Raw genomic sequence first — 288358 nt, 5'->3', positions numbered from 1 at the left:
AGGTGAGATTTTTCTTGAACTGTTCACTCTGAAGCACGTTTAACACACCCTTGTATTGAGTTTCTTTATAAACAGTGTAATTGTATTTCAAGGGTGCTCTCTCCAGGAACAAGAAGTTTCCACAGACCTCTAGAAATAGACCTGCAGTTGCCTAGAGGAAAAGGAAACACCACGTACCAGGAAGACAGGACAATATGAGATCTACGTACAAGTAAGAGCCAACAGTTCAAATCAGTTTTAATGCAGGTAATACGTGCATAATGTTTTGAGCTTTCTTTGTCACTTAATTGGAAATTTTTGCATGCAAAGAAGGCAGGATAAATACCCATATCATATCAGGATTCAGAAATGACACCTCTATCTATGGTTGTGTTGGACATAATGCAAGACATATGTTTATGTGAGGAAAGGTAGCCTCAGGGTCATGCCAGGTTTGCATGCAAGGAACAAGACAAATATAAAACCCAACTTCATTTGAATTTGATCCTATTTATATTTGCGAACTTTAAGTACCTCTAAGGTCACATGTGCAGAGTTGCAAATGCACCAGTTAGTGAACCCAAACCTAGATACTAGTAAGAACAGTAAAAAATTTTGATGACAAAATGGCATGTTGAAACAGATTCTGGGAATACTGTGATTCCAATAACAGTTCACCTACTGTGGGTGTCCACAGCATGCGTAGGTATGAATTTGCTGGTAGAGATAAATATTCCAATATGTGTGGAGTCAAAAAAGTATCTTACTATGAGAACACTTATATGCCACATCTTCTCTTCTGACTGTAAAACTTAAGGCAGTAAAGGAGAGATTTTCTCATTCCTTTGTTTCTCATTCCTTCTGTTTCTGACGTGCCAATATTCAAAACTGAGGAAAAATCGGTCCCATTATAGGTTCAGAAATCAATTTCTTCAATCAATATTCCATGTTTTGGGAATTTTTACTATTTGGAATTTACAGTTCTGAAAGCCTGACTCTTTTTTTTTTGTATTTTTTACCTCTGTGTTCTATTTTTACTCATAAGCCATGTTTTCTGTTCAAAAAGGGTCCTGGGTTATCAATGTAGTCTGTTCCTTTCAAAACAAAATCAAGTAGGAATAAAAAAGTGAAGAATAGGATGGAAGTGCAGCCAGAGTATCTGCCCATTTTAGAATTCAAGCCCTTGTCTTCATAAACAAAACCTAAATACATGTGGTTTCTAGCATTACCCTTTGGAAATTAGCCAGAAAAACTCAGTTTGAGGGAATATAGGTCACATGCAGAGATTATTTTGGAGATTAGGACAGAGAGAATTTGGAATGCCTTCAGTTTCTACGAGATAGTCAGCTTCTGTGTGTTGAATTTTTATATCATTCCTGATAATAACCTGTGCCCACAAAACTCTGTTTAAACATATGCAATATCAATAAAAACAAAGAAACAAATCCACTTTTATACCAGGCCAAACATTCAAGAGGGAAACCAAATTGTCCAGCAATTCTTTATATTTTTTCACTGTCTGTTACCTGTTGGGTTTTGTTGTTGTTGTTGTTTGTTTGTTTTTGTTTGGTTGTTGCTTCTTTTTGTTTTGTTTTTGGTTTTGGTTGTGTTTTGTTGTTTTGTTTTTTTTTTTCATATGGTGTATGTTGAATTGCAGTGTAACAAGATAATGACTTTTCATCTTTACAGCCAATGTATAGCCAGTCAGTACCAGGAAACTATCAATGTAAGAACATCCTTCTTAGAGGTCTATTCATCCATTTGTCTTCCCTCACATTAAAGACTCAAGTCTTGCACAGCCCTATTTGAGGATTCATGATGAGCAGATCACAAGTGCCTTACTTGTCGACATTCTTTTGTGGTCAAAAATATACATTCAAAGCAAAATATATTTCTATGACAGTAGGACTGCAAAGTCAACAATTAACCTGTCTCACCACTCAGGAATCTTTAAATATATTTGTGTGTTTGTTTCACTTCACAAGACTGATATTGGCAGGTGAACCAAAAGGACTTTAGGGGCCACAACTTGAGCTGAGAGTTTTGTGTTTCTCCTGAAAAACTTGACCACATCAACACTAATACTAAAAGCAGAGCTAGGAGAGGCTTTGCTCATCGAGTTGCAGGTGCTCACAGCGTTATTGATGGTTGCAAGAGAAACACAACACTTGAACTTTTACCAGGCACGGTAACAAAGGAAATGACATTCACAGTTAAGGTGGAAAAGGTGTTTGTTGGTGCTGCGTGTTCCATACACACCGTGTAGAGATGGCTCAGTGCTCTTGGTGAGCGGTGGACAGTGCACCCAGGAAAACAGCCCTCAGGACAGGCAGCTGCTGCAGACAGAATGCAAACACAAATTCAGCCACAGTTTGGTCTGCCTGGCCTGCTTCAGGTACGGCAGTGGTAAGGGAAGGACGGGTGGAGAAGCAACCTTGCATTTGCCCTGGCTCAGCTGGATGATTTTCTCCCCCTGGGAGAACGAGACAAACAGGCTGTGCTGCTGCAAATTGCAACCACATTCTTGTCTTCTGCAAGGGTGGGCTTTCTGTATATTTCCTCCCTATATGCCCCACCCCAGCTTGGCAGTTTATGCAAGATTCTTGTATTTCTTTGGATACTGAATCTTTAAAAGTATCTTAATGATGGCAAAAAAATGAATATGACACAGAGCCAGCAAAAATATATTAATCAATTTAATAGTAATAAAAAGTGACTAAATTCATGGAGAGTACTGGGTTGGAAAACTGAAGGTATGTACATTTTCCAGCTCAATTTCCCTTCTGGATGCAGGTAGTGAGTCACAAGAATATCTGACTGTTCCCAGAGAAGTTACTGGGCTGGGTTTTAAAAATAATTGGTGGGTGCAGTCCCCTTGATCACACACACACACACAAAAAGTTGAGGTTCATTTGTGGTATAACAGGTTTAGCTGGACAGATTTTTGTGTTTTGTTTTGGGTTTTTTTGGATTGTTGGTCAAAATTAAACAATAAGGGAAAATGTATTAGTTCTTGTAGAACCTAAACAGAAATTATTCAGGAAAATGAGAGAATTTTTTATGAAATGGATGTCAGAATTTTAATTTGGTTTAGCCTAAAAGTTTTCCATTAACTCAAAAGAAATTTGCTTTTTCATCTGTTTTTCCTATTAAGGTCAGCTTTTAAATGAGAAATGACACTTCAAAATGCTTTTAATACTGCCCTTCTCCCCAAAAATGTAAAAGGAAATATTTTGGTGTTTTCAAATGTTTCCCCACCCATTTCTTTCAACTGATACTATTTGCTGAATCCACCCTCAGTTTCCCTACTATTTTAGCTTTGGCACAGTTCAGTTTTCCACTGACTTCTCCAATCTATTCAAAAATCTACCCAACTTTGATCATGTGACCCCTTGTAAGGAATAGGTGTGTCCACCGGGCAAGAGCTAATACAGAAAATGAGAGATGTGTTACTGCAAATAGTTAAAAGAAATTCTTAAGGAATTAGGATGCTCAGGAGGGAAGGAAGATGGTGAGCTCAGGCTTAGTCTCAAATGCTATGTCCCTGTGATTTCTGAAATTACCTGGAGATGTGATTTTGACAGAGTATATCACATTTAGTAACACCTTCTGTGATACATATGGTAGAGAGGCTTGTACTGTTAAGAATATTGAACTGTTCTTTTTTCTCTATGTATGTTTGCTACAGATAGTACATAGAGTCTTGGAGTCCTTTTCCCCATAGTAGAGCCCTGTAGGCTTTCAAGGTCTTTAAAGTAAGATTTTCCAGAGCGACTTGCAGAGCCAGGTACAATCTGTGACAGCTCCAGAGGTTTAGTATCCACCTTCAGAAAATCCACATTTCCTCACTTTTTAATTCTTGAATTTCTCTCTCAGCAGTGTTAATCATTAAAATCTTGCAATAGGAAAAAATGTGAATGAACATATAAAGTAATAAATATTCTCAGCATAACAGAAAGCTATGGAGAAGTGAGAGGAAAACTATATAACTGCTATCAGACTGACCATTGTTAACATTGTGTGGTTTCACAGCACCATGTTTTATTTCAAACATTGACTTAACATAAAAATAGTATTACTAGGTTTCAATTCATTTCTTCTAAAGATTCTTTCTTGTAGAGCAACAATAAGATTGGCCATATTAATGCATAAATGTTATTTGATTTAGGCCCACAGAGTGTTTTTTGTAAACAGGCCCAGCACTGAGGATTGTAGTTTTAACATTAAAGTGCCATGATAGCTTAATTGTATCTGAGAACCCTTCTGTGAGATAGCGTTTTGATGAATGAATTTGTTATGTGGGCAGGTGGGGGCAATTGCCTCTCTGTGCATTTGAAGGGGTATTGATCTTTCAGTTTTGTTAAGGATGTAGTGTTCTTAATTAGGCAATTTGTTTTTTTTTTTTCTTGTTTTGGCTGTTTTATATTTTAGCAAGAAAGGTTCCCATTTATTGAAGCTTCTATAGCAGTAATGAGATTGTCATTTAACCTAATTCTGTTTGTTTCACTGATAGAAATGTTGTAATACTGCCATATTGATTTTGCTTATAATAAAATTCTGCTTATAACATCTGTGGCAGCTGCAAGAATGGAGGCTCATTTTCAGCCCAAGAAAAAGTACTTACAAACTTATCATTTTTCAGATCCAAAGTGGTAGAACAAAAACATAGGAAGGAAGAGCTTCTTTATTTTAAGGATGAATGACTCAGGATAAAAAGGAGTAGGGTTGAAATTGGGGGAATAGGGGAGTGTGTTTGATATCTGAGTGTTTCATGACATTTCTTTCTAAAAGTTTCCTTACTGTAGATGAAGCCCAGTGGGAGGATAGCAAACTCCAGGTCTCTAGACTCTAAAAACCCAGCAAAGGTGATAGCTGACTGACTGTTCTTTGATGACAGCTGCCTCTACAGCCTCCTTGGCAGTCCCTCCTTGGAAGCCTTCCACTGGAGACTGCGAGCTCCCTCCGATGAGCAGCCAGAGAGCCTTCATGTTTTGTGAACTGCGAAAGTTGAACTTTCTTCAAGTGTATCTAAGAACAGAGCCTGTGTCCCAGCAAATTATTTCAAATGCTCTGTCCCTGGTAGCCATTAGATACCTTTTGATTAAATCAAGCCAAGTTTATTTGCCCTGTGGAATAACTTGGTCTCTGGCATATAAGATAATGTTAATGAATATGGAACTGCTGTTAAAATAATATCCAGGATCAGTATCCTCTGTACAATCTAGTTAGGCTTAATATTACTTGACAATAGAGAAGAATGTATTACAGATAAGGGAAATCACCTGAGGTGCCTATAAGAGGGAAGGAAATGGGACTCTTTCAAGAAAATGAGTTACACTGACACAAGAACAGCCTGATAGAAGGTTTGCTGCAATATGGTCTGCTCAGAGAGAGTTGTCTTTGGCATATTATCTAAGAAGAGTGTGTGCTTTCTACTGTGAGAGCCCCTCTTCTCCTGCAGGGTCTTACTGTTTTCACAAGCATTGACACATGTTCTTCTCTAGCAGCCAGGGTGAAAATGGTGATATAGTCCAGGCAGTACTTGAATTTCCATACAAAGGTCTTTCAGCTTGAATTACTCATACAGGACATACAAGCCGGAACCCTGTTGGCTTTCTCTGCTAAATTTGCAGCTGTTTGTCCAAGGGAACGAACTACATCAGCCAAGGCTGATCTTTCTTCCTAAGTGCAAGAGGAGAAATACTTCTCTTCTCAGGTCTGGGCAGATGTCTTCTGGGGAGATAAATAGGGAAAGGTCATTACAGATGCATGTTGTGCCTGAAGTAAAGCTTGGGGCAGAATTTTGTCCTTGGTTAATAAAAGGGAAGTAAATGAGTTAATAAACAGAAACAAATTCTATTATGAACTAAATTGTATTTTGCCAACTTCATAAGAGCTGATTCTTGAAAATATGACAGTGGCAAAGTCCTCTATCTCTTTATAATTCTGAAGCAGCTACTGCTGCCCTGCTGTCATGTATGGTTTGCATCTCTTATACCTTCCAAATCATAGTGGCTCCTGCTGGAGCTGAGTCCTTCTTGGTTCCAGCCAGGGCCCCAAAAGCATAAGGAGGTTCTCCCACCCCTCCTTCTGCTCCCCCAGGAACTGAGTTACCTATGCTTGAGGCCAACTCTGACAGAGTTGGTATACATTACATATAGGCAGCTGTATATCTTGCTGAGGTGGACCTAATCTTGCTGACTTTATATCCTGGTTTGACCCAAACATGGTGATCACTGCTGTCCAACTCTGGGTGCTGTCACCAAGGCCACCATGCTCACCTCGCTGGGGTGTGGTGAGATGGGGCCCTGGTCAGCTCCCTTCCCTGGCTGAGCAGACAGCCCTCACTGTGCCCTCATATTTTAACTGTAGGTTAGGGAGCTTGCTGTAAGCTCTTGGAGCCACTGGGGTATGTTTTTGTTTTGGGAAGTTGAAGCCTCTTTTAACCTAGATCTTTTAATAATACTGTCAAGGCAAGGGCTTTAGAAATAGTATTTCTCTGTAGACAATGTCATTTTTTATATGCATATGTGCAAGCACACATACTCTATCACCCAGAAAACAAATAATATACAGTGTTGTATAAGTACATGAAGTACTCAAGTTTTTGTGAGAAGAGTGAACTGGATGAGATAGTTAAGGTGGCCAGCATAGTGACAAGGAGATAGGAACTGAAGCCATCAGAGGAAATGAATGGTTAGAAAGTACTCAGGAAATCTGGATGCTTTCAAATTGCTTAGGCCTGACTAAAATAATCCTTGGACTGATGCAATCACAGAAACTTTAGTAGTAATCTTCACGAAAGGCAAAGAAAGCTCTGAAATGCTAAAAAGGACAAGCACTGGTTGATGTATGAAAAAGGGAAGGAGTCTAGTAATCATAAGATGACCAACTTTTTTTCAAACCCCAGAAAAATGAAGAAAATTATAACTTTAGGTACCTGGAAGGCAACAAAGAAAAAGACACGTAATATTTACAATAGATTTTCTTTAAGCAGTATCAACAAATCCATTTCCTTCTAGAACATGAATGAAAGAGGTGGCACTTAATGAAATTTCGAAATTGTATCACAGCTTATGGGAAAGATAGGGAAATACAGAGTAGCTGGTACTCCACGAGAAGTAAATGTGACAAAGTCTGCAGCTCTTCCATTTTGTCCCTGGACTGGTGGACCTAGACGAGGTGAACAACCACAAGCTCCAGCACTCCTTTACTTTCACCAGGGACGGAAAAAGTCATCTTTCTTTATCTGTCAGCAATTAGGATTACTGGGCATCATTCTCCCCTTCAGTGTTCAAGGATCAATTCCTGCACACTCTAAGCCGGTCTTAACTGAAATTGTGCTTAAATTGTTAAAAGACACAGTCCCATTTTTTCTTTTGCCTTCTTACTTTCCTTTCTTCTCTCTTTATCCATCCTCTCAGGTAATCGAAAAGGTTCAATTTAACCTGGATTATCAGTTCAGTGATTAGGTTGACTCTATGGTTGCAAAAAAGCTTGTGCCAGCGTGAGGGTAGAGTGGTAAAACCGTAGAGATACAGCATTGTCTTATGTTACAACTTATGTGAAACTGTTGCCACAGTGCAATAGGTTTCCTGCCTGGTCTGTCAGCTAAGCTCAACTAAATGATCCAGTGCTACAAGCAACTTCTTTATTGTCATCTATCTCCCTTCTCCACCCCCCATATGATTAGTTTAAGCTCTCCATGCCTCATACATTTTTCTTGTTCTACGTTTAACCACAATATCCTGTTTCTGCAGGTGCATAATCCTTCTTTGCAGCCATGGTTGTGTTGATCCTGGGCAATATTTTCCAGAAGCTGGAGGATGCACTCACTGTAACTTTTCTCCCATGTGTACAATAACTGCTTACAGCTCAGTACTGTTGCATGCATTTCTTTTCCATTTCTATATAGGTTCTTTCCAGGCCATTAGAACTTAAATTTTCTTCCTGACATAATGACTGGTGCCTACTCTGTCAGAATACTTCTTCCTGAGCAATTCCTCAGTTCGATACTTCGATCAGAATAACATACCCTGTATATGCTAAACAGAATCACAAACCGGTGAAATCAAGAGCAGTGAAGTATGAAGTAATAGAGAAAGCTGACACTTTGCAAATAATTCCTTTCATATATTAAAATTCTGATGTTTGAGAATTTCTTTCAGAACTTACATATTTTTTTGTCTCCAGAAGGTGATATTTAAAGTTGAAAAGCTGAGTCATAAAGGAAGTCAAGTCCTTCTGTTTCAGCGTTCTAAAAATCAATGGGTTGATGATGAAACTTCCAGGAATGCGTTCAGCCTATTGATATGCAGAAAGTTGTAATTTTTTCTATACTGAATCTTTTGTTTGAATGTGATTGATTTGAGCTGTTGGTTTGGAGGTCTTTTTTAAACTTGTTGGAGAAACATTTACTGTTCTGCTTGGGTTTTGCCCCAGTCTTGCCAAAATAACACTGTCAGAACCAATTGTGCTTTCCAACTAGTTATAGAAATAGTTCCCTTTTGGAAGGGATAAACAGGTTTTGAATCAGACTTCATGTACCTTGCTTCCAGCTAAAACAGGCATGGCAGACAGAAGGTCAGGAGAAATGTAGAAAAACTTAACAGAACAGAGAGCTTTTATGTAAGGGAACAATATAGGTCAAGAAGACCCATAAAGTAAAAGGGAAAGAATAAGTGATTAAAGATGCCTGATGACCAGTAGCCAAGGCAAAACCCTTCAGAGAGAAATGGTTTCTGCTACAGGCTTTTGACAGTGCTTATGCCAATGTGGACTTAATACTACTTTGGGCACCTATTGGAATGAAGAAGAAGTACTGTAGAAATGCGATTTTTAGTACCAGAATGCATGTCTGGTACCAATACTCAGCCATGGGATTTTTCTTTACTGTATGTTTTGAAGTTGTAAAGGTAAAACAAGTAATATTTAGCTTTTATATGAGAAAAATAGTGCAGTTTGAATTTGTATTTTAAAAAAATACTGAAAACACTAACAGAAGAAGTAACTTAATGTCTGTGTCTGTCTAAGGTAGTAGTTTACTATCTTCCCTGTCTAGAGTGTGATTAAGTCACACTTTCATAATTTAATCTACTGTATTCAAATGAAATAGTTTTTTTCCAGACTGAGAGAAGTTTATGTCTCAAAGTTATATGTACATTTGTAAAGCAAAGAAATTGTGTATAGAAGACAACTGTCTTTGAAGCAATGAGCTTAAACACAAATGAGCAAGAAAGCCACACCAGAGAAATGTTTATAGCCTAATGGAAAGAGCATGGGCAACTTCAATTACTAGTGCAGGATATAGCTTACTAGGGATAACAGAAGTGCAACAATCTCAGCAATGACTGATGGACAACCGTTCTTAGGGTATGTATTGCTATAATTATACCAAGAAAAGTAGAATTGACATCACAAGAGCTGGGCAGGGAGCAACATTCTACCCTACTAATAGGAAAACCCTAAAGGAAAGGAAAAGAGTCAGATAGAAAACTTTGGGTTGAAGTTACTTTCTTGAGGATAACATAATGTTCCCTTGTAGTAAAACTCAGGTCTTTTGAGAAAGCATGTTTGATTTTGTCTAGAATCATAAGCAGCATCACTGTAATCTCAATATCGAGCAGGGATTGTCACCACAGGAGGTGTAGGTTTGAGTTTCAGAAATGTAGTACAAATATTCCTAAATTGATAAGATCTGGCTATTCCTAGACATGAGAGTTGACCAACTTCAACATATTATCCCTGAATCAGTTTGAGGTAACACTACTTTATAGTTGGCCTCATAAACAATAAGTATAGGACAGGATGGCTACTCATTACAGGTAACATTTGATCAAGTAATTGAATTTAATAAAAGCATAAACAAAGGAAAGTCTTTGATATAGGCTTCTGTTTTAAATGAAAAAAAAGGTCTAGCCAATGTCAGATTTTGCAGAAAGACTAGAAGTCTCTTCTAATCATCATAAGAGAGTGGTCTTCTTTATACTTCTATAGTATAACTAATACTGTCTCCACTTTTACAGTAACATTATGTTTATCAATTCAGTAGGCCTCAGAAAGAGTTAAAGTACAACGTGTGTTTCACAGGGACAGATCTAACATAGATAACTGAGTTCAAATAATACTTAAACTGTGTAGATATATTGTATTTTTCTTCTTTTTTATTCCCAGATCTGCAAGTTTGTGGAGGTCATTGGTACTCATCCTCACCACCTTTATGGAAATGATTAACTCAAGTGTGTACTGGATGTTTCACAGCATTCAGATTCATCACCTTATAAAAGGCAGCTTGAATTATTGTATTATTGTTTTGTGGGGCAGATTATGCAGTATCTTCTTGTCCTGTGAATTATAAATTCTTTATAGGTTATATATTTTGATTTGGCCAGTATAAGTGATTTCTTAATCGCTGATGATACTGGATTGCAATTCTCAGTGATTTATTTTGGTAATGTTATCACAGAGGTTTAATTTACATCAATCTCTGACCCTTTTTGAGAAAGAGAAATAGGATTTTTTTTCTTGAAAACCATTTTCCAGGCAATGGAATTATATTTTATTTCCCATCACAGTAGCTGTGCTGTTTCTCTAAATGGTGTGATTAGTTTGTAAACAAAAGTTGGAGGGAAGAGCAGATGTGCAGTAAGAAAGAAGAAAACACCAGGATGCATGTTTAGCATGCGTTATTATATTGCAGCCCACTTCAGTATCTAGTTAATTCAGCTTATAGTGATAGTTTATGTTTAGAAACAAGTGCCTCGCTAGGCAGGATTAGCAGGTTGGTAAGACAGAGACCAGTTAAACAGAAGTAAGACTGCATCACGTAAGCAGGCAAATTGGAAAAGAGGGGGCATGACAGGCTATTGGTCAAACCTGAAAACTCAGCATTTTTTTGAGCATGCTTATCCACTTCAGAAACCAAAGAATCTTGTGACAGCTCTGGTGCCATTAGCTGTTTCTCTCAAAATGACAGACCAGACCCTCCAGAAATGCATTCCTACATCAGCATTATTCAATCTGATACGAAGTTGTAAAGTATTTCCCTGATGCTCAGAATAGGTATCTGGACCGTATCCTTTTAAAGGCATGTTTCGCTTTAAAAACATAAAAGCAGGCCATAATTTATAACCTTATCTAAAAGCAGTTTGATACACTTAAGAAAAAAAAAAGTCAACACTGATATATTTGGCCATATCTGATGATGTGGAAAGCATGTATTCCAAAATGGTTCTCATATGGCATGTGACTCAAATGCCATGCTGTGCCCTGTTAAATCTTGGGTGCCTATAATGGTGTGACTGTGGCAGGAGTTTCTAGCAGTAAGGTCTGAGATGAGGTGATGAAGGTTTTTTCATGCATTTTTCTGTCCTGTCCTGAGGCAAGCCAAAAGTCTTGCTGGCTTTTAACAGGGCTGCTGAGTACTCCAGTGAAGTCTGAGTTTTGTTTTCTCTATAAAGATATTATACCAGCTAGGGGTATCCTGTCAACACAGCTGATGGTTTAAATTTGCCTCCTGCCAGCTGAGTTATTTCCCTTCTTAAATTGCTATACTACGCAAAACCATCAGTGCTCCAAGGGCACAAATGGGCTCTGACACCCTCCCTAGGGGGACTACCTGCAAGCCCATGGCCGGGTCCTGTCTAGTTGTCCAGTCCCCAGGGAGGTGCCTGATGCCCAGAGCTGGGGCTGTGGCTGGTGCCCCCCGCCTGCCCTGCTCCCTGGTAGAGGGGTGTCATGCAGGGCCTCACAGACAGGTCTGGGCTGTGTAAATACACCTTAAGCTGCAAAGGAGCAGTGGGATTTTCTTCATTCTGTCACAGACATGTTTCCTTGTGGCCACGCAGCTGGGGCTCTGCTTTCCTGGTTGCTTTCCCCACCAGCAGCACAGTGCAGATGTGCTCTCCAAGGACACTGTCTCCTGGCCTGTTTTCAGCTCAGGGAGGATTTTCTTTTCCTCAGGAAGGCTGAACCCAATAAAATCTCAGAATTTTGGTTGGGCTTTTTTTTTTTTTTTTGTTCTGTGGTGTGTTTTGGCTTATTGCTAGTCTTTTGTCACCACACTCACAAAGGCATAGTCGTGCTGAGAAAATTAGAAATAAGAGTCAGCAGTCAAGTACTCAGATCACCACCATTTGCAGCCTGTGGTTTGGATGCAGATGAGAGGCAGAAAGTTTAGCTTTCTGGCAAACACGGGCCGATTTTTTTTTTCTGACAATGCCTGTGATGGTTTGCAAGCCGTGACTGAAAATTGTTCCCCAAGAAGGGGTCCCCTGGGGATATCTGAACCCCAGATCAGGCTCTGAATTTTATGGCCTTAGGGAACAAAACCCACTTCTGACACCAAAGGCTTGGTGTTATCCTAGAAGTAGTTTTAGATTTCTCTATTTCTCTGTTGCTGATTTTAAACTTTTACAACTTGGGTGTAATTTGTTTGGGCCTGGGAGTGTTTCTGGCCTGAAGGTGATGTTGTGGATAAAGGATAGGAACTTGCTAATCTTCACTACAGTCATTTGTTTAAAAAGGAAAGCACTGAAAACAAATGATGTCATGGCTGCCATTTGCTCCCAGCTGCTATTTGCTCATTTGTTTTCAGTGTGGAAAAAGCATCTAACCATCTTCTTAATAAATGTAACTCGCTCTTTCTGTTCTGCGGGTGCTCTTCATTAGAGAGTATCTGCTGCAGTTGGAGGGAGAAATCTGTCAGGCTTTCTATGTACCTGGGCATCACCTTCTAAGTTCTTTTTTTAGGTTCGGGGGAGGTATATTTCAACAACTCTTTAACTGCTTGAATGGTGTCTCCCTACTGCCCACTCAGTATCTCACAAATAGATCAACACGTAATTACCTTGGTGTTGGAACAATCCAACCGCTTGTTAACATGACTGGATATTAAAAGTTCATATACCAGATTAATGTAATTAAGTTTTAAAAACACTTACAGTCCAGACATACATGGAAACACTGCATCAATCAAAACTAAAGAAAGTCGCCATGAATATAAGTGGGCCGGTTCTTGAGATGACCTAATGTTACATATGCATGTGCATTCTGATATTGACTTCAAATAATTTCAGCTATTCTGAAAGATGATAATTTAAGTTTTAAGTTACTTTAGCAGATGAATAATTATCATATTCTTCTGATGTCAAATTAGCATAGGGAACATTTTTTTATTGAAAATGCAATATTTATCTGTAAAGAGAAGAAGAAAAAAGAAGCAGATCTTAACTCTCTGAATATCTTTTTACATAATTAATGTTATTCCACTCGATCAATTGAAAAGGAGAAGATTTTGAGGACAAATTGCAGAATATGTTCTCATATAAGGTCAGAGCTTTAAACTTAAGGCCAAATCTTCACTTGTGATGATGTACAAGGTTTTTTCCATCTTGCAAAATCAAATATTTGTGAAATGACAAATAAAACTAGGGATAATAGGTTGACGTTATATTAAATTTTAAGATTCCTGGTTTTAAGAAGTTATGCAATATTCTGTTTTCTGTTTCTATCTATAGCCATGCAGAAATATCAGTGTTTCCAGTAACAGTCTCTTCTTTATGGACATCTATTTTAAATTTGCACATTCATATAGTGTGGAATTAGTATTACAAGAACAAGATTTTTGAGAGGTGTTCCCACAGGAATGGACTTACTCATTTTCACTTATTGCTCCATGCAGAGGTCCTGGATAGGACTATGTGCACTCCATTTTTCTTTCAAATGCAGAAATACATTCTCATACACAGGTTTCAAAGTGCAGGGAAGAAATGATAATTGATGTATGTGAAGAATATGACTTGAAGAACCACCAGAAAAGCAAAACTGTAGGATTATCTAATACAGCATCATACCTAAACATCTCTGTGGTGATGTGATTGTTGGAAGAATTTATATGGTTACAGATGTTCAAAATAAATACAGTCTTCAGATTTGTGACAGAGGATGCTTAGGCATCCACAGAGTACACCTTAATTACAGATGATGCTCTGTAGCCTGGGTCACATATCAGATTCTCTTGGCAGGTTAAAGTCTGATCAGGGTCTCTGGTGAGATGCCTGGGACTATTGATCATTCAGCTAATGATACTGGGAGATGAGGAAATAGCTTTGCCTTGTGTAAGCAAAAATACAGGGTGTTTTTGACATGCAGTGTTTAAAATAGTGACTTGACTGTGAAGGCATAAGGGTTTGTGAAGAACATTGGCAAGGTGATTGTTTCGCTGAGGTAAAAGCTATTTCAGCATTATGCAGAATGTATGGACTGCTCTATAAGGAGACTTTTTACCAAAAACAAAACAAAACAAAACAAAAAAAAAGAAGGACAAAAAAAGGCTGAAGACTAGACAGAAGGTGTCTTCACAAACAGCTGATCCTGGAAATGTAAAGACACAGATTATATTGATTGCTAAAGTGCTTCCCCCTAAGTCTTCTCTCTTTTTCACTCCCCCATTGCAGTGTTCACTAGACTTAATACAGCAAAGTGCCTGATCTCTCAGTTTTCACATTGTGGCCATAGCAGTAATGCCAGCTGTTTGGCAGAAGTTTAAAACTCTTGAGAAGTCACAGAGTAATGAAGTGAAACACCTGAACAGTGTAAAAGAAATCTGAACATTTTAGTCTTTTCACAAGTGGTTGGGTCTAGAACAGGATGTTATGTGTAATTAAATGAGTATAATAATTGCCTCCACTAAAGTTAATGGAATGATGTGAGTATAAACACAATGCAGGAACACAATCCAGTCAAGCAGTCACTCTCATAGAGGGAATGATGTCATCTCCAACGAGGATATCAGATGCTTCTCTAATTTACAGTGGGAACGTTGTTCTTTTAGTGCTTGCTGCAGTTCTGAAAAATGCTTGTAGCCTACATTGGTTCAGTGCTGCTCCCAGTGGGCTGTCATTACTGTGTGGTCCCTATTATAAATGAGGCTTTTCTCTGGAGGATGAGCTCTGCCCCCACTGAGCAGTGGAGCAGAGGCTGGAGTGCAGTGTACTGAATGTATGAAGAAAACCTTTCAAAGCAGCTATGCTAATTTCTTACTATTTCCAAAAGTAAAACAAACAAAACGGATGCTCCAGTAAGTTATTTACATTAGTGTGCTTCAAAGCAGATGGAGAGCTTTATAGCCCATTATGAAAGGCATGCAAGTTACAGTGACATGGGTCCCAATTATGAACAACTTAAACTACACCATCTGCATTTAATAAAGCTCCTTATGTACGGGTATGATCTAACTTGGCTGCCTGTATTTGTTAGTAACACGTGTAAAATAGATACCAACATGTAGAATCTAAAGATATTTCGGCAGGCTTCGTGGGAGGAACTGGAAATGTTTATGGTGCCCCTTCCGCCTTCACTGACCAAACCCCAAACTAGAAGCAGCAAGCATCCCAGGACGAAACTAGTTTTCCTATTGAGAGGGGCATTGATACATACATTTGCCAAATTCAGCATATTGGTCATCCAGTCTTAGCCAATGCAAGTGGGGTTGGTATGTTTGTTTGTGGGTTTTGTTTGTTTGTTTGGGGCTGGGTTGCCAGAAAACTTCACATTTCCTTCCCCTAGACAATCTGGACAGAGAGTATGTAATTTTAGATGGCTATATTTGAAACCAAATCCTTTTGCCATTGGCACAGCACACTGCTATGCAAATTTCAGCATAAGGGATCTGTGGACTTCAGTTTCATGAAGAATGACAAAACTAATCTTTTTTTTTGGAAAAGGAAGGTTCATTGAGCCAAACAGACCTAGATACCCAGGACACAACACAACATCCAAATTTTGTACTCATAAGGGGGTTCTTCAGTGCTTTGCAACAAGAGGAATTGTTTCGCTGTTTCTTCAAAGAGCATTAAACACAGTCTGTAACTGAGAAGGGGTTTAGCAGGGGAATGCTTACTTTTCATCTGGTAGTAGTGGTTAGTTTTGCTGGAGAAAACTCTAGGGCATGACATTCCTCAGGACCTGAGCTACACTTAGCTGGTGCTTTCCCTGAATTGTAAGTACTTGAAATACTTTGGATTTCCAGACAGTGTGTGGAACTCCTTTGATAAAAAAGGCAAAATTCCAGGTGAACCAAAAGAAAATTTTCTATATGCTTGCACGTGGAAAAAGGATGGAGATTGACAACTAAAGGCACAGATACATGTAGCTGACTAAGGTGACCTGCACTGTGACTCTTCTGACTCTGCCTGTCTTTGTCGTTCTGGAAGAGAAACACAGGAGTAGCAGTCTCCTAGATCCAGCCCTCTCATGGTCATACCTTCACCCACCCTTTCCCTACCCCACCCAGCATATCTTTCATCTGAAGCAGAGTGGATTGCTGGTGAACTCTGGGGATGACAGACGTCTTGCTTTAGGAGGGTTTTGTGATTCATCTTTTAATGGGGGTGGCAGCAGCTGAGGTAGCTGTTCTACTGGATTCAGTTCAACTTCAGGCTGGACTGTGTATCATGTGATTAAAAAAAAAAATCACTGAATTAGGAAAAACAACAAAAAATCCAAGTGAAGTCTTTAAAAAAAAAGTAAATAGAGAACACAGCATGATTGAGAGGGGATCATGAATGTCTGTTTTCACAGAAATCTGGATGTGAGGGATTGGGCTGACTGTAATAGATTCCCCCCACCCCCTTTCCCCCCACTTTCCATTCTGCTGCCTCTGATATGGAGATTTACACTGACCTCTGGGCTTTTACATCTTGCAATTTGCCAGCTCTTTGATAGAAAGCACATTCTTACTGGCCACTTAATTCCTTTCTGATCAGTATTACATGACACCAGCAATCAGGGTGCCTTTGATTCACCAGGACAAAAGAAAGAATGGAAAAGTACTCTTTTCACCCTAAAACAGATTTGCCATAGTCCTATGAGCTGGCTGTAATCCTGGTTTCATTTTTTTCTTTCTTCTTCTTTAGTGATGTTAGAAGCCCAGCTTTAAAGCTAAACAAGAACAAGATATGTTCATTTACCATTTGAATACCAAGGGAATAAATCTTTTTATCTCTCCCTAACTTCATGTTCAGGAAGTAACCCTTTTCTGTATTAACACTGAGTAGGACTGGTCCATTCTACTTCACCTGAAGCATTAGTTTCATTTTTAAAAGGACACATATTTAACCACATAAAAAAGTAAGAATTTTAAGGAGAAAATGTGACTATTTTCAAGAAGATGACACTTAAGAGATAGGAAGCACATTGACCATCAGATGCTGACACCTCTAACAACCTCCTTTATCAAACCCAGTCCTGGGGAACTGCAAGGGTGAGGGGTCAAAGTCTCAGCATTCAACCCTTTGCAGAGGGCTGCTTAATAAAAGATCCAGAGATATAGCAGATGCAGGCACTGAAACCGCCCTGGATTAAAATTGTGACTGGAGGATTCTGAAGAAGCTCCATTAAAAATTAGTTCATGATTCTGGGGCCAAATGTGTCTTTTCCAGCAAAACTACTTTAATACTGAATATGTAAATAATAAGGATTAAAATTCAAAAGTAATTGGAATTTAGAAGTAAGTAGAAATGTTGTCTTTCGGTTTCATGTATTATACTTAGTTTCTGCCAGCTGCTCCTGGAGAATCAAAGACCTGCTGTGCTGTGTGTATGTATGTAATATAGACATTCCTTTCCTGAGGACATCCCATAATTTGAAGTTAATGTTTAATCAGTTTTTGGAGTATTGCTTGCATCTTGTTTACCCAAACAGCAGTGTAACTGCATATTAGAACTGCATATTTCCCTTATAAAAATAACATTGTAGATTGATTCATTTAGACTTATATAGTGATAGGTTAAAGTGGTTTTAAATTTGAAATAAGGCAACCTGCATATCTTGAGGTGGATGGCTGAAATAACTGGGAAAGTATGCAGCCGTTAACATGAGAAGATTTCTCAAGCAGAAGAATCTTCAGTCATTTTGAAGCTACTGTTGTTGGGAAATTCTAGGCAGATTTGGAACACTATCAAATAGATAAACTGTACTCCTGTTGTACTATTTAATCATATTCAAAATCTTTCCCAGGTCAAAGCTGTTGTCAGCTTGGTATTTTTTGAAGGGAAGGATCCTACTTGATTTCTACAGGAGAGACTTAAGCACAAGAAATAGGCAGAAAGGAACTGATAAAAAGCACAATATTTTTAACCTGATAAAAGTGATGTTAACATATCAAGAAAATTCCAAAGCAAGAAAATTTTCAGAACATTTTGGATTTGTATAGACCCGAACCAAATTTCTAACCTCAAAAAAATGAATTTAATCTAAGTGTGTCTACCAGGAATGCATATTGTTTATTGAAATTTCTTTTTTCATGAATTAACTTATGCAACTAACTGGAATGGTCTCTGTATACTACTTGGATAAATCATAAGAAATAGAAGAAGTCTTGTCTAGATGCAGCCGCAGTGCCAGCGCTCCAGGTGTTAAGGTGCTGAACTGCTTAGCAAAGGTCTGTCTTCTAAAAGGAGCTACCAGGCCTGCTACAACCCAGGCCAAACAGAACCTTCTAGAATTACTTCTACCAGGATATAAAAACTACACTTGCAACTCCAGTTACAATTAGAGGTACTGGAGGGTCTGCCTGGATATGCAGAGTGGTCTTGTCCAGCATGAGAGAAAGAAGAGATCCCTGGAGATTTGAGGGAGCTGAAGAGAATAATACAGGAATAGTTGCTGGAACTCTTTAGTTATGAAGTAAGGAAAAATTGTCAAGATCATAGCAGTGGAAGTTACATATAAAAAAAGGATGTAACTAGTTGGAATCTTAAAATGGTGTGAATTATTGGCTTAGCTCTTCTGTTTTATGTAAGCACACACCCTCTGCATGTGCCCTGTGCTCTCTGCTCTCCCCCGATGGAATGCAGTGCTTCTGTGCATGACTGCCTGAAGGTTGTGTGGTCTCATGCCATACATACTGCCTTGCACTTCATTCTCAAGTTCACATGTTGGATTGCCTGGTACCAGAAAGGAAAGTGCCCCAAAATTATGTGGAAGGTTGTCTTGGAGCTTCTCACTCAAGTAACCAGACACATTATTCTTCAGAGTGATACCTAGGAGCTGGATTTAAAATTCTTGGTATCTATCTTTAATTGCAAGGAATGAGAATGTGATGTGTCCAAAACTACTAAAATGTTATGAGATTTATCTCTCTTATTCTCTGACTTTTAAGACAGTAATCCAGCCAGGATTTTGTTTTGCTTTTTCAGTCTTCTAAGTGGAAAGAATATGATCCCTGACCAGTTTTGTTTTTCACATTCTCCAGTAGAGAAGAATGAAAATAAACTGGCAGATGGTGTTTGATTGTTGCTATACTTCTCAAAGTGGCTGCTCACTTTTAATAACTCTTTTTTTTTTTTTTTTTTTTTTTTCTGCCTAGGTTGAAAAGCTCTACTTTAGGTGTCCATCATGTGACAGCTAGAAGCTCTTTTTGCAAATTTTGCATTGCAAGTATACTTTTCAAAATTTACCATCACCTCACTTAGATGTTGTTCAGAAAGCTGACTGAAGACTCCCTAGCAGGAACATTTCCACACATCCTGAGAAAATGGGAAGAAGATTATCCAAACCATACATTACCCAAGCATGGACTGTGATATTGCTGTGCTTGTGAAACTGCTTGGCAGCTCCTTGTTGCAGGAGGAGATAGAGATCAGCCGCCAGCTGGAATAAGGCTTCCAGCCCTGCAGTGGCTTCAGGGTGAAGGATTACAGGGTCTGTAAGTGTAATCCACCTGCCTGTGTTCCCACTGTGGAGCAAAATCAAATCTACAGTTAATCCACGTGGAGTAATCTTTGTTGTAAAGCTACTGCCAGGTAGAAGGACTACAGGCGGACTGAAAAAAAGTTAAACTCATTTTGTAGGTTACAATTGACTATTGTCCATAAATGAGCATTCGACTTGGAAACCTGCCAGCAATGTGGATCTGTATTTTTTCATTCCCTTTCCATGATAACAAACAGAGAGAAAACCTATTTTAGCATAGTTAATGGAATTCGTTAATAAGTATTGATTTTGGAAGGAGTTTAGAAATACTTTAAATAGCTTAACATAACAGCATGAATATGTACAACTGAGAAAAGAACATATGTTTTAAGTTGCTAACAGAGGATCAAGGAGACAAAAAGTCAAAGTATTAGGGAAAGAACAAGCAGCTTAAATCATCAGTTTTGATTTTATTCATAGCAGACTGTCCTAAATTAAAATTCTATATAGTGTAAGAGCAAAACCCCTTATTCTTTTTAAGATTGTGATAGTTTGTGGAAGAGGTTCAATAATACAGCATTTCATAATCAGGACCTAGTTGCAGTGACGCAGGAGTCCACTGCCAGGTCAGTGCCCCTATGGCTAATATTTAAAAGGCAGAGCTGTGGTGGATGAATGGATTGTTTCAGCTACCCGGACAAAAATGGGTCTGCTTTGTGAACTGAATGCCCTTGCTAACTCTGCTGAGATATGTGTAGAAGGTATCTACTGACTGAGGAAAATCTTTAACCTGGCAGTGAATCATCCATCAGTGAATGCTGGATCTAATTAGAGAAGTCAAGATGGCTTTCTCAGTGTTCTCTAGACTCGAACATCTTGGATTTGACATGTAATCCTCAACCACTCCTCTGACCTTGAATATGAATTTCTGGTCAAACAGGAGGAGTTCTTTGTTTTCCATGCATGAAAAGTAGGGAAGAAAGATTGTTCTGCCATCTCTGAAACTGTTCATTTCTTATCATTGTGTTGCAAATAGAAGAACCTTGAAGAAAAATCGAGTGCTTGAAGCAGTCTGGAGATTCACACTGTGTGGCCAATGGGAGGAATGGCAATGAGTATAGTTAAAAGACTGAAAAGACATATATTACTCTGGATTTTGTGATGTACTTATATTGAGTACAAAGATGAGGCAAACAGTCTAATATACAAATAATTCATTGTTCTACAAGTGAGGACCAGGCACTTAGGGCACGTTTAGAGTGTGTGTTCTTTTAACACAGAAGATTTAATATTTTTTTTTAATATGGCCTAATCACTTTTTCATTTTGCTATTAGAGCCCACCATCTGGTTATTGAAGAAAATAAAAACTAGAATTTTTCACTTCACAGGAAATGCACAATTTCAGCATGAGAATTTATTCTGAACTTAAACTAAAACTCCTATTTTTCATAAAATAAAATGTTTGAAAAAAATATTTTTTGATAACTTGAATAACTGTACTCAAACAAAGCAAACATTTTGTCTTTTCCTTTTTAATTATGAGGTGTAATATATGTCAAATATTTCAGTAGAGTTGAAAAACAAACCACTTATCTATAAACAAATTATTTGAAATTAACAGCTACCACAGGAAGTTGTGATTTTAACCAGATTAGCGTTTTCTCTGAAATATATCCTGCTAGACAATATTTGACTGTTTCAGTTGTTATTAAGTAAAATAAAATTGTTTTGATGAATGGTTGGACATGGACAGAGAAAGGTTTTGATTTCACGCTGGTGACTCAAGTACCACGTAGAAAAGCAGTAATTATGAAGCCTGGGCTTCTGTGATGATGAAATTGCAGTCTATTTAAAAAGAAAACAGCTGGTTCTCTTTTCCACCTTTTGTTTTTCTTCTTTTCTTTCCTTATTGTATGTGAAATCATGTGATGAAAATATGAAACTTTTTAGAACAGTTACTAGTCAGATACAGAGACTGTGAAATAGGTAAACAAATCAAATATTAATTAGAAAAGATTCATTTATATTGTGTTAACTATCCTGTGATTCATGAGGAGTAGTTAATTTAATAGTGGGCATAGTTTATAAAAGGAATTGAGCCTGAAGCAGTTCATTTAAAAACCAATTTTATGTACTGTTCTTTCTGTGATCAATTGCTGTATGACTTGAGAAGCGCATATGGCAGAAACAACAATTGTCTCTTCTGGAAGCAGGTCCTTGCTGCCTTCCAGCTCAGCACGCATCTCCTCTACCCGTCAGCACCCTGGAGCATTCTCACTCAGAGAAGCTCCTGAAGACATCATTACATGCTCAGGGGATGTAGGGGCTGGACCATACCCTATTTTGGAGCCTGATTTTGGAAATCATTCAGCATGTAGAAGCAAACAGCCACAGACCCTGTCCTCTGTGAGCCTTGTGGTGCAACCCAGCTGCAGTGCTTTGCTTGGATGGGAGCCTGGCTGCAAACCCCCTTCCCTCCAGCTCAACTCTTCAGGCAATCCTCCCCTGTGGGTGCCATGGTGCTGAACCTCCCTCATGGAAAGTAAGTGGCTCCCAGTATTGTTGCTGGGGGAGAGGAAGGAGGCTGGGAGAAGGGGAAGACCCCTGCTTTCTTTTGAGAGCAGTGGTGGATTTCCCTATGCAGTTTCGGGGTACAGCCTCAGATTAGGAAAGTCGGTGCAAGGAATCATTTGCCTGTTTCTGGAAAGATAAGACTGCTACTAATAGAACAGCACATGAGGGACCAGAGATCTTCAGCTGGTGGAGATCATCACTGCCAGGCTCATGTCAAAGGAGAAGCACTGATGGACACCAGCTGAGGCCAGGGGATAGGCCAAGGTGGGGACAGGGTGAGAGAAAGTACAAATGAGCTTTTGGAAGACAAACCTTTGCTTTCACTGATATAGGACTACATTTAATTTGCCAGTATGGATTGAGAGTAGTTATCAAGTTTATTTATAATGGTAAGGATAACGATTCATCAAAGAGACCATTTCTCACATACTGTGTTCTACATCTGTGGAAGAAGTGAAAAAATAACCAGTGGAAGTGAAATAAGTTGCTTTATGTGGCATTGAAAGTCTGATGTTACTATATTATAAAATAACAAACACATAGGCATTACTTGTCTCAGTTAATAGTATCACATGTCATCTATAAATTTATAATTGATAATAAAGAACAGCAAGCTCTTTAGCATCTGTTAATTAGCCTACAGGAAGCAAACAGCCTGATCTGCTAATACACTATTCATCTCTGTTGAAATTAGATAATTGTGGTCTAACCTTTACTGAGACTCACCTAGCCTTTTCATATTAACCATTATAGCTGGAAATGCTATATTCACTGCTGCAGTGTGACTTACAGTGACTTCTGGATGGATTTCTCATGGTGGACTCCTTCAAGCTGAACAGTGTGCATGCACTGCCCCAGGACTACATTCCCAGATCTCAAGTGCCCCCATCCTGCAGTCCCCAGCTGCCTGTCATGAATCCTTCAGAGCTTTGACTACCTTGTGCCTTTTATAGCATATTGCAGCAGGGTTGCTTCATTTGAGAGGAATCTCTAGGCAAATAACTAGATGGCTGAAGGCGTTTCAGCAGAACATTTGAGGGTTTTTTGCTGGGAGGAGTAAGATGAGTTTTAAAAATGGGAAGTGTCCACAGAAATATGAGATCCTTTCTTGAGAATATTTTTTCCAGAGGTATTTCTGATCAAAATGAGAGAAGACTGCGTGCTCTTCTGTGATGACACACAAGGTGACTATGAATACCCACCCAAGTGTAGGACAGCTGGGACTGAGCTGCACCTGCCCTGCCACAGCTGCAGGAGGGAAACTGTACTCAAGTTTTCTGCATCTCATCCAAGTGCCTTAACCTGTGCCACTTGGCACAGGTTTCTCTTCCCAAACTAACTCCAGCAGGAGTTACCCAGGCTCCTGGGGTAACTGGTTTCAGAGGCACCAATACAAACACTCTGAGAGAAATTTTTTTTAATATAGGCAAATTCACTGAAAGCTGCTGAGCTCGATGTTGTGCAAGGAGCAGCTTCTCCAGGATCCTGGCTTTTCCTGTGTTGATGGGGTTATCGTACCTGTAAAGGCTGTAAGTGATTTCTGTGTTTCTGCGCTCCAAAGCATGTGGAGGAAAGATGGTTTGAAGCTAGGAAATGCATTTATCTTTCCTCTTCTGGAATTTTTTGGTAACAGCAAAGTAACTGGAGGTCTCAAGTTCATCATCTGCAAAAGGTACTTAACTTGTTTCAGTGCAATAGTGTAAAATAAGTAGATTCTGAAATGTCAAAAATCTTAGGAGAAAAATAATCTCTATAAAATAGCTTCATCTTTTCAGGCTCTTTTGCATTTTTTTCTTCCATTTAATTGTACAAACATATATATGTAAACACAAGCTTTTATAAAGGAAGAATGATGGATTGAGACTAACATATAAAATATATTTTATCTTTTTCTCTTGGAATAGCCAGCAACTGAGATAATACAAATATTATAGGAAAAATGGAACAAGTTTCTAAGGTGATTACAATGGTATTAAAAGTAACACCAGGTAGATCTGTCCTGAGAACGTTTTTGTTTCTTGGTTATAGTTGGGCATGTCTTTCTTATTTCTTGGTGTGGGGGTTTTTGTGTGTGTTTCTTTGGTTGTTGGTTGGGTTTTGTTGGTTGTGTTTTGTTTGGTTATTGTGTTTCCATAAATGGATGACAGAGAACCCTGTGATGTATTTCAGGAATAAAATGTATTTTATTAACCTGTTAAGACTTGATATTCTCTTTTAAACAATCCTCTCTTCAACTTATTTCTTCTGGTAAGCTGGATTTTCTGTTTTCAGTAAGAGGAAAAAAAAAAAGCATTGTGTATTTACAAAATATGACACCACACAACTCTTCAAAATTCTTTTGCAGTGTGTCCTTTTTGTTCTTGCGTGCAAAACTTCGAACTCACACAAAAAAAGGTAAAACTTAACACTATGCTCTGTTGTATGTAATGTGCCTATACAGAATGAGGGTGTTCTGTCGTATGTTTTCATATTAATGCCTTCCTTGCTGTGGATAGTGCTCAGTCAAAAGTTTTTTAGTATTTGAGTATCTGTGATGTTTGAGCAGTTTCTCTCTCTTTTGTTTCTCTCATGTTCATGCTATTAATTTCAGAATATGAATCTTCTGTATCTATTGTATGTTCAGTGGGGTTTGTTAATCTAGGATCCTAGTGCTTCCCAAACATTAATTAATTTATTTTCATATCATCCAGTTTCCCCCTATAGACAGAGAAAAAATGAGTGCTATAAGAGGTAGGTTAAAAATACTGTTTTGATATCTGTGGCTGAAGAGAAAGGATGTTACCAGATAAGCAACACTCTGGGCTTATTTACAAATACAAAATACTTTATTAGTTTTTTTTGCTGTTATGACTATGTTGGATTGGAAAAAGATAAATCAAAAGTACAGTGTTCTCTTTCAGTAGATATGTGTTATCAAGATCCACGTACTGTACAGTCTGCTCCCATGCTTGTAAAAGAACAATCATGCTAAATGTCTCTATATCCATTTTAGGACTGTTACTCTCCATTTGATGCAAATTTTATATTAACACATGTGCCTGTGAAGTGAATTCTAGTGTTAAATCTTCACCTCTAACCACTGACATCTTCCCAATGGAATAGATTTTCTTTATCCTATCTAAGCTTACATGTTTTTAGCTGGATAGTTTCTGTACACAGAATCACAGAATGTTAGGGATTGGAAGGGACCTCAAAAGATCATCTAGTCCAATCCCCCTGCTGGAGCAGGAACACCTAGATGAGGTTACACAGGAAGGTGTCCAGGCAGGTTTTGAACCTCTCCAGAGTACGAGACTTCACAACCTCCCTGGGCAGCCTGTTCCACCCTTACTGAGAAGAAGTTTCTTCTCAAATTTAGGTGGAACCTCTTGTGTTCCAGTATGAACCCATTACCCCTTGTCCTACCATTGATTGTCACCGAGAAGAGCCTGGCTCCATCCTTATGACACTCACCCTTTACATACTTATAAAGATTAATGAGGTCACTCCTCAGTCTCCTCCTCTCTTAAGAGCCCCAGCTCCCTCAGCCTTTCCTCGTATGGGAGATGCTCCACTCTCTTCACCATCTTTGTTGCCCTGCGCTGGACTCTCTCCAGCAGTTCCCTGTCCTCCTTGAACTAAGGGGCATAGAACTGGACACAATATTCCAGATATGGTCTCACCAGGGCAGAGTTGAGGGGAAGGAGAACTTCTCTCAACCTATGAACCCCCCCCCTCCTAATACACCCCAGGATGCCATTTGCCTTCTTGGTCACAAGGGCACAATGCTGGCTCATGGCCATCCTGCTTTCCACCAGGACCTCCAACTCCCTTTCCCCTACGCTGCTCTCTAATAGGTCATTCCCCAACTTATACTGGAACCTGGGGTTGTTCCTACCCAGATGCAAGACTCTACATTTGCCCTTGTTATGTTTCATTAAATTTTTCCCTGCCCAACTCTCCAGCCTGTCCAGATCCCGCTGGATGGCAGCACAGCCTTCTGGCGTGTCAGCCACTCCTCCCAGCTTGGTGTCATCAGCAAACTTGCTGATAGTGCACTCAATTCCCTCATCCAAATCGTTGATGAATATATTGAATAATATAGGCCCCAGTACTGACCCCTAAAGCACTCCACTAGACACAGGCCTCCAACTGGACTCTGCCCCATTGACCACGACTCTCCGGCTTCTTCCCTTCAGACAGTTCACAGTCCACCTCACTACCCAATCATCCAGTCCACACTCCTGCAGTTTAGCTGTAAGGATGCTGTGGGAGACTGTGTCAGATGCCTTAGTCAAGTCAAGGTAGACCACATCCACCGCTCTGCCATCATCTATCCATATTGTTATGTCCTCATAAAAGTCAATGAGGTTGGTCAAGCATGACTTCCCTTGGTGAAGCCATGTTGACTGCCTCTAATAAGCCTCTTATCCCTGATATGCTTTGAGATGGCACCAAGGATAAGTTGTTACATCAGTTTCCCAGGGATGGAGGTGAGGCTGACCGGTCTATAGTTACCCAGGTCCTCCTTCTTGCCCTTTTTGAAGACTGGAGTGACATTTGCTTTCCTCCAGTCCTCAGGCACCTCTCCTGTTTCCCAGGACTTAGCAAAGATGATGGAAAGTGGTCCAGCAATGACCTCAGCCAGCTCCCTCAGCTCCCACGGGTGCATCCCATCCCGACCCATGGATTTATGGATGTCCAGATTGCCTAATTGCTCCCCAATCCAGTCCTCCTGTTACTTGATCACTTTCTGATCCACGTACTTTTTTTTCTGTCTAATCCTTGTGTTTTGCCTTATGTCCCTCATTATGTTTACATGTTCTACCTAAATAGATGAGTATTATGATACTGTGGCAACCAATGATGTTTGCCATCTTTTGTATAAGTTCTAGTAACAACTGGCGTTGGTGTATTATTGATCTTAACGAAAATCATGTTTTGTTGATGGGAAGTAATTTGTCTCCCCAAACTAGGTCTGTGCTCCCACTGATTGCTGTAAATGTAGCATGTTTAGGACAGCAGTATTCCAGAAATACAAGTTTTTGATTTAACTGAAAAGTGAGGGATTTTTTTCTTTTTTGTCAAGCAGTCTCTATACCATAAAGTAGATGCTTTGTAAACCTATGCTTGCTGCCAACCCTGAGGCACATAATAATTTGGAAGTGAAGATGTTTAAAGCCAGTACTTGAGCTAAGCCTAAGCAGTGCTTGGCTTACATCAGTGGTGCTTTGGTTGGCTTTTGGTGTCTGGTTTGGTACAGGTGGGTGTGACAGATGCTCACCCAACAGCACCTTCCTCAAAGAGGACCAGAAGCTTGTACTATCCCAGCTTCTCCTTTTTGTCAGTATTTCCCAGGATCCAAAGTCTGCAGTAGTGGGATTTTTTGTTTTGTTTTTTTAATCTTATTGCTCGAGAGGTAGGGTAAAGGGCCCAGTAAGGTACATCTCGCCTAACACCAATTATCAAGTGAATCCTGATTCCTTACCCTTCTAAACTGCTAGTGCTACCTGCTGTCAGGGCTTGCCCTTTTAAAGCTCTTATTCCCTACTGCTTGTCATTTCCACAGGAAGGTCATAGCTTTCAAGTTAGAGTAGTGTAAAAGTATTTGTAATGAGAAATTTTATATTTCCCAGAACAAGTTCACACTTTCAGAGCAGAAACCTATCTCTCCATTTGGGGCTATTTTGAGTGAAGATATTTGATATTGAATCCGCATCACATTATTTCCTGCTTTTGCCCTTCTTCATGTTGATTTGGCATTTTTCTAGGCCAAGGAAGCAAAATATTTTTAGTTACTTTGAGCATATTTTGCTCCTCAAGGTTTTGACTTTTCCGATGGGCTTTCAGGTTCTTGTCTGAATCTTTTATTCCCAACTATATGGATATTTGGGGATATTTACTGGATTAATTTTATTCTAGTGTAGCTATATGGAATAAATGCACAAATCTAGGCTTCTGTGCTTAACAGCATATGTCATTGTCAGAAGTGCTTTTTACCAGTATTTGTTTTCAGTTTCACACTGAAGTAAGCATCTTTGGTGGAAAACACTTTACATAGATGGATAGTGAGCTGTAAGAAAATTAGGACTTGATATCTGCTAGCTTCTTGAGATTAAAATATTTTAATGTAAAAATATTCTGAAGTTGTTCTTTCTGAAAGAACTCATGACTAGCACCTTTTTTTTTTTTTAGTTCTTATTAGCTTGTGTTATAACACAGTAAGCTTTACTATGTCACTGCTCTGTTTCTTCTCCTTTGCAAACATCCCTTTTATTGTTAGCAGTCTGTTCAGATGCTGCGTAATCCCCTTTGGATTGTGTTTAGCAGTATTAAATATCACAGCAGCATACTCACTTGACTTTTCTGATGTTAAAAAAGAAAATGTTTATGCTACTTCTTTTTTTCTATTTATTTCTTTGAATAGTCTGCTTTAAGCATACCTTGCACAATTTCTGCCCGGAGCCTGTCAAGAACCAAAGCAGGTATTTCAGAGGTCAGCTGTTAACTGGTTGGTTACAAAGGCGGTGAGGTCTGAAGTAAGCTCCAGTAAACAGGTGAGGAAGGAAGCAGCCTCTTGACAATGTGTATAACAATGCTGAGGAATGTATTTTCCCAAAAGCAAATTCTGCGGGGGCACTGTGGTCAGGTGTCGAAAATGTTTACTGAATTATACAGTTTTACTCTCTTGGGGAGAGTGAGGAAGGAGCCCCTCCACATCTTCACTTTCTCTCTTGCTTGTTCTTCTGATACAATTTCCCTGATGTGACATACTCATTTATTGCAATAGTACTGATGAAAACCAGTCACGAGTCAAGTCACAGAGGCACTAGGATTGTACAGATACAGCACAAAATCTGTCCCAAAGGGTTTACTCATTAAGCAAGTATTTTTATCTTTCTCATCTTCCCTCTCAGCATTTGTGGCCATTGTCTAACATTTTGTTAAACATGCAGTTCTCTGAAGAAGTTTCCAGTCAGTCCTCAATTTTAGAGTTATAATGGAAAACACTCTATGTAGAGGAATTGAGCTTTTATATATATATATATATATATAAACAGGATAACATCTCAGTATAGTTTTAATAAGACAGGTCTTCACTCAGAACACGGATTGAAATGGAGTCATGAATTGACACAGCACTAATCCATTTGTAAAACAAAAATGAGAAATGGTCTGTTTGTGACACTCTCATAACACAAGTGAAGATTGTTATCCTGCTCAGCTCCCATTGTTGTGAGGCAGGGGTTGGGGGGGAATGTGTAATCTAGCAGCTGAATAAGGATGACCTTGGTCTGCTAAAAGGCGCTTTCATTAACAAATTTGTAAGTGCTTGCAGTTTCCATTTTCATGCTTTCTCATTCCTGTTCCATCCCTCTAAATTGATCAACACTTTGTGTCAGGCAGCCTGTGAATCTGTCAGCAGTACGTGTCTCCATCCCCTCAGGTAAATCCTGCAGGGGACTTTTTTCCCTCAACACCCCTCCAAGGCCACATGAAATTAGGCACATAATCTGTCTCTTTCTCAGGACAGTATTATCAGCTGTCCTGATGTTCTTCTAACTTAGTGTTTGGTTGGGGTTTTTTGTTAGGTAGTGTTTTCTTTCATTATTATACACTACTTGTTTTTATTCTCCTGGCACATGAAGGTTGATGCTCAGTTGATTGCAGGGGAAGCTGCTTAAAAATTAGATGACTGTTTTATCACTGTTGAAATCAATAGTACTATGTCAGCTTGCAACACGTGAAAGTCTGCCTCATGATTTAAAAATAATTATTTCAAAATACTTCAGCATCTGTTTCCAGTTAACAAAGTTAGTTGTCTTTTTTAAAAAGGTTGTGTTGCTCTGAACTGACTACTGTGGTACAGAATGCAAACATTCATTTTAATATTGTTTAAATAATGGTTGCTAAAACCATTTCTATCTGTATGTCATTCTTACTGTTAAAATGCCTTCATTTTTCAATGAAATGCTGTCTATGCACACTAATTTACAACGAAATATTCTTGATTTTTAGAAATTATTAAGACAAAGGAATACATTTGTGACATTATTAAAGCATCATCAACCTACAAATTAGTTACCTTATCTGTTCTCTATCTGCATAATCCTCACACCCCATCACCATGTTTACAAATCCAAATGAATATTATGCAGCCCAGATCTAATTAATTTTGGATTAGCCTTCCAGACACATGTAGTTCTGATCAAAACAATCTGTATTCTCTCTTTTCTGATTAGGATGAAGCCTGAACCCTGGAGTATTCTGTTTGTCTAGGGATGTGCTGGAACATGAATATCAACAAGCAGGTTAATCCTTAGGCTGCCACTTTCTCCCATATACGCAGTATCCTGTGTTTTGTTGCTAGAAACCTTGGGGATCTAGGTAATATCAGAAAGCAAATCAGTATCATGCAGGGCTCAGGTGAGACTGATATCTGACTAGACATTTAAGCAATCCAGCATGATGTATAATGAAAATAATCCACTGAAATGACTTTTCAAAAAGATCTGGCATTCTATTGTGCTCTTCTTGAAGTGAAAGAGCCAACTTGAAGATAAATTTGAAGGAAAGCTGAGCTGCTATAAATTTTAAAATAGGTAATGATAAATTTAGATGATGGTGATTTGGTGATTTATTTTTAAGCATCCTCATACAGGGCAGCTATCTGGGACTTCTGTACAATGTCCATGACACAATCAAAACACTAACATGGAAAAAATAGCTCCCCCCTCCTTAAGTCAACATGGGGCTTGGAACAGGATGCTTTAAGTCTCATAGTTAAAGCCTTCAATCAGTTACAGTGTTTTGAAGTTCTGTAATTTGTCTTTTGTTGTAAGATAATTTTGTCACCACCAAAAAAAAACAAAAACAAACAAAACCAAAACACGATGAAAAAAACAGCATGGTAGACTTTCTCATTAGCAATATTCTCTCACAATTTAAAAGGAACCTTAAGCACAGAATCATGTAGTCTTCAGGGTCTACTCTAAAGCAATTCAGGGGTCTGGCTGCTTGTGATATTCTGCATGTAGACAGAGAGATATCGCAACATTTGGTGGCCTGGAGCCTTTAGATGAAGCTTTTGCCTCAGTGAAGTACATTTGCAAGGCATTTTACACCGCTGAAACTTTGGCTTATATTGTGCTTCCTCTGTAGAAATGTGTAGATCTCCATGCCTTTAAGTACTTCAGGAAGTAGTGCAGCTCAGTAAGGTCAGCACTGGAGAGTATAACAAACACTCAGGGCTGGTGATGTGATGTCAATCTTTACCTGCTTCACAGGGCTACTTCAGGCTAGCTGCAGTTACGTCCTGTATTAGATGTGGAACTGAAATGGACCTTTTGGTTACCTTGATCCAAAATGGATCCTGTTTGTGTGCTCTGAGTTAGCTGCAAAATTAGAATCAAAATTCAGTAAGTGCAGAAGACTGACAGATTTGGTTTAAATGTGTACTTCTCAGTCAACAAAACCACCTTAAGGCACATAGATGTAGCCTATGAAGCTAGCTCTTTTCAAGACTAAATTTAGTTAATCAGCTCTGTTTTGAGCAAAAAAAATGAGAATATTTCCTATTATCTTTTCTATAACACCTGGACTCTCCATAAACACTTGGAATTCTATTTTAAGCGCTTAGGTGGTATCTGTCCTTCAGGTCTCACCTTAATGAACTACAGCCCATGACATTTTTCATACCATGTTAACAATCCAAATGTAAACCCTTGCTTCGGTGTCATGTTTGACTAAGGAGATTTTTTACTGGGGGATAGGTGGAAGGAAGTATCCTCCTTGTCAGCTGAGGAAGCTACTGGTATTTTTAAAGCCTTCAGTTTTTCCTGTGGACAGGAATATTCTGCAGGACAATAAACTTCTAAGGCAATAACAAATGTCCAGAGCTAAAAGTTCCTGTTGCTGGATTGAGTACCTTGACTTCATTAATTTCTCCCATGATTTCCAGTCTGATCTTCACTCAAACAGGAGTACAGTGGCTCTCCTGTAATTAGTGTTTTCCTTGTTCACAGCAATGAGGAAAAGATTTTGCTTCTTGTCTACATGACATCTATTCAAGTGCATTTAGGACTTGGAATTTGAGGACAACTGAGATACTTGATGGTTTAAGGCCTGGGACTGAGATAGGGTAGCTGCCCACTGGTGCAGCTTGTGCTCGGAAGTTGCAGCAGGTAGCTCGTCTTTGCTTATCCCATCATCTAGCCTTTCCTAGGAAGATGAACTGAATTATACCTGTTTTCCTTTCTAAGCGAAGGTGAAAGTTTAACAAATCTTCTGATAAAAGGAAGGCAGTTTACTTGTCTTCCCTGCAAAAGTAACTTCTTTTCATATTGAGATTAAATTTGTCTATTTTCAATTTTTGTCATTATACTTGCTATATATCTCTCTGAAATCTGACCACTGTGCCTTGCTGTTGTTCCTCTTCTGTGTATTGGTAACAACATACTCTGATTGAGTCACCTTTTTAACCTTGTCTTCAATAAACTGCATGGACTGAGTTCCTTACATTATAAAGTTTATTTTGTAGGATCTCATTTTGATGTTCTTGCAAACCCATATTTTTCTTGACCTGCAGCTGTCAATGCTGTATGCAGTGCTTTTGTAAAGACCTGATACTGGGTGCAGAGGCAAGATGGTTTCCTTGCTTCTCTGTGCTTTTCTAGATACATAGAGGTTGCATTAGCCCTTCTTATCCAGTTTCTGATTGACCAGTATTTTAGAGCAGGCTTACAACTGTTCTGGCTGAATGACATGATTTTTGGTAAACAAGGGTACTTTGGAGGTTTGTTTGGGATTTGGTTAATTGGTTTTTGGGTTGGTTGGTTGGTTTGTTTGTTTGTTTGTTTGTTTGTTTTAGGGGGAGAGGTGGTGACTTTGTTTCTTTGTTTGTTTTTTGGGGGGAGGTATAAAAAAGGGGGGGGGGGGGGGGGCAAAAAACCAATACACCAAAATTCTCTCAATACAGTTGGTTTAGGATTAATGGCTCGTTCCATTAAATAGAGGATTATTTTGTTTATTCTTCATCTTTGAACAAGAAGTCACCCTGCTTCTAGTTACCTCATCACTTCCTAGTTATTATCCTTTCTGTGGCTACTCACCAGAATTGAATAACGTTATTGCTTTGTACTTTACAAACCACTTGAGGTGAAGGAAACAAAATACTAACCAACAAATATGGTAAGGGGCAGAAAAACATAAATATAACATTAAATAAATGGAAAAAAATGAAACCAAACCAAAACAAAACCAACAACTGCGCATTATTAATCTGGACTGATTTTAAAATTTTCAGTTATCTACTATTTTCAACAGTAAGTCTTTAGCAACTAGTTAGGGAGTTTCTAGGATAGAAGAGAAATCACTCAGGATGGTGATATTTCAAAGCCTGTCTTTTGTCCAGGTTTTGAAGATGTCTGGGAAATCAATACTATTTGAAAATTCAAGGTATTGTGCATGCAAATGTTCAGGAAATGTGATAATGAATTTACTGTTAGCTTAAAGTCATCTTCCAACATAGGTCATCTGCAAAGAACCTTCCTTGTAAGGCTGTTATTCCAAACAGGAACTTAATTACTTTTTTCTTTTCTTTCTTTTAAGAAATGTTTGTAACCACAGGGTAGGATAGATTAGGTAGAGAATGAATTTCTTTGCATTTGAATGCGGATTAAATCTCCTTAGGTCTTATTTCCCGTTTCTCATCAAACCAGATTGATTATCACTCAGCCATGCTCATTGGAGTACAGAGCTCATTCAGTTTGACTTAGGGTCACCCAATGGGTCACAGCTACTGCCATGAGCTTCTTACCAGATCATGGAGACAGTCAGTGTCAGTGATTAAACGGCTTTTCCCCTTTCTGCGCCCAGAGATACCAAGCTTCTAGATCAATGTCAGGTTTTATTCCGTTTTCCCAGTTACACAGAATTTACAGTGACAAGGCAGCTTTATTTATGTATCATTGAAAATGCTATTGAGCTGCCTTCTCTTTTGTGCTTCTCTTTAATGAGTTATTCTCCAAGGTTGGGGACTGATTAAACTGGTGTTACAGATAGCTTTGATTGGAGATACATCAGTACATATGTCAAGTGAGACACCGCAGATCTTTCTATACTTCAGTTAAGCTTAGCGTTTGTTAAATACACAAAGGCACCTGGTAGCTGAGATGTTTTGCAATCCTGAAAGAAATAGTATACCTTTTCTACACATAATGTTACAGTAGCTGAAGGGTGCAGTATGCTTTTGGTAAATATATGCAAATCTGTATCTATTTGTATGCTGCCAAAAATGATTAAGGAACAGAGATGCCTAAATATCTTGGGGGGAAAAAATTTGGCTCTAAGACCCAGCTGCTGCAAATACTTACGCAAGGGCTTAATTCTGTATGTGTGATCCGCATTACCGCGAGTTTAATAGATGTGTTAGCATCCATGGAAGTGAAAGAATTAGTAAATCTTTCTGACGGGTTTGTGTCTGAACCTCAATGTAAATCAGGTAAGCCTGGTCATATACAAAAGAACGTGACCCTCAAAATTGTTGGATGGAGCTTGGTTTAGATTGTTTTCTCCTTTCGAGTGAAATCTGGAATCAGTCTTTGAATAGGAGAAACTGGGAGAGGTGGAAATGAGGTTGCAAAAGCTGTCTAAAGATCAAAAGGTGACAAAAGTAAATCCAAACCGATCTTCATTGTGTTCATTTCTTATTTTACCTGTGGTGTTGCCTGGTGAGTTATAATTGGATGGAATGGTTGAAAGAATTGTTTGGGACTATAGCAGTCATTTATTTCCCCCCAAGTCCCCTTCCTCCTTATCCCCACCCCCGCTCCAAGTAAAATAACTTTTTATTACTAGCAATTTCTTATGATCTTTGAGGAAAAGCAAGGTCTGCAGATATTTGAATTAACATGGTTATATTTGGATTCAGTGTGCAGACTATCCTTGTGGTCTTTAAGAACAATTTGCCAAGAGTCAGATCCATCGTGTTAAACACCATGTGGTTATTTTACTGTGTAATTGTCAATTCCTCACTATAAAATGCAACTTTCACCCTACTAAACTCGCTGTCTCAATACAGCTATCTATTTGAAGCTTATCTTTAGGAAGCAAACTAACAAAAGCATGGAAGAAATTAATGAGAGGAATTAACGTTAAGTATAAATTACCAAATATGGACAAAGGACAGACCTGTGTGAAAAAAATTAGCAGAAATTGATGCTTCGACAACTTCTCTTTTAGTTTGAAAAAACAGCCCATAGGAATGATCAATTACATTGTTAAGGAGTGCAACTTCTAGTAGCTAAAAAACCCAGAGGGCTCAATTCATCTTTGTATTTTGTCTTTAGAAGTGAGTGTCAAATAATGATGCAAGATATGAAACACCGATGGATGGGATTGAGTCCTATGTCTGAATTATTATAACGCTGTAAATCTGTTCTGTTCTGCTGACCTTGGTGTAGTATCAGTTTATGGCAGCTGAGAATGCAAACCCTTGTTGAAGTTATATAATCTTTCTCAAGAGAACAAACAACATTACTCTGTGTACGAGACAGAAGAAAAATCCAAAATCTAGATAGCAAGGTGGACTAAATCCCTTGTGTATAAAACATAAAGGTAAGCTAATGTGTCATGATGGGAAGGAACATGTGCTGCTTCTTGTACAAAAGAAGAGTCATGTTACCACTGTTTATTTTACACATGACAGAATACATACTTAACAAATATTTTGACTAAGGCCAATAGCAGAATTTACCCCAGTGGTTAAAATTTATTACTGGAATGCACATAACTCCAGGTCAAATACCACTTGAGTCAGGACAACCCTAAGTGGTGGTGATGGACACTGTCTAGCTTAATTGCTGAATGGGGCTGAGGCCTTTGACTTCAGAAAGAAGAACTTTGTGAACATATAAAATTTGTGCAGCCTCAGACATGTTATGGAGCCTGATTAGTTATAGTCATCGCTACTATAATTAAAGACTGTGTACAACAACAAGAAATCATTTTCAATAGGATCATAAATGTTATTTTTTTCTTTTTTTCTGAAGAACAAAAGACCTTATTTTTCTGGACTCTTGATGTCTGAAGTCATAGAGAGAGTAAACTGTAGCATTAAGAACTTGTGCAGTACAGTAAGAGACAACTCTTTTCTTAATATGGTTGCTTTAGATTGTAGTTGTGGCACCTGCTTCCTCCTACATGTTTTGTAGGAGCTTGAAAGTCGGATACCAACTTCTTTTACCGGTAATTATCTGAAGTCAGTGGAAATTAGATTCCTTAGATTGAATTCAGGCCTTAAACAGAAGTTTTGGTCTTTGAAACAAGGGTCATGTGATGAGTACCACTCTTGCTTTGGTGTCGTCTCTAGGGCTTGTGTACTTCTATCCTCAGAACAACCCACCACACTGAAGCAAAAAAAGAGTGTCACGAACTACAGCACTGTCTTCTGTCCATAAGAAAGATGAAGCATTTGCCCCAGGTGTACCACTGTGATCAAGGAGCAGGAAAGAAGGGCAGGTAAAAATGTTGAAGCCCTCTGTTCTCCTTTCCCTTCTGTACAAGATACCACAGAGGACAGAAGGAACAGCATTTTGTTGTAGTGATTTAGTCTTTTATACAATGGTTATTAAGTCTATGCAGGCAATTAGAACAGGAGTGAAGACTGTGCCTGCCTTTCTGCATTTGCCCGCCAGAGCAGTCCTATTTGGGCAGGATGCATAGGAAGGCTCCAAAAGGAGTCACAATGGTGAAGAATGTCTGAAGCAGAACTAGAGGGCTGTTTGGGAGAGGATTTCTTTCATATTCTTCCATAAAATGTTAACTTAAAAAACACTGCTTAATATTATAGAGAGTTCAACTAGCTATTCCCCATGAGAAAAGACAAGTCTTTTTGAACAATCCCATGAGAATATAACTTGTTCTTGCTGTCTAACAAGAGAAGGATGAAAAGACAGTAACATCAAAATATCCCAATCCCTGATGAATCTCTGTCATTCTGGATATACTAGACAGATGCTGACTTTTTTATCTAACAATCATAGTAAAATGTGCTAGGATTGCAGAAGGCTTACAGCTGCTGCTGTCTCATGAACAACTTTGTTGAGTGTTTGTTTAAAGCAGTTCATCACAACACCAGAGGAGGTTTCTCCTCCCCTGTGATGCTGCTTTGCTGTCACAATGTTCTACAAAGACTGTTTCTCTTCCCTTCTTCTGAACTGCATAAGGACATTAGCATGAAAACGAGGACTTTGTTTCTTAAGTGTTCATCCATTCCTCTAGTTTATACTCCCACCTGAAGTCCTCATCTGTGGCATCAATGAGTTGCAGTGGAAATTGGTTTGATGAGGCTCTTTAAGTGCAATCCACTTACATATTATATGCAATAATCTCTCTATAATTATAGACCTCACATTATTATTATAACATCTTTTAACACTTTTGAAGTTCCCTCTGTCTCATAATTCAGCTTCATTGACCAGAAGACAAAGAAATCCACCAGCTGCAGAGTTAAAATCACGATGCTGTTGGCTTTAATCTCTCTTTAATCATTAAAATATAAATTAGCTCTTGTACTCATTACTTCCCAAGCAGCTTTCTCGTCTGGGTTTCTATCACCCTCTGCTCACAACTGCCACCTGCTTCTTCTGGTGGCCTGCCTTGCGCCAGGGAGGAGACTCCTTCCTGATGTTTGTCAAGAACAAGGGTATGTGGCCTTAATGGAAAGAAACCGTAAGAGAGGAGTGAGTGTGAGCAAGTACAAACGAGTATAACAAAGAGTGAGGACATCTCTGTCCAAGGACAATCTTTTTGCACATCAGTTTTTAGCAGGGGTATCCCTATAGGTAAGAAGTAAACAAAGCCCCTTCAGAGCACTGCTAAAGTTCCTAGCCAAAACTGGATGCATGGCATGAACCACCCAAGTGGTATATTTCCTTGCAGAAAGAAAAGCAATATGCCTCTGACAGTCCATGAAAAGGATTTGGCCTTTGAATCAAAATCTCTTGTACATTACTGCAGCTATTTTTTTTATCTTGTGTCAGTGGCTTAGATGATGTATATATGTCCAGACTGATAAACAAATATTTCTTTGGTGACGATTAAGAATCTTGTTTTTTATATCTGTTACTTCTGAGTGAAAATTTGGTCTATTTCTGACATACTAAAATGCATAAATACACATTGTTTGACCACAGTTAGTTGTTGCCTGAGATCCTACATCAGGAACAGATTCTCTGTTTCCAGCTGCATCTCCATCCTAGCAAAGAAAAACTTTGGAGGAAAGTATACATATCTTTTAATAGGATGGAATATTTCAAACATCAGAATTTGTTACGTGGCTCTGAAGGCTCACAGCTCTATAAACTAAAGCCTACTGAAGTCCATGGGACTAATGCTGTTTATTAACTGAGCACCTCTGAATGCACAGGTACAGCAGATAGAATATCCCAAGCAAAAAGGCCTATGGTCATACAAAGCTGTGACTGGTATGTGACTGGTCCCACTAATTCACTGTGACTCCTTAAAATTAAGCATTTGCTTATGTATACCGGCTTGTTCAGGGTTTAAAACTTTACTCCTGACAGTTTTGGCAACAGGAGAAAATAAATGTGTTCATAGTTCATCTGTGTGAACCAGAGAGGAAAAGTCAGGGACTGAGGGTGGTTGACACTTCTAGAAATAAAGAACAATGTGTGGAAGAACTTTAGTGCTACATATACAGGTCTAGCAAAAAAAGAATGCTTTACTGAGCCATGAGAAAGGCTGAACTCATGGGGAAAATCATGCAGCATATTCAACTTAATTGTATCCCTTATGATGTGCAAAGGAATGATCCTAATTAAGAAAGTCTCAAACTGTTGGCTAAAAGCTTATAAAATTGCTGTTCATTCTTATGCTTATGAGCTCCTTTCCACATTTCCTAAATGTACAAAATGAAATTTACAGCTTAAATCAATGAAAGATACTGTGTGTCTGGACTGTGTATATTCATGATTTTTTCCACAAACTTTGATACAGTTTGGTTCATGGCCAGGTCTTAAAGCTTTTTTATTATTATTATCATTATTAAAAAAAAAAAAAAAGCCACAAAGGGTAAAAAATGTCTGTCTTCCATGATATTGCTCAGGCTACATGAATTAGACATCTGAAGCTGTGAGTCCATTGGAAACAGATTTTTGCTCAAATAAATGCTGAGGAAGAAAATTTGCACTCTCCGAGAATCAGTTATAAATAACATCTCTAAAAACATTTTTCCTAATTTTGGCAATTCTAATAAAATCTTGGTTTGTTTTACCATGAGGAAAAACTGACTGTGTTGTCTTAAAAGGATATCCAGAACTCTATTTATTTATCTTTTATTTCAATAACTACAGAATTGGAAAGGAACAACAGAAAGAAGCAACCAGACGTGTGCTTGGGTATTTGAGCATAACCCCAGTAAGAAGAATCACTATGATTTACAGGATTTTGAGTATTGTAAAGCCAAGTGCATATGACTTCAAATGGAACTCAGTGTCACCTGTGCTGCAACAGGAAGATCATGTAAACTGGAATAGCCGTGTGTGTCTGGCAGCAAAATAATTAAACCTTTTGCCAAATGCAAGAGAAAAATTCAAGGAGCGGGTGGAGGCAGAACACCCATAGGCAAAGACATGGTATGGTTGCAACATTGCAGTTTATTTAAGAGCTGGGTCCTGACCGCCAGTCTGTTGCCCTGGCTCTACTGCTGCACTGAGCAGGCAGGCAGTGCCTGGACACTCTGTCAGTCCAGCCTTGCTGCTATCAGCTGGTTGCTAGTGTTCATAAGCAGCGCTTTGCTGCAAAGACATATCCTGTCTTGCCCAAATCACCTGTGCAAGAGGCACCTTTTACTCATTAAGAGGTTCAGCTCAGTTCTTATTGAATGGGAAGCCTTTGTTTATGAGGCTTCTGTAAATGAAGTTTTGAGACCCTGTAAGATATTTTTGAAAAGGGAGGGTGTCACACTGGGAGGGGAGGAGGATTCACAAGAAATCCTAGGAAAACTCAGTCTAGCCTTTGCATCCCCTTAACCAGAAGTTCTCTCTTTGCAGAAGCCACATAAAGATATGGGAGTTTTTCGGGGCCTCCAGAGGATGTGGTATGGCATAGTCAGCTACACTCATTAAGTGTCTACCAGAGCAAGGCCTCTTTCCCTTCTTGCATAACGATGAGCTGCCTCAAACCAAAGGATATTTTGTCATCAGTGTATCAGTTCTATTATGGACATTTTTCTCCTTCACTGAGTGTTGGAACGTGAGGCCAGGCTGCTGGGAAGTGTTAAGGTTCCCTTTGTGTAGGTGGGAAGTTCAGCAACCAGCAATAATGGTCCTTTCAGGAAAAGGTTATCTAAGGAGACCAGATGTGAAAGAGGAAGCCAGAGGTCTGGGACAACCACAGAGAAAGCATGTGTTTGGGAAGGTGGGCAGACCACTATAAAAAAAGCAGAAACCTAACCTAGAAATCTTATGGCTGCTGAGCTGTGTTAAGGTACAATTTGAGTTCATATTCTGCCTTGGAGAAATAGTATGAGGTAAGAGCTGCAAGTGCCTTTGTGGTTATTAAGCTTTACTTCAGAATTCCTTGTCTGACCCTAAGTTTTTACAGGATGGGTTTTAAGATTAAATAGAAAAAAACTTGTCAGCTTTGTAGCTACAAGGTTTTTTTATTATTATTATTTTGATAACTTTGCTTTTCTCCAGCTTCTGTTTGTCAGCTAAAATGCAGCTTTCTCAGAGTTTCTGTAAGAGTAAGCAGAATTGTGGTTCCTGATGAAGAAATCTGACAGGCTCTAGTTTGGCATGGATGTGCCTGGAGTGGGCAGAATTGCACAATTCAATGCGTTTGCTTCCATAATGGAAGCAATGGTTTTTGAAAGCTAATAAAATTTCAGTTTTAAAATTGTTTAGATTGTCAAAAAAAACTTTTCCCTGATTTTTATGTGGTTCGCTCCTTTACCTGTTTTTTTCTCCCCAAAGAAAAGGAGAAGAAAAAGCATGGAGATATGCAAAGCCAGTACTTTTCAAAACATAAGTGAAATCATTTATGGAAGTATTGTTCCTCATTTTTCAGTAAGGTTGTATTTGTTTAGTGGTTTTTTATTTTTCATTACACCATGTAAGAAGTCAGGACATCTAACTTGGTTTTGTCATTAATGTACAGTGGCATCTGACACGGGTTTAAACAGATGGGATAACTGCAATTCAGTGGAACCGATTTAAAAAGAGAGCAAAGCCTTCTGCAGTAGAAGCCAGTGTGAGAGAGTTGTCCTATTGAAGCATGTCAAAAAAAATACATACCTGTAAGGAATGTGCCTTCATTTCTACCAATTAAAAAAGGTTATTTTGAGATTTTTAGACAGACCTTTTCTACAACGGTCACTCCTTTGCACATTTTCCCTTTTTGCTAGGTTTCTTACCACTTCATGCTATTACTTACGATAAGAGGAAGCTTCTCAGCTTTATTCTCCCATGTATCCTTCTTAATTACTGGGATGACATAAATATAGCTCCGCAAATGGGTGTTTGTTAGGGTTGCTTTCAGATGCAGCACCAAGAAAAGATGCCAGCTTGGTTGATTCAGTGCATGATACATTTGTTTATGTGGAACAAGTACAGCAGGATTAGTAATGAGAGAAAAATTCAAATACCTTGGTGTTGGAGGGTAGTTCACAGAATTGCAAAATTATGGAGTCATGAAAGGACCTCTAGAGATGCTCAAGCTCAACACTCAAAGCAGTGTCAGCTGGAGCACATTGCTCAGGGTTTTTTTTGTATTTAAATGATTTCTTGTGTTTCAACTTATGTCTATTGCCCCTTGTATTGTCACTAGGCACCACTGAAAAGGGCCTGCCTCCATTTTATTTGACTCTCCCATCACACATCTATATATAGTGATAAGATTCCCTGGAGTCTTTTCAGAGTTTAATGGTCCCAGCTGTCTCAGCCTCTCCTTGTATATCAGATGCTCTAGTCCCTTAAATATCTTCACAGGTCTTTGCTGGACTCACTCCAGTAAATCCATTTAATTTCCACTTTCTGCTATGCTTAGTGATCCTCCCCTGCAGCTGAAATTTTGGGTCAGAAACTGAACGTAATGCTGCCATTATCAGCCCTGGTGTTGTTCCTATTAAGCATCACCCCATCCCCCCAAGGGAGTTAGAATTGACCAAGATCTTGGCGTTATGACAACAAATACTCTGCAAGTGCCACTCACCTGCTCAGCCCTACTTGGAGGATGGTTTTCCTCTCTTTCTTTAGGTATTGCAGGTATTGTTTCACGCAGTAGAAATTTGGAATACCTCCCAGTAACATATAAAAATATTGAATAGCAAAGACTGTAGTTGTACCTTTGTTAGAAACAAGTGGAAATGGATTTGGCCGTTGCCAAGGATTTAATTGGCATTTGATCAGGTGTTAGGTGGTTGTAGAGTTCTATGATCCAGCATCTTTTGTGTTGGTGTTTCAAATAAGTACTCTTCAACAACAACAAAAGTTGAAGACGAAATGCAGTGAACTTGCTCATATTTTAGTTAAAATTATTTTTACTTCACAGTGTCTATTCTTTTGTTTTAAATGTTACTTTTTCTTTGTCCTTTAAATAGTTCACTTGTCTGGATATGTCAAATAAGAGGGATGGTTGATGCTGCCAGGTGGGATAGTTTGACAGCTGCTTGAGTCAAATATAGTATTCTTATACTGCATATATTGAGAATAAATTAGGTGTCACTGAGTTTTATATTCTTCATGTTTAACAAGAGCTACATAATGCAAATGGTGAAGTCTTCATAAAATGGTAAATAAATAGGGTATTATTATTTGAAAATACCAGAGTATGTTTTACTTTTGAAGCTTAAGTTTAATAATTTTTAATACGGTATTAAATAGCTGGTTACATGGGATATTTAATAAATTCACAAATAGTGAGCTTAATCCAATGACTAGTGAGCAACTGATGAATAACTTCTGCATTCAGTTAGTTCTCCATATAAAAACGAGGATGCAACATTGCAAATGAAGCATTGACTCCAGGTGGGTGGATATACCTCTCTGAATACGACATTGACTCCTATGTGTAAAGGGGGATTCCCACGTTACTCGAAGTGTTAAAATGCTCCCACTTGGCTCTAATCAGTTTTGACAAGTGTTTGTGAACCTGTCCTCCTACTTCCACAGAAGTACAGATGGGGGAATTTTAAAGAACAGCTAATTTTTTGAATTATGAAAGTATCAGGTGGGTGTGTTTGTGTGTGAATGTGTGACTTATACCTGAAATATGAACCCATGCATGTAGGAATTGGTAAGATGGAAGGAATTTTTGGAGCTTGCTTTTTTCTTTTTTTTTTTTCCCCAAGAAATTAGTTTACCACTCTGTACTTCTCCCAGCTGTCTGTAGTAGGATGATTTATGAGAAAGGATTGTAGGATTGATTTAGAGTGAAGCTAGGCTCTGAAGTACATTCACTTTATGACAGATATTTCCTGTTATCTTTGTGAACCCCCCCGCAATAACACATTTTCTTACCCTCCTAGATCTGTTAGAGCCTATTTAATGACTCTTGAGCAAAGTCCCAGGCTCTGATTCCCTTTTGTGTTCTGCCTTCCGGGCCATGCAGGAGGGAAAATTAAGTACAAGAGGGAGCAGGTGGTGCAGGACTGAGCAGCAAATGAGCTATAAACTTGGGGAGAACAATGTAGGTAGAAGCAATTAATTTTATATGGAAATACACTATTCCTTTCACTAATCACAGCTGCTCAGGTCTCATTGTGAAGAGGAAAGGAAGGATGATAGGCAGATAGTTGTAATGGAATGAAAAAGAATCCACCTAGTCTGCAGTTTAAAAGATTCTGCGTTAAAAAGCTAAAGCCACTTAAATTCTGAGTTTAGGGGAACATTAACTTTTCTTCCTTAGAAACTGTATGTTTATAGAGGACTTGGGCACTGGCTCTGGATGTGAGTGTCAGCCTAATGCTACATCAAACCCATGACCTTTTTATTCCTTTTTCCACTCTCAGAGCTTTGTGACTAAATTATGATAAAATACGAATTCCTACTGTTTATTTCAGTAAGTTTTATGTATGTTATACCTATATGGTTATAATAGTCATTAAATCAGAGATGGGAAAATGTAGGTTATAGATCATAATTTTCTCTCAGTTACTTCAATTAAATAAGGACGAGTTCTGCTATACTTGCTTCATTATGGTAGCAGAGAGTTGCAATTTTTCTTCACATACAAGACTGGTAGAATCCCTATCTGCTTATATGACTGTAACACCTAGAAAGCCGCTTCTGGATTACAGTCATACAGTGAATGCTGTGTCCTCAACGGTGCTTACCTCAGCTCTCTGAAACAGGGCTGGAAACAAAGGGCACATGCTTAAAGGGGTCCCCTTACAGCACTAAAAAATCACCCTTGCGATGAACAAGCAGTGGTGAAATGTATACTGTTTGTAGTATCTAGACCAAGTCTGGGTGTTCTGTGAGGAAGCAGGGGAAGGAGAACAACTTCTAATTCAATCATAATTTTATGGACTGGAAGCAGAAACTGCTGTATGAAATGGTATGCCTTGTATTCAGAAGGGGTGGGATTACAGAGGGATCATTTTCAGACCTTTAGGCTCTTAAAAATCAATGGAAGTTGGACACCCTCTGTGATGAGGGAGAATTTCGCCCAAGAGCTCGTGAGAGAATGATGAGGTCATTCAGAGTCATGGGGCTTACAAATAGGCCATGAGATGAAATTCCAAGTTGTTATGGAAAATAAGTGCATGTTTACAATGACCATGTTTATGTGGAAATCCTTTGCCTTAGCTTAAATGTTTCTCTTGGAACCACTTGACCCCCAGAGGCAGTCTTCAAGAAATAAGTTTGGAAGAAATATACACATTTGGCCCACTAAAGCTAGTTGAGTCAGATGTTTGGATTTGTCACTCCCCTCTCTTATATAAAGTCTGGGCCCAGCTGCTCAGGAGGGTTTGCTAGCCAGACTAGGGAGACTGGTTATTCTGAGCTACGTTTCCTGCCTTGTCTGTTCTATGGGAGATCTGATGCTTTGGCCTGTGTTGTAGCTGTTGTGTTCAGTGTTGTAAACTGCTTGGGGTAAGTGCAGGAGGCTTGAGCTGTCTAGTGGCTGTTCAGTGGATGAGTTTGAACCCAAGTGGCAACTGAAAGACAAATGGATAAATCCCTCCAGACGCCCACAAGAGAGAAGATACTGAAGTTTCCTGACTAAATACTGAATAATGGGCACAGGCTAAAGCATAGAAGGTTCCATCTGAATATGAGGAGAAACTTTACTTTGAGGGTGCCAGAGCCCTGGAACAGGCTGCCCGGAGAGGTTGTGGAGTCTTTTTCTCTGGAGACATTCAAGACCTGCCTGGACACATTCCTGTGTGATCTGCCATGGGTGAACCTGCTTTAGCAGGTGGTTTGGACTATACGATCTCCAGAAGTCCCTTCCAACCCCAGCCATTCTGTGATACTGTGAATAACTTTGTGGACCAAGACCAATAAGGAGAAACATGAAAATTAATAATTTTAAACCTTGGTGGGAAGCAGACTGTCCCAAAAAAGTTTGGTGTGGGGTACGAGTTTTAGCCTAACAACTACCCAGTTGTTACCAAACAAGAAGTAACAATCTAATAATCTGGGAAAACGTGATGTCATTACCTATGAATCAAAATTAAATCTTTATCTGCCTTGTATACTATAGAGTATTTTCTTTTTTCCTCTCACGTCTGATTTTCTTGTGTTCTTCTCCAATGTCTTCATGGATCTTGCTCTCCCTAACCTGCCCCAAGGAAGGTTAATTAAAAAGGCTTACGTGGGGCATAGAATTTGGCTACAGATTTCAGGTTGTCTTGTAAGAGAATTATATTCATCTAGCCCAGAATAACTGGAAAATAACTGATGTAATTTCCATGAGTGATCCAAGTTACTCCAGCATTGTCCAGTGAAGTATTTCAAAAACATAAATGAGATTTAAACACTAGATTATTTGATGTTCTGGAAAACATTGGTACTTATTTTCTTGCCTTCTATTATCTGAGACTTTTAGACTACATTTGTCCCTGCACATGAAAGCTTTCAAATAACTGACATTGGACATAGCAGCACTGTTACCCAAGGTGATGGGTGACTTAGAATTTACCATGACTTGTCTAACTGGCATGTATTTTACCTCCCTGTGTATTTTGTGTCCAGTCTGCCCTGCTTACATCTTCAGGATTTAACATGACCAAGTAGTGTGCTTTGAAAATCTGTCCCTACATGTGTGCAAAATGGGGAGGTACACAGGACCTCCCAGAGCTGAACGCAGCAAAAGCATACATGAGGAGTATGCCACAGTTAGTGCTAAATCCCTATTATTTATTTATCACCATTAAATCCGAGCTGAAGTTTACATATGCAATACAATTTACCTCAAGTTTCCTCTTCTGAGTATATACAGTTATGGGTATTGACATGCTCGTTTTTCAAGCTGCAGCATCTACAGTGGTGACTTCTAGCATAAGCTAAGGCAGCAAACACTTAACTCCCCACAGAAAGTGACATTTGGGTATGCCACTTCTCCGCACAAGAAACAGGTGCTCCAGGGGCTGTCACGCGAGTGGTTACCCAGTTGTGGCTGTGTGCTCTTGGAGACACAGGCTCACTTACTGAGCGGAGGGATGTGCCAGTAGCCGAGGCCATGGCAGTGACTTGTATGGCCTGCCACACCCTTCACCCTCCTTTCCCCTCTCATAGACAGTAATAACAGATTATTCCTACCTATGTTGGGCATTAGCCTTAATTATCAAATTAATGCAATTCACCTAGAGATAGATTGTGAATTGGGACTTAGTCTTCACTCCTGTTCTAATGCTATAAGATTTCAAGCTAACTGCAAGTTGCCTGCCAAATTGGGCCCATAGATGTGTCTTTCTCTGATGCTTATTTTGCACATATGCCAGAGGGTGCTTCTGGAAGCCTTGTGCTCTGTGCAAGCTGCACAGCTCTCATGAACTCTGATGAGAACCACCCAGTTAGTCTGAGACAGCTGAGCCTCAGTATTCTAATAGATCTGTGTGCTGTTAGACCTCATCACATTGTTATACTTGGGAGAAGGCAACTTTAATTTTCATATTGAATAGTAACGCTCTAAACTAAACATATTGCTTTGAATCAAAGTAGCCCAAACTTGAAAGCGTTCATAAAGTGGAAACAGGTGTAGTCAGCTGTTTAAATACTTCGCAAGTTGTTTGACACTTTACCACAGTAGTTTGATTCACATTTGAAAGTCAGACATTTGCATAAGTGGAGTGAGATCATAAATCATTTTGGACAGCGTATTATTATTGTGTTAGTTCCTGTGGATTGATGGAAACAAGTAGCTGCAACAAAGCAATGCAAGCCTGTTCTGAGCATATATATATGTTTATGATCATTAAAGCAAAGACAGTAATAGAGAGTAATTTTTCATTAATAGTAATAATAAAAATCACATGAGGCTTTTCTCCATTATTTTTGTGCTTCCCTTTGGTAAGCTTTGAGTTGCTGAATTGAAGTGGGTCAAATGTTTGTTTAAATAAAAAAGTCAATAGGCCACATAAAATCCATGTAAAAGGGTGTTCAGGCATTATGTCTGCAGAAGTGAATTCCAGCTGTACAGAGCACTCTCAGTCGTGCACTATCTGGATTTTGTTGTCTTTTGAACAATTGTTGCATGCTGTGACCCCTGATCTTTGTTCCTCTAGAAGTACACACTACTCCATATTTTATGACATGCTGCAAAATGGATGAAAATATTAATCTTTAGAAAAAAAAAGTTAATTTAATAGAGGAAGAAGGGAGAGAGCCAAGCATTATGTTATAGGCTTTTGATGAATGTTCTGTATTTCATCTTCATGCACTTGAGCCAAGAGAGTAACTTATCTCTTTGCATAAACATATGGCGGCTTTGTTTTTAGGCAGATTTGTGACAGTAGTGAGCGAGTGACTTTCCAGGCTCTGACAGTTGTCATATTCATGGGCAGCAGTACTGCCAAAGAGCATTGTTTGTTAACATGGTTATTCAAATTCCCTGCAACACCAGAGTACTGGATTCAGAAACTGCTTTTCCTAAAAAGTTGAATATTATTAGATTTGTTTTCTTGGGGGTTGTCTCTTCATTTGTTTGCGCCTTTTTGCTTGTTACTTTTATTGGTTTTGAAAGTCTTTATTTTGGAGCCAACATATACAATAGAAACTGATTGCCTTTGATCTAAAGTAGTCAAAGATATTGGATTTCAGCAACTGCAGTCTTTTCCTGGGGAATAGATCTGTTTGTGCTGTTTAACAAAGGGAGCTGACTAGTGTATTTTCTCAATAAACAATAAATATGAGAGACTGTGAAATGGAAAGCAAAAGGAATATCATTCCTGTCTTTTGCTAGACAAAGACCATCTGACAGATTCACTCTTGCCTCCTGATTGGTGAAGTAGGCAAGAAAGGGAAAATAATGAAGAAAGCAGTCTTGAATAACATGTTGAAATGTGAAGGATTTTGTGAAGAAAGAAGAACCTGGATACAGGACCAAAAAACCCATGGTGTGTGTGAAACTTTTATTCAAACAGATAAAAGGAAAGGAGAATATTTTTTTATTAGACTATTAGTATTTTACAGCCAATAAAACAGGATCAGGATACTGAGATCAGATATAAAGAAAGCCAACCCCTACGTTTCTTGAAAACACTATAAAATTTTCAAAGGAAAATACTGTCAGGCTCAAAACAACAGCTTCATTATACTGAAAAGGAAGAGGAAAGGGTATCCACATAGGCATGGTCCTTCTGTCTTCTGCTCAGTTCCCCACTTGCGCATTGGCAGCGCTGATAGCCACCAGCCATACAGTGGTAGCATGCTCAAAGTTGCTAGTTACATTTTTCAGGGTGATGATGAGTAAAACAATGATAGCGGTTAATTGTTTATAAGCTAACTGTTATGTAAGCATTCACTGTTCCTAAGCATGATTTGCTGAAATTTTTATGCTGTCTATCCCATATCCTACTTTTTTGAAAATTGGGTGGTGGCTGGATGGGTATTCTCTGCTTCTAGTCTTCATCCATCAAAGCTTATTTAAATGTAAATAGTAACCTTACATGCTTTCTGCTAATTTTCTTTTGCAATCCAAGAACCCCAAAAGGTCTAACTGAACAGATATGCAGCTTCAAAACAGATTTTTCTATCCATTTGTGACATTTCTAAAATCAGACCCAAATCAAATCTGTGTAATAAATAACAAACTGGACATTTTTATATTATATAAATATCATTGAACACATAATTTACCAAGTTAGCAGAAAAGGGAAAGGCAATAGATAGCGGAAGATCTCAACCAATTCTGTTGCCACCTTCTGGATCATTTTACTCCCAAAGCAATGAGGTGGTTATAATCCAAAGCTGCCAATGAAGCTGCCCAAAGAACGTGAGCAAAAAAAGATCAGATTTTGCATTATATGAATATGTAGATAAGTCAAAATAAGAAGGAGCAGCCAGTGGCAAATTTTTTATTTCTGGTTATTCAGAAATACTTCCAACAACTGTTCAAGTCCTTGATGTATTTACAAAGCAGGCAAGTGCTAGTAAGTAATCATATGGAGAGAAGGTGCACTATGGAAAACAAAACAATTTTTTTTTTATACAACAAACCACATAGACATGTGCTACATTTTATAATCTGAGTAGGAAAGCACTGAGGTATCTCCTTGAGTGTTCCCAATAGTACTCTTTGAAAATTAATTCAACAAGCTTTTGAGCAATCTTGCTTGATCCAGTAAAACACCCAAGAATGTGCAAAGTAATATGCTACACTCCCCGTGTCACCTGAACTCTGTTGCTAAATCTGTTATGGATTTTTACTGAATAAACTTAGTCTCATTTGTCCCAGTCCACTCATGCATAAATTTACTCTTTCCTTGGCATCAGGGGATGGATTTGCTTTTGTGTTGATTGCAACCTTTGCTCTAACCTGTGAAGTTAAACAATCACAAGGAATCACAACTGAATGGGGAACAGTGGCAGAAGTCGTGAAATTTCCATCTCTGGTAAAATTTTAACTGATGTAATGAATAGCGCTGCAGGCAACGGATAAAATGGGCAAAGCTCCCCTGTTAAAGTTGACGTGGATCAGCTACGTAGTTTGTAGTTTTTGTCTTAATACTGCCATGTATATACCTGTGTGGAGGATGATGAAGCCATGGGGCAAAAAAGAAAGCAGAGTGCTGTTCTAGAGTTTTCTGAGTTCTTACGCTGACCTTTTTCAAGGGTAAATGTTGTGGTATATTGTTTATTTTTCTGATAAGGAGTTTGGGTTGAGTATAGAGGCATCCACTAAATTACTGTAATAGAGCACTTTTCATAACATTGGTTACCTTCAAGTTTTACTGTCACTAAACAAAAGTAAGTTTGCTGAATGCAAATTAACTTCATCACACGGGGATGTTTTAGAGACCAAAAGCATAAATGGGATCAAAAAAGGATTAGGTAAACTAACAAAGGAGTCATGAACTGTTAAACACAATGGTTCACTAGTTCATTGAGTGGAGTCCTAAATCTGCTGTTCAGTGATAAGGAACACTGTACATTTGCTTTGATTTTTCAGTATTTCCCTTAAGTATCCACTGTTGATCATCCTGAGACACAAGATATTGGGCTCTGTGTTGGATGTCTTGGCTTGACTCTATAGCTGATGCACTGTGATGTCTTCATAGTCAAATCTGGTAGACCTCACCAATGGAAAAGCAATTCATTGTCATCCCACATACAATTGTTAAGAAATAATTTACTGGGGGTAAGATGACTGGCACATCTTCTAGAAGAAGACAGAAGACATACTGCAAAGAGCTATGCTTTAGAACATAGTGCTTTCTTCCTCTTCTTATCCAGACCATTTTACAGAAACATTTGCCCCCTCTACTTTTGACTTTTTCAGCAGTGGCAGTTAGTTAGCACTGCTTTAATCCTGTTATAGCCTCCACAGAGGATACCTGAAAGGGTGATGTGTATGCCATCCCATTTTTCCTTCCAAAGGAAACTGCCCTGTACTTACTTATAAGCAAATATAATCCTTGTTTTAACTGATGATTTCTCAAACAATTGAACAAAATAAAGATCGAGGAATAAATATGTCTGGTTTAGATGTTTCTTCTCTGTAGCCAAAGGTAAAATCTATACGTGATCTTGGGGCAGACAAGTCCTGAGAACCTAAGAATTGATGATCCTGAATTTCATGTTGGAAAATAACTTCTACTAATTTTCCTTCTAACCAAAAGGAAAATGTAAGTGGTACTTCTTCCACAGACATAGCCAAACAATGCAATTGCTTATTCCACCTGGGATGATTTTGTCTCTACCATTAGCCAAATTATAGATATCCATATGATACATTAATTTCTTATTTTGGCCATTGAAAAATGACTTTTTTCCTCTCTAAATCTATTTCTCAGTAGCTAAATGGTATCTGAAAACTTACACTTCTCCATTTGCCATATGGATCATAGGAGTCTGTAAATTGATTCAAGTTGCGTGTCTTGACTGACCCTTACCCAAAAAATACTACAATCACTAGTCAGTAGTTTCTCTGACAAATATTTCCCAGTATGTATTAGCTGAGTTGTTATAGCTGAGATAGATAGAAGATCCACAAAATTTCAAGTGAAGGTTATGATTTTTTTACCTGGCCTACTTATACAGTTGTATCTGAATAATTATTTGCTAGCCTCAAATTTTTGACCCATTAGCTAATACAATAAAATATACTATATCTAACAAAAAATTTATCTCATTGACCATCTTGTCATTTTAATAAAGACTTAGTTTAAATCTTTTCTCTGTAATTAGGGAGAGGATTTCTTTATTGTTTGAAGTTAAAATTAATCCATAGGTGAAAGATCAGAATTTTTTAAATAATCAACTTCAGCCTCTAAGGTTCAATAATGAACAGAGTTATTTTTTTAAGCTTACTCTTTATGTCCTAGGAGTTATTAAATATGTTGTTCTAGGCATCTCTTCTCTTCTTGAAAAAGATCTTTCTTTTTGTCCAGAAGTGAAGGGGGAGGAAGTAGCTGAATGAGTGATATAATCAGTATTGCATGTCTCACTTCCAAACAATAAGCTAATTAAACAAGTAGTTTGACTAGAATTTTTCATGTCACTGCCTGCATCCTTTAACCCCCACCAAGTGCATCTCTGTACCTCAAATTCATTGATAAACCATACAGATTTAATTATTTTTCTGAGCTTGGATTGTGTCAGGACAGGAAACAACTGAGATCAGTAGCAAGATACTGGTGCTCCTGAGAAACAGAGAAGAGATCTATAAGAGTCAGTTTTCAATAAACCCATGGTTGGGTGTAAAATGATTGGCTGTACAATGAATTTAAATCTCAGATCAACATCTAACTGAAATTGTCCTGCAGTATTACAAGATGCCTTCTTGTAATTTCATGACTAAAAAGACAGCTGGTGTAAATATCATAGAAATTATTTAATCTTTGAGACATCCAAATTAGAAAATATCCTAAAAATATAAGGCAGGAATATTTGTAACAGTTGCCTTCATTGGGCCCATAAGCCATAACTCCAAAAAAACAGGCAGGTAGGCACACTAGTGACATGCTGGATCTTTGCTAATAAATCTCCCTGAGAAGCTCTGGATTAGCTGTCTCTCTTTCTCTGGAGTATGGATTTTGTAGCTCAGCTACTGAGTTTTTTCTGATATAAGTAGTGGCTGCTATATTTCAACAGATAATACCTTGCCTTGGAATGTGGCAAAGTAACCAGCTCTGTGCCTCAAGGAATGTTTTGTTCTTCATGCCTCTACAGCATTCTCAGCAAAAAACAGTCATAAGGCAGGTGATGAGCATGAAGAGTAACAGTGATTTGAGGGATTAGGCACTCTACATTAGGAGTTTAGATACGCATGAACCTGGTTGAAAAAATGGATCTTCAGACAAATTTTATTGGGCTACTGTTGACCCCATACTAAGGACTGTCTATCACAAAATTTATCTGCAGTGCTTTGAGGGACAGAGAGAGGTTGGCCTTTCTAAATCAATTCTTATAATCATCTCTAGTTTGTGGGGAGAGTTTTCACCATTCCTTTGAGAAGTTCAATTATACAAAGATTACAGAAGTAGCTGTAGAAGATATTCTCAAGTGCCTTTGGTATTAACTCAGAGAGGACTGAGTCAAAAAATAATTTGAGGCCTGACATTAATCTTTGAATTTGTAGAAGAGCAATTGTTAGAAAATTCCCTATTGGTTTATTTTCCCAGTTCTATTCGGAATAGTTTTGAACAGAAGGTTATTCAGCAGAGGGTTAGTATTTCTGTTCTTCATAGCTGGCATAAAATATTGCTGTCAAGAGTCAATTTGGATAGGTAAATATTTTTCTCCTGCAGTCTTCCAGTATGTTTTTAAAAGGGACAGAGCAGGCTGAAAACCTGGTCTTGGAAAAAGAACTGTTCTACTAAGTTTGATTAACATCAGTTGGTTGATGGATCAAAACCAGAATCTGAAATTGAAACTTATTTTTCATACAGTGAGGCTAAAAGTCGAGTCTGTTTTTAACATTTTTTGAATTTAAAAGCCTGATAATATTAAATCCTGTCTGTGTGTGCTCAAAGCCTTATGAAAGAAGCTGGGTTTACAACTAGTTTATTCAGTTCAAGATCCTCAAATTCTGTCTGTGTGGCCTGATCTCATTAGGATTATCGTATTTTAGGTTATTGTCTCTGTGACAATAGCAGTCAGATCTAGCACCTACAAATCTGACAGAAAACTAAACTGTATCCTTAGGCAATCTTGGATTGTGAACATTAAATCTTTTCTAACTGCAAATGATATTCCCTCCATTAATTCTAGAATCCCCGAAGTTATCAATTACACAAAGCCAAATGTTCAATATTGAAAATGCCCAGTAGATTTGCATTTTAATTTCTCTTACCTCTTTATCATTGTTCAGAGATAATATAAGTGATTCACAGATGTTTAAAATTCCTTGAAATTATGAAATTGTCAGCATTTTGGGAAGAGCCTTTCCACGATTTGCATGAAGGATAAGGTAGACAAATTACAAAGACAAGACTGAAGCAAATACATGCTTTACTCTGACCGAGGGGAGCAGCAACAGCTCAGGATAATATGACAAACGTATTTGTCTTTGGTTTTCAGCTTAGATGAAGTCTATATGTATGAGCTGGGACCAAAAGGTCCCTTTAGTTCAGCTCTTCTAAATGTTATGCAGTTGCCATACTGTGGTGTACACCAATGGGGAAAAACAGATTTCCATTTCCAATTATAAAATACCAGGTAAAAGAGCAAGCACATGCAAAGCCTGGCTAGGACACACAGCTTAATAACCCATGCCTTGTTCTTAAACTCTTACTCTCAACAAGGGTTCACATCAGAACCAAGATCTCTTTGAAGATTTGGAAAATTTCCTGTTAGGTTTGATGAAAAACAGAGCTTTGCATGAGTTATTTTCACAAAGAGAACATAGGGCACAAGTCAAATTATTAGGCTCCCTTGGGGATGCTCAGGCAATTGCATTGCTGGATTGACTGGGTGTCCCGAAGCGTACGTGGAGCGCTCAGACTGTGTTTGCTGATGGCACTATCTTGTCCCCATGGAGTCTTTGACTTTTCCATCTGAAGGGCAAGAGAAGGCAGAACGCGTTAATAAATCTCAGCATATTTGCTACTTGACATTTCAGCACAAACATTTCAACAGAAATGCAGAGGTATTACTACCTTTGTCTTAGTGAAATTTTTGAACTCCCCTTAGTTCATATAGAGGAAGCAACAGCAGTTAGTGTGTTGGCCTTCTACCTTCTCTGGGCTCAGGACTTTCTTAACGTTTGGATTGTGATCTTGGCATATTAAAGGAGGCACAGCATCACTGCTTCATACCCATGTGAGTAAATGAAAACAAAGGCTGCACACTGTCTTCAGGACGCTCTGCCTTAAAATTTTCCATTTACCTTTAGTAAGGAACTGGTTTCAGTTATTCCTCCTTTGGGATATGTAGTATGCTTACCGCAAGTGTTTTCCATTAGAAAGCATTTCAAGATGAGTACTCACACAGGTGCTTTTTGATATGTATAAGGGATCTTTGGACAGAACCCTGCAGACTTTCAGATTTGCTACAGCATCATGACAAAAAAAAAAAAAATACAAGGAATCTAAATAAAAGCTTTTGTCACATTTTGGAAAAGAAGAGATTTAATCTGGAGTCTTGAGGAAAATTTGAAAGTCCATTTCAATGGTTTCATTATGGGTAGAGAGGTCAGGTTTTCTTTTTACCTAGTGCTTGCAACCAGTTATATACAAGTAACGTGCAGTATTTGCACAGATCTCTTTATATTTTTTTGGTGGACTAGCTTCTGATGTACTTGTGCTAAGTAACGTTTTATTTGACAAATAGTCCTAATGAACTGGGAGGAAGTAGATTTCAATATCAGGTTTTAGAATCTGAGCATAAATAAATGTTGATTTTTGTATTGTTTCATATTTCTTATCTCTGAATTTTCTTGGGATAGATTCAAGATATCTAAAATTAAAATCATTGCTCCTTAGTGTAAATTAAAAGAAAAGTTAATTTTGTCTGAATTTATTTCCTACATGTTTAATGTTTTAAAGATGCTGCGCTCCATCTCACTCTGAACTTCACCAGTCAGTGGAATCAGGCCAGTGGTAAATATTGTCTAAAATTCCAAGAAGGAAACTTCCTTCACAGAAGATGAATATTGCACTTTTTAATTTAAGCCACAGTTTTTCAAGACAGAGATTTAGAAAGTCAAAAGCACATCTGGGAATATTTTATAAACTGGAGTATTTTCCCAATGAAAATGCAAAGCTTGTCTTATATTATGTCCAAAATTTCATCTTAATTAGGATTTGCATTCCCTACAAGCAGCTATATTTTATGTTTGTTTTGACATCAGAGACATGCTGTTAATTAAATGTCAGGAAAAGCAAAGGTGGTGGAGAAAAAGAATGACATAAAATATGTACATGTGAAAATATGTATATGTGTGTGTGAAGCTAAGTAGTTTCTTTTGCTCTTAGAATCACGATTGAGCTCATCATTGAGCTTTTTGCTTCCTAGACCTCACTGGGAAAAAATACTTTGAGAGTTTAATGGAAGGGTAAAAAAAAATGAAATTAATATAATCTTTTTGTACTCAGTCTTGAGTAACCAGCTCTTCGGTTTTCATTCTGGAGGTGAACTCCAATCAGTCATTCTTCTCTTTGTAATATAAGGTTTATTGGGATAATTAGAATTTTTTTTGTTTGAGGGTTTTTTTCCTACTTCTTTATATATTTATTATTATTAGCTTCGGTTACTCTTAACCAGAAACACTGATATATTATGAAGAAGAAGCAGTAGCTGTTACTCAAGTTCTTGTTCTGGTCTCGAGATACGCGGTGGTATGAAGTTCACAGGTGCAAACACTTGATTGTGTCAGCTATAACTAAATATGAATTAGAAGTCTGAAATGGGAATAATCATTAACTATTTTAACCATCCATTGAATATGGTTTATAACAATGATCAGATGTGACAGGCTAGCACACACTGTAGTCAGTTCGGCAATTGTTTATCATAAGCTTAGCAATCTATTTACTTCCTTGCATAAAATATTCTTTGTGAACTGAAGCATAGGTGGAAACTTTGTATGTTCATCCTGAAAGTGATTTTAGATCCCTCCTATTGTCCCATACAGGGACTACTGAATATAGCAAGGAACAGAGGGATGGAGCCAAACTCATTTACTAGGTACTGGGCCAGAAGACAATCTGTTCACTGGAGTTTCTCATGCTTTTTCATGTATGACTTCTTGTTTATCTTTACACTGCCAAGGACTATTGGCCAAAGTTATGCTCTAGCATGTGAATAGCATTATTTTCCATGTACTCTGGCATTATACAGTCCTCTGACCGCAAATCCGCCCTGCCTCCCCACACATACACATAGAGATATAATTGTTTTCTTATACCAGAGTATAGGAAGTAATATTGTCTACTGGAAAGGGAAAACAGTATTCCACTTGTCCCATGAAGTTATTGTCTGCAGAGCTAGTTAATTCTTCACAAATTTATTTTATTATGTTAATCACTGAATCTGAATGATACACAGATTTTTAAGGTTGGGACAAATAATGCCTCTAGAGAGTCAAACTGTAGCCTTCTTATAAAAGGTTGTTCTGCCTGTGCCTATATCCTGAAAAGGAAGACAGTCAAGTCACAGTAGTGTATCAAATAATATGAAATTTAGAATGCAAAAATCACAACAGGCATCTTATTCAGCACCAGATAAAATCTGAGTGAAAAAATAAAATTAAGAATGGGGTCCTCTTCCAAATTCTTCTGGAGACTGTTTCTAGATACCTGAGGAGCTGCCTCCCTCTACAGGACCATGCCTGACCATGACAGCTGTGGAATAATAGAAATACCAGCTATGAAATGGAAACTAACAGGCAGCAGGAACAGAACATTCTCGCACTCCTAGAGTGTATTAGGGATACCACCAGTTCCGCTGGAAAAGAAAATGGTTTCCTTTGACTGACTTAACTTTCCCTCAAGTAAATAAACTGCACTGAGGAGAGCAGAAACACATAAAGTAGGTACTGTGTGTCAACTGCTTTTACAAACATCTTTGAGCGATGCTATTGCCAACGCATAAAAAACTTAAACTACCTGGCAGCAGAATCTACAAATTTTCCAGTGAGAAAACACATGAAGTACACGTGTATTCTGCTTTCTGTAACACCGACTGCTTCTTGCCTGTTTCGTGGATGTGTGTAGAGCAAGGCACCAAAGTGGTGGGTCAAGCTGGGAATTCGGGTTTTACCACCCTGATGCTGCCCAGCTGCCTGGGGCCTTTCCAACCTGCCTGACCTCCAGCACTTTGTCTTTCACCTCATTTGAGGCGAGATCTCACTGAGGAGGAAATTATGTCTCACTGTATGTTTACATGAAGTTAATCACCACAAAATGCTTATTTAAATTACAGCCCCTGGGTTGTACATAAAAATTATATAAATAATCTTTTTTTCTCTATGTACTTTGAGGTAACAGTGTGTGTTGTATGCAATTTATACTGGTCTTTTACAGTTCTCTTGTATTCTTTACATGCTTGTCACAGGCTAAGTCTCTGCTATCACCTACGTGTAAAGATGTGTGATACTCCTTTGAGGAACCTACCTGTAACTTTCATAACTCTTCCTCTCAAAGAAAATTTACTCACCTATTCACACTTCATTCCTTTCCTGTAGGTGGAATTCAACTGCAAGAGCATTCTTCTTCTTGTATTAAGCACAGGGTATGAAGTAGTCTTATGAATGAATAGTATCTTTGAGTTTAAAAATGGGGATAATCTCTGTTTCACTGATGTGTAGAGAAAGCTCTTCTGCCTGTAAACTTCATAGTTATTTGCCATACAGTAATGAGGGCATTAAAAGAGTTGAATGCACAAAATAACTTAGGAATAAATGATCAATGGTTGACTTTTCCTTAATTTAAATTGAAAAATTCATAGTAGAGCACTGTTTTGAGAAAGGCAAATTTTAGTAGACTAAAGGATCTGAAATTTAAACTAATATTTGGTGTTCTAACATTGGGCGGACCCAGAACGTTTGTAATTACCCCAGTGTTGTGATCCACAGGAGGTTGTGGGGATCAGAGGAGACTCTAATCTCCAAAATTTTTGTTGATATTATTGCAAAATGTAAAAGTAAAGGAAGAGTTGCCGAAGTCTAATATAGTTAGAATTTGTGTATTGAAACAGGTAAGAAAAGGCTTTTCAGCTATATAAATATAGAAATAAATGGAGCTAATTTAATGATGCAGTGACAGCACAGGTATTGTTTTAGATGTGGTATTAAAAGAAGCTATTTTGCCTTGACTTCCACACTCCCCAAAACTAAAGGTAATCATCTTAGGTAAACTGAACCACCTCTGTCCCAGAGGTGTGAAACAATTCGAAAAGGAAGATGTCAACCCAGTAGCAAGGACTGCATTATGACAACCAGCCAGATACAATTGGAATATAGCAAATACAATACCTATATTTAAAATGGGGAGAAAAAGATCATCTGTGTATCTACATGCATCTGTAGTATCAAGGGATTAAAAAATACTGAAAGAACAATTAAATACATTGAAATATATAGAAAACATATTTCATTATAGCAGAGGCTTTAAGGTATAGATCAAACCAGGTTCATCACTTTGATAAATTTCTACAGGTACTACAGATCCTTTGTCTAGCATAATGCATCAGCCTGACATTCATGAAGTTTAGTCATGAAAGAACTATTAAAAAACTGGAAAAGGCATGCATAATAGGAGAATTGTAAAATTAATTATAATGTAAATGAATCATAAACAGATGAAATAATGACAGGCATTGTTGAAAGCTGGATTACAGTGCAGATTAGAGGTGAAGCTCTCTGGATTAATTTGGGGATTAATCTTGTTTATTGTTTTGACAGGAGCTATTCTTGCTGTCTTTATCTTTATTTGCTTTAAATCTAGGAAGGGAAAAATCTTCTTTAGGGTGAAAGATCAATTCACAAAAAGGAATGGACATAAACTGTCCATAATTATATTTTTACTAAAAACTAGAATAGCAATACCCTTTAGCAGAAGTAATAAGACCAAAACAGAGACATGTTACTGCTAAAATAAATAAATGCCTGCATCAATAGTGAACTAGCCTTGATGATCTTTTAATCTCTATCTGGTAATTTGTTTTAATGAAGTACATAATTGGTTTGGGGTTTTTTTTTAAATATAAATAGACTGAAAGGAGAATTTAAACCATATGCAATGAAAGCAACACAGGGCCTCATTCTGAACAGCAAGGCTACACGAAAATGTCAAATATTCAATCCTCAATGACACCTCTGTCCTGTGTAATGAATATGGCTGGTATCCTATTAGAGGAGAAAAGAGAGTATATAATTACAGAATGAATCATAATGCAAATATTATCAGTGGGGCTGCGTCAATATTGCAAAGGGCAACTGTAATTCAGATTTTTTCACTTTTAGTTTTAATGCTTTAGTAGCGGGTTTGGGTTGCTTTTTGTTACATCCATGTGTGTGTGTTTATAATTCCTAGTAACATTAAGACAGAACACCAAGCATATATTTTGATCAAACGCTAAATAATTACTACAAGTTGAAAGTATTCTAGGATTATCCAGCCAAAACAGTAAAAGTGCTATAAATTTCACCTTTTTTTTTTTCTTCTTCTTCTTCTTCTTCTTTTCCCAACCTGGCAAATAATAGCTTTCTGAATCAAAACTCACCAAGCAAGTTTCCAAGCTTTTCCTTATATGTCCACACTCAGAGACCTCCAGGAAGCAGAAAAGCTGATACAGATGCTACTAACATTTTGAAAATGTTGAAATCCTTTTAAGTAGCACAGAAGGATATTTGTCTATATAGTGTCTGCAGGAAATATGCCATCGGTGTAAAAGTTAAAACTCTCTTTAAAGGCCAAACTGTCAGTAAAAGTTTTAAAATCCTTAAGAAGGATGCAGAAAATATCCAATTGTAAATTAAGAAAAAACTAAATGTTTTTGTGTTACAGACTTTGAAGAACAACTAGGCAAGAAATGCTCAGCAAAGAAAGGATTAACATCAATTTCTGTAACTTAGCCTAATATAGATGTTGATGATTATGTAGCCAGTCACTGGTAGAAACTAAGCTGCAGCACAGTCATCTTCAGTAAATCTCAAATAGGATAAATAATCAGTAAGCACTTGTCTCCCATTAAGTCAACAAAAATAAATTAGAGGAAATATGAGCCTCAGAAATCATAAACACAATGCATCTATCATGTTTTCTCATACATATGGTAATACTTAGTGTGGGTTTAGGTGGCTTTTTCAGTTCTACTTTCATAAAAATTCCTACAAACACTGAAAGTATTTGGAGATTATATTGACCACTATCAGATTTCCAAGCTGTCACCTTACCACCCTACTTTTGCTTGGACTTTAAAAGTTGCTCATAGTCTCATTGGATAGAAACTCCCTGAAAGATGTCTTGTAATTAAAAACAAGAAAATTTCACCTTTCTGTCAAAAACTTTGAGTTTGTTTTTTTCTTGGAAAGCAAACAAAACAAATCTCTGAAGAGAGCTCTTCACACGTGTTGGAAATAACTGTAATCAGACTATGGGCGCAGATGAATCAGAGAAATGTTGTTTATTCAACTCATTGACAACTTCACGAAATCATCAGTTTCTCAGTAACTCTGAGGGACATAATTTTGTGTTAAAATCTGTATAAATGTTATGAACAAACTGGTGTCCCTTGATTGATCCCTCTGGTGTCCCTAGGTTTTTACATCATAAAAATTAATTTAGCAATGCCTTCTCTGTTTTGCCACAAATTACATTTTTTTATAGAGATGATATAGATATAGATATAGATATAGATATAGATATAGATATAGATATAGATATAGATATAGATATAGATATAGATATAGATATAGATATAGATATAGATATAGATATAGATATATTTTATTGCAATGTGAGCTTGGCAACTCTTCTAATTAAAATGCTTAAAAGGAAAAAAAAGTCTATCCCTTGACTTTTCAGTTTTAATCCCAGCATGGGTAAATTATCTCAGACCAAAAAAGCACAAATGCTTCCTATCAAAAGTGATACTCTTAAAGCAAGGTATTCTCTAATTGATATACATATATAATGAAATTCTGTAGGATGATCAATAGAAACCACATTTTCTGAGACAAGCCATTTAATTTTCATTTTCACATATACGCAATTATCTCAGTATCTTATTCACATATAAGCAATTATCTGAGTATCTTCCAGTTGGACATATGGGAGTCGTGCTGGTTGTGTAGGTGTATAGATCTGATTTATGTACACAATCAGGCATTCTTCTCTATATATGGGCACGTCCCAGTGTACGCCATGAAATGTACATAAATATGGCAATCCTTATTTTAGGGCTTCCTTACTTAAAAAAACAGATATAAATTTTGTCTAGGCTGAGGTATTTTGTTATTTGCCATGGCGCATTTGCCAGACACACAGAAATGTTGGGAACATGGTCTCTCTGAATATATAAGTTGACTTTGCCACAAGCAAGAGTCAAAGTGTGCAAACAGCTATCTAGGAGCCCAGTGTAAAGTACATGACAATAAGGTCCTTGAAAGAGTTGCAACTGAAGTAGATTTACTCTGACAATTTAGAAAAAGGTTTTTGGATGAGTGCATGACCCAGCTAAATATTTTTGTTTGCTTGTTTTGGGTGTTTGTTTGTTTGTTTGTTTGTTGGGGGTTGTTTGTTTTAAGGAAAAAGTTGTTTGTTCTAAGGAAAAACAAACAGGATGTCATTATGAGAAGCATTTTTTTCCCATAAATGCTCGGAGACTGTTAAAAATAACGCTATAACATCATGATATTTTACCTATTTCCCTAACATGACAGCAAAATCAGTTGTGCCATGAAGGTCCTAAGCCCAGGAATGTATAAGAAGAAAGAAGATATAGTAGTTTTAAAAGGAATTAAATGTGGAGTAATTCATACAAGCTGGGAATGTCTTAGGCAGATTGATTTGTCACAGGATGTGCTTCTATGGGAATTTTCTTTATTAAAGAAGTTGGCTCGTGGATGTCAAATCCCATGGTGCTGTTTGCTGCCTTTTAAACTATGTCAGGACTTGTGATGTGCTGCTCTGTGATGCTGCAAACTAGAATGCTGGAAATAACCCTCTTTAGAGAAACCCTCTAAAATTGTACATGCACACCAACACACAACACATCAGCTGCAGGGGAGTTTATTTTTCCACTTCTTGCTTTTCAGTACAGCCAGGAATAACATGGCAAGAAGAGTGACTTGTTTCTGATGTATTTCTCTGTTTTCAAGTTCCTTCCTTCTCCTCTCCATCTCTATTATCCTTATTTTCTGATACAAGTATTACTGATTTAAACAACAGCTTTTTATAGAAGCCCCCATCCTGTTCCCATTAGCCTGGTACTTCTGGGTGCAGACTGCCAGGTTTGTGGTGGACACAGGGGTTTCTGGTTCTCCACAACCCAAGACTGGAAAAGCAGCAGAAGCTCATTATTTGGGGTAAGCTGTGCCCTCAGGCAGACCCATAGGGTAAAGTGTAGTGAACTAATATGTAAAGGGTTACCAGGCTGTACAGTGCAGTGTATAGCAAATAGCAACTTGATATGGGTTTTGTAAATAGAGAGAAAAGAGGGGGTTTTTAATCCCATAGGAAGCCTAAGGAAGATGATACCTTGCAGAAGCTTCCAGTAGTGCAGGACACTGTGCTGAGTTTAAGGCAACCAGTTATGAGAAACGGCAAGGGTTGCCCACCATGTGACAACCTATAACACTGTTAGCTAGGCAAATTTGAGACAGTAGTCCTCAGTTTAGGTAATCGCAATATCATTCACTTTTTAAAAAACTGTACGGGATGTGAACGAATGAAATGAGTAATTCCTGAGTGAATTCTGTAATATTTTCCATGCATGGTTAGAAACGTAGACATGTTGGGAATGGCTTCAAGAGACCAAGATATGGAGGTGTGAGGGATATGTCCTGGCCTGTTTATAAATCTGAAATAGTAGAAAACAGAGCTGGATAAACTAGATCTAGGTTTATCTATTTAGTTTGGGGGGTTCACTTATTTTCTTTTTTTTTTTTTTTTTTTTAACAACTACAGAAATTGCTGGTACTTCTCTCTCCTTCTGGAAAGCAAGACAGAACAACAAACTCAGGCCACAAATCAGGCAGCAGATGGCAACTTTGGATAGCCTCCGATTAGGCTGGCTTGAATTAGAGATGAGTCCCATCCCCTTCCAAGTGAGTACAATACTAGACTGGACTGGGAATTGGATCATGTCTAAACATTGTGTCTGGATTCAAAATGCAACAGAGTTTTGCTGTACCTGATCCAAGGGCTCGGCTTAAGCCAAATACTAATTAGGGCTAGTAACTTAACAGAGAAATGCTCTATGTGTTGCCATCAGTAGCTCTGCGTTACCTGTCTCCTCTGATGATATTTTAGAAAAGATAAACTGTCTCTAGGGCACAGCTGGTTTCCGAGGGCTGCTTACAGCACTGCCTTTTAACACATGAAAAGGAAAAAATCCTATTTGATATAGCTGGAATCAGAACACACTATGATGAGTGAAACTTATCTCCTGATAAGTGAAAGCAAGGTAATCTTTGAAGTAGTCAGTAGCTATTAAGTAGTTGTTTGCAAATCAGGAACAACTTTTTCTTTCCCAATGTAATGCATAGTTACAAAGGGGCAAAAATTTGAAAATGGGCTTCATAACAGCAAAAGGACAAAACCTGGGAAATAATTTTGAGGACAATTGTTAACATAGATGACAAAAAACAGAGAAGCCTCTCTAATTGTTTTTCCGAGCCCCTTGTTCTCAGACTAGCTGATTGGAGTTGTGCTGCCTAATGTTACGATCCACTCTTTCTAATCCCTTGCGGCACAGTGAAGGGGAAAGTGTAGCAGCACTGCAGGAAAGGTAGCCCTGTTTTCAACTCCCTGACTTTCCATGTGCTTTTGTGATAATAGATTAGGTTTATTAAACAGGTCTAGCATCTGCATCTCACTATAGGCTATCCTAATTAATGCAGAGCTGGACTCATCTGCAAACGGTTCTCAGCCCCTCCTTCCTTTTAGAGTTTGCATTGCCAAACCCCCACACCCCCACACTTGCAACAGAGGTGATGCTCTCCCAGATACCAAAATGGAAACAGGCACAGAAGGACTGAGCCCATGCAGGAAACTTGTGCTCGCATTAATCTACTCTTGTGTAGGTCCTTTCTTTATTTTTTCATCTGGAAATTATTGTTTTATAGAAACAACTGTTTTATTCTGTGCAGATGCTCATAATTTATACCACAAAGAGAAACGGAGCTCAGGGAACACAGACCTCTATGGCTTATATACATATATATTGGTTTATGCTACATGCCTTCGAATTCACCCTGTGGAAAGGGCAGATCTCAGCCATGGTCTATCACAGATCCATGCTTGGGGAGGAGGATGCTCTCTGCAGCCTCTCCCTGCTGCCTCCTCCTCTGTGCTGGTGAAACCACTCTGGGTCAAGATAAAGGATAGAAACAAAACTTTCTCACTTCCATCATAACCAGTGGGAAGCCCCAAGAGGGCTCTGGGCCCTGATTGCTCTGCCCATGAAGGCAAAAGGACAATCTCATGTTCACTGTATGTTTCTGGGCTAATGTATTTCAAGTCTGAGCTTAGACATAGCAAAGGCCATGTGATGCTTTAGGCTGCTTTAGCATGCAGGGCATCCACATCTTGTTAACATGACAACCTAATTCCACTCTTTTGCTTCACAGACAAGTACCACTTTATTAGCCACAAATCTATTATCTTCCCATTTGAAGGGCTCTGAATAGGCTTACAGCAACATTCTGCTTTTGTAATACAACAAGTCTTTTCACATTGATAAAAATACTTTAAGAAATTAAAAATAAAATTCAACAGTGACAGAAATTCCAGTCATTCCTTTCATCTTCCCAGTGTGAGCCAGCAGGTGCAACTTGACATTCTTTAAACAAACCTTCCCCCTTCTTTGTGGCTGAAGAAAGGCTTTGGCAAATGCTTATCCTTTGATATGATATGTACTTGACAAAATTCACAGGGCGATCTGAACTGCTGCTTTGAAGCAAATGCTTATTAGAACACTGGAGAGCTAAAGTGCACTGTGATTTGGCTCAGTTGCTAGTAAGACATCAAGTAAAATGTGCCCATTATGTCAATTCAAAGTCAAGTCTAAACACGCTGACTTCTGAGAAATCTGAAAAGAATTTGTGGCTGCTCTGCTGCTTTATTGCTTATGTAATTTGCATTTCCTTCTCTTTCTGTCAGCTCCCCTTTGCATTTCTATCTATGTGGATGGTGAATCATCTGGAATTCATTAAATATTTTCCATTACTATATTTTACTTTTGAGTTTCAAACCACCTTCTTCCTTCCCCTTCCCCTCCAAAATGCACTGCACTACCAGATGAACAGGAAAGGAGGTGGGGACCCATCTCTGTTTCACATCTTCGGGGTTGTTCCAGGTTTGTGCTTGGTCCACGCAGTCATTCAGTGGGGAACACTTGATCTAGAATATTTTGAAAGGTCCTGTGAAGAGTGGACCAGCAGTGAGGATGGAAGTCTCACATTGTTGCCTCAAAAATGTTTATAGGTGAAATGCACATCTTTTGTGCCCTGAAAAAAAAAAAAAAAAAAAAAGAAAAAGAAAAAGTAAGGCTCCTAGAATGCCTTTCATCCCTTCTTTCTCCTTGTGTCTTGAAATGCCTTCCCCATGAAATATTACAGTTTTTTGCATTGTCTTCTTTTTGTCATGCTTGTGAGTAACCCCTCACCTGATGATTGCTTGCTTCTACACAGCTATCTTCTTCAGAAATGATTGCCTGAGTCAGGAGAAAGTTCACAAAAAGCCTGACCTGCCTCTTCCACAGCAGACAGCAGATAATGTGATCCTGGTAAAGGATATCTCTGATCCTAACAAGTTGTCCAGTTTAGCAGAGGTTCTTCTAGATGCAGTGTCTGGAAACTTAGGAAATGCAAGTTCAAACTTGAAATTTGGTGCGAATTTTTAATGCTGCATATAAGTAACTACCAAAAGAATCTTCCTGTATGCTTAGTTTATCCAGTTTAGCTTGACTTCATAATTCCCTAACAGATTTTCTATAGTCTAACTAGAATCATCATCTTGAAACAAGACTTTCTGGTGTGTCATCAGTGCCTGAGGTGATACTCACAGTTAGATTAGACAATCATGACAGTCTGTCCTGGCCTTGAAATGGCTAGGCATTTTTCCATCCAGTCATTCTCACTAGGTGAAAAGCTGCCTCTAGCTGGGGGTGGTAACAGCTCTTCATTGAAGTGAACGGAGAGGTCTGTCTGGTGGTGATCGGCAGGAGAGGGTATGTTCAGTGGTCAGCCCCAGCAGGCTTCAGACCTGCAGGACGTCCTAAAGTGCTCCAAAGCCATCCTACTGCTATAGGCTGAATAAATCAATGCAGATAATTAGCCATTGCATCAAACATCAGAAGCAAGCAAATAAGAAGAAACATGCTTCAGGTTTTTGTTTTCCCTGCTGTCACAGGAAAAGTGCTTGGAATTGTTGATTTCTTCAAATGCTCAAGGGAGAAATGACACTTGTTTCTTTTTCTGAAAAATAACATGTAAGCATAGCAAATGTTTTGTTTTGCTTTGAAAATACAAGTTGCATCTAAACTATTACACCTTGCAGCACATGTAAAGGCAGACATACAGAAAAAAGAAAATCTGTTGGCAAGGCTAGCTGCCCTGAAAAGTGGATATGAGGGACACTTGAAAGTAACCCTAGGCAAGGTATACAGAAGGCTCTGCATGTCTACACTCGATGGGGGTTGGGCCATTCAACTACAGTATTGGACTTGCATCAGGTATACAGAGGTCTGTCTGCTCAGTCTCAAGTGGCGTAAAATTGCAGTTTGAGAAACTATTTTAGGAGAGACTCACAGCTGTCAGGTAATCCCATGATGTAACCACCTGGCAGAGAGTGCTGTGCAGGTTGCAGTTCATACTCAGGGTTTGTTTTTCTATCTAGACCACCCTAAGAGCTAAATCCCTTAGAAGCAAGGAGGTTTACCTGCTTGAAAGCATATGCATTGTCAGTAAGTCTTGCCCTCAGATGCTAAAGAAGGTGTGTGCCAGTCATGTCCATGGGCTTGTCAGGTTTCAGGATGGAGCAGCTGAGCTGTTAAGGTTTGTTAACCTCTTGGCATCAAAACAGTAAACTACACGTGTTCAGCAAGAAACCGCAAGCACTTTGCCTTAACTCAGCAGGATGAGTGTGCTGAGCAAGGGACATTGGTGAGGTGCGTGCACGGACCTTATCTCAGCAAGCAGAAGCGCTGAGCCAATAACGACGCAATGACTTTGGCATCAGACTAACAAGCCAGACGTGCTGATGCTGGCATTCTCAGATTTCGGCTCCTGGACATCGGGCCAGTGCACTGGAGACACTGAGCCTGTAATATCACAGTACCTAATGACTTGGCATCGCCTCCTCAAGCAAGAGCTGTCATGCTAATAACCACAGGGGCTCAGCCTGCCACTTAGCCGAAGACCTATTAATTAGTGGTGCTAAGCCAGGAACAGCAGAGAGTCCTGCAAAATTCATATTGATGTCAGCTCTGAAAGAGTTTTGCCTCTATTAAGGAGATTAATAGTCACAGTATAGAAGGTGAAAACCTGCTGTTACATCTCCTGGTTTGCCTGTGTGTTGCACCCCTCAGTCTTCCATGTGACAGTATAAGAGCTGTCATCTGTTTTTCGGAGGCTAAAGGAGTCTGGTTTACTCTTTTTTATATAACCCTTTTTTCAGCCTCCTCTTCTTACATCTAAAATTAATGCAGCTTCTGAATTTGCATCAGACAGAAGCATAGAGAGCATCCAAGGGAAAAGCGTGGTGTGTGAGGCTGAATCTAGAAGACCTTAGAGAAATTCACTGTCAGATTGGAGCAAAGAAAAAAAAAAAAAAAGAACTATCTTTTCTGTGTTCAAGGAGTTTTTTACAAATGTCTATGAGACTCTTCTGTTTTCTAGATGGGAAACAATGAAAATGGGGCAGGGGGGCAGGGAAGAGGAAAAAAAAAAAAGAAACAGGAACAAAAAAACTGATTATGTTTCTCAAACTACTTATTTCTAAAGTAAAATGTATTTCGTCTTCTCCAGTAGAAACCAAGGGAGTAGAGAAGGTGACATCCTTTTCCCCCCGTTTTCCACAAGTTTCAGTCTCTTCCCATGTCTAGTAAATGTTTCTACAACTCTGTAAAAAGACATGTGGGAGGCTCCCAGGCTATCGGTATTCAATTAGCATTTAGTACTACAGTCTTCTCTTTGCAAATTAAAAACTATGCAGTTTCCATAGTGACCTAAACAAGACGAGAATCTGAGTGAAGAGTAGCTGACATAAGTTAAGACAGGCAGAGAGCAATGTAAATATTTCAAATTAGTTTAGTGTTTTTTTTGTTCATTTGTTGATTCTCCCAAGGAGTATTTTGAGCAGCAAACTGCAATCCTGACTCGAAAGATCTCTGGCAGTGATAGGCCAGATTGATCCTGGTGCGAAACTGGTTTGGGTGCTCTTCAGTGTTCTCTGTTAATGCTTCAGAGTAGTAAATGGCCAGGAAACTATGTTGTTTGTTATTGGCTATCTATGTAGCTTCACCAGCTTTTTTTCCTTATGGCATCACAGCTTAAACAGATGCATTTCTATGATCTGTGTCTTTCTCTGAAATTTGAGTGACAAATGAGGCTCCTTGCAATGAGTCCAGCACAGCAAGAGATGCTGGTTTTACTACAGAAAAAAAACATCCAGCACAAAATCATGTTCTTTCACAAAGATCCTTGAGCTCTGCTTTTAAACTGAATTTTGTTTAGGTAACAATAAGCAGATATAGCCATCTTCATGTTTTGTTTTTTTTTGTTTTTGTTTGTCTGTTTGTTTTAATTAGGGGATGGGAGAGTGTGCCTAGACATTTGGGGTGCGCAAGGAGTGCTGAGTTTTGGTAGGTAAGCAGATGGTTTTATGCAATGTGACATTTAATTTGCAGTCTATAACATGTTTGTGCAGGGCTCAGATCAATTGATTTCCCTTTAGAAATTGGAAAATCATTACTAACATTTGGTTGTTTGTGCAGATGGAGCATCAGCGAGACAAAACGTACATGTTCTCTATTGTTTTTGTGAAGGTCAACCATAGATATAAACCTGAGCTTAGAGAAATTTCCCCAAAAACACTGGCATCATGCTCCCCTTTCTTAGGCTGTTGCCCTTGAGGCTCAGTACAAGCTCATGATGGACAGGATGCTTCTCAGTCACAAGAAAACCCTGAACTGGCTGTAGAAATTTCCTAGCCTTTAAGACCGGTATTTCTCATCCTTTCTAAAGTGTTTTGTTTTAAAATGAGAGTTAGAGGAAAGAAGAAATTCCCAAATCATGGCCTTTCAATCCGCAAAATTTGCAGTTGCTGGTGTGGGTTGCCTGCAGCGGGTTCCTCCACACTACCTTGTGCTTAAAGCCAAAGGGTCTGAGCACAGAGGGTGATTCTTCTTCTCTGCTAACTGTCCTGTTCCCTACTGCTGTTTAGCTGAGTGTCAAACCATGTGTTTAGAGCCCCTCATCGGGATTTTTGCCCCCCATTAAGCCAAGTCAGTGCATGTGTTGGATTCCTGCATATCTAGCACAGCTAGCAGTACCTGAGTTACCCAGCAGAGTAACAAGTTCAGTAAGATAGGCTGTTTGTGTCACTACAGCAGAGGCATGTCTGTAATAGATGATTCTCTCCTCTGCATCTGGTGGAATGAGGCAATTCCACCACCCCACCCCCCACCAAAAAAAAAAAAAAAAAGGCAACATGTACTATAATATCTTATGTACATTTCTATTGCTCTGACACATCCATAACAGCATTCTGCATGAGATTCTATATGGTGTGGATAATAAGACAAATTAAGTATTCCAGCTGCAAAAACATAGTGTACAGAGAATGATGTGCAGTTCAGCTGCAAAAATAAAAATATGGTATTTGTGTGACATTCTCTTCAACCCTCTTCCCCTAAGAATTCTCCCATCTAGGGTCAGTGTGGAAAAGACAGCCATTGCCAACATGGTGCAGTCCATTTACTTGGGAATTGGGATACTTGCCTTTTTGCAGTTGCCAGTTGGGTGCTCTTAGCAAATATTAAAGTCAAATTAAAAAAAGGCACTGTCAAAATCCAAAATAAGTTAGTAGAGATAAACACAGCTTGGTTTGTTGGGGATTTTTGTGTGAGAGAGAGTAAAAATAAATATCCTTTTGAACTCATTCAGTTTCCATTAAAGGGGTGCTTCCACAGTTTAGAACAGTTAACAGAAGTCTTTCCATTTGGATCCATTTCAAATTCAAGCATACATTTCATTTGGTTTTGTTTATTTCTGTAATTATCATCACTGTCTTCATCTTTCATCCTGGTAGATTCACCAAATGGCGAGGCTCCCTATAGGAGAAATTCATTCATCCCGTGCTAACTTGGCAGGTGTGTATATACAACTGTGATTACATACTTGCACCACTCAGAGGTGAGCAGCGAATTAAAACTTCCTGTGAGTACCATTTTGGTCATTTCCTTTTTTTCTTATTGCTGTTGCTGCTGGTAGCTGGCTGTGTGTCTCTGCAGGCTCCTATGCTGGCACCATATGTGACTGGATGCTTTAAAAACTATTTAAAAAGGTGTTCTCATAAGTGACAGGAAAATCCCTGAATTGCCTAGTTCTGTATTCAATCAAGGTTTAGGAGGTTTTTTATTATTCCTATATAATAATAAAAACAGCTTTAAGGATGCAGACTCAAAGTCTCAGCTGGTAGGATTAGGCAAAAAGTCCTGTTGCAGCAAATTTACTGAAAGAAGCAACTGAGATTTTGTGTAGTTTAAATTTTCCCTAATCCAACACATCCTGTATTGTATTCAAAGCATAGCTTCATAGTGTGATTCTCAGCTAGTGTGCATAATTCATTTACTAATGCAAATGGAAAAGTCCAGGCAACAGCTCTTATTAAAAAAAATTTTAAAAAAACTCTGCAGAAAACCTCAGGTTCTTAGCTGAATCGTTAAATGGTTGAAAATTCACAGCCTTGTACTTGTTTTTTTTTTACATGCACATCAACCTATTGTCTGTTCTGAGACAAACCTCTTTGTTTCATTATGCTCAGAGGTGGCTACTTGCTTATGGTTCATTCTCTGACCATCCAGCCTCATCGATATCATTTGATCTATTTTTTTTTTTTAACTGTTGTGTACTCACAGCTCTAATCTACCTCAACTGTACAGTAGCCAGGAAATCACAAAACTCTCTTACTAGAACTCTGGAATTAATATTTTACTAACAGTAATAACAGAGGAGCCGTGGCCAGAATGGCTGCATAGGCCAAGCTACGGCCTGATTTTTTGCATCCTGTAAAGACGATGCTCACAAGTTGAGGGTGGGCTGCCTTTGAGGGAGGATATGAGAGAGGTACGCACTGTTGCACTGCCTTTGTCCATAGTGATCAGTGTTATTTTATGGCCTAAGGTCAAGGGAATTAGGGAAAATTCAAAACCAGATGAGAAGCAAATTAAATATGCTAACAGGTTCACCAAGAGTTGATTTTGATTATGGACGATGGGACGAGCAGAGAGTAGAAGGTTGTGGTCCATTCCAAAATTCAGATTTTCAAGAAAGCCAGACCACAGTGACTGATTTGATACTGAAACTTGCAGAGAAGAGGGAAAGTGGTGTCTTGCTGGATCTGCTATGACCGTTAGCTGTAAACGTTGGGATGAAAAACATGTTTTTTAGAAGTTTGCAAATGTTAGGAACAACTGGGCTCTCCTTAGTGATGGATGAGATAACTGATGCAGCATTGATGGTATCTGCTGTGTAAACAAATACATTTCAGATGGCTTTGGGCTTACATGGCAGTGTCTCCTAGTCCTTCAGAAGAAAGCTAGGAGTGCTGCTTCAAGGGATATTACAAAGTGGCTTCTAACTTCTCTACCAAATCAGCCATCCCTGCTGACATCTTGGCCAGGAAGGGTCTCCTGTGTGACAGGAGCGAGCATCAGGAGCTGAGCTCTGTGTGGCTCCAGGCAAGCCCTGCTCCACCTTGTCCCTGAAAGCTCTTCAGCAGGAGAAGCAGGGGAGCCACTGGTTAAACCACCCTGCAGAGCCTATAGTTCAGTCTGGGGGTCTGCTGGGGTTTGGCTTTTCCTGTTCCCTACTTAAAGTGATTCTGCTGCAGCTGTGATAGTTAATGAAGTGCTGAAAATGGAGCTGTTATTCAGCATGGGGGGGGAAGTTTTCCTTCTCTTTGCTTACCACAGGCTCCACAAGCCATTCAGATGGGTCGCAGGGGAGGATTTGGCTGTTAGCTCAAGAAGCACCATAGTCTGATGAGGAAAGCTTGGGAGTTTCATAAACAAACATCTAGGCAGCTGCATCCCACCCAGGCTGGTGATGGGAGGACAAGCTGTTAGTTGTGTGAGATGTGGCTGAAGGTCTCCTCAGTTACTACTCTCCTGGCTTTCCTCTGCAACAAGTGGAACTGCAAGCATTCTCCTACATGCAAAAAGGGACTTTCAATTTAGGATAAAGCCGTTTGCTTTGCTTTGCATTTGTCAACAAAAGTGTTGACCTCTGTCTTGTTTTGGTTTATTGCATGTAAATCACAGCTGTAGACATTCTCCAAACTAGTTGTTGTTTGCAAATAAACACAGACGTATAAGACATTTGCTAGCATGTTTACTTTTCCAGTATGAAACTAATGAGTGACATCATTCTTTAGCAGCTGTCTTGGTTGTGTAGCCCTTCCCTGCAAGAATTGTGTCCTGAGAATGAAAAAAAAAAAAAAAGATGAATCAAAAAACAGTAGAATGATAGCAAACATATAAGTATCGTTGGATCATTAATTGAAATAATAAATTACTTATTTCAGCAAGATCACGAGTGAATCTGAATCCTGGACTTCCAGTCCTATACAAAGAGCCCTGAGAGTGTTTACTTAAGTGGGAAACATTATCTGCAAGGAAATGGTTAAATAGGGACCTCAGGAATTCAAAGCTAAGATCCTGCAAAAGAAATACTAAAACTCAAGGGCCATGCCCTTAATTTATGTACACCATTGGTTACAACTTATATCCATCAAAGACCTACCTCTTGATGCTTGTTCAACATTATTTGATCTCCTTGAGCTTACAAAAATTGATCTTGTTTGATTTTAATCTGTAGGAGCTTCTGTCTTCAAGCTCTAATGACTTAAAACTTAACTTAAAACTGCTTGTCTGTTATCACTGATGGTTCTGGAGAACCAGTTCTCCGAAGACATTTTATAGCAGCAGCAATCGGTGGAGGCCAATTCTTTCATTTGCCAATACCTTCAGCAGTGTTTATGTGAGTTAAGTAACAATAATATTCTTCAATATGTATGTTTCCTGCATCTGTGAGATAAGTTTTGCCAAATAAATGAAAGAAGAAAGTATGTCCAGAATGTACAAGTGAGGTATGATGTGCCATTTACAACGTGCTCCAGAGGCAACTTGTCAATAGAATTGCTTCTCTCTCAGCAGCATCTGGTGGAGGTGCAGACAGAAAATCCCAAAGAAACACCAGTGATGCCTAAAAAAATGACAAAGTAATTTTCAAGTTATTTTCAAAGGAGGTATCTACTTCCCTCATTGTATGACAATAAAGCTGTCACAGATTTGAGCAGGCAGTTAGCCCCAGAACACAGTCCTTCTGACCTCAGTGTTAGTATAAGTCAGATACAAAAGTTGTAGATAAATATCTCAGAGAACCTTAGAGCTGAGATGGTCTGCTGTGTTTGTCAAAGACTGAGCAAAATTTTGCTTAAAGTTACATTTTTTTGAATTTAGAGATAGTACTAAACACAGTGAGTGGGATACTCGGTTCTCGCTACACACTGGGGTACCACTAGACCTGTTGTGAAAGCTGAGGTACATAACATGGTCTGTGCTTAAGGGACATCCACTGAAAAGGTTTGGCTTTAACCCTGCAACAATATTGTTAACTTCAAAGAACATTGCATTATTTGTTTATTTCAGTGGGAGCAGGATGAGCCCAAAAAGAGCCCTTGGGCACATGAGTGCAGATCAGTTTATTTCCTGTGAGTTCATCTTTGGTAGCTCTGTCTATCTGTCTTTCAAAATCATGTGCTTCCAAAATGGGACAGAGGGCAGTTTTTTTGTTTTCATTGATTTGGTGGCAGTTTTTTTGTTTTGTGTGGGTTTCTGTGGTTTGTTTGGGGTTTGTTTGTTTGTTGGCTTTGGGGGGGGGAGGTGTTGTTTTGTTGTGGGTTTTTTTTCCTCACTTTTGACAGGGGAAACACTTTTTTTCATCCACTATTTGCAGATGTGTCTGTAGGAATGAACCACCACAGAGACACTTTGAAAGGGCTTCAATTTAATGATAGTTCGGTACCAGATTCTAGCTGGTTATGACAACTCCCAGGGAGATTTTCAGATCTCATTTTCCCTGGTTTTAATCCAACCCCTGTTAACAATGTCCGTGAGATGATACTGTTACTTATGAGGAAGCTTGTGTAAAATGAACTGGTGTTACAGTACAGTTTCTAGTAGACCACATCACGCTGGGAATATGAACAGAATCTGTGTCCCAAAAGCCTTTTCACTGTGCGGAGAACTGACTCAATCTGGTTGACTGCTTCTGGTTTCCTTGCTGCAAGTGACCCCACCTGTAATTACTCAAAACTGCTGTGTATCTAGAGTGCCTAGTTGGGTATCATTTGACAGGACAAAACATGTATTAAAAAATAAAAATTTAAAAAAAAAAAAAAAGCCTGTGACAAATAATCTGATGCTTACATTGGTATGAAATTTCTTCACACATTTCAGCAGTGCTCTGTTTTGCAGCACTGGAACAATTTAAGTCCTCAACAAATTTAGACCCTTAAAAGGGACACAGCAAATGTTAACCAAACTTCTTTCCCCACGCCTCCAGGGCATTGATTTTAAACATCTAAGCTCCACTAGCCTTTGGATTTCCAGTTTTAGGCAGGAAGTTTATCAGAAAGGAAATACACATGCTGCAGGAAAATAGAGGCCTCTGGTACTTTCCAAGTCAGCATTTACGTGACTCGGGTTCATTTTGAGAAGAATAATTTATAGCGGTGTGAATAAATATTAGCAGTGAGTTCTAACTGTCCAAACACGATACATAATACCCTGGGAAAATTTCCTCTGCTGTGTGCTAATGACTGATTGCTGGCTTTTATGTTGTAAGTGACTGTAACGAGTAAATCATTTGAAAATAACTGACATACTCAGGTTTGTTTAAGCAGCACTTGTCAAACTGCATCTTCAAGCCAATCTGAGATATGAGTTCAGTTTACTGCTGCAATCAGTGTGGTCTCTTTGCCTGCATTTGTAAGCAACCATGCAGGATCAGCTGCTGAACATCATATAAAAAAAAAAAAAAAGGTTTAGTGTGATTTGCATTGCACAAAATTGGCATTATATCAGTGTCCCTTCTCATTGAAATAAATACATTTAGATATTGAGTAGGTGCCTAACTCATTTGGGAAGATCATCCTCAGGCTAATTTTAAGAGCCACAGTGAGAATGTATTCCTTCACGTGTTCAATTCGTGTGGTGAGAAATATTTTCAAGCTGCTGTTAATCACACCTTGTGACTGCTCCTCTAGCTGTACCCATGGTGTGTAAAGCTTCCTTTTTTCTTTCTCATATTGCAGCTTTACTGAAATGGCTTTTTCTATCACTTTTTTAGTCATCCAAGAGGAGATTGTTGTATGCGTCTCTCTTGTCTAATGTTGCTTCTTACTTATGTGAGAAAATATTGAAATTTTATCATGAAAGAAAACTATGTAAAATGTTGCTTTGCTTGTCAATTGCATCTCTTTGTTGGTGTTAGCAAGAGATGTTTTCAAAGGTTAGGACCAGTTTCTCACTCTCTTGCAAAAGAAACAAAGCGCTTGGGCAAGTTGATATCTAGACATTGCAAATTTTCCCCTGACTGCTGAGGCTTATATTTCTTGTGCTGGTTTTCTGCACAAACAGGGTTTTCTGAGGGTTGTTTGTTTTGTTTTGTTTTGTTTTTTCATAGAAAAACAAGCAGAAATAAAGAAAATATTGAAAAAATGTAGTCACACAATTTACAGGAGCAATAAAAATTTCTCTATTTTCTACCTAATTTCTAATCCCAGGTGACAGTTAACACATTCATCTGTCTTGAATTTCTCTTTGGCTGTCCTCATTGTAATATCCAGGTGCTGAGGTTTACTGTTAAACAGAACAATGTAGGAAGGAAGTCTTGGCCCTGTTGATTTCTGGCTTTGACTAGGACACAATTCATTTAAATGTCACAAATGAGATTAATTTTTTTCATTTCTTCCAACTGCCTGAGACTACAGGTTTGGGTTTTGAATTGCTTGATGTGAACATCTGCACTTAACTGTCTTAAGAAACCAAACCTGATTCATGGGGGCTACCAAAATCTCACCCAGGTATTATAATGGCTATGGGTCACTGCTGATTTGAGCCAGTCTTGAAGTGGTGACATGGATTTCAAAGGTTTCATCTCTTATTTCCAGTTTGTTGAGCCTGACAGTTCATTTTCTCAGCATTCATACTAGTCAGATCAGATCTTTTTCCCTTTAATTTGCCTTACTTTATTTTGCATATCTTCATGGAAAGGTGAACCTGTCCATTGAATCAAAGGGTGAAACTACTCCACTGATACAGGATAAGTGTCTGTATCATGGAAGATAGTTTTACTCTGTTTTAATTTCTCACTAAGTATTCACATAGTTTTTAATAATGTTTTGTGTTGCGGGATGGCTCTCTGTCTGCATTTGTGCTCAACTCTGATTACTTTGGATCCAATGCACTCATCCAAATTGAGTATTCAGTGAGCAATTCTCTATGGCAGTCATATGCATAGCTTCTTACCATCTGGCATCTCTATGGCTACTACTGGCCCAATGCAGTTTCCATGGTAGTCAATGGAAATTTTTGAGGCTGACTTCACAAAGCAATACATACAACACAGGAGAGAAAATATGTTAATCTTGAAAAGGTACTAACAGAGCACGTCACTGAAGAATACATTTCCTTTGTTTTACCCTATTTATTTTGCAGGGAAAATGCAATGCCCGCCTGACAGATGAGGACCACTGACCCCAGATTCATCTGATATTTTTAAAGGGATGGAGAATTGTAAAACTGAGCCTTCTAAGCACCAAGTAAGCAGCCTAATTCCACTGCTGTCCTTGAGAAAAGAGCTGTGGGGTAAAAGCAATTATAAATTGAGGTTGAAATCAGATAACAAAGCATATTTACAGATTTAGAAAAAAAGGTACCTCCCTTAACAGCTTTTTGCTGTTATGAAAAATAATTCCCTCTAAGTCCTACTATGGTTATGTTTGTTTTAACAAAGGTATATGTGTGCTTGATATCTGATTAATACAAGTCCTCCGTTGTTGCTATAGCTTTTTCAGGAATCAGAGAATTAAAAGATCACATTGAACAATGTTCTCAAATTAGTTCAATTACTGTAATCAGGGACAGAATCTTGATTGTATCTCTGTCATTTGCTTCACGTGCCTCTAATACAATGGTAATAGGAGAGCTAGCAGTTTCCATTCCTTTGACCCTCTTATAAGTGAGACCAGAACCTCACCAGGAGAAAGGAAGCTACACTATTTGAAAGTGATTTTCACTTAGACTTTCTAACTATTATATTTTTCTCTTCTCTTCAGTTTATTCTTTTTCTCTGTGTTAAAAATCACTCGGCCTCCTCTGGAGAGACTTTCCCTGTCCCATGCCCTCTTTACTCCCAGCTTCCCTGACCCTCTTTTTACCTTTCTTTTCACACGGTACACAATTTGGGTTGTTTTCAAACAAATCTGAACTTTTACTTTGTTCTGATTTTATTTGTGGCCTGAAAAACAAAGCACATTAACTTGAAACAGACACTGAATTGCCTATGGGGGTAACTTGCAAAGTACTGATGCTTGGAAGGTTCCCAAAAGAAAACAAAGCCCAGCAGTCTTGCCTTGTTTGTAGAGCTGATGGGAGATCATTGACTCCTAAACCTTTGCCATCTCCTTCCAACCAGCCCCCTAAAATAACAAATACATGGGCTATGTCAAACAGTTATGGTCTTCTGAATCATGAGCCAGACATAAGAGTGACATTTAGACTGTTCCTGCACATATAAACATTGGTAGCATAGTTTTGGGGCAGCTCTGTCACGCATAGCAAAGCTGTGCTGATTTACTCCCGCTGAGAATCTAGCCTGATGTCCCATATTGAACAATTGAAATGATGGATCTAGAAAACAAAGTTCACTCCATGTGGCATGAAGTACCTCTTTGGTGGTTTTGTTTATTGCTTTCTGATGATATGCCAGGCAGTCTACAAGCAGGGAACCCATTTTCACAAGCCTGAAGTCTAATTTAGAAAGTAAAGCTGACAGGCCATGTTACAGGCAATGGGACCAAAGACGAGGCTAAGGAGAAGAGTGGGACTTTGTAGTTGTGAGATACCCACACCTCAGTGGCTCAGAGAACGTGTGATTTGAATCAGCTGTGTAGCAAATGCCGGCCATTCATGACACTTCAGTGTTCATTTAGCTGACAGAAGTTAAATATTTTCTCTACACTTGTGTAAAAAAAAAAAAAGGGGCATTAACACAGGCAAATTCTGCAGTCACGAAAGTGAAAATTTGGTAGTGAAATTTCATTTTGTTGCTAAAGAGGCTGGACATTTTTACCCATATTGTGGAGAAATGCCACTCTTCATTGAAGCTATGTCATACACATAGTTTCAAAGTTTAAACAGCAAAAATTTTGCAACATTAAGGGTTCCCAGCTTGAATTAGCAGAGAGACAACAGAGAAGGAAGAAGGCACCTCTAAATACAACATTGGCAAAGGCAGAAAGGAGGTTTTTTTTTTCTTCTGATCAAATGGAAACATGAATAGGGTTACTATCAGAAATGCTACTTATTTGTATATTGGTTTCAGCAGTAGCATTTCCGATGTAACCACTGGTAGGATGTGGAGATGTACCTTATGCCTTCATAGAAAAAAAAAAGTGGTAGTGTGGATTCTTCCTGCTTTCAGTAGGATTATTTGCCACAGTCTACACCTGTGTGTTTGCTCACCAGGCTTGACTGCCTTACCTTGACCAATGATTATGATTCATGCTCATCACATAGCACTGCACAGTGTCGTGCAACCAGTGTCTACTGTGCCAGGAGTGTCAAGCCTTCAAACAGCAAAGGTTCTTCTTCAAGCACTGGCATGTGTTTGAAGGGCTGAATGCCAAAGGTACAGTGCGTATTAATTTGATTTGGCACCTGCCAGTCATACAAATTAGTCGGGACCTTGATCACAGAATACTTTATTTTTGTTGATTCACCCTTCAGGCTTACCCAAGATATGCTTGCACTTCTTTGTTCGGCTTGCCTTAGCCTGCCTTCCTCCCCTCTCCCTTTTACTTTCTTGTTCTTTGGACACAATAATTTCACCTGTATAGACATAAATACTCATCTAAAGAAAATAACGTGTAATAAATGGCCATACTAAAAGAAGAAATGGTTTGTTATCTCTCACCTCTTGTGCACAATGGATGACTTTGGCAAGAAATGTGACACAGAACACCTCATTTCTCTCATGCAGTACCGTGGCTCCCTGGGGTGACTCCAAAGCAGGCAATGGAGTTACACTCTTGTAAACACTGACGGGTGAAGCGAGACGCCAGCCCTGCAAATTTCCTCTCACAGCACCCTCTCTTCCACTGCATTATGCAAATGTATTACGCATGTTCACTGCTCTCAGCATTTCTTTTTCAGGCCCCATCTATATAGAATTACTGAAGTCATCTAGGTAATAACTTGAAAGAAAATAGACTCATTCAATGAAAGGTTTTGAAATTGCAATCAGCCCTTGAAAGAGGGAATGAAATCAGGGACAAGTAACAGATGGTGGTGGTGGCTAATCTTTGAGCCTATTATTTTACCATATGGGGGTCTATGCCACAGACTTTCATGCTGAAAATAAAAGAGAAATTAATCATTGTGTGACAATATATTAGTTAAATAGCTCTGTTGCAGTGATACTTGCCTCCATCCAGAAACCATATGCAAGAGTATAGGCTCCAAAACAAGATACAGCTGCATGTAGGCTGTTTTTGTGGTGACAGACATCATACGACTTTGGAGAAAAAAGAGGTATACCATTTAGTTTACACATAGATAATGAATTTTCTGGCTATGCTAAGGAGTTTGTGAAAGGAAACCTACATACAAACACCCGATGGACTCTAATAGGAAATTATACCTTCTCTGTGGAATTGAATAGAGAATTACATCACATGCATGGGACTCTATAGGATGGTTAAAAAGGGAAATTATTTCTTTCTATATTGTGCTGGCAGTCTCCTAACTGGCCTTTCTCCACTGGAGGTAGGAGTGTTTTAATATCTGCAGGCTTTTATAAGTCACTTCTATTCGACTATAGTAAACATCTATAAATTTATGTATTAATTTCCTATCAAACTTCACAAGAATTTTCTACAAGAGGAACACCCAAAGAGCAGTTGTATTTATTCTATTTCTCTTGTAAATGTTTCCTTAAAATGCTATCAAAGTAAGATCAGTTCTCCATCAGTAAACCAGAACTCAGGTACTAAACTTCTAGTTAACTTTCCTGCTGGCTATTTTCTCTGTGACTAAAAGTGGTAAGGAGAAGGACCAGCTCTAAAACATTCCTGGCTCCATCTGATTACCAGAGTGTGTTCCAGAACTCATTCGGGCTTAACATGGTTGTTTTAGTCATATTAAAATTGATTTTAAAACAAATATTGGGCAGTACAGGTTCATGTACTGTCATTAAAAGAGAGAAGATAGGATAGATGGTCCATCTTGAGCCTGCTTCAAGTCACACGGCCATACCCATGCAACAGCACACAGAGAAAAACTCTGAGATCAGCAATTGCTGTAGCCATCCACTAAATGATCTGATCAGTTAGTTGACTCAAGTAGAGCAAACCGTTCTTGGAACAGAAGATGACTGAGTAGCCAAGTTGTGTTACTAATTTATAATACTTTGAAATGAACTGCAGCCAGGAAGTCTTCATTTTATTCTTTGCTTCAGACGCACTTGCTCCCTTAACCAGCTGCTCACCCCTTACCTACCAAACTGTCAATAAATCACTGCAGTGCTTCATCGTTGGTGTCGCTGTCCCAACATGCTATGACCAGAATGACATGCATGAATAAGAGAAGGAAAAGGTATTCCTATCCTCTAGACCCTAGTGCTATGATTGCTGAGAAGCAAAATCTCCTTCATGTTTATTCTTATTATAGTGACATTGATTTGGCTGATAAAAGGAAGTAGATTTTGTACCATATTCTTAAAACAAAATTCAAGTCTGTAACAACAGCCAGAACCACATTAATGCACTACATAGGAGCTTGAGCTCTCATTTTGCACCATTTGGGCTCAGCCTAACCATGGTTAATGCTCTGAAATGCCAAGGGCTTTTTGGGAGATACTGCCAAGGCCAGGCTCACAACTGCACTATAAATATAAATAACTGTCATTAGTGGTTTGGAGATGCATGTCTGTGTAATGGGGTAGGGGCAATAAGAAAGCTAGAGGTCAAAAGTAAGTCATGAAATTTTGAGAGGCTAAAGAAAAGTAGAGGTGAAGGTTGCATCTCTGATTTTTTTTTCCTTTTGTATCTTTGATTCCATCTTTGCAGAAAGGGCATTTTCCTGTGTGTGCACAGTAGGAAAGAAATACACACAATTTGACAATATATTTCATGCATGAAGTGCTGACAAAATTAATCTGGGGTTCTATCACAATTTACAGTGCTGCAACTGGCCTCAGTGAACAGTTCCCCTAGAACTTCTGTGCCTCTTTCTACCCAGCCAGCCAGAGGATACGTTTTAACCTAAAATCCTCTGAGTAGAAGGAAATTTTAGAGAAAGCCCAAATAATAAAAACCCTCTCATACCTAAAAAAAAAAAAAAATAAAAAAAAATCCTTATAAAAACATTGTTCAAATTAGCCTTATGTTGTGGTTAGTGGTTAAAGCAATCATTGTTATACCTTCTTTTCATTTAACTTTCTTTTAACATTTGTCCCTGAGTGACACAGTCTGTTTTATCAGACTTCATGTTACTAATCAAGGTATAGACCAAGCCTCTGACACTGCCTTTCAAATTAAGGATTGAGTTGAACCATAAAATGGCTCCAATTAAAATGGTTTGGGACAGAAAGTCTAAGATGAATCTGAGGGGGTTTTTAGGGTTGCCTTTTTTCTGTTGTTCCATTCACCAGATTAGTGCACTCTTTGTTTGGTTTGTATTGAACTTCTTTGTTACCTCTATTCTCCTTTTCAAACATCAGTAATAATATTACTCTGTGAATTCAGGTAGAGAAATAAGTATTTATTTCATAATAATAATAAACACCAAACCTGATAAATAAACATAAAATACAAGGCTTCTTTCAGTTTAGGAAGGGAGAAAATTTTAGTTAGAAGAAACCATCTGTTTAGTACTCATCAACTTTTTATGGACAGTTATATTGAACTATTTAAAACCATGGTATCACACAGGAAGTCTGATCTGCTGATCAGATTAGTGATGTATTTCATTTCCCAATGGGACACTCAAACATTAATGTAAATATTTTCCTTGTCTTTTTTTAAGGTCTTGGTCATACAAACACAAATTTAGAAAGTGTCTGTAGTGTTGCATTGAACCTTCTTCCTGGTTCCTACAGAGCAGTGAGGAAAGAAGAATAGATATGTTCACTTAACAGAAGAGATGAATTTTGCTCACATTTCAGTATGTCTGCTTATTGTGTTCCTGAAACATACTGAAAAGGCAAAAGTTGACATTATAGTCTTACCACCAAAACAGACTGATTCATGGTTTATATGCAGCTAATTGCTTGCTACTTAACCCACTTTTAGCTACGTCCCCATAAGCAGGCTGTTCCAGTCTTTAAATGTATTCAAGTCAGTTGAGGAATATTAATTTGTTCCTCTACCCAGAAGGGTGCCCAATTGCTGGGTCAGCTGTTAAAAAAGGGAAAATAGTCATTTGCACCAGGTGGCTTGCTTTCTTTCATTTGATCAGATTACAAATGATTATTCAAAACTAAAGACTTCTTACAAGCAGGCAGTTCCCTCTATTTGAAGAAAGTCTACATTATTTAATTCACTGTGTGCTTTTTGTGAAGTACAGTTTGCCAGTATTATGTATTATTTATTCAGTAGCCGCTCCTGAATGAATTAACTCATATTCTGCTTTAACTTGTACCATCAGGGCTTGTAGTCCAAACAGGAACATACAGCTCCTATACTATTTAGGTAAGGAAAGTTTATTACTTTACATTCATAGAGCCCTGGTTCTCCTGAGCCCTATAATCACAAAGGTCTTTTACCAGCTTGACCAGGAAGTGAACTCACATCCATTTCTCAAGGAATCCACAGTCTTGAAGCTTGAACATGAAATTATAGCTTCTGCAGCTCTATAAGAATATACTGTGACTTTCTTTCTGTTGTATAACAATGTATTTTAAAGCCATTATGGACAGTTCAGCAGCTGCTAGAAATCAGCGTATAGCTCTCAAAGCCAAATGAGCTTCACTTGTTAGCAGAGTTTGCTGAGGACTTGGCCTCTTCTGATTCCTGCAGAATTTTCCTGAATCAAAAATGGTTAAAAAAACCTGATGCTTCAGGTTGTACTTATTTGGTCAGCACTGCTAACATGGAATAATCACATTGCCAATATCTGAAGTTCTTCCGGATGTACAGTAGGTGACATCCAGAGAACAAGCCCATCACAGGTGACTTGGCTGCTCTCTAAAGAATCTGTATGCTTGTAAAACCCAACAGGTTGTGCTTCTCCTTGTGTGGAATAGTGCTCCCATGTGTCAGGAAGTCTGTTTGCCATCACTGAGCTACTTCCACCTCAATACAGGTCCTTGATTAAATCTCTCTGTGAAACTTTCCTCAGTTAAAGGTTCAAATACCTCTTAAGAATTTGAACCGGGCAGCTGATATGTAACTTGTCTCTACCAAGATGCAAGCCACAGGGCAAAGGCTCAAGATATCTTTGCTTGCTTTCATCCTCCTACTCAAGGTTTGTGCATGGGCACAATCAGCATTTTTTCCTAATGAGGCTATAGCTGACCTGGAGCAAGGAAGCATGCTGGGTGGAAAGCCTGGCATCAGCACTCACACCGAGCACTGAGGCTGGCTTTGTGCACCGTGACGTTTCGCAGAGTAGGAACATCACATTTTGAAAGTCCACGATCCCTCAGGGATTCTGACTCGTGTGGTGTGAAAATAAAAGATGAATTTTTGAATGTAGCGTGAGGACTGTGAGCTTCACAGTCCTGCATGAAGCTACTTCAGTAAATCAGAATGGTTTCCAAGGGCCTCCAGCTGTGTTACAGCTCTTCTGTTGCTGCTCCTGGAATAGTACCAGAGAAGAAGGCAGCAACTTACACAAAGGCTGTGATCCTATAAATGTCGCTGGTCAGAATCCACCTACATGGAAGCACTTTTAGGGTAGAGAACTTTGGTTTCTATATCAGTAGCCAAATTCTCTAGCACTCTCTGGATTGGCTTGGTGTGTTGTAATAGATAAGAAGAATGAGGGAAAGGTCTTGTTTGCCAAAAGACAGGACTTTTGTTGTTTCCTGTCTGAAACTATAAATTAAAAGTTGCATGATAATTTAGGGGACTAATTCGGTATCATCTTTCTCTTCATTTACCTCACTGAACCCTGTTAATAACACCACAGACCTAAAACTTTCATGCTTTAATAGGCAAAAGTTGCAAAAATCAACATGAGAAAAAAAAGGCAATTTTTCAAGACAGTGATTTGCAGCAGTAATACCTTCCATCTATCTGTCTCTGTGTTAATGTATAATGTATTTTTCTGTGTTTAAATTCATTTTGAATCCTCCCTCTTTAATCTCTGTAAAATTTCTGGTGGTGACCTCTACTTCTTGCATAATTACTGCTAATGAATAGTTTAAAGTGCCTCGTTGAGTTGGAAAGCTATTTACATAGTTGTTATCCAGCCCAAAGTTTGAGTTCCTCATTGTCTTTCATGTACTTTTGCTTAGAAGGAAGAGTTATGACTGTTAACAACCTGGCTGCACTAAAGAATTGGTCCAGTTATCCACTACAGGGGAAGGCTGAGCGGAGGCTGAACTTCATGCTAAATGTAACCCATGCTTCCTTCATTTGCTAAAGTAATATGTTACCAAAAGCAGGATTTTATGGAAAATGGGGGAGTGGGCAGCGAATGGTATTGCTGCTCTACCCTCTCTCTCTTCCTCTCTTTTTCAAAAGAAGCGTTGTCTTTTTTTTGTTGTTGTTTTTTCCTGCTTTACGTGATTCAGTTTCACCTCTGTGAGAGCTACATCCAAGGACTGAGAAGTAAATAAGATCTGTGGGCAACTTTGGTAAAGCTGCCTTGGTTTGAGTGATTTTGTGCAGGGTTGAATGAGTGGAAGATGGTGACCCAGAAGGCTTTCTTTAGCTGTACTTGCCTGAAATTTGAGCAAACTGAGCTTCTGTGGATAACTAAGGCTTGAGTCTTGGATCTATATCTGAAAGCTTTACCTGGTTTCCTTTTTATTAAAAGGGTGTTCAAACATCATCTCCTGGCTCCAAACCTGACTGAAGATGAAGTGATTGAGTGTCTGAAGCACTAGAGTGTTGCTTTGGAGACCCTGATCAGCTACCCCACAGATGTCCTGTGTGACTTTTGGTGTGCTACTCAGTCTCTCTGCACCTCACTTTCCCATTTATTTTAAAGTTGCGCTTCCCTGCTTCTGGGAAAACTATGAGGACAGATATACAAAAAATCTCTGTAGTTTCTCAGCCTTTCTGAATGGGGATATTACAGAGAGAGGTGAAAGCTGGTCAGTTGGTAGGCAGCTGTAGTAGCACAGAAGAAAAGTCTTTGCCTCAACCTTTTCCCTGTTGGGAATATTTTGACATTCCAACAATACAGACAGTTTTTAAGCATGGTTCCTATTGCTAAAGCATACTTGTCTTCATTCTGATCTTCTCCCACACGAGAAGCTGTAGATAATGGTATATCAGTGAGCCTTATTAATCCCATGTTAGCTGAAAACATGGGTGAAGGACAAGACATTGGCTGAAGTTACGAGAACTGATTCCTGCAGCTTCTCCAAGAGGTGGACAGGTGGAGAGTGTATCAATCTTTCCCTACAGATAATAGAAATGAAAAATCAAGAGTGGCTGGAGAAGCAAAGCCTTCTGTTTTTGAAGGGAAAAGGTACCTCAGGAAGAAGGGGCTGAGGAACCTGATTTTGTTTAACTGTGTGTCCAGGCAAGATTAAATGAAATTGGCTGAGACACAGGAGAAACAGACAGGAATGATTCCATGATTCAGGGAAAAATTATAAACTGCAAGAGAAAGATTGAGGACATCTCTGAGGACTTTTCCCTAAGACCAAGGATGCTCCACTTGAATGAGGAAACACAAAAAGATGTGCCAATTTTATTGATCCACAGCCTTATATCTCATATGTATCTAAGAGTCTTTTGTTAAAAGACCCATTCACGGAGGCAGTTTGTGCCCGTCAACTTTCATTTTGGCCTAGAGGTTTGTTTGTAAGCCCTGGATTACACAGAGGCTTGAACTCTGTCAAAGGAGATGTTTAGGCTCTGTGCTTGGTGGGGTAGAGGAATAAGTCATCAGAAGGTCTTAGGGCCTCACATGGTGACTCTGTGCTCCCATTTACATGAAAAGAGACCCTACATCCTCCAGAGAGGTGGGCAGGTGCTGGGAAGACCATGGACATCACAGGAAAAGTGCATCAGTCCCCATAGCCTGATGAGCACCCAGATGAGAGCGAGTAGGTGTGTGGGAGTAGGTGGTGGCACACACTGAGAGGTCAATGGCAGCAGTGATCTTGCCTGCATGGATGGATGCAGGGACACCTGGTATGCATGTGATCTTGGGTCATGCTTCCATCCAATGAACCTCTTGGCTCCACTTTAGTTTTGTCTGGCTTTGAAGAAGGACCAGCCCCTGATAACTCCAGGTGGCCACCCACTGCGTGTTCTCATCCGTCTGGAGTTCTGTCACCTTGCCATACTGAGTCCCCCACCTTCAGGAATTTCACTGCCATCTGGTTTTCACCTGAGAATCTCAGTTTTTGTTGGAAAAGAAATACATTTTTGGTGCTTGTGGCTTTAGAGAAAAATCTGAAATACGTGAACTTTACATATTGTGAAAGAGTGTGGGCAAGTTAAAAGAGCTAAGCATTTATTATTTTTAAGTCTACTTTTTAGCATGTCTCAAGAATTTTGAGGCTGGATAATTAATTGGGAATTTTTTAAACACTTTGAGGTGATGGTAACACATTTCTGAATCTCTGGATACAGCACTATGGAAAAAGCAATACATGAAGAGGCCAGATCCTGCCCTTTGCATGTGTTATGTCTATCTGGAGCCGTATCACAGAAGTGAAAGGGATTACTTCTGGCAAACAGGAAGCCTACTTCTGGCCTCTGGATTTGCGGGAGAGTTTCTACTCTCCAATTTCCTTATGTCAGCTCATGTAACCATAATTATCAGGCCCTGTTCCCTCTTATCCCAGTCTCCTATTTGACATCTGTGCAGAACTCTGAAATCCCAAACATGTTGGTGTGAATCTGTGCAAGCACTCTGGTTCTGGGATTTCTTTTTTTTTTTTTTAATTTGAGGGATTTATTTCTTTTTTTCTGGTCAGGTGCACAGCACACGCCTGATTCCCACAACCGAGAGGAAGCAGTTTCTTGGTGTTCACTCTCCTGGGCAGTAATTACAATTTGTCAGGAATGCAGTTTATTTTGTAATTCAGCATTTCCCCATAGCACAATTGTGTAACACCTATACAAATATTTGTTCCTGTTAAATGCTTGGAAAAAATTAAAACATTATAGTGGTAGCCAGAACAGACCTAAGGTACTTGCAGAAACGAAATCTTATCTTTCCCTGTCCTTGAACCTGGTCCAATGTTCATTAAAATAGTCAGTAACACTCCCATTGACTTCTGTAGGAATAATTTCAGACCCTAAATATTTGTAGCTCCTGGTAGATGCTATATTGATGGCCCTAATCTATTTATATATTCAGGTGGCATAGTAGAGGTAAAACAAGACTGCCATCATTGCTTAAATATAAATCTTAAGGGGCAGAACCTGGGCATCAACACAGAACTCAGTTCCTGTGCTCCTACAGTAACTACTTCCTCTGATTACAAGTCTGATAAAGGAACCAAACTAATTTTTTCCGATTATTTTTTTAACTGAAGCTTCTTCTTATGGTGTCGGGCTAGCACAATTTACACCATCTTGTATATTTTGTCAAAGAGCCCCAAAGAAGAGGTTATCGTGACAGACACAGTAGCAGTGGTTACTACTTCCTGGGCCTTTTTAAGTCCTTAAGAGTAAGCATTTAGAGCAGAACAAAAGTTGTGAAATCTGGTAGTTACAACCTAGGATTTCTTGTGATTATTGAATAGTTGTAGTATCATGCAAGACAACAGCAACGAAGTTAGAAAATGGGAATGCAGAGCAAGCAGTTATGATTTTCCCTAATTTTCTTTTAAATTTCCTTTGGAATGAAAAAAGACCAGGATAAGAAATACTTAAGAAAACATTTTAAAATTGAATATTTGTAGCTTGCTGGTGAGAAATTACATGGTTATCAAAATATCTGCTGCTCTCCTATGGAAATAAAGCCGTCAGACGTCTGTCCCCATCCGGAAAACAATGCAATTGAAATGACTGACAAACTACTTGCACAGTGATGGCTCTTATTTAACCTGCCATCCCTACCAAATTCTTTGAAGTATTACCCCCCTCTGCTTGCCTCATGGTGCCCCAACAAAACAGGCAAAAGTGTAGACTCAGAAAAAAGTTTTGAAGACTGTGGGATTTTTGTCCATTTTGGATGTATGATTGTATGAGCTATGTGAAAAGCATTTTGGTGTGACATTTCAGCATCATTCATTTAAGCAGAAGAAAATATTATTTCTTTTTCTTTTTTTTGATCATCAACTCATTTGCGTGAAGCTGCTCTTTTTTAAGAGTAGTTACTTATTGCTTTCCTTGTGTAGAATGGGAAGTTGCATTAGTTCTCCAGATTAAGTGAGAAAAGTGTATTGTCTCATTGATATGAGTGTCCCACTCATTCTACAGTGTCTTCTAAGCCCCTGTAGCAATCTGACTGGTAGAGTCTTCACACTTCAAGTCAGAGCACAAATAAAACAGTCTTAGTATAGTCTGTGTTGTTGTTTTTTTTTTTCTTAAGGAACTAATGCTTTTTGCAGAAATAACACCTTTTCATATCAAGTGAAATCCCTGCAGATATGTGATTTTTACTTGACTTGGGGGTCAAAAACAAAACGGAAGATATACCAAGTGGTGGAGCAAACAACTTTCTTGATGTTAGGAATACCACAAGGAAATTTTGAAGGAACCGAGAGCCTGAAAGCCAAACCTGGGCGGAGAGCTTCAGGAAAGCTTTGCCATGTGGGAGGTACCAGCTCTGAAGTAGCCACATCCCTCTCCAAGCATGGGAATGAACTGATGAACTGAGTAAACACTTCCCATTAGGGCAGTCCATCATGTCTCTGAGTATGTGGCTTACCATAGGGCTGTCACCACAGTTGTCATCGCATTACTTTGCCTGCATGCTGGAGCCACATTTGACTTGTGAACCACAAGAGGTTCAAGAGCCATGACATCATGATCCTTCATCCAGCTGATTTCTCTACCGAAGACTGTGCATTGAGTTCCAAGCAAAATAAAATTGAGATTCACTTTAGCTTTGTAATTTTACAATGCAGCTGGAACTTCATATTTTTGTGTCAAAAAGAGTCCTAAAGGTAATGACATTTCAAATTGTTCCTCTGAAGCACTTTGGGTCCATAAGAGCCAGGTGAAGCTATCATGCTCTGTATGTGTGTGCACACACGGAGCTTACAGTGTTGAGAAGAAATTAGATATAGAACGCTAGGCTTTGGTTACCCTTGACTGGAAAAAAAAAACAAAAAAGAAGATTAAAATAACAGCATTCTCAAGTGCTCCCTACACAAAAGTTAGTCCGTAAAAGTTAGGAAATCCACCCCAAATCAGAAGTTTTAAACTAAATAAAGAGAGATGCTATCTATTTGGATTCCAGTGTTAAGCTGTTAAGATGTATATTTCCAAGTTTTTTTCAACAACCTTGAGAGTGATATGGTAAATATGTTTTTTACTGTGTTTTAATAAAAATTGGATCTCTGCAAAAGATATTTCTTCTAGGTTATCTGATGAACTCTAGCCAGGTCCCTGGTGACAGACCACTTGCCTTTTTTCTACATTGGACTTCTGCCTCATGGACCAGCTTGTTTCTATATAAAAAGGGTGACTGGAATTTGCAGGTATGTTAGTTATTGGTGATTTCTCACTTGCTGTGAAGCCAGACCTTTGACAATTATAAACAGATGCCTCTGTAACACATTTGGTTCTGCTCAAAAAAGTGGAAAAGAGGTTTTATCCTCTATTAGAACAATAATAGTAAAACCATAGTTTTACTGTAGATAGTAAAACCTATGCAGTCACTGCCAGAAAAAAAAAATCTTCATTATAAAACCATTCATAGTTTGATTCAAAACCAGTATTTTTCTACCTAACTCAGTTATTAAACTATGCTTTATCCAGTGCAAAAGCTGAGCAGAAGTGAAGCTGGGCTGAGGATGTTAAGTCAGTGATTATTCATCAAACATGACCTTCACCTGGAATTGCATGGCCAAATTCAGTCTTTCTGCCAACAAAGATTGTACTATCTGAGAAATATTGCCTGCCTGTCTGTCTTTAGGGGGGTGGGGGCAGTGGAAAAAGTCAGATATTCAACATAATAATCCCCGATTTACAAAATGCTAAGTTCTGAAAACCGTTGTTCTGTAGTACTCTAGAAGTCAGACACACATGAGCTTCTGAACTGAAACAGTGACCCAGACATAGTCTGTAGTGTCTCAGTTAACTGCAATCGCAATTAAAGCTTGACTGTGTGCAGAAAAACCCAACCAGAAAATTCTTAAAAACATAAAATAACTACTACCATCTAATGTTTAAATGTTGTTATAGTGATTAATAATGCTTTGCAATAATGTGAGTGCAACTCTACCTTTTTGATAATAAAGAGATTGTATAAACAATATACTTAGAAATTCCCATAACCTGATGAATCCATTATGGAATTATATCTTTAACTCATATGCAAAACTAATTATAGGAAGAATGTGTATGCTGCAGCTGGTTGAAAACAATGGTAATTTTAAAAGCTTTTTATCTTCTTTTTGTAATCCGCTTCTGCTTTATTTTATATGTACTCATCACTAGAAGACATAAAAAATCTTTAAAAATCAAGTTACACTGGTAACAAGACCTGGGTGTGCACAGAAATCTAAGTTTTGATTTTTTTTTTTTTTTAATTAGTGAGTACTTTGTGTAGTGCAGTGAAACAAACCATGTTTGCCAGTGTTTCCCCACTTAATGTACTTTATGAGAAAAGTCCAGGTTCTGAAGCATTTAAATCAATCTAGTTGTCTGACGTTTCTACTGCTTTTTGTATTTTTTCCTCCGGGATCTATTTCTCTTTTTGGAGACTGGTTCTTCCTCTATCTCTGTTTTCTCTCATCTTCATATTACCTTCCTTGTTGTTTTCACCTTCCTTTTCATCAATGAAGTTTCAATGAACAATAGTCTTTACATCAGAAATTTAACGCCACTTCACAGTGAAGGATCAGACATCGTAAGATTATGGGCACATCTACTCTATAGTCATAGGACAATAATGTAGATATCTATGCTAGCTTTAAACTGTCTCACTAGGTTAACAATGCTCAATATGAATCAGCCTGAGCTCATTTAACCTACTAAGAAAAGTCTGCAGAATAAGTGTGCACTAAATCCCGCAAGACCTTCTTTGATGGGAAGTTACACTGTGTGATAATTTTGACAATCCCTGTTTAGACTTGGGAGATCACTGCTGGTGAAAAAGTGAAATCTTTTACTATCTCTAGTGTGTAAGTATTTGCAAACCTTTAGGTGTGAGTTGTCTTTCCACTGTGTCTGGATCCCAAAGTGGCTTTTCTTCTCTTCCAGTCAGATGAGGCCGTCTGTGCTAGAAGAGCTTTTGGTTATGATCTGGATTCACACTTCACATAAGTGTGGAGATTAATTAAGTGAGGAATGGATACCCAAGACACTTATAATTAACGCCTTAAGTAAGTTATAAACCAGGGCTCCAACGATGAAAGCTCACTGCTTGACTGATTTTACTAAATCACACATTCCCTCTCGACCACTGTTTTAAGGGCACAATCTTTGGCAGTTCCAAGCATGTGATTTGAGAATTATTCACTTCAGAGTTTTTTGCTTTATCAACATCACAGTATTTTTTCCCCAGCACTCCAGTACACGCTTATGTTAAATTCTTTGAACTTGCGTCACTTTGTGAGATCTGATTAAACCTTTTAGACCTGCAAGTAGATGTTTTGCATATTGAAGAACTTATTCTCATACCTAAATCTTTCTGCCTCCTGGGGTTCCTCACATGAAAGGTATTCTCCATCAGCTTTTTCAGATGCTTCTATTTTCATCCTGGAAAACTATGATGATTTTAGGGGGGATCTAAGAAGGAGCAAGTTGCTTTGAACCTTAGTTTTCTGCTAGAAGGTGGGCATGCTTTTTGGTTTCAAATTTAATTTATTAAAAAAAATTAAAATAACAGCAAAAAAAACCCAACCTCTAGCAGCTTTTGAGAAGTTGAGTAATTTTTCTTCTGGCATTTTCAGAGGCAGTGTTTGGACTCTGGTCCAATACTCCCAAAGTCTAAGAAAACTGGGGACAAGAAGGGAAGCCAGTATGTCTAAAAGCAAGCTAGGAGTCAATTAAAGTAAAAAAAGACATCCTTCAATAAGTGGAAGTCCAAAAGAAGCACATAGAAAAGATAATAAACTTTCTGGCAAGGTAAACGTGAAACTATAATAAAGCTGGCCAAAAAAGGGTCTGAGGAGCAAGGGTGCAAAATCTAACAATAAAAGCTTTTTTTTTTTTCTTTTTTTCAAATACATCAAAAGCAGGAAGTTTGCCAGCAAGTTGATGGCGCCAATATATTACTGAAACATAAAGAGGCCACTACAGAAGAACAGGTCTCTAGCAGAAAAGCTTGAAAGTATTACATTTGTAAATGCTCGTTATGGAGGGGCTCGAGGAAGTTTTCCTGTTGGAGCTATTTGTTGAGAACCATCCTGAGGAACTGCTGATACTGAAATGGTTTGATAGTAAAGGGGATGAGAATAAATCAACACAACAGCAGGGCCAAGGGGCCACGCTGTACATGTGCAACTCGTGCAAAAGCTCTAAAGAAACTCGAAGAATTCTCTTCCTGCATCCTAGCACTTAGGTCAACCTTTTTTTTTTTAGAGACACATGACATTCTGTAGGTGATACTGCTTTTCAAGAAGGCTTCAAGGACAACTAGGAAACTGCAAACTTGTGTATGACTTCCATACGTCCAAACTGGTAAAATCTTCCCTTATTATAGTCAAAACAAAACCAAAACAAATAAAAAGAAACAAAACCCATACTTATTACAGAGCAAAGCAGATCAAATTTCCAGCCTGTTTTCATAACATAAATAAGGCAAATATCACTGAGTGAGACCTGTGAGATCATTTATTGTCTTCTTTTGCTATGATGCTAGATGTATTATATATTCATTTAAAGTATAAGAACTTAATCTGAAGTTTTATTAGACTATTCTAATCTGAGTGGTTACTTAGGTGTCCTTTGTAATACATAGTTGCGTGCTATGGCACAGTTACATTTCCTGTACACTTCAAAACAATCTGCTTATAACCTGCAGTAAACTCTCAATTTGAAATGCAAGGTCATGAGGGAGATGAAACTCTCACAGAAGATAAACTAATGAAACACAGTTCTCAGTTAAAGGTGAAACAAAAATGTCTGAACACTAACTTGGTCCTCTGCAGAATAAGCTCGTGTTGTGGCTAGACTTTTATGGCAATATGACTAATCCTGTGTAATTGTTCTAAATTCACTTTAAAGGTAATTCTGTCTTTTTAATCACTGTTTGGCTTTGGAGAGGAGGTTACCTTCTATTCTACCTTGAAGCCTTAGTCTAAATCAGATTCCAGCACTGCACAGTTGGTATAAAAAGTGGAAAGGAAGAAGTAATACTACCTAAAAATTGAATCAACTGTGAGACGTTTGGTGGTTCATATGTTTGGGAGAAAAGCTGGTGTTACCACTTCCCTGTAACATTAGTGTGGTTGATGTGAAAGACTGGCCTCAGCTCTGTTCCCTATCCGTACTACTCAGGGGAAAAATAAGGATTAAGGTTATTGTAAGTGATATTTTTGGTTAAGACATACCAGGGCCACCTGGTCCCTGCTTGATTGCCAGCGTAAGTCAGAACAGCCAGTTTATATCCCATTTCCCCTGATCCCTTAGGAGCTCTGGAAAGCAATGAAAAAGCCTAGAGCTGTGCACTTCATCTCCTCTTCAGCACTCCCTCTTCGGTTCTTTGGTGCAAAATCTGCCACCTGCATGAAGGACTGAAGGAAAAAACCCTTTCTGCCCATCTAGTGCCTCCTAAGAACCTTCTGCATAGAAAATGATTTCATGTGGCCATTTTTTTTGCCCTGTTTTTTTACAGTCAATGGCATAAACAGACTATATATAAACAATCCTGTGACCTGTAGATAGGTGAGACTTATGTTGGTCAATAATAGCACGGTCAAAGCTTCAACTACTGTGCAATAAAACTCTGTCTGTGTGATACAGGGCTATGGCTTCAGAGACATTTTGCTTGTGAAGATGCTGCCCAAAATACTCATTGACATAAAGTGGACGTGTTCATTTCATCCCAGCACATTTTGGCTACAGAGGAGGTTGTTGGTGACAATATGTGGGCTTGCTCCTTTCATTTTGATTTAGGATTTAGTTTTACTTTCCATGGCAGGGTCTTGGTGTAACTTTCAGAAATAGGGTAGTTGTTTCTATTATAGCTAGAAAGCTTTGACAGACCTATCTGAACATGTAGGAGACCTCTATGAGAAATGGTGTTTGGGAATCCAGCTGTACATAACATCTTAAACATTGACTTCTGATCCTTTAACACACTTTTCTTTTTTTTTTTTTTCTTTTGTCATGAATAGGGTGTGGAGCCACATAACTGCAAATACAACTTCACATCTTCTCTAGGCAGGTTCAGATAAGTGGTTGTTGCCCTTGTTATAACTTAAGCGAACGCTTTCATCCTCTTTTACAGGCACATACCAAACCTTTGTTTGTTTTTTTACTGGAGAGGATCACCTGCTTCTCTGAGATTACCATCAGAGTACACTGACGATACTTTTTATGAAACACTTAGGAACAGTTAAAAAGGACAAGTAAGTAGTTTCTGCCCAATACATTTCACATCTTTTTTTTTTTTTTTCATTTATGAAGATCATAGCTATCCAGACTAATGAATTCTTTGCTTTTAACCTTATTTGCAATTTATAGTTTTTTCTAATTTTGTATATAATTTGTTAAAACTCTGAGACAGAACCTTCTTAATTCCCTTAATTCAATACTGCTAGTGGAAGGGGGATGAATTTACTCAGATCACTTCAGATATACTACACTTACTCCCTGAAATCTTCAGGTACCATTTCAAACGTTCATCCAGACTAAATGTTTAACTTTTAGAGTGGCAGGGAGAAATCCTCTTTGCCCATCAAAAAGCTTGCGGGACTTCACAAGTCTCAAAAAGTCAGGACTTAAAAAAACAAACAAACAAAAAAACAAACAAAAAATACCACAAAACAATCACCATTTTGTCTTAGTTGTCGTCTTTCTTAAAACACTGCGGGGGTCGTAGTTGCCCAGGAGGAGGAGGAGGAGGAGGAGGATGCCGCCCCTCCAGCCCGGCCCCGGCGCCTGCCGGCTCTCCCGGTACCGCAGCGCCACCCCGCGGATCCCGGCGGCACCGGCGGCCGGCGTTCCCCGACAGGCTCTGGGTTCGCGCCCCGGGTGTATCCAAAGTCGAACTGCTGTATGTGTGCCTTACTGTTTCCAAACTACGGGAAGAAGGGAAATAAAAATCTTCAAAATGCGTAATGAGTCCTTGCAGGGTGTTTGAGCTGGGTTTAACAAGCCTTTAGCATATTATTCGTAAGATCTGCCGTGTCTTGCTTCTGTTTGCCCCACTGGCACGCTTGTCTCTGGTACCTGGATTTGACTGGGAATTTCCTGACTGAGGAGCTGAACACCGTGTCTTGTGATTTAATAGGAAACAAGCTGTTGCTAAGGCCTCTGAGCCCTCAGAGCTCCGCAGCCAGGCAGACACCCCGGGGAGCCATCATGTCCAGGGCAGAGGAGTTGAGGGGTGACTCCTGCCCTGCCCACCCAGGAAACCCAATGCCCTGCTCTCCACCTATGAGAGTCATCTTTAAATACAGCATAATATTTCCCCTAAAGCTAAATTTCATAAAGTTTCCACTTTTCTTTAATTCCATCACATTCATGGATTTCATTTGCAATACAAAAAAAAAATCATTTTGGAGGAAAATCAAAGAGGTTTTTCATAGATAGCGGTGCATGTGCATGCATTTTCTCTACAGTGGATCTTGTGTAACCGTCAGAAAGCGACTTTATTTCTGGAAACCTGATTTATGGAACAGCAGATGGATGGATAGCTGATCCTCACGGAAAAAATGTAAGTCATCACTGACAAGCATGTGAAAAGACCACCAAATTCCAAGTTGATGTTGTCGGACTGATAACTGTATTAGCAAACATTTTATATAAGCTTAGCTTGTGTGTTCCCTGGTAACTTTGTTGGTTTTAACAGCTTACATCAATATAATGGATACGAGCAATTCTTTAAGATCTGGTGTATCATATCATATCAAAGCATTGAGTGAGAAACTGGCAATAGGTCATCCGAAAGAATGCAGTTTGACATGAAAGGATTTTTGTCAGCTAAGGTAAAAATTCTCCAGAGGAGGAGGGGGAGATGTATTGTCCTTAAAATATCTGATTCTCCACACATCCGTGTTCCACTAACAGTAAAACAGTAGTTAAACATGGTGAGAAACATATATTTCTCATTAGTTTTTGTATCTTAATTAAACATATTTGACCAAGGAGACAAGGGCAGAGTGGCTGAGTGGACACCCCCTGCAGCTGATACATGCAGACAGAAGAGCTACATGGCAGATATATGTCGATATGGGCCATCCCCTCTTGTCACGTTGTAAGTAGAAGCTCCCCTGCCCCACAACGCAGACGGCTTTGTATGAGAAATCTTATTAGTGCTATATCAAAACGTCACGTATTTGTGTTCCTTTTCAGATGAACTTTAATTGTGACCCTGCTGAGGGTGTATTGCTTGCTTTGGAAATACTTGCAATATCCCTAGAATGTTTATTTTCCACCCCGATATGCTGCCACATTCTTGCAAGCTTTCTCCGGTTGTAATGCAATGTTTGGCCAGGAAACAGAGAACACAAATGAGAAACAGTTCCCCAGTCTTAGGGAAACGTAGTGAACCTATGTCAGAAAGTGTTTTATTGGAAACAAGACAAAGATTTCCAGAGAAATAATAAATAAACAGCTGGTCAGCATCCCTGTAAGACCATCAACTTCAGATGTGTATTTCCTGGAAGAATCAGAGTATTCTGTTTAATTCTCTGCCTTTGCCCTCAGCAGGTAGGAGAAACAGAGGGCAGGTCTAGTAATAATGTTCCAAAGCAAATAATTAGATATTTAATGTGTGCAGCAACAATACAATTTGCATAGCCAGCCAACCATCCACACACTGTTTCCAGTAATGGATCCAAACCAATGGATTTCTCCATGTATTTGTTGAAGATCAGCAGTTAAGCCAACAGTGCCTAAAGAACTGGTCTCCGAAGGGTCAGCAGAGGGTAAACTTCTCCCCTACAGTTCTATGCAGGAACCTAACACCAACATTGACGTTACTACCCTTTTGCCAGGGTAGTGGAGCATTGGTATGGTCAAGACCTGTGTTTTCTGAAACAAGGGCTCAGCCTCTCAGCGAAGACACAGAAGTTTCCCAAAACAGTGTCAGAGACCCTGGTGCCCATGAAATCATAGCACCATCAACTCCTTGCACAGGGGCTAGATGGAAGTGCAGCTGTTGAAGTCACCTGAATTCAACAACAGTTGATTATGTCACTTCAGAGGGTAGACAGGAGCCTGACTGCACTGTCATTACCCTGAGAGTGCTCAAAATTCAGGTTCTCCATGATAGCTAACACTTCTCCCTTCAAAACTGCATCACAGAGGGATACAATATCTCAGAGCAACCCTAGAAGCAGGGTATCCACTTCCAATAGACCACAGACTGGTTTAGAGGAACAGCAAGGGATCATGTTCTCCCACAAGTGCAAATACAGGTTGCAGAGCTTTGTAACCTAAGTATCAAAACTAAAATGTTGTTGGATGCTACCAGATGCTTTGAATCCCACTTTGTGATCAACAACAGAGGCAGGGAAATAAGTGTGATGCAAATCAGAAAAGAAGGCTCAGGCAGGCTTTTCCTCATCTAGAAGCATGAGGACACTTGAAGATCTTGGAGCTGAGAAAAATTGAATGAAAGGGCTAGAAATGAGGAGACTTTACAAATGCAGAGAAAGAGGCAGAGTCCTATATGACCAACCCAGTCATAAGAGAGTCCACCAGATTCCTTTCTGTTTTATGAAACAGCAAGGGAATTGATAATTAGATACCAGTGGTGGGCTCCACAGTGCGGGTGGTGCCTGAGCCTAGAAGAACCTGGCATGTTTGTTACACTGCAAGTGAAGCTGTTGCACTGGCAGCTACCAAAGTCATTATTTTATTGCTAAGCTAAGCAGGTCCGACGGGTATGTTCACTGGTTCCTCAAAATGCTTTGTTTGTACACAGATGGACTTCTGTGTGAACTTCCAGTGAGTAGCAGCACATCCATGGATCTGCTTTCACTGATGTGGATGATGGGTGGGAAACCTAACACACAGAAGGAGGAGACTAACAAACAATAGACAATTTGCCTTCAGGACAGTGGTTGGACATACCTTTTCTTGCTATAAAGGCAAAAAAGGGTCAGGACTTTTGCACTCTAAGGCAAGGGAATAAAACTGGCATTGTACTCTAGTAAGAAGTCAACATTGTGATCAGCAGCACAAAGCCAAAGCCTTTGAGCAGACCGCTCCTTGTAGGTAATATGAAGACACAGAATTGCTGTTAAGTGTATATGCAAATCATCCCTTAAACACTGCAGTGTGTGGAGACAACAGACAGGTAGCCAGAACATCTGTGGTGCTACCTGGGTCTTCTCTCTCCCTTATGAAGATGCACAAATGGGCTTGCTCCATGCACCATGCTGGTGTTGAATACAGCTTGTTTAAAGCAAGTTTGGTTATTGTACATGGCATTGCTTCTTGGAATGTAGGAGTACCATCTACAAGCTATATGTCCTCTGCTCTCCACACTATGCAGCAGTTGAGCTGCGTACCTTGGGACAGCAGGCCTTCACAACAGCAGTTGAGAATAAGCCCCAAACAACCAGACACATAACAGCTGTTCTTTCGCCTCTGCTTGTTTCACAGAGCCAGCCAGCCCTCCTCCAAGGCTCAGACATAGCCATGCCAAGCAACTGGATCTTTGAACTCTGATGGAGCAGACGTGGAGATGAATTTTGCTAGAACACTGGAGTCCCTAACACTCTGATTGTGGCAGTGGCTTAAAAACCTAGCTGTAATTTGCAAAAGGCATTAGTGTCACTGCAACCATCTTTGTCTCTAGGAAGGGAAAACCTGGATAGAAAGTTTCTAGCAGGAGTTGAAACTTGGCACTGCTGCCCTAAGCCAACATGGGTGATGTTCAACACTTAAAAATGTATTATACTATGCATTTATTGTACAATGTACAGCAGACACGGGAAGTCAGCAGATTTCTGGATTGTGAAGAAAATTACATTCTCACTCTCTGTATACATCATACTTGGCAGGGACAGGTTAAAATTGGATTCCCAATACAGTACTGTCACAAGCATGTTTTATTTTTATTCAAAGTCAGAGAATCTTTGGACCTATTGCATTTCTGCTCTGACTGCAAACATAAACTTCTGTATTTTTACCCATGTAGATTTTTGTTCAGATAAAGAATTGCACACAACTTAAGTTTGGGCTTTGTAATATCGTCTGTAGATCAGGTTCTTCCAGCTATGTAACAAGACAGTTTTTCAGAGGCATGAAGTGGAGTTGCGTTGCTGACTTTTCAACAGCAGGTGGATGTTTAATGTCCCTTTGCACCCTTGGAGATCATTCGTTCATGTATTGTTTTGCCATCTGCCTACACACACATTCTCTGCTAGTTTAGAGTTAAACCCAGCATTAGCAGAAGAAAAATCAGTGCACATGAAGAAGAAAAAAGAATTGGTTCTCGGCAAAGGCATGAAGTGCTTTGAGGATCTGTTTAATATTCATTGTGCAGATTCCTGAGGAACTAATGTTCACTTCTAAAGTTTCATGGGTTGGGGATTTTTTTTTGGGGGGGGGTGTGGGGGGTGGAGAGTGGTTTTTTATATCAAGACCTACAACAGGCTGTGAAGTAAGACTGATTAAATCCATTTCATCCTTGGTTAGCCACAGTTTCTTCAGGCTTCTGATAGTAGCCAAACTTTTAAAATATTGGCAAAGCTGCTTCTTGCTTTCTTATAGATGAGCTAAAGTACATTTTCAACCCTTCAGATCATAGGCTATAGTTCTGCTTCACCAGTTTCAGCTAATGACATCACTGACACCCAAAACAAAGCAAGGAACTGCTGAATTTACCAACTGCTAGTACCATTAGTGGTGGAGATCCTGGGACTCCTGGTATCTTCACCTTTTGATAAAAGTCCAAAACAGCTTCAGAAGAAAGGTTGCTACCAAGTGAAAACAGGTGAGAGAGTATCTGGGCAGGAACAACCCCAGGTTCCAGTATAAGTTGGGGAATGACCTATTAGAGAGCAGTGTAGGGGAAAGGGACCTGGGGGTCCTGGTGGACAGCAGGATGACCATGAGCCAGCACTGTGCCCTTGTGGCCAGGAAGGCCAATGGCATCCTGGGGTGTATTAGAAGGGGGGTGGTTAGTAGGTCTAGAGAGGTTCTCCTTTCCGTCTACTCTGCCCTGGTGAGACCACATCTGGAATATTGTGTCCAGTTCTGGGCCCCTCAGTTCAAGAAGGACAGGGAACTGCTGGAGAGAGTCCAGTACAGGGCAACAAAAATTATTAAGAGAGTGGAGCATCTCCTGTGTGAGGAAAGGCTGAGGGAGCTGGGTCTCTTTAGCCTGGAGAAGAGGAGATTGAGGCGTGACCTCATTAATGTTTACAAATATATGAAGGGTGAGTGTCACAAGAATGGAGCCAGGCTCTTCTCGGTGACAACCAATGATAGGACAAGGGGTAATGGGTTCAAACTGGAACACAAGAGGTTCCCCTTAAATTTGAGAAGAAACTTCTTCTCAGTGAGGATGCCAGAACACTGGAACAGGCTGCCCAGGGAGGTTGTGGAGTCTCCTACTCTAGAGACATTCAAAACCCACCTGGAAACATTCCTGTGTAACCTCATCTAGGTGTTCCTGCTCCGGCAGGGGGATTGGACTGGATGATCTTTCGAGGTCCCTTCCAATCCCTAACATTCTGTGATTCTGTAACCATTTCAGTTACCTGCTTTACAACAACAGTAAAAAAACGTTTATTTCTGCAAAAGCAAAATATGAAAAGAATATTCACATCATTTAAATCAGTGGTCTGGCTTTTCAGGATCGCATAAAGAACTTACCAACACACCTTGCCCAAAATTATTGTGATTGCATTCTGTCTCATTTGAAAAACATTCAGCCTGCATTTCTAATATTTTGTCATTTTTTTTCTTTGAAGTCTTCCGGGTGCAACTGAAGTTCAGAAAATAAAAATGCAAGGCTCATCTTGCTTTCAAAAGACCTACAGTAACTGTGCTAATCTTATTTGAAAGTAAGATTCATTCTTATCCATCATGTATTCAAGGGACAGCCTTTTGATATATGGAGGATGCTTGGAAATAATGTTCATTTGTCTTTGTCTAAGCTAAGTGACTACAAAAGCAGCCTTCACTTGCGAAGACAGGATGCCAGTCCTTCTCTTGACTGTTTGACCCAGGCCAATCTCATTTCCCATACGGGGTGGAGCACCCCAAGGACTGGGGTTTTTGGCCCACCCCAGCAGACGGAAGGACAGTTTGGGGCAGATCCTGATGTCATCCTGGTTCACATCTGGAAAATGGCAAACACAACATAATGACTTCACTATGAGGATTTTGTGAAGCTGCCAATGAACTGCTTACGAATCCTCTGAAATACTGTGAGAGCGTGTATAAACCTTCAGCAAGACACAAACTTCAGTTCATCTGTGCTGCTTGCTATATGCTTCTGTTGCCCAGTGTGGTAATATAAAGTCATGAATTACAAGGTGATAGGGTTTTTCTGTTCCAAGCAAACAGGTTTGTTAAATCTACATGACCTTCTGTTCCAGAACAAACCCTTTAAACAACAGGCTGGCTTCCACCCAGATTTAAAAGAGAAGATTGCTTTTCAATGGGCTGCGTTAGCAGGAGCCTGTGACCAACTGGTGGGAATGAACATACACCCTGTAATAGGCTATGAAAGAGTAAGGCTTGCTCTAATGACAGCTTTTTTTCTTCTTCTTTAAAAAGAAAAAAAAAACAAAATCTCAAAACAAACAAACAAAAACCCCCCAAAAACAGAGTTTTGGTGGATGGGAATATCACCAGGACTTGAAAAAGGGAAAAACCTTTCTTGGAAAGGTAAGCTACTGCTGAATGGTAGTCAGAAATATTGGCTGGTTTATACATAAACCGTTATTTCTTGGAGTTTGAGAAAAGCCATTTTTATTCTGTACCTTCTGTGCTACCCCAAGCTTGCAACAATTCACATATAACCTATATGTGTTTTACAGTGGTCTTCTCACATCATATTAAGACCTTTACTTTATAAACTACTATCCTATTTACGATATCATACATAAAACCACTAGTAAGTTCTAGAAGTATTGCTGTCTTCTGTTTACTGATGCTGGGTGTCAGCACTGCTGTCAGCATGTGCTTGTCCTTCACCCCCTTCAGCAGAGGGAGCTTGGCAGCTCAGAGAAGAAGGAGGCTGATTCTGGCCCCGTACGTAGAAAAGCAAATTGTCTGCCTTCCTGTAACTGCAGAGTAGCGTCTTGTGTTTGATTTTTGTCTACCTCTTAACTGGGAGATGGGAGGAAAGCATTAAGAAAAAAAAGTACTGCTTTGCATGGGACTGTTGAGGCTTAGAAAACCGAAGCAGTATTTTTCAGAGGTGCTTCGAGGACCTATTTTGCTTATGAGGAAAGGTGAGCAAGAGACTCGATCTATAGCAGGTCTGGCATCACAAACCAGAGTGTCATACTTCTGGTGTCTTCAGTTATTCCTCTAATGACAGATACTCAAGGGCAACCTGAAGTCTTTGTTTAAGCTCCAGTTTACATGCAAGTGTGCCTACTCAAACATGTGCATTTATAAAGCTGGGCTTGGGGGAGGGCAAGGGGAACACAGCCCTGACTTTTGAGCAAACTGCTGAAGGAAGAGTTTATGTGTTTGGAGGTGTGTATAGTGGAAAAGAGGAAAGGAGGTGAAAACATCTATTGGATCAAAATGGCTTGTTGATTTTGGTGTGAGTGTGTTGTGGGTTTTTTGTTTGGTTCGGTTTGGTTGGTTGTTTTGCTTCAATGTTTTCACCAAGGTGGACTGCGTTTCTGCCTTTTTGGTGCTTCCAAAATCAAGAGGCAGACACAAAGCACCACGCTACTTCGTAAATTTTCTGGCATAGGTTGCTGCATAGGATGATTTTATGTTAATTTTTGTATATGAAAATGTTAATTACGCCAATTGTACTTTTTAACGTATTTTTGCACGTGTCTGACTTTTCCAAAATGCACCCAACTGCTTATGGGGTGTGGTGAGGTGGGTGTTTTTTGCTTTATGTGTCGTTGCATCTCCCATGGTCCTCAGCCTGAATGACAAGGGGGTGGATTTTTTTTTTTTTAAGAAATATAATTAAATACTGAATTACATACAGTTGTTTCATTTGCAACCACTTGATTGATTCAATACAGGTGTCTGTAAGCAACATAGTAGCTCCCTTACTCGGAACCAGCTTATGATTTAGCTGCTTATTCACATATTCCTATTGAAATGTAACTACCCTTAGAGCAAGAGTATACGCTCAGCATAAAAACAGGGACACAGTTATTTTGTGGATAGGGAGCATTTTTTAAAAAAACAGGAATGTGAAACCTTGTTACTATGAATCTTTAGCAAGTAGTTTGGATGGGGGCTTCTGTTGACGCTTCATTAGATTTCCAACGACAGTGCAACAGTATTTCCATCGCCTTGGCACTTTTGCACCAACAGGTCGGGTAATTAGCTATGTAAAATGACAAGAACCAAGGTCATTTAGCTCTGAACTGCTGCTGCAGGACTGTGGTCAGGGAAAAGAACGTGGGACACAACCAGAGTCTGAGTATCAAAGTTCTTTTTTATTCACCAAGTAATGCCTGCCTAACCCCTTTGGTGTTAGCTAATATGGCTTCCTTTCTATCAGATTTTTTTGGTGCATAACTGTTCTTTTCGGCAGATGAAATTGCTCCCAAACCAGGGTGAGTATTTTGATATAACAAGATTGCTGAGGCAGCAAAATATTAAGCATGTACATATGACTAATGACATTCAAGAACCAATATCAGTGCATTGTTCAGTGATAAGCAGGACTAGAATGACTGAAAATGGGTTTGACCTCTCTTTGACAGCTCCAATCTTGAATTTGCATACAATATAGCTAGTTATCTCTACTAGGAGGACATGCCAGCATTAAAGCATGTAAAGTAAGCTTAGATCAGACATATACGCAGGAAGCTGCTTTAGTATAACCAATTCCAAAACTAGATTTCATTTTTAAGGAAATTAGGCCCTACTGATTTGTAACACTTGGTGCACAGGAGCTGAAACAAAAGCACAGAGGGGGTCCAGCTGTTCTGTATAAACACTGAATGGCACTCACTGAAATGATTATGCCTAAAAGTACAATGGAATACATCTGATGAATGAGAAAAGATAGGAATCTATAACATTCACTGATCTTTTTCTTCCACATGTAGCTTTAACCAAAGCTTAATTTCCTCAGGCAATATTAAGCAATTAATAAACTTGAAAATTTATCTAGAGAATATGGATGCCTATTTGCATAGCATATTATTTGAGCCAATTCTTTGATGCTGAAGATTGTGATAATCTCCTGAGTAAGCCATTGACCACTAGAACAAGTCTTCACAGTAACAATTAAAAAAAATAAGCAAATACAACTTAAAATGAAAAGAAACTTGCAAATGCTGCTTTATTTAATTCTTACAATAGGGAGGCACTTTTACATTAAAAAAAAGAAGTGCAGAGGTTTCATTATAACTACAATACTCTAAAATATTCTTCCATGAAAATAAAAAGAAATTATTCCTGCGTGGGAAAAATCAGTGATTTTCGTCTTCTTTAATTTCACCTCTATAGTCTTTATTATACTTAAATAAACAAAAGCTAGAAAACAAAAACACAAAACAAACTTTCGCCTGTTTGCACAGGTCAACATAAGCATTTAGACTATTGCTAACACTTGACTTTGTGTCCCTCATTTCATCTTTTCTATGTTTGTTGTAGAAGGCAAAGAGGCTGACCCAAGGGCTTTCCAGAATTCAGTGGGTGCTGCTAACATACTATAAATGGCATAATCACATGAATATGATATCAAAATTACATTTTTGATTTTGCTCTGCCTTGCATGAAAAACCTACTTATTTCAGTCAAGTTATTCTTCAGCTTAGGCCCAAATGAAGAATATGTGCGTTGGGATGGAAGAGCAGGGTAGGGGTGCTTTCCTGCAGTTATTTCCCCTCCAAGGAGGCTGGAGAAATCAAAGCTTTTTTTACATGCCATCCTAGAAAAGTGAAGTAGTAGTTCACCGGCAACTAAGGCCCTGGGTGTCAGCTGTATGGTACTCCTGTTGATAACCAGGATGTGTAAGTTCTGGACAGAATTGGACACCGTACTGAGGCTGACTGGTGTGAAAGTCAGAGCAAATCCTTGTTTGCATTACGCAAGTGAGAAGTGAAGTTAACAATAACCTCAGACAAAGCAATAAAGTTGATAAATGGGCTCAGATTCTGCAATACTGATGTACTAATGTTAGTATTCAACAGTGAAAGAAACCTCACTAATGTCACTGGGAATCTCGGGAATATCTCTGGAGAAAGGCAATCCTCAAAATGAATATTGTCACAATCCATTCTTCTGTACATACATTTCACTTCAGTGTCTCAAGTGAAGAAAGCAAACCTCAGGTCAATAATCCTGGCAGAATGATGTCTCTCTGCTTACGGATGACAGTATATATTCATCTCTTACAGCAATTATCTTGCTACTTATTTGGTTTGGGCTTCACAAAACCACTAGGTGAGCTGCGCAGGGAGGTTTCTGGTTGTGTGAAAATGAGGTTGGCAGCAGAAAAAACACTCAAAGGATGTTAAAGAAATATTAGAAATGCTTGAAATGAGCACACCTGGGGAAAACAATACTTTTCTAATTACCTGTTCCATTAAAGTTGGCTGAGCAGCATATGGTTTTACATTCTGATGTTATGAGCAAAATTTAGGCCTTCAAGTACATCGGAAGCACAGGGCTCACAAATACATCTCTTCTGGTGGTCTGTGAATGCAAGGGTGACCTAAATAAAGGGTATTTGGTGGACCATTAGAGGATGCTCATATTGAGGAATGCTAGATTTGTCATGAATGGAAAAAATGTTTGCCACAATTTCTCATCTTTACTTAGCAAACTCCATTTTGATGTCCCATGATGAAGACCAGAGCTCCCTCTTTCAAGCTGTCTCCTCTGTTTTCCCAAATTGCCTGGGGTCTACTTTAACCCACTTTAAAAGTAAATTACCTGATCTGATCCAGAACTCTGTGCAAAGTCTAAAGCTGGGTTCCTAAGGTAGAAGAATTAAAGCTGGTACAGTATAACAAGAGCTATTTTCAAAAAATGAGCTATTGATACTTATGAAAACATTTCAGTTTTGAAGCTGCTTTAACAATATTGATACAACTTGTAAACATATTCGCAGAGAACGTGGGCTCCAGATTATGGGGTATTTTTTCCTTTACCAAAAGCATATATTACAAAACCTGTAGAGATTTTTCTTTGTATGTTATGCTTGGAAAAGTTTAACGAGACCACTTTTGTTTAGATCCAAATACACTAACAAAATTTGAAACTTGTAACTTTGTGTTGATATATGAAAAATAATAAGAAAAAACATTATTCTGAACAGAACTTTCTGAACTTTCTCTCCAAACAAAGTGTATCAAGGGAATAGTATGAACATGGAAGATAAATCTAGCTTAAAGATTTATCACTGATATGAATAAAAGAACATTTTACAGAACTTTGATCTTGATTGTCTCTTTACAGCTCAAAAGAGTGGGGATTTTCTTCCCCATTCTATATAAAAGGGAGGAAAAACATGCTGTTGATTATTTTCCTGGCACATCTTGAATAAAATATCACATTATGGCATGAGACTAATTACACAAATTATATCTGAAAAAGTTAAATTAAGAATTGAATGGTTACTGCATAATCAGTGGGCATGAGTGAGATCTAATGTCATTGTGTTTAGAAATGGCTTCATCCAGATCCAGCTGTCTGTTGTTGACCTTCACCTCCATGCAGCCATTATAAAAAGCAGTTACTAACGTAGCACCCAGAGGAACATCTGCACAGAAACACATTCAATTTATTAGGCCAAAGCATGCAAATTCTTATGTATTTTTCAGATTAGCAAAAACATAGGGAATACTCCATTCCCCATCTATTAGGCAGCTATGAGGAAAAAAAGAGCAATTTGGCAGGAAACACTTCTTCTCAGTTTTCTTTAAGATTGAGATAAAGTCAGCAAAGCTGAGAAAGGTCAGTAAAATTTGAAATATGCGTTAGAAGTCTATTCCCATCCAGAAACCTAACCACATGAATGTTTTTCATAGTAGCATTTCCTGTATTAACAACAGTGACCCAATAGTTTGTTTCCTGGAGTCCACTGTTCTTGTCCTGATCTCCAAACAGATGTTTATGGGTTTAGAGGTCACAGAAAGAACCATCTTGCTTTTGCCAGAAAGCTACTCAGGATTAAAATCTGCAAGTTCTCAGATAGGGTACCCCTGGGAACTCCACACATTTTACTGCTTCCTTACTGCTTCTTCAAAGTGAATTCTCTGTAAAAGACTCACTTTATCTGTTGCTTATGTAAGTATTGTTTGGATTACGGCAACATCAGATGGCTTGTAGGAAACAATATGTTAAATACAAAATCAAGCAGGCATTGCTCTGAGGTCTTAGGGTACAACTGGATTCTTACAAGGTAGACACAGGCGATCCAAGTACCTTCAGTAAGTAGCATGAGGATGCCTAGGAGCTGATCTCAATAGCGTAATCTTTTTTTTTTGTTGTTGTTCAGAAGGTAATCATCCTATCCCTCCTAGAAGATAGACTTGATTGTCTGGGGAACAAGCAATGTTGCTTCCTTGTGATTTTGTTTTGCTGTAAGCTGAGGTACTGCACAGTCCTGTAGAATCATGCCCTTCTGCTCTTTTTACCCTAGTGATGATAACACTGCTGTCATAGAAGTGCAAGTGCAATGTGCAAGTCTCATTTAGTCTGCACTGGTTGTGCTGAGTTAATTATCAAAGCAGCATACTCCTAACATTGCTACTAGTTTGAAAAAATATGTATCAAAAATGGGGTCTTCTGGTCTTAATGAAATGCATATTTTTGCTAGGTATCTTTTAAACATACAGTTCTCCACACTCTGGCTCAGCATACCTACCAGTTTTTACTGCTCAGTAATCCCAGAGGCTTTTCAGGAGTGAGAGTGAGTAAATGAATCGGTGTAAGCCAAACTGGCTGTACATGGGGACCTAAAGTAGTTTTCCTACTTCCCTCTTTGGTAACAGAGGCTGTTGTGAAAGAGGCTCCTTTGGATAATGTGGGACTTTTTGTGGCTTTGAGACCTCTAAGTAGAACTGTTTACGCATACAGAGTTTTTTTGGTTAATTTACATGTTGAAGATGCCTTTTAAAACGGAGAGATTACACTTACTTTTAAGGAACAGCGAGTAACTAATATGTGCTTCTTATCTATTTTGGATGTGTGACAGAAGCCAAGGTCTTAGCTCGTAAGATGCCAACTACTCTGGGGCTGGCAATGTACTAGAAAGAATCATTTAAATATTAGAAAGATGAAGAAGTTTAAAAATGACTGGAATCTTAGTTAAGCTACTGTAGCTCGGTTAACCTACTGACTCTTTTCTACTACGTAAACACTGGCTTCATCTCTCTTTTAAAAGTCAGCAAGTATTACAAAAACACTGATGCTTATCTATTGCACCACTAGTGCATTCTTCTCATTCTGCACATACAGTTTGAATTGAACTCATGTGGTTATCTGGTTTCCAAGATATTGCATATCCATTAAAAAACAAAATTTGAGGAGATATTGTCATATTTGGTGCTAAAATCATGTTACATGCCTGATTACCAGTGTATGAAGACCTGTAGAGAACAAGTAAGTTCCCACATATGGCCCTGGATACTGAAGCATCCACCACTTCAGACAGAGGCTGTGGTACCTGAAGTGCTGCCCTAAACGCCTTGCTTCTATGCTGACAAGCAAGCCCAGAGGATGGAACCATAATTCCAGCATCCCCTGTGTAGACTACCTTGGAAGAAATGCCTGAAGAGATCATGTCCAATGGGTACACGGTTCCTCCCCTTTCTACTCCTGTGCACCCATGTCTCCTGCAAAAGAAACTCACCGCAGATAAAGACCAGCTCTATCTGGGGCAGTGCTATGACACTGCAGCCTACTTGTAAAATGGATGGCAAGTCAAGACTGTGTTGGTCTAACTTCTAGAATTTCCTTAGAAACTGTGACTTATTCTGCCTAAAATAACTCTGAGGATATGGAAAATCTCCACCAGCAGTAATGTAACTATGGTGTCTTTCCTCTAGCAGTTTTCAAGTTTGAGGATTTTAGACTTTGAAAATTCCTCATCTGTGGCAATGCTATTTTTCTTCATGATTCACCCTGAAGTGAAGCTCTTTTATAGATAAGCATGAGTACACTTCCTGTACAAAGTAATGCTTGTACATGTCTTAAGACTGGGGATAAACTTGCAGCCTGATTTACACAAAATATTTGCTGTTTCAACACATTTTCTGTCTCATAAAGATTGCCAATCATCTATTGCCTAGAGTTTAATCGCTGAAACTACAGTCCTGACTTCTCCTTCTGCACTTCTGACAATTGAAGCACCTGAAGAGAAAACAATCTCTTTTTTTCTGTGCAGTTGTGGGTTTTTTCTAGATTGGGTAAGGCTGAATATAATCAATCTTATCCAAATAATCCAATTAATGAAAAGAAATATGATCTACCTGGCAAGCCGCCCAAATAGGTAACAACATTTGCCATCATTGCTTGATGCAGGACAGACAGTTTCTCTGAATTGGTTCTGTCTGTGTGTGAATCAACAGACAGTTCAAGTTGCTCTTTGGTTACCAGAAGTCCAACCATCACTTTTCTGGGTGTACATAACTTCTTTGATTCCAGATGTGCAACAGTGGTGTTTCCAATGGTCACAATGATTTTCTAAGCGGAAGAACGGTAGGTCACAAAAAATGTCACATATAACTTTAACATACAATTATACTTAGTTCTGATGCATTTTATATTTGAAAGTAGAAGAGTAGAAGAAATGTTAGATACACATTTTAAAAACTGGTACCTTAAGTTGCAAAAGTTACAAAACTTGATGCATAATCATAATCTTTGGTGATGAATGCCATCTGTATTCTTCATTTGTATTCTTAAAAGTGAGAATGTTCACTGTAAAAAATCTTTGGCTATGGTTCTGAGGTGAAGTCGTGTTTCTCTTAAAGGCAAAAGGAGTACTGCTACAACTTTAAAGGTAACCAAGTGTTCGCTATAGGTTCTTATTTTAGGCAAAAGCATGGATTAGCTGTTGTATATAATCATGCACTACCTTGGGATGCCTGATGTCAACAGATGTAAATGGAAACTTAAGGACAAAAAGATCTGTTTATAAATTGGAACTAACATGATGCCATTACTATAATATCATCATTCTACTTCTGTCATATTCCCCTTTCTGCTTTGTGCATTTGGAAGGAAAGGTTAAAGACGACATGATGTAATGGATAGTACCTGACATAAGAGCACTTAGTCACTGCTGTAGCAATCATGAATAGTAATATATTTTTGGAACATCACTGTACGATCTAAGTGCTTTTCAAAATATTAATTCGGCCCCACAGCTCCACTGTAAGTAAGCGTAAGTACCTTTTTTAATTTTGATTTTTCAAAAATGGAAAGTTAAGTGAGACGAAAACAAAAGGTTTCACTTATATGCATATCAGCTGCTACGATAATTGTAAAATCACCTGTGAGTCAGAGGAGTTAGAGTCCACTATGGACAAAGCAAGAGGCACTGTTTCATTAGAAACCAAGGCAAACATAACACCACTGTCTGTGGATGGGCGAATAGTCATAGTCACATTTATTAACCAGTCTTCAGCACTGTCAAGATTATCTGTTTTAAAAAGAATAATTAGATTAATAAATCCATCTGCTAATTAAACATTTATACAGTGTCAACAATCAGTATTTAATTTGCTCCCACTGTGGAAAAATTAGTATTAATCTCCAGGAAAAAAAAAAAAAAGAGTGAACTTTGGAACTTTTAGAAAGAACTATGAGTTATTAAAAAAAAAAAGATATAAACTTTAATCCTGCATCTTCCCTAATCTGTGCTTATTGGACATTTTGTTTTGTTTTGCTACATTATCCATTTTAAAGTGGAACAGGTGTCATACTCATTACAGGTCAGTTCAAAATTAAACCCAAAAACCTAATCTACTCATAAATTGCTGCCACTGAGTAGAAGACTGGCAGTTTCCACACACATTTACATTCCAAAGCAGTTCCACTATTAAATGGGAATATGCAGGTGTGTAAATATGCAGATGGTGCAAATATAATTTCACATGATGCATTCACAGTGCAGCTAATATAAAAACTACTACTTAAAGAGATATTTGTCACCTTTTGTATGTTTTCTTCCAGTGTCTCTTGCCCACCCCCCAGTCAAATCTAGTAGTTTACTGATTTCTAGTAGGTTCTTGAGAAAGCGGAAATCCTAGAACATGAGGTGAGGTCATATTCCTACACAAAGCCAAATGGTCAGGGAATCAGTGGGCAATAATAGCTTGTAGAAAGGCAGCAGTAAGTGTGGGCAGCCTCTTGGATTTGGGGGGTGGCAGAGTGAGAACAGAAATGAAAGTGGCTAAAGTCATGGCAGCAGCCCCAAACGCAAGATTCAGGAGGAGTCATGGCAGCATGGTGTTAATGAAAGAATGGGAGGAAAGCTGAGGAGATTTGATGGGCGTAGGAAACTAATATAAGTACATTGGAAGCACAGAATAAAAAAAACTGGAGAAATCTTTTGAAGTGGACTAGGGAATTTCAAGAAAAGTCCTGGAAAAGCACAGCAAGCCCTGGGATGAAAAGGACTGGGGATCAGAGCAGGGTTGAAAGGTAGCATAATATTTAGGATAGGGAAGAGTATAATGTCAACAAGATTTGGGATGATGCTCAAGAGGTATCTCATTTGGGCTCTCAGGTGTGCACGACGAGATCCTGTTTTGCAAATTTTTATATTGGGGCATGAGGTCAGGCAAGAAAGTTCTGGGTTGAGGAAGGAGCAAGAGATGCACCTAAAACCTCCAGATATAATATCCACTTAGAAGCAGAATTGTATACACAAAACAATCCGTGATCCTTTTATCCACCCCTAACCTTATTTTTCTGCCAATAATATGACAGCTTTCCCCATTGATGAACAGGGGACAGAATTAGATCTTTGGCAAGCGAGTGTGTTCTACAGTGCCCATCTTTTGCAGATAAAGAATATGCTTCCTAACGTAAAGCACTTCAGAATTAAATTGATGACACCAATGAGACTAGAATTCTCATTCAAGCAAATTTCTAATAGAAGTTACAGAAATCATTGCTGGATGTGGTGTATAGCTTAATTTGTGTGTCTCTTTTTTTTTGTTTTATTTCTTTCGTTTTAACAATTCATCAGTTCCATCATGAGTCCTGCAAATAATATAGGAATAGACAGCAAAATACTTACTATAGTTTATCTGAAACTTTGCCATTCCAGTGCCAGGGTAGAAAGATCCTCTCTCCACTGCTACTAAACAATGTTTGCTCTGTTTTTCTTGAATAACTTCTTTTACACCTGAGTGTCCCTGATTCATCAGGTTCCAGGCACGAATGCACCCATCTAGCCGAGGGTTAATCTGTTGAAGAATTACAGCACTAGAAGTCTACATTCAAAGGTGTTTTAAAAATTGTAATAATAAAGCATTACTTTACATACTAACTTATTTCTGGATAGCCCATAATAGCATTATCAATGCTATAGGTTACAGCACTGATGCTGGGCAGAAACAAATGGCATGCATTTAGTAGCTCAGCCTTCAAAGGTATTTCTGATTTAATAATATTTCCCATTTTGATGCCAGTGATCTGTACAAAACAGATTACATCAATTTTTAAAGCTCATGCTGTCTTTTTGTTTAGGTCATGACAGCTTTTCTGTAGCTGAAAGACAATGATCACTGCCACCGTTCCTTGTTCAAGGTTTCATCTTCTCCTTGTACCAAAGTATAAAGAAATTTCTGGAATTACTTTCTGTTGGGTAAGGTGATGTTGTGTTGCTTCCTATTTTTTCTTTCTGCTTCACTTTTGAGCAAAAATGCACTTAAAAAAAGCGCAGCCTCTACTGTACAGTTACTTTTTTGCCTCTCTGTTTAGACTGCCATTTAGTTTGAGGGTTCCTAGACGAAAAGCAGATGATTGAAACAACTTGAGCATACCTATCCCCAGAATAAGACAGAGCTGTTGAGGATAGAAGACTGAAAGAATCATGGGCCTTGTCTAGTCTGGGCTATTACAAAATCTATTGCAAATGAAAACTCATTGCGCTGCCTGCATAGTGAATTCCGTACCTATTCAGAGCCTAGCAAAAGCCAGCACCAGAAACATGAATCCCTCTGAAACAGCTCTCGCAGCAGCCATGGTGGTGATTTAGAGAATCTTAAAGCAATATGAAAACAGGCTATGGAATCCTGAAAGATTAGACTGTTAAGTGCAGTGATTTTACAACTGAAACCTAACACAGACTACAAAGCTTCATACGTTTACTTTCAAAATAGTTGTTTAAAAACCTGATTTTTGTTTTCTAAATGGATTCCAGGCCACTCTTCCTCTGTGACTACTAAGTAAACAATACAAAACCAAAAAAGTAATAGAACAGTATGAATCAACATTACTCTTATTATTTTAGTTACCTGTTTAACAAGAGTGTTGCCCACTTTGCGAGGTAATCCAGCAATGTAAACCTTAGTTTCCAAGAAACCCTGTGATTGTTTAAAAAGAGTTCCTGGGCTGTTAATACTCATCACAGCTTCTTTAGCTATTTTTACACTGATGCTGTGTTCCAGTTCTTCAACTGATATCTAGAATTAAATACAAATAATTACATACACATAAAAACACGTAGAATATTTTAAATACTAATGACACATACCACAATGAAGCATTACTAATGTTCCTCTAAAGAACCAAATTGTAAAACAGTTTTAATACAGTCAATATTCAAAGCATATTTAAACCTGAATCATGACAACTGTCAACATCCATGGATATCCACAGGAGGATGATCTTCTATTCCACCCCTATCCTACCTCTGGGAAAACCCACGCAGCTGATTAGTTTGCTTTATGTGTGATGGAGTTTGCAAGAATTGATTTCTACAACTACTCTGTATCCAATCCATACAGTTCTCCATGTCACTGCAACCTGCTATAGGGCATTGAACCGTTAGATGGGATGTAGACAAAATAGGCTCAATGGTTGCTCCAACAATTACGAGGCACAAAACATTTTTAATCTCAAGGAAGTTGTACTGAACTGAAACAGGAGGTCTAGGGAGAATCCTAGCTTCTCTCACCCCCCTTTAAAAGCAACCAAAACCTACCTGGTGTTAATAATTTGGTGTGATTTATAGATGGTGTAAGTGAGCAAGGCCTTTCACCTCAGGTATGCAGATTTGAAGAATAAGATGGATTTCTGGTCTAGCAAATGTAAAACTTGCTTTCTAGACAAACTGTCTAATAACTATGCACTTGAGCATGCGATCACATGTTTTAATATTCTGCTGCTGCCTTTTTTTATGATTACAAAGAATAATTCCTATATTGTCAGCTGGTGGTAATTACCTCTTTCTTCATTGTAAACAGGTGCCACAATTTCCCAGATGTAAGGCATTCTTGTGTATTTCTGGATTGATTTTTAAATCTAGGATTTGAGGGCATAATTTTAAGCCTTTTTAATAGTTGCTTAGTTTCTCCCTGTTTTACTTATCAAGAAAATTTTTCCCATAGTGGGTTAAAAGAACAAAAGGGAAGAGGAAAACCCATCTTACTATATGCCACAGTCCATCATTAATGGCTTTGCCTCCACTGGTGACTTTTGTTCCAAATTCATTCTTGTATTGAATTTCAATCTTCCCATCACGAAGAGCAAGCAAGATCCACGCTGTATTGTCAAGGGATTCTGCATATAGTATAACTCCCTCTGCATCATACGTCCGGAAATCAAATTCTGCCATAAATCTGATTTGGGAAGAAGGAATCTTTATAAGATAGGAAACATGAAATACCGCATAGCCTACAATAAGTCATTAATAGGGTAAATAAAAAAAAAAAGGTTCCTAGATATTAACCTTTTGGTAACTCTGGATCTGAGCTGTTGTGATATTTGCATACAGTTAGTCAGAAGCAGAATCTAATATAAGCCTTGTTCATCTGAATCCAGTGAAAAGTTTTGAGATCAATGCCTTGAGCTGGGATTTGAAACAGCCTTGGTTCAGTTCCCAAATATATGATGACTTTTACATGTGAGGGATATCATACCCCCTTGAGTAAGAAGATAGATGTAATATTCCTATTGCATTTCATGGAGATGCAATGCAGAAAAAATACATGATCTATGATGTGCTTAAATACAAAAGGGTTGCCAAGTGTTGTCCTACAACAACTATAACCTAGCAATTTGCTTTCGTTACTGCTGCCTGTTATATGTCATTCTCTAATCTGAGGATTTGTTGTTTGGATCTTGGCAGTTGGTTGAATGTGTATATGTAGCAAGATTATGGTTTGCATTATAGTACCTGTATGGTGGAAGAGAGAGTGTAAGTATAGCGAAAAACAGTCCTTGTCTCCTAGAACATTATGAAAGGACAAAACAAAGCATTTGGAAATTAGAATTTGCTGAAGACAACAAAAGAAAAAGGGAGCTGTAATTAAGAACTTGGGTCACTTTCACTCTCAGCCTTGTTCTTTGTCCACTAGATGTCATTGTCTCTCATGCAGACCCACAGAAAACTCATTCTGTATTTACACAAAGACTATTAAGATAGCTTCAAACATTTATCATCTTAGAAAGGTCTTCCAGGAGAGCATTAATGTAATGCCTGGTCAACTTAGAATAGCAGTAGAGGAAAAAGTTCTCAATATTTATGTCTTTCTGTAAGGTTCAGAGGCTCCAGGGATCACCAGCTCAAGAGCTGCTGCTGCTTTTACCCTCAAACTGCTTGGTCAGTAAGTCAAGGAACACTGCAATTTCAGCTGCTGCAGTGAAAAGATCAAAGATTAATAAAGGGGTCGCTACCATTAACAATTGTTCTTACAGCTGTGAAGAAAATCATACAGACAGCACTCTAGACAAGGTAGTGTCCTTGAAACACCCTGTGAAATGAAGCACAGAGGTGGGGGGAAGCATTGGCCTGGTTTCATTTCTCAGTAGTATGTGTGTAGTATGTCACAGCTTCTACCAAGAAGTGAAACAGCAGCAATATCCAAATGAAAGCCACTCCCATATATAACTGAAAGCTGTACAGTAATTATTTTCCTATAACATCTGAATTTTATGTTGAGAATTCTAAATGCCCTCCTGCATCTGTAACACTGATGCCCACTGTCCCCAGCCCCTGCTCTTTCCTTCAGGGGAAGAGTAAGTTTCTATAATGAGAAAACACCAAGCTTTTTGCTCTCTCGTTCACAAACCAAGGGGACCTACTGCTTATTAAACTTACAGCCCTCAGCCCTTCTCCTTTTTTTGCCCACTCAAGTCCAGATCTCTTTGAACTCTTTCTCCCAGTCCATACTCCTCTCCCTACAACAGCACTGGTAACCGGGACTGTAATGGCTGGAAGACTCCAACTCTGTTATTCATAGATAAGATCGCATCTGAATACCAACTGAGCATGTCTTACCCTAGCTGTGCACTGTTTCCTGGCTGGTACATGGCTGCTACTGTCTCCTACCTGCTTCTGAGGTATCTGGAAGAAACTTGCTGACCTTTGAGTTTTGCTATGTGAGAGAGCTGTTGTCTATACTAATGAGGTGGCTCAAGGACACAGTACAACTAATAAGAGATGCTGCAAACTGACTCTAGACACATTGCTCTTGCCTGTCCACTTTCAAATAACTCCAGCTTCCTCTAAGTGCTGGTATATGCAGGAACCCAAGTTAATTCATTCTCCATATAAAGGCATCTTAACTAGTGGGGAGACGGTGATATAATTTATGCATGCAATGTACTCTTTCTAAACCCTCAGGAAACTAATGAAAACAAATGTCCATAATTTCAATGTATACTTTTATCAATAGCAAATTCTTACCTCGTGATATTTGGCAATTTAAACTTTAAGTACAGAACGGGAATTCCTATAAATTGCTCTGCCAGGTAAAGCAGTTCATAATTCTTTTCAAGGTTCAGTGGGATACATGCAGTAACAGACTGAAAATGGTAGAGAATAAAAAAAGCTGTTAATGCATCATGATAGTTCATGAAGTAACTCCTTTTGTTGGCTGCTAGCCTGTCTTTTCTTTTTTTAAAGCAATGTCTTACCTCTGTGTATTTTGTTTTGTTTTTTAAACTTGAATACCTATGTAAAAATGAGGGTCTGTGGTTTTTTGCTTGAAATGTCCTTTTATTTAAGCTGTTGGAAGATAATTCAGGTTGAAACACAGTTCTGGTAGATTGCAACTAATATTTAAATATTTAGTATTTGAATCAAGAATTAAAATCTTCCATCAGGTACCTTCCTTTCACCAGGGACCTGTGACACCCACCTGCTGCGGTCCTGACAGGCTCCATTATTAAAGTTATATGGAATCTAAATATGATTGGGTATTTGAAGGGAATGGGGCCAGAGCTGTGTCTTGAGAAGATTTAATAAAAAATAATAATTTTAAAATCACTTTTTATTGTCTTTAATAATATGGATGTACAACCACTCATAGCTGAATAATCTCTGGCACTACTAGAATCAATTATGTGGAATAAAAAAATAACAGTTCACAAGTGGATTATGTAACAGATTAATAGAAAAAGTTTCTGTCTGTTCCTTGAATGTAGTTGTTCTATTTGACCTCTGGAAAGGATTGTTGATGAAATCAACACCACAACTCCTGCTGGAATAGCACTGAATTAATATTTCTGAGAACCATTAGTGAGGATATGAAGCTCTCAGGACTACACTCTCTCAGGAAAACTGTGGAAGAAGTTCTAAGTGCTTGTGGCAACTGAAAGGCCTACAGCAGTATGTAAAACTGGGATTAATCCTAATGTTCTAGTCAAACCCAGTGTGAGTAATCACAGTCAGCCAACTGCAGCTGCAGTGAGAGGGGGGAAAATGGTACTTACTCTTTCAGGTATTAATCTACCTGAAGTTTTAAACAGGAATAATGTCTATTTTATGTGTAGTACAAGTTTAAACTAGTAAAACATTCAGTAAACAAATGTCAGGTATCCATTCTAAGGCACTGTTGAATGCTTTGTTTCCTGAAACTGTAATGTTATAATTTTAAGTAATATCTACTGTTTTGTTTTAAAAGGAAAGCACTCAGATTTCCTTTAGGTACAAGGAACGAGGCTCTGCATATAAGGAGAGGTGGGAAGACTCTTCCAGAATATGGTTTAGAGCACCCACCTCATTGACTAGTAGGAGCCTTAAAGTCTCTTTGATTCGAAGTTATCCCTCAAAATGTACCTTGAATAACTTCTATATGATGGAAGTATAGTAGTCGTACAGAAGAGAATGATCAAAAATAGGTGTGAAGGGCTTTTCTGTTATCGAGACATGGGGTACTTTGGTAAAAGTTAACAATACAGTTCTCGAATTTCGATTTCTGTATTCAAAATGTAGCAGTTTCACTTAATGTATAGGTATTCATCCTGAATTTTACGGCTACTTCATTTTATGTTTGATAGTGTCACTAGTCTTAGGACTGCATATATTTTCAGCTGATTAAAGTATTTTTTTTTCAATTAAAAGGCCTGAAACTAACTTCTAGATAGAGTTAATAACTTTTGAACAACAGTATTGAAAATAACATGTAAGGAGGCTACAAGATGCTCTTCTAAGCAAAATGAAATATAGTGACTGCAAGTGTCGTTCAGATAAAAAATTTCAGCAAGTATAAACAAGATATAATACATACATGCTAGAACTTGCATCAGACCTTGTTCCTACAGTCTAAGCCAAATTTTATTATATTGTGTTAGAGACGGGGGTTTTTTGTTGGCAGTTATCTGAGCTCACTTCATGTAACAAGTCTCAGCCTGCCTTTCAAAGTACACAGGAAAATCCTTGAACTGGGATTCTCCAGAATTCCAAACTTTCTGCTAGGAAGAAGTGTAAATTTGCAAACCGAGCAAGAACAGATGATTTGGCTGCGAGGTGTACTTCAACTGGCAAGTATAACTGAGTGCTTTTTCTTAAAATATGGCAGATGACAACTGTGGAAGAGAATCCAGATTTTTCTACACAAACAAGTAAAGCACAGAGTAATTCTGAAAGAGTGAGTGAAAACTTTTGTGCAGTCTAAGGAAAACCTGGGAACATATGGACAAATGAGTATTCTGGCTCTGAATAAGTTGAGCAGGAATCATTTGTTTGATAGGAGAAAACTGGGACTTATTTAGGAAGCAGCAGGCAATAAAGATGACTGGTTAAGGCAAGTTTCTCTTGACAGGGTACCCTGTAAATGAGTATGCACGAACTGAATAGCATCCAGATCCCTACCAGGTCTGCTTTGTGAGCCAAATCACAGCTCAGAGTCCCCAGAACTTTCCCGGCAATTTTAGAATCAGCTCTCAAATAGATTCCTGTTTTCCTCAATCTAACTTATGCTGTCATCAAGAAATATCCAACTTTGTGATTTTCTGCATGGGATTTTACGTAGTAAAGTTTTACCTCACAATTCTTCATGTCCTTAGAGAGCTTGAATCCTTTCCTGCCATCACAATAGCAGCTATAACTTCCTGGAGAGTTTACACAGAGTTGAGCACAAACATTTTCAGCACATTCATCAATATCTAGGAGAAATGGAAGAATACAGAAAGATTTATTCAGATTATTCATAGCACAGGCTGAAAACTAATGTGATAAATTAATGGAATAATGGACAAGATGGGTTCTCTGGCATAACATGAATACAGTAGGTGACTGCTTCTAAGCTAAACTAATGGATGTCTTCTATGCAAAATTTACAATCCAGAATTACCTGCTGGGTGTGTAAGACCTCATAATCTGATAGAGGCCTTGTATGCAGAGCTGGGAAAAACTTGGTCTGATTTGTGAAGCAGTAAGAAGCTGAGCTGTAAGGTGGCTCAATTAGTGAAAGAAACCTCAGTAAATCACTACCATTTATGGCAGAAATGCCATTCTGGGTCAGTTATCTTCCTTTCCCTATAGAAGTCATGAGAACTTAAGAGTATATATGGCAAGTATGTGGAGAAAGGACATGCTTTATTCACATAAAACCACAATAACCTCAGGGCAAAATACACTCAAAAATAAATAACTAAATTTCAGACAACATCTGTTTGTGAAGAACAATCTGATTTCATATGTAAATAAGCTAAACCAACTGAAGGAACTTCATCTTCTATTCAGTAGACTGCACACAAATAATTCAGAAATGAAAGGCTGTGTAGAAGACAAATGTAACTGTAAAGCATTTGACACAGTCTCCCACAGCATCCTTGCAGCTAAACTGAGGAAGTGTGGACGGGATGATCGGACTGTGAACTGGCTGACGGGAAGAAGCCAGAGAGTCGTGGTCAATGGGGCAGAGTCTAGTTGGAGGCCTATGTCTAGTGGAGTGCCTCAAGGGTCAGTATTGGGACCAGTACTATCCAATATATTCATCAATGACTTGGATGAGGGAACAGAGTGCACTGTCAGCAAGTTTGCTGATGACACCAAGCTGGGAGGAGTGGCTGACACACCAGAAAGCTGTGCTGCCATCCAGCGGGATCTGGACAGGCTGGAGAGTTAGCCGGGGAAAAAAATTAACGAAATATAACAAGGGCAAGTGTCGAGTCTTGCATGTGGGCAGGAACAACCCCAGGTTCCAGTATAAGTTGGGGAATGAGCTGTTAGAGAGCAGTGTAGGAGAAATGGACCTGGGGGTCCTGGTGGACAGTAGGATGACCATGAGCCAACACTATGCCCTTGTGGCCAGGAAGGCCAATGGCATCCTGGGGTGTATTAGAAGAGGGGTGGTTAGTAGGTCGAGAGAGGTTCTCGTTCTCCTCCCCCTCTACTCTGCCCTGGTGAGACCACATCTGGAATATTGTGTCCAGTTCTGGGCCCCTCGGTTCAAGAAGGACAGGGAACTGCTGGAGAGAGTCCAGCATGGGGCAACAAAGATGATTAAGGGAGCGGAGCATCTCCCTTATGAAGAAAGACTGAGGGAGCTGGGTCTCTTTAGCTTGGAGAAGAGGAGACTGAGGGGTGACCTATTTGAAGGTTTCCCACAGATCTGTCCAGATGTCAGTCCCACAAAATAAAACTGCCAGCAGAAGCTATTTGCACAAACCAATGAATCTGAGTGGCATCCTGGGTTTATAAAGCTGCTTTCAGTGGAAGGCTAAAACAGCATTCTTTAAAATACAGGTTCAGCTTGGCTTGTCTCCTCAATACTGACTGCAAGACAGACCCCTCTAGCACAGTAAGCATACTTACTCATTCCCACTACTCCTTTTTTTGGCAAGATGTTTGAAATTGTAAAGGTGCAAAGAAGACAATCGAATTCTGTATCTAAAATTTTGTGGCTTCTATGAAACAAGACTGGACTGTACAGATATCCTCCACTGATAGTGCCTCCCAAAGGCTGGGGATGAAGAACTGCAGCAACATTCTCCTAGGAATTAGAGAGGAAAGAAGTCCAAACAATCTTCTATTCCACTCCAATTGTATTTGTCATCATAGAGATAGTTGTGAATAGATGTATTAAACTTGTTTTTTTAAATAAGCACAGCAGAATTTGGCCACCTGCATGCCATATGATAATGAAAAGCTAATGTCATGTAGTATTTCTGTAAGGCTACATTCCTGTCACTCTGCACAATCCTGTCCTCAGACAAGATTTGGTGACTCATTTAATGTGGTTACAACAAGGCCTGAAAGCTTAGCAGCATAATCCTCCTTCTAGGGGCGTAAGACTTTGCCCATTTTAACATCCTCATCTTGCAACCTTCTGGAATCCATGTTTCAGGAGAAAAACAATACTTAAGTTCAATTTGATGCAACCTGTGTATCTGCAGAAAGTACGAAGAGGGGGGAGAATTAGATTAATTAGTGTGAATTTTTTCTCATTTCAGTGGACGCCAGGACACAAAATTGTCAGTAATGTTTTAATCCCATAGTAACAGTACAAAGAGCAGACATCTGAATATGTAATCATGACTGCTGTGCAAAGCTTTGTCACAAGAAAGCTGCATGAAAAGCCATGGAATAAAAGATTCATAGGCAGCAATAAGTTACTTTTGTGTCCTTTTGAGCAATAACATAAAGGCAGCATTTAAAATAAAAATTAGTCACTGCTGCATTTTTCTTACACTAACAATATAGAAAATTCCTCTTCAGAGTAAAAGTCGAAGAGCGTATATATCTCTTCTACAAATGAAATTTAATTTCTGACGTGTGTACTAAACAGAAACTTTAACAAGTAGAGAAAAAAAATGTTCTAGGACAATTATGCAAATACTTTCAATACTTGAAAAGGTTATTTTATGATGGTCTGTTTATGAATGCTAGCTATCAGTACTTTTCAACTTTACTCTAACTGTTATAGAACATTGGTTTGAAATTCTTTCTTCTAGATTTTAATTTCAGAATACTCCTGAGGAAGGATTCTTTTGGTGCAGCACCTTTTTTCATCGCTCCCTTTCTGGATATTTAAGAACATTTTTTTTTTAAATGTGTGGTCTTTATAAAAAACTCTTTTATACAACTGCCATGCTGGCATATCCAGCCTAGAATGGTGATCAGTTTTCTAGCATAACTAGATACCCCAAGGAAGGACTAGACAAATGTTATTTTAAACAGAATTCAATGACGCCAGTGAAAAGCTCTTTCCAATATCTGAGATCTAAGGACATATAAAGGACAGAGCCCCTGGACATGAGGGCTAAACAAGCACCTAAACAGCCTATCAGATGGAGAACGAGAAGCTTTTTAGGGTTTTGAGACAACTAGATTAAGCATGGTTTTCATTTCTGGCGATTCTCTGTAAATCTTACTAACTGTTTTGCCCAGTTTAGAATTGCCAAATAAGTACTTTCAATTGCTTTTGCTATAACTTGTCTCAAATAAGGGGTAAACTTTAAACCGATTGACATGAAATATTTCATCCTTATAACTGTAAGGATGTTTAAAAACAGGGTACAAGACACACTAGTAATGTCCAAAATCTCAACATATTGCTCCAAGTTATCCAAAAGAAACATTCTAGCTGATTTGAGAGCTTGGACAGAAAGTGCTCTCTGCAGTGGGACAGGAGAGCTCCCATGGACTGTGAAAGTTATCTGGCATACAGCAGCACACAGGAATATACTGTAAAATCCTCAAACGTCTAGGGGTAAGTAATTGCAACTGTATACACAACATGCAATATAGCCTGATTGAACCTCTGAAAGAACAAACAGTGGGGTCATACTGTAATAAACAATATCAAGATTAATAAATACACCACTAGAGAACATGTTGGAGTTTGGTAGAGCAGTGGAATCAAAAAAAGCGGAAGATAAAAAGAAAAGGTGGGGTGGGGGAGGAAGACCTACCTTCACAGTTCTTGGAAGTTGGATTGTACATGTAGCCTTCTGCACATTCACATTCATATTTCCCCAGGGTGTTTTTACAGGTGGCTGTCCCACAGATATTTGGATGTAACACACATTCATTTATATCTAGAAATACAAATAAGTTATTAAAAACAAGTCACTCCCTTGCATATCATTTTTTTCCTGACCCTATCCAAAACTGTGCAAATGGAATGAGGCTGCCAAACTGGTTCTTTCTTGCTAGGTTTACCATGGTTTCTAGCACACTATAGCTATAACCGTAAAGATTTCCAGTCTCTAAAAGGCACTTCTGCACGCCCTCAGTGAAAAACAACTTTTCTGCCTGCCTACATTTCTCATTCTCTCATGTATTCTGTGGACAACAGGAAAAAGGATGCATATCCAGGAAGGCGGAGAGAGAGTCTGCAGATTTCCTGTAAGCTAAACCAGACTGCATAATAAAATCCTATCTTAGAAAAAGACATCCAGAAAGACAACGGATAATCCTATCAGAGATTCTTACATGCAGTTCATGTCACAACTGTCTTTTAATTGGCTATGTTGACAGGTGTTCAGGTCCCTCACTGTCTCTCCATCCCTCAAACCATTCCACTATCTTCTGTGTTGTTTCCAATTTTCCAATGTCATTTTCAAAATGCAGATGTGACAACTGGATGCAGCATACAGTATCAATCTTATTAAATGTCTTGTAGACAGAAAAATATCATATCTCTGGTAGTACTTCAATTCCTACTTGTATGAGCAGCGATCATTCTGGTTTTCTCTGTGGTTTTGTAGTAGCTGTGGAAATGGTGCTGCAAAGGGAGAACAGATTCTGCCACTGACTTGAAAAGACTCCCAAAACATTTTTTTAAATATAAGCTGTCCTGAATTTGACCTACTTTTCTAAAGTTATTGTGTGTACTCCAAATTCCTAGGTGTAAAATTTTGTAGTTGGATGTAATGAAACACTTAATCACATTTATCAAATGACAAAACTAGTGCTCTAGGTACTAAGGTATATTAGTTTATTTTTATCTTTGATTATTTTTAACCAACTTTTCCAGTATCTTTCCAAGAATTACAGAGATTCTAAACAACTTATCTTCTTGCCCTTTTTGACAAAACAGCAATCTTCTGTCCTTCTGGAATTTCTTTGGAAATAATTCATTTGCAAAAAAAAAAAAAAGACGAAAGGAAAGAAAGAAAAAGACTAAAGGAAATGACAACAGGAGATGGCCTTCTAATCTGGCCTCTTATAGTATTCAACATTATTCAAAACTGTTGGCATAGTTCAACAATAAAACATATGACATTAAACTGGAATGAGGTTGTGTTGTTTTTTAACTATGCAGTAAGAATTGCTAATTATGTCAAGACATAGTCTTTATCTGGAATTGGAATGAATCACGTAGGTCATGGCAAATAATAACAGATACGAGCATGTACAGAAAAAAAATTATGCTGAGTGAGTTAAAGACAAATCCTTCTCTCCATTAAGAGCATTTTCAGGTTCATTAATAGCTTCTCCAATGAACTTCAGACTCCCAAAAGAGCATCATTACTAATTAGGAGTGATTCAGCCTAAACCAGTGTTTACCAGACAGGATTTCCATGGCAAGAATGTTAGCTGGTCGCACCACTCTAGATTCTTGTTTCAGCATGCTTAAGGGGTATGGGAAACTGGTTAGTGACCAAAACAAGGTTTACAGAGTTCTAGTAAAGAAGCAGAATCTAATATATAGTATTTCTCTTTTTTTTTCTTTTTTTTTTTCTTTCCTCTATTTGTTTCAACCCACCTCAGTTCTTTGATCTGGTTCACTATATGGTTGCCCAAATGCTTGCAGTGGTGTAAGGCTGCGGGTAGTGTGTAGCCAGGTTGAAGGAGGACTGCATCTTTCAGAGGCAATGCAAACTTTTGCTGACTTAGAGCATTTATGGAACTACTGGACTAAATACTTGCCTCTCTAGTCAACAGGCAAGGTACTGTCATGTAATGATGTTCTCCTTAAGTCTCACTTCCTACCTCCACAATCCCGTTTATTTGAGTGCATGAAGTAGCCATCTTCACATAAACAACGGTAGCTTCCAGGTAAATTGGAACAGCGTTGGCTACAACCCCCATTTAAGTCTTCACATTCATTTATATCTGCAAAGAAAACAAAATAAAAATCTCTGCTCAGGGGAAGACATTAATTGACCAACTGTGTGGGGTACATACGTTTAAAGATCTGGTATTATTCAATAATAGTAGAACTAGAATAGTCTTCCTGAGAACTAACACGGTAATGAGATTAGAGACTATACCTTCTTCACATTTCTCTCCTTGCCACCCAGGTTTACAGATACACGTATATTTGGCTTGTCCATCTATGCAGTCCTTATATCCATCTTTATGGCATGGTAGAGGGCTACACTGGTTTGAAATTTCTGTGGGATAGAAAACATTGGAAACACTTGTTATTTTGGGTTATTTTTCCTCAAGGATCAGTTTAGTCTTTCTTCTTCTCTTCCCACAGGTACCTTTCACCTTTCATGAAATAGGAAAGGGCTTGATGCACAACATCAAGTACGTTACAACCATTGTGCTACTAATTCAGCTAGCAAGAATTTGCAGGTGACTGACAAAAAACAAAGCCACCAGTACTTTGTCAGATAGAAAACAAACAGAAAACAAATGACTCACAAAGCCATGTTAATCCCTGAAAGATGTGAACAAACACAGACTCGATACTATTTTCATTACATTTTAAGGATGCACTTGACTAAGAACAGTGCTCTGCCACATCATATTACCACAAATTTCACTAGAAATACCAAAGTTTCAAGGATATCAAGCACTCAAGATTACAGAGATCAGTTCCTCTGTTCAAGGAGGGTCATATTTACAGAGAAACTAACACCTTGGGTTGCCTTGGCTGTCCAGGTGCTGGGCGTAGACTGGATACCTCAGTGTCTAATATTGCTACCTTTTACAAATATTAACTTCAATGACAAATTTGTATTGTAAAGAATGATTGAAGACTCTTCATACATGCTGGCAAGACCTCAGAAAGCAAGGCTCAAAATACATAGACTGGGGCACAGAACACAGAATTCACTGCCTTTTTTGCTCCAACAAAAATACGTGACGTTTTTTAACTTTTCCCACCATTTTCATAATTTTACATCAGCATATCACATAAGGCATCATTCTATTCGTGCTTTCTAAATATGCTGGTAGCTTTACAGACTATTTTTCTGCAAGCCTCCAAACACTACAAATACATTGTTTCTACTTTAAAGTTATGTATTTTATAAAGCTCTGGAATGTAATTCTGAGGCATGCTTTTAAAAAAAAAAGTAGTGTCCTAAAAGAACAGGTAACAGAATGAAAAGCATGTGTTCCTGCAGACTGAAACTTGCTACAATTCTATACCTAAGGCCTCATTAGATTTCTTAAATGTTTCTTCACTCAAAAGAGCTAAAGAACTGAGCAGCATAGAATTGTAAGTTTAGCCTTCTGTCACTTAAGAAAGCTTAAAAAAATCTGTGTCAATTAAAGCTACTTCTAATTAAATTCTGCTGCAAGTAAAACAAAAACTGAGGGGTCAGCTGAGCTCCAAAACTTGAGCACCTCCAGCTTAGGTGCTGCATGTCATAGAACATGTTGCAGATGAAGACTGACAGAAGAAATTGCACAGAAGAAATAACAAGAATGCAGTTTATGTATGTATGGATCCTTCACAGCAATATCCAAAAGTATGTTCTGGAACTCCCTTAGTTTTTTTCCTCCTTTTTGATTATTTACTGCTTTAGCAGGTGCAGGAACAAGTATGTGAACCAAGCTTGGTATGAGCAAAGCATTTAGTAAGTGATAGAGGTGGAAGTTGGTTACCCTTAGAGTGTGCAAATGGGGAACAGACTTGGTTACAAATGTTTCTGAGCAAAAGGTAGTGACAGCTGGCAGAGTCTGGTTGGCAGTGTGAAACATGAGTAGATGGAATGAGGAAAATTAAGGATACTACGGGCAAAATGAGGAAACCAATGAATGAAAAAAATAAATGGTGAAATACACCAGAGGAAGAAGACAAGATGGGATGGATAGGACTGGATAGACAAAGAGGCTATGTCCACAGATGAATGATTAAGATGTCACTGCAGGAGCAGTAATGTAGCAGCTATTTCTTCTCTTCCCTGTTCAGGGTGCCTTCTGATCTACTACCCAGCAATGCTTTTTGACAAACATTTGTGACAAAAACTAAATGTCAGAACTTAGCCTGCAATGTACCAGGTAGGTGGCAAGAAGTGCGCTGTGGTACTTGTAACCTCTGCCACTCAGAGGGTCTGGTATTCATGAGATGTGTCATGGTGAGGGGCATAGCTGTAAATGCAGGGATTTTTAACTGCTTATTTTAAAAAGCAATTAAGTATACAGATTTGAGGGACAGAGATGTTTAGAGACTTAAAGATGCAGCTTAGATATGTGCTTGGATTAGAAAAGCATGAAAGAGAATCTTCTATTCCTGTGGAAATTTTCCTTTTCCTTCATCGATGGGGATAAAAAAGTCAACATATTAATTATTTTTTGTAACTGTTTATCCAGAAGTGTGTGTTCTGAAATAGGTTCATTTCTCTTCTGAAATAAGTCTTTTGGGCAAGTCTGAAAACAATGAAATTATTTTTCAATTCTATTTGCATTGTTAGTTTTATTCCTTGATTATTTTTTTTTAGCTTGAGATTCAAACTGGTTACTGTGTTGTTATAAAAAAGTACCTATTATAACTTATTTATTTATCATTAGGAAATTTGGATTTTCCATTTTGACAATATCAAAACAATTTGGATCAATATGTTCAGAAAGACATAGTTTTAAAAATAATAATTTAAAAAATATGTTAAGATCAAATAATTGCCTCAATGAAAAAACATTTTAGAAAATTGCTATATAGTTTTAATGAGAATTTTAAATTCCATTTTCTCAGCAGTATCTCCTTTCCAGAAATGTGCATGAATTTCTTTGAACATTTAAGACTTAGAAACAACCTGCAAATTTTATGTATACTCTCTTTACCTCTCCTTTATCCCGGTGACTAAGCAACAGCAATTTTTTTTCTTTTTAATTTGATTTTGTAATGTCAACCCAAATAAGGAAATACAATGATTATCAAGTAAACTAGTTGTTTTCACTGGGTAATGCACAAAAACTGCACATTTACACAATTCTGAAAAATCCTTTCCTTCTAGGACCTCTAATGAGACTGAGATAGACTGATATGAATAGGAGTACACTTTAGTTTGGGACAGCAGTTGCATAGGTCAAGTGATCTGGAAAATATGTTCATCCATGACCATGTGCAGTGTAATTATTAAAGATATTTTTGTCTTCTGTTACTCTTAATGACAAAAACAGTGTCAGATGGCTAAAGATAAGTATTCCTATCCAAACTAACTACAAGCTTCTTTGATGTAAACAGGCTATAACGATTTAAGAGGTTTAGAGAGATGTTTCAACTGTGACAAGTAAGAAATATGGTACAGATTGCTTCTTGTGATTTTTACTAGGAAAAAAAAAAAAAGAATTCACACTGGACTTACGAATGTGTAGGCATAAAAAATAAAATATTTGAGCAGAGTCATAAGCTTCATGCTTTGTGACCTTCTTGCATCTGGAGTCAATGACTATCTTTTCCAGCTAATGTTTGAATTTTACAGCTGGTAATGTTACACGCTTCATGAAAGGCTACAGTGGGCCAAAGAGTGGTAGAAAGGAGAATTAATCAAATGGTCCCTTCCCTTAACTGACAGAACAGCACTTGCTAGATGCAAAGAGTCAGGCATAACTATTAAAGACATGATAAAATGCAGAGGACATAGTAGGGTTGGTGTAGGACAGTCTTCTGTGTTTCCAGAAGAATTCTGCCTTCCATTTTGCAGTTAATTACATTTCTTTTACAGCATGCTTTATAAAGTTAAAAAGAGTCACACCACTTGCTCTAAAACTCTCCATCTCACCTAATATTTTTTGTCAATTGCTGCTCCAGATAACTGAGTTTGCCTGAGTTAAATGGAGATCGATCTCTTTTTTTACCTATGTGAACTACTTTTTAGCCATGTACATGTGTGCATTAGGTACAGAGTGCATCAGGTAAAGTAACAGCAGCACTTACCATTGACACAAACTCTCAGGTCATCTGGAGAATCTGGAGTAACTGCAGTAACCCTGAAAACCCCTGCTCGATGGGAGGCAAGGCAGCCTGCAAATGCAAACCCACACAATCTGCTTATGATACAAACACTCATTTAGACTGAAATTACAACAGCTTATGCATAGCATCTTCAAAGAGTCTGTTCTCACAGCCTGAATTAGAAAACTTGTCTGGGCATATTAAGGACAGCTGATCACAGACCAATCTTCTGAGTGCCTCTGCTAGGATCTAAGCAGGCAGAACTGCCTAGGAGCTACTATGCATTATAATCAGCAAGGAAATCATTCAGGTGCTATGGGCAGAATAACTAAACTAGTATTACCTAAATAAGAAGACCAGTGAATGATATACTAGGGTTGTTCAGGCTTTTTGTACTTACTTAAATATTTGGGATAAAAATATTCCTGCAAAAGAGAAATAAAGAGTAAGAAAAATGTAAGGTAGATAGAACTGCAGTAAAATATACTACTGAATATGTTCTAAAGTATCTTTTGTTTATAACTGTAAAAGAAGCAAAAAAGAAAAAGTCATTTTGACTCATAGAATGTAGAACAAGTTTTCTATATTATAACTGTTTAGGCTAAGGCAGCAGATTACTTAATAAACACAAGGCTCACTGGAGAGATTAAGATACTGCATTGAATTGGACACTTCCAAAATGAAGAAAATGAAAATTAATTTGGTGTCAAAATGACTTTGAAAACTGTCTCTTTGAATGGGAATATCTTGCCCAATGTTGTTACTGGATGCAGAGCAGCCTCCCTTATTTCCCCTTGTCACCCTAAAATAAACAAAAACCCCTGCAAATGTTGAACATCTTGCATCTTGATTCAAAATAAAATGAAAAGCATTACTAAACCAGACATTGTTAAAAATAAATTATTATTGATTACTGTAACAATTTAATCTTGACAATCAGAATATCAAAATACATGGAGTTTTATCAAAGTCAGAACATGGAACTGATTCTTAGTTTGCAAAACAAGAACTTGATTTAACCACATATTTTTTGTAATGACCCTTTTGTAGTACAAAACTGAATAAAATTTATCTAATACTAAACAATATGCACTGGGACTGAATGCAAGAGGAAAGTTCTCCCAACCGGGAAAAAAAATCAGAGTAAAATGTCCAGTCCCCTTATTAAAAGGGCTGCACTGCCATGCATCCTTTGAGTAGAATTTTAATTGAAGCCAACAGGGTTTCTCCACATGGAATGCTTGCAGACAACTGTGGTCTAAAACTGGTGATCCGTACTTGAAATTAAAATAATATCTAGTCAACTATTCTCTTTGCTTATACAGTCTTCATTATTAATTGTGTGGGTTCTATACACAAAAGAATTTCAAAGCAGTTCTTGGTCTGCATGCTGAGATTTTTTTCTGCTTTGCAGTGTGAATTTCACGTACTTTTAGCATTCCCTCTGCAAAGAACTACTACCTACCTCATAGATATTAATCAGATACTTACAGTTTCAGGATTATTTTCAAAGATTTCCCTGGCTTCTTCCTTATTGCATAATTCTTCAATGCACTCTCTTTCTAAATTTCCCTTCTTACTTTCTTCCATAAAAGAATTTGCTCGACGTTTCCTCACCAGGAACTGAGAGGCATACTGCTGAGATAAAACTTTGTAGAAACAAAGGAGCTCTGTTGTTATTTATTTAAACAGCTGAAAAACATTGTAAACACTGAACAAATATGAGAATCTAAAACAAAAATCTGAATTAAATGCTTACTCAGGAGCTGCTGTTTGCTATCATTTTGGCAAATGGGCAAACAATCCTAGGATTCTGTTTTCTGTTTGTGAAGCAGTTGTTTCTGACAAAAAAATCCTGAGTCACCCAAAAAAAGTCTGTGCAATGCTATGCCTGAAACATAATTCAAATGTCATATTCAGGACAAGATTTTTTTTTTAAGCTATGGATATTACAAAGTGAGATATGTGACCAGTAAGTACAAAAAAGCTGTGAAGCCTTTTATATGTTTCAGTGATCTAAAAGTAAATATTCTGATCCTATTTAACTTATGAGACCAAAAATGTGCTTATATAATCAGGCTGTTATATAATAAAATCATAGAATCATTTCAGCTGCAAAAGACCCTCAAGATCATCGAGTCCAACCATAACCTAATTCTAGCACTAAACCATGTCCCTAAGAACCTAATCTATACACCTTTTAAACACCTCAAGGGATGGAGGTGTAATTAACATAAATGTAATTAGCATTAATGTTATTTTATTTTTCAGAACTGTAAATAAAAAGACAAAGCAAAAGGTGAGAATTAGGTCCTGAGAAATATCAAGGCATACAACCTACAAATGCATTCTCTTTTTACGAAGATAAAATATAGTCCTAGCTTTCGTATTTCAGATCCATCATGTTTTGTGTCATTACTTAGTTTTCATGTGTCTTGTTATTGTCACTTTATTGACCTTTACACAAATGGTGAACAAATGAGTTGAGAAATGATATTAAAAATGAAAGATGTCACTTTGCTTCTATGTAAACCTTGGCTACCATAGTAATAAATCTAAACATGAACTTCTTCAGCATTTCATTGGTCTTCTTATCAGCACTGACTACAGCATCCAAGGAAAAATATGCAGGCTAAAACTCAGAAAAAGTACGGCCACCTAGAAGAACATAGCTGAAAGACAAGTCTTGTTTTTAACAAAACCAGGACAAAAGCACACAACACAGAACAACAACTAAATTAGACTGCCTCGTTAGTTCAATTTTTGGACATACCTTGTGACTGAGAAAAAAAGAAATTGGAAGAAGTCCATCTCATAGGGTTAAAGAGCATGGCTGACATATGTTAGCTAGGGAGAACCACAGTTCTACACCTGTCCTTCTTTTATCAGCCTTTGCACAACCTCTCAGGACTAGCACAACTGCGTGAGGGTCATGACTCCTACAGTGCCAACCAGATATGGTGTACATATGTATTCATTACTAGTCTACGAAGATTAATTTAAGCAGACCTAGTCAATGCAGTACTGTTTATGAGCATGCAATACCTCAACCCCAGAGCACCTTTCTGAGACACACCAGCAGCCAAGTGTCAGAGAACAGCCTCCCAACACCTGTGCACTAATGGGAAAGAAAAAACTTTAAAATGCGTATCAGAAAGAGCAGCTAATGAGGCCCAGAACTTGAAGTGAGAATAGCTTTCAGGTAACAGATGTAACTAAAACCATACTATCCTAAACACATTACTAAACGTCTCTATCAAGTGACAGGAAACACAACCAAAGCACTCTGAAGTGCTGCAACATTGGGTAATGACCTAAAGAAATCTTTCTGTCACAGCATCCTAAATGAATTTGGTGTGGGACAAGCTTGTCACTTCAAATTGATGTACTTGCTTTCATTCTGGTAAGACTAAGCCAACAGGCATTATTCCCTGAGCATAAGATAATATACTACAGCACATCTCCAAAGTTTTGAAGCATACCTTTCTCTCAGAGAGCAACCAGCAAGTTGCTTAGAAATGCAAGGAGCAGTCACCTTGTGCCCTTCACCACTAAGTATATATACTAAATATTTGAGCAGGCAACAGTCTGGTATTTGAGGATTCGTTTCTTCTTCTTTATATGTTGATCTATGTGGTGCTCTTACTGGAGAATGGAAAGAACTCTGTAAGGTGAAGACTGATGCTCAAGAAAACTGCTCAGAGAAAGAAAAGTCTTATCCTACTTTCTGGGTGCCCACTTTCAGAAATTCTTGGCACAAATTAAATTACTCAAGTCTGCTTCCCTCCACTACTTTTTGTCACTTTCACAAATCTTAGGTATGTCATAAGTACAACTCAAGGGCTGTTAACAATGTATTTCAAGATCTGGATTTCGATCCTCTTGTTGTTACATATCTCTCATACAGCACTTTGAAACGAATTGGAAACTGCTGCTAGGAGGAACAATGAACTGCTCCAACTGCAGATCTCATAGACCTTTTGTCTCAATCCATGAGCTGGCCATTAAGATATTATCTGCTGGGAGATGCGCAAAAAGCACAATGAGATGACAGAACAAGAAGGGCCTCATAAGAGCTCTTCTGAGACCCAATTGCACTGGAAAGCAGAAAAACATTTTGATTATTTATCACCAACTGTTGCTAGCAGTGTCATCTTAATTCATTTAGGTAAATGGCTGTATTTGTCATTACATAAAAGCAGACTAATAAAGAAGGACAGAGAAACTCTATCTGTTTTGAGGCAACTGGAGTGACAACAAAACAGTAAAACTGCATTCCACCTGCTAATTTTGTTTACATTGAAGGTTACTACTAGCATAATCATGCTGACATAGCTTTGAGGCAGAGGCTTTGTGGTGTAGATGGGGCCTACTTCACAGCTGATTATCTTCTCTCATCACTCTCATTTTGACACAGTTTTTCAGTAAACAAAGCGCAAGAAAATTCCAAGTGTGTGCAATGTTCTTGAGGACGTTACACCATATATAACACTGCCCACCTCATGTTTTCAGTACATTGGGATAATAGAAATATTCTCTACATCACATCCCCTACATTCAGCCTTCTGCTAAGCTGACTTCCTATGACTTTTGATTTTAAATAAAACATGTAACTCAATGCAAATTCCATATTTTTATTTCAAATATTTCATTTTTTCATGCACAGAATTAGTAGTGTATTTATTCAACTGGTTTCTCCTTGCAAAGATTATGGTAGTACCTTTATATATATATAAAATCCTCACTGCTACTGCTGCCAGTTTGATTACAGGAAACTCCAGCCCACCTCTAAGCCTGCCAAAGCAATAGTTAACCCTTAATGAACTCTGTGTTTATTTGATTATCACTGTAGCCATATGGAATTAAACAGCGTTCTGATTTCAACAGATGTCGTACAGACACAGTGTAGTGATTACTTGTCAAGTACCTGTTTAAAAGTAACACTAAAAAAGAAAAAAAAATGAGGGGAGAGGATGAGATTCAGTGTTGCTTTACAGCTGTTTTATAGTGCAGATACAACTATAAACCTGCCTTAAGTGGGCTAGTTAAACATAGCTTAGAGCAGCTAACCTAATACTCAGTTGTAGTCTACAAGTGCTCTCTCCCAGAAACTCAGAAGACTCAATGAACTGAATAAGAAGGAAATGTGATGCCACCGTACAAAGAGGAGTCATCTTATCTGTACAGCTGCTATATTGCAATCAGCTCCACAGTTCCAGTGACTTCTGAAATGCCCATCACTGACACAAGCTTTATGCTGCCAACAAAGTAAGGCCAACCACCTGTTAATGTTTGCCTGTTCCTCCTCCATATTTTCCAAAACTTGTCCCTTACTGGATGTTGGACCAAACACAGTTGCACTCAGACTTGCAAAGAGGCGCCTTTTCATTATTATTATTGAATGTATAATCTGCATTATTAAGATCTTTCTGCTTTCTTGTTTGGTTTTTTTTTTCCCATCCCAGAAATCTCTGGCATTGTTCAGAGCACGGGATAGGTAACCAGACTACAGGGACCACAGAAATTTTGCATGAGTAGGACAATTTCTGATTTCCCACTGTTCATAAAAGAGAGAACTGACAAAGTATACAGTGAGGGGAAAAAAACTGAACATAAAATGTGATTAAAACAGGAGAAAAGAACATGATGAAAGATGTATCAGAAGTTTTATTTTTATGATTTGTTAAAAAATAAGTTAAAAAATGAACTTTCATCTTTCCGTACTGGTCCCTTCATAGTCAGAATCCCTAGAATTCAAACAGAAGTCTGAATAGTAAACATTAGTTTCTCTTCTGCCTGTTTAATCATTAGTAAAACACGTCAGAAACAGGCTTACTTTGAGCTGCAATTCTGCCTTTCCAGGTACATATTGTCTTCCTTTAGTACTAAGCTCAAAGACTCACACATCAAAGACATAAGCTTTGATTTTTTTAAAATTTAAATGAGAGAACGTGTAGTTCTTACCTACATCTGAACTCATCAAGAGAGTCAGGGCTGCTTGCCCGGACTCCACAATAATGCCACTCTCCTGAGCTCATGATCTCTCGAGCGTTCTGCTTCCAAGCGAGTCAAGCGCCGTTTGAAGGCAACACTTTCCCTGAGCTGCAGAACTGCGTTTCGGCCGCAAACATCTTCCCAGCCGCGACCAGCCTTCAAGCTACCTCTCAGCTGCCCTAACAGTAACCACTGGCTTCGAGAGAGCGGCCAAAACCGACGGGGATCAAGGCGCTCCACCAAGGCGGTGGCTCAGTGGCACCTACCCGGGAAGGGACGACGCGATGCGTCGGACGGGTGGGAAGGGCCGCCCCTCGCCCCGGTGCTGAGGCGGCCGCCTGCCGCACCCCCGTCCCCACTTTCACGGGGAACAGCGCCTGCCCCCGCTCAGCAGCTCGCTGCGGGGGATCCCGGCGCCCCCGGCCCTCAAGGGTGGGCGGTTGGTAGCGCGAGGGGCGTTAACGGACACGGCCCACACGCCCCGGCCCTGCTCGCCCCCCAGCCCTCCCGCCTTGCCTCACTCACACGTCGCGGCCTCCGCGAGGGCGATGGCCACCGCCAGGCCCACCAGCAGCGGGAGGCACCACCTGCCCCGCGGCCTCATCGCTGCCGGGGGGCAGCTGGGACCGGGCACGGCGCCGTGACTGCGCGGCTGCTCGTCTGCGCCGCGGCCGGGGCAGCGAGGCCGGGCGAGCCTCTGGGGGCGGGACGGAGGGGCAGCGGGGCGGGGGGTAGGCTGGGCTGTGTCCGGGCAGCTTTGCCCTGCGGGAGCGTCAGCATGGCGCTGCGGGGACGCGAAGGGTTCGCTCCGGGGCGGCGGCCGCGGCAGCCGGGCACACGGGGTTCCGCGGACATCCTCCTGGGGAGCGGCTGTCGGGGCGCCGCGGACAGAGAGCGAGAGAGCGCAAACCAAGGAGGGCTTCGCACCAGCGGGAGAGGAGCAAAGGGAGTGCGGCGGCGGGCATTACTGTAGGGTCGCGCAGTTGTTCACTTTCGGCCCGGGGGACCCGAGGAAGTGCCCTGTCCTCGCTGATTGGCTGATCCACCTCAGGCACCAAGGGAGCCCCCAGTTCCTATTGGTTAACCGCAGGCCGCACTTCTCGCTCATCTCCGTCCGAGCATTGATGTTGTCCGTCTCCGCGCTCCTTTGATACCGATAAGTTTGTCCCTTCCCGTCTTCCGTTAGCGGTAACCATGGGTTACCGGCGTGGTTAAGCGTCCCCACTGCCTCGGAGATCTCGGCTTCCACCAATGGGAGGCTTCGCTTGAGCAGGGCGCCGGTCACGTGTCCCCGGAGCCGCTGCGCGTCGGGCCCGGCGTGGAGGAGCTGAGCGGCGTTCCGCTGTCGCCGCCTGCCCCTCCCCGCGTTCGGCCGCGGCTTCCCGTTGCCCGGAGCAACGGAGCCGGAGCGGAGCCGTTAGCGCTCGGGCGTTATCGCCTCGCGCCTCCGTTGAGCGACCGGTAAGTGCCGCCGGTCGGGGACAGGGCGCGCAGGCAGCGGCGGCCGCCGCGTTTGCTGGTGTGAGGCAGCTGGTTGTGCGGCTCGCCCGGGGCCTGAGCTTCCAGCCGCGGCGAACTGCCGACGGCGCCGCGGAAAGCGGACGAGGCGGGAGCTCTTCAGGTGCTTGCGCCTCCGGGGAGGGCCCGGGGTGAGCCTGCTTTAGGTGAGATCGTCGCGGTGGAGGGGTCGTCCCGGCAGGCTCGGGCCGAGCGTCCTGCCCGGCTCCCGGCTGGCGGAGCTCGCGTCGAGTGTCTTCCAGCTCCGCTCCATTCTCCCCGTATCGAACACATCGTTGTGTGTCCGCAGCGGCAGCCTTGGGCTGTGGCTGTTTGGCAGCCTGCGTGTAAATGTTTAAGCAACAGAGAGTCGATTTTCTCTGAAATGTTGTTTTTTGTAAAACGAAAGCCAGTACTCCTACAGTGGAAGAGACAAGCAAACGAAACGTGCCTCAACCAAAGTCTGGTGCTAGGGCTGCTTCTCTTTTGGAAACACAAGAGTGTTAGGAACGTGGCTGGAAAGTGTGGAAGCTCGCTTGAACTGCTATTCATTTCTTTACAGAAGAGTTTGTTGTCCTGGGGCTATTTCTCACAAACAATTGTGTGCTTCACTCTCTCAAGACATCATAGTTTTTGCTTGCATTTCATGCACCTGTTGACTACACTGCAATTTTGGCAGCAGATTTTTGCTGAATATGCCTTCACTGCTCAGTCACTTGGTTTGTTGTTCAGAATATAACGGTAATACAACTCAAATCCTGTATTCTTAAAATTAAAACAAGTCAGGTAAGGAATATCACAGTAGGAAGTTAAATAATTAAACTTTATGAGGAGGATCAACTTTAAATTGTTTAATTATTTTAAAGAAAGTGAGAGCTTGATATGACTGAAAAAATTCTCTACCATAAAAGCATCTACCAAAGGCAGAACATATAAACTCTGACAGTGAAATGTGTGAAAGGTGCTTGGTTTGTATTTTGATATGGAAGTAAGTGAACTTATTCATTAGATGACTTTATATGTTGGACTTGCTGGTACCCAGTACTTTGGATGACATAACATACGGGCTGCTACGTAGCTATTGATCTTAATCTAGAGTGTTAAGTGCAGTTATCTCTCATGTTTTTCTTAGTCCCTGTAGTACACTTTTTCTGTTCTCTTACCTAAAATTGGGTTCTTTGACATTATTAGTCCTTGACACTTGTGCTGACCTCCTATATAAATGGTATACTGGCTTAACTAAACACTTTTATGTACTTCTGAACATGTTGGTTTTGCTTCACCTTAACGATCTTAAAGAGTGCAAGCTGACAGAATATCTGGAGCAAGTTCTGAATGTTCTTAACTCAATGTATAAAATACATAGAACATGTTCCATACATATTTCAGAGATAAAGTCTCTAAAAATAACATCACACAATGTTGTACCTTGCTTCTCTACCATAATTTTCTCAGCAATGTTGAAGTGCCCTTTCCTTCTATAGTGGCATGTTTTGGAAAGTTATCTTATTTGTCACATCCCACCCACCCCCTTTAGGGTTTTATATTTAAACAAGATTCCTCTGCTATGATATGGTCGTCGTGCGCTCTTCATGCTTTAACAAATTTTCTTCATTTCAAATTTTCTTCATTTCAAGAATCTCTTTTGTATGCTATGAGCCATATCTGCTCTTTAGAGCAATTTTGTGACAATTTGTAAAGCTAGACAATCTGTATAATATGGGATGGGAATTGTTCTGTGATGATGCTCAGGCACTGAAAATGTTAAGTTTTTGTTAGTGCATTGTTCATTAAGCTGTTACATTCTGCTTTCCAGCCAAATGCTGAAAGTTTGTGTAGCTGTGTTCTCAAAGTTAGCTTTGTTCATTTTTGCTTGTGGGTTGAGACACCATATTCCACTGCATGTGACTTTTTTGAGGTTTTTGTTTGGTTGTTTGCTTGGGGTTTTTCATTTGTTGTTTTGTTTTGTTTGTTTGTTTTTCTGTTGTTGCTTTTTTATTTATTTTTTATTTTTTTAGCTTCTTCAGAGCCCAATTGTAATACTTGTCATGGTTGTAATCATCTTGCTCTCTTTTTTAGGAACTTCTCTGATCTTCATATGCTAAGTTCTCCTGTGGAGAAGCTAATAGTGGGTGCTCTTATATAATGGATTATAAATATTTAAAGAGTACCTGTTGTCTCTGCTGTAGAAGAGACAGTTTCTGATATTGATTGATGACAGATCCACACAAAGGCATCCTTGAATACATTACTTCTCAGTTCCTACCTGTATAAATTATTGAAACCATCATTGTTTTTTAGGGGCAAAATATGTTTGCTAGGGATAGTTCCTCATCTTTTTTCTACTTTTATTTGCCTAGATTGGGAACATGACAGCTTTGGAAAGTTGTTATCTTTAAATATTCAGTTTTCTCCATAATTTGAAATTACCTTGGTTTGAGGTTAGTTATAATTTAAAATATAAAAGGAATTTATTTGTTTAAAAAAAAAAAAAAAGAGTTTTGAGAAACAAGCTTTAGGAGACTTGCTGTGGTAGTTCAAAGTGTCACAACTCTCAGTTAATCTGATTAGGGAGGCAAGTTAGTGTAGGGAATATCTGTCTACATCTCAGCTGCTCTGATATGAATCCAGTTGTTTCTTTAGCTTAAGCTGCTGATCAAAATGAGAGCTAAGATGATATGAACCTATGAGCTGAGGTGGTAATGCACATTCCTTCCGCAAAGGTTGTGATAATCTCTGGAGGAGAGATGGGTTATGTCCTTAACCAACATCCCATGTCCCATGACATTTGCATGGATATTATTCCCCTATTCCAGAGCCCCTGTCATGCCTCTTCCCTGAATAAGAAGAGTTGATGACTTGGGCTCCATCTCTGGAGGTGGTCACTCAGGGTAGGGGAAGTGGCACGTTGGACTGTTGGGTGCCAAGCCCCACTTGGGTTGGGTCGCCACCACACTCAGTTGATTCCTAACAAGGCTCATCATCCTTTAGTTCAAGTGGTTCCTGCTGTATTCTGCCTGTAATGCACAACTCAAATACACGTTATTTTCCTCCAAGTTTAAATCTTGAGATACACACTGGATTTCCCTACGCTTCCACACTACCCACTAAGTGCACTTGAGCAGGCATGATACCACAAATGGCTTTGCCCTTTCCCAAGGGAGAAGCAACCTGAACAGCCTTTTCCAGCCACTAACAAGCACTGGACTCTAATGTGCAGTAAAGTAGGCGAGCTCAGTGACCAGCACAAGGGCCTGCCAATTATCAGCTATAACATGCCCAGATCAAAGTCGTTATTATCTTTAGCCACATGTTGCCATTGAGAAGGTCAGTGGTGGGTTGGCCTTGCCCAACAGCTAGACATGCCCCCAGTGACTTTCTCACTCCTGTCTCCCACAGGATGGGGAGAAGATAGAAGGAAGATGAGAAGAATTGTGGGTAGAGGTAATAATGGGGAAAGCAAAAGCTGCATGCTCAATCAGAACAAAAAGAGGAATAAATCACTTCTTCCCATCAGTGGGCAGATGTTCAGCCCCTTTCTGGAAAGCAGGGACTCAGCATGCTTAATGACTGCTTAGGAAGACAACTATGAACATTTTTCTCTTCCTCCTTGAGCTGTTTTTTGCTGAGCTTATCATATGCTGTGGAATACCCCTTTGATCAGCTGGGGCTGATGGTGTCCCCTCCCAACCTCTTGTCTACTGGCTGAGGGGAAAGTGAGGCAGGTCAGAGTGGGAAAGAAAGCAAGCCTTGATGCTGTGCAAGCATGTCCAGTAATAGCCAAAATATTCATGTGTTAGCAGTGTTTTAGCTGAAAATACAAAGCATAGCACCACAGGCTGTTGTGAAGAAAGTAGCAGCCAGACTCGGTACATCATCCTACCAGGGAGGTTGTAGATTTGAACTTGTGAATTAAAATTGCCCAAAGCTTGCTTACAAAAGGCCTTTATATGGGCAGCTACTGTTGTTTGCAGTAGGATTGTTGTAACTAAGGGAATTTTAAAGCTTTTGCATCTTTGTGCACTTGACTGCATGGTTTGTGTAAGCTTTACTGTTTCTTTGCTAAGTGTGCATACAAAGAAATAAGTGTGCACATGATCACACTCTCCATTTTGTTATACAGAGGAACACAAAAAAGTGGACTATTCCCTGTTGCTTCCTCCTGCTTGAGGAGTAGAAAGTGGGATTATAAAATAATGGAAGTACATGATACTTCTGGTTAGTGAAAATTACTAGATATTAAGTTGCCAGTTCCTCAGAGTACTCCCTGGAGAACCCAGTTTCCTTGTTGTGGGATCTTTCTGTGTAAAATAAATTGACAGTTAAATGTATATACTTAACAGGTAGGACATTATTTGCTTTTAATACCTTATCCTGTTCTGTTCTTACAAGCCTTACTTATGCTTGAAATTGGTCTTATTTTCTGTCTGTCAGCAGAGCTGTGGGCTATGTTAGCAAGGCAAGCACTGGAATCTCATAGCTTGATTTGTCTTACTGCTGTAACTTGCAAGTTTCCCTATATGCAGTAGTCTTGCATTATTATTTTGTATGAGTACTGTGTTGTTGCTGCCCAGGTATGTAAAGTGGGGACACATGGCGTGTGAGAGGATGGAAAATTGAAACATATAAAGAGACTGTTGCAGGGCTTACTGAATATGGCACACTCTGAATGGTCAGGCTGCTGCTAGGGAAAATCCTCGCCTTGGTTATACATAGGAGCTAACTATGCTTTTTTTTTTTTTTTTTTTTTCTTCCCTTACTAGCAGTGACAAGACACCATCTGGCATCTGCAATCTCTCTCCCAGTCGTCTTGGGTTGTGCTGGCCTGTCCACATCGTTTCTGTAGTTTTCATGGCTCTAGATGGCTAGTGAAGGGAGATGTTCAGTCTAATGGCCAATTGCTGCAGCTGGTTAAAACGGTGGCAGGAACCTGTCAGGTAAAAATGTAAAAATATTTGACATTTCTGTACTGACCTTCTCAGACTGTATTTCATGTCCTCTTACCTATGTTTTACTTTATTTGCTATATAACATTGTCTCATGTTTTTTAATTATGAGATAAAATGCATCATTTATTTTTTCTCCAAGAGAGAATCAGTACATCTTCTGAACTTAAAAGTTAAAAGTTCATCATCTCTAATTTAGGCCCTTGGTTTCTGACTTCAGGAAAGTATAACGTTCAAAATATTGTCCTTTGCATACTGTTTCCTCAAGTTGAGCATTATGGGGTGATGCTAGAATGTTGATGTAAAGTTTATTTGCTTTTTGTCGTGTTGATTTAGTTTTTGCATTTTGAGATTCTGAAATGTAATGTGTTAAAACACTTTGTCAAGAGTAGACTATAGCCCCAGTGTAATACTAGTTTTCTTACTATTATCTAAGTATCTTAATACTGCATTTTGAGAGTAGCCTGGTGATCCATTCTCACTTATGGAATTCTGCTGTTTTCATCTGTTTCCGTTACTTTTACTTTGACATCCTGCATCCTTTTCCCTCAAGTTAGCAGAGAGGCACAGATAGTGCATTGTTTTTTTCAAACTATTTACAAGCTACAGGGAAAGGGAAAAATGGTACACCACACAGTTATACTTTACACTCATGTAGCAGGATTTGCTCTTTTCTTAAATGCTACATAGTTTAGGTTTTATAGAAAGTGCTGTTGTTCAAAGAACTATATTGGATTGAATTGCTTTCTAATACCACCAAGGTATTATGGACAATTGTGAGTTTATAAATGTTCGTGGCTGTTCTGATTTTTATCTTACTGTTAAAGTATAATTTACTGTGACCATACTACTCTTCATTTTAGGCTCTTTTCTCAGACGTTTTTGGCTCTTCTGAAGAAACTTGCATGAATTATACTTCGCGCGTTTTAAGATTGGAAATAACGATGTTTTTAGTATTCCCTCACTTAAAGGGGGCGTAAAATTGAGCAAATTTCTTTGACTCCTCTGAGTTTTTGTGACTCGGAGGAACAACTGAGATATACATGTACATACTTTCCCTATTGCTTTGCTTAAAATCCTATCCTGGTATAAATTCTAACCTGTCTGCCACTTTGCTTGTATATTGTACATACTCAATACCACTGGTCTGCACATTGGCAGTCTAGATTGCTCCTCCTTGAAGCAAAGGCACAATGAGTACCAGTGCCACTTTTTTTATAGCATCTGATGTTGTCTGCACAAGTGTTGTGTACTGTAGTGTTGTTCAGATGCATTGTTTGAGACAAATGTATTTCTAGTATAGACACAACTTTGAGGCAGAGAGACAGTAAAAATACAGAGGAATGGAAATGAAATTACAGAAATAGTTAGAGACCATGACCACCCCCCAAAAAATGGATAAAATTTACAGTACCATGAAATTAATTTTCATCAAGCAAATATAAATTGAAAGCAAAATCATTGTCTCGTGAAACTTGTAGTGCAGTTTTAGACTTCTCATTTCATACCTTGTTCTGCTGCTCTGTCTATTCTGTCTAATCAGATAATTTGACATATTGAACATCAGATATACAATTGTAACAAAGCCTGCTACTTGGTATTTTGATACCTATTATTTCTACTAGTTTGTGGTAAATTTGCTATGCATGTATTAAAAACCTGAATTGAATAAATGTTGTATAGCTAGAAGAAAAAATACTTGAAAAATACATATTTTTTTTTTTTTTCCTTATGTAGGAAGGTGACCCTAATAATGGTGGGTCTCGATAATGCTGGTAAAACTGCTACAGTCCGAGGAATTCAAGGAGGTAAGCAATTGATTTGTTTTTCATCTAAATAGAACATTGAAAGAGAGAGTATAATTAATAATTTCAATCTAAAATCTAAATCTCAATCTAAAAATATTGCTTTGTTTCTTAATTTCTCATCCTCCCATATTGTTGAAAGAAAGTTTTGGTGATTGTACCACCAAAAGTGGTACAAATGTGGTTGACAAAGTGGGTATGTCACAGGCCCCATGGTGTGAAGACATGCAGATGGAGAAATATTTAGGGGTCTTACCTTTTGAAGGTAACAATTTTCTAGGTAGTTGCTTCAGTAAGAGACCACTTGATTTTTTGGAGCGTGCTCTGCACCATTCAGTGACATGTGCAAGCAAGATTAATTTGAGATAAAACATGTACTTATCAAAACAAAGCTTCTTTATGGTTTTGGTTTTATTTTTCCACGTGTGGGATTGTCTTTCTAAATAGCTTTCATCTTGTGTAATAACAAGAGTGTACTTACTAGTGTTTTGGCAGACTTGGAGACTCCACCTTGACTTTTTGTTTACATGTGTTATGTAAGTTCACAAACTTGCTAAGTGGGAATAAAGTTATTAATATTCTCTCACTTTTATTCCTGAATTTTTGTCCTGAAAACATGAGGGCTTCATTATTTAGCCTTCCATTCTGTCTCAATAAACTTTAATACCTTTATCAGCTAAACATGAGAGTTCTTTCTAAAAGTCCTTTTGTTTTTTTAAGAAAAAAAAAGGGGGGGGGGGGGGTTAAAGAGGGTATTTCTAAAGGGAAACTCCAGCAAAAGATAGTTCTAACTTCTGTGACTGTTTCCCAGGGCTTAAATAGCACCTGCTGTAGAAAGCATTTTTTTCCTTAACAGGGCTTGCAGAGTTTATAACCTTACGTTAGTCTTTAGAGTTTACATGGATTTTTGGCTGTGTACCAGTCATAAAACTTATAGGAGAAGACTGCAGTTATGACTGCTGGGTTTTAGCAGAAACCAAGTATATTTCAGTTCTTAGGACTCTTAAATCTAAGCAAATCAGCATAGTCACTGAAGTCGTATTTGCCAAAATGGCTCTGCAGACTATATGGCAGACCCTGTTTTTATGCTGAAGACTGTGCATTATTGGAGACCTCACTGTACAATAGTAGCATATGTTTCAGCAATATCCCCTCATCATTGATAGCTTTCACCCTTACCCAACCTTTATGTTCACATTGTTCTCTCTTGTAAAAGCACATACTTCCAGCTCATGTGCAAAACATTCTTCAAAATAAGGTCTGCTGAGTTTTGAAGCTGTAGTTTTTCATAAATGGTGTCCTGGGACCCCTCTCTTGCTGGAGCCTTGGCTTATGCTGTTCTGGCCAGGCAGTCTGTTATGAATCCCCATCTCAGCTGTGTGTGTATGAAGGATTCTCTCAAAAAAGGAATGTGGTAGCAGAAGTCTGATAATGATTTAGCTTCTGCACTCCTCTTCAGAGCTCAGTGCTTTTGACTGTGCCTTTATTTCTTCCTCTAAACAAGCTGAATTTTACATCTATTTCTCCTGCCTTGTGCTAGCAAGCCTACATAAAACGGTTGCAGAGATCCAGGTAACACCCCCTGCAGCTTAGTGATGTGAGGCAAGTACAGGCTTTCTTTGCCCTCTGGAGAGGAAGACAGGAAGCAAAAGTATTAAATGTAAAGCTACAGGTGTGTTTGTGGTGTTTTGGTTTTTGCTGTTTGATTGCTTGTGGGGTTTTTTTGTTGTTTGTTTTGGTTTGGGGTTTTTTGTTTGTTTTTGTTTGTTTGTTTGTTTTTAGCATATTGTATAGCAAACTGAAAACAAACAAAACTAAAACAAAGGCCAAAACCTGATCTTGAATAAAGTGAATCAAGTAGTTTAGATCTCAGAACATGGTTTTAGTCACTTTATCTCAACTTTTGGTTTGAAGTTTTGAAGCTATTTTGGCAACCGTTGAGGGATAAAGAATAAATTTAACAGAGTGTAAGGCTTCCCAGGTCATAATTTATTAACTGTTTTGTTTGTTATTCTTCTCAAACTTGGACTAATACCATGCAAATACTGTAACTGTTTAGATGGGAGCATTGGTGGTGAGGGGAAAAGTAAAAACTGCCATACACTAAACAACACTGCAATTTAACTGTAGTATTAAATATTAAAAATCGCATTTTGGCTCTTTTTTTTCCTCCCCCACCCCTGGCCCCAATGCTCCTGTCTAAATTTATGTGAAGTAACTGTTTGAGAGACTAGTGTATTAGTTTGAAATTATGTCAGGAGAGGGAAAATCTTAGTGTAAAAAAATGTGGTTAGCAATATGGCGTCACTTAACAGGGAGAGTTTGCTCCATGTTTTTAAAATATACATTTTGCTACACAAATCACAATGTAAAATCCTCTTTAAAGAACTAAGGACACATTTTACTGAAGTCTTTCTTCTTTGAACTCTGACAGAGTCTCCTGAAGATGTGGCTCCAACAGTTGGTTTTTCCAAGATTGACCTTAAACAGGGACGCTTTGAAGTCACCATCTTTGATTTAGGAGGTGGAAAACGAATTCGAAATATCTGGAAGAATTACTATGCTGAGTCCTATGGTGTAATATTTGTTGTGGATTCCAGTGACATTGCAAGAATGGAAGAAACAAAGCAAGCCATGATAGACGTTTTAAACAGCCCTAAGATATCAGGAAAACCCGTGTTAGTGTAAGTAACGTTACAAAATTTCAGATTATTAGGAGAATATTTATTAAATTGTTACTTTCAATGCACTTTCTAAGGAAGCATTTATGTAAAGTATAAACATAAGTATAAAGTACAGTAATACTACTGTAACTTTAGCATTAAACAATATTGCAATTAGTTTTACAGTTTTTCTGAAGTATTTATTTTATGCCAATCTTAGTATCGTACTAGTGAACAAAGCCCATCCTTCCTGATTGGTAAATAGTGATATAGTGAGTCCATTCACTGCATCTGGCATTAGATCTTATTTAATACTTCTCAGGGATACTGATTTCTCTTGTCTTTTATTATCAGTGGAAAAATAATGAGGTGAGTTTTTTTAACTCTTGAAAATAGTAATATTGCTTGAAATGGTATGATAGGCTAAAGGCTTTGCAAGTTTGGCATGGGAAAAATGGTGCAAAAATATTGTTACTATTTAGGCCTACTTCAATTACTTAAATTGTAAATGGCTGACTATATTCTGCAATACCAGTAATCTCTCAGCAATAAATGTTTTGTTCACTTAACACATGGTGGTGCTGCTGATACATGATCAGCAAAATCTCATTAAAGAAGGCTTACTTTAATAATGTGTGGCATGTGCTTTTGTTTCAGTGCATGTGTTTTAATTAAAAAAATACTTAATGTTTCATAAGGTCTAGAGACCTTCTTTCACATAACTGGTAGACTCATGAGCTTTTCTGCTTAAAAACTAGGTTTTGTAAAATATTGGAAATAACATGCTATTAATTTCAGCCACACAAAAGGTCTTTGAGGACAAATACCATCTAAAAGTTACAAAGTAAACTATGAAAGTTTAAAATTATTTATCAGGACAATATATTTATGTCTGGTGGGCATAAGACCTCCATATTGCAGTAATTACACAACATTTCTGTGATATTGTAAAGAATCTGTGAAGATAAGAGGAAGGCCGTCTACTTTTAAGAAGTAGCAATGCTCTGGTGACTTGAAGGTGAAGCTGGCTAATTGTTTCAATGAAGTGGAGTGTAGTTCAGCACTCCTAATGGTATATATGTTGAAAAATAGGTTAGATTTTAACTTCCTTTGCAATCTGAATGGTATTAGTACAGTGAGGGCAGTAAAACCAACTTAATGCAGCTAGTTCAACTCAAATCTGTTATGAAAATGCAACTGTGACAGTTGACAACTGTGCAGTGTTTTTAAAGAAACACAACTTTACCTTTTTGGTTTTGGTTTGCGTTTTTGGTTGGTTGTTTTTTGGGGTTTTGTTTTGTTTGTGGTTTTTTGTTTTTTTGTTTGGTTGGTTGTTTTGTTTTGTTTGTTGGTTTGTTTTGTGTTTGTTGTTGTTTTGGTGTTTTGTTTTGTTTCTTTCATAGAAATCTCTATGCCCTAATCCTATAATAGAGTAGCTGCAGAGCCCACTCACATTCCTGGGACTTGTGGGACTCTATCTTACATTTTCGATCCATGTCAGTAGTTAATCAGCCTTTGAACAGCATTTGCTTTGGCAGTGCCCCAGTTCTGTGGAGGGACCCAGTAGTTTTTTGTTTTATGCTCCCTATATGAGCCTGCATCTTGAGTTAAGAATTCTTTCCTGTATTGCCTTTGGTTTTGGTTTGGTGTCTGTGTTAATGGCACAGTAATGCTTCTGGGCATGTTCAAATCATGTAAAGTCTAGAATTTTTTCCGATATTTGAAGCACTTCTTATGTTATGAAGCCTGCACGCTGTGAAGCAGTCAGTGTGCACTAGTGTTTGTGTTGTGGGTATCAAGTGCTCAGTAAATGAGATTAAACTGGTCCTGTGTACCTTCCCTTCCTGAAGATGCCTTTGATTGGAGATGCAAATTTCTGTCACTCATACTTGCCCAATAAGAGTTCTGTGGCATAAATGTTTTTTCCCTTTAGTCCCTAAAACTGAAAAATGAGAATGTATGAAGAGCAGAATAAAGCAAACAGCAGATTTCCTAATTTGTGGTGAAAGTTAGCCTTTTAAAATATTTCCTTCTAAGGATGTTCAGCTCTCATTTTGTTTTTTAATAACAACATACTTGGTGTCCATGTAGCAATAAGATCCCTAATATCTTGCTAAATTTCTAATTAGTACATTTTAGTCTGTCCATGTGTGTGTGAAGGCTAGTATTTACTGAAAACAATACAGTGATGCCTGAGTGTTAAATCCAAGAAAGCTGAAGTTTAAGTAATTCCCTTCTCTCCCATGCTCTTACACTGCAGAGCACAATCTATTTCTCTTTTCATAGAATACTGTTATAATTTCATGACAGAGGAGAGAGACTCCTTCTCTGTGATTTCCACACTCCACAAGTGTGTCTCTGGTCTGGACTACTGCTTTCCTCCAGCACTTGAAATAAACAAGGAGAAGCAGAATAAAAGGTGTAATTCGTTTATTCTATGCTGTCTGTAGGTTCACCTATTTCTCTACAATGTTATTTGTATCCTTAAATACAAAGCTTGTATTCATTAATGTTTCATTAATTACCAGTTATCATCTGGAATGAAAAGGAGACCTATAGCTTCAGAGTGTGTGTGTGCTGAAGAATGATGAAAGAGTATTTGTGACTTGATCTGGATGAAACAATTAAAATGTTTCTACTGGATTTTAATGTTTCTTTTTAAGCATAGATTGAATTAATATACCAAAATTTCAACAGTCAGTACTGAATTTTAGTCTAAAGTTATTTACCTCAACTTGTGCTATGTGCAGTATCTTGTGCAATGGAGTATATATAAGCATGCTGTAAGATTGGATGTAAGTCCATTCTAGATATTGAAGGCAGCAGCAGAAATTACTATATATGCAGTATCAGGTGTATCATTGTGTATACCTTTTTCTTTCGTATTTATGGGCTTTCATCTATCTGGATAAAACTAACTTTGCAAGTGGGATCAGGAAAAATAAAATCTTCATGACTGGTAACCAAGATGGACCTTTGAAATAAACCACTGCTCATCAGATAATTAAATTTGTATATTAGTAAAGGAACATTCCAATTATCAGGTTATCAATAACATATCTGTGGCTATGCGTTGTAATAGTTTCCTTATTAGTTAACAAAACTTGGAAAGGAATGATACTGGAGTGTTAGCAATGGTAAGGAGTCTGGAATTTCCCTCTAGACAATAATTCTGATCTGTCAGAGTTCTCTTCCTAATCTGTCATGGACTATCTCAGCATATATAAAAGAAAAGCTTGAAGTAGAAATTGCATTCCCTGTTAGGTAAATTAATGCTTACTAGAACTTTCATCCTGTTTTACTTGTACAATTCCTGGCATTCAGAACATTATGATTTGGATTAAGAGTGTCATTGTTGAATGCTTCTAGAAAATCATTTTTTCAATAATAATTCCAAGAGAACATAATACAATTTGTATAACTGTACTAATGAATAAACACATTCTCTAATATGCTCACCTTTTCTTACATTCTCTAATCTCTTTCACTAGTTTCTGAAGACTTAACCTCTTTTTCCTTCTCTTCCCTTTCTCCATTCAGCATTTCCTCTCTGGCTGAGGAAGCACATGCTGGGTCTGGTTGCAGTGCAACAAGCGAAGTACTTGGCTGGCTGTTGCCTTTAAGAATAGGTGAAGTGATTAGATTAAAATCAGTTTTGTTCTCTCTCTTCTACTCATATGAATTTGATTTAAGTCAGTGGTATGGTTATTGTAGGAACTAACTGTCCTTGCAAAAGTGGTCTATAAAAGTAGTGAAGGAAAAGCTTTTTCTACTTGGGTAAGCAAATTTTGATGTGTAAAATATATGCTGAATCATGAAGTTCCTTTACCTAAATATATCTAATTTTTATATTTGAAGTTTTTAAAAGAAAAAACATAATTTAGGTAACTGTATGTTTCTTCCTGTAAAATGATAATGTTGCTTGTAAGTATGGGGTCTAGTGCATTGCAGTAAAAACATCTCTGATAGTAACATTAAAATAAAAGTATTTTCTCCTGTTGTTTGCTGTTAACGTGATGACAGGTTTGTCCACTCTTCCATATATTCACTCAATGGTCTGAAGATTCTTTCAGTTTCAAGATTTTCTCATTTACTAATGTGGAGCTGAGGTTGTATTGAACAAAACAAAAACAAACAAATAAACAAAAACAACAAACAAAAACAACACCCAAGAACAGCACCAGACTTTAACAGCAATACACTTAGGGGTCACCAGGAAAGGCTAGAGAGTCACCCATTTTGAACAGCACAGTGATTATCTGGTTTGTCTACACTAAGAGATGTAGTCATTCACTCCCTCCCCTCTTCCCCTTTTTTTGTCGTTCCTTGGGTACTGTCACCACAATGAGCCGTACTGTGTACGTGGTAGCTGATTCACTTCTTCCTTCTTGGAGAGAAACAGTTCCGTGTCCTCCCTCTTTCTGAGAGGGCATGTCTGTATAACACTGTAGGTTGGTCAGATAGTAAAGGTGTAGGCCATACCAACTTCAACTTCTACTAATCAGGACAGGTCTCCAATGCTGCGTCAGCAGGTCTTGCACACTACATGCCCTCATGCTATGTGTGCAAAACTTTAAGCATGTAATATCAGCATGAACAATTCTCCCTTGAGATGCATTGCACTGATTGTTATTTTAGACATATTGAATTAAAAATAAAATAATATTATGTATTTAAGTCCTGAGGCCAGAGGGATGCCACATGCAGCACATGGGAGACTGGGATCATGTGCTGTAGTGTGGATGTGACCAGTCCTCTCCAGAGGAAGGGCTCCAAAAGCTCTTTGCTCCAAATATCTTAAATCGGTGCCAGTCCACACCACTTTATCCAGGGGCCAGGGCTTGCTCTCTGGTACCGTCCACAAAGACAGTGTAGTTACAATTTGTCACACAGATGAGCAGCTGTGTGTATTTGGAAGAAAGCGGAGAGCCGAGGTGGGAGAACAGTTTTGGATACGTTGTCCAGCTAGGACTGTGATGTGTGCAGTAAAAGTGTTTTGATTATAATGTATAGGGAGGTGTGCGAATGAGGCCCTCAGTTATTTCATGAAGTATGTGGAAAATTATATCCACAACAAGTACTTTAAAATCTTTCCAGTAGAAGAATAGGTCCTTGAAAAATGTATGTGTTTTATTCTGGAAAACACAACTTTTTTTCTTCAAGTTAAAATCTGGGGGTTTTTTTGCTTGTTTTTTTAATTCTAGCTCTACCTAGTAAATACACTATTTCTGTTATTTCTTTTAATGAGAACATTTCCCCAGAATATTTTTCCTTTTGTTTTACAACTGCCCAAAAAAGCGGCAGTCCTTTCTGAGAAGCACTGGGAATTAACGTCACACAGAATCACAGAATGTTAGGGATTGGAAGGGACCTCGAAAGATCAGCTGGTCCAATCCCTCTGCAGGAACACCTAGATGAGGTTACAAGGAATGTGTCCAGGCAGGTTTTGAATGTCTCCAGAGAAGGAGACTCCACAACCTCCTTGGGCAGCCTGATCAGTGTTCTGTGTCTTCTCATATTTAAGTGGAACCTCCTGTGTTCCTGTTTGTACCCATTTCCCCTTGTCCTATCATTGGTCACCAAGAAGCATAATTTCTTAGACATCTTTTGTTTGTGATCAAATTTATACTGTGATTAATGCTAGCAAGATACTGCTGTGAAGGATCACGGGTACAGGGGTCTCATTTCACAAGGAAGAACGGGGTCCATTACTAAAGAGTTTGAGATGCAATCTTCATTATGGAGCAAAGTAGAGTTGGAGTCACTGGCCCATTCTTCCTTTTGCCATGTTTTCTTCCATCCCATCAATTGTGTTATGGTATGCCCAAATCCCATAGTACACCTATGGACATGGCAGCTCTTCTTTTTTGCCAGGAGTAAGAAGAGAGACTGCTGACACAAGTAAAGGGCAAGACAAATATTGCTCCTCGTCCTCCCTGGTAAAGGAATGGTTAGAGACCTCTGTTCAGGGATAAGTAGAGGCCCAATAGCATGGGAAGAGAATAGGCTGAATTGTGCAATGTAGGCATAGGGTTGGTACAAGATACTCTATATTACAGTAATATGGGAATATAAGGGTTCTGATGTTGTTCAGTGAGATACTTGCTTCAAATTGATTTGGTGCTGTGGCATCTTACTATCTACCACTACCTATGAAGGTATCTCAGTATGATTGTAAGACAGTTTTCCTAAAGTGTTGATGTTATTGGCTGTTATTGATTCAGTACAAACTACTTGAAGATGTTAAACTTTATATTAAGGTTTTTTTTTACTGTTCAGTGTTACTACTATTTATATTTGCTTTGCTCAGGTAGGCCTCATTTAATGCTTAACTGCTTAAGTAGTTAATCAGTCTGTTATGTATGGGGAAATTGAGTTGTAGAAAGATAGAGATCTTGCAGTTCTTACAATCATGGGTCAATTCTTCTGCCATAATCCTAAAGACTTCTATATGTACGCAAGTATAAATTTTCTTTTCTCAGAATTTTTTTGTTCTTTTATCAGACAGGAACACTTAGACTTCATATAATGTAGGCAGATACTGGTTTTGTTTGGGGTTATTTGTGTGTGTGTGTGCTGAGTTTTTTTGTGTGGTCTTGTTTGGTTTTGTCTGTTTGATTTTTGCTTTGACATGAAACACAAGTCCATGTGCTATGGCTGATATTTTTATATCAAAGAGATCACTGGACAGTTGTGGTTTTTTTAGTAGAAAGCTAATTTCTACCTATTATTCTGTTTTTTAGGTCTTAGAGCCATTAATATCTCACATTTCTCATTAGAGCACTAGTAACCCTGCTTTAATTTGTTTGTCTTCTGCATAACTATGCAACTAAAAAAACACTGGAAAATTATCCTAATGATTACTGCAACATTTCTGCTGTTAATCATTTTGAATGCTCTATATCAAATTCTCATTATGTCAATGTAAGTTTAGTTAATAACATTTACTTTCAGTTAATAGCACCTCACATTAAGAAAAAGCCTCTCACAAGTCTCTCTGGTTTACTCTCAGTTTTTCTGCAGCGTGTTATATGTGTTTCTGTTTTGCCATTTTCTAACCAATATACAGCTCAAAACTACTGGAATTATGGCCCAGTTCTCTTTAATCTCTTTATCAGTGAACTGGATGAGGGCATTGAGTGCACCCCCAGTAAGTTTGCAGATGACACCAAGTTGGGAGTGTTAATCTGTTGGAGGGTAGGAAGGCCATACAGAGGGATCTGGATCAGCTGGATCATTGGGCTGAGGCCAATTGTATGAGATTTAACAAGTCCAAGTGCCAGGTGCTGCACTTGGGTCACGACAACTCCAGCCAACACTGCAGGCTTGGGGAAGAGTGGCTGGAAAGCTGCCTGGCAGAAAAGGATCTGGGGGTGTTGATTGACAGCCGGCTGAATATGAGCCAGTAGTGTGCCCAGGTGGCCAAAAAGGCCAAGAGCATCCTGGCTTGTATCAGGAATAGCGTGGCCAGCAGGACTAGCGAAGTGATTGTGCCACTGTACTCGGCACTGGTGAGGCCCCACCTTGAATCCTGTTTTCAGTTTGGGTCCCTCACTACAAGAAAGACATAGAGGTGCTGGAGAGGGTTCAGAGAAGGGCAATGAAGCTGGTGAGGGGTCAGGAGCACAAGTGTGATGAGGAGCAGCTGAGGGAACTGGGGCTGTTTAGCCTGGAGAAAAGGAGGCTGAGGGGGGAGACCTTGTCTCTCTCTACAACTACATGACAGGAGGTTGTAGCATGGAGGGTGTTGGTCTCTTCTCCCAGGTAACAAGTGATACGATGAGAGGAAATGGCCTCAGGTTGTGCTGGGGAGGTTTAGATCGGAAACATTTCTTTACAGAAAAGTTTGTGAAGCTCTGGAACAGGCTGCCTGGGGAAGTGGTGGAGTCACCATCCCTGGAGGTGTTTAAGAGACATACAGATGAGGTTCTTAGGGACATGGTTTAGTGCCAGAGTTAGGTTATGGTTGGACTCGATGATCTTGAGGGTCTTTTCCAACCAAAATTATTCTATGATAGGCAGCTGTCTTCCTGAGTATTCATGAAACTAGAGTTTTCTTCCAGGATTTGAAGACAGCTCTTGTTTAACAAGAGCATATTTACTTCAAAGAAATACATGTTGTGTGAAGAGGAAGGGCTAGCCCAGGAACACATTTCTTAGATAAGAATGTTTGTGTGAACACCTCATGCATGGGAGGTGCTGTGTAAACAGGTGGTGTTTGTTGTATTTTCCTCTTCTGTCAAGGCTGGCTGCAATAATTCTTCACAGAAGTACGCTAATGCCTTTCTTTTTAAGGGCCCAGGAGAGAAGGAAAGGTCTATCTGCTATGTACTGTTGTTTTTTGTAAAAGTAAAACCAGGAAAATATGATGGGGTGATGTTTCTTTGTAGTCCATATTTCTGTGTGTATGATATATGTTCCTGTACATCCATCCATATATGTATCGAAGAGCACGTCGGCTGTAGCAACTTTTTCTCTGTATTCCTTATTGGCTAGTTTTTACTCTGCCCTTGGAATGTAAAGATAGCTTCCATATATTTTTAACAGTTAAGGGAGATTATTTTGTGTAACAGTATCAGTGGCGTCATTATCTAATTTTATTGTTTGTCGCTACTGTGTAAATATACTTTTTCACTTTAAGGTTCAGACCTCTGGCTGTACTTTGATAACAGTTAATTTCAGTTGCAATTTTAAGCTGGGAAGGAAGGAATCTAACTATTTATAAGTATCGCAATGTGAAAATAATTCTGTAGTGCCTTTTGATGGTAGATTGATTTTTTGTATTTCCATTAGATGCAATTAAAGACATCTAGCTTGCTTAGTGTCTTGCAGAATTGCAGCACAATTTTCTCTGACTGTATCCAAATATTGATTCTATCTTTCCACAGCATAAAGGACTTCAGAAATGCATTCCTGGTTACTTGTTCAGGTTTAGTGTTTGTTTGTGTTATTGTTTGTTTGTATTTTTGTTTGGTTTGCTGTTGGTTTTTTCTTCTTTTTGGAAATAACTTTTTTTTTTTTCCTCTCTCTCTCAGTAGCATTGTTATTTTCTGTTTAATTGCATTAGAGTGCTATTTCTCATTTGATTCTGAAAGGACTTGGGTACAGGGAAGAAACCAGCCATTTGGATTATGGAAAGCAAAAGCACTCTGCATCTGCTTGTTTCTCTTCACTTCAGAAATAACTTCTGCTGCAAAATAAAGGAGTGGTATACTTCCTGTGTTGGTAATTCAGCTCTTTCATAAAGAGCATCTAACGTATGTTCAGGGACAGGTTGAATCAATGGCTAGAGCTGATCTGTTTCAGGTACTCAGGGGAGGTATTCATATTTACTACTTTAGGCATCTGTTTTGCATACCTACATGAGGATTCTAGACTTCTACAATTAGCAGAGTTTCATTGAACCATTTAGAGTTCTGGAAACCTTCAAGTAGTTCTTCTGGCCATTCCTGTGGCAGTACAAGGAGATGCATATCCTATACCATGTCCAGTTTTGGACATCCCACTACAAGAAGACCATGAAGGCAAATGTTGATTATAATATAGTGAGTCTATGCTGCTTGGGTATTGGAGCACATGACATATGAGGAGAGTCAGAGAGCTGCATTTGTTTGGACTTAAGATGAAGAACCTAAGGTGGAGATCTGAAACAGGCTGTCCAGGGAAGTGGTGTAGTCACTGTCCCTGCAGGTGTTTAAAAGACACATAGATGAGGCTTTTAGGGACATTGTTTAGTGCTAGATTTAGGTTATGGTTCGACTTGATGATCTTAATGGTCTCTTCCAATCAAAATGATTCTGTGATTCTGTCTACTGCTGCCTACTAGTATGGTGTGAAGATAACAGAACAAGGCTCTTCTCAGAGGCCTGGTGGACAAGACCTGCAACCAGGGAAATTCCTGTCTTGTTTTGAGGAAGAGGTTGGTATGGATGTCCCCCAGAAGCTCCTTCCAACCTAAAACCTTCTCTGGTTCTAGATTACGTTTATTTTTGTAAGGATGGAGTTCTGTTTATTTATTATATTTTTCCTTCATTTTTGTACTAGCAAAAGTGAGACTGTAGAGGCAACTGTGTATTTTGATAGGCAGGGCAGCAGTAAGAACATGTCTTATCAGAGTATAATGAAGTGTCATATTCCCCTATCCTTACTTGGTAGGGGTCTGCCTATATAGTTGAATACTGTAAATATCTTTATGTCAATTTATTAAGACTTGTCTTCTTGGCAGACTGCTAACAAATATCCCTATAGGTTTGGTTATGTGGTCTTCTGCTCCTGGTGCTCTTAAATGTGGTCAGAAAATACCAGCTCAACAACTATCTGTAAGAAATACAGAATGGTGTTATTAAAATAAAGACCCCAATGGCTGGTTTGCGTTTCACCAGACAGTTTACACAGTCTTGCTAGAATATGAGCATTATTTCATGGTGCAAAGTAGGCAAGTAAGGCTGTAACTAACTTTTCCTATAGAGGTAGTACTGAAACACTCCTGATAACTGTTTTTTGACTTATTGATTGGTTTAGGTGTCATGTTCAGGATTATTACTAATGATGTCTGCTTTATCTGTAGATGTATTTTCACAGAATTTCTGGAAAAAAAAAAAAACACCTTAGAATTTGAACCAAGTAAATATGAGTGCTAGAAAACCACAAGGCAATTAAACATACTAATTACTATTTCTTAAAAGGTAACTATTAAGAAACCATTCTTATGAATCCTGTCTTTGAGATTAACAGCATTTTCAATGCTTTCCAAAAGCATGGATAGTTTGTTGCCACATTGTTTGAGTGGAAGAAGAAAACGGTATCACTTGTCCTTTGATCTTTTCCCCCAGTTCATGTGTTTCTGTCAAAACCATTAAATTCTTCTAATTCTATTTGGAAAACAGATGCACTTTTTCCTGAGAGGCCTGTGGAAAGAGAAAAAGGAAGAAAAATGAAAGAATCGAAGGATCCTGAGACTGTTTTACAAGATCCATTTACTAAATAGGAATCATTGGTATTTCAAACAGTTTCTGTCTTTTGTCATTTGCAACACGGACAACACCAGCAGCACAGCACTTTGCAAGGGTTTCTTTTTCGATATTTGACTGCAAGCCCAAATTTTTCTTTAGATACTTGAGTGTATTCCTGAGTGTTGTTCATACTAATTTCAATGTTGTTGATCATCTCCCCTTGCTCCTCCACCAGAACTGATATCTGTCTAAAAAGTTCCTTTAAGTCTTTGATCTGGTTCTCCAGATTGACTAGTTCTTTCTGTCTCTGTTCAATCTCCGAAAGCTGAGCTTTGGTGATTTTGACTTCAGTGAGCAGATTTTCATTGAAGATCTCCCATTTTCCTTGTTGGAGCATGTTGTTGACTTCTTCCTCAGATACCTCTTTACCAGCTACTTCAAGCTGACGGACAATAAATCTTCTGCATTTCTCTTGCTTAGCAGTTATAGCATCATTGTATGAAAGCATAGCATTTAGGTAACGTCGGGATAAGAAAGCGTGCTGATAAGCTAGAATTCTTACTGTGGCACTTGATGGCCCATGTTCATTTTCAGCTTTTTTCACTGTTTTTGACAGTTCGTCCAAATATTTTCGTATGTGCTCTGCTTGAATTTTTATTTCTCTTGCTATGTTAGATTCCTTTTTAAGAACACTGAATCTTCTCATTGAAGATACCAGGCTTTTCTGTTGTTGACTGAATTTATTAACTTCATCCACCAAATTATTAACTTCATTCTGAAGCTTCTGGATTTCCTGCAAGTGCCTTTCAGTTATGGGCTCTTTTTCATAAATGATGGCCTGCTGTTCAAACTCCTCCTGCTCTTCTTCTTGTACAGTTGTGCTGTTGTTTTCCCCAGCTATCTGTAGTTCCTTAACTCTCAGTTTAAGCTCTTGGAGGCGGTCCCTCATGGTTTTTGTGTTCGAGGGGAGAGGGAGAGGGGTGAGTTTTCCCCTCTTGCAGCACAGACTTAACTCCAATATCTTTTTTTCTTCTTTCACTGTAATCAAAGGGTAACAACAGTCAATGTTAGCAGTTATATGTATACATGAAAAGTACAGGATGTTTCAAAAAGATGGACTGAATTTGAGTAGGATTTGCTTTGAAATTGGGTCCATCTTTTTGAAATACCTTGTAGTTTGCAGCTTGAAGATTTTTAAGTTAGACTACTGGCTTCTATTCTTACATTGCCATTTGCAGTCTTCATAAAATTTATGCGAATGTACTTTGTGCACCATCGTGGGATACAGTTCAGTGCTCTTCCCTATTTAATAGCAAGTGGATTTAGTTTGGCTTTCTACACTAGCTGTTTTGCAAGCTTTACTGGAAATACAGCTAAGAAAAAGGTTCTATTGTGCATGTTTTAGAAAATATCTAAGTTAAACTATTTTTAATTATAGGGAAGAAAGTATTTTCCTGAAAGTCTACATGAATGTTTTCCTTGGACTGTGATCAAGAATGCAAGACTTCAGTAAAAAGTAAAATGTTCAGGACAAGAAGATCACAGGATTTTTACTTGGGGTCATCTGGTTAAATCTAATGTGTGTCTTTCAAAGGGTTGTTCAAGCGTAGATGTTAAACAGTAGTATCTCCTTGGTGGGTTTCAGAGGTTTCAGGGCAATCTTCTGAAATAGTAGTGTTTTCTAGGTGCATGTCTTCTTAAACTCCAATTCTAAATATTATTTTCAGTAGGCAAATGCAGTATTTCTCCAGAGTATCCAAAAGGATGCATTTGCAATAACTGAGAAGGATCAATGCAGTAACCTGTCAATATGCAAATGATTTTGTTACGTTTCAACAGCTTCAAATGATACTTCTGTGGTATCTCTGCTCCCTTATGCATAGTTAAAGTCCCTAAATAGATTTTTGCATAATATAAGTCATGGAGTTGAACTGTGTGAAAATGTCTTCCACTGACTTAAATCTGTCTGTCTGCAGGAGGATTAGCCAAAAAACAAAACTTGAAATTCTACAGAGATAAATTGTAAGAAAGAATGCTGATATTCTACCCTGGTGTGAGTTTCCCCTATGGCTTCTTTTTTTTTTTTTTTTCCCTTTAATGCCTTAATATCTGAATTTAGTGTTTGTTGATTCATATCAGGAAAATCCAAAAAGCCTGGCAGTCATTAGAAGTTACGGTAATGTACTGAAACTTGTGATTAGGCAAGCTTGCAAGTAATTTATTGGAAAATATGACTTTGGGGTGGGGAAAATGTGACATGTAATAATTTTGTTGCAGTAATTCCTCTTCGTTGCCTAACTTGCTGTGTATCTCCCACAGCAGAAGTCAGGCAATTTCTTCAAGATAACATTCTTCAGGAATGTTTCAGAGCTGCTTGGCACCAGTGAGACTACCACAGGGGAAGTTCAGTCTGGGGCATGTGAAAGGAACCAGGAGTGCCAAGCAAGGCTTCAGAGATGTGACCTGAAAATCTGTTTTAGTGTAGCCTAACACGTCTGTTGACCCATGTTAATTTAGCATGGCTTGACAAGCCTGTGATTAAAAGCAAGTTCTAAGGGCACCGTTAGTGCTTATGATGTGAGGTGGCAAGGCTTTCTCGTATTTAAGAGAATGCAAGTAATTACTGAAAAGCTGTAAAACGTGCATGCAGTCATCCAGTTACTCGTTCTGAACACAGTGCACTTTCTCAAAATGGCCATTGCCAATGTTCTGTGGTTTGAAAGTAAGTTAAACTTAGGAGCATAAGAAGTATACAGGGCTTCATCTTTGACTTCTGTATCCATTAACGATTGACATCTACTTTTCAATGTTTTGGGTGCATTAGTCTTGAAATAGCTGTATTCCTTCTTTAGCGGGGGGAGGGAAGGAAGGCAACAGAATTGCAAATCTGCAGATACTCTCAAATATCAAACTTGCAAAGAAGTAAGCTGAAAATACTTAAGATTGCTGCTAATGGAATATTTTTTTTTTTCTTGTTTAAACATCAGTCTCGCTAAAGAGTGGAATGTAAGCAATTGAACCCTGGCTTCATATCTTATATCTTATCGGGCTTGCCTTCTAAACCTGCCACTGAATGTGCTTGCCAATAAATGTGGTTGATTATACTGGCAACTGAAACAAATGCTGGTTTCATATAAATAAGGATGTCTTCATGACAAAGATAACCTTGGAAATTGTTCTCGTGACTTCTTGAGTGTTCCACAACAAGCTTTGTTCATATCTCTGTCCTTGTTGTCGTCCTACGTGTTTATGTATATGTATATGTCCTGTTGTTCTTTTGATTGAGATGAAAGATCGATTTCCTTGAAGTTTTTGACAATAGAGGGAGAATGTGCCTGTTCCTTTAGAGTTGAGTATGTGGACTGAAAGCACTCCAGTGACTTAGTGTGTTCCTTACATTCAAAAAAGTATTTTAAAAGGTGGTCCTTCTGAAGTAATAAAGTAGCACAGCCTAGCACATCCTCATCAGACCTTTTCTTCATCGAAGATCGGAAGAATTGGGTTAAAACAGAGAAGAGACTGACTGCAGTAAAGGCAAAGCAAATCAGCAGATGGGAAAGCATTAGCTTATTAGACTGTAGCTTCAAATTGTTGACTATGTTTAGAAATGACCCTAAATGCTCTTAAATATATAAATCTGAAGAGCATCGGTGACATTTGCCCATGTTTCTGGCCATTCCTTAGTCATAAAGGCTGCTGTATCAACTTTTATTTGAACTATTACTGATGCTGAAACCGTGTGTTTGGAGCCAGAGTCACAAGCTGCTAGCTGGTCTTTTGTTAAAGAAAATATGTAGAAGTTGAGTTGCTCTAATAATATGCCTGCAATAACTTAGTCAAACTGATGTGGCATGGTGTCTTCTCTATTCACACTTAGAAACAATGTAAGATTGAAAATGTAGCCAAAGAACAGCCAGGGCTACAGGATGGGTTTGGGGAGGGGGTGGTAGCTGTAAGGAAGTGAAAGGAGGAAGAATCAGGCCCTGTTTTGCCCACTACCTAAGTTGTACTTGAAGTTCAAGTGTTATTGATGTTCTTTCATACAGTTGTTTGGGGAGAAAAAGTAGGCATGTGCATGTGGCATTTCAGTTTGGTCACTCTAAGATACCTTATCTCCTAAGACAGCTTTCTTCCCCACCCCTCACAGTTTTTTTACCATGCAGATCCACTCATGATTAAGGTTGCATTTGTTCTTCTGATAGGCATCCTTATATATCGATATATGTAGCTGACAGATTCAGAAACATAATTTTCACATCTGTGTCAAATACACGTTGAGGGTATTGCAAGAATCTTTGCCTTCTGGTAAATTTACTATGTTGCTTATCAGGGTTATGAATCTCCCCAGTCAAACTGATGATATATGTGGCTGGGAGAGTCTCTATAATGGCAATCGCCTCAGCACACTGACTAGGGGAATGATAGATTTATCAGTAGACCCAGTAAACAGGAAGCCCCTATCAAAAAATGAGATTGGGCTGCATTAAGTTAAAAGCCATAAATGTATATGTGAAGTAGGTAAGTTGATCATATGTAACTCTTGTTACTGATTGCAATTAGCTTTAAAGACTTTTTTTTTTCCTTTGATGAATTGTTTTATTTCTTCCCCACCCCCAACTTACCAAAAACTCTTGTTTATTTTAATATCCATAGTTTTGTGCACTTTTTCTTGGTTATTCAGCACCTTTTTTAAAATGCCTGACACAAAAGGCTCTATTTGTTTTTGATCTTTGCAATTTGCATGCCTTCTTATGTTCAGTTTAACATACTGCACTCCACTGGGAGAAGACAACTTGCAGACAACCAAGGGACATAATTCTTTCTTTAAGAGCTGTTTGAGATGTGTGGTCTGTGTTCTGCATCATACTCCTCTCTTTATCTCTGCTGAAATAGCTACCTTTTCTTTTTAATAATTGCAACAAAAATAAGGGTCAGTTTGTTTTCCTGTTCTTTAGTTATGACTCAGTTACAGACATTAGGTAGAGGACAATTTCAGACAACATGTCCCCAAGGAATTTCAGGTTACAAGTAAGTAATCTGATTTTTTTCTTCTTCTTCATTTTTTTTTTTTAAATCCATTTCCAGGCTGCAGTTATGTTATGCTATGTTAAGTTACGTTATAGCTCTGTTATATGATGCCAACAAACCCATATAACTGTTCTTTTTGAGCACAGTGGCTGTGAGTAATGTTCGGAGTCATACTCTGCTCTGGAACTTGATTATTGTTTTAAGTGTCTAAAGTTTAACAAAAAGAAATTAGTGAGACACATATAACATTTAAATGCCTACAGTTTAAGATACTTATAGTAGTTTGTGGGGAAAACTAAGGCCTTGTGTTGAAATTTCAGTTTACTCTAAAGGCTGTGATCTCTCAAATATTCTCGCAAGAAGGAACTTTTTTAATGGTGTTTTGGAATCTTGCCCTATTACCCAAAGATACATCTCAAGTAACTAAAGTAAGTGATCTTGCTACAGGTTACATTTATTTTCTCCTTTGTTTAGAAAGTTTCCTTTAGCTTCAATACTTTGTAAACAAACGTGCTGAAATCAAGGATTATCACACAGCACAGTGGCTGGATGAAAATATCCTCTTAAAGCACCTCTGTCTTAAGATAAGTTCTTGGAAAAACATATTTTAAAATAGTTCTAAGTTCAAGTTTCTGTTTGTGGGAAGTGTGGGAGTGGTTCAACAGGAAAATGCCAAAGGCAAAGAGCTTGCCCTAATTATGAACCTAAAAAAGGATGCCATTATACGTGGAAGGTAGCTAAAGTGTATCAGTATATGGGATCTGATAGTGCAAAATCAGTAACCTTTTCCACACAGCGGACTTAAGTGCTAGTGGGTATCTCATTCGTAATATTAAAAAATACTAATGTGCAAAGGTCATTTGTATTTGTCAGCCTTTGTCTCTGGAAGATAACCCATAGCACATGGCTTCTGGCATTTGTCTACTACATAATGCTGAGGGAATACAGTGTGGTTGCTTGTCCCCTTGGGACAATTACCCACCATAACTGCTATAAGGCTACCCAGTGAAACCAAAATGACTAGTAGTTGGGAAAATAGAAACAGTGAATTTGAAGCAAGGTTGCTTGGGAGTTCTCTAAATAGTGTGAAATAGATCATGGAAAGTGGAGAAATGTTGATACTGAGAAAAAACATGAGATAAAAATTGAATAAACCAGGTCCGAGTATTCAAGGAGTTCATAAGATAGATAAGACTGAGTCCAAAGCTGCTAGAAATGCTAGAGTAAGCCTCCCAAGGGATATGTAGAGGGAGAAAGTAGACCTTGGTTACTTAAAGTAATTCAGATGTTCTTGGGCGTTTGGCCAGAAATCTGTAACACAATCATGTTGTAGGAGGCATATTAATAGCTTTCTTGTGTTGATTGTGTGGTATTACATGATGTGGGAAAGAATCCCAGGAGAGATGAGAATAATGCAAGGTATAGAATTTAGCATTAGTGGAGTGGGAGAATACAACAGTTTGATAGTCATCTGTATTACAAGCTTTTATACTTTTGAAATCTCTACAACTGTCAGCACTCCTCTTATGTTCCAATTACAAAAAATGTGGACTTTTTTTGCTATTTTACGAAATATTTGGTTCAAAGATGCACAGTGAATCAGTGGCAGATCTGAGATTGTTCCTTGGAGTTTTGGAACCTTTGTTATGAATGTGTGGCTGCAGATGTGGAATACCTGAGGAAAAGCTTTTACTACCATTTACATGTCTACAAACAGCAATCCTCATGTTCCCTACTGATATTTTGGATAATGAAGGGTGGTGAGTTCATGCTTTTACACTGATACAAGTCACAGTTATGGCAACACATGCTGCACCTACAAATCCTGACTGACAAAACAATGATCTCACTCTGCAAATCAGTTAGTCTATATATTATCCTCTGTAATTCGTAAGGGAATGGAGTATCCCTTGATTAGAAGCAATACTGAAGAACTCATTTAATATTTTGATGGTGTTTTTTTCACCTATTAAACCAGAGACTTACTGTCAGTAGTGCTCTTCAAGAGACCTCAGAAATTAGCAGTACAAAGAAGTAAATGTATACGTTGTAGATACCTGGGCTTATTTGTTTATTTCCAGGAAGAATAGTACTAGAAATCACCACCTTTACTTAATTAGCTGGTGCAAATATGATGGTCACTTATAGGTCACAGAAATCCAGAGAGAAAATCATAATCTCCTCTGCCAAAAGAATACATAATTAACGTCCATATATTGATATATATTTTAATTCAGTATTTGAAAATAAATTAGGAGCAAGAGAAAGGACTGCAACAGGAGAGAGGACAGATGAAATTATTTCTATTTAATAGGATATATAGTTTGAGCTCCTAGTTAATGACTTTGTATTGCTATAAATCATTTTCAAGATGTTCGTCTTCCTGACAGTAGAACTGCAGGCTCAAATTTGTACTGTGCAGCATCCTACCTACTCTACTTTCCCATTTCATATCTGTCAGACCATGTAGCTATGTATCACAGCCTTGGACCTCACCTGTAACAAATGTAACAATTGCAGGCAGTTTTTTAAAAAACATATCTTATAGGCAACTTTGACTAAATAACTTTAATGTTTGCCTAGGTATTGATATACCAAGGTGAAATAGAGTATAAGAAAATAATTCATATGTACAATTTTTAACGAATCTTGTACAAAAATATATGGCAATAGTATTTATTGTCATCGCTTTTAGAATTACACATCTGGAAGCTGAACATAAAGTTCTTGATGTGAGCTCAGACATCTCTTTGGATGCAGCATATTTGATCAATAAGCGTGATTAACCTGATAGCAGAGTGTGTCAGAGAAATATGTTTTCAGTAAATAGGAAAATGATTCAGACCTGAGGTGAGAATGAGGCCACTTAACCAAAATGAAAAAATTATAATTGTTGAAATTCTTGTGACCACTTCAAAAAGTAATACAAGAATGAAGTTGCTCTAGAGTTGCCTGGAGATATTATAAACAAGTTGAGTTTAGAATCTTATTTCTAACTATTCTCTTAATTTAGTGTGACCTGGAGGAACTGTTGAGGGAAGAGGTTGAATAAGAGAAATGTCTCTTATATCTCCCTGCAACTGCATGAAAGCAAACTCTTAATTGATATTTGCAGGTGGATAATCTTGTAGTACTTTATTCAGCAGTTTTTCGTTATAGTTTACCCTAATATTCAAAGGGTTGCTTTGCATAAGGATTGAAGGCATGAAAAGCAAACTAGAGAAATGAAATAAACCAGTTTATTTGAGAAAGAGTTTAGTGTCAATCAGTGAAAAGTTACTGATGGGTTTGTTAACAATGCAGAAAGTGCAGGGGTTTGAGTGCTAAGGAAGAATGTAGATTAAGATCTGCTAATAACCACCATTTGGATTATTTCAGTGGAATTAAAGCTTTTTAAGTCAGTCTCCAAAAAGTCTGTGGAAAGAAGTGTCTGGATCTTAATCTTAGTGCCTTATGGTCTCCATGGGAGGACTGAAACTGTTGACTAGTTCTCCTATCTGCTTCTTTCTTAAAAATAGTAAGAATTTTGTCTTCTGTGACTTCTCCCAAAAGCTAATGAACTGCCCGTAATTGAAGAAGAACAGAGAGAACAATCTGACTTATTTCTGCCTGTTTGTAGATCAGGAATTTAACTTTCATGAATGTTAGCATAAGCAAATAATAAAGACACTAACAAACCTTTTCTTGCTATTTCTGCGGAGGCTTCTCTTCTCTAGGATAAAACAACCTACTGAGTACTGTCCACAGGATTGACTAAGAAAAGAGTTAGTAGATGAGAGAGGAAATTTCTGAAGGAAGAAGAGGTAGAATAGCATTTTAAAATAGGAGATCGACCATAGGGTGAAGAATATGGCATTGTTCTTTCCTTTCTGTAGACTGCTGTTAAATTCAAAGATTCTCTGTTTTCCCAGGAATGCTAATTCAGTCACTCAAAGCTATGGCTTCTTGAAGTAGCCTTAAAGGCTAATATTCTTGATCTTCAATAAATTATTCTCATAAAGATACGTTTTCCCTAAGTTGCTTATAATTATGTTGATAGTTCTGATACTGTAATATTTTGACCTCAGGGATGCTTTACTCTTCATTAATTTTTATAGCCACCATGCAGGTTTGACACAAGATTTTGGGTTTATGTTAACATACTCTGATTAAACTTAACTGCAAAAGTAGCTTCCCTGAGACACTTTTAACAGATTATCCCCCCCACACACACAGAGCATGTACCCTCTACAGTATCTAGTTTTCAGTGTTTTGTTACTGTATGACACTCCCCACAAGTGGAAAGAAATGTACAAGTCAGAAAGTAACAGTGTTTAAAAAAACTCCAAGTCCGCAAAACAAGAAAACACATGCACATACCCTCACACAAAATACACTCTTCCCAAATAAACCCTTTCTGTAACACTTACTGGATTTTTAATGAAAGCTGAGATGCAAATGTGCCAATTTTATACTGGATTTTTTTCACCAAATCTTTCAGATTGTAAAGTAAACTTTAATACTGTTTTGGTTGGGTTTTTTTCTTTTTCCTAGTTGCTCAGTAATTTAAATTTTAGAAACGGGCTGAGGAACACACATAGTTCACATTCAGACTTTGTTTTTCTCTGGCATGTCTTCTGTCTTCCAAGAGAAATATTGTTACTGAACTGTAGATGTCAGTTGCGCCAATGCACGCATACACGCCCTTTCCATGTTGTTTCCCATGACTCTTAAAAGAAAGTTGAAAAGCTCTGTAGCTGCTTAAAAAAAAATCCTACTTGATGTAAACACAGCTGATGCTTTGTTACACTAAGGTTCCAAATATACCTTATGTGAAATTGAAATAAGCCAGGCATGATTTTATTAAAGTTTCTTACTCAGCCAACTTAATGTATTAAAGCAACACTCTCTTGTGCTTTCAGGTATGTTTTGGTATATAACTACTACAGTTTTTTAAACGTGAGAAACTGCTATGTATGAAGTTCTGCTGACTGGAAAATTAAAATCAAGGTCTATCCTTTGAGATAACTCTGACATATTCCCTAAAGAAGGAAGTTTTGTGCATAAAACATGCCTCAAAACCTAGCATTCCTGTGCGTGAGCAACAGAGCTCTGAGACTATATTCACCCAGAGATATATCTGATTCTTTGCAGGGTAGACATCCATTATTTGTACATCTTGACACTTAAAAGGATTTCCATTCTAAACCACACCACACTACACAGACTTCTTCTGGTATTTGCAACTTTACAAACATTAAGGAAAAGAAAAGTCTTTACCTTTTAGTCTTGTTCTGGTGGCTTTCTGGTTTATCCTTTACTGAGAAACTCCTGAGGAGAAGCTTCGGTGCAATCTGAAAAACATTGTTTCGAATATTTGACTAAGTAATGTGCCTTGAGTAGCATTCCATTAAGTTTTTTCTGCATGCCTTCTGCTTCTGGTTCTTAAATAGTTGTCCAAGGGCTCATCTTTGGGAGCAGTGGTGCGAGAGAAAAGCCAACTTCTGCCACCGCAGTAGGCAGGCAAAGTGATTACTTTCTGCTTGGGGAATCTGGTTCTGCCTGTTTGAAGCCCGGCCTCACTGAGAGGCGGATCGGATCGCTGCTGCAGCTGCCTGGGAGCAGGAAGTGTCTGGGAGCAGCTCCCCAGGTAGAGAGAGGCCTTGTGAGCTGCAAGTGGGGCACTGCCTCCCCACGAAACACAAGCCCAAGTGCAGGGATCGCTGCCTTCTACACTGAAGTGTGGAGGAAAAAGGGAGCAGGGCTAGGTCGTTGGTGTGTTTACTTGAAAGTGGGGGAAAGAAAATCCAACATAATACTACCCCATATCACAGTCAGTACCTTAAAAATATTTTTACTCCATTTATAAGTTTGACCTAAAGGCTGGAGTGGAGCAGGCATGTGCAGGAAATGTGTGACCTGTGCTATATGTTTTCCCTAAGTTGCTTGTAATTATGTTGATAGTTCTGATACTGTAATATTTTGACCTCAGGGATGCTTTGCTCTTCATTAATTTTTATAGCCACCATGCAGGTTTGACACAAGATTTTGGGTTTATGTTAACATACTCTGATTAAACTTAACCCCAAAAGTAGCTTCCCTGAGACACTTTAACAGATTATCCCCCCCCGACACACATTGTGCATGTACCCTCTACAGTATTTAGTTTTCAGTTTATTTTTACGCTCTTGGGGAACGTAAGGTGCAGACATCTATTTGGATAAGCTACTTTCCAGATAACAGCACGTCAGCTGTATTTTTTTGAATACAGTCAGTATTACAACACAAGTACTGCGGAGAAAATGGAAGCTAATTGACCAAACAGACAAATCTTACTCTTTTCAAGATATTAGAGTTTAAAAATCAGCAACTACTGCAAGTTATAGAACATTAGTGTCACACTCACGCTGAGCTATGCAGCTTACCAACATTTTATTCTGCTTCAGTTGTGCTTTGTAGAATGTTCAGTCCAATAACATAGTAAATATTGCAGTTATTTAATCTTGAGGTGAGAAAGGTAAAGGCTGTGGCAACAAAGTCTGTGTTTGGAAATATTTTCTTCAGTTAGATCTAGACAGGATTTGACAGCACTGCTGAGGAATGCTTTTTGAGACCAGGGTGCAGTGCAATAAGATTTTCAGATTGTGACAAAGTTAGGTTAAATTTAAAAAAAAAAAAAAAAAAAAAAGTGGATATAATTGTGTCCAGTCTTTTAATTACTTTTCATAGCTTTCTTGAATTTCATTGCAGTTTTTCACTGCTTTAGCTTTAGGCTCTGTTTCATAGCCAAACACTTGAGAAGACATTACTTGTCCTAGCTGGCTGGTGAGAAGGAATGCTGCCAGAGTATCACAAGCATACAGAAAATGTCATAGATTTTATGTATGCATTGAACAACAGTTAGGGATTCTCTGCACTAAATCATAGTACAGAGTACTGTAGAGTTACTCTTTTTGTTGAGAAAAGGGAACGGATTATCAAAGCAGAGTGGAGGTGGGAAAAGTCTTGTGCTTTTCCTGTCTCTACAGGCAAGTCAACAGAGTTGATCCTCAGTAGGATGTTGGGGGCTTTTTCCCAAAGCTGATGATAAGTTTGTGAACCTTTTGGACAGCAAATCATTCTTAAGACTGATGGAGAATGAGAGAGAATGAATGTTTGAGAAGCACCTGTCTTTCCATGGTCTCCTTTGTAAACTCTACTTAAAAGGAAAGGTTAGATAATGAATCATAGTGTGTGAGGTTAATGGTGACAAGGAATGGGTTTTTGAGCTGTAGATGCAACACAGCTTTTTTTTTTTTCTAATGTCTCTTTGAAGTTAAAAACTCCCTTGCGAGTAAAAGAATTAAGAACTGAGGCTGTAATACTGCAATTTTGGAAAATGAGAAGGAATAGGATCTTAGATCAAACTAGAGGTGCTGACAATTTCTGGTAACTATGGAGTGAATTCCTACCATTGTTAAGGAGTATGATAAATCTGAAGTACAAATGGCCTAATATTCCCTAAAAGCCATTTCATGATGACTTGAGATTTCAGAAAAAAAGGCTATGACATCTGGTTCCAAAACCATCTGCCATTGTATTAATGGAAGCCAAATATTTGTGATTTTATCCAGAAAATTGATTTGGAGTTTTCTTGCAATGAAAGGCTTGCTAAATTTCAGAACATTAAAATCAGATTTCATTGTATGCTTATATTCCAAAATGGTCTACACTGGTTCAAAGCAAACAGCACCAATTGTCATGCTGAAAAATAGTAACTTTGAACAGAAATAGTTAGTTGGTAGTGAAATATTATTTAATATCTTTTCACAGTTCCTACAGATTTACCATGCTAGCTTTTAATTAAAAATAGGTAAGGAGAAATATATCATATTGTCACCAAGAGTTTTTATGGAAGGTGGGAACAGCTCTTTTTTGACTTGACCCCTTTGTGAAGTTTTGTTTATTCCTTATACAACTCTTAGACCCTGAAGAAACATGAATTATTTCCTATGTGTTTGTCTCTTTTTGTCATTTTTGTCTGTTTAAAATACATATATTGTATTTCAATCTAAATGTCTCCATTTGTTACTAAAATTTGCTTGTAAGTGAACTTAGAAAATCGTTGACCAACATGACAGCAAGTTTACTTTTTTAAGTGTCTTCTTAGGGAATACAACTGCTGGGTTAACACATTCCTAAATACTTAGGTAAACTTATCTTCTTAGTCTTTTTCTGACATTTTCTACACATTGCTTCGTGTACATTTTTCCTTTGTTTCTGACAATTTATCCCTTTCTGTATAGAATATTTACTAGGATAAATGCATGTTGCATTTATCAGGGAATGACAGATTTTAGCCTGTTTTCCTAAAGAAGTGAGGCATATATGATCATGATGCCTGTAATCCATCCTACCTTCCTGGATATTGCCCAATTTAAGTCCATTTTAATCAAGGAATTGAGGTCTTTAGGATAGTCAAGTTATGGATTGGATGCAGTTATGGAGTATGTGGAAGACAAATCCGATCAAGAACAGTCCCCCAAAAAATTAAGATGTTTATTTTCTGGAATTTCCTTTGCTGCCATGTCTCTAAGAAATAAGACAATGATGACACTTGATTTTACAAAATACTTACTTGGTAAGCTACATGTTTCATATACCTTTTTTTTCCTTCCCTCTATTAAATACTAAAGTATCATTTTTGGAGCTGTTCATGCAAGTTCCTCCCTCTGAGCTTTGAGTTTTACTTACAAAGAGCAGGTTGAAAGCATTACAGATAGAGTTGTTTGATATTGGAGAGAAGTTCTGTATAGTTGACAGACTTGAGATGATCACAAAGCAGTATGAGTATTATGTGGGGAAATGCACGTGGTCTGGGAAGTTGCGAAGTTCTGAACTTTGGTTCATAAACTCCAACAGATAGTGCTGAGTAGCTTTAGATGTAGAACAGCACAGTCCTTTACATCCATCTTCTTAGCTGTAAAATATGATTGCTTTGTCTATGGCTGCTTAGTAATTAGTTAATATTAGTATCTGCTGAATGCTGTGCATGGACTAACACATTAAGGTGAAAGAACAAATAAGAATTAAAGCTAGAACCAAACATTTCTCTTTAATTTATCTTTCTTCCCCTTCTTCCTACTTTTGTTCAGAAAACAGCTTTTGGAGATGTGAGAGTCTGTCACATCAGGGTGTTCAGTGTTGCTGTTGATCTTTTCTTTAGGCTGGCAAATAAGCAGGACAGAGAAGGAGCTCTGTCAGAAGCAGATGTAATCGAATCCTTATCTCTGGAAAAACTCGTCAATGAACACAAGTGTCTATGTCAAATTGTAAGTATCTTCTAAGATGCTTTGTTTTCTAATATATATGTAGTACTTGTAATAAGATGGGGGATTGTGCCACATAGTGTAAGACTGAAACTAGAACCCTGCAAGCACCATGACTATACAGTACATATATCTGTTTGCAAGCAATTCACCTTGACATTCTGCTTATGGATCTGTTGAAAAAAGCTTTATAAAAAGGTTCTCAAAGTGTGCCTGCTGGTCCACTCTGAAACCATGCAAGAAAAATTAATTACTGATGTGATTTAAAACTTGTTTAGTTAGACAGCAAGTTTAGTATTCAACTTTTTTAAAAAAAGAAGCAGGAAATGGAATTTGCAGTTGTTGACATTCAAGAAGGACCACTGTCCACATGTGATGTTTGTCTCATTTCTGTTTAAAGTTAAAACCATCATTTAGTGTGAGTTACCATCTGGCAAACAGTAAGAACTTAATCCAATTCCTACTGCATCTCATTCCCAGCACAGTAGTAATTGAAGAATGCTGTTAGAGCTAGTTAATATCTGTCCTAAAACAGTTATTTTACTGCATTTCAGACGTAGTATTCAGTCATGCTAAAAAAACATGCCAAAACACAAAATCTGTATGAAGGCTACTTAATATTGGTCAGTATTTCATATAATTTATCCAGATCACTAGTACTTGAAGTTTTCTTTAAGCCTTTGTTTTAATCCACCAGTTTGTTAGTTAACTATTTGTGAGGTTTACTTTTATAATATTTTCCTAATTGCAATAAGAAACATTTTAAAATATATTGAGAGTTTTGCTGTTATTAACCAAAATTAGAAGGCAATTTTGCAAAACAATTCCATCTGATATTTAGGTTTTAAATTTTTAAAACTGCTTCTAAGTCCGTAGGTGAAGTTGCAAAATTCGTAGGGTGGTAGATATTGCTATTGTTTTCTCTAGAAAGTTAGATTATAGCTGAGCATAGCTGTGTTGATTATATCATGAGTCTTTGAGGGCTTTTTAGTCAGTGCATTTTGCACTATGCATATAGGAATCATACAAATAAAAATTGCAAGTTCACTCTTTTTTTCTGAGGCACTTCTGTGGCAAAAATATTTTTCTTGCAAATCATTGTCAATATAAAAGACCTGAAATATTCCAGTGTATTTTTCCAATACTTTAGAATTACTTAATTTATGATACATTCCATTAAAATGCTGTTCTCATTCTCCATTTATATCTTGGGTGTAATCAACAAAGTAACTGGATCACATACTCATAATCATTTTGGCTGAAAGCAGCTGAGAGTCTTTTATACTCAAATGGGCAGCTGCTTTACTAGGCTTATTAAAGGTAAACATGGTGCCAATGTATTTCAATACAATGACTCATGGAGTGAATTTAAACAGGGGCATTATAAAACAAGATGGTTTAACCCCAGCTGACAACTAAACACCATGCAGCTGCTTGCTTGCTTCCTGTTGGTGGGATGGGGAGAGAATCAGAAGAGCTGAAGTGAGAAAACTTATGGGTTGAGATAAAGGCAGTTTAATAAGTAAAGTAAAAGCCATGTACGCGAACAAAGCAAAACAAGGGATTCATTCAGCACTTCCCACAGGCAGGCAGGTTTTCAGCCATCTCCAGGAAAGCTGGGCTCCAACATGTGTAACAGTTACTTGGGAAGACAAACACTGTAACTCCGAATGTCTCCCCCTTCCTTCTTCTTCCCTCAGCTTGCTTTATATGCCAATCATGATGTCATATTGTGTGGAGTATCCCTTTGGTCAGTTGACATCAGTTGTCCAGGCTGTGTCCCTTCCCAACATTTGTGCACCCCCAGCCCTCTTGCTGCTGGGTGGTGTGAGGAGCAGAAAAGGCCTTGACTCTGTCAGCATTGCTCAGCAATAACAAAAACGTCCATGAGCTATCAATGCTGTTTCCAGCACAAATCTGAAACATAGCCTATACGAGCTACTGGGAAGAAAATTAACTCTATCCCAGCCAAAACCAGCACAATTTTGTAGCTGAACTACATTAACAATAATCTTTGTGCAAACCTAGAGGAAAATTGCCCCAGTGCTGTCTGTCATTTTAACCTAGTTTTCTCAGAGAAACAAGGTATTATTGCCTATACATCTTCTCCTTGATCAAGTTCTGCTAGAGGATATTTAGCGTTCTGTAGTGAACAATACTCATATTTGAAACTTAATTTAGACAAAGTAGGAATGTATTAAAATGCAAGCTAGGTTTGTCACTCTGGGAAGACATAGTAGGTTGGATTTTTTTTTTTTTTCTGTTGTAAATAGTGAATACCATATCTGACTATGGTGCCATTTAAATGCTTGTCAAATGAAGAGATAACACAGATAACTTTTAGGTTTTGGTATTGGAGAGTTACGGTTTTTTTAATCTTTCATTGCTCATGGACACAAATCCTGAAACAATCAGTGTGAAATATCATTTCTTCATGTAAAATACATAGAATTGTAGAATTTTACTAGATAAATGTAGAATGTTACTAGATAAATGTAACATAAGCTATTAAAAAGCAGCAGCAAAACAGAACATACATATTGGAGGTTGATACATTATATTTCTCTATAGATACATAGATACAGATGTGTATAGAAACAGGTGTGGAAATAAATGTATATACACATAGTAGGTGTATATGTAACAGGTGTATGTATCTGTAGCCGGTGTATATATCTGTATTTAGAGACAGACATGCAAATATGTTTTTCTGTGCAGTATTCTAGTATTTTTGGAAAAGGACTTGAAATAGTGGAATTTGATAGAATTAATGTGATTTTTATCTTGGAAAAAAAAAGCACCTAAATGTATAGAATACCTCTTTGCAAATTTATTTCCCATACTTCTCAGTGTTTTGCAAGCTTCACAGTAAACACTGGTTGATTTCTTGTTTTCAGTCAAGGAATATGATCGGAACTGTGAATTTTCTCCTCCCTCTCCCTGTATTTACAGGAACCTTGTTCAGCTATCATGGGCTGTGGGAAAAAAATTGATAAATCGATAAAAAAGGGTTTATATTGGCTTCTACATATTATAGCAAAAGATTTTGAGGACTTACATGAACGCATCCAAAGAGACACTACAGAACAAAAAGCATATGAAGAACAAAATAAACTAGAACGAGCCGAGCGAGTGAGAAAGATACGAGAAGAAAGGTATTCTCTCTGTAATTTCTCCTACCTACTCTTCCTCCATTACTCTAAGTCACTTGATCCATTCCTCTACATAGAGCTTATGGGAACCAAACTATCCAGTATTTAAAACTTACAAGCCACAAGACAAGAACCTCCTTATTAAAAACAGGAAACTGAATGCTGAAGGCTTTCTATAAGACATACAAGTTTTTTTTTGTCTGGTTCACCCTCATTTTTAATTCATTCTGTGCTTGAAATGTACCATGAATGAGAATTGCAAGTAGTTAATAGTAGTTAATATAATTGCACGGGAGGCTAACACACAAAAAAAATCCTGTCATTTAATCTAAAGTTAAGTTCTAAAATAAATTTTTATTAACTTAAGTTAGACTTTGTAACCCATATGTGAATATCAAAGACTAGATGAGAAACTTCATTCAACACTATTGCTTAATAAACTTCAGGGTATCCAGCAGGTGAGGCATGGAGGGAGTTAAGATGATGCACAGAAGGGAAGCAGGACAAGTGATTTATTACTTTTCTTCAAAGCCCTTTGTGGTCATCAGCAGCCCACCATGATTCCTGTTAGAGACTGATATGAATCGTTTTACAGGGCCATTCTTACAAATTTCACTCAGCACCCCCATCCCCCATCTACCTTATATATGCAGCAATTGGAAAGTCTTAGTTACTGTGAGAAGTAGCTGTGAAGCTATTGTGTAGTGTCTTGGCTTGTACTCTTGCTGATTTGGTTTACTTCAGCAAGTAAATTGCTTAAGCACATTTTAAACACCTAGAATTTGATGTGGTCTTCATACATATTTCACAAACTTGCAAAAAAATTCATATGCTGTAGTCTGCCAGATTCCTCTGCATAGACAAAAACCCTCTGACCATATTGGATTGTGCTTGGGTGATGCCATGTTGAGAGGTATAGCTTTGAAATGTATCTCAAAGAGATTTTCTGATGATATGGGCATTTTTCCATATATTCTGTTCTTGCGCAGTGATCTTGATTGTATTTGTTCCTGGAAAAACTGATTTGGTCTGAATTGGATTAAAGTTTTAAAAGTTTTGCTGAAATCCTTGTGCCTTAGAGGAAGCTAACTAGTAACTTCTGCTGTTTTACCTGTACCTGAGATCTTGTCTCCGTATATAAGAGATGGGGTTCACTCTTGTTTTGCTGTTTTGCATCAGATCAGTTTACTGTAAGAAGCAAGTTATTCTTGATTCAAGTGTAATTCTGTTTCATTTCGTGTTGTAATAATTCCCCAGACTGCTTCTTGCTCAGATTTGCTTCCCTGAAGCAAAGTTTTATCTAAGTTTATTTCCTCCACGATACGTTGGTAGTAATGATCTTGTTCCAAACAGAAAACCAGAGAGAAGTAGTGCCAGTAAGTGTTAACAGGGTACTGTCCATTCCTTCCAAGCAGTGTGATTTCATGAGTAGATCAGTGACTTCTTTTCGTACCAATCTGTGCTTCTGGACAATGGGGTTACTTCCTCTCTCAGTACTTGCAGCTGTAAAGTAGGTGTAACAGTGACTTCGTATGCACCAGTACCATCAGATCAATTGATAAAAAGTTATGGATGAGCGCATATACTTTATTAATGATATGTTATTTAATACATAGTAATTGAATATTTCTTACATAGAGATCCAATACATAAAAAATAACTAGTCCTAGTGCAACAAAAGTATACTGGGGATTATGTGTCTGTCCTCTGTGGCTTTCTGAACTTTTCTGAGTCTGGTTGAAGCAAATATGATTCCCTGTTACTACATAAAAGGAACAGTCTGGCACCAAGTCTCTCTTACATGTGTTGAGAAGAATCTAGAATTATGAGAAATGTAGGTATATTAAAAATAAAAGAAGATGTTTTAGATAGTCTGTTTCCCCACCACATAGATTTCTTTTTTAAACAAATGAGTATCTCTGACATAATACATGCTTGTGCTTTATTGTTATTAGCCTGTCATTGTGATTTCTATAGAATGTTTTTCAAAAGACAGAAGTATATTGTAAAGATCAGCTGGCATAAATTGGAAGACGAGTTAGATGACCTAATAAGTGTTCTCTATTATGTAAAATTTATGGCTTGGCTTCTTCATAACTCTTTGTTTATCCTTCCTCTTCTCTGCCCACCTCTTCCCACCCCCTCCCAAAATGAATAAACAAACAAATTAACCAACCACTAAACCAACAACATAAACCCATCAACAAAGGAAAAGAGAAGAAGGAAGAAGTACACCTGATGAGGAAGACCCTGAGCCTGGGAACTGTGAAAACCCCTTCCAGCCCATATCTGCTGTCATCTCTGAGGTATGAGAATATGTGGAATTCTGCATCGTTTTAGACCTACCTACCACTAACAAATGTCTGAGAGGTAATGAGAAAAATGGTTCATTTAAAAGAATTGTTTAAAGTCTGTCTGTCTGTACAGCATTTTTTAAATTTTCTGTTTTAAGCTTGGCAGTCTTGTTTTGTGTGCATTGAATCAATGCTTTCATGTTAAGAAAAGCCCCTATTATTAATTCACGGACAAGAAGTTTTGTAGACAGTAAAATAAAGGTATAGTAAACAGATTACTGAACACATTTCCTAATTAAATTATTGGATATTCAGGAGTGGAAAATACTGAAGTTCTGTTAGTTTCTTGTAAAGTGATGTAGTAAGTCATATAAAATCTCCCTGACTACTTCAGCTACTTAGATTTCTGAGCATAACTTGTCTTCTGTTGAAAACTGAGACAATTGAGAAGCTTTCCTAGTTCTGAAATATGAAAAGCATATTATTATATAAAGTTTCCTTAACCTGGGTTTCTGAGTTCAGGTAGTTCTTATTTATTGTACCATATTTTTTAATTCAGTTGACTTGAGATAACACAATCTCGAGACACACAAAAACTCTCAGAGACGTTTCCACTAAGTAATTCAAGGATTTGTTTCTCTCCAGGACAAATACACCCATATCCACATATCTTGTAAAGTCAGCTACATGCACAATAGTACACTTTATAATAACATAGTAAGAAGAGAAGGGTATAGCTGTGAGTATTGCGGAGACACTGATTTAGTGATATAGAACCTGTGAAACAGCCTATCATTGAGTCTGTATGACACAATCTGTATTTGACCAAACTATGGTAGCACTTTCTGGATACTTAAACTCTGTGCATATGTCTTTCATTTTAATTAAAACATTAAACAAAGAAAAGATAAGTGAAGAGGAAGAACTTAGGATTTTCTAACCTTTTGCTGAGGACTGTTGATGTTTATATCGCTGGCATTTTTTGTTATCATATGACCAAAAAGAAAGCAAGAAATCAGGCTATAAACCTAAAGATAATTTATTTTGCATTTAATCCTCCCCACACACACGCCTTCTGGACAGCATATTGAAAGTTTAATTTCTTATTTGAAAATATTTTTCTATGCTACAAATGGGACAGAAAAATATTGTAGAAATATTTTGATTGTTATAAAAAATTCTTATACTTTTTGTTAGAACGAAAGGCAAATTGAAAAGGAGAAGAATCGGCAAAGGTTGGAGACTGAAAAGCCTACTATTGACTTGCAATCGCAAACAGAGCAGGAACAAATGGATGCCCAGCACTTATCAAGTAGCAGCAGCCAAAACACAAATGATAGTACACTAGAAACATGCAATTCTACAACTGCACAGCTTTTGCAGCATGAAGAAGAGAATGGGCAGCAAGCCTCGCAATGCCTTGACTCAGGTAAAACTGCTTCCTTTTAATGTATCGATGAATGTTATTTTTCACATAGCTCTTCCATATCTGTATTATTTTTTGTTATACCACATGTCAATTTAATCTGTAGAAAACCTAAAAATGCACCATTAGGTTTTCGTATTGGTAAACACGCTTCGTAAAAGTGCATGTTTGTTGGTGTGACTGACACTTTAGGTGAAATTAGGTTCCTTTTTGTCATAATCAAATACGTGGTCCACTTTCTGTCAGTAGCAAGATAAGTTGTATTTCTATAATAAAACATAGTTTGCCTATATTTTATGCTTACAGTTTATTTTCTGTAGCAAAATGTTTTGTAAATTTTACATTTCACATGCTCTTCTGTGTAAGTTTGGACTGAAAATGCTGATGCATCTCACCCCAACAATTGTATTAAAAGATGATCTAACATAGTCTCTGAATATAATTGTATGATATGTACCGCTTTATTTCTGTTTGATATAGATAACAGTAAGAAAAAAAATAAAAAAACAAGATTTAAAAGGGTCCACAGAGTAGAACCTCTTAATACAGAGGATGCTGTTCCCAAAAATCCTACACCACCAGCAGCTCTTCCACCAGGTAAGTGTACTAACAAACAATAATCAATGCCTCAATTTGTGGTTATTAAACCTTTAAAATATTAATTTGTGAATGATGAAACTCATGTGATCTTCATAGAAAGATATGCTACTAAATCTTACTCTCCAGGAAATCTTTGATGCAGTTTGTTACTTTATGGTATGAACTTTCAGCAGTATTGATTTGATCCATTCTGCAGGGTGGTGGGGGAAATACTATTTTCACACAACGGATGAGAGCCTTGACTACGCACTGATGAAAAAGTAATTAAAAATATCCATTTTTTAACAGTAAATCAGCTTATTTTTAAACTACTTCATCACTATTCACCATATATGTAATATGTTGCATACTTTTGGCATTTCTAAATGCTATGATTTTTCCTAAAGAGAACTGGCTTCTGTATTTTTCATCATCATCAAATGCAGTCACGGCGTGATTTGACTGTCTGTTTTCCTTTAGTTGGCTGGGGAACTCCCAAACTTAATAGACTTCGAAAACTTGAGCCTCTTGGTGAAACATATCATGCTGGTAACTGAAGTTTTGTATTTTTTAAAGCATTCTTCATTGCTCATTCACTTCTACATTCATTTCTTTTCATTCTTCATCTTTTTTTAGTTTCTTAATGCCAATATTCATTGACTAAAAGCTAACCCATTTGCTTAATAGAAAGCATCTTTTTGATTTCTCAAGTCTTTTTTTTTTTTTAACCAAAAAGACTAAGTTCTCTCAGATTCCCTTATGAAGTGGCATGGGATATCAGAAGCTATTAGTGATCTGAAATTATCTGCATGGCAGCATGCACCTGCATACTATAATGTGCCATATAACAAAGAGTAACAGGATTACTTACTTTAAGAGTCCAAACAGATATTGCATTCAAAATGAAAGTTTCAAAGTGTAATTCCATTGTTCTTATGTAGACAGTTCATCATTATCTGATGCAATGGAGTTGGGTTACCTGGGTACTGGAAGAAGTCGGAGGTATTCAACAGAGATGATACTGCTGAAAGACCTAAGCAGGACTGCAGAGATCCAGCAGGGCTTATTAATTTGGGATCCATCATGGCTCTTCCACATCTAGGCTGGTTCTGTACTAAGCTGTCAGTTTGTTTCCACACTGGTCTTATGGCGGGATGTGGAAGTGCTAATCACTTTACAATACTGAATCCAAATGGACTCCATGTATTTCTGGAGTTCTGGAAACTATAGCCCACATTCAGATGAATTTGCTGTGTCTAAGCTGACTCCTTGTGCTGCCTCTTGAGATAGCCAAAAAATTCTTCTTTCCACTGCTACTGTTTTCATATGGTTTTAAAAACATAGCCTGTCAGATTTTGGCGTTGATTTGGGGGTCTGATGAGAAGGAAAGCTAAAGATATGTGGGGACCTCTGGATTAAGTGCATTATGTTGGCAACTCCAGCTTAGGGACTGCAATCCCAGCTGTGATGAAAAGCCCAATATAAATTTGATTGCGGAAGTAGTGAGACTTCCAACTGAAAACTAGGTTATTGGCCTGCAAGGAGAGGTGTCCATGATAAAGCTTGGGATCTGCTGCTTTACCTGATGAGCCAGTGTCCCTGATCATAAACTGATAGGAAAAATAAGTTTAATAACTGGAAATGTCAGGGTGTAGTAGATAGATTCTTGATTTCTCTCTTCTATAATGACTATTTTCTACAGAGGATTGTTTTTCATATGCTCATACTGTATCTTTTTCAGTTTTAGAATATAATTTCTTCATTTTTCTTCTATTTTTATATTTCAAATTTTGAAAAGGCAAGTGAATAAGGAAGCATACAGAGTAATGTGAGTTGAGGATAACCAAAGCAATGGAAACACTTATACAAATTGAACAAAGAGAACATTAATTGAGGAACCTATAGAGAAAAGAGCTCAGTGTGGCTCTAGTGATCCTTGAGCTTAACCCTGACTTGAACTGATTGTGCTACTGTCATGCAGAACAGCACCCTCTGGACATACCTGTTGAAGTTCTGGAACAACAGAATATGGAGTGTCTTTGCCAAAGCATCAAAATATACATAAAGATGAATTAAGATCTCTAAAAATTAGGAATTAGTAAAAATTTGTAATTCATGTGCATAAAATGTAATTTGTAGTCTTAATCATAAAACCATTTTGCTCTTTTTTTTAAAGCACATAGAGAGAAGTCAGCAAGAATGAAAAGCCAGATGAAGAGGTAGGGAGGGGAAGAAAGGGAAGGGATGATACTCAATTTTTATCTATGCATAAGGGAGATGTTGCATTTTGTAGCAGGAGCATGGGTGGGACAAAAAGGGAAAAAACCTACTTAATATAGGTTCTTTACTCACAGGTGCATAAGTTAGTAACCTGAGATCTGTGTTAATTTACTCCATTTTGACATAAGGATTACATTAAAGTATTTTGGAATCTAACGGTGTGAAAGATGTTGGTAGGGGAACGATCTCTTGAGCAGAGGTGTAACGACTGAGATCAGAGGAAACCCAGAGTGCTCAGAACTTTGCAGCTGAATTCAAGACATTGCCTGGTCTTCACTGAGATTGTTTTTTTCAATAGTTTTGAAACACTCACAAGATTCACACAGATACAAAAAATCCCGAGACAGCAAGAAAGTATCTATGAGGAAAGCACTATTTCTAAATGAAAAAAGCTGTTTAAACTCATGATCCAGCATTGTCAAATCTTTAGTTAGGTCCTGATATCAAAGAGCATCAATTATTTGTTTTGTGTAAAGCAGTTGTGGTTTTTTGTTTGTTTGTTGTTTTTTTTTGTGTGTGTGTGTGTAGTTTGTTGTTGTTGGTTTGGGTTTTTTGTTTGTTTGTACTTTTTTGTTTTTGTTTGTTTGTTTTGTTTTGCTTCTAATTCAGACCATTTGGGAGCCATAGAATCATTTAGGTTGGAAAGGACCCTTAAGGTCACTGAGTTAACTCAACCATTAACCTAATACTGCCAAGTGCATCTTGCACTGAATTTAGCTTGCTGTCTTGTCCTTGCCCATTTTCTGTCACACAACTGTATTTTTCAATGAGTTTTTACGTATTTTGTAGGTGGATAACGTGCTTCTGCTTAGAAACTCATTCAAGTTTTCCTAAGACCAGTGGAGCCTACTTTTGATCCATTTTTTTTAGAATATTCCCTGAATTGCATCTTTCTGAAAACCAAATGATTTTTGGCTGTCCCTTCAGCAGAGAAATAAATAATTTTGATTATTGTGGTGCTTTTTTTTTTTTACAGCTTTGCCCAAAATTCACTGTAAAGGTGGTTTTAAAAGTTTTTCAGGCATTCAACCTTTGTGAAAATAAAAAGACCTGGTTCCGTATTGCTTTCATTATATGAATGTCTCGAAGGACAATTTGCAGTGAAAACTTAGAGTATTTTTTTAGTATCCTTTACCTGGAACTTCGATGAGGCTTTGTTTTTTGTGGGACTTTTGGATTCCTGAAGTACACTGTTTTCTATAGCAGTACTCTATTCTGTTGAACAGTTTGCTTTGACAAACTGTTATTGGCCAAGTGGCCGAAAAGTCTTTGTGTATGTTGCAAATGAGGACCTGTGTTCATGTAGACCAGGGTGAGAAACCTCAATTTCAGTAGGATGCCCAATAGATGCTTTTGACAGGACTCCAGGTAAAATTGTTAGTGTCCATAAGGGCAAGGAGAGAAAAAAGTATTTAACAGTCTGCTTTTAAAAGTTTAAGAAACCTTGGTTGTGGGTAGAGGTTATTTTCAGGAGTACTCTGAAAGTCTATGTCCAAGAGTGTATCAATGAATCATTTAATAGCTCTTCAATGTAAGTCAAGAAACCCCCTTAAGCTTCAAAACAGATACAGTTTTTTGTAGTGTTGATTTCTGGTAGCTCATGGAAAAACACAGGAACAGGTGTTTCTCTGTATTCCCATGCATTCAAGTACAGGTCTTTGTCAGTTAGGATAGCAGTTATTCTTTTGGTTTTGTCTTAAAAAATATTTTTTGGAAGTGTCACAGATATGTGGTAGACCTTGCTGCTGAAATATATAAAATTAGTGTAGTGTGAGGTTGAAACAACTTCCAAAGGTCTGATTTTTAATTCAAGGTGTTCTCAGAGATATAAATCTATCTTAATGATTTAATGTGCAAACTGCAAAATTTAGTGTTAGTGAGAAAACTGTTTAGTGTATATATAGAGAGAGAGTCTTTTTTGTGTCATTGTAAGTAGAGAACATTATGTTGGATATTTAGGCAGAGTTAACAGGTAGTAGAGTCAATTATATAAATCTTTAATGATACACTTATTTCCACTAAAGACTTCATTTTTCCAGTCATGCTAATGATTCTAGCACTACATGAGATAATGAGTGTCTGTTTATTGTCACTGGAGGATACATTTGCAAGAATGATAAACGTCTCTCATTATAGGAGGTAAAATTGTCTGCCAGTCCTAAAGTTGTCTGCCAGGCCTCAAGAAACTGGCTAATAAAAACATCCATTGTACAGATTTTCATTTACCTTATAATAATTTGTTGCAGTTTTGTTGCTTTTCACATGCTCCTGTAACACTGAATTAGCTCCACTAAGAACAGATTATTTAGAACAATAATATAACAGTGTTGTTACTTTACTGATTTAAATGTAAGGATAACTAAAACCTTGATCCTACAGACGTGCACAGATTAAGTCTTAAAGTAGTGAAATACAACTTGTTTTTGTTAATTTTAGCTGAGGAATGCAATTTTAACACACATTATTGCATATTTACAACAAGTAGAATATATTTTTCGTGGAAAATTTTTATTTATTAAAGCTGAGTTTTAAGTTGGAAGGCCATCTCTCTGGGGAGAAGGCTGTCTGTATAAACAAAATTGAGATTTGAATGCTTCAAAAAGCTGCTTTTATTTTTAATTTCTACCTGTTTCTTACCATCTTTCATATTACTAATATTTTGTTTGTGAAGTGCTTTGCATGTTCCATTCTGCATGGGGATTTTTCATCAATTACAAATGTTCAAGAGTACTTGTTACTCTCTTTTGATGTACTTAATAACTTTGTCTTGAACACTTTTACTACTTTAGATTCCTGTATCGAAAAAATGTTGCACTTTTATCTAAAAATTCTTAATGTAGTTATTTTAGAAAGTTAGTGTGGCTTTCAACATATATGCATAAGTGTTCCCCAAAATTTGGATGCCCAATAGCGTTAAGTGTCACTTAAAACTTTATTGCAATGTAGATTTGACTACAGCAACATTCAAATTTTGATACTTCATTTTTTCAGTTGTTCGTCGTACACTGTGGATGTCTCATTTCCTATTTTTAGTGATGTTTACAGATTACCTTGGGGCTTGATCTTGCAAATGCTAATACATGTGTAACAAAATATAATTAAACCCTGTTTTAGCCAATACATCTCCAGGTATTAAGTAGAGCCGTGTCTGAAATTTGCTTGTAGGAATACGCTGCAAACTTGTAGGCTACCTAGCTTTTATTAAGGAAGCGAGCATTTACCTGATTTAAAGAGTGTGTAAGCAAAGGAGATGGTAAATGACATATTAATGTGTTTTTCTTCTCTGACATTTCTTATACAGATTTCTACGGAAAGCCTCTGCCCCCGCTGACTGTACGCCAAAGACCCAACAGTGACACCCATGATGTCATTGCTTAACTGGATCACAAATAGTATTTAAGAAACATTATACAAAAAAATTATATCAGATATATTTTTTGCCCTTGAAGGAAAAAATTTAAAATGAGAATCTATTATTTTTTTGCAAAATAACTTGGTGACAAACATGGAGGTCATTCTGTCTTATTTAGTTGATCAGACTTTGTCATTTACTTTTCACATCACCAGCTCTTTGGGATTTAGCATGAAATCAAGAAAGGTCTATGTATGCTTATAGGAACACAGTATCAAATATTTATTTGGTTTACTTGTGAAAACAAATAGCTGTAAACCTGAAGAAAAAAAATTTCAAGATCACATTATACTGGATTGTATGTTCACATCAAGACCTTTCTCCAGGTGCTGTGCAGTGGTCAGTATTTTTGAAGCTAATAAATGGTTCTAATGCGTTTTGTAAGATTCATATATGATAGGGTGAATATAGGGGTGTTATGTAACAAATATTTGAGTATATTTTTCTAACTTTTTATAAAATTATTTGCAAGTTTGTGTCAACATACATACTTACTACCAATAAAATGATACCTAGAAAGCGTTACAATGCTGACAGTCAAATGCATACAAGTAGAGGATGTTTGATTCTTACATTTCTCTTACAGTAGCAATACCTCTTATTAGAGATTACGTGAGCAGATGCATATTTTGTATTTCTACCAATCTGAAGAGGTGAGGAAGCTAGATAGGGAAGTTAAAGATCAATACATTTTATACAAAAATATGCTATTTTAATTGTCTGAGAAGTTTTCTTATGTGTTGTTTTCTTTGTTTTGTTAACTGAGTTGGGCATAGGTAATAAGTTCAGTTGAAAACATAGAGCTGAATATTGTATTGTCTACTGCAACATACAAGAAAATTGCCCATAGTGAAAGTTTTGCACTAATTCAGTCACCAATTCTGATGGAAAACTGAATCAACCAGTATGCAGATAAGCTCCAGCACTTTTTAATCTCGATAACACTAAAATACCATCTCAAAAACAAAGGAAACCCCAGGTTTTTAAGGACTTATATAATACTTCCACACAATGTGTTACTTTTACATTAAAAAATCACATACAAGTGATACATAAACAACAAGGGTTGCAGTTGGATATATTCCTATTTAAATATTTATCCTCTTAAATTGGAGACGGCCATTGGTATATGTGTAAACATATATAGTCACGGTACCTAGTTACACCAAGGATGAAAACCCCATTCAAAGGTTTTTTGTACAAGCATCACTTAATGATTTATTATGCACTCAGTCTTCCATAACATGGTATTACCAACAGATTTTAGATGATGTTAAAATAATGCAATGTATATATTCAGCACTTTGACATTAGAAACCTTTGCCATATACCCCTTACAGCAATGAGTTACACAAGTTATATACACAAAATTAAATTATTACCCAAGATTTTTAAAGACTATGTTGGAAGGGGGCAGGGAGTCAGTCTTAAGAATATTGCGTTTGGAATGAGTGGAGAGGAATATTCCAAGTTTGCTAGTTTAGTGTCAGGATGAAACAAATTGTATGTGACTGTCAGCATGAGAATACTTTTGTTGTATTCAAACAGTGTAACATGGTCAGTGTGATTATTCTCAGGATTTAGTCATTTTCACTTCAAACAAACACAATATTAAGTGGAAGGGGGAAGTTTATGTGTGCAATCTCAAATCTTACTATCTTTAGCTATGTTACCACTTGAATTTTTTGACTTAAAGGCTCTGCTTTTGCAGGCTTGTTTTTTTTACAGCCTCAGTTTCTAGAAATTTATTTCCTTTTTATTCTAACACTTATCTAAAATAAATTAATGGAAGTCTTTATTAAAAATAAATATTGCTGTGGAAACAAAATTTAAGAAACCAAAATGGAAGATGTTTATATTTGTATATGAAATGTTTATTGTTTGTGTGAACACATGTATCAGTTTTGTTTCTGCTTTTAAAATAAATTCTACCAATTTCTGACAAAAAAATACAGTTTTGTTTATTAATATGCTCTATAATTATTTACTACAATAGTTTTTTCAGTCATATATACTACCTTGACTTTTTATTTGCTCAAGATGACATTTATGTATAGAATAAAACCAATGCAACAGCATCAACATGTTTCCCATATTATCATAATTTTTCAAATTTTTAGAAACAATTATAGACATAAATGTTTAATGGCTGCAAGTATAATTTACATAGCTAAAATGTACAAAATAGAGACCATACTTTTACAACTACAATGTGGTCAAATTTAGAATATATTGATAGATTGGCACTAGGTTATGAGTATATGTATACATATAAAGTGCTTTGATATTGCACTTTATGTTTGAGAGGTAATAAATTGTACATTTGTAAGTTGAGAGGTAATATTTATATCACAACTATTGTTATAGCATGAATTAGAAGATTTCATCAGGTTCTCATGCTCTTTGTTGTCAAAACCATCACTTTCAAAACATATCAGTGCATTCAGCTAGGAGGTTTTGTGTTTAAGTACAAGAGTGGTAAGAACATGGAAATATGCTACATAGGAAATATGCTACTTTTTTTTTTTATGAAGACATTAGTGGATAGATGATGGCAAAGCGGTGGATATGGTCTGCCTTGACTTCAGTAAAGCACTTGACACAGTCTCCCACAGCATCCTCACAGCTAAACTGAGGGAGTGCGGTCTGGACGATCGGGTAGTGAGGTGGACTGTGAACTGGCTGAAGAAAAGAAGCCAGAGAGTTGTGGTCAATGGGGCAGAGTCCAGTTGGAGGCCTGTATCTAGTGGAGTGCCTCAAGGGTCGGTACTGGGCCCGGTACTATTCAATATATTCATCAATGACTTGGATGAGGGAATAGAGTGCACTGTCAGCAAGTTTGCTGATGACACCAAGCTGGGAGGAGTGGCTGACACAGCAGAAGGCTGTGCTGCCATCCACCTGGACAGACTGGAGAGTTGGGCAGGGAAAAATGTAATGAAATATAACAAGGGCAAGTGTAGAGTCTTGCATCTGGGTAGGAACAACCCCAGGTTCCAGTATAAGTTGGGGAACGATCTATTAGAGAGCAGTGTAGGGGAAAGGGACCTGAGGGTCCTGGTGGACAGCAGCATGACCATGAGCCAGCACTGTGCCCTTGTGGCCAGGAAGGCCAATGGTACCTGGGGTGTATTAGAAGGGGGGTGGTTAGTTGGTCAAGAGAGGTTCTCCTTCCCCTCTACTCTGCCCTGGTGAGACCACATCTGGAATATTGTGTCCAGTTCTGGGCCCCTCAGTACAAGAAGGACAGGGAACTGCTGGAGAGAGTCCAGTACAGGGCAACAAAGATGATTAAGAGAGTGGAGCATCTCCCTTATGAGGAAAGGCTGAGGGAGCTGTGTCTCTTTAGCTTGGAGGAGACTGAGGGGTGACTTCATTAATGTTTACAGATGTATGAAGGGTGAGTGTCACGAGGATGGAACCAGGCTCTTCTTGGTGACAGCCAATGATAAGACAAGGGGTAATGGGTTCAAACTGGAACACAAGAGGTTCCCCCTAAATTTGAGAAGAAACTTCTCAGTGAGAGTAACAAAACACTGGAACAGGCTGCCCAGGGAAGTTGTGGAGTCTCCTTCTCTGGAGACATTCAAAACCCACCTGGACACATTCCTGTGTAACCTCATCTAGGTGTTCCTGCTCCAGCAGGGGGATTGGACTAGATGATCTTTCGAGGTCCCTTCCAATCCCTAATATTCTGTGATTCTGTGTGATTTTGCATTATCTATGTGCAACATTTTAAATACATTTTAGTCAAAACATGTTATAGGTAGGTTAAATGGATCTTTTAAGATAGAAATATTAATTTTCATGAGCTTAGCTGATGTGAAAGATAGTCAGTGCTTCAAAATAAGTCATTCTCATTGTTGTCTTCGTTTTTAGCCAAAACCTAGAATCCACAGAAGAACCTTACTTAGAGATGTAAAGGTTTTAAATAGAACATAGTAACTATAATCACATTATTAAAAGTAGGTATATTTGATATCCACTAGGCTTAGTTTCACATCTGTGACGTGCTCTCTCCATGTAAATAATGCACAGTAAGTGAGGGACACTCATATTGAGGTGAGACAAAAGCACATTTTAGAGGAAGCTATTTGATAATCTTGTGAGACTTCTATTTCAAATCCACAGGCCTGATGAAGAATTAGAAGGCTTTAAAAGAATTACTTGCAACAGACAGCTGGTGCCAGCTTTCTAGAGGCTCTCTTGAGAGGCCTGCTTATGAGGATCGAGATGGAAGCAGCAAAATACCCGCAGAGGCCCAGCAGGTAATACATCCCAATATCATTAATTTACATGATCTTCTAATCTACATATTTTTTATCCTAAAATTCAAGTCATCCATTAATTTGATCTTCATAAGACCTGGCAAGATTTTGTGGGGTCTGTCCTAATATAACAAACAAGGAGAATATGTTTTCTTGTGTATTTCTAAATTAATATATAGTAATGATGAAGACTCAGAATTTGTTCTTGCTCAAGGAAGCTACAGACACCTGAAACTGAACATTGAAAGTCACAGTAACGGCCTTTCTTTTCAGTTTGCTTGGTTTGGAGAGAATTGACGTGCCGGTGGTGGTATTTCTGAATATTGACTTGCTAATTTTAAGACATTTCAGTCACCTTCCACTCTCTGAATGTATCAGGGGCCAACACGGCATACACCGTGTCCTCTGCCTTTGCTTTTCTGAATGTGGGGACATGCCTAGGAAACCCAAGTTTGAAATAAGATGACTAACGTTTAAAGAAAATGCATTGGCCTGAGAGAATTGTGGACTGAGGTTGTAGTGGAGTTGTGGAAATACAACAGATTTTTCAGAAATGAGATACAGCTTGTGGTTTAACTGGGCATCCAGGCATGCAGGTGGTCACTTACCGTGGCAAGGGTAGTTGCTTAGGTGACAGAGATCACATCATTTTGGATTGCTTTTTATTAAGAGGAACAGTAGCCTGAATTTCAAAATGTACTGAAGTTAATTCCCCCAGAGTCAATCCATCTCTCCAATAGCACGATAGAGATACAGATTGTGGTTGTGTTTTTACTGTTTTTTTGTAGTTTCTTTATGGTCCTGGTGTTGCTAGTGCACAAACTATTTAACTGAAGTCTATCCTTCTGATGTGTTGCAAATCTAACTGGTTTCAGACACATTAAGAAACACTGATGGCACCTTCTACAAGTGGGATACTACTCATTCAGCGTACGTTTTTGTTTTATTGGTACAGTAAAATTCAGTCATTGTATGTATTTCCTTTTATGTTATTGGTCTTGGCAGAATTACATCCACAGAGAACTGCAGTTTTCATACTAGTTTTGTTCTGTGTCTTGTGGTACAACTCATTTATCAAAAAGCCTTTCCGGTTTCCGTTTACATTCGATAGGTAGGAGGTCTCCATTTTGCCTGCTGGCTCTTTGTCAGGATCCTGATTGAAACATTTTAAATAAGTTTTCAAGTTTGATGATAATTTGCATGAGATTTGCATAAATGTACTTAGTTTTCATTACTCAGTACCTGAAACTCAAATATTTATCTATATGATAGCACTGCTGCTTTACCGTTGCACCCCTTTCCTGGCTAGATTTCAGAGGCTGGTTTCAGCTGTGTGGGTAGCTACTGATGTTATAGAAACTCCTGTTTAACCAGCTTGCTGTTTCCACGGGCATTGCTCTTACTGAAGGACTCACCAAATGCTGATGGACAAGTGAGCTTTTGAGTGAGAGAGAGGGTGTGTGGTGGCTTTGTTTTGCTGGGCCACGACGGCTGCAGCAAGAGGTGGCTAACAAAGCAAGATGCCCTTTCTAACAGGAGTTCACCGGTCCCCACAGTTCTGCTCAGGTGAAGTGGTCAGAAGAGGAACTGCCCTCATTTTAGCAGCCTCGGGCTTTAGTGCTACTAAGCCAGTTACGGTTGGTGGATTGAGGTCTGGCGGTTGTCCTGGTCACACTGGTCCCAGATAATGGGCTATCTAAAAATGGGTGTAAGACATTTGTGTGTGATAACTCTCACGTTTCAATTTTTCTTTGCAGTAGCAGCAGGTTAAGCTAAAGCTGATCTCCAGTCTGTTTTAGAGGAGGCTGTTAAGTAGCTGAATAGCAATTGCAAACTCTGGGAAAGCCCGGACAAGGCGGGAGTTAAGGACAGGTGCAAAGCCATTAGCAGAGGTCTGACAGCAGTGGTGCAGATGGCAGCAGCGCCTCCAGCAGGCTATGGGATGAGGATCAGTTTTATAAATTGATTAATCCAGAATCCAGTTGCTGCCTAATCCTGCTTTATCCCTGGGAGAGGTAGAGCAGACTGAAGGACAGGAGAGCCTCCCATGGTTTTAAAAATAAACAAAAAAACACAAAACAAACAAACAAAAACAATAAACAAAAAAACACACACAAAAAACCAAAACCAACCAAAAAAAACCCCACAACGAAAGAGTGTAGAGTCTTGCATCTGGGCAGGAACAACCCCAGGTTCCAGTATAAGTTGGGGAATGACCTATTAGAGAGCAGTGTAGGGGAAAGGGACCTGGGGTCCTGGTGGACAGCAGGATGAGCATGAGCCAGCACTGTGCCCTTGTGGCCAGGAAGGCCAATGGCACCCTGGGGTGTATTAGAAGGGGGGTGGTTAGTAGGTCCAGAGAGGTTCTCCTTCCCCTCTACTCTGCCCTGGTGAGACCACATCTGGAATATTGTGTCCAGCTTCTGTGAAACAAACCCCCAAAAAACCTCAGGCCCACCCCCGCACCTCCTGGGAGCGACGGGACACAAGGCGGGCGGCAGCGCCACTCGCCCGATGCCACCGCTGCAGCCCCTCGGCCGCCAGGGGGCGCCCCAGCCCCGCCGCCCTGCCCCGTTCGCGCCATGCGGCGGCTGCCGCTGCCGGTGCTTCCTCGCCGCCCCGGGGCCGCCCTCCTGTCGCACCGAGCGGCTGCTCGGGCCTCGCAGCCGGTGAGGTGCTAGGAGGGGAAGGAGGGAGTGGGCAAGCGGCGCGGCTCGCCCTTGCCAGCCGGAAGCGGGGAGGGACGGGCGGGCGGTCCCTTCCTGCGCGTTCCGCGGGCCGTACGGGAAGAGGCTCCCCCGCTGGGAGCCGTGGGCCGCTGCCGCCGGGCCGCGCCTCAGCCTGCGGGCAGGGCAGCGCGGAGAAGCTCCTCCATTTGTTGAGAGCGCAGCTTCTGAGTTGGAAGTGGCGACTTGGGCGGGTCGGGGTGTTTGGTCGCTGCCGGCGGCGTTTGTAGCGGCGGGAAGAGCCCCGGTGCGATCCTGTGGCCGGTGCTGGGCTCTGCCCCGCAAGGCTTTGACTCCCTCTGTAGTCCCGCCTGTGTCATCCCCTCGTCCCTTCGAGAAACAAACGCGCGTTTCGTTTTGTACTAAAGCTCCTCGTACCTGGCTTTGCGATCCGTGCCGCGGCTCCTCTGCCGGGCAGCGCGTTCCGCGGGTACAGGAACCGATTTGAGACAGAAAAATCGGACCTTCGTATGCACTGTGGTGGTTAATAAATTAAGAGACAACAGAGTAGCTCGGAGCTTAGCGGGTCCTTCAGGTTCTACTTTCTGCCAAGTGTTTAATGGAATCATTTTGGTTGGAAGCGACCCATAAGATCATCGAGTCCAACCATAACCCAACTCTGGCGCTAAACCAGGTCCCTAAGAACCTCATCTATATGCCTTTTAAACACTTCCAGGAATAGTGACTCCACCGCTTCCCTGGGCAGCCTGCTCCAGTTTCTGTTTTGGGGAGTACAGGTGTGCAACGGGGAGGAGAAGCAGGAGGAAGGACACTGTGGTGTGGGGAGGGAAATCCAGCAAATATCAGTCTTTCCTTTCGGGGTTTTCCTTCTGAATGGCACCAGTTTGCTTAGAAACCAAAAGTTCTTCCCCTCCCTGCCCAAATAAAATATCAAATTTGCATAGCTTTAAAAAACAAACAAAAAGTGTAGCTTTTTTTTATTTTTTCCCCTTACTCTTGGAATAAATTAGTTACTGCAGTACCTTGCAGCTCAGCTTCAGCTGACTTCTGTAATTATTTAAATTAATTTATTTCAGTTAAGCACATGGGTACATCTTGGCAGAGGTGATTGTGTTGCATGATCATAATCGTGCCTTGCTTATTTTGTTCCTGGAACCACTGTACTGCTAGTGTAGATGATACAGAGGAGGATATTATCAACAAGCTTTGAATGACCTCTTCACAGGTAGGGAAGAAGAGAGTACACTAGCTTAACTCGTTTGTTCTCTGAAATTCCTGTTACATCTTGGTCACATGTGTGACTTGACCTTGATATTTGAGCATCCTAATATAACTGATACTAGGTTTATTTAAATTGAAAAAGTGTTCTTTTATTAATTCTAGTGAGAACTAGGAAGGGTTTCGTTTGTTTGTTTTTACTGCTTTTCTTTTTTCCTCCTTTCTCTGGAGCTGGAAAATAAAACAAAAGGGAAACTTCAAAAGAAGATTTGTCAGGTTGTTCTGGATCATTTTGAGAAGCAGTACATGTTGGAACTTGGAGACACATGGACAAGTGTCAGGTCTGTTTTTTTGAGGAGATGGGGGAGGGAAGGGAGAGGATGTTTTAAGTAGTTCATAGAATAACTCTCAAAAGAGACATGGACTTTAACAACTGCTTTAGTTTATTTTCAGTTTAGAACTGTTATAAAGTGTGAAATAATAGAGGACTCAAACTTGAAATTGTTTTTGTTTTTTCTTTGACATGATTCTTCTGACATGATGAAGTTTCTGTTCTTCTGTATGCACATGCACTGCGAGGAGCCTGCCATCTTAGGTGTTTGTTGCCTGTTTTGTAAAAAGGTGGTCCAAAAAGCATCCCTTTGTACTTAACAGCAGCTGCTCTTGGGCTTTTTTTTTTTATATTTTTCTTTTTCCTACAGCTTTGTTTTATCTTGAAAGACTGGGACAAAGATATTAGGAAAGACGTACATCCCCTGATTTCTTTCATTAGAAGAAACTGAATGTTAATGACATGTACAGAAAAGGATATGACTTGATTTGGGTCTTGATCACTTTGGGTCAGCCACTAAAAAACTGGGTGTGGTATTGAGAGAACATCTTCCCTTCCCTGCTAACTGGTGGTTGTCACTCCCAAGAAAGCCAGCAGAAGAGCCCTTCAGGAGAAGCTCCCTGTTCAGCCTATATACTTTTCAACAGGAATTTGAAAAAAAGTAGTTGACTTTGACCTGAAGTGCATGAGGAGTGCTCTCAAGATCAGTGCCACATTACTTTGAAGTAAAAGGCATGTTAGGTGTTCAGAGTCTTTGAAATTATGTGATTCCTTTGAGTGCCTTCTTTGGTTTAGCCTGTAAAAAGTAGTTTAAAATAAGTATTTCCATGGTCAAAAATATTCCTGAGGAGTAATTTTATAGCTAAATTTAAAAATACTGAGAGAAATTAAAATAGCAAATGGGGGAGATCTGTGTAAGAAAGGTCTGAAAAAGTGAACTATGAACAAACATGTTCCTACCATATAAGCACTGCTTTTTGCCTGCCTTTAAGGAATATCTATCAGTTTAAGTTTTTCTGGCCCAATGTTTGCAGAACATAAAAGGAAATTTAGAAAAGAATGTGTGTAAAAGCTGCATTTTACAGTGCTGGCTGGAATAACCATTGCAAAGCCAATGTGATTCTTTTTGTTGTGACGTTTACAACTAATATTGCAGTTTTTCTTTGTCCCTAAGAAACTACTTTATAGTCAGAAAGAATGATATACTTCATAATTTATAACTTTTACAGTTATTTATTAAAGAGTTAGGGAAAATAGAGAATATGTTGTTTCAGAAGAAGTTAGCATTATAAATACAATCATTACATAAAATGGTGGGTCGATTTCATACTAAAATTATTTTCCTGCATGCTTTTCTTCATCATATCTAATCAAAGTTATTCCTTTTTGATTGTACCAGATTGATCCAATTGTGGGATTATTACCCTCATGTAAGAAAAGGCTTCCTATGCTATGGAAAGCTCATTTTATTTGCCAAGTTATTAAATAGCTTTTCCTTCTTTTTTTTTTAAATCTAGAGATGTACTCACATACCCATCATGCTGGCAGTATGCCATCCTCATGAACAAGTTCAGCCCATCCGCTGAACTGGAGAGCACCTTGCGTGAGAAAGGGTGTCATCCTGCCTTTCAGGGCCCGTTGCCCTACCTTCCAGCGTCACTGAAGTGTTACATTAGGAGGACTCCTGGGAGATTCCCCGCACAAAAACACCAGGCCGGTAAACTGAAAGAGTATTACCTGCTGAATGCTGCTTCGCTGTTGCCAGTGCTGGCATTAGAAGTAAAAGATGGGGAAGATGTTTTGGATCTCTGTGCTGCACCAGGGGGTAAATCGGTGGCTCTGCTGCAGTGCGCCTGTCCAGGTAATGTATTGAGGTGCGGGTAGAAGCTGATCCCTGGCTCTGTGCCTGGGCTGTTTCAGTTGTGCCTGTGTTCTGTACAAGATTTGGATTGGGGGCAACAATTCATATTCCAAGTAGGTTCATGCTGTTTAGTAAGATTTTTATGAAGTCTCTTTAACTAAAAGAGGTTGCAAAATGCAGTAGTTATTTCAATACTGCAGACAGACAGACGAAAGTGGAGTAGCTCTATGTTTTTTTATCTCCACTGGTTCCCTTACTGTTACTTCTCAAGAAGTTACTTAGAATCATGGAGATTTGTTGGCACAGTAATCTGCAATCTTAGAATACTTGCACTTTTTTTTTCCTCTGCTACCTTTCTGGTCAGTGCTGTGCAGAGAATATAAGTGAGTTTATGTGTACTGATGTAAAGCAGAGCATAACAAATTAAATGTGCAAGATCGAGGGAGAAAGTTTATGATAAGGAATTTGTCTATATAAGGGTTTAATAAGCTCTGTGTCTTAATCCACCCAGATATTGCAGAAGGGCACTAAGATAATCACAGTGTTTAGAAGGCAACAGAAAGTAGCAGCTCAGTTCTTCCAGGCCAGGAAGCAAGCTGTGATTGCTGTTTCCAAGTTTATATGTTAGTTTGGGTAATAATTGTCTCAAACTCTTCAAGCACCTCACCTTGTTACTGATGAGGCCATCGCTATAATCACCTGCACCTGGTGATTACAGCTGGTTCTCCCTCCCTCTTGTAGAGAAATGAGGTGATGCCATTGAGGTAAATTAAATGTGGATTGCCCTTTCAAAAGGTTTGAAAAAAACCCAAACTTTTATCCCATGGCTGCCTCTGAAGATACCAGATTGTTGCTGAGAACATAAGATGTAAGGTAGTTGATTCTTAATATATCTCAGTGGATGCTAAGATGTACCATATTTAGTGTGGCAAACAGGGTGTAGGACAACCTGTGGAGACATGAAAATAGTAATTTTATTAAATTAGAAAACAGGACTAAGATGAAGAAAATCTCATGCTGGTGTTTCTGGTCTGGGTTACAAGCAAGAACAGTGTTTCTTCTGAAGGGATAACTATTCTGGCTACATTGTTAATAGTAAGTGCAACCAAAAGGCTTTTCTGAAAACAATTCTGGCTCAAATTTCAAATAAATCATAGCATCATAAAATCATTTTGATTGGAAGAGACCCTTAAGATCACCAAGTCCAAACATTAACCTGATGCTGCCAAGTCCACCACTAAACCATGTCCCTAAGCACCACATCTGTATGTCTTTTAAACACCTCCAGGGATGGTGATTCAACCACTTCCCTGGGCAGCCTGTTCCAGTGCCTGACAACCCTTTCTTTGAGGAAATTTTTCGTAATATCCATCTAAACCTCCCCTGGCACAACCTGAGGCCATTGCCTCTTGTCCTATCACTTGTTACTTGGCAGAAGAGACCAACACCTTCCATGCTACAGCCTCCTTTCAGGTAGTTGTAGAGAGCGATAAGGTCTCCCCTCAGCGTCCTTTTCTCCAAGCTGAACAGCCCCAGTTCCTTCAGCCATTCCTCATCAGACTTGTGCTCCAGACCCCTCACCAGCTTTGTTGCCCTTCTCCGAACTGTGAAATAAGTGATTGGACTGCTCAACTTAGGATACACAAAACTGATGTTTTATTTATTTAAAAGGCAATTGATTAGTTAACAAGGGGCACATACTTCATTTAGACAATGTCTCAAGGAGCCCAGAAAGACACTCACTCAGCACTGGTCTTTGGATGTGGGTCATGTTTAAGGTTTGTTTTACTGTGAAAGTCTATTGTTACAGTAAGTATTTGGTAGTAAATATTTATGGATTGCTCTGTAGGAGCATGTTGAAATTTACTCAGGTTTATAAAAATTCAGCAGTGTTTTTTAAAATGTGCAATAATACAAGTACATAAGGTGTAAAGTCTATGGCAATCTTGGCAAAGCAGTAGAACTTCTGAAATCAATGTAAATCCTTATATTTGTAAAACAACAAAATAGAAAAAGCATAAAGACTTATTTTAGAGTGTTTACTTCATTTTTTAAATTTTTTAAGGTCAGTTTCACTGTAATGAATATGATGAATTGAGGTCAAGATGGTTGAAACAGACAATAGAATCCTTCATCCCGGATCCTTTGATAAATTTAATAACAGTCTTTAAACTGGATGGTAGACATATTGGAGATCTTAAGTCTGAATCATACGACAAGGTAACATTTTTACTTATTAGCAAATGATATTTCTGCATTGTGCTTCTTCTGATGTTGCTGTCTTTTTAACTTTTTTTTTTTTTCTGCCCCCCACCAAAATATCTGACCTATCAAGGGGAACTAGGGTTGTGTACAGGATTTGCAGAGCCTCAGGAATCTCTTTATTAAGCCTGTTGTGCTTTTGTTCTTGTGTTAGTGAGAGCTGCTCAGGTGGAGGGTACTTTTGGAGCAGTAATTTGTCTTCTCCCTTCCCCTCATAACTCCATAAAAACATGAAAAATAGCAATTAGATCATTTCTGCCCCTAAAAGGGAAAATAGGAAGGTTGTTCTAAGTGTTTGCAAAAGTAAGTTGAGTAGATTTTTGGCATATGGTGTTCAGAAAGTGAATATCTTTCTTGTGAAGTTTCTTATTGGCTTTTATTTGTTATGTAGGTACTGGTTGATGCTCCTTGTTCAAATGACAGAAGCTGGCTGTTCTCTTCTGATATTCAACAAGCTACACTTAGACTAATACAAAGGAAAGAGTTATCTTGTCTACAGTTCCAGCTGCTAAGGTGAGAACTATTAAAGGAGCTTTTAATAATTGAGACAAATTACACGAGGGCACAATTTTCCATGTTTAGTAACCAAAATCAGGTTTCACCATATGAAAATGTGACAAATATGTTGTTGCAATTGCTGTTTAAAGAGTTAGTCTAGGTTAATGTGAATATAGAAATTTTTGTTGGGTAATCTAAGCAGTGAGGCCTGGGTCTTCTACTACCGTACTGCTGTACAGTCCTGTTAACTCACTTATTCATGTGTGTCCATTTTCAGATGACTCAGAACAGTCTGGTAACATATCAGAATATTTTCAGTGGACACAGCTAAAGTGGTTTCAGATATATTCTTCAGCTGAAGCAAAACCACACATATAATTTGTAGTAGGTTGTCGTTTTTTTGTTTTTGTTTTTTTTTTTTCCAACTGTGAAGATATTCTATAAGCCCGCCAAGCTGGGCATTCTTTCCCAAACTCCTTTTGCTGCTGCTGTTGTCATTCTTTGACAGAATTATCCCTTAAAATTCTTTATTACAGTCTTTTTGATAATTGAGGACTGGTTACCAGCCATCACTTAGGTTATTAGTTCATGCTGCTTCAGCGTTTTTCTGGGTTGTTTATATGAAGAGATTGAGTCTACTATTGCACATTCCTACATGTTGCTTGAATTTAATACCCATTTGACTATTTGTAGCACAGAAAGACTACTGATCATAATTGACAGGAGAAAAAGATTAAGAATGTGGGGTTTGGTGGGGCAGTGAGGATGGTTTGTTTGTTTGTTTTTCAAGAATGTCCACCCAATAATCCAAATCAAGGTTGGAACGTATTACACTTTTCAGTTATACTGGCCACAGGCTATCATTTGTGAAACATTTCAAACTCTACAAGGTTTTCACAAAGGGGGGAAAAAAAAGTGACTTCCCAATAATACCTTCTAGACGTGAGTTTTTTTTGCGAAGTGACAGTTATGCTTGAAGTCCATCTGTCAAAACAAATTGAGGGAAAAATAACCTATTATAAAAAACCAGAAGAAAGTTTTACGGCAAGTTCCCATTGGAACAGTTCAAGATATTTTTTGCATGACTTCCAGTTGAAAGAGGCTCAGCAGAAGCCTATGATTTATAACGGAAATATGAGTATCTTATTGCAGTAATGCATCATGTCACCCATTTCCTTTGAAGAAATCAATCACATTTAAAATGCTGACCTGTTTCAGTTTTCCCTTTTCAATATTTGACATATAAAATCCAATTTGTGAACCTCTACCAAAAGAAAGTATATATCATGCAGAGAAATTTTGAGAATTCGCATAAATCACTCCAGATTGCAATCTTGAAGTGGAGAACTCATGACAGCAGAAACCTTGTTGTTGTTTTTTTTTTTTTTTTAAGAAGATGTTCCTGTCAGCCCAAATCAGATCTAATTGAATTATTCCTAAATCAAGAAAACAACATTGTTTCTGTCAAAACTATACTTTACTATAGTAGCAGCAATAGGAATTAGATTTGTAAGGACAAAATACTTTTGATACGTAAGTTGCAGTAAAAGGATGGTAATTTCAATTTCATTGCTCAACATAGGTCTGAGTAGTTCTGTAGATTAACCAATCTATTTTTATGTGCACTGTGAATTTTTTTTTGTCTTTTAAAAGATTTTGGAGCATATGAAATAAATGGTTAGGTTGCAGATTTGGAGATTACAAGCTTTATCAGGTAAAACATTTCACATATACTTAGTAGATTATATAGCTGTCAACTGTATTTTTATTTTTCCTTTTATCTGATCACTTTAAAATGAACTTCCAATATTAATGGCATCTCAGGTCATGTGTGAAAGGGGAAAAGGAAAGGATAAACTGAGGCCAGGAAAGGTGAAATGATTCACACAAGTACATTAGGATTTTGGTGAAACTAAAATTGTGGAATGTTACCCTATTCAAGCCTTGGTTTTATGGCTAGGGTGCATAATTCTAAAGAAAAAATTAACCTGGAATCCCATCTCTGATACTTCCAGTAGTATTCAGGGAGGCTGAACGTCCATTAATCCACCTGTACTTCATTTTTTTTGAATCAGCTCATGCAAAGGTACCTTTGGCTTATCTGTTCAGGTTACCTGGTGCCTTGCGCTCGTGGGTGTTTCTCACCTCTGTTTCTGTATCTGGATAGTGTCTAAGTGGTGTAGCGACCTGCTGCACTATGTAAACACACACAAGTCTATGGGGCCAGACAGGATACATCCAAGGGTTCTGAGGGAGCTGGCAGAGGTGATCACCAAGCCACTTTCTATCCTTTTGTCATCAGTCCCGGCTAACCAGGGAGTCGCAGTTGACTGGAAGTCAGCAACTACAACACTCATGTACAAGAGGTGCTGGAAGGAGGATCTGGGAAATTACAGGCCTGTCAGTCTGACCTCGGTGCTGGGAAAGGTCATGGAGCAGATGATCTTGAGTAACATCACACAGCACACACAAGACAATAGAGCAATCAGGCCGAGTCAACATGGGTTTATGAAAGGCAGGTCCTGCTTGACCAACCTGATCTCCTTCTATGACAAGGTGACCTGCTTAGTAGATGAGGGAAGGGCTGCAGATGTTGTGTACTTAGACTTCAGTAAAGCCTTTGACACAGTATCCCACAGCATTCTCCTGGAGAAGGTGGCAGCTCATGGACTGGATGGGCGTACTCTGCGATGGATAAAGAACTGGCTGGAGGGCTGAGCCCAGGCGGTGCTACAGGCTTGGGGAAGAGTGGCTGGAAAGCTGCCTGGCAGAAAAGGATCTGGAGGTGTTGCTCAACAGCCAGCCGAACATGAGCCAGCGGTGTGCCCAAGTGGCCAAAAAGGCCAACAGCATCCTGGCTTGTATCAGGAATAGTGTGGCCAGCAGGACCAGGGAAGTGATTATGCCACTGTACTCAGTGCTTGTGAGGCCTCACCTTGAATACTGTGTTCAATTTTGAGCCCCCTGCTACAAGAAAGACATTGAGGTGCTGGAGAGAGTTCAGAGAAGTGTGACAAGGTTGGTGAGGGGCCTGGAACTCAAGTCTTATGAAGAGCAGCTGAGGGAACTGGGGTTGCTCAGTCTGGAGCCACAGAGGCTGAGGGGAGACCTTATTGCTGTCTGTGGCTACCTGACAGGAGGTTGTAGCATGGAGGGTGTTGGTCTCTTCTCCCAAGTAGCAAGTGATAGGACAAGAGGAAATGGCCTCAAGTTGTGCCAGGGAAGGTTCAGATTGGATGTTAGGAAAATTTTATTCACAGAAGGGGTTCTCAAGCACTGAAACAAGCTGTCCAGGGAAGTGGTTGAGTCACCATCCCTGGAGGTGTTAAAAAGACATGTAGATGTGGCACTTAGGGACATGGTTTAGTGGTGGACTTGGCAGTGTTAGGTTAATGATTGGACTCGGTGATCTTAAAGGTCTTTTCCAACCTGAGCAATTCTAAGTATCATGTGATTTGAAGATGAAGCTCAAAGTATTTCAGTTTAAGAGTAGTATTAAGTTTAAGGATAACACCCAAATGAAAAGAATGAAATGCGAAGGGGAGTTCAGTTTTCATTTCTATCAAGTGACACTCAGCCCAAAATTAGGGATTCCCTTTTCTTAATTAAAGAAATTTTAACCTTTTAACCTTGTAATCTGTTTTTCTGGGTTTGGTCACCTTGCACTTTGTTGTTGTTGTTTGTTGGGTTTTTTAGTGTTTTGGTGTTTGTTGCTGTTTTAGCAGATAACTTGGAGGGGAAGCTGGGAACATCAGAGAGGAAATGAAGGAAGGAAAAGTATTTTTTTGCAATACAGTATAATTTAGAGGCTTCAGAGAATTAAGATGTGCAAGAAGTGATGAAACTTGATACAGTGATCGTCCCACTCCAGCCTGAATAGAATCTGAAATGTAAATAATGGCATAAATGCTGAACAGCAGATTTTATAAGCAGTGAGGGCACCACTGATTTGAAGGAAATTGAGATTGTAATGATTGTTAATACCAAAACCAAAGCATCCCTGCTGAGTGCTATAATCCAAGAACAGACTGCAAATCTTGTTATTATTTGGAGTGTTCATCCAGAAAACAAATCGCAGTGTAAGGAAAGAATGTTCATTTCCTGATACTGTATGCTAGTACAAAAGGCAGTAGTTCCTGTAAGTGAATTTACCAGTGTTATCAGTTCTCAGATAGAAATTAAATTTTGGATTAAGCCTGAGTACGTAAGAACTTAGTGGTGAAACACGGTTGTTGTAATTATTCCTACACCAGTTACTGCAGCTGAAAGAAACTGTGTTAGGGTTCAGCTGGAAATAAATCCAGCAGGATATGTTTAGAAAATGCAACAGAGGCATTCAGACTACTGTAACTCTTCTATACACAACCTCTCTCAGTAATTAAAAAACTCTTAATTGGTTTTTAATAGAGTTCTGGTCCACAGGAGCTCAGGCTAACTTTAAAAGATACATATTGGCTGACTTTCCTTTATTACCTCTTTTTCTCCCTAGTAGTTAGCTACAAAGGAGATAATTTTGAATACCTAACACATGCACACGCAAATAGATTTGGGGGAGTTTGAGGTGCATGGGGAGTTTGAATTGTGCATTGGATTAGTGGTGACAAAATAATCCATACAAAATGCTCATTTTCGTAGTTGATCTCTTTCGAGTTGTATGTATTTTAATTTTTCAAAACTCAGGATGAAGCATTAAATTTGGAGGGAGAAATACAGGAAACTCTACTCTTCATAGTTAATGAAATATTTAAATCCCTGTTTGCTTATAAATATGATTTTTAAGGAACTATGTCTGGTTCTGTATAACATACATATCTGCTCTTTCAAATGCTATGCAAGTGGAGTGCAATACTGAGAGAAAATTAATGTTTCCTCTGTATAAATAAAGTTTTACTTTGGATATCAATCATAACATGGTATTTGAAATTGTCAGTCTTTTTCAATGAAAGGTTACCAGAAGTTTGGTTTGGTTTTATTTTTTTTTTTCTTTCTCACTGAATAGTTTGGGAGGTAGGAGAGCTATGCACATGCTCTTACTTAGAAGGAGAAATAAAAAACACTCAAATATTCTGAACTTATTTTTCTGAATTAAAGGGTACTTAAACCATTAGTTAATGTCATATGTAAGTAACCAGCTGTTGTGTAAGTGTCTTCATAAAGCTTTTAATTGGTGTTTGTCTTGCTGCTTCAGTCCCAGGCTTCACTGAAGCAGAGACTGCTGATTGTGCAGCCACTTCATGTGGTGGTTTACCAGGCTGCACATGTGGGAATTAAAATGAGATTGACATTTTCCCTTAAGTCATCAGGTAGAATTGGCAACTTAGGTCTCTAAAGGCTAATCTAGATGCCACAGGACCAGCTTTATTTTCTCCAGTCCAGACCTTTGAAAATATATCTTAGAATAAACGATAAAACTTCTGGTGAAAATATAGGACACAAATATAACAAACCTTAAGTTACAAGCAGCTCTGTTTTCTCTGGCATGAGAAAATCAGTGATATGGTTTCACAGAATACATACAGTCATAAATTTATTTGTGAAAAAGTCTTTTTCACATAGTGTGTTTTAGATACTGTGATTTACTAGAAAAATCCTGGTATTCCTCCTACTGCATTCAGTGTCACCTCTGTGTTGTTACTGAAATGCACAGTTTTCTACATGTAGCTACAAGAGGAATTCTGTGGGTTTATTTTGTTGTTTTAAAGTCAAAAAAGTTTTTTTGTTAATACACTATCATATGTTTAGCATATGGTACCATTGTACCATTTCTGCTTTGGTTAAGACAAAAGCCTTTATTGTGTCTAATGATGCAGTAAAAAAAAAAGATACTCATAATTAGCTCTTTGTGTCCTACCCAGACAAAGTGATTCAGTTTTGTTTGTGATTTGCTACTGGTGAAAAAAAATCTCAGCCTTTAGTGTTCATTGCAGAGACAGTGTCTTGAACCCTTAAAAAAATTACCAACATAAAAGTTGCTTGAGTTTTAGTGTCAGGCATTGAAAGGATGACAAGGCTGAATGTCACGGGGCAAGGAGAAGCACGAGAGTGTCCCTCCAGAAATGCGGCAGCTGTCTTGTGCTACACGTTTCTGTTGCATTGTGGGCTGGGTTCCTGTGCAGGACCTCCCTGGGTGAAGTTTGGGGATGTTCTGGAGTGACCTGAGGGAATTCTGAACCTTGGCACCAGAGGAGGAGGGGTGAGGTGAGGAAGGAAGTGAAGTAGATGCCATTTTCTCTTTAGAAAGGAAAGAAGGCACATAGGAAAGTGGAGAAAATCACACTAAAGATTGCTTCATCACGTTGTTCTTCAGCTCTTACCCTGGAATTTTTCCCTTTGCTCCTCTGTAGCAGACCATTTAATCCACTCATTATCCATAACTGTCTAGTCAATTAGCTCCACTAGGAATTCTGTAGAATTGCAGCTGCTGGACCAACAAATCTTCTGTGGGTGACACCTTCTTTGACCACTTTGCATCTTGGAAAAGCTGAATAGGTTATATAGACTGCTGGCCCCAGGCTCCAAACTGGCCGTGCTGTTCAGGGTGTTTTACTGGGCAAACCAAGTTCCCTCTCTCTGCATCCTTTCACCTCTGGATGAAAGTGGTTAGATAGCTGCTGACTGAACAGGTAGACCTTATTTTTTGTTCTAGTTTTTTATGTTTAAATGTGGCATGTTTGTGTTGCGTTATTCCCCGAAACACAGTTGGTTGTATTGCTGGAGGTATGAGTTGTTATTACTGAGTTTGTTAGACTAATGGTTGGTTTGGATTTCTTCACAAAGAGTGAGTGCTGTGGCCATTGTTGTTCACAGTATCACAGTATGCTTGGGATTGGAAGGGACCTCAAAGATCATCTAGTCCAATCCCCCTGCTGGAGCAGGAACACCTAGGTGAGGTCGCACAGGAACATGTCCAGGCGGGTTTTGAATGTCTCCAGAGAAGGAGACTCCACAACTTCCCTGGGCAGCCTGTTCCAGTGCTCTGTCACCCTTACTGAGAAGAAGTTTCTTCTCAAATTTAAGTGGAACCTCTTGTGTTCCAGCTTGATCCCATTACCCCTTGTCCTATCATTGTTTGCCACCGAGAAGAGCCTGGCTCCATCCTCATGGCACTCACCCTTTATATATTTATAAACATTAATAAGGTCACCCCTCAGTCTCCTCTTCTCCAAACTAAAGAGACCCAGCTCCCTCAGCCTTTCTTCATAAGGGAGGTGCTCCACTCCCTTAATCATCTTCGTTGCCCTACGCTGGACCCTCTCCAGCAGTTCCCTGTCCTTCTTGAACTGAGGGGCCCAGAACTGGACACAATATTCCAGGTGTGGTCTCACCAGGGTGGAGTAGAGGGGAAGGAGGACCTCTCTCGATCTACTAACCACCCCCCTTCTAATACACCCCAGGATGCCATTGGCCTTCTTGGCCACAAGGGCACAGTGCTGGCTCATGGTCATCCTGTTGTCCACCAGGACCCCCAGGTCCCTTTCCCCTACACTGCTCTCTAATATGTAATCTCCCAACCTATACTGGAACCTGGGGTTGTTCCTGCCCAGGTGCAGGACTCTACACTTGCCCTTGTTAAATTTCATCAGGTTATTCCCTGCCCAACTCTCCAGCCTGTCCAGGTCCCGCTGGATGGCAGCACAGCCTTCTGGCGTGTCAGCCACTCCTCCCAGCTTAGTGTCATCAGCAAACTTGCTGATAGTACACTCTATTCCCTCGTCCAAGTCGTTAATGAATATATTGAATAATATTGCCCCCAGCACTGACCCTTGGGGCACTCCACTAGATACTGGCCTCCAACTAGACTCCGCACCATTGACTACCACTCTCTGGCTTCTCTCCCTAAGCCAGTTTGCAACCCACCTCACTACTCTATTGTCTAGACCACACCTCCTCAACTTAGCTGTGAGGATGCTGTGGGAGACTGTGTCAAAGGCTTTACTGAAGTCAAGGTAGACAACATCCACCGCTCTGCCACCATCCATCCACCTTGTTACATTCTCATAAAAGGCTATGAGGTTGGTCAAGCATGACCTACCCTTGGTAAAGCCATGCTGACTGCCCCTAATAACCCTCTTATCCTTGATATGCCTTGAGATGGCACCAAGGACAAGCTGTTCCATTACTTTCCCAGGGACAGAGGTGAGGCTGACCGGTCTATAATTACCCGGGTCCTCCTTCTTGCTCTTTTTGAAGACTGGAGTGACATTTGCTTCCCTCCAATCCTCGGGCACCTCTCCCATTTCCCAAGACTTGGCAAAGATGATGGAGAGCGGTCCAGCAATGACTTCAGCCAGCTCCCTCAGCACCCGCGGATGCATCCCATCTGGACCCATGGATTTATGGATGTCCAGACTATTTAATTGCTCCCTAACCCAGTCCTCATCGACTAAAGCAAACTCCTCCATTGACCTGGCTTCATCCGGGGTCTCAGGGGTACGGGGCTCCCCAGGACAGCCTCCGGCAGAGTAGACAGAGACAAAGAAGGCATTCAGTAATTCTGCCTTCTCTGTATCTTCCGCCACCAGGGCACCCACCCCATTCATCAGTGGGCCTACATTGCCTCTGGTATTAGTTTTATCTGCTATGTATTTGAAAAAGTTCTTTTTGCTGTCCTTGACCCCTCTCGCCAGCTGTAATTCTAAGGAGGCCTTGGCTATCCTAGCTGCCTTCCTACATCCTCTAACAGCAGCCTTATATTCCTCCCAAGTGGCCAGCCCCTGCTTCCATGACCTGTAAACTCTCCTCTTCTGCTTGAGCATACCCAACAGCTCCCTATTCAACCACCTAGGCCTCCTGGCTCCCTTCCTTGACTTCCTACGTGTGGGGATGCTCTGATCCTGAGCGTGGAAGAAGCAATCTCTGAATGCCACCCAGCTATCTTGGGCCCCTTTTCCTTCAAGCAGTCTTGCCCATGGGATTTCCCCCAGCAATTGCTTGAAAAGGCCAAAGTTAGCCCTGCTGAAGTTCAGGGTTGCAATTCTACTTGCTATTCTGTTCCTGCCACATGAGATGCTGAACTCCACCATCTCGTGGTCACTGCAACCCAGGCATCCCTCAACCTTTACTGCTTCGACCAGACCCTCCTTGTTGGTGAGGATGAGATCCAGCAGTGCACCTCTCCTAGTCGGCTCCTCCACCATCTGCATGAGGAAGTTATCATCAATGCACTGGAGGAACCTCCTGGACTGGGGCTGGCTGGCTGAATGGTCCTTCCAGCAAACATCAGGGAAGTTAAAATCACCCACAACAACCATGGCCTGTGACTGTGAGGCCACTCTCAGCTGCCCATAGAAGGCCTCATCAACTTCCTCACCCTGATCTGGTGGCCTGTAACAGACACCCACAACAGTGTCACCCCTGCCAGCCTGCCCCTTGATCCTGACCCATACACTCTCAACTCGCTCGTCATCCCCTCCTGGGCAGAATTTAGTACATTGTAGTTGCTGTCTCACATAGAGAGCAACTCCACCACCACGCCTGGCTGGCCTGTCTTTCCTGAAAAGGGCGTAGCCATCCATGACCACATTCCAGTCATGTGAACTGTCCCACCATGTTTCTGTAATTGCCACCAGATCATAATCTCCCAACCGAACATAGGATTCTAGCTCCTCCTGCTTATTCCCCATGCTGCGCACATTGGTGTACAGGCATTTCAGGGAGCGAGCAGAGCACACCAGTTTCTCCCTAGGGGCATAGGAGGCCACCCGGTCCTCATCAGTTTTAGAATGCTGCCCCACTGGGACAAGCCCAGCTACAACCCCATCCCCCTTCGAGCCTAGTTTAAAGCTCTCCAAATGAGCCCAGCTAATTCCTGCCCCAGCATCCTTTTGCCCCTGTGAGATATTTTGTCTTCCATCAGAGATGTTAAAATAAATAGTGTCTGATTTTAAGTACTGCCTGGTTACTTAAGCCTTTGTCAGCACCCTGTGACTAACTTACAGATCAGGTCCTCCATGGTATGTTGCAAAACAAAGTTTATTGAATTAATAAATAAATGCACAAATAAACAAAGAAGCTATCCAGCAGCCAGGTAGCTGGTTTGGGATCACATATTTAAATTCAGACTCAAATTTTGCTTTAATTTCAACTTCAGTCCTTTCTGTGTATATGTGTCCTTCATAAGCTGTAATGAAAAATGTTAACTCCAAAGCTGTGTGACAGTGTCTGTCACACAAAGGGCTTCAAAGGTCTTATGTTCTCCCTTCCGTAGCTGAGAAGGTTCTGCTTGGGCTATATATGTTTTTCTTCTTGCAAATAAGGAGTTTAAGTTGGGAAGAGAGTTGGACCTCTGAGACTGTATAAGGCAAGAATGTAGTTCTGGGATGACTAGAATGACAGAAGGGTTGAAGGTTTGTCATAGCAGGAGAAGTGGGCTACCTCTGGCTGTTGGAGGCTGGCCAGCTAGAAACAGCCTTGCTGCTGGTGGTACTGCGTGTGCTGAAACCTGGCAGGTGAGCGTGCAAGGCAGCTGCAATGTTGAGAGGGGAAGAAAAATCCTTGAGCCTTCTGTTGACACTTGTGGTACTTAAGTCTGAAAATGGGAAATAAACCAACCTGTTACCAATCATAAGGGCACTGCAGTTCTGGTGTTGTGAAGGATATCACACAGCCCTATGTTAACAGGATGAGTATTTCAGAATCACAGAATCACACAGAATCACAGAATCGACGGGGTTGGAAAAGACCTCAGAGATCATTGAGTCCAACCCTTGGTCCAACTCTAGTCCATTTATTAGATCATGGCACTAAGTGCCATGTCCAATCTGAGTTTAAAAACCTCCAGGGACAGCGAGTCCACCACCTCCCTGGGCAGGCCATTCCAATGCCTGACCACTCTCTCTGTAAAGAATTTCTTTCTAATATCCAGCCTAAATTTCCCCTGGCAGAGTTTAAGCCCATGCCCCCTTGTCCTATTGCTAACTGCCTGGGAGAAGAGACCAATCCCTACCTGGCTATAACTTCCCTTCAGGTAGTTATAGAGAGTGATGAGGTCACCTCTAAGCCTCCTCTTCTCTAGACTAAACAACCCCAGCTCCCTCAGCCTCTCCCCATAGGTCTTATGCTCAAGTCCCTTCACCAGTCTTGTTGCTCTTCTCTGGACTCGCTCCAGCACTTCAATGTCTTTCCTGAACTGAGGGGCCCAGAACTGAACACAATACTCCAGGTGTGGCCTCACCAATGCAGAGTACAGGGGAAGGATCACTTCCCTTGTCCTGCTGACCACGCTATTTTTGATACAGGAAGTCACAGGAGTCACCATGCGTTAGACGAGAAAGCTCAATAACGTTAAACTGAAGATTAAGTCTTTGCTTTAGCATAATTTAAAATTGTTTGCTATAGAAATGCTATTTATCAGAATTTTGGGAACAGATTGTGGCTAGAGCAGAATAGGTTGGGGTTTTGGAGTTTATGGTGGTTTGTGGGTTTCTTGGTGGGGTTTGTTGTTATTTTTGTTGGTTGGTTGGTTGGTTTTTGTGGCTGTGTCTACATTAATTAATACTTCAATTTAATGCTGAAAAAAAGCAGCTCGTTTTATGTTTCTCCTTTTGCTACCATGATTTTTCTGAACTGCAATGTCGCTCTAGTGTAGCAAAGCTTACTCAGAGAAAAGCAGAGGCGGTACATGCCTGGAGTACAGAAAGGATACTTGAACTACTGTCCCTGTCTCCTGTGCACCTCTGTCACAGCCCATCACAAAGTATTAAAGAAATTGGAGGAGGGATTTTCTTATCATTTTGACTTGGTTTGGAGAAAAAAAACAGCAAAACCCTTAACATGCAGGCCATATTACCATAATATGTTTGGACTCTTGTAAGAGGAAGAAGGAAATGTGTGACATCTTTCATCAGTGAAAAAACTAGGATTGAGGATAAAAGCAAATGCATCTTGAGATGCTCTGTTTCTTGAATAGTTTATAAAAGGGTTGGCAGTATTTATTCTGATCAGATATTATCTTGCATATTGAGCAGAAATACATCCCATTTGCCAAAAGATGGCACTATTGAAGTGTTATATTATTTTTAAATGGCCCTAAAATATATGTAGTCTTTTTACTTTAATATTGAAAATGGTCGAATGATTAACATAATTAATACTGCCCTTCCGATGGCATGCAACATAAACCCAAGCAGACGAGGAGTAGGCTGGACATGCAGGTGCTAACTATGCTATGAAATTATTGTCTGCCTGTTGTTAAAAGGGTGTTTGAAACACCAAGACTTTTAGAATAAACAAAATGTCAGTGTATCGTGTTTAATTTTCTGTAAGTGTGAAAAATCCCCTTTTTGGGTTCTTGCTAACTATTTTGTAGTTGCATGTAAGTTTTTTTTTGGTTTGAGAGTTGTCATGTGGCTCTTGAGTGGTCTTTTTTTCCCTGATATATTAAATATTAAAATATTAAATAATTATACTCCAGTGTATTGTTAGCATCTTCTCCATTGCTAGATTTAAAGTAAATCTTGAGAAACAAACTCAATAAAACTGTTTCAAAATCATTGATTTCTTTTAAAAATGTTATATACAGGCCCTGTGTAACCTTGTGTACAGGTCTTAGATGCTAAACAGGGCATGTCAATGGATTGTCGTGCATTTTACCAATTTTAGTAATTTCTTGACTATCATGGCACTAAACCAATAACCTCACCCTTCTGCAGTGGTGTAGTATGATAGCATGCAACATAAAAGTTGAGTTAGACATGTCAGCTGCCAATAGTGGTGTTGCTTCTTTAGAGTCTTGATTGCAAGTACTAAGGGGTTGTCATGTTACTAAAACAAGAGCGGTTATAGGGAAACGTGAACAAGTCATGAGGCTCCAGGATGTGCTTTTAATGTGTATTCTTATTTTTCTCCATATGGAGCTTGAAACTTTGCAGTATTAGTGCCTGTTGCATGTAAAATTAATTATGGTAAGTGTATTTACCTGAATTTAAAGTTATAGCCAGATCTATATTTAAACTGAAAGTTTTATTTCTTTAAGAAATATGAAGATCATCTGTACCACTAAGAGAAAAAAACCTGCAGATTGATTACCTTTAAGTAATGTATTTTATTTTTAAACAATGTATTATAATAAGAGGAAGGTGAAAAAATATTTTAGGGTCTTCTGCCCTAGCATCCTTTTTGTTCATTCTAGATTTGGAGGCCCTTTTTGGAAGTTACAAACTACCTTATAACAGGCACGAAATTCCTTCAGCTAAGAGTCAACCTTTAAGTAAGGATTTGGGGGATAATCAACATACCTAATGTAAGAGGAATCTTACTTTCTAAGATGGTGGAGTCATAGTAGCAGTGGTGGGTTCTGCTAGATGTCTATCAGTTATGCTCCAGCTCTGACCCATCCCTTGCATAAGCTCATTTCCCTGCACTGATTGTAGAGGAAGACTAGTCTTAAATTTATTTGAACAAATTCTCTTATGGATGGATTCTTTGTTGTGCTGATGACGGGGGGACCAGACTTCTTGAATCTGCTTAGCCCAGCACAGTATCACCCTGTGACTTTGAGCCCAGCACTTCTTCACTTTGAATTTTGCAGCTCAGTGCAAGTTCATCAAAAGCCAAGCACGGCTTAATCAGGGGTATGGCCGTTGCTTGACTTTGAACACAGCCACTGAAACAACTGTTGCTGAACTTGACAAGATGGATAGATACATTGATTAACCTTGCCGCATAAAGTAATCCTCCTCAGATATTTTAATTCATGACTTAGCTTCAGAATAAAGATAACTGCACTGAGCAGCCTAACCTTTCTGGGTCACGGGCCAGTGAAGATTCCCAAGCTAAGGAGGCTTAGAGTTAAGGGATTTTTGGTGTGAGATTTTTCAGGATTTTGTTCAGAAGCCTGTGTTACTTTTTCATCTGATGAATCATTGTCTCAATGACTCAGCTGTAGGAGCAGGTGCTTTTTAAAGTGTTGACTTGAATGGTTGTTACTTTATACATGGTAGAAAAAGGAGACTTAGCAAGTGTCCAGGCTTTTAACCATGTCAGTTATAGCTATGTCTACGTTTCTGGTGTTTACCTTTTACACTTTTACATGGTAAAAATATTTTCTCACTTGTTTAAATGTTCACACAGTACCCATCTTATAGGTAGAAAAGCAGTTGCTGTTGGCTGCTTCTATGAGTAAAGTCATCATCTGTGCTAAAAGTACATCTTGATTGTCATGCAAAAAACACTTTCACATTTCCAAGACAACTAGCTTCCCTCTCATGGCTCAGCACTTCTGTATGCACAGAAAAGATGTAGCTGGTGAGAGAAATTCTATGAAAATTAGTAAAGTAGATGGTTTCTTACAGTATTTTGAAGACCAGCTCAACTTTGAGAGCCCATTTAGACTTCAGCCGTGTTCTGTGTTCTGAAAGCTAGAAAGCAAACAACTAATACACAGGGTAAAAAGTGATTTTATGTTTTCCGGAGGTGGTAGGAGGCCAAGGAGACAGGACCTGTATGCTGTTCTCTTGCTGGCTTGTTCATGAGAACAGAAGGTTGTGCGTTCCTGTTCTGCTTTATGATAGTTACCTTCCATACATCTGGGTGCGCTGTGGTTGCTCAGACTGGCCAGAGGGCAGCAGCATAAGCCCTGGCCTTTCACAAGGACAGCTGCAGCCACAGCAGGATGACTGCAAGCAAGGAAGGTGTCTGGAGAGACAGTGGAGACAGCTTAGGGCCTCAGATCCAGAACTGGTGCCTTTGTAGCCTGCTGAGGAGTAGACATGTCTTGGAATGCGGAGGGGGGGGAGGATGAATATCTGGAGCTGGGCAATTCAAACGCATGCTGGTAACTGCAGAATTTGAGAAAACAGGATTTGGAAGGGATGTGAGGATGGCACCTGCTCCTGTTTTACTGTCCCAAGGTGGCATTGTAAGTGTCGTCCCATATCAATTTGTGCCTAAGACGTTCTTAAATGTTTTTGCAGACTCTAAAAAGCTTACAGTTTTGTGATAGCTTTAGCTAATTTTGGAAATATCCCCAAATGAGCCCACTAGACCCAGTTAAACTGGAAGTATTCAGACAGTGTAAGTTCTCTAACATGCTTTTTACCAATAACAGGCTGACCTTGAACTGCTCACTTGCTTAGACTAAATGTGCCAGCCATCTGCTTACTTTCCGTCTTTTTACTGAAGACTGATACAACAAAGGTATTAAACACTGATTTTTTTCTTTGAGCATCATCTGTTGACAGAGCTCCTTCTTTTATGCTAACTAAAATTGGAGTAGTATAGACTCCAGTAAAATACATATTTGACTTGCCGATTAATGTAACCAAGACTCATAGAAGAAATGAGCAAAATATTATGTACATTCCCCAGAGAAAGAGACTGGGTATGATACAAAGGAGTTTTCACCTGGGAAGGTGAACAGAGTTGTATCATCTCTATCTGAAACAGTCATTTGTCCTGGTGTTTCCTTATTATCTCAGACAGGACTTTCAGAGTAGCTTTGATCTGTGATCTGCTTTGATCCTGCTTGTGATGAGGATTTTTTCTTCATTGATTTTTTTTTTTTTTTTTTTTTTTTTTTCCCTGAAAAGGCCCAATCCTGTGGAAAGGACTTGTCTTTTTCCCCTTGTATTTTCTTCTTTCCTTTCTCAACTGTTTTTGTTCAGAAATCACCCTTAGCAAGTTCTCAGCTTGTCTCTGGTGGAATTGCCATTTCAATGGCATCACATTTGTTTACCTGGGCTTGGAATAAGGCTTGCTGCATTGGGAGGGACTGCTCACCTTATTTAGTTTGAGGATATGGGTTTGTGGGTTTTTTGGTTTTTTTTCTTCCTTTTAATTTTTCCCTGTAGATTTTTGGGGGAGGCTCAATAGAGTATGGTCAGTAATTTCTACCAATCTAAGATTACTCGGTGTCTTTCCACGCAGCATGACTGTGTGTGTCATTGCGCTCCATGAGTCTGTGCTTCCAGGATCTGCTCTGCCCTCGTGCACCTGCCACGTTCCCAGTGACCCACTTACAGTCCCCTGAGTGCCTGCCTTGTTGTCTCTCTGATAGTCACAAGCTGAGTAACAGCATTCACCTGCTCAGATTCTCTTGTTTTTAAACAAAATAAGTGCTTTGTAGGGAACAGTTCTATTTTGATGTGGTATTTGCTTCAACCCAATACTATCTGTTCTCCAGAAGCAGTGAGGTGAACTGTTTGAATACTAGGTTACAACTCAGTCTTTGAGCCATTATGTCCTTGAAGGCTCCAAAGCTTATGATTAAAAGGGATTACCTTAATAGACCATTTTAATAGCAAATGAACTTTTAGTGTAGCTTTATCTTTTAGTTAGGTGATGGCACCAGATTTGAAGAACGCTGTTCTGCGGTGCAAGGTTTGGGGCTTTTCTCCTTAGTACTTTAATTTGCAGTTAGTGAATGTGGATTGTGTATCTCATTTCTATACTTTCACAGGTTATATTTTATCTGTCTGAAAAAAGACCTTGCAGATTTGCTTTAATGGAAAGTAAACAGTCTGTTCAACTCTTTTTCAGTGAGGAAGTAAAAAAGAATCTCTTCTGTTCATCCACTAGCAGTCATAAAGCTTTCAGGAAACATGAAATCTTAAGCCGCTATTTTGCCTGTGTTTAGTAAAAAATTGTCAACAGGTTAATAGGTGAAGGGCATGTTTACAGACAGCATGATCCATCAAGAAGTCATATTTCCTTAGGAAATCAGTAGCTCAGTGAAACCTCTGAGTCCCCTTACCTGCTGAGGAAGTTGCAGAATTTGCAGAAATGTTTTAAAGGTACAGCCCAGTTATTAGTTCAGGCTGTTACTGCAACTGTACATTCTGGTATTTTTTCACGCAAGCAGCTAGCTAGGTGTGATATCTAACTAGCACTTTTGATGTGCTGTAACTCATTTTGTATGCACAGTTGCAGCATTTTCACAGTTATGCTGCGCATATAAATGTTTGAAGTATATTCTGCAACTCTGAATGGACGCTGCTTTCTACTAGTCAGTTTTGTACAAAAAAATAACTTTAGTTAACTGTGAATACATTAAGAAATGAGAAAGCAAAATGCGTACCAGCTAGTTTCCTGAGCTGTCAATTACAGGCTGTTAAGATGGTTTCATTATGTTATTTTTCACATATATATGTATACCTATTTATAACTCTAGATTTATAAGTCTTGCATGTTCCCCCTTCCCCTCGGTATGTCACGGCTTATGTTGATTTTTTTTGTTGTTGTTATTTGCAGGTCTGCTATTAAAGCATTGCGTCCTGGTGGATCTCTGGTCTATTCGACATGCACACTCTCAAAGGCAGAAAACAGCGATGTGATAAATCTCATTCTGCACTCCTGCAGTAATGTTATGCCTGTAGACATAAGTGAAATGGCCAAAGCCCTTTCTCAGGAATTCACTTTTCTTACTGGCACACAACAGCATGAACTTCTGGTTCTCCCAGAGAAAGGGAGAGCGTGGGGTCCAATGTATGTAGCTAAATTAAAGAAAATTTAGTCCATCCGATGCCTGTTAGTTTTTTATAAGAGATATGTGATAAATTAATATTTATTTCTAATGTAGTATGTGTATATGAACAAGTCCAAGGCAACTGAATTTAGAGCATTGCAGTTTTGTGTCAGCTGCTGCCTAATAAAAAGGAAGCTGACACCTAGTGTAGCTTAAAATACTGGATGTGCCTTTTGATGCAGACTTGTGGGCCTATGTGAAGTTCTTATGAAGTCAAGGGAGCTTCGTATCATTTTCAAGGTGATGCTCTTAAATGGATTTGCCTCCTAGATAGAGGCATAATGCAGCAGGGCTTTTTGCACGGTTCTTTGTTTTTACTTTTTAATTACTAATTTGGTTTTAGTGCAGTATATTTTAAAATAAATGGTTTCAATTGTCTGAAGTCATGGAAATCTTGCATTCTTTCTCAGACACATCTAGAAGTCTGTTTTCGTGTAAAAACTGATTTGTATGCATGCAGAGTCTGTCATCTTAAGCGCTGACTGTTTCAGGCACTGGCAAAGCAGATTTCCTATTTGCCAAGTTGTTTACTGGTTAAAAACTGTCTTTTGTTTACAGTTGCAAAGGTCAGCAGCTGGATCGACACCAGCTTTTTTTTTTTAAACCTATTTTTGAGCTTACAAAAATACAATTGAAATACAATTACGATGAAACATCATTAAAACAGTAGATTTAGATGTGTTTAGCTTTGGTACTCGCTTTTTGGCATAATGCAGTACATCCAGCAGTCTCTAGAGCACATATTTGAAACAGAAGCAGAATGATTAATAACCACAATAATAGCACAGTATTCAGAGAGTTTTGTTACATAATTACACTCATGACAAGCAAAACACACAATCTGGAGAAGTGGCTTATCCAGAGTTAAAAAATGTTATGTGAATTCATGATATCTGATCTGTGGTGTGTATGGAAAGAGTCCCAGTGAGAACATCTACTGATGTTGTTTATAGGTGTCCTCATTTCTGCTACACAATGCTATAGATAAATATATAGACATATGTGCATCTGTTCCGGCATATGCATATATAAACTTCTGATCTGTCAGTGCTTGAATTATGCCTATGAGTGGATCACGTAACGGTGTATTTATTAGGTTGAATGTTTATCTTGAAGTAGAATGAAGGCTTTTCATCCCTCTCCAAGGAAAGAGGAGTCCTTTCTCTGATCGAAACTTACAATAGTTGTTTTTAAGGAATGGTGTTTTAAGGGACTTTTTTTTTTTTTTTCTGGTGGATGAGTTGCTTATGTGGAAATGTGTGTGTGTGAGAGACTGTCTGCATATGTATATTTCCTATATTTTGTGTGTACTACATCTCTGTGTATACATGTAACTATAAGGTTTTTATAATAGCAAACACAATTTGTTAGTGCAGATTTGTTTGGGACTTTTGTTCTGAATACAAAAGAATATAAATTTGTGAATACTGGGAAAAAAACACCAAATGGGTGATTATGCACCTTGTTAACAAAGGCAGGAATAAAGTTAATTGCCTGAGGTCTTCTATAAGGAGCTCTGTGTTACAGTGCTGGACATGCAGTAGTTCTACATGAAATTCTCCAGTGATTCTGTTGCTGTGAGCTCAGAAATACTTGTTACAACTGTGACTGAGCTGCCTTTTGTGTCTGAAAAATTCGGTTGACTTTCCAATGCCTTTACTCTCTGCTCACCTTGTTACACTGATGAGCCTCAACTCTGTGTTCACAGCAGTTCTCTGTCCGCACACCTGTGGTCACAGAGCACTCAACGTTTGTCCCCACTCTGAGCATGTGGCTGCTGGGAAGGTCCTGTCCATAGAATCTAGAGCAGTGAGAGGGGAGCACGCAGAAGCACGTTACCTGAACTGGAGAAAATCTTAGTTGCCTAAAAGCAGGTGCTGGTTTTGAGCGGCAGCTTTGTTTCTTCAGGTTTCTGTGACTACGAGGAAGATGGGTTGGGCAGTTTGCCTTCTTGCTGCTGCACCTTTCGCTGAAGGAAATAAATCTATAAGGTACTCTGTCCCTTTGGTGAATGATCTTCCATGGTTATCCTTTCTCCTGGTTTGTGATGAAAAGTGTTTGAGGTGCCCCTGTGGTATTAAATTGTCAGCAGTGTCTCTGAAAACTTAAGAGGATATAAAGCGTACGCAACTTGAGGCACAGAAGTTACTAATGTATGCAGATGATATTGTGTTACTATGAAAAGACCTAACAGCATCTGTCCCAGAAACATTAAATGTTATATCCAGATTTGAAGTCATCTCAGGCTACTGGATGAAATAACAATACCTTTGTCAAAACGCTTTCCGTCAGTTTTATTTGCCCTGTGGAAATTGAAATGGAAAGCCAACAATGTAACTTTCTCAGGAATGGAATTGAAATACGTGGTTAAACTGAATGGTTGAGGAGAATGCGGGCTAGGTGATCAGAGAAAGAACAAAGGAAACTTTGAACTGTGCTCAGTCTCAGTGTATGGGCAAGTCCCTGTGAACTGCATTACATTAGACCTAAATTATGCAGCAGGGCCTCCTGATAAGTAAAAGCTGCACTGAGTTCTGCATCACCCTTTGCTGATCGCCTGGAATTTCTTTTCAACTAGCCTGAAAATACATCAAACATCAAAAAGGGAGGGAAAAAATTAGGCAGATTAATAAATGGTATTTATTTTGCTTTGGTGCAGATGAACGCTAATCCAGATCACTGTGGAGTTCTTTTGTGTTGATGGGTTCTGGCTGATGACAGGGATTTGAAAAGCACATGTGGAGGGAGCGGGGTGGGGAAGGGAAAAGCAGAAGGGGTGGGAGGCATGCCTGTAGAGGTAAGGGACAAGGTTTGCAGGTGTGGGGAAGCAGCTTCCACCCAAGGGTACTTATTGAAAAGGTTTTGTGTCCGTTCAGGTACCTCTTGGGTATTTCTGATGTCCCAAGATGACTTCTGCTCACCTGCAGGACAAGGCTGCAACATTTTCCCTTTTTATACTTTTTTTTCCAGGGATTTTTTAATTGAATTCTTTACTATGTCCTGCCTTCTCTGATAGAAATGGGGCAGCGAACAAGGCAGCCTCGCTATCTTAGAGGGAATTGCAGCCCATGGGATTAGGCAATGAGCAAGATGAAGGCAAGAAAATGACCATTTTTGTTGGATTGTGGAGTCACCAGAGCAATCTTCGTTATCTCTAATGAGGGCAATCAAGAGTGTTTGTGCAACTACTCACAATCATATGTATAGCACACATCAATGCCAGTATCCCTCAGAGGCAGCAGATATAACTGGAGCTCAAATACTATTGTGTTTTTCTGCCATTCCCTTCTCAAACATACAAAAAGTAATTTCCCTGTTAGTTTCAGGGAAGGGGGCACAATAAGAAGTGAAAGCCTTATATAAAGGCAGCTTCAGCATTTGCCACATTTTACCCTTTATTCAGTGACATCTGACACAATTCAATTACAGCTTGTCAAAAGCATTCTCCGCTGTGGAATAGAGTGGAAAAACAGATTACACACCAATGGCCGTGGACTGTTACAGTCAACTAGGGGACTAACGAACTCTTGGCTTTCTTAGCAAGGTGTGCAAAGAGAAGGGGAAGCACACTGAGAGAGGGGTAAAACTGGAAAGATCAAGACTACAGCAGTGGAAGAAAATGTGAAATGCTGGAGATTCCACGGCTTTCAGCATGGAAGAGCAGCGGTGCTGCACCCTGCACAGGCAAAGGTCTGTGAGTGTCTGGGCGTTGGGAGAGGAGGGATCCTTTCGGGGAGAGCCAAGTTCCCTGTGCTGGGATGGGAGGATCCCCTTAGTTCCTTTGGCTATCTTAGGAGAAAAATGTCTTTTGAGGACATCTATCGTGAAAATTGTGGGAGGCTTGCTTTATATTTGCAGGGTGTTTAGCTGTGTGTATTTAAATGGAGTATTGCTACCTGTTTCTTGCAAAATGAATGTCTGTATTGGTGCAGTGTTCCTATCAGAAAAAATTGATTTGGTGGGAGGAAATTCTGAGATTCTGATCTGGCTTAAATAGTCTGTTTTGTAGTAGAATATGGCTTACCGATAGGGTGATTCAACTTTATGCGACATTGGCTACAAATGAGAGTCTTTCTTCCAGGGGAAACTTGAACAGCATATACTGGTAGTCACGTAACTGCCAGGTAAAAGTCAAACTTCAGGTTCTCAGTTATCAGTTTGTCAAAGTTGGATTAGAGAGCACAGGGCATCTGCAGTCGCTAGTCTTAGCTTTTAGATGGTGCTGCTCTGTGCCCACTGCCTGATTTTTTACTAAAAATAGGGTTTTTTCTAAGACAGATCGTAGCAATCATGAAACATTTGTCAGCAAAAGCTTTCATTGGCTGATCTTCCTGGTTGCCTCCCAAGATTTGAGGTCAAGTTCTAATGGCCTTGGAAGGTTTTATTTTCTTAGCAGTTGTACATGGTTTTCAACATGGGCAAACATCATAGAGCTCCCATGGCACATTTAAAAAATGTGTTTCAGGTGGTACCAAAATAAAATGTCCTGATCAAAAAGTCGCATCTAGTCTTGAGAGAAAGGGATGGAACATAAAGCTGGCTCTTCTGCCAGTCTTTGTATTTCATTGAAGAATTTCCACTCCCTACAGCTATGTTTAAGGTAGTCATTTACATAAATGTTTTCTCGCTGTTTCGCTTTGTGATGGTCATATGGATGTGGCAGTATCGTGGTCACTTATTGTTGTGCCGTGGTGATGTAATCCTTCACAGTCTCAAGGGAAATGGATCTGCTACCCTGAAACCACAGGTAGTAATTCTATAGTAAGAAGTGCTGCAAAGGTTGCAGAACTGTTGAAGCGGATAGAAGCACTAGAAGGCAGCACAGCTACCCAAATTTGACTGAGTCTGGTGCTTCAGCTGATTAATGATATTCTTAAGCTTGTTCTTTCCAAAATGCAGCTTCACTGATGTATGGCTTTCATCTGTGCTGACCATATCTGTTTGGCCTGGCCTGACTTCTGACAAGGCTAATCAAACAGAGCAGTCAAAATAGGCAAGAAGTTCATTTACATGCAGTGTCAGAGCAGCTCCCACAATGATCCAAGCGAGGTTTGTGTTACCTGTTGCTGTGTCTCAGCCACTTGTGCCATCATGGTGTAAGACGTGTCAGGTGTGGGCCCTGAGATGACCCCTCCTGATGCTCCCTTTGTCTCCAGGAACTTTCTTTGCTACTAGGGAGATCTCTAGAGGCCAGTGTCTTGCTTCAGTGGGACTCTGGAATGAATGAATGCCTTTCAGACCATCTTCTGATGTACTTTAGTACAGCACAGACTAACAAAGCAATGCTTCTGTCTCTGAGTAGCTCTCCTTGCAGCATCTTAACCTGTTCAGGATCCCTTGATCTGAAGGCACATAAAAATGTAGCATATATTTTAGATGCACTTTCCTGCCTTTTTTCTTAACGTTCTCAGTGCTTATTAAATGTCCTACCCTAAAAGAGGAAGGAGGCTGGTGCTCTGCCATGACTAAAACAGGGTAAAGCCCAGAAGTGTAATGCACAGTAGGGAGTAGATGGAGCAACATTAAAGTAACAACAGAATGGTAGGTTCATTTTTTAAATGATTTCTGCCTTGTTGAGAACAGTAAGACAAGCATGTGTGTATTACTGAGAATTAAATGATGGTTTCTAGACCGAACTTTTGATTAGATTTTGCCCAGAAATAACTGTGCCCCCAAACTCCTCATTCAGTCTGGCTGACAAGTAAGGACTGCCTGTATCAAGGGGTTTGGTGTTGTGTGTGCATTGTGAACATATTGAAAAGGGTCTCCCGTATCGCTAGTTCCAGTTCCTTGCTTTGGTAAGTCTCCAGTATGCCTGCCATAAACTGCTAAAACTTCACCTCAAAGATTTCAGTTTTCTTGTATCCACTGGAATGCAGTTCTGGAATTATGATACTTGAAATTCAGAGAAATAAATGATCAGTTCGTGTCCCTGCCTGCTGGTGTTCAATACCACACCAGGAACAGCTGCGACTTCCTGCATTTGGTTGTGGTGGGCTATGAAAAGCAGGGAAATCTGTAACTGACAGAGTTCTCAAAAAGTGTTTTTCTAATTGTCCCAAAGTGAACTAAGATGATAAGAGGAAATTCAGAGATATATATTATGGTTTTGATAGAGTTTTTTTTTGCTTTGTTGATTTATTTTATAGTAAAAATCTAGCTTTGCTGAGTGTGTGATTAAGTAGCTGATAGAATAATTCTTTACAAGGAGGAGAAAATGCCAGAACATTTGAGTAGTGTAAAACTAGACTGCACAGAGGATTAGAAAAGGTACAAGCAGGCATAATTTTGTGTTGGCAGGAAGTAGACTTAATAGCACTTTTTTTAATCTGTAATTTTTATGATTCTATGGCTAACCAGGGAACTGTTTAATGTTCCTGATACAGCCACTGAAGGTAGAAGAAGGAAGATTGACATCCCCAGCACTGTTATAATTCATTTCATTACTTCACACAGGTCTTTTATATTGTCACGCCCATAAAGCGCCAGTGTGTGCACTTATAGCCAATTCATCTTTATATACTGCTGCTGGTCCCATTGAAGTGAATGGCAAAACTCCCATCAATTTTAATGGCTGTGGGATATGGCCCATTTTGTAGATATACAATGTATATTTCCTGTACACACTATTCTTCGTGTATAACGTGCCTCTCATCCAAGGTTTGGAGAATGTTTTATAAAGCGACTAAGTCACAACCATTGATGTAGTCTCCAGCTGATGGGATAACGTGATCTGTCTTCAAAACGAGACTTAAAAGTTGACATTTATTTATCTATTTTTTTATTTATTTTAGACACTGCATGCACACAGAAGGTCTCCTTGTGTAAAGTTCTGTCTTTGGAAGATTTGCCCAAATGAATTGCAGGAGGTAACTATGTTAGAAATAGATGTTACACTTGCAAGGTTAATATTGTGCTTCAGCATTTGAAAAATAGGAAGCATCAAAGAAAATTGAAGGCAGCATGGATCAGTGGGTTAGTACATTACACAGCAGTCTGCAGCACCAGAGGCTAAGAAAGGTCTCTTTTGGAAAGCATCTGTTTCAATGGCAACCCACTCAATTAGCAAGGTACAAACAACAAGGAAAAAAATTAATTATTGATTCTTTGGATATTTTAGCTAGAGTTGTTATTGACAAACATTTTAAACAGTGGTATGGTGTCTGTTCCCTCCGGAACCCACCATCCTTGACCTTATTTGAAAAAAAAGTACAATGTATGAGCCGTATTTTTGTAGCTGTAAACCCTGCTGATTATGCATTGAAAGATCTGGATTCATAGCAGCGTTCAGCATGTGCATACTGAAAATGGAATTGCTTGACAGTCTGATGTCTTCACTCAAGAAGCTTCTTTTCTTCACAATAATATTATATATGCTGGAGACCAGTCACGCTCCCAGCTTAATGAGAGAACAGGGTTTGTAGAGGACTCAAATGGGAAGTTTGCAGTTTAACTAAAGCTCTTAGAATGTAGTTGTGAGTTATGTGCCAGTAGAGACTAAATAATTCAGCACAACAGCTGATGGATCACCTCTCCTTACTCTACAATACACTCTTCCACTTAGTACTTGCTGCAGTCACAGATCCTGGGATTGGATTATGCAAAGACTTATGGACTCTTTCCTTGACTGGATGTATGCAAGGGTTTATCCAGCTTGTTGAAGTACTCTTTCCTTTAGTTGGCGGCATGACGTTGAAGAGTATCTCTTTATGAATGTGTTGATTTTAGTAGCTGTGCTGTGTTGGGGTGACACAGTAATTGAACAAACACCAACCTTCTGAAGGACATTAGCATCGTCTAAATGTACAGGCAGTCCACTTGCATCCAGTCTCTTACATCCACTCTTGGAAAACAGTAGTTACCTGAGAAACTTATGAATTAACTGGTTTTGGTTGTCTGTTTTTCACCATCTTGGTATTTTCAGAGGTTTGTTTGTTTTTGCTAAGTAGCCTTTTTGTTTTTAATTATAGATACAAAGTTGACTTGAACTGTTGGCTGAGATTTATATTCCTATGTGGTTCTCAGGAGAATGCAGACCTTGAACTCAAGTGCTGAAAAGAAAAAGTGCTGAATACAGTTTCATGTAGAGCAATGTAGCAAGTGCTGAAGTGTGCACTGTAACATCATTCATTGTAAAGCATCTATAAGCCACTAGTATGGCTTTGTGGTGAGGATGATGTTGTGGCAGTAGCACTAGCCTGAAGTTTAGGAGGTCAGAGGTCAGTTGCTAGTTTTGCTGTTAATCTCTTTTGGGCAATTTGCTTCTGATCTGATTTTCAGAAGCCCTTAGTGTAGGCGTAACTCTGCTGCCAAAATAAAAAATTCCTACTGACTTATCTGAAAACAGAGTTAAGACTTATTGAAGCACATTTTCTGTTTTGTTCTCAAAGTCTCCAGGTCTCATTTTTACATCTGTCTACCAAGAATTATGTGTTTTACTTATAGAAATGATGTGAGGACAAATTCACGGATACATTTGAGCCACACAGATTTTAGAGTGACAAGAGTCAAGCTGGGCCCAGTAGCATTTGTTTACTTAGTAAAGGTCTGGCTGACTCCACCAATTTCCAGAACCTGACTCACCTTGGAATTTATTTTTTAAATTATGAGGCTACTTTCTAATGAGAGGATTTGTTATTTTTGCTGTGAATGTAAAATGCTTTAATAGCAGAGGGTGAGAATGAGAAAAACAACTGCTGCATGTCCTCCTCTAAAAGGCAGTCTTGCAAGCTACAGCAGCTGTCAGGACTCTGCCAATTATTTCTGCCCACCCTAGCAGATGTCACTGTGGCAGCTGGCAGTACACTGTGAACTCCAGAGATGTCAAAGATTAAAATAAGTGAAATTTGTTAAACAAAAAAAGGTAGAAAATGTTCTTTCTTAGGCCACCTGGACATGTTCCTGGGTGACCTCACCTGCTCTGGCAGGGGGATTGGACTAGTGATCTTCTGAGGTCCCTTCCAATCCCAAACATTCTGTGATTCTGTGATACTGTGAAAAAGCAAATGTCTGGGCTTCTGAGAAAAGCCCATCTCCCTTACATTTTCTTTTTGCAGAATGCAAAAAGCTTTAACTTCTAAACTTAGTTTTTCTTTAGTCTGAGATACGCGGCTGCTTTTTTTAAAATTATTGATGTTTGACCCAAGAATCACTAAGGGCATGTTTTCTTTTTCTTGAAATTGCAATATACAAATTGGCTCCCAATGCAGAAGAGGTGTTTTGGAAAGCCTTTACAGTTGTGGGGTTGCAGAGGCAGGGAATGTCAATAGGGAACATTATTGAAGTTCACTCTTTGAAGGCTGGTGAGCTGATTAAAGGAATGCAATATTTTGTGGCTTTTGGAGTTGTTTGACAGAAACAGTGGTTTTTTGGAAGGGAGAAATGGATACTAGTTCTGATAAGAAGGGATGTCTGAGAAAGAACAGGAGAAGAGATAGGTTCAGCTAAAGAGAAAAATAAAATTATCAGACTTTATGCTAGATGTAATTACTATAGTTCAAGCAGCACACAGGGGCTACAATTGAAATTAATATTACACATAGTGGTACATAGAAAAGTATGCATAAGATGGATTTTGATCCCCAAATTTCCCTGGTGGTGGATCCAGAATACTGTAGGGTACACCAAGTATTTGGAACAAGTGGAAAGAAAATTAAGATAACTATCATAATGACTGGAATGCCAGTTTGTCAGATATTTCCAGATGTTTTCAGGTGACAGAAAACCTGAATAAGTGTCTTAAAATGAAGAGTCTCAGGACCAAACAGAACTCTGAACAGCTGTGTTTGTCCCCTTTCTATGGTCTGATTTGCCTAAATTTGTAGATACGGAGCCTCTCATGCTACGCAAGCAGCAAGATCTCTATCATTAAAAGTTGGGAAACTCCAAGTTCATGAAGTTGGAATCCTATGTCTGCTTAAACTGGAAGCTCGTTTTCACCCTGCATTTCTGCGAATGAGGGTGTAATAAGCTGGGACTGAGAACAGACAGAATTATTATTACAGGTGATCAATTTTGGACGAGTTGTTTTAACTTCATACACTGGACAGTCTCTTGGACACCTGTGTGGAAGAAGACATGTCGTGGGGCAGAGTTGTTCTTTGCCAGCTCTACTGAATGGATCCACACTTTCCTCTGGAGTGTTTGACAGGGACTCTTTGCAGAGATTCAAGTTTGGACTAGATAGGCTTTCTTGGATACCAGACGGAAATATCTGTGTTTCTATGAAAAATGGTCTGAACAGTGTTTTTTTTCAAAGAAATAATAGAAAAAAAAAAAGCTTCCCACTGCACACAGATATACACACAAACAGATCCTTTTAGTTTAGACTCTTCTGCCTGAAAGATACTTACAGATAGAGTGTGTTTAGGTTCATGGGATCAGAGATAAGGAAGTGAAGGCTGATTAAACACACTGGGGTACGATTTGTTTGGGGTTTCTTTTTGTTTTATTGAACCTGTTGGATTGTTTTCTTCTATGTATTTTGAATAAGCAGAACATTTGGAAGAAAAAAAAAAAACCACAACAACCAAACAAGCTGTGCTAGGAAGAAATGTCTTAAAAATCTTAGACCTTCCAAAGTTTGGTTTTAGTGTTTGTGTGTTTGTTTTTGTTGGTTTTGTTGTTGCTTATTTTTGTGGTGGTGGTGGTGTTATTGTTAAAGAAAAGAAGGTGGCAAAATTGCTATTTCTGAAATGGACTATAACACAAGGAGAGTATACAAAGGTTTCTAAGAAAGCACATCCTCCATTGATCCCTGTATTAAAAGGAAAACAAGAAGTCTCCCTTTCGCTCTTTACATGATACCTTTAGTCTGTCTGAAATGGAGTAAGGCTAACAGTGGCTAAGTGACCTATGTGTCAAAGTTGTATTCACTTTCTTGGAGACTGAGGCTTTCAAAATCCTTTCAGCACTTTGAAAATGTTAACTTAAAGCTCAAAATGGACTGAGTTTCAGTCAGTTCTACAAGGCAGCTCTCCCTCCCAGCATCTTGCTTGCTTCAGGTATACAACTGCTATTGCTGATGATGGATGAGAAAGTACATTTGATCTGCCATAGTGGATTTTAATGAAAACGTTGTTTAGACTTGTTTTGGAAAAGAAAAGGTAATTTTTGTTGGAATACCTGGAACTGACTTACACTATTTAATTGGTCATTGTTATGATGAATAAAGCAGGACCAGGCATGAAGGGATGTGTGAAATTTTGCAGTAGCAACAGTGGTGCAGGCAGAACTTAGAAATGCCATAATCCCAGTTGATCTCTAATAGCCCATATGTCTAACTCAAATTAGGTGACAGGGTGTTGCAAAGATGATACCTTTAGGAAGAGAGGACAGCATGCAAATGCCTGATTCTGGTGTAAAAAAGATAATTTCAGGCTGCAAATTGTTGCTTGGGCTAAGTATTTTTCAAAGAGTCCAGCTGTTGTGTGCCTTCAGTCTCCAAAATGTATTTGGACCCTGACAGCCCGCTTTCCAGGAAGATGAAGTTTAGGCCTAGGTACAGAGAAGCCCATATAAGAACACAAACATTATAAGTTTCACCTTCAAAAGAATGTAAGATCCATAAGAAAAGCCCCATTCCTTTGGAACTGGGTCTCTTTAGCTTGGAGGAGACTGAGGAGTGACCTCATTAATGTTTATAAATATGTAAAGGGTGAGTGTCACGAGGATGGAGCCAGACTCTTCTCGGTGACAACCAATGACAGGACAAAGGGTGGTGGATGCAAACTGAAACATCGGAGCTTTCACTTAAATTTGAGAAGAAACTTCTTCCCAGTGAAGGTGACAGAGCACTGGAACAGGCTGCCCAGGGGGGTTGTGCAGTCTTTCTCTGGAGACATTCAAAACCTGCCTGGACACATTCCTGTGTAACCTCATCTAGGTGTTCCTGCTCTGGCAGGGGGATTAGACTAAATGGTCTTTTGAGGTCCCTCTGAGTCCCTAACATTCTGTGATTCTGTGACAGCTGGTGCTACGCGGCCAGCAGAGTGGTCACTCACTCCTTTTGAGGCATCTTCTCTGCTCTCGCTGGAGCAAGCCCAGGGGGAAGCTCAGCCCTCCTGGGTCACCTTGCTCCCTTTGTTGCTGCTGCTTCTTGATCTGCAGCACAGTGCGCTGGTGCAGCACCCTCCGCCTTTGTGAAGGGAACTGTTTTGTTTCTTTCTACTGAAAGTTTTAGGAGAGTCAAGAATTGTAGGAGAGGCAGAAGCAACACTAGATGATGAGCAGGTTGGCTTGGTTGGAGAGGGAAGAAAATGAGGGCTTAAAGCAGTTACAATCACATCCAAAGCAAATACATTTGAGCAGGAGAATTGACAAGGTTTACTTCTATGATTTTAGGAAAGCTGGAGGGCATATTAAGTGGCACTTTCTTGCATTTTGTCTCCCAGCAGTCATTTTTTGCTGTATTGGGGGGCAAGTTATTGGACTAGCTATGTGTCTGGGCAATGACATATGGCTATTTTTAGGAGTTCTCTGGGTGAGCTGGCTCACTTGACAAGCTCCTCCCCTCAAAAAGGGCAGCATTTAAAGGGAACTAAATGATCATTAATAACTAGTCTTATTATTGAATTTATAGAAATATTATGATACCAGGCTGCTTTTGGTTTTCAAATTCCTGTGGGTAAAAAGTAAATGTGAAGATTTTCCTTCAAAATGGCAATGGTACTTAAAATTCAGCAAAACTTATACCCAATCTTTGTTCTTCTTTCTTTGCTGTACTCTCTTTTTGATACCATTGTTTCAGAGCACTGATAAACCTGAAAAAGCCATCCCTAAACACAGCCAGTTTGACAATGGCCTATCCTGGAGGAAGAAGTTAACAAATACAACAAGTGATATTAGACTATTGCTATGTTAATGCCTCTGGATGTTTTATGCAGTATGTTTGTTCAGTGAGCCTAATGACATGAGAGCGAGATCGAATTCTCTCCCCTTTCTGCCTTTAACTCACACTCTTTAATGGCAACTTTATGATGACTTCTTTGAACTTTTGCTCTCGTACTCAGATCGAGATGTGCATAACCGATGTTAACATTTTGTCTCTCAGAGGCTTCAGCTGGGAGCACATTTCTGTTCTATAATATGTAAATATTATTCAGTTGAACAGAATAAGTGATTTTCTCACCTCTCCCAAAAGGTATGATTATGCTTACACTGAAGTGCAAAGTCTATTTTGAATGCCAACCTAGTAAATTTACTGGAGGATGGGAAAACAGTAAAAGTTAAGTGGTTGTTTTCTTTCAAGAATCCATGCAAACTGGAGTAAAAGTGAAGTTTGGCATCAGGTCATTGACTTAATTTATATTGGATCTGAGCTACGGCAACCTCTACTGTAGAGGAACTGTCTCAGCTGTTATCATATTTGCATATAGAGTCAGTTCGAATCTCGCTTAGTTTTACTTCTGTATTTCTAGGAAGGATGAGTCTGTTGAGCCTCGCATTCAGGCCTATCAACTCATTTCAACTTGTAGCTATTTCCCAGGACAAATATTATAACACATTTATCTCACAAACCTGTTCCATTAAAGGATATCAATACATACGTTAGACATAAAGACTTCCTAACCGCTCTTACCTTGTAGCAGCCCCTGTTGTCTTGAGTCTACGTGCAGAAAACTTTATCTCCTGTCTATGCTAGGACATCCTTTGCTCTGTATTCTCTCCCTACAGACCCATTGTACTGTGCATGCCGTATTTCCCCTATCAGGGTTGGCAGGTATGCTCGCAGGCTTATAAAGGATTAGTTAAGAAATTATCTTGAGACCCCTGTGTCTGATGCAAATATAAACAAGTCAGCTGCAGTTTTTCTCTTGCAAAGGAGATGGCATAAAGGCAGTGCTTGAAAAATGGAGGAAAATACATAGCGCTGACAGGGCAGCAAAACTCTGGAGCAAATCTTTAATTAGGTATAAATTCTTTCTAAGAACAGGTGCTCATCCACTGTTGTAAATTCTCACAGTTTCAGTGGAGCAGTAGTAGCCAACACCAGCGGGGTATCTGCTCTATCCTTTGAGAGGGAAAGGCTTTCTGGAAGTTTTCACTTGCAAGATCCAAGCTTTCATGTCACCTTGGCTGAGCAATTAGTTTAGGACTATAATCTCTAGATGGTCTGGGGATGCAAGCCTAATGAAGTGTAAGTAGTGTGCTTTCAGGAATAAAATAAAAACAAACCAAAACCACAAACAAAACAACAAAACAAACAAAAAGCAAACAAACAACAAAAACCCCCACAAACCAACCAACCAAAACAAAAACCAAACCAACAAACAAAAAAACAACCAACCAAACAAATAACCACAAAACAAAACCCAAACAAACAAACAAACAAACCCCCCCAAAAAAAACCAAACCAAACAAACCCCCACACCACACAAAACCCCAGCAAAACTCTGAAGGTTGCTTCCTTCTCAGAGGAAAGGGAATGGTGTCCCTTTGTTTCCCACACAAACATGAACTCTCTGAAGACTTGAAGGTACTTTGTAGCTACTAGGGATTTGTTTGGCTGACAAAAAGTGGCTGAAGTGATAGTACACAAGAAGAACCTGGAAAACAGGGCTCAAAGAAAGGGTGGTATAGACCACAAATAACAAGCTACTGACTTGTTTCCCTTTTTAAATATAGAGTTCTCTCTAACTTACAGGGTAGGCAAGCCCAGTCCTATCCTACCTAAAATTTTCTGACTTTATTCTCAGAGTAGAAGTTGAAAACTACATAGTTTATGCAGTAGAATCATAGAATGTCCTGAGTTGGAAGGGACCCACAAGGATCATTGAATCCAACTCCTGTCCCTGCATGTGACAGCCCCACAGTTCACACCATGTGTCTGAGGGTGTTGTCCAGTCTCTTCTTGAACACTGTCAGGCTTGGGGCCGTGACACCTCCCTGGGGAGCCTGTTCCAGTGCTCCACCACCCTCTGGGGGAAGAACCTTTTCCTCATGTCCAACCTAAACCTCCCCTGGCACATCTTCCTGCCATTCCCTCGGGTCCTGTCATTGTGCTTGCAAACAGAAGTTTTCTATCTAGTCCTGTTTGAATTCCTGGAGCTGTAAATGAGATTTACTCAACTTTTAGAGTCTGGAATGGTAATAATCTGCATCTCTCTCTCTCTCTCTCTATATATATATATATGTATACTGGTATGTATATTCATGGAAAGAGTATATTAAAATGTAGTGACACAAAAGTAATTTTCACTTCCATTTCAGAGAATAAAGCAAATCCATCTTCTATTGGTCATACTTCTCCCACATTGCCTGCCTCAGAGAATGGGATTTGAATTGTTCAAATGAAATTAGAATGTTGTGGTCTTGACCTGAATAGAAACAAGAATAATAATAGTAATAAAATTATATCAAGATGCCTGTGTAATCTCTGGGGCTTCTAGGGCTGTTAATTTGTGAACATTGTTAATTCAGTAGTAATAACCTCCTATATTAGTGCAGCTGAGTGTCAATATTAACACATGATATTATATGCATTAAAAATACTCCATTTACGTTTTTTTTTTTTCTAACATGCATGACCAGTTTCAGATGTAACACTCTAAAATTCATATTCTATTCAGCAATCCAGATCTCATTTCATTAGACAAACACTGTACGGGAAGAAAGTGGATCACATAAATGCCACTAATATTATTCATGAATTTTCCTACTGCAGTATGTTGGAAATATGCTACAACTATTTTGTTATAAATTACTTTGTTTTAATTCTCATGTTCTATTTTTGTATTTTTTCATTGCTATTTAAGAGGTTTTGATTCATTTCTGCGGCTAAAATTCAATGCTTTACTGTTGCTGTTTGTTTGCTACCATTGAAGATAATGTTCATCTCTCTTACCTCCTTTCCACCTTCCTGCTAGTATCTGGATGTCAATCTGTATCACAGACTGGAAGCTCAAATTGCTGTAGCTTTTCACAGAACAGGGTTGTGATGGGTTTTTTTGGTATGCTTTGGATCAGCTAAAATTTATGACTGTTCAATACTGTTTCAACTCCTGTACATCATAGTTTAATTACCTGTTGTCTTCTAATGTAAAGCTGTTGGCATACTGGTAGTTGCTGTTGGATGCTGTATTGTAAAACAGCCCAAAATATGGGAATAGAAAGAGATACATTATTTAGTGTATATATAAAATTATTGTATATGTAAAATATGTAAGTAAATACATGTATAGTGTTGCATATGGTCTAGGACAACTGCAGGGTAAGTCTTCTTGAGGAGTCTTATTAATGGAAAAGCTCCAGTCTTAAGTTGGACTGTGCTGTAGCATCTAATAAAAATATTATCTGTGACATTAATTTCTATAGGGTACTTTAACACAATTTAAAACTAAGATTCTATCTAATAAATTCCACGGGTTTTCACAATAATTTGTGTAAAAATCCATGTCATTTCTGTGACATTTTCAATAAGAAGTACAGTATCTTCTACTTGCAGTTTGGTAAAGTCCTAGAGCAACCTGTGGTAGAAAATGCAAAAGTAATACACTCTTGACAAGAACAGGTCTGTGTTTATTGAGCATTGTCAATCACCTGAAAAGATCACTTGTGCATAGTAATTCAAGAATAGTCTTTTATTGGTTATGGTTTGTGTCTGTTGAATGCCTTTCCTGGTCTGTCACTAAACAACTGATGTGCAGCCTAATGGTGGGTTTGAGCTTCAAAAGAGAGAGAGTGCTGAAAGAGAGAGACAGGGAAAGTTGACGAGTGCTGCGAGTTCTTTTTAGTGAGAGTACTGCAGCTATTATAATTCATAAATCTTTTTCCTCTTCTCTCGCTTTCCTCTCTATTTATAGAGGAGCAGAGGCCAGCGGGAGAGTTGGCTGATCCTGGGGCATTGTGTTATCTCCACTTTGTTTCACTACATTTCTGTTCTCACTAGTCTGGGCCCCTTCTGGCACACTTCATCATTCACATGGCCATGAGGTCTTGGGGGGTTTTCCAGTGATGGTGACATTACTCATCACATTACATCTCTGAGTACTGTCTTCAGCAGTTACGGGCAAGAGTGCAGTTTTTCTGAAGAGCTTATGTCTTGCTTGACCATGAAATGTCAACACCATTTCTTGCCTTTTTTTTTTCTTCCATCTGCTGTGGAAGGAAAAGGGAGTAATGGGCTCAGCAGATCAGATGACTTGCTACTAGCTCTTTTATTTGTTGGCCAGGTCGATTTATTTTTATTAATCCCTTGTTTATTTCAAGCAGGTGAAAGGATGTGTGATTCTGATTCACTTGACCAAACAAAATCTCTGGGACTGACAGTGTACTTTTAATACATTACTCCAGTAATGATTAGGCCAACGTAATATAAGCAGTTCTTAAATTGGTATTTACACTCACATATGAATATTCAGTGATGTAATATTTTTGGTGGCCAAGCTGTTTTCTGTAATTAGTAGGCCTTCTTGTCAGATAATACCAATATATTGATTGGTACAAAACGATACTGATTAGAGAAATCTGAAAGGTCTAGAGGGTCAGAGATGTGCTGCTTCTTGTTGGTGTTTTGTTTCTTTTGACTAGGTTGAGATGTGTGAACTGGATTTTTTCAGACTTGGTGGTTAAAGTGTAACAGTCATCATTTTAATACAAAATTGCTATTGCTGCTGAATTTCTGTAGTCTCTTTTCTATCCTTTCATGTGTGACTTCACTAAAGTTATTAATATGTCTACATTCTGGAGATGAATAAAAAAAATATAAAAAAAATTATTAGTACAGTCACTCTTTACTACCAGAAATCCACATTCTGTATTCACAGAAGATTGCTGTGCAGAATATTTTGAGTTATAGCTTTATTTACCTACACCCACGATTTTTCCAACAAAGGGGCTGTTAGTAAATCCAAGCCAAAAGGGAAACAGCAATCAAAATACGGAAACATGTTCAGCCTCAGTCCAGGTAAGCTCATTTCAGGTTTAATGCAGGTTGTTTGACGTATGAACATGTAACAGAGATGTGGAGGAGAGTTGAAGGTGGTGGAGAGAGGGAAAACCCAAGCACTCAGATACGGTTTATCTGCCTTATTTCCTGAGCAGTATTTCCTTGCTTGCATTCTGGTGCTGTGCCGACTGACCACAAAATGGTTATGGATTTCCGTCTTCCATCCCATCCCAGGCTTACCGAGCAAGCCACCCTAGGGGGGCAAGGGAAAGCATTCTGTAGCCTGGATTATGGCATGGAAGGCTGCATGGGATACAGCTACAGGGCACAAAGTGGAGCCAGTGCGGCCCCTGGGACAGTCTGGATGTGTGGCAATGTTGGGGAAAACCATTCTGCTTTCTCCACACAAAGGGATGGCTGACTTTACATGTCCATGGGAAGCTGTGGGATACAGCTACAGAGCACAAAGTGGAGCCAGTGCAGCCCCTGGCACAGTCTGGATGTGTGGCAATGTTGGGGAAAAACATTCTGCTTTCTCCACACAAAAGGATGGCTGACTTTACATGTCCATGGGAGGCTGTGGTACCTGAAAACCTTCACGTGCAGTAAAATCGCCTACTCTGAGCATAAACGATCAGATTTTGAAGGTCAAACTATTGCCTATATTTACAGAGAGAGCTTTCTAGGGCAGTAACTATCCTGTCCTCTCTTTCTTGTGCTTCTGCAGGGTCTAACATCATTGGTTCTGTTCCACAGGCGCACCCCTGAATATATATTGTGAAATATACATGTAGTGAAATACATATAACAGATTCATGATAATGTGAAGCTAGGTGAGCATTGCTGTAATCAGTTTCATTTTTTTCTTGTATCTGTACCTAAATAATCACATTGCTCAGATGAATTTGTGTAGAAAAAAATCTTTATGCATGTAGTTAAGAATGCAATGTTTAAAATCTTGATATCCAAGCCACTTGAATCAGATTTCAGTTAGACAAGGCAATTTTTCATACCATGACTGCTATCAGCCTAATAGAGTTCCCTTTCCTTTCAAAGTTGATGCTGTTATAAATTCTGAATATATGAAATAGGTTTTGAATCTCAAAGCAAAGTGTGATTTTGTAAAGTTATTTTTTTATGAAGTTATTTTTGATGTGGCTTCTAGTCATGTTTTCTCCTAAGCATGTCTCTGAATTCAGCACAGCCAGGAACTCGGCCTCTGTATATGTATAAGCTACTGATCAATGCCCTGCTTCGTAATTACGTGGGTGAGCAGCAAAGAACTAGTAGTTTTCTGTTATATTCAAAGGCCAGAGAGAGACTTCCTACACTACAAAGGCCATTTGCCAATGACATACTTTTTCATGAATATTGGATGTGTTGTTCCCATTTTAAATATTCTGTGTCAAGCAAGTGCAAAAGGTGTGAGAAAGGAGCTTCAGCAAGGAGCAAAAACCAGGAGAATTTGGAGTCCAGCTGTTAGGATTAAGACAAGGAAGAGATGACCTTGCAGTTCAAAGCTACTGTGAGAGTTCAGGAAGAGTTTTGAGCTGCAAGAGGATAAACAAGGAAAGAGAGATGAGAATTTCCATTTAAGAGAGCAGAGAGCAAGCAGAATTTTAATCTTGACAGAATTATCTAATACAGCCCATGACTCAAAAAAATGGAGAAATGCAGAGTAAGATGTGTAATTCATTATGCTAAAGAAGTATTTATCTGCAAGACTGTCCATTCTGCCTTTTAAAGGCTAAAGTTTCTACCATGTCCGGTTCTGCACATATATGGCTTTGATTAAATATCCTTGTCCTTTTTACAGCTGTTAGCCACAAGCCAGATGGATTTATACATTGTCATTGAGTTTGCTGTTGATCGAGGCTTAACAGAAATAGATCGGCTTCAAACTGGTATCTCCAGCTTATTCCTAGAAACAGTATATTTCTCTTCACCTTACCTTATCTTCCCCACCCTTTTTATTTTTTAAGCAGCCTGTCCTATCATAAGTCAACACCACAAGGTAAAATCTTTTGAGAAAGGGACACTGGTTTAGGAGAGATTCATGCAAATGGCTGCACTCTCTGTTCCCTTCTCCTACAGATCTTGTGACTTAGCAAGCCAGGTGGTCTCAAGCTATTATATGATGCAGTGCAGCACTTTCGTGTGTCAGGGCAAATAAAACATGAAAGAGTCTTGAGAACTAGAGCTCACTGCTGATGAATCTTTGGTGTCACAGATATGTATGAGTGGATGGATTCCAATCCACTGTGGAGCTGCAGCAGAATGCAGCAGTGATAACTGATTGCATTAGCAACATGCTGTCACATTGGAGGGCTGAAATAGTAGCACACAATCGTAGCTGGAAAAGACTTGCTCAAAAGACACAGACCACATAAAGCAGGTAGGTCTCGGTGAAGCGAGGTTCATGGCTATGTCTGTATTACCAAACAGAAACAGGTGTGTGTAGCAGAACAGCGGGGGCTGAGGACCCAGCACTGTGTACTTCAACAGTTTACTCTGGGTCAATTGTAGCTTGGTGCTGTGGACTCAATGGTCTAGAGTGGCTGCAGAACATTAGACAGACTCTTGGAGAACACCGTCTAATTGAGTTTCATCCAAAAAGAACCCAGTCTTCCCACTCCAAAACTACTCCATAATGTGAACTAAAAGTGTGCTTAGTGAGGCAGCGTTGCTCCAAAAGCACAATCCTGATCCAAAGTAAAATACTTGCGTATTTTGATTCAGTCATTTCTGAAATGTACATGCGTTTCATACCTACCCCATGAATACACGGGGAACCAAGCAACCAAGGAAGACAGCTATGGTGTGATCTTCCTGCCATTTATTGGAAAGCCATCCCATGCTGGATGAGTTTAGCGGTGCTGAGCTCTGCTAAGTGGCAGGGAGACTCCCAGCAGCGCAATCTCAGTTCACTTCTGTGTGCCCTTTGCTCCCATCCTTAGCCTCAAGCTGTCACTATTTTGAGTTATTTGGACTTCAAAAAGAAAAGACTGAGTTAAGCTTTCTCACATGTTTTTGTTTGTTTGTTTGTTTGTTTTAAAAGCACTTGAATACTGGTTTCTTGGTGGATTTTCAGATCTTCAAAGTTCATGTTTTCAAGCTTTACATTGCTTGTGTTGTAATACAAATTCCACTAGCATTTTTTGTGGATCTGTGATCCTTCAAGTTTAAGATGATGAAAGTAATCTGCTAAAGGGTTGTTCTCTAAATATAAGGAAGCTTTTTAAGTAAGGGCCTAGAAAGAATCAACCTTTTTTCCTTCCCCACACACCTCCTAGAGATTTGGACAATTGATTTTACATAGGTAACAAATTAAAAGTTTAACAGCACTATGATGAATACACTTCAGTTCTGCAGCTTATTTTGCACGCTTTTGAAAACCAATGCTTGGGCACATTGTCAATAAAGGATGAGTGGCATTTCTGGTAATTGACATAAACATGTAGTCATGTATGTCTAACAAAAGATATATGTAAAACTCATGTGCATAAATATGTAAATGGAAAAACTCTAAATGGTAGAAAAGTCCATCACTGAAGGAACGAGCCTTTAATATAGGAATTTGCGATACAAGTTATAGAATCTTACTTCATGAATCTTTACAACTAGTTATTCTGTATAATTAACTGCATTTTTAATATGTTGCATCAGATATACAGACTACAACCTGAGATATGGCTTCTGCCTTCATTTTTTGTATACATTCATATATTCTCCATATACAATCTATGATTAAACATATGTGCATTCCTTTTTGGAAAATCAAACACATAATGTGTGATCCAGAAATGACTGAATCAAGGAAACAACTACATTGAATTTAAGTATCTACTTAGATGTATAAATATGGGGATTTTTCACTTTTGAAAATGAAGGCTTGCCTTTTGTCTTTTTGTACTCTAACCCTAACCCTAATCCTAACCCTAGCCCTAACCTTGCTAGTTTGCAGTGGTGAGTGAAAAAAACTTATCCATAAATGAATTTTGTGCACTAACAAGTAAACTGTATTACAAGGATGGCTACTGCTTCAGTAAACATATTCTGTTTCTCTTTTTTGTCAGTGTTATCTCATCTTTAATTATTTATGATGCTTTATAGTCTACTAGTCAATGTTCTGTCCTGTGCTTGCAGAAATAATGGAACAATAGTAAGAGGAATCTTGACTAGCAAATGCCCTCTCTCTGAAAGGTGAGAACAGTCCCCAAGTCCTGTCTTCTTCAAATGATAAGCAGTGTTATTTAGGAAGTACTTATAAACAAATGTCTTAACGGATTATTATGTGGCATCATTTTAAAGGTTCTGCTTTTATCAGAGAATTAAGCTAAAAACCATCTGCTTTCTGTCTTAGGAACATTGGATGAAATCCAGATAGGAATATAGTATCCTCACTTGCACTGAACTAGACTGACTTTAATACTAATTGGAATACCAAGTACCTGTAATTGCTTCCCAGAGGCTGTGGGAAGGGAGCAACATGATGTTCTCCTCTCTTCCCCTGCTGGATACAGGTCTGTTTTGGAAGAGATGTCCAAGGGCAGGAGGCAGAGTAGAGACTTTTTGCCCCACACAGCCTGGCAGTCTTCCCAGTGCTCTTCCTTGTCTGTATTCCCCCTCCCTGCAACTTTGTCTTCTCTTATGGTCAGCTGTGGAAAATTTATGTTGTCCTTCTAGCTCATCTGGCTACATCTCTCACAAACACTTGCAGTTCTCTTTCCCAAATGACTCATTGCTCCTTTCCTAGACCCCATGCTCCCTGACCCTTCATATTTAACCCTTTCTTCCCATTGGCATCTGCTGGTTTTCCATGCTTCTTCACTTTTCCTGTACAAACCCGTAGTGTGAGACTGTACAGTGCCACTCAAAGCAGTATCTGCAGGAAAGCGGCTTGTCTCAAGACCAGAGGACAATGTCACCCCGATGCTGAAATGAGCTCCCTATACTGTTTTCAAAGGCAGAATGGGGAAATTGCTTCTGCAAGGAATGTAAGACAGATGGCTGTTAAGTACAGCAAGTGCTTACTTGCTGAAGGGAAATAAAACCTGTGCCTATTGCACTCTGACAGATTGATTTGAAAGGCTTCCAAGAGGTTTATAATTTCCAAACTGGTATAAAGAAACTTATTTCGCATCAGTGACTCCCCCCCATTTAATCCTAACTCTTTCAGCAGGAAGAGAAGGTGTAACCTTACAAGTAGTAGCTATAAGCAACTGGTTTATGCATCTTAAATCATTGTATCTGTAGGCTAAGTGGAAGTCGCAGGATGAGGAAATATCAGATGTGAGAGACAGTTGTACCTTTCTGTGATCAAAAAGGTCAGAAGAAAGAGCCTGTCAGCCAGGTAGCCAATAAACATAAATTTTGCCTTGTGTGGATCAATATAAGCTTGTGTGTTCATATCTGATTACCTTAGATGGATTAAGATATTGGAAATTATTAAGTTAATAAAATATGGGTTTGGCATCATGATGGTACTTCTTTGTCCTTGAAACTCTGTGGTTGGAGAGGTTCCCATATATAGATGCCAGATGGTTCTTGAAACTTTGTTGCTGAAATGAAGGAAGATTTCTACCCTAACAAGTAACTTTCCTATTAGGATTTCTTTGGATATTCTCTACTCTTGACTTTTATATATCTTTCTTCTTTTGTATTGTTCTCATTTTCAATCTGTAGCTGCTTTCTCTCTTCATGCCTTGTTAATGACCAATTACTGGCACAGTAAAAATAAAGCTTCTCTAGCTTTGTACTAAAATATTTTTGTTTTTACCAGCTAGCACATCTGGGCATGCTCAAAGTTATTGATATTTTTGCAGTAATCTCCATAAAAGTGGGAAGACAGTTTTTACTGAATGATAGCTAAAGTATCCATCTCTCCCCATTCACATTTCTGTTTTGTGGAAGTGAAAAAAAATATCTGATAGTCTGTTTCTGCATTAAAATTAATCTATAGTTTATTAATTTTCCTACTCTTTTCACCCTTACGACAAGGGGTCCATTAGGCTCCTATCCCTGCCTTGGCACTATTCTGTTATGATGGAGGGCATCCAAAAAATACTACTTTCTCCTTTTCACGGCACCTGACAATAAATCCTTTTCTGTAGGGCTTAGGCTTTGCCTCCATTTACATGACTGTAAATGAAGAGCAACTGCAAAGGAGTCAGTCTTGTCACTCTCAATCTGTACGTGTGCATAAAGCCAGTCACTAAAGCCCAGGTTTGCCATGTAGTCTTCTGGGATATATAGCCTATGAGAGTTTCATTGGGAGGACATGATCTCCTGGATGATCTTTTGTAGTCAATTATTTCAGGCTACAACTGTTAGAATTGATCTTACTGTGTGATTTATTCTCCCATGCTTTTTTTCATAATTGCTTTGTTTTGTGTGGATATATTTAGGATAAATTATTTTAATTTATTTTGGAGTATACCTACGTCTTTGCTTTTCCAGTATGTATGCAGTCTGTATTTTTAATACTTTTTTTCTTCATATTGTATCTACTAATGTCTTATTATAGGAATAAAGATGTTTAGTTTGAGTTTTGTCTCCTTCTAGTTGAATTCCTGCTGTAGTATCTAGTGGATTTCAAATTTCACTTCTCAGCACTAGCCCTGCATTTTCGTAAAACATATTTACCATAAGAATGTTACTATTAAATAGTTATTAAAACACACTACCGTCTAAAGTGTGTATGTCCTGGCACAGCAATTTTCTAGTGCCTACATGTAAGTACTTATATTTTTTTCTATGCAGTCTTCTACAATGAAATCCTGATGGTCACATATGTTGAATCATTTTAATTGCACCATGATTTGTAACACAGCATTGCTTTAAATCCCAAATGCAAATGGACGTCTCTTGCTCTGCAGAGTCTTTGATTACATTGTGTTAGATACAGTCCATCATCACTTATAGAATGAAAGTCAACATGAAATGAGTCACTCCTTCTGTGGGCCTTTCCCTGTATGTACTGGATGATCTCTGACGGCAGAGGAGGTGGTAAGGTTCCTTTGCTTGTTTGTTTGACTTGGCAATTGTTTTATCTGCAATTAGAAGATAGAATTTACCTTCATAAGCCCTAAATGCCTAAAGATGGGCAACCCCTCAGGGTGGAATTTACAGTGGCTGAAGACAAGGAGGTTTGTCTTTCCAGTGAAGGGGTAGAGGTAAGGAGAACAACCTGTAACAGCTCTTTTATTTGGCTGTGGCTAAGAATTGAGAAATAGTTGTATCACTTAAATACTCAAAATGGCTTGAATCAATCTTAACGCAACTTCCATCTTGTTTTGATGCAGGCAGACCCTGTGAGATTGTTTCAGTTCCCCAGCACTGGGGGAGAACACATACCTGTCTTGCTTTTCCTGGAAAACAAGATGTCAGGCTGGGATGCTGACATAAAAACTCCTCTATGCCACTGCTTTCCAGACAGCAATCTGGTTTTCTTCTTTTGTTTTGCATATCTCAGAAGGAAGTATAGGTTAGACAGGTGGGTTTTTGTTTGTTTGTGTTTTTGTTTGTTTTTGTTTCTTTGTTTTGGGTTTTTTTGTGGTTTGTTTTCTGTTTTTTCTTTGTGTTTGTTTGTTTTTTAGATAGCTGTGCCTAGTGATTTACCTGAATCTAAATGATGCATTTCTAAGGTGCTTAGCTATTGTAATAAATAGGCAGAAGGCAACCAACATAGTGTTGCTGTTAGCAAAGAGGTGAGTCTTGGTATTTCTGTAAGCAACTCTCCTTTGCTACTTCAGACTATAAAACGCGTGTAGGAATCCACATACAAGATTAGATCAGCATTTCAGGTACTCCAATATTCTGTCTCCTTACACTCTTTTGACCCTGGATACTTCATTGATACTCCAAAGTGTCTATATTGGTGACTGATGTTTTGTCTTTTTTTTTTTCCTCTTAATTTCAGTGATCCAGGTTTACTAATTATCTGAAAAGTGATGGTTTATGGCCCTCCAAACGTCTGGAGATTTTGCTTTTATTTCCTTATTTTTAGCATGTTTTTGGATGTTCTTGAGAATAACACAAGGGAGATCTGCTTTTAACACCCTCGTTAGGGAGGAGGAAATATTTTGCTTCCAAAAGCTTGTATGCTGTTTTTTATTACTGCAGGTTTAAAAATAACAAGCTTAGAAATATTTCAAAGTTCTCTAGAGAATGGAGCCTGGTTCTGGAGGCTGGTGGCCAGATTGTCCTACCAGGTATGATACAAATCAAGAATAACTCTGTTGATTGCAAGGCCATTACTCCAGCATAACCAAGAGCAGAATGTGACCCTCAGCTTAAATTCTGAAATGGCTTCTGAATTTATTGGAGCTATGCATCTCTTCAGGACCTTTCATGGCTTTGCTGCAGTGGTAGCCCGTTATAAATCAGATTTCCTTGCTGCTGAGAACAGTGCTGAATATATATGAAGCTCTATTAACGTTTGCTGGAGTTTTGTGTTCTAGGACTGTCTTAGGCATTCAAACAGCTTACCCTTCTGCCTGTGACCCAAAGAGAGAGGGAAGGGTTTTACGGTAGTAATAAACAGATTATATTAGATGAAGTTATTTTCAGTAGCTATATCAGGAAGATAGAGAGTCAATTATCCTGGTCTGGTTCATCTTTAGGACACGAGCAAAGAAAAGGGTTGAGACATTTATACTGTACCAGCAAAAAAAAAAAGATTTAAAGATGCCATGTTTGCACTGAGTACTTGGGCTTTATCAACAGGAACAACTAGTGAGGTCACTGATCATATTTTGGGAGCTGGAGAGTATTGCTTCAGTTTCTTTTGGGGTGCTCCTTGACCTCTTGGATCCTTTTACTCAGTGGAGGAAGCAGGCTGTGTAGCTTTCATCAACCATGGCAGCAAATATTTGGTAGGGAGAATAGTGTGGAAACTCCTGATGGTATTTTTGGGTTCTGTTTTGTGAATTTCTCCTCTGTTGAAAAATCTGCTCTGTCTGATTTCAGAAAGGTTTATGACATAGTTCTCTGCTGACCCTGCCTGCATTGTCGCATTGGTATATAACTTGTATATATATAATTTTCCGACAATAAGATGCAAGATGCCTTTTTTATTTTCAATAATACTTACAAGATGTAGAAGGCTAGCTTTCCAAAAGTAGCTTTGCTACTTAAGAACCCCAGCTTTTTTTAAAGTGAAATTTAGCATACTGTAAGATAAAAGATACTGCTGTTTCTCTTATGCTTCAACTGCAGAGGGAAATGTTCCTTGAAGAAAGGCCATATGCAATAGTATGTCATTCTGCCACCTATTATAAGTATTCACATACCCTCCACTTATTGGAAAGAAAGATGTCTCTTCTGTGAATGTGACAGCTGAATCAGTAACCTCTGCCTCTCACAATAACAAGAAACTAATGTTCAGCTGGTGGATGGGACTGTGCAGCTGGAAATAAGACTAGTGAAGCTTTGCTGGCATAAATCCACTGAAGAACTTAGTGTGTGCCCCAGTTACTCTATCCACAAGACTCTGTCTAAATTTTGGCACCCTTTAGTTATCTTGTCAAGCATCTGCTTCCTTCACTGCATTCCTCTGTTTTTTTACTGCATTTTTTATATATTAAAATTTTACCTAGTGGAGCACTGAATTGTGCTTTCAATCAGAACATGGTGTTTGACTCCTATTTGACTGAAAGATAGAAATACCAAATCCTCCCGGGATGCAGTGGTATCAGAAAAGCATTATTATGCTTTCAACAGCTTATGATATGCCTGGAAACACACATTGCTTTATCTTTCTGGCCATTTCCCTTTCTTTTTGGGGACTGTAATATGCTTACAAATTTGGCTGTTCATAGTGAGGGGATTTCAGTCAAGTTTCACTTCCCCTCCACTCTGAGTTTGTTCTGGCAGGTAAGTGCCTTTATATACTCCCTTCTGGCACACGTTAAAATGGTCTGATTATTCAAAGAATGAACGTAAAACTGTAATCAACACTTGATCTACCATTCTGAAGCAAGACTATCTAATAATAACTCAATATTTTATTTTGGTGGCATTGATTCACTGGAATTGATTACATTTTGGTAAGCAGTACACCTATTTCTTCTTTCTTCTCTCTACTCAACAACCACCTTGTCTTAGCAGTAGCAGCTGAACTGCTAAGGTAGCTGTTGCTGAAAAATAGGGAGATATGAGGAGCTAATCTGAAAAAAAAAAAGGAACAACTTTCAAAGAATTGACATTACCTTTATGTGGAGCAGCACATTGGAGCTGGTGGGTATCAATGGAATTCACCTACATATGAACCTGATGGGGAAAAGTCATGGAGCAAAGCAGGATGTTTTTCTATTGAGATCCAGAGCCTGAGAATGATTTATTTGTGCTTTGCTTCTGTACAGCCAAGCTGCTCTGTTAGCTGCACTTAGTGGTCTGTGGGGTATCCTGTAAATATGTTTTCCCAGTTCTGTTCCCAGTTGCTGTAAATCAGAAGCTGTTTCACTGAACTTGTTACTTGAGTTGTGTAATACCAGTGCAGATGAGGAAAGAATTCTGCTTATTACACAGTATTTTTGGCTGTCAGCAACCAGTTCCTATTTCTGGATTAATTCTTGCTCCTGTATTTATAATCTATGAGAGGGTTAGATGCCCAGAGAAGTATCCAGGTAAAATTGCTCACAGAAACAAATCTTCTATCATTTTTGGAGTTCTGCCATACAAGTCCCCAGAATCAAGCTGCAATTTGTGTAAGAATGTATTTCAATAGATTTTGTAATTAACACATTTTGCTGAGAAAGAGTAAAGTTTGCCCCAAACTTTTATAGTTTCTCAGAAGACATCGTGGGAGGAGAGGAACAGTTCCTCCTGCCTTGGAGAGGACTCCAGTGTACCTGGAGAAATAGGTTGCTAGTAATGGGGTCACACGTGCCCTCCACTCCCAGTTAATTCTGAAAGCTGGGTTCCTTTGCATGCTTATTTTCAGTAAAAGTTAAAACAGTTTCATTATTCTAAATACCTGTCTGGCTGTTCACAGCTGATTCTCAAGGCTGCCCATAGTTCTTTTCAGTTTCTCCCATTACTGAAGTGTAGAATCTTGCCAGGGTTTTTTCTCCCCTTTCTTCACTACTGAGTTGTTTAACTGATGGGGAGCTGTTGCTTGGCTCAAGACAAATTGAATTGGAGTAGATCAACAACATTAGGAGATGACTGTCTGACATTCAGGTGTTGACGGAGTGCTTCAAATATCTGGTGTGACTATGCAGGGTTAAAAGACCTTACACTTTAAAACAGCTTACACTTTAAAACAATGGAATTTACATGCTTCAGAGGTTTCCTATCTCCTTATCTTGTCCATGAGGAATTAATAAGTTAAAGGCATTCAGCTCAGACTGGTGGCTTGGTTGCATGCCTTTCATTAAGTAGCTGAAGCGTGAGGAGACTGTAGCTTGATATATTTACATAGATTGCAGCTTATGGACCTGAAGGCTTTTCTTTTGATGCACTTTCTTTAATCCTATGCACTCCAACTCATCCAGCAGGTGATAAAATATACTTGTCCGTTGCAATAAAAATGTGGTGCTTTTATGTGCAGACTTATCCCCCAAGATCTCCAAACACTTTTGTAAACCTTTTGACTAAGATATTGTGAAGGGAGAGTCTTTATTCTTATTTCCTACTTAAACAAATTGAGGAAGAAAAAAATGAAGTGATTTGGCCAAGGTTAATGTGTGAGCTGCAAGGCCTAGAGCCGTGTCTAATCTCTATCTGTAATTACATATAGCAGTAACTCTTTCCAAATTTTTAGGGTGTCTTTTTGTTTCCATTTAACTTAAAAGAGATTATCACTGACTTTTTTTTTTTTTTTTTTTTGGTTAGGAAAGAAGAAGCAGCTTTTTCAAACAACTGGTTCCCAATCTTGCAAACTTAAACTTCCAGGCATAGCAGCTTTCATCTGATGCTAAATGTTATGCTCATGAACAAAGGCTTCATTGCCAAGTTTCAATACAGTGCTTTGACTATTTGAGATCAAGCAAAGGCTAATTTTACATTCGGAGAATCCTTTCTATTTAGGAACAAAGCAAGCTATTTCAATAAAACATACAAATTCAAGTGCTATCTAGAAGCATTTCTTAAGACTATGGAAAGACATGTAGGGTTGTTAGACATGAAAGTCTAAACTTCCATTCATTGTTTTCTACAATACTGCCTAATTTTTTTCTCCTCTTTACCGTCTTCATTGGCTCAGAGTCTCCTGGGGACTGCAAGCAATGTGTTCTTGGACAACAAGAGGACAAGAGAATTGTTCTGCAGATACTTCTAAGGAGACAACAGTTGTAGCCCTATCAGTCTTCAGGAGTGTTTGAGGTTTGTATCTTCCATTAGCTAATGGTGCAACTAATGCCTTTGGCTGTTTCTCAGGGTGTGGGGTATGTGTGGGGGGTTGCTTTTTCATAATGTTGCCTTGTCATGGTTTAGCCTCACCTGGCAACTAGGACCACACAGCTGCTCACTCACTCATCCCCGCCTCCCAGGACAGGGAGGAGAAACAGGAAACAAAAGGTGAAACTTGTGGGTTGGGATTAAAATAGTTCAACAGAACAGCAAAGGAAGAGATAAACAACAACAATAATAACAGAATATACAAAGCGAGGGCTACACAATGTGGGTGCTCACCAACCTAAAAAACTGATGCCCAGCCCAATCCCGGGCAGTGATCCCCCAAGCAGCGATCACAAACACCAGTCCCATGCAGCTGATCCCAGAAGAGCAGAGACCTGGACAGCAGTTTGTGCTCAAATACAATTATGCCAAACAACTGGTCCTAGGAAAAGCAAAAAAAGCTCCCTGATCTCGGACAGATGTACCCCTGAACAGTGATTCTCTCTCCCAGTCAGTTCACCCAGATATATACTGAGCATGATGTCATATAATACTGAATATAATTTGGCTAGTTTGGGTCAGCTGTGCTGGCTGTGTCTCCTCCCAGCTTCCTGCAAAAAATAGTTCTATCCTACCCAAACCAGCACATGGCTTTATCCCTGTAAAAGAAAGGTCAGGAATTAATCATTAGAAATTTAGATTGTTCTACTGAAGTTGCTTGCTTGGAGTCAAGGCATAAGAAACCCAAAACTTTTAAGGTGACAATAATGCATACCTTCTGGAAACTATTAGTGGAAAAAATTGTGGGTCCTGGGCAACTCTAGGCAAACTAGTGAGGGTTGTAGGTGTACAACCTGGTGAAATTTAAGTCCTTTAAAAATATTACTCACCAAAGCCTCAGCAGTTGCATTATTTTTTAATACCTGTGTATTTAAATATTCATCTAAGCCTACAGTGCCATTCTCAGGCACTTCCCAAACAGATCTGCTAGGAGTACTTTCTATCTTTTGGTACCACTTTCTGTCACAGGCTCTTTTTTCCATTTCCCGCCCCGGCTCCTAGTATATACATAGAAGAGATTGTGTCTCTGTTTTCTGTATATAGCTCAGGAAAAGGAGTAATGAAAGGACCATGACATTCATTTATGCTGGCATTTCATTTGGTAGATTTCATTTTTTCCACACTGGTAAATGAGAAACTTGAAGAATTCCCTGTATCTATAGATACAGTGGTTACCAAACAGTGGTCCACTTTCGCTTTTTCATGGATGTATTTTTGACAAGAGCATGTGCAAACTTGGTGATTCTGTGTTCTTTCACATGTTGTCAATTTTAAATGTGATCACTGATGTTTGGGTTGTTTTTGTTCCTGCCACTTTTTCTTCAGAATGATTGATCTGTAATAAATGAGGTACACATATGGAAAACTTTCATGCTCTTAATAATGTCTTGCTTCTTCTTCAATTACTTCTTGATTCTATTATTACATATTTGGACTTCCTGTCTTTCTCTGTATTTTCCCCCGCAGTCCTGGTTTTTGTCTCTTTCTGCTCTCCAGCCTGTGTCCCATTCCTCTGTAGTCTAGAGAAAGCATAAGAAGTAAGATTGGAGGAGTAGTTTGTAACTGTAATGTTTTAGTGCTTGCCCTTTCTTGACTGTCTTTGTTCTCCTCTGGGGACTACCTAGTGAGTGTGGAAAAGAGGCAGAAGCAGGGGAATAGAGCTTCCCTGCCAACTGAGCCCAGTGGCTTCGCATGCTTGGAAGCCAATTACTATGAATTCTCTTTTGGTTTGCCAAAGTGCTTTGGCTGAGTTCAAATATGTGCATCAATTTTTCAGTCCCAAATGTGTATGATAACATATTTAGAGAATCTGCATTTATATACAAAAAAGTATTCACAAGACATATACAGATAATTCATGAAGGTAATTTTAATGTGCCATTGGCTTCTGCATTTATTGTAGTCAATTCTGTAGCTGATGTTTCATGAATTTTTAGTACCAATGTAATGGTTTTCAACTGTAGAAGCATCTTTAGGACTATCAATAAAATTATATCTTAAACTACCACCAGCATACACATTAAGTAATAAAATTTTGACCTGTAGAAGAGGGAAGTACTATGTTCACCCAGTCTGGAGTAGCTGCCATTTATGGTGGAAGATTTTTTGCTGCCTATGTCATAAGCAGAAACATAGAATCATAAGGCAGAAATGAGTAGTGTTCTCAAAACAAAGGCTGCCTACAGAACATAGGTTGAAGAAACTGCCCAACTGGTAGGAAGGAATCGGTAGATGCAGGATGTTTTATGGTGGTGGCCTTGTGGTGTGCCTGCAGTGAGAGATGCAAACATTTTAAATTCAAACGTAATGTTGCTTAAATAATTTGTATGCTTCTGTATATACGTATATGCACAGCAGCAGCAGTTATTAGAGCTGATGCTAGATATTTTTAGTGTTTTCATTTGGTGTAGGGTTTCGCTACTTGTAATTCTAAGATGTGATGGCATTAGACATTTCTCAACACATGCCAAAACAAGCAACCTGATAATTGCATTTTGCTTTTCCATTGTTCTCTGCTATGGTAACTACTTTAAGGCTTTATGTGTTTGCACTGACTTATTTTTATCTGTAGTGGGTTTTTTTAAAGTGTAAAAGATACAAACAACTGATAGAACATGCATTATCCAGCAAAGCATTGCACTAGTATTCCTTGCTTAGCTTTTCTGAATCAATCACGTTTATATTGCTGTGATCATCTAAAGTAAGTTTCTGTAACCACGTATTTTTGCTCAACATGATACTAGAACAACAATGTTATAGTTAAGAAAAACAAACAACTTGGGTTTCCTGGAAGTAAAATATTTATAGAGAAAAAGCAGGTGTGCAGTCCATTGGCAAATCTTAAAGCAGAGGATGAAACACAAAGTCAATGAATTTCACTGTCATCTTGGGATGCTGTTCAAGGGTGTTACAGGCAGCAGCAATTCTGGAAATGTTCACAGCCACATTCTGCAAGAGAGTAGGAGCTACCCACACTTTGTTTGGTGTGGATTTGCAGGCCATTCAAGGTCCTTCAACCCATCCCCTGGCAGAGCCCTTGTGTACAGCTGGGGTCTTCTTTGGGAACTGGGGCTTCTAACTGCAGGGTTCAGTGCTGCTGCCTTTTTCGGTCCTTTTTGTCCCTGGGGCACAGTGCTTACTCAGTCACAGGTGAGCAGACCGCTGTTTCTGCACTCGAGAACCATGGAAGGCAGAGAGAAGGTGGTGCCCTGTGGCACATGTGAAGCACAGCAAGAGGAAGGTGTGAGGGGCTGGCCTGAGCACCACTTTTGAGATGGCAGTCTGGAAAGAGCCTTGGCTCTTGCCTCCTTAACCTGGTGTCTGGTTAAGACCAAGATATGATCTGGTTAAATTCAGGTCACTTCACTGGCATCAACAGAGGTATGCAGATCCCCATATCATGTAAACATTAGATGCACATTGTCTATTACACCATACTCCAAAAGTAATTTTTATCTGGTCGATGATCTAGAAAAAGCCGGAGTTTGAATCTTCTGTGAAGAGTATAATAACACTTTATCATCAAATGTCTCTAAAATGCTAATCAAGGCAGCAGAAACATTAAAGCAAATATCTCTTCAAATCAATCTAAATAAAAAATCTGTTCAATTAATAAAACTGGCAAAGAATCTAGGAATGTGGGATGAATTGAGAAGAATGAAAAGTTTTTCACCTCAGCATCACTGGTTCATATGTTTATATAGTTAGGGAGAAGGCAGTTATTATAGTAGATGAGATGGAGACTTTGCTAGATCTTTTCCTGCTCTTTGTTCTATGGAGAGATCATCATTAGAAGAGATTAGGATCAGATCTACTTATGAGGGAAGAAAATGAAAATGGTGAAAATACCTAAGGCAGTCTGAGAGTGTAGTACCTAGAAGATCTTCATCATATCGCTCCCCTGATAACCAAAGTTAGTCCACTCAATACAGGAAAGAGTAACAGCATGTAAGGTTCAGCTCATTAGGTGGTGAGGAATGGTCACACAGGAGGTCTGGAGAGCACCTGCCAAGGCTCCAGCCTCCACATGAGAGAATGGAAAAGATCTATCTCATGTGCAGGTAGCTTGAAAGTTGAGGAGGGAAGATCAGTCCCTCCAGCCTATGGCATGGAGTCTTGTTGGGTACGGGCTTTGCATTTATACAGGTCATTTGTGGATTTTCCCCAGAGACAGCAGATTGATCTTAAAAATCCACTTGAGAACAGAAAATACACAGCACTGAGCTCCCATCTGCTCCCTTACACAGAAATGTTCTGCTCTGTGGTAATGTTCTGCGATGCTGTACTAACACAGCTGAAAACTGTAATGGATAGGCCATTGACTGCAGGATGGTGGTAGCTGTTTTTTAATAAGCACTTAGATGCTTAACACAACATAATTGTTAATGCAGGATTTCTACACAGAAATAAATCCACTTACTAATAAATCCTTTGGGAAAACTGACCAAAAAAGAAATAGTGATGAGTTTCAACAAAGGGTGGTGGTTGTATTTTTTATTTTAAGGCACAAAGCGAAAGATCTGCTCTTTATCAGACTCAAACCTCCTCCAAGAATAGCTTAGAACTGTAGATGCCCTCCCCACATCATAGACAGAAAGAGTCTACTAGAAGTCATTGACTGAAGTAGTATCTAAGAGACATAAATTTGATACACATTTCATGTCATTTAAGAGAGTGTCTATCTGTGTTAAATGGAATGGCTGATACAGAAATTACTCTGATCTTGTTTTCCAACTCTACCTATCACTTTGGACATGACAAGGAGCTCAGGCTAGCAGTTCTTGAAGAATGGGAAATACAGGATTTGAAGATCATAGTCCTGTCATGTTACAGTTTGTGGTGAGGTTGGCCATTTAAAAAAATTCATTCAGATGCTTTTTTCAAAATATATTTACTGTATCATATGAAACTAGGCCACATAGTTGTTTCTCAGGGCAAGGTTGGAAGAATATATACATTTTTCCCCAGGACAGTAAAAAAATCCTCTTGGCAAATAGAAGGCTTGCTTTTGGGCTCACTGCAATATAAACAAAGTTACATAGAAAAAGTAACAAGAAGAATATGTATTTGATGCAAAATTTGAAATAAAGTTAGCTCAAAAGAAAATCTGAATACTAGTCATTTCAGATGGCATAAATAACACAGCAATAAATTTAGTAAAATGCATTATGAAAACTGATGCCTATATATGCATTAAAATGTTTTACAGCTGCAGAATTGCTGACATCAATTAAATTTCTTCCTTTGACCTTAAGATCACATCTTTAATCTTAAGAAAGAATTTTAGCTGTGCAATTTGTACGAAATGAGCAATTATATCTTACTGGAAGCCATTGCAATCATCCAGTTAAAGGTGCCAGTGGAAGGAATCTGTATCAGAGGGATGCAAGGTAATGATGGAGACATGCCTGCATCCAAGTATAAATGGCCTCCAGGGAAATTCAGAAGTATGTTGTTGAATATGGGTAAAATGTTGGCTGAGTCAAATAAGTCAGACTTGGATTTCAAAAGCAGCATGTCAATAGTAAACATGCTAGGAAACCCCATCCTAAAAATGTGATGACCACGAAAGGGTTGACATGGGTTTAGCAATTCCTGTTAAAATGTGTTTTTTACTTGCGGTGGTTCCCATCTTACTGAATGGGAGATCTGGTTCTTCTCTCTCACTTCTGGCCTAACTGAATTCTTCTTAGAATTAACCTGTCTAGGATTCTGTATTATTTATGCAAACAATTGCACCATATTTATTTAAAGCAGAGTGAAACAGACTCTGTTATAAGCATTATTAAAATTCTGACCATTGTCATTGCTTGGCAATTCATAAAATGATGTGTTAAAAACCCATAACCTGTAGTCTGTTCTGTCAAGAGTGTTCCTCTGTTAGATCCGTGCAGTTTCAGTCGAGTTTATGCTTTTGTCTATTTATATGCAGACATAACGCTTAACAAGTGATAATGTGTAAACAAGAGTATGCATTGTGCAGATAAATAGACTCCCACTGTTGAACAAGTCCTTAACGGTTTGCATTAAAAATAAATACAGATGCAAACTGGAATACAATATGTATTTTGACAGCAGGACTGTATCACTGGTAGGATTCCCTGATGTTTCCAGGATTAAATAAGTGACTTTTAAAAGAGATTCACTAATCCAGAAGTTTAAAATAATTTAAACCTTTGGTAATAGCACCAAAGGGAAAGATAATAACAATTAGCAGTTCTTCATGATATCAAGAAGTAATATCTGTGTTACCTGACTGAGAACAGCTGGTTCCATGCAACCACAAGTCTGTTCACCCACTGACAAATGTATTCATAAGAGGTGAAACAAAGGCACAAAGATTTCCACTGATCTTAGAATGTTCAACGATACTGAAGAGTTTTTTATTCAAGATGTGGAATGGATTTCAACTCCCTACGCAATTGAAAATTCAGAGGAAGGAGGTACAACTGTCACTAGGCTGTTACATATTTCCAGTGTGTGTTTCTCATTAATTCCAAAGGTGCTTTAAAAAGCCACTTGTCAGTACTTTGAAAAAAAAAAAATGGTGAAGTTTCTGTCCTCTTTCTGAGAGCATCACATCACTAAGCTTGCCTTCAGCAACTGTTCTTAAAGGTAAGACTCAGTCCTGTTTCCCTTATCCCCCTCACCCATTGTTTTTGATGTGTTTTAGGTCAGATGAGTGAATAAGAGTTTCAAGGGATCAGCACTGGAGAATGAAACTATGTTCAGCTCCAAGTTCTAGATTCAAGTCAAGCTCAGACCACTAGAAGTGACTTAGTTGAGAGCTGTCACATAGTAATGAACAAAGCAAGGGGAATATAGCAAGAAATGTTCACAAATATTCCTTTGAATAAAATTGTATATTCACTTTCCTGTTTGATTCACTTTTGCATTCAAAGTGCTATAGCAAAAAGGCAAGAAAAATAAAAGCACTGGAAACACCTGGACAAGAACTAGTGTGACTGTGTCTTGTGTTCACTATAGATGTGATTGTGTCTTTTGTCAGGCCACCTATTTTAGGATTCTTTCTCTTGCACACAGTTAAGACATTCCATCATTTGGGCTACTAGTTATACAGTAAGAATATTAAATGTCTGAGTGAATAACTGACAAACAATTCTGAGGCAAGTCATGTATTCTGATGGGTTTTAGAAATAGGTGTGATCTACAATGCTGAGCAGAGACAATATTCTTGAAGAGTTAGTCTAGACAATAGAAACATCAAAGCAGTAAATCCACTGGATAAGTTCTCCATTGCTCATCATCCACTGCAAGATTAAGAAGCTTGTGTCCATTTCTTTGAGGATCAATATTCAAATCACATGAAATAATATCACAGTTGTGTGAAAGATAAACTTGTAAAAGCTGTTGTGGGATTCATGGGTTTGAAGGTCATTTTTCTCCTCATTTTTCAAAATAAATGTGTAACTTCAGGCAAGCCTTTTAAATCTCATGCTTTTTCATTGTCCTTCTGCATCAAAGAGAATGATAGTATCTCCACTGTATGAAATCTGCATTGCTTGTGTAGTCAGTTAAGCCTGTACTATGCCTTGCATTCTTATGGCTTTCTTCCACCATAGTATCTTGGGGAAAAATTTTATTCTTTTTATTGACACAAACACGTATCTTACGTACTGGAGACCTAATTTACTACAGAAATGAGGACTTGTCCTTGGAGACCTCCTGAAGAATTTTGATGCTTCCCAGTTGAGAATTATTCTACAATCTCAAAATCACTCCAGAAGGCTTAGAGTTTAAATTTGTCAGGCAACAGTTATCTGGCAGAAAAGGCATGACTCAAGACAAATCAGAACTGCTGATGGATCCCTTTTCCTGCAAACTTTCTTTCTGTAAAGTGAGTCCTGGAAGTGATGCTACAGGAACTAGTGAGACTTCTCACATCCCATTTGTACATAATTCTCTAAATTATTAGTTTGTCATATATTAAGATATGTGCTACCAAAGAATTTTGTAACATATCTGCCTCAGACTTAAAACATTTGATGGCCAAGGCAGACTTGCCAGTCGTCTTTTTATCTCCAGTTCACACTGAACATTCAGGGTTGTAAGTTCAGGCTTAACAAAAAAATGTATTAAGCCAAGGGACCCTCTCTCCAAAGAACTGTTTGTCTGCTCTGCAAGATTGGTAGCTGAGCGTTGTGGAGGACATTGACCACTGAAAGGGGGAAATCAGGAGCTTATGGCTCAAAAACTCTCAGCAGGCAGGGAGTGGGGCCAGCTGGCTATAAGCTCTGAGGGGACTGGAGAGAGAAACTGAGGAAGTACAATGTGGAAGAGATGTACCACAAAGCACTCCAAATCCTAGATTTACAAGAACTGTGGGAAACTTAAGACAGGTAATAGCATTCAGGTGTTTTGGTAGTCCCACCTGACTGTGGCTATTTCTTGAGCTTTATGTAGGAAGAGTAACCGAGCTACTCTCAGATGCAAAGAATTGGGAGAGGCATTGTAAGGGGCCTCCTGATCTTGCCTGGGATCTGCATTTAACTTGGGCTCTTGCCCTTGCGACACCATAGGTATGTCTGTTTCCAGCCACCTACTTTGCTTATCTCAACCTTGCCTTGACTTTGCAGCTTTACCTTGGGCTTACCTTATCACTACAGAGTTGCCTATTAGTAACTTGACTCAACTGATCCTGGTTTGGTGACTGTGGGCCTGGGCCTTTGCTGGTTTGGTCTTATCATCTGATCCCACTTCCCTGGTAGAGCAGCGGCCTTACTGCAGCCTGATGAGGCAGAATGCAATGACCGTGAGTTCAGGAAAGAATGCAGTCAAGTTTTGAGGAGCTAGAGGCAGTTGAATCACAAAACCATTTTGTGAAGAAACAGAATTTCTGAACTCAATAAATTTGCTAGTGAGGGTGATGAAAATTACCATATAAATGGGAAGCCTTGCAGGCTAACAGAACTTTAAAAGAACAGGGATCTGTGGAGTCTGAACCTTCGTAATTGGGTAAGCTTAGGCAGGAGACCATGGCTTGGGTCATGACAAGTCCAGGACCACATATCAAATCACTGGAAATGCTTCTGCTAACATGAGTGAGGGTAGGATTTTACCCTGCAGAACTCAGTAGATGGATATAGTGTTAGAAGGCTTAACTACAAGGCTTTCTGTTTTGTTATCTCCATTCACTTAGTAAGGTGCAACATATGGTTAACTTTTCTGCTGCATCGTGGTCTGTTAATGAAGTAGACACTTGTGATAATTATAGTTCCTTTTCCAAACTCCCTGATTTAGCAAGCTGATCTATCAGTATTCTGGGGGATTGCAAAGGTTTATTTTTTATTTCCTTAGTGTGCTCATCATACAGGAAAAGCAGCATATTTTGATTGGTTGGCAGTTGAAAGTGCAATTAAACATTTCCAGAATCTGGAAGAACTTTTGAAGACATTCCTTTCCATTTTGTTGTTCCTGTGGGGTTTTTTTTGGTGGCTTTTAAATTTATTTATTTATTTAATGACAGCACAAGCAAGTTTCATGTTTCATTTAGATGATGCCAGCTGTCCATTTTGAATGCAAATGATGAGCTGGTGGAACTGCATGGTTGCCTTGAACAAACATGTGAAATCAAAGTGTGTTGTTACGCATCCTGCAGGTGCCTCTGCTGAGGGAATCTATTCACTCAGAGGACGTTTAGCTGATATATTGTACAGCTGGTCAAATAATGCCTTTAGGCTATTTGAAAGTTTCCGCAGAAAATGAAATGCTTTGATGGAGTTTGCTGCAACACACTATTTTATAAAATCAGGCTAATTTTGACAGTCTTCTTTTTAGATTGCTAATGTCAGATCTCTGCCTTTTCAATTTGCCTCATTATTTTTTATGAACTACACACAGTAAACTTCTGATCTATTTTTATTTTTAAGGGGTCAATTTTTTTCCATATCCCAGGATACATATATACTATATATTTTAGTCTGTAGCAGGAAGTCAGAGAGATACTAGGAAAAGGCTATGCTGCCTCTCTGCAGTAGAACAGAGAGCATGAAGGCAAAAAAAGTGTTGCCCAATCTGCTTAATGCTCTGAATCATGTGGACTTTTTGACTACTTTACTGTATTCCAATAAGCTTTCTGGCTTATCGCTGTTGGTTACTGAAGGATGGTTCTTTTTCTCCTTAGTCTTTGTGATTATCTTTCAGTCTAGTGAACACAATTTCTTGTGGACAGATTTTCATAGCCTAAAATTCACTGGGGAATGTGCTGGGAAGCTATGCTGTTCTGAAAACTGAGGTACTAGAGGAGTGTGAGATTCTCCACAGCCTAGGCAAGGGTTCTTGGATGTTATACAGTTATATTCACTTTATACAGTTACCTTCACATTATTTATAATGTGTATTGGTAGAAGTCTGTATTTAAAACAGCCAAAAGAGATTATGTGTTAACAATAGTCATGAAAGACTTGGGTAAAGAAGTGAAAAAGAAAACATGCTTAATTTCCTTATGCTAACATTAAATCAAAAAATGTTTTCTTTACTTCCATGTATCCCTTTCACTTGTTTTAAGTAATGTCATAATAAAGTTGGACAGAGATTTTCTCATGTACTTTATGTCTCAGGTTGCATTCCTCAGAGAAGAAGCACGTTATGGTAACTTTTATAGCTTTTTGGCATCTTTGAGGGCTTTCAAACAGGTTTAATGCACCCCTCTCCTTTTTTAAAGGCAGCATCTTATCCGTCTGTAAGTAATTCAGAGGTTAGCCTTGATAGTTCTCTTACTAGTACAAGGATTTTCTCACCTCTGTAACACACTTCTGTTTCCAGTCTTTTGATCTGTAGATTAAGGTTTTAGAAATGATATGGATGCTCTGAATTCATAATACAACATTATACCTTAGTTCAAGTCACAAGAGAATATAGTCCTAAGGAAAAAAGTCTAAAACAAATAAACTACAGCAATGTCCCTCATTTTTTACCACAGCCTACCTTCAGAAATTTGTCTGTGTCCAGCCAGGTCATGATTTGTCTTCTCTCACCTCGAGCAGACCTCCCAACAATCCAAAGTTTCATCAGAAAACTAGTGGTCAAGACCTTCTCCCTCCTTCTTATCTCCTGTGTTTTTGTGAGGTTTCTTTGTGTGTGCTTTGTTTTAAGGGAACTTTCATTTTGAACTCTTTTCTCCTTGGGCTTCAAATGTTTACCAGTTAGTAAAATTCCAATTTCTTGTGAGGATTTATGAAAAAAGCAGGTAATTTTCTTGTAAAGTGTGTGTATGTGTTAAAGTATCATTTGCACAGTCCAGATGAACCTATACAAGTTCTTGATACTTAATTTACTTAGCTCAAACGCAGATGCATGTTTCATTCACTCAGATGCACATACACCATAAAAGTAATGTGGATACTACTTACAGCCCTCTCGGATTAGGGCTTCAGTGTACTTGTACAAAGACGTGTGTGTTACGACAACTGAATACTTGATCGTGACAGAGGGGAAGGTACACATGCCTTGCTGCAGGCCTGGTGCTGTTGGCAGCATATTTGGTTTAATCTAGTATAGATGCAAGAAGAGGAAAGTCAGCTTGATGATAGCTGTGACCCCTGGGATGTTCTTTTGGCCTGCTCCTCCCTGGAGGAAATCATATGTTAGCCTTTAGTTCTTCTGACCAAAGCTTAATGCTCTTGGCTATTTCAGGTGTTCTCATTTGTGGCCATGATGTCCTTCTGCTCGCACACCATTCCTGGCTGCCTCCCTCCTGCTGCTTTCTTGACCATTGTACTGCTTCCTTGATGTTAGTTGTCCATATTTTCCTCTATACCCAGCTCATAAGCAGTATTTTTTTGTTGGGACACTGAAAAGGTTATTTATCCCTATAAGACTATTGTACTGTCTAATACTAGCTGTCTGTGAAAGGAAACGAAGGTTGTCCTAGTCCACAGAGCATAGATTTGGGACTCAGCCAATCTAGCTGCAACTGTAGCTGCAGATTTTCTGTCTGAACATCAGTGCTTTAGTCACTCATTACCTGAAGAGACAGGGAAGATGTCAGAGTGCTACTGTAAGAATAAACTGTTAATTTGGAACTACGGCATTCCAAGGGTTACCATTCTGTAGACATTAAGTAGAAAAAACTTAGGTCCTGGACCTGTTTGGTATGTGCAATTTTCTTCTGGGGCCAGCCCTCATCTTTCTCTGTTCTTATTCTCAAAAACCCTGGAAATTATTTTCCCAAGCTTTATGGTAATGCCAGGTTTTCAGCATAGTGTGGTCCTAGAAAGAACAAATAATTTTGCAGTAAGTTGTAAGTGACCAAGGAAGCACTTTAAACAAGGTATCACTTTCTGACTCTTAACTATAGCCATTGCCAGCACTTAAGTAATAATGGAAATTAATTGTTTGCACTCTGACTCATGGTATCTTTACTAGAGTGTATGCTACTTCTTGCCCTAGTGTTCTGTACTCTGCAAAATACATTTCTCCCATTCTAAAAGCCATTTCTAGATTTCTGTTCCAAGGATACTTCATATACCATGACATTTTAAAGGACACCATGATAGCAAATATTAAGGGGTTCTGCAGCTTTTTCCATGCCTCTCATTGAACATGTACACACTGCTAATTACAAATACACTTAGACGACTGCAGATTAGAGTAACAGTATCTGTTATTTCCAGCTTCAGTTTCATCAGAATAATTGAACATGGCTTCAAATCCTTTTGGATTCAAAAAATATGTATGTTCTTAAGAGCCATTGAGTTTTGTGTGACTTAAATGCATGCCTGGAGTTAAACATGTTCTTAAAAGCTTTGAATAGAAAGGAATTTGGTATAAGTGCCTGAGTTCCTCACAGTCAAAGCTCTCATGCAGCTTAATTGAGAGCAAGTTGGTTAATGGCAATAGTGTAAAACACAGAGACCATGCTGAAGAAAACAATTAAAAAACCCTAACACTGTCAATAATTAAATCCTAGAACACTTTTCTTCCTTAGTCTAATCCTGGGGTCAAAATACCAAAAACTCTCAGGGACTGGAAGAGAAGAAAAGGCTTGTATGAGAAAGAAGCAGTGACTGTATCAGATTGCTTCACTGGTGATGTAGGGAAGCATAGGATTACACAGAGGTTTTTAGCATCATTATCCAATGTGGGATGCAATGGCACATGTTTTATGTTGGTGTTCTTTGATTGAAGCCTAACAAATCAGATGAAAATACAGTAGTCTTCAAAAGTTCACAAAATTTATATTTAAGTCAAATATGAAAACATCTAGGAAAGCAGTTCAGAGGTATAAATGACTTCCCACATAAGATCATCTGAAATACAGTGTTTTTCTGCAAGTGATTTCAACAATTACAGTGAAAAGAAAAATCCCTACATTTGCAAGGATCCTAAGGAACTCTGATTAGAATTAATGAGGTGAGCTGAGGAGACGGTGAGGGTTTTGGGTAGCTGTACTTAATTCCCAGGGGTGGAAGGGCGGAGAGGGAACATCAGTACCTTTCTTTGAAATGGTTTCAGTTCAGTAGGAAGGCTCAGCTTGACCTTGCCTAAATGTAGGGACACAAGATGGCATAAAGAAGATATTTGGTGTCTTATTAGGCACTCAGATACTCGTAGATGGGAAAGGTTATGCAAATGAGTTCCTTTTTTTTTTTTTCCCCTGGACTGCTGACACAAAACAGTGATGAAATTTGGGGGAGATGTTTTAAATTAGAAACTTGGAAAGAGTTGACAGTTGCAGAAGGGTACTAAGGTCACCCAAAGACATCTGTTAGGACTGTCAGTCAGTAACACAAACGCAATTTTGCCAAGCATAAGGTAGGACACAAAATTGAACAGCATTGGAGAAGTAATAGATGGAGGTCAAAGTTGAATTCTCAAAAAGTAACAAGGTTGCAGATGTCAACTACATCAAATTAGGCATAGGGCCAAAAGTGCATGTAGAAATGCTGGTATGCACAAATGCTTATAAAAGTTTGTATAATTTCTGAATTTAAGCAAACACCAAGTCAGCAAAATTTACAGGAGAGAAAAAAAAAAGTGCATACTGAGGGCTGTGTTGATTAGGGTTTTCCAGCAGACAGTAAATATAATCACCTGTGTTTATTTGGGCCTCTGTTTCTAGGATACTGTCTGATTTTGTCCCTCCTTCCCTGCATGTGTCCTCCCCCTACCTCCATTTTCTGTGTTCAGGAGCACTCAGTCTGTGGGTATGGTTTCTTTTGCTTTTGTCATCTCTTTTCCTGAATGCTACTACAGGCTTTGCTGATAGCTTGACTGAGATTGGGAAAACACCAAGAGGTTGCTAAGGTATTAAAAACATACAGGAGTTATTCTTACTTTGCCCATTGCTACACTGACTACAGTGCACAGTAGTATTTTCTATACCAGCTGAAGACCTGACTGTCTAGGAACAGCTGGTTTGCAAAATGGGGCAGAAAGTGTTTTGGGAACAGACCTTTATGGAATGTTGAATGGACAACCAAATAAACCAATCTGCTCCCTGGTACAACGTGACACAGAAAATGAAATCCAAAGAGGTAAGAGAAAAACAAATATATGATCTAAACACTGCAGTATAGTCTTTGAGCAAAACTACAGGTGTTTTTGTTCTGTGTTGGTCTTTTTTTTCCTTTTTTTTTTTTTTTTCCCCCCTCCTTGTCTCAGTCCTCACACTCTGTTTGAAATACTCTTTAAAACTAAACCAGCATGATCTAAACTGCTCCTCCTGAGTAATTAACTAGCCTGGTGATATGGTCGGTTGTTTCCAGCATTGCAATTTGTCCCTGCAGAAGTATATGCAGCTAGACATGGGCGTGACCCATAACCTAAATCTGAGCATCTGCACATTTGGGGAAGTGAGCTACAGGGCACAGCCTTCAGAACTGAACACTGTCTGTATTGTGAGCTCAGGTAAACCATAGATTCAAATCCAAGCAGACTCTGAGCCGTTGTCCCTTCAAAGTGTTATATGTGAAATGCTGGGCTGTGGCAGCAGAGGATGAATTGTATAAGGAAGCCATACTGACTAGAAAGCACTTTTCTTTAATACACACATGGTAGAATTCAATCTAGTTAAAACCTTTGACATGGCTACAATGATATTTCTACAAAAGACTCCTCACTGAGCAATTGTGCATTGCCACTTCTCAGGCCAGCAGAATTTCTTGGCTAAATATGAATGTTGATACTCACAAGAATAATGCAAAAAATATAGATTGTAATGTGGGTATGGAATACCTATGAAAGACATGAATGAGATTGTAAGAGGGAATTCTGTGGAATGTTCTCATTATGTCAGGACTAGTTACTTTCTGGAGAAATGGTTTTCATTTTGGTTATATGACAACAAAGTTTTGGGGAGTACTGGCATATTTCTCTGAAGATGGCTGTGCTGGATGAACCAGGAACCCCTCTTGAATGCTTATTGTTTAGAATTAAGCAAATCTGTAGCAAATAAAGTACTTGATGACAGTTTCATGTATAGAGACAGTTACCCACCAGCCTCCCATTCCCTGGATCTTTACCTCTGCCCCTTTCCTGGGCTACAGTTCAATGGCAGTAGCATATGAGGACATTTGCAAGCATTGTTGTCCTGTTAGGCATCCCATCATACTGTTCCACTGGTCCTCTTGCCCTGTTCTCCAAGCCTGTCCTGTCTCCCATTTCTCTTCTGTTTCTAATTTGTGTAAATTATTTGATCAGGAGGTACATGTATGTACAGAAAGGGTGTGTTTCCACATTTGCTATATGCTCAAATTATTTGCTCCAATATTAATTGACAGAGTTGTATTGCGATTTTTGTCCTTATCTACAGAGCTCTCACTCCTTTTCCTTTAGGGAGTTGATAGTCAGCATTCAAAATGTGAGGATTCCTTATATGTGATGTAGGAGTAAGTCCAGGGAGGTAAGGTTATTGGAAGTGAACAGCTGGAAAATCACGAGGAAAGAAAAATAAGTCAGACAGGTTTCTCACTAGGTAACCACTTACGCTAGCATCTGGAGTGCTTGGGGCTTCTCGTCCTTCGTGCTGAGCAGCTGGGCTGCAGTGCTGCCTACTAAAGGTTTAAAAAGTGGTTTTCTATAGACTCCAGAACATCAGTGTGTGCCAGCAAGTGTGTGAATGTTAAACCTGATGGATTCGGAATACAGGTGTGTGTGCCAGTAGCTATGCATGATATGAATATTAATACTCCTAGTTTCTACTTTTTAGACAAAGTGTGTGTGAAGGGAGGTGCAAGTTCTTCTCCAGGTGCTGCACTAAGGTGTTGCTTTTCACGCTGTGCCTGGTTATGGTGTAACTGCAAGTGGTAACTGATACAAGTTACCTGGGATTTGGCATTTGTCTGGTACATTAACATGTCAATGCTATAAAAGGTCTAAAACCTTAAGATCTGCAGGAGTGTTCAGATTATTGAGACCAAACTTCACTAATCCTGTTTTCTGATTTGTTCCTATAGTCCGGTGACTTGTGATTCCCCAGGAAGTGTGCAGACTAAATGGCTCTATTTACATGAAAACACCTATAAAAAGAAAGAAGCCTGGACATGAAGCTGCAGGTTGCATAGTTTAGGGAGGAAAAAGTAGGTGAGGATGGTCCTGTTGCTGTTTTGCCCAACACAAAGGTTCTATTTCCTTGACAAATGATGGACACTGCCTCCCAAATTGGAACTCTGATCCCAAAGGGGCCCTGTGTTATTATAACATAAAGAATGGTTATTAAACTGTCAGAAGGTTAATAGTTTCATCTTAATAATCTTGATAGATGGTGCACATTTCACCAGTGCTCCAAAAGCCCACAATGATCTTTAAAATATTTTACTATTGGCTTGTCCTTCATTTCCCAAAGAAGTCTAAGGAGAACTCTTCTTGCTAATAAATTCTTTATCATAACTTATCTGGTTTTCCCCTTATAGAAGGGAAATATATCCTTTGCTGTGCTGTCTGATTAATTGGTCTAATTTTATCAGGAAAATTAAATTCTCTTCTTTATCTAGGAAGTTATTTAAAGAGGTCTGAGTAAAATCCCAGTCCATGAGCCTGATGACTACTCTGCATGAGCGTCTCTAGACTTTATTAACTTATTACTTTTTAAGTGATTTCTGTCTGAAGGATTCCCTTCAACTTTGAGGGCCATTTGTCTTCCGTTCTCAGAATTTCAGGATGACAAATGGGATGTCAAATACGACTTACTGAAAGACCTTGAGGGATTCATATAGGGTAGCTTTTACCCTTACCTCAAAAAGTTCTGCATAAGGTAACCTGTAAAGCTGGCCAGTTTTGACAACCAAAACAATATCTCAACAGCTCTACAACAGGCAAAATAGCTGTACTCTTAGCTGAAGTAGTTCTTAAAATATGATTGATCATTCAATGAGAGAAAGAAACTAATAAAATATATGTATATATAAATATGCACGGGAGTTTATCCCAGTCATAGAAATTGTAGTGTACAATTAAGGATTAAAATAAGAGAGATTCTTGGCAATTTTGAAACACTACAAGCCAGTGCTTTGCTTCTCTTTGCTTAGTCTTGTCTCAGAAAAGGAACATGTCCCCAGACAAGCAGAGCTGACAAAGATGCACAAGCATCTCCATTTGTACATATATTTTGTATTTTCCAAAACTAACACATGCTGAATCCAGCAACCAGGTGGAGGGACTCTGCTAATTGACTTACTCTATTCTAACCACATTGTTGATGGAAACAGTTTGCAGTGAGGTAGTAATATAAAGGATAGAAACCCTCAAGCTTTAGATCATAAGCCAATTTGCAGTAGCTGGTGTTTAGGAAGAAATTTTCGCTCAGGTTTATATTATTTTGAAATTATGTTTATTATGTTACTTCTTGTGCCTTCTGGGAGTGACTGTCTTCAGAGATGAGGTATGGGTCTGATGTGGTAGTTCTGCCACCAGGACAATACTTCTGTCCTGACAATTGTCCTGCACACAACTCCTAATTAAGATGGGATACTACAGTGATATGCCAGTGAGGTGAATTGAATATTGTGCTTCCTGATTTAGCTGAAAATGGGCTTGTTGTTATCTTCTTGGACCTCTAGGCTTATGTTAGTATTATTTCAACTGGAATTTCAAAATCCATGCCCTGCTGATGGTTGCAGCACAGTTACCAGAGTTAGCAGCTTTTTACCCTTTAATACAGAATTGCCATGGCATTCCAAATAATTCAGCAATAACAGAACAGTAGCTCAGAATGGTTGAGGTTGGAAGGGACCTCTGAAGGTCAACTACTTTTAAGCCCCTGCAAAAGCAGAACACCCTACAGCAGGCTGTCCAGGACCATGTCCAGATGGTTTTTAAATGTCTCCAAGGTGGGACACTCCACAAATTCTTTGGACAGCCTGTACCAGTGCTTGGTCACCCTCACAGTAAAAAAAGCATTTCCTGATGTTCAGACATCACCTTCTGTGTTTCAGTTTGTGCCCATTGCCTCTTGTCGTGTCACTGAGCACCACTGAAAAGAACCTAGCTCAATCTTCTTTACACCCTCCCTTCAGGGTGGTAAACACTTGTTGTAAACAACAAGTGATAGGATGAGAAGAAACAGACTGAAGTTGCACCAGGGGAGGTTTAGACTGGACATTAAAAAAAAAAAAAATTCTTCATGGAAAGAGTTGTCAAACTTTTGGAACAGGCTGCCCAGGTAAGCAATTGAGTAACCATTGCTGGAGGTGTTTAAAAGACATGTAGATGTGGCACTTAGAGACATGGTTTAGTGATGGACTTGACAGTGTTAGGTTTATGGTTGAACTCTATGATCTTAAAGGTCTTTTCCAACCTAAATGATTCTATGATTCAGTTACTTATATACAGTGAGAAAATCTCCCCTGAGCCTTGTCTTCTTCAGGCTGGGCAGTCCCAGATCTCTCTGCTTTTCCTCATAATGCTCCAGATGCTCCAGTCCCTTAATCATCTTACTGGCCCTTCACTATTCTCTCTCCAGTAGTTTCATCTCTCTCTTGTTCTGGAGATCCTAGAACTGGATGCAGGACTCCAGGTGCCACCTTACCAGTGCTGCATAGAGGGGAAGGATCGCCTCCCTTGACCTGCTGAGAACACTCTTCCTAATGCAGCCCAGGATATCATTAGCCTTCTTTACTGCAAGAGCATGTTGCTGGCTCAAGTTCAATTTGGTGTCCACCAGGAGCCTCAGATTATTTTCTGCCAAGGTGCTTTCCAGTTGGTTGCCGCCCAGCATATGCTGGTGCTATGGAGTTGTTCCTCCCCACTTGCAGCAGGAAAATCCTCCCCAGGTACAGGAGAGCTACTCCTTGGTAGTTGATCTGTTTTTTTCAATTCTTCACACAAGGCATTGAGGGATAATTTGCCATCTACTAAAGCAGAGTAGGTGATGACAATAATGCAGAGGACAGCACACATAAAGTTTGGAGGAAAACATTAAAACATATGTGAAAGCCTCTTTATTGACTGTATAGAAAGGGGACCTAGAGATAAAAAATAGATACAGAAAAGGAAAACAGAAAATACAAATGCTACAGAGTTCTGTTCTTAGAGACTCCTCATTCGCCGTTCACTGCTTGCTTTTAAGTGTTAATGCTTCACAATAAATCAGGCTCAGTATTTGTAGATAACAATTTGAAATGTATGCCTTTATAATATTAATTGTATACTAGAGAAGGCTGTCCATTATTTTTATGAATAAGCTGGGTACATATTCAGTGGTCAGGCATAGATATTAATGTTAAAAACTTGAGGGGATTGTAGTGTGGGAATGGCTATAGCACCTCCTTTATCTGGAAGGGAAGAGCACTGAAATATCCTAAAACTCACAAGGATACTGGAGAAGTATATTATGGTAAAAGATGAAACAAAACAACATGTATTCTGTCCTTCACTGTCAATGTGATGACTTGTAAGTGTTCTTTTTCCCTGCACCTTCCTCCTATTATTATCATCCTGTCTAAGCTAAATGACCTGTGACAGATGACAAATACAGGATAGTTCATGGACAAAAAACACTCTTAAAATTGGATGTATTGTGAGGGTATTGTAACCTGCTATGCTGAAGCTTAGCAGAAATGCAAAAGAATTTTTTCTTCAGTCTAGGACAAGTTTCCAGGTAGTTGATTCAATTAAGTGCAGGATGAGTCTTCATCGTGTTAGACTTTTCTGATTGAAAGGCTGGTTTCTGTGACTTTGTATGGAAGGTAACAGCAGTGGAAACAGACTGGTTAAATATGCGATTGCAGATCAGACTCAATACTGCAATAAAAGTAATATATTTCTTCCTGGCTTTCATGTTTCATTCCTGAGGTTTTGAAGAGACTTCAAGTTTTGATCCTCAGTGTAGAAGTTGTATGCTTGCCTCTCTTAAGCCTAAGTTGCAACAACTTCTTTGTTTAGGACAGAACTTCAACAAATGCTTGAATGTTACTCAGTGCTAAGTTTCTTTACCTTAATGAAAGTGAAGAAGAAAGGGTGGGGCCACATTAAGTCTTCAAATATATAAAAAGCATCTATGAAGAGGGAAGAAGTAGTCTGTTCTTTGTACTCATTATGGATAGCACAGGAAGCAATGGGATTTGTATTACATTGAGAAAAAATTGATTTACACACTAGGCCAAAGCTTGTTTGTGTGCGTTGTTTGGGGGGGGGACTTGGGAGTAGGGACAGGCGTTGTTATTTTTTTAATGATGAGGTTTATGGAGTAAATTCTATAGAGAGGTTTTTGCTCTTCCATCATAGGAGATTTCTAAAGAATAGTTTGAAATGCCTGTCATGAATGGCCTAAATATAGTGGTCCTGCGTTGGACTGTGGGGGATGAAGTCAATGACTTTTTGAGGTCCCTTCTAACGATATTGTTCTATAAACCTGTGACAACATGTGAGCTGGATACATCTTAAATTTGCTGCCAGTTGCATTTTTCTTCATGTAAGGTATAATTTCTTTCCTTCGCTGAATAGATAAGAAGTCCTTCCTTGTGAGGCCACCTTTCATCCTTTTGCAGTACATTAATCTGGTGGCAATCCACCTTTTTTTTAGGAGCACTTGAATAAAACTGAAGTAGTACACATTAATTGTAGTTCCTCATTTTTGTAGCCATTTCTCTGTAGCTGAATCATTACTCATGGTTACTTATGGGCATGGCATATTTCTTGGTTAGTGAGTTCTTATTTTTATATGCTACTTTCAAACTCCATGTGAGCTAAGCAGATTCTTTCCTTAAAGAGATGCAATTCTCTCCTCTCCATGTAAATCCAGTAAGTGTTTTATTGCTGATGTCCCACATGATATGGGATAGGTCCTTCTGTGGTATAGCTCGTTTCTGTCATAGTTCCAATGATGATGGCATCAGTTCAGTTCTGCCCCCTTCTTATGATTCCAGGTGAATGATTTGTTTGAAGTTTATGACAACAGAATGAAAGGATAGGGTAGTTTAAAGATAAAGTTGATGCAATTCTACTCATCCTGTCTAAGAAGCTCGTTACTGAAAGATGTTGGAGTTTCCAACTGCTCCTTGAAACATGGTCTAGATCAATAAACAATTATTTATATATTTATTTGTTTGTTTGTTTTTATTTCTGTATCTGATAACTCAGTGGCTATTGTGGATTTTCTTTTTTTATATGCCCTGCAGAATTAGTTGTTATTATCCCTTCTTAAAGTGATTTTCTTGAAAATAAGACATGCACTTTTTACCAGTTTTCAGCAGCTTGTTAGTGCTAATCCCAGGGATCACATTGTATCTTGTCTCTGACAGCAGCATCAAATTACAAATAGCTTTTACAAAAAATTCAAGATAGCAAGTCAATATTTTATGAAAAAAATCAGGGTTTCCTGAGCAGAAGTGGTGTGCTTTGCCACGCACCACTTGGACAACTGAGCTCAGCTGAGGTTTGCTGAGCTCAGTTGGGAAGATAAAGGTCTCTCTAGAATTCATTTTCTCCAAATCTCACTTTCTTCTGACCAAGCCAATATCTGCTGGCCAGTGCTATGGCTCATAGCTCTTGTTTGTCAGTGGTTTCTGTGATTTTTTTGTTTTGTTTTGTTTTTTTTAATGTGAGAATAAGGATTTATGTGCTAGGGGACATAAATTGTCTGTTATGTTGCCATGGTCTCTATTCTCCAGTAATAATCTATGCTTCACAGGTGCAACAAGGCTGTAAAAGCTGTCTCACTGCCTGGCTCAAGAAGGAAACTTCAAGCATTAGAGTCCATCCAGCTGTTTTGTGTCACTGGGTCTCAGGAATGACTGGAGCATGGACACTCAGGGGAGACAAACTACAACTGTAACTTCGAGCAACTTCAAAGGTCTGAATGTTGGAGAGAATGCATGAACCACACCTTGTCTCCTTCCTGGGACAGATGGCAGCTGAGCTAAACCCAGAGTCCTGGACTGCTGTAGTTAGGTGTACTTTGTATTTGTTGTGCCCAGTTTATGAAGCCACAATGGTTTCTAATGACTGCAGTTTGAAATCTGATCTATCCAATATAGATGAAAACTGGGATAATGCTTGTTAAAATGACTGTGTCCTTTTCAGAAAGAGTATGGAATTGATACAATTTGAGCAGTGTCTCTGATAAGCTGAAAGTGTAGTCATCTTAAATGCATATGCACTGGTGTTCTCACTAGCAAAATTTGAAGTGGGGAAGAGGATATTATATCTTTCAGGTTACTAAATGGGCTTACAGAATACTACGTGTGACTGTCTGAATGTCCTTCTGCCATACAGATAGTTTATGGGCAACTTCAATTTGAGAGACATATACAGAATGTGTCATTTACAAAATAGTGACATTTTGTTAGAATTTTTGAAATACTATAATTTTAAATATTCCAATATCATATACGTGTGGGATATGTACCCTGGGCTGGACATGGCCAGTTCCAGCCAGCTCCAATGGCCCCACCACAGGGAACTGCTGAGCCCCACAGGCACTGTGGTAATTTTGAGGCAGTTTTTCTGCAGTGTCTCTGAGAGATGAACACCCAGGCTTGCTGATTTAGGGTGCCTTTTATCAAGGATGCAGAAAGTTACATGAAGTCATATTTTCTACTCTATGTTTTGGATTACTGGGGAAATGGCAGGATTTCTATTTCAAGATGAATTTGGTGATAGGGACAGTAAAATTCATGTTAGTGTGATGTCTATCTCCAACTCAGTATTGGGCAAATGGTGAAGACTTGATTTAATAAAGAACTGATTGATTTAGATAAAAGTAAATGCTAGCAGAGATGAGTTTTTGAAGAATGTCAGTCAGATTTATGACTTTTTGATTAAGGACTTCATTGATATCTGTGAAGATATAATAGACCGAGACATTGATATAGAGTTCGATGTAGTGTCACGGTTGCTTAAAGATGTAGCACCCTTTGGGTTTGTCAACATGCCTTTAATTTATTGGGAACTTGCTAGATGTGGAAGTAGTTGTCAATCAGAAGCCATTACCCATAAACCAGAGAGGCACTATTGGTGCATCTTAATGGCCCATACCAATTCCATGGTATTCAACATCCCCACCCATCACCTGGAAGTAAATGCGCTCTTAAACCTGGTAAAACATGTAGCTGGCACAAAGGGCATCAAAATGTTAAATAATGTTAAGGACAAATGGCAGTCTTGCAAATCTAGATCACTGACAAGCTGGGCTCCACTCACACAGAAGTCCCACTCAAGCAATACAGATTTTGATTCAGCTAAGCCTAAAGTACTAGAGATTTAGAAACTATAGATGGAGGTGGTAGCTTTGAAATAGGGAACTATATCCTCACAAGTAGGAAAGGGCTTAGATGTATTAGACAAGAATCTTAAGTCTTCAATGCAAGCTTGTGTCAAAAAGGTCTGCTGAGGTCTGGAGCTGTAGATAAGGAATGTGCCATCATCACTTCTACAAACTCCCAAAGAAAATGTTTGGGCTCTGAGTTGTTGTTCTTTGAACTCAAGACTGAATGCCTCTCTGGAAGACATCCCTTAGTTGTACAAAAGTTAATGGGCTTGTTTAATTGCTAACTGGGTAAAATTTAGTGGCATGTGGTACACAGGAGTTCATTCAAAATTATTCTAATAGTCTTGTCTGCTTCGAAGCTCTGTGAGTAAATGTTAAAGTTCCTTCATTCACATCATAGGCTGTTTGTATTTCATTTTGTTCTCTCGTACAAGCCTTACTTTCCAGCCTCAGATATTTATGTACATGAATTAGAAGAGAGGTGACGGCAGTTGCTCGTCCCCAAACCACAGTGGGCTTTATGTTTGTGATGGGGCCAGCCTGACCTGTGAGAGCTCATGGTCTGCCTTGTGTCCATTCGTTTTTGGTAATGCCCACTGTTGTGCCTTTAAGTATCAGGCAGCCCAACCCCCTGCGTTTGGGGTAGTCAGCTCTGCCAGCTTTAATCATTCACTTTAGCCTTGCCCAGAGAAAGGAGAATAAAATGCCACTCAGCAAGGCTGTGAGGCCATGAAATTGTGTTAAGCAACACAAGTGTCTAAATGTTTCTGAAGTTGTAATTTTCTTGTGCTGTTATGTGTAAAGGTGACCGCTCTGCGTTGGGCCCTTGGCACTTTGCTGCAGACAGCTCATCAGCTTGATTCATTCGGTGGGGTGGTCAGTCAGCACCTCCTCTGCAGCGGTAAAGCAGGATTGAGCTCTTCTCTGATTTGCAAGAATATAATGGCATCTACTAGAAATGCAGAACTTTCTAAAGATGCATTAGGGTTTTATTTTTGTGGCAGCAGTATACTCACCAGGAGTACAAAGATTATAACCTTTATTCGGCTCACTAGCAGCCATGCAGGAATAGGAAGGGCAAATGTCACTTGAGGAATCCTGAGCTCCTGCTGCAGTGGCAGGCCCGAATGAGTGCATTTCTGTAGTCAGCTCTCTGTCTACCTCACTGTCATCTCGTATTTAGAGTAGCAAAACGGAACTAAGGTTTGTGATTTTGGGGTCTTACCGCATTTGGCCACATGATGGCACACATCAGCCAAATGAACGTTGCAATATTATCCGAGGATCTGCTCTGAATGGAGAGGAATTAAGGGTCCTGCTCAGGGCCGTGGTGGTTCAGGGTTTATCCTCCCTAGCTGCTGTTTTGGTACGCAATTTACCATGGTCACAGTGAGGGACAGTGGTGGTGTTTCAGAAAAAATACTGCTAAAATAGAAGAACAAAAAGGGTCTGAAGCAGGAGCAAAAAGCAGGTCTAGCAAGAAAAGTTAGCCTTTAAAAGGTGTTGGTAGCAAGAAAACTATTATTTTTCTGGCTGTGTTGTTTTGCCTTGTTTTAGGTTTCTCTTCAAAGGATCAGCAAACACCCAGGAATCAGGAAAGCCTTTTTATTTTTCCAGGATATAGAAAAGGTGGGGTGGGGGACTTAATATATTTCATATTAACTTTAATGGTAGCAGCTAAAGACCACTACCTCATGGAGCAATGATGCGTAAACATATGCAGCTTTTGAATTAAAGACCAAAGTTCCATGGGGATGTAGGAAATAAATGCAGGGGCTGTAGAAAACTCTGTGGGCTCTTGCATTTTACTGTGATCCGAATACTAAGGACAGTGAGAGGAGTATAGAAAACAGTTGTCAGGATATTTGCTGCAGTGACTTCAAGCTAGCACTCCTTTTTCCATTCAGACTTTTTGTGTGTTAAGTGGTACCTGGCTGAAAAAAAGATAAAGAAGGACACATGATCTTAAGAAAGATTTGAACAGGTTTTGTTTTTTTTTTTTTTTTCTCAAAGATTAGGCTGACTGCTGGGAATTGATTATCTTAATATGGTTGTTCTTCACCTCCCGTCATCACCCAATACCTTTAAAACCTTGTCCTAAATGTATACCTCAGCAGAAAGATTGAACCACTTCACTTGCAGCCCACTTCTTGCAACGGGGAAGGAGAGCAATATCGCAGCCCCACTGACTGCCTTGTAGGGGCTCGGTTACTGCATTGCCACCTGAGATATGCGGGGGTTGTGCATAGCTGTCTGGAGAAGTCTCTCAGGCCACTTTGAAAGATACCATGTCTTTATTAACAGCACTTTTGTGGGTGTACTTCTGCTTTTAAGTATAAGCCAGCAAAATGAAGGACGGAAGAAAACAACAAAAACAAACAAAACCCCAAAAATGAAAAAAAAAAAAAGAAACCAAAACAAAACAACACTGCACCTCTAAGCCCTCAGCAAGCTCCTCACTCATAAGACAAAATGCAGTCAGATCTCTGAAGTGAATATGAAAATTCCCAAGCATCATACAAGCACTTGACATCTTTGTTAGTAAACAAACACAGCGCGTTTACCTTTCTTGTGACAGTTACAGTACAGTGTGTTCTGCCTCCCTCTCTCTCCCTTTCCTTGTGCTTTTTTTATTTTCTCCTCCTCCTGCCCCCATAGCTGGCAAGCTGATTCCAGAGACCAATGACAACACACCTGTCTCTTTCAAGTTGAGTGCATTTGTTAGGCATTTGAGAGGGTTGCTTTCCTGCCCTTGGGTACCCCAGCACGCAATGGGAAAGATGCAGGAGTTCACGCACTACTGAGTGCTTAGATGCTTCACTTTCCTAAGTGAAGGCAACTGGTGAGCAAGTGAAGCAATTAGAAATAAAAGAAAATATTTTTCTGTGGGGAATGTTTGTTGACCCCACAGCTGTTAGTTAAAATGGAAAAAAAAAAAAAAAAGATAAAACTCTGTAGAGAGAGAAGAAAGGAGAATACTTTTTTTTTTTTAAAAAAAAAAAGAGGCAAAAATGCTTTGCTATATCAAATTCTATTTACCATACAGATAAAACACCCCATCTTTAACTCATGCTTTTAAATGTACCTTTTCTAACTTCATCTTTTAGAGCAAACTATCATAAAAAAAAAAGAGTTTTAAAAATGACATCCTAATGCCTAGTGGTATCTCAAGCTGTATTTGTCTTGCCTTTCCTTGTGAAGAATTTAATTAAAAAATCCACCAGCCTTTACGTAGTTATTTTTTGGCCTGGAATACAGTCAACACAGTTTTCCAAATGAGAAGTACAGTGCAAATCAGATACTCAGAATTCCACGTATTTTGGCATTTAGAGAAAACACAGGCTAAATGCTCAAACTTGCAAAAATCCCTTGGGTTTTTCAATGAACACAGATGGTCAAGACCTTGGTTTATACTTAGGTTTGCATTGTGTTGCTTGCATGCTATGATGAATATAAAGGTAAAAGGCCTTGAGTGAAATTGGAGCCAGATCAAGCTCTGTGTTCTTGCTTCAGACTACCTGAAAACTTTAATTCACTTTCAGGTTTGGTGATTGTGTTGGAGACTAATGCAGGTAGATGCACATGATTTTGATGGTAGCCATGCCACTTCAGATAGAAGTATGATCACTGGTTAAAGCAGACAGACTTTCTGAAAGATTGCTTGATTTAGAAATGATTAGGGGGAAAGAAAAAAAAAAAAAAAAAAAAAAGAAATTTAGTTATACACCTTCCTGTAGGGGAGGAAATGGAGTGCTGAGTTCAGAAAAGCGCAGAAGCTTCACTGTGAGTGTAGAAAGAGCATTCATACACCAAAGAAAGTCTTCAATCTTTCGGAAGTGCTCTATGAAATCTTTCAGTCTTAGTCTGCTGGATGGATGAGGAATCAGGGAATCTACTACAGAGCTCAATATTTTGTTTCCCAGAATAATATGCTTGAATTAGATGTTGTCTCCTGATGTGCTCTCTGGCAAGTGTTGCTGTGTTTGGCCTGCTGGCTGTTGCTGAGTTGCAAGGCAGGAAGGTCTCAGGACCATCCTGTGAAAAATCCCAAATCCAACACCTAATGTCTCCAAGTACCAGCTGCCTACAAAATCTCACTGATGGCTGTGGCAAGAGGTACTATGTCGCTTTGGGAATTACTCTTATCTCGCCTGCCTAGAACCAGTCCATGGTATCAAGACATAGGCACATGGCAGTAGGTACAGGAGAGCAGAGTGCTCTGACTCCCATGTTTCACTCCTGGGAATGTCAGATACATGCTCTGCACCAGTTTGAGGAGGGTCCTGCAGACAAGTCTCATGGACCTGCACACTAACCACAGATGCAGCCAATAAGGTACAGTAATACGGATCAAGTTGTTGAACTCCAGTTTGACTTCTGTTATTAAGGGAATGTCCTTCATTTCAAATTGTTCCCAAGACTTCTTTTCTTGGGTTGTTTCATGTGGGCTTGAATGGAATTTAAACTGCCTGGCTGACAATGATGAATGAATCAACTCCAAATCCCTTGATGCGGATCAGCAATATAGCATAACAATAATATTGTTGTTTAACATTTATATTGAAGTAATACCATGAGGAATCTCAGCCATGCAGGGACCAATGTTAGGAACTGAATAAAGCACATAGCAAAATAACAAGTCTTGTTCCAAAGACAAGACTGTCTGAAAGACAAGCTCTACCAGTTGAAGGAGACAAACAAAAAAGACAACGAGCAGAATGATATAAATTACAGTTCCATCTTTGTAGAGCTTCACAGACTCTGTGTGCTGCTTAATTTTTTTGCATGGTTGATCTGCCACGTTGATTCTGGATCATGCTCAACCCTTTTCACTTCCATCTTCTTTACCTGTGCTGTCAAACAAACTCTGAAACCTCAGTTTTTACTGGCAAAGTTTAGCAAATATTGGAAAAATGAAGCTGTCCAGGAAATTCCCCATGACACTTTATTATTATTTTTGGACCATAACCTTCCATAACCTTTCTGTACCTCAACATCCATATTCAAATTTACTTGAATGAGTTCTTCTGTGCAAGATATTTGTGAAGCGGTCTGTCAGAGTCTTTACTTTGATCCAGCTGTATAGAATCTGCTACATTCCCTCTCAATACTCAAATGTTACTTTTTGGAAAGCATTCTTCTATCCTGGATGACTGGTACCATAGTAGTTAACATAATTACTCTTACTTTGTGAGCCTGTACCAAGCTGGAAGTGTTACTTGATTGTTATAAAATAGAAACAGGTTGACATGCAAAATTTAAATGCCCAGGGAAACAAAGGCATACATACTCAAAATGTCAAGTTTTGATAATAGAATCATGAATAATTGCAATTGAGAAATAATTCTTCTCATTTTTTTTTCATGCGAAAAGGATAAAACAAGACTGTACGTTGCCCTGAAACGACACAGTAATTGGAGTTAGTGCAGGATTATTGCATTTGTCCTGACTTGACATTGTATTAAGATTAGCTAGAATTACTTTAAATCAGGGTAATGCTTGTCAAAAGCCTCAGACTTGGACTACACTGCCCTTGACTTAGCTGCAGAATAGGTACAGACTTGGCTATTTTGGCATCTACCTGCAGCAGCAAGGCCACTGCCAACCACATTTAACTGTACTTTGGATATTGATAATTTTATGGAATCAGAATGCTTTCTGGATTAGATGGGGAAGAGTGGTGTGACAAGTAACTGTAGGACTGCTGCTCAGCCAATTAGATTCCTGGGCAATTCAAACAGAAATTACATATGCATGGCAAGAAAGCTATTATGGGACTGGATTACATTAAAGGGGAAAGCAAAAAGCCATAGATAAAACTGAGCAGAGGAACACAAAGGAATAGTGAGAAAAATAAATATATATGCCAGTAAATTGCTGAAACCGGTTGCTGTGATTACTTGAGCAGTACGTCAAAACACATTTTGAAAAATGATGATATGTTATTCTTGTGAAGACTGCAGTGTTGAAGAGAAATGAAATAATGGGAGAGGGGGATAAAGTCCAGACATAATCTTGTATTTTAAAGTACATACTGTGTCCTGCATGCCCATGTTTGACAGTATAGTCTTATCAGAGATGCCTTTTGGCCACCATAAGCCTTAGTCAGGAAAACATGCAGCAGTGTTCAACAAAATGTGCAGGAAGGGAAAATTTTGTTATAGTTTATTGAATGATTGATAGTAATTTAAATCCAGTTCAGAAAAGCTGTTATGCTCTTGAATCATTCTTGGCTAGTGTGCTAATAAAAATGCATTGTATTGTGCTATTGCTGAATTTCAAACAATTTAATAACAAAAAGTTGCTTACTGAGGAACAAGAGGGGTTTCTCCAGAAGAAGGATATATGATAGTAATTATGAGGGCAATGGACTGGGCCTTGCTTGTATTTGCTGAACAGAGGGAAACATTACAAAAGCTTTACTGATTTCAGGGTGTGTTAAGAATTTAGGAGGCAATTACCTCTTGACTTAAAGTGACATTTAGGTATGGAGGCTATTTAAATATATTACCAGGCCTAAATAGCAAGAAGAAAGTCTGAAAAAGATTTTTGGTATTGGGGGGATTTCAGTGTCCTCAATGAAATTCTGTAATCAATGGAAATTAGGCTTTGTGGTGCCTAAATTGCACCTGACAATGCAAATATAACCTCAAAAGCAGACTAGAAGACATGGTGCCTTGGTTTGCAACAAAGAATCATCAAGGACAATGTCCTTGAAGCAGAACAGTCCTTTGCAATGGGCAGGAAGTCAAGCCAGCATGGCAGGAGGTCATAATGAATGAATAGGGACCGCCTCACCAAACTCAAGTGCCCAAAGGCAGCATGCACAAGGTAGAAGTGGAGATGGGCTGCCCAGGAGTAACAGAGAGATGCTGCCTGAGAGTGCAGGGACAGAGCTGGGACAGAGCTAGGAAAGCCCAGGCTTAGCTGCACTGAAACTAGTGAGGGATGTGAAGGGTAACAGCAGGGTGGCATAAATGCAGTGGCATCAAAAGGAAGGTGAAGCAAGGAAAATACAAACCCACTGCTCAGTGTGGCAGAAGACATAGTGATGAAGGACAGGGGAAAAAATGGGAGGTACTTGATTCCTGGTTTTTACTTTTTTTTTTCCCCCTCCATTTTTACTGGTAAATTTTGCCCTGTGCTTTCTCAGGTTATGGAATCTGCTATTGTGTTTGAATGGAGCATGTGTCCAGGAGAAGATAGAGCTAGGTAACACAAGACAGCTGGTAATACAGAAGTCCACAGGACCAGACAGGCTGCTTCCAAGGTTGCTGGGGGAGCTGGCCAATGTCATCTTGAGGAGGTTGTCTCGGAGAGGTCATGGATCAAAGGTTTGCTGCAGGAACACAAACTTCACATCTGTTGTCAGGAAGGGCAAGAAGGTTTTGGGGAGCTACAGGCTGCTTAGCTTCACTTCAGACCTTGGGCAGATTATGAAGCAAATCCTCCTGGAAGCTATTTCCAGGTGACTGAAGAAGGTGCCTGGAAACAGTAAGTGCAGATTTACCAAGGGCAAGTCATGCATGCCCTGTGTGTTTCCTACAGTGAAACGGGTAATTGTGTTGTTTACCTTGACATTAACAAGGCACTTGACTCAATCTCTTGTTATATTGTTGGTGTGACTAAACTGGTGAGATATGGACTGCACAAGTGAATGATAAGGTAGATGAAAACTGTCAGGACTGCTGGGCTCGGAATACTCTGATCAATGACACAAATAGGTGGCTGATTGCTAGTGGCATCTCAGAGGCTGACATGGATGTTTATGCTCTTTAACCTCTCTATTTGCAATCTGGATGATGAGATACAGTTGACATGTTAGCAGCATGCTCTTGCAGCAAAAACCAACCACCGCATCCTGAGCTGTTAGCAGAAGTGCAGCCAACAGCCTGACGGCGGTGATCTTCCCCTCTATTTGGCACTGGTGAGACCGCACCTGGAGCACCGTGCCCAGTTTGGGGCTCCCCAGCACAAGAGAAAGGCTGAGGTCCTGGACAGAGCCCGGTGGTGGCCACCGTGCTGGTGAGGGCTGGAGCACAAGGTGTGTGAGGAGACGCTGCAAGAGCTGGGCTGGTTCAGCCTGGAGAGGGGAAGGCTGGAGGATGGGAGCCCTTGTTGCTGCCTGCAGCTGCCTGCTGGGAGGCTGTGGGGGAGGCAGAGGCTCTCTTCAGAGGGGCACAGTGGCAGGATGAGAGACAAAAGGCAGAAGTTGGAATCTGGAAAATTCAAACTTAGTATTAAGGATTTTTTTTTTTTTTTCCCCACTGTGGAGAAGGACAAACGCTGTTGCCCAGAGAAGTTGTTTTCTTCATGTCATGATTATCATACACTACAAAGTTTGTTCTAAGGTATCCTTTGTCTTTCCAGGATACTTCAGCTTTATCTTTCTGAAATCCCTACAGGGAACAGAGTGTTCTGTTGTTGTTAGCAGCGCGATGAAAATGATAGGGCTCTGAACAGAAAAGGCAGCACAATGGACAGGCAAGGAATGAGACTGAACGGTTTAATATGAAGATTTTCAAATAAATTGCCCTAAATGATTTGCAACTCTGGCAAGGCAAGCCCCTGAAGATACAAACCCCTCTTTGGGGAGCAGAATTCATCTGGAAAATAGTTTTTAAATGTTTCTGTTGCACAGAAATTGCCCTGTTCTCCCTGTCCACAATTGCTGTTCTTTCTATTCAGAGTTAGCTACCTGGATGTAAACTCCTGACTTCATCAAAGCTGCTTTTGGTAGCAGTATAGTGAGAACTTCAGTTTGGCTTTTGGGACCCTTTGAAATACTTTACAAAATGAGCTGAAGTTATAGCCAATCAAAACATGTTATAACTATGTCTTTCTTTCAGTTAATAATTTCATGGCAAAAGGCCTTTGAGAAAGACTGATGAACATGTGTATCTGTGCATTTATGCTATGTGTACACAGACACATGCATGCCCACATACACATGTATATTTATATACACATACATGTTCAAAGGGACAGCTCTAAAAGTCTAGAGTCATGCTTTGGTGAACTCTCTGGTTAGGGTATAGTCCTAAATAGGAGGAAATACAAGGGAATAACTTGGATACTCAGGTAATATCATTTACTTGTTTTTGATTGATGCCTTTTTAATGGTACTGCTGTGCATATGATAATTTTGGGGTTTTTTTGCCTCTGACAATGAATTTGTGGAACGTGAATCCGTCTCCTCTTTCATCTGTCTAATTTTGCAGATGTGCTGAAATACCCAAAATAAATAAAAGTAATCAGAAAACTGCAGGATATGCAAGATAAAAGGGATGCTTATGTGTTTGGTTTACCATCTGCTTAATTTTGGACCAAATACCTGTGTACTCAGTCCAAAACAACAGTGTGCATTTCCTTTATTATCCATTTAATCATATTTTCATTATTTTATTACAACTCCTTACAGATAAGAATTAGTTAATTAAAAGTCCTCTGGAAAAAAATTAACACCTGTTCTGTGCCTTAGATATTACTTGCAAAGTTCAGAAAGCTGTGAAACTGTATTTTATTGAACAGCTCATTATTATTTTAAAGTACTACACTTTCTTTGCACTTCTATTTTGTGAGGAAGCTGTTGAAGTCGGCAAGAAAGCTGGCTGATACTGGCTCTAATTATTACAAATTATGTGGCAGTTTTTGCAGCAACAGACAGGATTTTTTTTTTCATGAAAATGATGTTTCGATGTTGAAATGAAGAGTTGCTAGTGGTTAGTTTTTAAACTGATAATTTCAATTGGCTTTACTCCATCAACCACAAGAAAAACACCTGGCAAGCTGCTTGATTTCAGCCAACTCTTGTTAACCTTTTGGCCTTCACAGTAACTATCAGCAGGCACTAAGTCAGTGATACTAATAAACTGGCATTAAAACTTCCACCTGCTAATAACATCTTATTGCTTTTCAGTATTAAATAAAAGGAAATGATCTATTTAATTACAGTCAAAGAAATTTTGCAATGCTTTGTTGCCTTGGATGGTGATAATAATAGTGAAATGTATTTAACGACATGGCTACGTGAACAGATTGCTACTGAGGTAAACTAGAAAGGCTGTAGCTATTGTATGTTGACATTATGCATGTGGGCTTTTTGCCTACAATAAATGTGAAACATCTTATTCACAGATATGTAGGCAGTTGTAAGCAAGGTTGTATACACGGAATTGTTTTTTTTTCTCTTCACTGCCACTCCCCTTAATTCCTCTTAAATTCCACTTTACTGGTGTTCCTGGCTAGGTTTGTATGCAGAATATGCATCACTTATTCTTTCGTAAATGAAGTTGCAGCAGGCAAATTAAGACTTTGATAAACATTACAAAGCCAGGGTAGGTTCAGCTGAAGTTTCCCTTTCTTGAATTAGTAAGACATTCAACTCATTTTCAGGGTGTTGTTCTGCCCTTCTCACTGCTCAAGAAGGCTCGTCCCCTGCAGCCCAGGTATCTCACCTGCTCTTGCTTATGAACCAGGATGTGCTGACCAAAACCTTAATTTATGTTGTTCGTAATGTATCATTGCACTTATGTTATATAGACTGAAGAGGGTATAAGAGGGTCCATTACTATACTGTTTACTTCCTGGAAGAAGACACATCTAGGAAAAGCATTGGTGAACCCCCCCAAGACTTCTGGGGACAAAAGAGGAAAGGAACGTCTTGAGATAATTGTGCTAGCTACTTGAATATTTATTTCTCAGTCCCCATAGCTCCCTCACAAGCCATTGTACTACTAGTTTTTCCTGTATCTTTGTAGTATACTATTTTTTCAAATGAGTACTGTGGAGATGCTGTTGACTTTAACACCTGCCTAAACAATTGTTCATCTGGAATTTTTTTTACATTAAATAATTTTTATTCCAGAGTTTTCCAAAGTGCCTTATAAAGAAACATTACTTGAATCAGCTTCAAATTTCCTTCATATCATAGGTGTATAATGAGTTTCTCTCCCCATGCCCCTCCTTTTTTTCCTCTTTTTTTCAAGGAACTGGAGCACACAGCAGGTGATCTGTCCTACTAAGTATATCTTCTTCTAAGTCGAAGAAAAAGTCAGTGGCAGACCAGAGAAAAGACTGAAGAGATACCTTTAGCCACAAAATCAATCCTATTCTGGTATTCTGTGTGCAACAATGAAGCAGGTATCAGGAAGTATCAGGAAGTAACTAATATTTTTATTCTATTAGGAGGGTGTTCTTGTATTCTGATTTTTCTGCTTAAATTTTTAGGAGTACATTTAGGAAAAAACCTAAGGGAGCAAAAACCCTGCCTGGAAGTCCCATGGGGGATGTAGGCTGGGTTAGTATTTCTGTCTTTCAGGCATGCGTGCTGCTTTGCTCCATTTTCCAATTCTTATTCAGGTGCCTTAAATATTTTAGGACAAACTTATCTAGATATTGAAGCACCAATAATACACTTCAGTCCCTCAGAAGAACTGGATTGGATTTTTGAATGTTTTGGAACAGAGGATACAATTATCACTTCCTTAATACTATTTTAAGTGGAAGGAGCAATGCCCAATTGACAGTTGGTCCTCTTACCTGTTCCAGTGTTGCCAGTGTTTTCAGGAGAAAGCGATTTCATATTGATATTACAGGGTGTTCAAATTGCAACAATTTTGATATCTTGAAATACAAAGATCTATCAAAATTAGGACTATCCTTTTTAAAAGAGATATAATGCAACAGTACTTTGCTCTTAGTTATCTAGTGAACTGTTTAACGTGTGGGAGTGTTTGGGCCAGCAAGCTCATGAATTGCATAATAAATGGAACAAGTAGACATATCCATAGCATTGGCCACAGGTCAGTAAGTTAATAGGTCCCACAATGTGTTACAACATCTAACTACTTCCAGGTGGAGAAATAAGGAGTCACGTGGAGGAACTGTAAAGTCAAGGGAAATTTGGTTCATGTCAACTCTGTTCCAAGAACTCACTCTTGTTATTTATTTCTCCTGTGAGCCCTGACTGGGTTGTCAGCATTATGCAGCATTACTGCGGTGAACTGTTGAGAGGCAGTATCTTCAAAGACAATAAATCTTTAAAAATACAGAGGAAAACATTAATGCTATCCGTGCTGTTGGAGTGTTTATAGATTTTGTCTTTTTTATTCTGTTTTGCAGAAAAACTATTGTTGTTGGGAATGCTTACATAACCTCCATCCTGCTTTTAGGAAAAAAAAAAAGAATTTCTTAACCTCCCACCTCACTTTTTTTTTTTAAAAATCTCTTCTGATCAAAACATAGACAGAGTCTGTTTCTGATAAGGGTCTACTTTAAAAATGACTTGTGAACTGTGTGGACAGAGGAATAAAAGGCCACAATAAACTACATTTTATTTTACATTAAATAGTTTGTATGGCAACAGTTTCTAGTGAGACAAATTCAAAGCAAAATCATTACATGGTGCACATCTGCCTTTCTAAAGATCATGAGGTTGTGACAAATTAGTCAATCAAACATTATGATTTGCCAAGTATCTGCAAGTCTTAATTAGTTGTCTCAAATTTGCAGGGTTAGCTGGATGCCTATAGCTTAATGAAGATTTTAATTGTTTCAGTCAATATCAGTGAACTAAGATAGCTACTCTAAAAAGTGATCTTGCATGTGGTCTCTTAGGCTGCTGATTTCGATACAAACAATTACAAAACTGCAAGTTCGCACATTTTGATGGGACTCGTGCCAGGAAATCAGTTATGCAGCTGTTAATTTGTGTAACACTTCCACTCTCACATTAATGTTTCATTAGCGGGGAGATTTCTAGTCCTTCATGGCCGTGTGCCCTCCTTCCTGATTCTGGAAATGGCTTACAGCACATAGGCAAAACCTGAAGTCAGTCTTCATGAGATTATGTCTGTGAGGCTTGACTCCATCCTTACCTTATTCTTTGGGTCTTGTATACCTTCATCCCAGTTGGGGCGTAAATCTTTTTCAAGATTCAAGGAGAGATAACTGGTTTATTCTCTTTGTGTGCTTTTGCCCTGCTCTTACCAAAAGTAATGCAGGACTTTGGAGAAAATGGTATAGTACAAATCCAAGTGGAGATGAAAGGAGAGGAAGTGACTGCCTGTCATGCTGGTGACACAGATCCTAGAGGTATAAAATCAGCGCATGCAGAAAACAAAGATATGGTATTTAATGTATTGCTGGCATGTCTCATGTGTTGTACACATCTCCTATTGTTGTGTTCTTTATGGCACAACTCAGAACACTGGTACAGATGTCATTCTTCTTGGAAAAAGCTAAGACATTTCTATTTAGTGTCAGTAGCAGGCAGGTTAAAAAATAACCACAATGGGAGAAGCAGCCCAAACAAGCCTTTTTCTACTACAGTTCTCTTTTTCACTCTAAGAATGACTCTTTTGGAACTATGATAATACATTGTGCTAGCACTGGCAACTTTACATGGTGGGTTTGCTGCCCATAACTTCATATGTTCAGCTATGTGGATTCAGCTGCTACAGAGGGAAGCAGCACAGCAAGAAAGACTGATGATCATTGGAACTAGCAGTCTCACTAGTTCTGAAGGCTTTACTAGTAACGACTGCTTAGCAGAAAGCTGGTACCACTCAGAAGGAATGCTAACATGGTAGCTTGATGAGGTTGGAAAGCAGAACAGTGGTATGTGACTCTCCACTTTGACATTCCTGAGCCAACCTTCCCAGGAGAGAAGACCCCCAGTGCAAAGTTGCTGATTAGCTAATATAATTTTTTTCTTAAGATTTTTTTTTTTCATTCTTTCAGTCAGTTTGCAATAAGGTTTAATAATGTATTTAAATAAAAGTAACTACAAAAATATGTATAACCACGAGACACAGAAAAGAAAAACATTTCTGTGCTGCTGTGATGACTTGGTTGAGAGGGTCACTGAAATCAGAATAGGTGTCAAATCTCATGAAAGGGCAGTATTTTTGAACCAAATGTTACACTGCTGTTAGAATGACATTTAGCAACAAATTTTCCTAAGAGAGAACTGTCATTTACGAGAGACTTGATTGTTTAGGAGACAATAGATCTAACAATGTGCACATAAATGGTTGCTTTCCTTTCTGAAAAGCAGAGGGTAAGAGCAGCACACTCAATGCATCAGTAAGTAGGAAGAGGCATTTTGAGTACTTGTGGGTGTGGGGATTGTTTGGGGTTGGGTTTTTTGTTTGTTTTTTTTGGTTGTTTGAGTTTTTTTGTTGTTTTTCCTAACACTTCATGATGAGAAAGGCAGAGTAAAAGGATGCCAAGTTGTTGAAAGTGAACTTGACTGTTGAGCTGGAAATGTAATATCCTGGGTAAAGTGGATGACTTCTTTGATGTAGTTGGGTGCAGACAGGGTCTTGCAAGGGATTTGTTTTTTGGAAGGACAACCAAAGGTAGGAATGTAGTGATATGGCAGTGTGGTGGAGTGGAATAACTGACTATGGATGGAATAATAATTGGATTGCTCAAGTGCTTTTGGTGCCTGAGGTGTGTACTCTAAAGCATTTACAGAGCAGCCAGTTAAATGCCTTAGTATAGCATCAAGGCACTCAAAGAAAAATTCTCCTGTACAGAAAATTGCACAAACCACAGTTTTGAACAGTTGTACTACTCAAAGTGGTTCTGCCCTCAGGGTGTTTACAATCTTCATTGCTTTTTACAGTTACTATTGTAGGATCTTCTAGCTGGTGTGATGTGGCTGTTGCTCCTTCCATTCAATGCAATGCAAAGTCTAGCTCTAGCCATTGTCTAGCTGGTACCACAATGATGGGTGGATTTTCTGTTTGTTTGTTTGTTTGATTGATTGATTCTGCTTCTAGTTGAATTTTTGAAAGGGTTCAGTAAGGCATATAAAATCCTCTCTTCTTCCTGTGAGATAAGGTACTTCCTATGATCTACTCTGAGAATCACGGAAGGTGAGAGCCCCTTGCCTTGTCAGCCTCTGCCATGGTAGTGATGGGAGGTTGTTTTCCTCAGGTCCCCTGGAAGCAGCATCCAGGAAAACAAACAAAAGCTGCACTTTGCTGCCACTGACTCCTGGACTGACGGTTTCCTACTTTTGGTCTTATTTTCTATAAGAAAGACAGTGGTAGCTGGGGGTGTGTTGGAGCTAGAGTCTAAACATGGCTTTTGGTGGGAGTCATATATTTTTATCACACTAACACTTGAGTAGCCCAAGTTTGGCAGACAAATCCCACAAAATCTCTGAGTTGTGGGCCACCCTCCCACAGCCTGGGGAGTCAGTTGTCAGAGATCTTCTGCGTTGCTCAAAGCCTCCAACCAGAAGGCTTCTTTTTGAAAAGCTGAGTGGAAACCTTTCCTTAAAAGCTTTTCTCCCTCTCAATAATTAGAAACAAAAACTTTTGGTGAAAGTAACTGACTCTCTGCAGCATCCACACTTTCATCAGCATCTCCTTTACCACTGAGCTTTTTTGATGGTATCATCAGTGTCATGTGCTGGGAGACGCAAATAGCCTGTTATGACATGGATCTTCACCTCCTCAGAAAGTGCTCCTGTTTAAAAAAATGGTGATGAGACCAGCCTTATTTTCAGGAGTCAGAGGGATACATTGAAAATGGAAGGAGGGAAGGAGGGAAGGAGGGAAGGAGGGAAGGAGGGAAGGAGGGAAGGAGGGAGGGAGGGAGGGAGGGAGGGAGGGAAGGAAGGAAGGAAGGAAGGAAGGAAGGAAGGAAGGAAGGAAGGAAGGAAGGAAGGAAGGAAGGAAGGAAGGAAGGAAGGAAGGAAGGAAGGAAGGAAGGAAGGAAGGAAGGAAGGAAGGAAGGAAGGAAGGAAGGAAGGAAGGAAAGATTTATTTCTAGTTTCTATCAGGAAGCTTAGCTGTAACTTCCATGCCACAGTGTGCACTAGTCACCATTTGCCCTGTACATTAAAACACAAATGTTTCTAATAAGCACTAGTCACCTGAAAAGTCCTTAGTTCTGGCTGGTGTCACTACCTTCCATGTCCATCTTGTTTTCTGATAACTTCCCAGTATTGGCAGTCTTTTGTTAATCCGACCTTTTGTTGGTTTATACCTTGCACCCAGGTCTGTAGACTTCTCAGTGTGTATCTAAAACAAACTTCTCAATGCAAAGTTAGCACAGTGAACTATGCAGAGCAGGGGTGGTTGTATAAGGAGTCAAATTTAAAAGTTGTGGTGCATGGAACTTTAGAAAAGCTGAAGAACAGTCTTCACTGACACTGTCTGGAAGGCAAATGCAGTTCCACTTTCTGTGTATTCTTTTGTTTCCAACACTGCTGAAGGGATAGACATAGAGGCAGGAAGGGTACCATGAATCTGAAGTGAACATGTACAGGCATGCTGGTGCATTAATATGTGTGAGAGACATATGGTGTCTCTTGCACACGGAAAGACCTTGGGATAAGACTTAGTTTGGTTGGTGGTGTGTTGTTTTGTTTTGTTTGTTGTTTTTTGTTTGCTTGTTTGTTTTGTGTTCACACTGCCTGTAATTCCTAGAAAAAAATAGGCTTTAATGTAAAGTTTCTAGAGCATTGTTCAGTATCCGTAGGGTGGATTTTCAAAGTTCTTTTGCTCTTTTTAGCCTATTACTTGCTGGGTTTGAATGCAAATACCTATGTGCACTATGAAGTTACAGAAATCCATGAAGACAGAAAACAGTCGCATTCCAGGGGGAAACTTGTGTCATCCCTCTGTTGCCTGTTCTACTGAAGAGTTTTATTTATTTTCCCCTTCATTACTACCCCGTGTTCAACCTATTTGCTGTTAACAAAATTTGATGCACATGGGCTTTTGGCTACTGCTGCTATTTTTATATTAATAGAGTCAGACAATCTCATTGTAAACATCAGTTCATTCAAAGTACAACTAATGGGACCAGTGTTACTGTTTGCCAACAGACAGATTGTCCATCTA

The 288358-nt window shown here is 38.9% G+C and overlaps 4 protein-coding genes across 9 annotated transcripts; 2 read left to right on the top strand and 2 right to left on the bottom strand.

Annotated features, from left to right (window-relative positions):
* Positions 1–106451: 106451 nt before the first annotated feature.
* Positions 106452–138664, bottom strand: PROS1 (protein S). Of its 3 annotated transcripts, none has more exons than XM_082050540.1 (15): positions 138557–138664; positions 133127–133284; positions 132036–132060; positions 131618–131704; positions 127776–127898; positions 127495–127617; positions 125469–125594; positions 121594–121715; positions 119014–119132; positions 116755–116944; positions 115619–115786; positions 114397–114565; positions 112643–112791; positions 111617–111830; positions 106452–108903 (listed from the first exon to the last, which is right to left on the bottom strand). In XM_082050540.1, the coding sequence occupies exons 2-15, from the start codon at positions 133223–133225 to the stop codon at positions 108758–108760; spliced, it is 1860 nt and encodes a 619-aa protein (XP_081906666.1). In that variant the 5' UTR covers positions 133226–133284; positions 138557–138664; the 3' UTR covers positions 106452–108757. The 3 variants fall into 3 exon arrangements, with proteins under 3 accessions (XP_081906666.1, XP_081906664.1, XP_081906665.1); XM_082050538.1 differs by lacking the exon at positions 138557–138664 and adding an exon at positions 138155–138418; XM_082050539.1 differs by lacking the exon at positions 138557–138664 and adding an exon at positions 137600–137630.
* A 116-nt stretch (positions 138665–138780) lies between these two features.
* Positions 138781–189198, top strand: ARL13B (ARF like GTPase 13B). Of its 3 annotated transcripts, XM_082050566.1 has the most exons (11): positions 138781–139090; positions 143890–144063; positions 145810–145880; positions 148312–148561; positions 173705–173810; positions 176760–176962; positions 179169–179265; positions 180451–180682; positions 181160–181276; positions 181739–181807; positions 186840–189198. In XM_082050566.1, exons 2-11 carry the CDS (start codon positions 144005–144007, stop codon positions 186914–186916), a joined length of 1281 nt encoding a protein of 426 aa, XP_081906692.1. In that variant the 5' UTR covers positions 138781–139090; positions 143890–144004; the 3' UTR covers positions 186917–189198. The 3 variants fall into 3 exon arrangements, with proteins under 3 accessions (XP_081906692.1, XP_081906691.1, XP_081906693.1); XM_082050565.1 differs by lacking the exon at positions 138781–139090 and having other exon boundaries at positions 143884–144063; XM_082050567.1 differs by lacking the exons at positions 138781–139090; positions 181739–181807 and having other exon boundaries at positions 143884–144063.
* Positions 159280–170006, bottom strand: STX19 (syntaxin 19). Its single transcript, XM_082050595.1, has 2 exons — positions 169780–170006; positions 159280–160530 (listed from the first exon to the last, which is right to left on the bottom strand). The coding sequence occupies exon 2, from the start codon at positions 160439–160441 to the stop codon at positions 159563–159565; it is 879 nt and encodes a 292-aa protein (XP_081906721.1). The 5' UTR covers positions 160442–160530; positions 169780–170006; the 3' UTR covers positions 159280–159562.
* A 4578-nt stretch (positions 189199–193776) lies between the features above and the next one.
* On the top strand, positions 193777–247750 carry NSUN3 (NOP2/Sun RNA methyltransferase 3). 2 transcript variants are annotated; one of them, XM_082062092.1, is made up of 6 exons: positions 193777–193887; positions 195355–195464; positions 196972–197315; positions 199381–199535; positions 199969–200090; positions 247632–247750. In XM_082062092.1, the coding sequence occupies exons 1-6, from the start codon at positions 193801–193803 to the stop codon at positions 247747–247749; spliced, it is 936 nt and encodes a 311-aa protein (XP_081918218.1). In that variant the 5' UTR covers positions 193777–193800; the 3' UTR covers position 247750. The 2 variants fall into 2 exon arrangements, with proteins under 2 accessions (XP_081918218.1, XP_081918217.1); XM_082062091.1 differs by lacking the exon at positions 247632–247750 and adding an exon at positions 217263–217962.
* The last annotated feature ends 40608 nt before the right edge of the window (positions 247751–288358 follow it).

The sequence above is a fragment of the Streptopelia decaocto genome (genome assembly GCF_964273445.1).
Source record: "Streptopelia decaocto genome assembly, chromosome: 1".
Lineage (NCBI taxonomy): Eukaryota > Metazoa > Chordata > Aves > Columbiformes > Columbidae > Streptopelia > Streptopelia decaocto.
This window is presented reverse-complemented; position numbering and strand designations above follow the sequence as displayed.

What these genes read in the sequence shown, in the direction of transcription:
- NSUN3 (XM_082062091.1), top strand. Translation starts at nt 193,801, where the DNA reads ATGCGGCGGCTGCCGCTGCCGGTGCTTCCTCGCCGCCCCGGGGCCGCC. An exon ending in GACACATGGACAAGTGTCAG is followed by an intron (nt 195,465 to 196,971) that starts GTCTGTTTTTTT and finishes TTTTAAATCTAG; the next exon opens with AGATGTACTCACATACCCAT. An exon ending in CTACAGTTCCAGCTGCTAAG is followed by an intron (nt 200,091 to 217,262) that starts GTGAGAACTATT and finishes TGTTATTTGCAG; the next exon opens with GTCTGCTATTAAAGCATTGC.
- STX19 (XM_082050595.1), bottom strand. Translation starts at nt 160,441, where the DNA reads ATGAGGGACCGCCTCCAAGAGCTTAAACTGAGAGTTAAGGAACTACAG.
- ARL13B (XM_082050566.1), top strand. Translation starts at nt 144,005, where the DNA reads ATGTTCAGTCTAATGGCCAATTGCTGCAGCTGGTTAAAACGGTGGCAG. An exon ending in ACAAGTGTCTATGTCAAATT is followed by an intron (nt 173,811 to 176,759) that starts GTAAGTATCTTC and finishes CTGTATTTACAG; the next exon opens with GAACCTTGTTCAGCTATCAT. An exon ending in TGGTGAAACATATCATGCTG is followed by an intron (nt 181,808 to 186,839) that starts GTAACTGAAGTT and finishes TTTCTTATACAG; the next exon opens with ATTTCTACGGAAAGCCTCTG.
- PROS1 (XM_082050538.1), bottom strand. Translation starts at nt 138,233, where the DNA reads ATGAGGCCGCGGGGCAGGTGGTGCCTCCCGCTGCTGGTGGGCCTGGCG. An exon ending in AGGACATGAAGAATTGTGAG is followed by an intron (nt 119,133 to 121,593) that starts GTAAAACTTTAC and finishes TACCATTTTCAG; the next exon opens with TCTGTTACTGCATGTATCCC. An exon ending in GCAACACTCTTGTTAAACAG is followed by an intron (nt 114,566 to 115,618) that starts GTAACTAAAATA and finishes ATTCTTCAACAG; the next exon opens with ATTAACCCTCGGCTAGATGG.